Source organism: Podarcis melisellensis (assembly GCF_964234715.1).
Source record: "Podarcis melisellensis genome assembly, chromosome: 15".
NCBI lineage: Eukaryota > Metazoa > Chordata > Lepidosauria > Squamata > Lacertidae > Podarcis > Podarcis melisellensis.
The window spans coordinates 37,422,804-37,709,107 of record NC_138532.1 but is presented as its reverse complement, the minus strand read 5'-3'; the positions used below and the strand labels follow the sequence as shown (position 1 = coordinate 37,709,107).

At 44.9% G+C, this 286,304-nt stretch overlaps 4 protein-coding genes and 3 long non-coding RNA genes across 59 annotated transcripts in view; 5 read left to right on the top strand and 2 right to left on the bottom strand.

The window, feature by feature from the left end:
• The first annotated feature begins 21,501 nt into the window (after positions 1-21,501).
• VEZF1 (vascular endothelial zinc finger 1) lies at positions 21,502-49,001 on the top strand. 6 transcript variants are annotated; one of them, XM_081890436.1, is made up of 9 exons: positions 21,504-21,822; positions 34,442-35,139; positions 35,803-35,866; positions 38,263-38,446; positions 40,298-40,339; positions 41,744-41,893; positions 45,505-45,543; positions 46,458-46,502; positions 47,201-49,001. In XM_081890436.1, the coding sequence occupies exons 1-9, from the start codon at positions 21,790-21,792 to the stop codon at positions 47,626-47,628; spliced, it is 1,683 nt and encodes a 560-aa protein (XP_081746562.1). In that variant the 5' UTR covers positions 21,504-21,789; the 3' UTR covers positions 47,629-49,001. The 6 variants fall into 6 exon arrangements, with proteins under 6 accessions (XP_081746563.1, XP_081746564.1, XP_081746565.1 ...); XM_081890435.1 differs by having other exon boundaries at positions 34,442-35,160; XM_081890437.1 differs by lacking the exon at positions 40,298-40,339 and having other exon boundaries at positions 21,502-21,822; positions 34,442-35,160.
• A 2,929-nt stretch (positions 49,002-51,930) lies between these two features.
• On the bottom strand, positions 51,931-59,019 carry LOC309358033. 2 transcript variants are annotated; one of them, XR_014163290.1, is made up of 3 exons: positions 58,641-59,019; positions 53,376-53,478; positions 51,931-52,691 (listed from the first exon to the last, which is right to left on the bottom strand). It is a non-coding gene; the product is annotated as an uncharacterized lncRNA (long non-coding RNA). The 2 variants fall into 2 exon arrangements; XR_014163291.1 differs by having other exon boundaries at positions 58,690-59,015.
• Positions 58,000-119,571, top strand: CUEDC1 (CUE domain containing 1). 8 transcript variants are annotated; one of them, XM_081890601.1, is made up of 15 exons: positions 58,000-58,223; positions 80,970-81,094; positions 94,687-94,812; positions 95,604-95,823; positions 97,242-97,861; positions 101,452-101,579; positions 105,441-105,567; positions 107,399-107,582; positions 108,233-108,316; positions 111,068-111,142; positions 111,810-111,903; positions 112,921-112,979; positions 113,355-113,418; positions 114,302-115,995; positions 116,038-119,571. In XM_081890601.1, the coding sequence occupies exons 5-14, from the start codon at positions 97,571-97,573 to the stop codon at positions 114,306-114,308; spliced, it is 1,113 nt and encodes a 370-aa protein (XP_081746727.1). In that variant the 5' UTR covers positions 58,000-58,223; positions 80,970-81,094; positions 94,687-94,812; positions 95,604-95,823; positions 97,242-97,570; the 3' UTR covers positions 114,309-115,995; positions 116,038-119,571. The 8 variants fall into 8 exon arrangements, with proteins under 8 accessions (XP_081746727.1, XP_081746728.1, XP_081746730.1 ...); XM_081890602.1 differs by lacking the exon at positions 58,000-58,223 and adding an exon at positions 58,286-58,426; XM_081890604.1 differs by lacking the exon at positions 58,000-58,223 and adding an exon at positions 75,839-75,997 and having other exon boundaries at positions 116,042-119,571.
• Positions 119,572-124,354: 4,783 nt separating this feature from the next.
• On the top strand, positions 124,355-134,538 carry MRPS23 (mitochondrial ribosomal protein S23). Its single transcript, XM_081890736.1, has 5 exons — positions 124,355-124,512; positions 124,958-125,134; positions 132,349-132,426; positions 132,538-132,661; positions 134,107-134,538. The coding sequence occupies exons 1-5, from the start codon at positions 124,469-124,471 to the stop codon at positions 134,254-134,256; spliced, it is 573 nt and encodes a 190-aa protein (XP_081746862.1). The 5' UTR covers positions 124,355-124,468; the 3' UTR covers positions 134,257-134,538.
• Positions 134,539-144,246: 9,708 nt separating this feature from the next.
• LOC309358028 lies at positions 144,247-151,422 on the top strand. Its single transcript, XR_014163285.1, has 3 exons — positions 144,247-145,770; positions 146,862-147,080; positions 150,856-151,422. It is a non-coding gene; the product is annotated as an uncharacterized lncRNA (long non-coding RNA).
• Positions 151,423-204,334: 52,912 nt separating this feature from the next.
• On the top strand, positions 204,335-248,962 carry LOC309358012. Of its 5 annotated transcripts, XR_014163258.1 has the most exons (5): positions 204,335-204,455; positions 209,546-209,594; positions 218,358-218,474; positions 244,573-244,648; positions 248,765-248,962. It is a non-coding gene; the product is annotated as an uncharacterized lncRNA (long non-coding RNA). The 5 variants fall into 5 exon arrangements; XR_014163256.1 differs by lacking the exon at positions 209,546-209,594; XR_014163257.1 differs by lacking the exon at positions 209,546-209,594 and having other exon boundaries at positions 218,358-218,498.
• The window catches only part of MSI2 (musashi RNA binding protein 2), a 446,839-nt gene continuing 409,258 nt past the window's right edge, over positions 248,724-286,304 (bottom strand). For 13 of the 36 annotated variants that reach the window (XM_081890469.1, XM_081890499.1, XM_081890488.1 and 10 more), the window contains 4 exons: positions 271,214-271,390; positions 258,440-258,648; positions 255,804-255,881; positions 248,724-250,263 (listed from right to left, as the gene is read on the bottom strand). In XM_081890469.1, coding sequence (XP_081746595.1) covers positions 255,840-255,881; positions 258,440-258,648; positions 271,214-271,390 — 428 coding nt within the window. In that variant the 3' untranslated portion in view covers positions 248,724-250,263; positions 255,804-255,839. Of the gene's footprint in view, positions 250,264-250,780; positions 254,148-255,803; positions 255,882-258,439; positions 258,649-271,213; positions 271,391-284,475; positions 286,010-286,304 lie in introns of those variants that run through there. The other 23 variants (XM_081890470.1, XM_081890474.1, XM_081890476.1 and 20 more) reach the window with 8 other exon arrangements.

Genomic DNA, 286,304 nt, shown 5'->3' with positions numbered 1-286,304 from the left:
CTTATTTTCACAATGCAGACAACTTCCAATTTATGTAGGAGTTACATTAAAGCACTGCGTGTTTAAGTGAAATCACGGATACTTGAAACGCAGTTGGAAAAACCTGCAAACACCCCGTTCTAACCCACATTCCATTGGGTCAATTCCAGGTTTGGTGCAATACACATATGCGTGGTCACGCACATATTGAACGTGTGTGAATGAGGGAATGTCTGTAATTGAGTAGGTACCTGTATAAATATAGCTATTTCTTATTTTGCATCTCCTCGGTTCAGCACCCTGTGCAGGGGACCCACCCACACTGCCCTAAGTCTGGTGCTGCAACAGCTCTTTCAGGCACCTTTTAACCTGGAGGTTTCCAGGACCTCCCTGCAGCACATGTGCTCTGCTCCTAAGCTAACATTCTCTGCTCATTGCTCAGGCTGGGGTCCAGCTTAAAGGAAAACAATCTCCAGGCATTATTTTGGCACTCCTCATGCCTTTTGCTTTTAAAATCAGACATGCACACCCCAGCCGCTCTTTTGTACATGAATGGAGCAGGCATCCAGATGTTGCTTCTCATTTGTACCCAGATTTAAAGTGGTTTTATTTAACATTAAACAACAACGAAGTGTCAGATTGCTTTACTAGAGGAGTGCTGTTTTCTTGACTAGATGCAAGTAGGAACTGTGCAGAAAGAAACCTGATCTGTCCCAAATTCACTCTGGCTACAGGGGTCAGCAAACATTTGCAGCAGGGGGCCGGTCCACTGTCCCTCAGACCTTGTGGGGGGCCAGACTATATTTTGGAAGGGGGGGACAAATTCCTATGCCCCACAAATAACCCCAAGATGCATTTTAAATAAAAGCACACTTTCTACCCATGTAAACACGCTGATTCCCAGACCGTCCATGGACTGGATTTAGACGGCGATTGGGCTGGATCCAGCCCCCGGGCCTTAGTTTGCCTACCCATGGGCTACATCTTTGCTGGTTCAAATAGGAAAGGATCCAATTCCTAGGGTTACTGTTGGATGGCGGAAGAGTCAAGCGTGTGCCTCGTTAAGATGTTGGTCACGTATATCATCTTCCTATTGCTAAAGCCACTTAGGAGGGAGGCTGTAAAACCGCTTTCCAAAAAACCGTGGCTTGCTGAAGCCATCTAGTGGGGGAAACTGAAAATGCCATTTGGGTTTGCGATGGTCTTCCCTCTGCCTAATCAGATGCATCGTGCCATCTGTTTGACTGCTTTGACACATGTAAAGCACAAGTTAATAGATGAAAGACAGGGATAAAGTTCTCCAGGTCATACAAATCCTTTGTGAACTTAACCAAGAAAGTGAAGGCAAAGGGGCAGAGTGTTTGCAAAAACCACATTCTCATGCACATCAGAGTTCTTTGGAAACTTACAGAATGCTAATCACCGGAGGGCGAGCGTCACTGAAAGCACATTGAGGAGAAACCTGCTGGATCGGGCCCAAAGTCCAGCATCTTGTTTCCTACAGTGGCAAATCAGATGTCTCTGGAAGACCCAGAGGAATAAAGTCGATAGCCCTCTTCCTGTTGCTGCTTTCTCCTCAACATCTCATAGACTGCTACCATGGGTGGGACATTCTATGGCACGCTTTCAGTTCAAATACAGTGACAGAAGAGGGACGCGGGTGGCGCTGTGGGTTAAACCACAGAGCCTAGGACTTGCTGATCAGAAGGTCGACGGTTCGAATCCCCGCAACAGGGTGAGCTCCTGTTGCTCGGTCCCTGCTCCTGCCAACCTAGCAGTTCGAAGGCATGTCAAGTGCAAGTAGATAAACAGGTACCGCTCCAGCGGGAAGGTAAACGGCATTTCCGTGCGCTGCTCTGGTTTGCCAGAAGTGGCTTAGTCATGCTGGCCACATCACCCAGAAGCTGTACGCCGGCTCCCTCGGCCAGTAAAGCGAGATGAGTGCCGCAACCCCAGAGTTGGTCACGACTGGATCTAATGGTCAGGGGTCCCTTTACCTGTACCTTTACAGTGACAGAAGAGCCCAATAGACTACACCTGTGGCCATGTCATAAGGATATAAGCTCTGCAATAGCATCCCTGGGTTTCTTTGGCAGACACAGCAGAGAATACGATGTTCCTGGAAGGTAAAAAGTTAGAAAAGGACATGGGAATGTGCAATGCCACAAATAAGATGGACAGCTGCTGTCTAAAATAAAGCTTGGCTATTTGGGAGCATGGAGATTACTCAAGAGTAAACAAGCATAGCATGGTGCTGCTGAGTGTGCTGCACTATAACTACAGTAGGAATGTGTTGTCACCTTAGGGAACAATGGGTCAGTGCTTCTGGCTGTTAACCAGAAGGATGCTGGTTCAAGCCCGCCCAGGGACGGCTGTGGGCAAGATTCCTGCATTGCAGGGGGTTGGACTGGATTACCCATGGGATCTCCTCCAGGTCTATGATTCTATGAAACCACCTAAACTGGAATGCTGCCAATCAGGGTTTCAAGCATTGCACTATAAACAGGGCAGAGAAGCTGTGCCCCTCCAGATATCACTAGACTACAACTCCCATCATCTCTGTTCCATTGGCTGTGCTGACTGGGGCTGATGGGAGTTGGAGTCCAACAACATCTGGACAGCCACAGATCTTCCCCTCTCCTGTGTTCAAGCATTGCCCTGGTTTGCCATTATTTCCCAGCTGACACTCGACCAGCTGTGGTTACTGAGCATGCTCAGGCTTTATTTTTGGCCTTGTTTGCCTACTTAGCTAGCAAGTCTCTGGGTTCCCCTAAGAGTACACCCCCCTCTTTTTTGCCCTGTTAGTGGTCCCTGTCTGCCAGCACCCACTACCTTCTTTTGCCGTGAAGCAAAATGCAGTGGCGAGGAAAGGCCACATAGCTCAGTGTTGGAGTAGCTGCTTTGCATGTAGAAGGTCTCAGGTTCAACCCTCAGCATCTCCACCTAGGGCTGTGAAAGGCTCCCTTCTTGAACCCCTAGAGAGCCACTGCCAATCATTGTGGACAAGACTCAGCCATATGGACCCAGGATCTATATCCAAGGCAGCTTCCTATGTTCATAATTCAATCAACCCTTTCATTCAGACTCATGAGGACTAGAACCATGCTCTGTTTTTAGGAGAACAGCTGTAGCTCAATGGCAGAGTGCCTTCCTTGCTTCCAGAAGGTCCCAGGTGGAATCTCTGGCATCTCCAGGTAGGGCTGGGAAACACTCCTTGCATAAACACTCCGTGGAGAGCTGCTTCCAGTCAGCGTAGACCAGTGTTTCTCAGCCTGTGGATCGGGACCTGCGTGAACCTTGTGGAATCGGATTGCAGGCTTTATCATATTTACTCGCATGCCTCAAGTTAATGTTTATCAAATGGGCAAACCTGCAGTTAAAATGCATTAAATCGGTGGTAGCTGAAGACCTGAGGTCCAAAATTCGGGAGACGATAAACCGATGGGGCCAAGTAAAGTTGTGTTTGTGGGTTATTATACCCAAAAAGTTAGTATGGACTAAGAACGTAAAGTAGGCTTGCTGTACGTCAGGAAAATTCCTGACATGTCCTGGTTTCCGGGTGTAAAAATGGCGTCGGGGGGGATTTTGCCCTAGTGACAAAATGTCAGGGGAAACCTGGATGGATGGAAAAAACAGGAAACGGATCCAAAAAAATTCACTATTTTGAGAGGAGGTTTCCCAAAAAAAAGCTCAGCCATTTGCTCTCAAAAAAAGCCCAACAACAACTTTGCGGGTGTCAGGATTTTTTTCTGAAATATGGCAACCCGAACGTAAAGAGAGGTCCGTCTAGTCCAGCATCTGATCCACTCAGCAGCCAGTTAAATAGATCTAGGAAACTGGCAAGCAGGAGCTGAGTTCATCAGAAGCATTTCTGTGCAGCGAGGCCGACAGCTAGATGGACCTCATGGCCTGACTCAGCCAGAGGGAGCTTTCTGCATTCCTCTGTCCTGGACAGCAAGCCTGGCATGGGCCCGTGCAGCTGGCCTGCCTGTGTCTAATGAAAGAGGCAGGAGGGTTTTTTAAGCAGGCAGTTTTTATGGACTGCCTCGAAAGTCTTTCATGCTTCCCCCTGGTTTTCGTGGGTTTGGGGCAGCCTGCGACTGCCGAGAGAGGGCCAGCCCCCATTGTCTGGCAGCTGCTGCGAGGAGGGTTTCTTGTTTCCAGCGGAATTCTAGACATCCCTCTAAGCTTTCCCCCGCCTTTGATGTGCCCGTGAATCTCTGCCTTTGTCCTCTTGGACTCCAGGGGCCTCCTTCGCCGGAGAAATATTTCAGCCGTCTTCCCACTTTGCTTCGTGAGGTTCCTTCCGCAGAAAAGCAAAACTGAATGGGCGGGTCGCTTTGCTATCTGTCCTTATTTGTAATTACTATTTTTCCCCCTTTTGTATTACTTTTTTTTTTGCATGCAAACACAAACAGGCACAACAAACACCAAAGACGTCGCACAAATTCAGATTTTAAGTGCCACCAAACGCAGCAGGTGACAAAGATCTGTAGCAGGAAGCAGACCCACAGGGCTCAATCATGTAACCGTAACACATCATTTTATTTTATTATGCTTTTTAAAAAGCATGGTGCTGTGCTTTAGGCTTTGTTTCCTAAATTTATATACCACTTGATTTTTATTTTTTTAAATGTGGTTTGCAAAAAGAATAAAACAATACTGTATTATTATCAGCAAAAACAACATCCAAACAATTAAAACCAGCAATAAACTAATCAGCTGTCTAGATATCTGGGTAGGCATGTCTAAACAAAAATGTTTTTAGCAGGTGCCGAAAAGAGTCCATTGAAGGTGCCTGTCTGATATTGACAGGCAGGGAGTTGTGGAATAGTTATGGATACCTGTAAAAGTGCCAGTTCCGCAGGTTGAAGAGGTGGGAGAGGGTATATAGATTGGGTGATGTGGTCTCGTAGGTGAACTGGTCCCAAGTTGGTCAGGGCTGGAATTCCTGCATGGCAGAGGCTTGGATTGATGACTCTTGGAGATCCCTTCTAACTCTACAGCTCTTCCATGACTGACCGTTGCTGCCTGCATATTTCAAGCCACTTTGCTTCGCTTTTCAAGTTGGAGTGCCCTAGTGTGGTGTTTACTCAAGTCATTAGCTTTGCCTTCGGGTGAGGACTTGGAATGCGGAAGGAGAACATTGCCAGCTAGAGGAACTCCTAGCCGGAACCTGACCCAGCCCACCCTCATGCCCCCTATCACATGCCCTCCAACATTACAATGAAAATAGGGACATCCTATTCAACAACAACAACAGTGTTATTTATACCCCACCCATCTAACCAGGTTGCCCCAAACACTCTGGGCGGCTTCCAACATATATGAAAACATAATAAAACATTAAATAATAAACTTCCCTATACAGGGCTGCCGTTAGATGTCTTCTAAATGTTGTATAGTTATTTATCTCCTTGGCTTGGGGGGGGGGTCACATAATTCCATAGCCTCCAAAATTTCTCAGATAAAAATAGGGGAATCCTAAGGGAAAGCGGGACATTCTGGAATCAGATCAAAAACTGGGATGGCTTCTGTAAATCCAGGACTGTCCTTGGAAAATAGGCACACTTGGAGGGTCTGCTATCACTTCCTTGGCACTCTGTGTACCAGGGATGAAGAACCTGCAGCCCTCAATTTATTGTTGGGCTCCCATCACCCCTGGCAATTGACCATCTGGAGCCACAGATTCCACATACAGATACAGCTTAAGCCCAGGCTCTCTGAAGGGCTGGATTCTTCCACACAAACCTGCCCAGGCTCTGATATCTTCGGGGGAGACCTCTCTCTCTCTCTTTTAATAAATGTTTTTATTAGTTTTTATATATATATTCCAAACAAAACATAACATCTCCTCTCCCCATATACAACATTTTGGCTATAAGCCTAGGACTTCCATCAAGCATGTCTAATGGTTTTCAACCTTCATGGGAGACCCTTCTCTCAGTCGCAACATCTTCACAAGCACAGGTAGTGGCAATGCAGGCGAGGACCTCCAGGGCAGCTGCTCCTAGGCATCGGAACTCCTTTCCTAGAGAGGCTGGACTGTCTCCCTCCATGCTGTCCGTCCTTCGGCAGGTGAAGATTGAGTGTCCCTGTTTCCCAGGAGAAGCTGGGGATGGGTTTAAGCTAAACTCATCTGTCAAAATGGTCTGCATGGGAGGGGGAAGCTAAAGATCTGGCCTGCTGCCCCACCCTGGGATCTGCTGTGACCACAAATCAAAGAGGGAGGAGCTCCTTTGCATTTTGCGTATTTGTGAGGGTGCACAGCTGTCAATGTTATTCCATCCTTCCTTTGGGCTTGTTTCCTTTCAGCCTGACCACCTGACACAGCCTTATTCTAAATCAGACCATTGGTCCATCTAGCTTAGTATTGTCTACACTGACTGGCAGCAGCTCTCCAGGGTTTCAGGCAGGGGATGCTCCCAAGCCCTACCTGCAGATGTCATTGGGGACTGAAGCTGGGAAGAGTTTTGCTGCATACATTGGCAGCCTGCCCAGTATGCAGAAGGCCCTCCTTTGCCTCCCTGATTCCCATGTTTTCCGGCCCGGCACATATTCTCATAGGAATCCCTCTTTCGTCATACAGTATTAACACAGCCTTATATCAAGTCAAAGGGATATGTCAAAGGGTGGCGCTGTGGGTTAAACCACAGAGCCTAGGACTTGCCGATCAGAAGGTCGGCGGTTTGAATCCCCGTGACGGGGTGAGCTCCCGTTGCTCGGTCCCTGCTCCTGCCAACCTAGCAGTTTGAAAGCACATCAAAGTGCAAGTAGTTAAATAGGTACCGCTCCGGCGGGAAGGTAAATGGCGTTTCTGTGCACTGCTCTGGTTCACCAGAAGTGGCTTAGTCATGCTGGCCACATGACCCAGAAGCTGTACACCGTCTCCCTCGGCCAATAAAGCAAGTCAGGCCATTGGTCCATCAAGCTCTGTATTGTCTATGCTGAATGGCAGTGGCTCTCCAAGGTTTCAGGTAGAGATCCTTCCAACCCCTGCTTGGAAATGCTGGGGACTGGGCTGGACTGGGGGCCTTTTGCATGCAAACGAAAGCACACAACCGCTGAGCTAGAGTTCCTTTCTGCAAATAGAATATAAGAAGCTCCCGTATACTAAGTCGCTTCACTGGTCCCCCTAGCTCAGTATTGTCTACATGGACTGCCAGTAGCTCTCCAGGGGGTTCCAGACATGACCCTTTCCCAGCCCTGTTTGGAGATTCAAGGGATTGGACCTTGGACCTTACGCATGCAAAGTAAATAAAAAGCAAGGTCCCAGTCCTCATGGTTCTAAACAAGGAGCTGATTTAAACAGGAGCACAGGGAGTGCAATCCCTCTGACTGTCAGTGTCCCTAAAGAGTTTCAGGGCAGATTCCTAGCTCTACCTGAAGATGCCAGGGATCAAACGTGGGACTTTCTGCATGCGAAGCAGGTGCTTTGTCACCATAAATGATGCTCCCCTTGAAAGCTTCTTGAAGCTTTAACTGTGACTTTAAGGATAAATGGGAACCCTTTACAAAGTATCTGAAGATGCAACAAAGCGAACTGGACTCCTTGGCAGGTTTTGAATAAACATTCATAAACTTTTTATTGATAATAATCAGCTAAATAGTTTGAGGATCTATACAACTTTGTAACATGCAGAAAACAGCATTCTTAGAGAAACCAAAGACTGGAACTGAGGGAAGTTGGGGGGTGGGGTGGGGGTGGATGGGTTTTGTGGGGGAGGGGGAGGGAGGAAAATGGGGGGGGACAAGGATGATATGTTTTTTGATAATATGTCTTGTTATAATTTTGAATTAAAAAAAAGTATTTATCTGGCAATTGGGGGGAAAAACTTTAAACCTTAGTGCTTAACTAAATCTAAATCTGTAATGTGTGTAATTATGTCAAAATAAAACAGATTTTATCTGAAGAAAGAAAGAAAGAAAGAAAGAAAGAAAGAAAGAAAGCTTCTTGATGCTTTTGCAAAACCGGCTCGCCCCATGACCTAGGGAATTCTCTCTCTGCGTGGTCTTCTGTCCATTTAAAACGACTACTGCTCCACTTTTAAACTAAATTAAATACATCTTTCCCCCACCCCATACCCACCTTGAGCTGCAGTTTTGGCACTTTCCCCGAAAAAGACCAAAGTTTCACACAGATGTATTGGGGATGTAGGTGGATGGAAACATGAACAGGCCGGCTGGAGGTGCGAGACTGTTTATGAGTAGCCAGAAACAAGGTGAGGTGTTTGCCTGATTTATGACTCAGCGCGAGGACTTCCCAAGCATGTGTTCTCGCTTCCTCCGAGGATGACTCAGCAGTTCCATAAGCCAAGTTGCTAGCATTTAAAGTTGACGGACTTCTCTGCTGGGCAAGTCAAGGCTTATTTAAGTTATATTCAGCTTGCACCTTCCCTGTGGGCATGTTTCCGTGACAGACTTATAGAGGCACCAACAGCCCTTGCATGAATGACTTCTTCTTCTTTTCTTTTTTTTAAAACAGATGACCTGTTTATTGAGAGCATTCGCTCTGGTTTGCTAACTTCTGGTACAAAGTTAGATCATATCCGGAATTTACTAAGCATTTGGTTTGATTTGGTTGTGGGGAGAGTATATGACAAGGAGCATCCATCCTGATTTGGAATAATAGAACTGTAGAGTTGAAAGGGACCCTGAGGATCTAGCCCAAACACTTTGCAATGAGGGAATATGCAGGTATCCCACACTGGGATCGAACCTGCAATCTTGGCGTCATCAGCACCACGCTCTATCCAGCTGAACAATCTAGGCTGACTTGATTGTGGGGTGTTTTTACAATCTTCCAGTTTGTTCAATCTCACACTTTTAATTGCATTTACCCATAATTTTCCTACTCACAGAAGTCCATTTCTTTTCTGTTGCGCTAGGGTGACAGAGCCCTTTAATCCACTGAAAATGTACAAACCTAAGCTTCCCTCCTGCAAAGGACTGACTCTGTGGACACTGGGGAGGCTAGCTGGTCCATAGGGCAATTGGGGCATTGCCCCACTAATATCAGTTGGCTTAGTCTCAGTGCTGCTCTTGTAGAATTCAGCAGGGAGGCGGATGGGGACAAAACTGGTTGATTCTGTCTGACATTACCTCTGGTTCTGTCTTAACTTCTGGCTCCCTACCAGCCCTTATGGGCACCAGTCACCAGTGACTCTGGAGGCACCTTATATAGCAGGTGCTTTTTCTAGATCAAAACTATGGACCAAATTACAGATGTTACTGCAGGATAAATGACTCTTCTTCCTTATTAAAGCTCTGTACAGTGATAGCAAATTGCAGGTTAGATGTGGGTTGCAGGGCCAACTTTCAGACTGTGCTGAAATGGCTAGGGGAGTGAGACAGGGCTGTATTTTGTCCCCCACATTGTTTAGCCCTTTCCTAAATGACTTAGATGAAGGTCTAATGGACTCATATGATCATCTTCCAGAAACAGGAAACAGAAAGACCTCTCTTTTGCTATGTGTGGACGATGCGACCATCCTCTCTTGTTCCAGACCTGGCTTGAAATACGAACTAAGGAAGTTCTCAGATTACTGTTCTGACAACGGGTTATCCATCAACTATGAGAAATCCAAAATTCTGGCCTTTGATAAAAGATATTCCCCTTGTTCCTGCCAACCTAGCAGTTTGAAAGCACATAAAAGTGCAAGTAGATAAAGAGGTACCGCTCTGCCGGGAAGGTAAACAGCATTTCCGTGCGCTGCTCTGGTTTGCCAGATTTGGCTTAGTCATGCTGGCCACATGACCCGGAAGCTGTACGCCGGCTCCCTTGGCCAATAAAGCGAGATGAGCGCCGCAACCCCAGAGTTGGTCACAACTGGACCTAATGGTTAGGGGTCCCCTTACCTTTACCTTTATTCCCCTTGTAAATGGGTACTAGAGCAGAATAAATGCTTCTGGTACCTAGAGCTGTTGTTTCACCACAGAAAGTCCTGGAATTGCCACTGGCAGACTATCTGTCAGAAGGCAGAGATGAGCAAACTTGCTATACTCCGTTTATTTTTATCAAAGGTGTCATAGACTTTGAAGATGCTTGAACTCAGGACGCAAGGGAGAAATGTGCTAAGAGGAAGACATGTTTGGCAAACCCTCACCATGATCAACTCCTGCCCAGAAACCTCTGTCGCCACTGTGGAAGGACGTGTGGATCCAGAATCGGCCTCCACAGTCACCTACGGACACACCGCTAAGACTGTGTTCATGGAAGACAATCTTGCTTGGCTATGAGTGATCGCCAAAAAGAAGACTACACTGTGAGCAGTTCAAACAAGTCAGGGATCAATTAATTAAACCCCCATTGGTAAATTTAACTGGAAAATCCAAAACATCCCACCTCAAGTACCTCCTTGGAGAAAATGTCAAATGATACTACCCTGGTCGTGGCTAAGTTCCTCACGGAAGTATTAAGAAACAGAAACCTGCATACTCTGGATAAAACATAGCAAACACTTTGGTACCCTTTCCCAGTATTTCTGTTTTATTTTGCTTTCGAAAATGTTTTTGTGGGTCTTTGGACTGAAATGAATTTTATATACATACGCACACACCACAAACACAAATATATCAAGTGCAGGGCCCTGATCCAGATTGAGACCCTGGCATGGAGAGGAGACAGGCTTTAATACCCCCCTATTTTGGATTCCTGGTGCCCACAATTTTCTTTTGAAAAACCATTCACAGTTCCCACAAGGGTTGATTGGTAGAAAGGTGTTTAATTGGCTTGGTCATTTAACCACAATGGGTTAATTACGTACTACCTAAAAATCCATTTTAAATATTAGTTACTACAGTTGAGGAAAAGCAATTTGAACAACCTTTGTAATTCCTTTAAAATCATTAGATACTTCCAGCTGCTTTTTAAGTATCTGCTTCCACATGCTGTCTCTCTGCCACCCCTTCCCAGCTGATTTTTTTAAATAAACAAATGTTCCTTCATACGTACAGCATGCCCTATCAAGGCCTAAAATAATGCTAATCAAAGCAATGTGATAATTTAACCATTCAGAAGAGAAATTACTTTTTCCCTACTTTCGTTTTGAAGAGATTCCTAATTAACAGTACAATCCTATGCGTGCTTACTTCTGTGTAGAGGATTGCAGTCAATGGCTCTATAAACACTTTTTCTGGGAATGTGCCCGATTGATTTCAATGGATCTTACTCCCAGTATACCCTCTGTGGCTGCATATATGTGTGAAAGCACATGAACCCACCCAAAAGCATCCTGGGGCATCTTAGTACCCTTAGAAAACTACAGTTCCCAGGATTCTTTGGGGGAAGTCATATTCTTTCTATGTATGGTGTGAGTACAGCCTATGGAATTTGCCTCCTGTGGCTGCAACCCAGTACACCAGGTGTGGGGAACTTTTGGCCCACCAGACGTTGCTGTACTACGACTCCCAGAAACATGGGCAATGGTTGTGGCTGCTGGGAGTTGTCGTTCAGCAGCATCTGCCAGGCCAAAAGTTCCCCACATCTTGCTGCACACCAGAGAGCCAGCGTGGTGTAGTGGTTAAGAGCGGTAGACTCGTAATCTGGTGAACCGGGTTCGCTTACCCGCTCCTCCACATGCAGCTGCTGGGTGACCTTGGGCTAGTCACACTTCTCTGAAGTCTCTCAGCCCCACTCACCTCACAGAGTGTTTGTTGTGGGGGGGAAGGGAAAGGAGAATGATAGCCGCTTTGAGACTCCTGAAGGGGAGTGATAAAGCCAGATATCAAATCCAAACTCTTCAAAGCACGTACACAGAGCATGCATTCATTGCAGAGCCAGCTTGCTCATTTGGCGGGGTGAGGCATATGCCTCAGGCGGCAGAAACACAAGCACCCTGCGCAACAACTTCTGCCATCACTGGAATGCCTCCTCTCTCTGGCTTTTTGATGAAAGGGGGACTTTCCAGCATGTGGCACTGCCATTTGTCTTCCTCACCACTGGGGTAGAGAATATGCCATGGACTGGCTGAATGCAGAGACATGGTGGGAGGCACCAGCTGGGCACCCCTGAGGAAGAAGACTCCGAGCCAGTAGTGGGATGACGATGAGTGGTCACAGGGAGAAGAAGGAGCAAACTGGGAGGAGCAGGTGTCAGAAACAGAAGAGGTAACAGGCTTTGGTGAGCAGGAAGTGGCTGTGGAAGAGAGCAGTTCAGACTCTGAAGCAGAAGCGGAGACTGGAGGGGTGCAGGGCCAGGAGACAGAGGTGAGGCTGGCTGCTGAAGTAGCCAGGGAGTCTCCCCCTCCTGCTGTGACCAGCTCCCTTCTTCCCTGGTCTCCCGGAACCTGCAGAGGTATGAAGAGGGCACAGCAGAGGCGGGTTCTGTGCAGGCTCAGTCTACGACTGCTTGGGAAACACCCTGGAGAGGAGGAGATTTAGGAATAGGGAAGGGCAATGTACATCGTTCAAAACCGGTTTCAAGTCCACGTTGTGGTAACAGCTTCATAATACTCAACATGGCGATATATCAGGAATCACGACATGTGCGTGTGCTATGAAAAAACAATTGGGATGTGGGGAAAACCGTGGGCCCAGTCACCACTTCTTTCATGATTCCTGCCACCCCTTTTGCTCTGTATTAGAGAATAACAGTTGTAACAATACAACATTAGTAAAACATAAGGTAAGTTAAACTATATCAGTATTAGACCCCTAAGTAGCTGATGTTATCACCAGCTAAACATCGGAATACAGTTGTACCTTGGTTTTCAAACAGCTTAGTTCTCAAATGTTTTGGCTCCCGAACACTGCAAACCCGAAAGTGACTGTTCTGGTTTGCGAACTATTTTCAGAAGCCGAACGTCCGGTGCAGCTTCTGCAGATTTGGTTTCTGAATGTTTTGGAAGTCAAACAGACTTTTGGAACAGATTCCATTCAGCTTCCAAGGTATGACTGTACTCATATACAGTGGTACCTCGGGTTAAGAACTTAATTCGTTCTGGAGGTCCGTTCTTAACCTGAAACTGTTCTTAACCTGAGGTACTACTTTAGCTAATGGGCCCTCCTGCCACCACAGCCGCGTGATTTCTGTTCTCATCCTGAAGCAAAGTTCTTAACCTGAGGTACTATTTCTGGGTTAGCGGAGTTTGTAACTTGAAACGTCTGTAACCTGAAGTGTCTGTAACCCGAGGTACCACTGTATCACAATGTCTAAATAAGGATGGCACTACATAGAGGCAAATGGGGCAATGTCCTGGCAACTGCTACTACTTAGGGGTCTAAAATGTTGAAAACCAGACTTTGCTCAGCCCTACTGGTGGGAAGACAGGACCTCCAGTCCTTGCATCAGCCCCGTTGGAGCAAGACCTACTGGGAAGAGTTGATGAGATCCCTAGGCCTGCACTGGTTGGGTTCCTTGAATAAAGAGTCGAGTATTTTTATTTGATTGCTGATTTATGCTTGACTCCGGCTCCTGACAGAAGATGAGCATCAAGGCCTTGTGGAGTGCTCCCTCGCTTGCCATTTGGTGGGGGGGGGGGTGTGTGCATTCCAGCAGTGGCAGGATGAGGGCGGTGCTGTGAGGCAGCGGGTGGCACATTCCCGTTTTACCTCAGGTGGTGGAATGGGACAGGCCCATTGATTGCAACTGACTTGACAAGCTGGAACGTGCGTAGAGGAAGGCAACCCAGATGATCAGGGGCCTTATGAGGAACGGTTGAAGGAACTGCATGGAAAAGAGGAGACTGAGAGGAGATATGGTAACCATCTTCAAATATCTCAAGGGCCGTCATGTGGAAGAGGGAACAAGCTTGCCCCCCCCCCCCGCTCTGGAGGGCAGGACTCGAACCAATGGCTTCAAGTTACAAGAAAGGAGATTCCGACTAAACATCTGGAAGAGTTTTCTGACAGTAAGAGCTGTTCGGCCGTGAAACAGACTCCCTCGAGAGGTTGTGGACTCTCCTCCCTCGGAGGTTTTTAAGCAGAGGTTGGAAGGCCATCTGTCATGGATGCTTCAGCTGAGATTCCTGCGTTGCTGGGGGCTGGACTAGATGAGCCTTGGGGTCCCTTCTGTGATATTTATGAGTAGGCCTGCATAGGCTTGCACCGTAAGACGCTGATCTGTGTGAGTCGGAGGCAGAGAAAACCCAGGCTCTTCCCATTATTGTTAGACTACAACTCCCATCTTCCCTGACCACAAGGGTTGGGCCCCAGGAGAGCTGGAGTCCAGCAACATCTGCAGAGCCACAAGTTCTCCTCCCCTGTGTGTTTGTCGAAGAGACTCCGACACATTTCTACATTTCCCTTTTAGATCGGGGCTGGGACGTCTGTGTCTAATCAGCCGCCTGGTTTCTTCGCCTCCCGCTGCTTATGTGGCTTTCTAATGCGTCTCGATTTCTGAATTTCATCCAGGTGGTGTCACGGATTTCTTCCTTTTTTCTTTTTTTTGCGGCTGGCCTCCTTTCTCGCCTTGCGTTTCCTGGAGGTTTGTTTTTAATTACTCGCCGAAGCGAGCCTATGCCAAACACACACTCTTTCTCTCCCTGTATTTAAGCACGTATGCCGTATATAGGCCAGAAAGGTAAATCCAACTATGAAAGGAGCGGGGCGGCGGAAGGAGGGGGGGAGGGGAGGTGTTTGGAAGAGCCGAGTGACCCTTTGCAAGGGGATCAATAGCCACCATCGCACCCTTTGGCCTTCTTTTGAGCTGTGTTGTGCAGCCTCCGCTGTCAGCTCGTCCGTAGCTGCAGTCGATTCCTCACACCCCACCCCTTCCTTTTCGATGGAAGTAGCACGTCCCTGGTGGATTGCCACAAGCAAGGAGCTCCGGTTTAATGGGGCATCTCCTCCTCAGAGTAGCATCATCAGCATATTTCTGCGGGTATGGGAATGTGGATCTGAGTGCCTGTATCAGTAGGGGGTGGGGGGATAAAAGGACGCCACCCGTCTCAAATCTGCAAGGCAGATTGCAAAACAAGGAAGATGTATGTGCCAGCCGCCTTCTGCATTATTTTTTTTTTTTTTGGCTCCGCGCTGCCATTTCAAGTCGATTTTGTAGCATTTGTTTTAAGACTCTGCTTCTCCTTCCCACCTCCCACAGAGGTGAAGTCGGTACACTGCAGTCATAGGAAAGCTCTAGCTGCTGGTTTTTTATTTTTATTTTTTTAAGAAAAGGTATTCCAGAGAAAAATATAAGTTGCAAGAGCAGGGCGGGGGAAATTAGATGGTGGTGATGGTTACCGTTGCCAACTTTTTAATTGCCCCTGCTCCTGTGTCTTCAATAGTGGACTGAACACAAAACAAACAAACCTTTAGCAGGCAAAGCGTTTCCTAACAGGGGATCTAGGGATAAAGCGATGTGAGGAAACTTCACCTGCTTAATGTTTGCACAACAGCCTCCCCATCTCTCCTCCCCCACCTCTTTCCCCCTTTTCTTCCTAATGTCTCAACAAATGAAACTGATTTGCAAAAATGTTACATGGGGGGGGGGGGGAAATACGAGAGAGAGACATTGCACACACTTTTGTAAACCAAGAAAAACTTTAATAATAATAATAATAATAATAATAATAATAATAATAATAATAAGAAGAAGAAGAAGAAGAAGAAGAAGAAGAAGAAGAAGAAGAAGAAGAAGAAGAAGAAGAAGACATAGGCATAGGAGGAAAAGGGGCAACCTTAGGTATCCCTTGAAATATTACCAATTCCTGCAGGGTTTAACACGAATCTGTTCTCCAGCGCAGGGACTTCCTGCCCCCAACTCAGCCCACCCCAGCTAGGACTTCACTATGAAATATGTGAAGAAAAAATAAGACTGCCATTTTATTTATTGCCTGCTGCTTTCTTTATTGGCTTTAAAAACAACAATACTATGTGCATTTATTTGTCACCTTGTATATTTATTTATTTGTTCTGGGGACATCAAGGTGATTTATGGTAAAACCAGTCAGTAAGCGGTCAATATATGTACTTCAGTAAGAGCAAGAAAGTTGTTTTCAGTGGACCAGTTCTACACAAATAGATCCTGTTAATAGATCCATGTTATACATGCCCATTTATTTCAGGTGGTTGTATTCCCACTATGCCCTGCTTAGCACAGACCTGATGACATGAATGGACCAAAGTTGGCCGTGACCATTAATTTCAATGGGTCTACTCCAAGTGTGACCAACACCGCATATGACTCAAAAGGGTCTACAGTACTTTGAATAGGGCTGGCATTGGATACAAGCCAATAAATATAAAATACACACCCACAAAACTACAAACAAACCCCCTTTCTTTTATTTTTTTAAAGCCCCCATAGTAACAGCCCATATGCAAAATTTTCACTTTCACAATACATGTAGAAGATATTGCAATATGCTAAATAATATGAATATGCTGCCCATCAGACTGGGTTTCCCCAGCCACTCTGGGTGGCTTCCAACAGAATATTAAAAAAATACATTATGATATATCAGACATTGAAAGCTTCCTGAAGCAGGACTGCCTTCAGGTGTCTTCTAAAATTCGTATAATTGTTTCACTCTTTGACATCTGACGGGAGGATGTTCCATAGGGCGGGGGGCACCTCTACCGAGAAGGCCATCTGCCTGGTTCCCTGTAACTTCACTTCTCACATTGGACTGGTGTTATGTGGTCCCGGCAGCTGCTACCAAGCACCAGTCCGGCAGCCGCATTCTGGATTAATAGAATATGTAACAGAGTCCATTCCCCCACTTCCCAATCAAACTGGGTTCTCAATCCATCCTTCTCTTCTGTGCATCCAAACCCCTTGCAATGCAGGAATATGCAACTGTCCCATACGGGGATCGAACCTGCAACCTTGGAATTATCAGCACCATGCTCTAACCAACTGAGCTATGCAGATACTGGTGACTTTTCTTCCCGAGGGAGGCTCTTGTGTGGAGGACAAATAAATTGATTTCTGTATTTCTGTATTTCTGTTAATTAAAATTCTGATGTTAAGCCAAACTGAGTGTGACCTATATATATCACTGATGAAACATACCGTTGGCCCTCCAGATGTTGTTGGGCATGGGCTCTTATTGGCCTCAACCAGCATGGCCAAGGATCACAGGGTGATAGAAGTTGAACATCTGGAGTGCCTCAGGCCCTCCACCCCAGGGAAATGATGCAAGGGGGTTAGCTAATCTTATGGGAGGGTAGGTTGCTCAATGGCTATGAGCTGTCATAACGAAATGGAACCTCCAGGTTCAGAAATAGTATACCATAAGGCGGGGGGAAGCAATCGGAAGAGGGCTGTGGGTTTTACATCCTGCTTGTGGTCTTCCTGAAAGGATCTGGTTAGCCATTGTGGGGAAACGGGACCTTTGGTCTTACCCAGCAGGGCTCTAAAGTTATATATATATCTGCTCCGTGAAGGAGAACAGACTATGTATTGACTGCTTTGGTTTCTTTTTTAAATAGTAAATGTTATTAGTATTTTCCGCACAACAACAAAAAATGAAAAATAACAATACACAAAACACAAGCAAATAAAACAAATCCAAATCTTTCAAATTAATAATATAAACACTAAAAAGGAAAAAGAACATTGACTTCCACCAATCCCACAGCACCTCATTTACCTCTCATTGTATCTTCCTGTTTTCCTTATCATCTCTATCCTAACATCTAGATATAAATCCCTCTTTCTTATCCTTTCACTTCACAAGGTTATTCCAGACTCAGCCGACTGCTTTGGTTTCTGAAGTTTTCTTGAACATTGTCAACAGGTTTATTGAGCAAACATTTCCCTTTTAAAGGTAAAGATATAACTTGTTGAATTCTTTTTCTGTGTTTTCAGGATCCCGTTTTGCCTGTGAATAGGTGGTTGCATGGCTTTCATTACTGGAACAATGCGTGAAAATGCCATTGGTGCTTGGATAGAGACTAGCTGATGATGCTTAACTTTGCAGTTCTTCTTAGGGGAACTGAGTATACTATTCCAAGGCTTGTAAATACTATTCTTAGGGTTTAAGCCTTTTTTTTTTTTTTTGAGGGGGCAGGGACAGGCAAGGACCTCTAAAAATGACATTTTTTGCAGGTCCACAAATGGTTCAACTCCTTGCCCAGGCACAAACCTCACTGGGTGACCAAAAACCTGTGGCTGTCTCTTAGCCTAACCTACAGTACTGGGGTTGTTGTGATGATGACATCAGGAGAGGAGGGAGCGAGCCATGTATGCCACTTGGAGCGCTTTGGAGGAAATATGGGGTATAAAAGCAATCATAAAATAAACTAGTGACTTTTGTTACGGGCTACTAACGTCAGCGGACTTATTGTGAGGTTGTGCTATTTCATAGCATCATAACCCATTGTGTGCCCCTTCTACAGTATAGGTGATGGTACCTATGGCAGAGATGGGGAACATGTGTTTCCCCAGATGTTGCTAGCACAGCCCAAGTTTAGGGGTGGTGCGACTAGTATTCCAAGTAGAGTTTGGAGGGCCACAAGTTTCCCCACCCCTTGACATAGTTATATGATGATAATGTATCCATCGTTTTCTTTGTTTGCCGCCTTTCCAAAGTTAAAACCACTCTCAAGGCAGCGTGTGCAACCCATAAAAAATGTCATAACTACAAACCTAACAAAAACAGTCATAAACAATGAACAAAACATCAAAAAGTACAAATCTAACAATTCCACACAAATAATAAGATCCAAAATAAAGACACATATTGTAATCAGGCTGCTGGAAACTTCCTTAAGAGGCTGACTTTGAGTTGCAGGATGAGAGTTTTCCATTCTATATCCTACATATTTTTTTAAAGAAAACCTCTGGGAACTGTAATTTACCCACCACCACACAGAGCAGCCTTAACAAACTATAGTTCCCAAGATTCTCTGGGGGAAGTCATGTGCTTTAAATGTTTGGTGTGTACTGGGTACACAACCTGAGTGGCATTTGCCTAAAGAGTAGGGCTGTAACTGTTTTGTTGATCTGTTAATCAGTTAAACACTATGTGACCAATTAAACAGTCATCTTGTCCCCTGGCTAATTGACCAGCAGATATTTTTAAAGACAACAGCAATCAACTGTTAATTGCTGCTTCTACTGTACTAGCAAACTCAGGTGGTGAGTACCACCAGCAGCATGGTAGCCCAAAAGTGGCTACTGTGATTGAAGCAAGAGGGAAGTGGAAACCTGCTCAGGGGATCCCCAAAGATTTGGAGTGGGGAAAATCTAAGTGAGCTAAAAACAGCCCACAAAGGACTGATCATGCTCTTTAGCAACAGAATGCAGAGTTGGGGAGTAGATTTTCTGCTTGGAGGGAACAGCTGGCTAAGAAACCTGAACAGGAACACGTTTAGAAGGACAGCAACAGTGCAACATTTTGGCAGAGCAGGCCCCAGGTTCAATTCCAGGTAGAGCTGGAAGACTCCTTACCTGAAATGCTGGAGAGCCACTGCCAGTCAGTGCAAACAGTATTGGGCTAGGGGTACCAAATGGTCTGACTCTGTCTAAGGCAGATTCCCATGTAAGTAAGATGTCACGCAGGTGGGGGCTGTCCAAGGGCAGACCGAGTTTGGTGGGGCAGTGCCCAGCCACTATTGACTAGCTAACTTTTGACCAGATTAAGAAGTTTTTGCTCTGGGGTGCGGGTGAATCTGTATTTTTCAACCGCAATCCAGTACTACTTTCTGTTCCTTGGATTTCTGGGGCATTATAAAGAGTGAAACACAATGAGCAGTTAACTTCCGAGTGGGTCTTGATTGTGTGAACCATGCTTCCATTAGATGTTTAGAAGGGTTGCCAGATATTTCTTATTCTAGGATTCCCGTTTGTATACTAAATAAACCTTAGAGAGTCTGTTACTGTGGCATAACCTTTCACAGACAATGGCCTTGATTGTTTGGATGGCTGGAGAATAGATGAAGTAGAGAGAATCAAATAAAGAAGCAAAAACTATACGAATACACACATGGTCGAGTTAATAGAATCAATATACTGCATGCTATAGATTAAGACGATTGTTTATGAACAGTTTAAAAAACCAATATTGCCAAATAATTTGGCAATTATGTGCAATCATTTATTAATAACTTGGCACCACATATGTTGAATTGCTTTCTAGACTCTGTGTAATCCTAAACATCTTTTACTGAGTAGGAAGTTCCATTAACGTTACTTGAAGTTAACTTCCAAATTCATTTAGGATTGGATTGGAGTTGTCTGCCACAATCCTATGCAAGTCTGGGAGTACGTTTTTACGGTGGTTTGTTTTATGCTGAAGAATGACGAATAAGATATAAATATCTTAATAAATAAATTGAACTTTCTTCAGAGGAAACATGCAGGATTCTGCTGCTGACCTGACAAATTGTACTTCAGATTAGAATAAGGAAACCCTACATTACTAAAGAAATCTGTACAGGGTTCTGTATATGCAAGTTAGCTGTAAGTCATATCACATTAGATGAGGCTCACACCCAAGTGCTATACAGGGCAATCCTAAGCTTACTCAGAAGAAGGTCACATTACTTTAAAAGGGACTTACTCCCATGTAAGTCCTCTCAGGATTGCAAGCTTAGATGGTGTAAATGGCACAATTCTTTTTTTTGCAGGATGCAACTTTCTAATCTTCCCCAATGTTGCAATTTTGAATTTTAGGCTGGGATTTGGGCTTGACATGCAATAGTTACCCTGCTCTGCCTGGTCTCATTATTTGTGAATGGTGACATTGGCTTCAGAACGTTATACCCAGCTAATTATGTTTTGAAAGGCAAACGAGAAGCCCATTTGATAAAATAATTCATATTGTCATCTTCTTGTGTGTGTGGTTGGTTTTTTTTGGGGGGGGGGCTATGCTTTTATCTTTGGGGAGATTTCTCCCGGTAAAGCAACACCTATTATATATATTTGTGTGAAGCAGATTTTTGTGGATTTTAATACTTCTCAGGGAAAAATGGAATTCCTCCGTTCCCAGATGCTTTTTTTGACAGGAATTCCTCTTCCCTGCTTTTCAACCTCACAGGACACTCTGTGTTTGGCTTTATTTTTAAAAAAGTGAGGGCGGGACGGGGAATAGCCTTGGTGACCAGCCCGGGCCTTCACCCTCAGCCCTCTCTCCTCCATCTTCTCACAGCTCAAAAAAGGCTCAAACGCTTCTCTCTCTCCACCTCCCCCCCCCCCACGCCCCGCGCTTCAGCAGCCTGAGGAGAGCGGGCCGTCCCATTCCGCACCTCCGCGGGGGTGCCCTCCTCACCACCCTCGCCTCGCGCCTCCCCCCCGGGCTCCCCTTCGCCCCTCTCTTCCCCGCACCGCACCGGAGCTCAGCCCCCCTGGGGCCAGGGCGCGGAGGAGCGGGGTCCCCGGCTCCCCATCCGGCTCCGCCCTCTCCCTTCTCCCCGCCAAACCCCCCTATTCGGGGTGATGGTACGGCCCGCGGGTTAGCGGAAGCGCGGCCGCTGTGGCGCTGCCATGTTGAGCAGCCTCCTCCTCTCCACCTCCTCCTCCTCCTCCGCCGCCGCCGCCGCCGCCGCAGCAGCAGCCCCAGCCGCCGCCGCTTGTGCTTTGTTGTCGGCTCCATGTAGTTGGGGGCCCGGGGGAGGGAGGAGGGGAGGGGGGCGGGCGGGGGAGAGAGAGAGAGAGAGGAGAGAGAGAGAGAGAAAAAAAAAGAGAGGGAGAGGGAGGCGAGCAGGCAGGAAGAGCGAGCGGGCGCTGTGAGGAGCCGCAAAAAGACCAGGCCGCCGGGCCTGAGGAGAGAGAGAGAGGCACCATTTATATATATATCTATATCTTGTAACTCTTATCTATCTATATACAGAAGGCACTATTTTTTATTTTTTTAAAAAACCATATATATATATATAAAACCTTCCGTATTCCCGGCTGCCGCCGCCGCCGCCGCTTCCAAAGCCATGGAAGCCAATTGGACCGCGTTCCTCTTTCAGGTGAGGGGAGAAAAGACGACCACCCTCTTCAAAAACCAACCCCCCCCCGCACCGCGCGCGCACTTCTGAAAAGCCCCCCCCTCCTTAAATGTCCCCGCCTCTCCCTCCCCCAACCCCCCTCCCTCCCTCCCTCCCGCGCTTGCCTGCCTCCCCCCCCCGCACAAGGCACCCCGCGCCACCCTCCCCGTCAGGCCCTGATTCTTCTTGCAAAGGGCCGGCTCGCTCTGTCAGCAGCAGCGGCGGCGGGCGACCCCCCCCCGCTAGAATAGCCGCGCGCGTGGGGGGGGCGGAATAGCGGGAGGGAGGGAGGAGAATGTAGCTGCTCTCTACGGCGCTGTGGGAGGCCGGCTATAGCGCGCTCGCTCTCCCTCTTTCTCTCTTTTCTCCTCTCTCCCGCACCCTCGCCCCCCCCCCGAAGCCGCCTGCGTCCGAAATAGCAGCCCCGCCACTACCGAAAAACAAACACAAACCTGTTTTGCGGAGGTGGCTTTCCTCTTCCCTCCCAATACTTTGCTGGCTGGTGTTTTTTTTTGTGTGTGTGTGTCCATTTTTTCTTCCCAAAGAAGAAGGAATTCGAGCTCTCGCTTTTTTTAATTTGGGGAGTGGTGGCTGCCCTCCGCTCTCCCGTCTACTCATCGTATTTGCTCAGATATTGGTGGCCGACGTTTCTTTTTTTTTTAAGGGAACCATCCAGTGTTTTCTCCCCCACCCACTGATCTCGAGTCGCCCCCCCCCCCCATTTTGGGCTCATATCGGTGGCTTTTAAGGGGAACAAAACCTGTTCCCATATATATTATTGTACTTCTTGGTGCTTCTGTGCTTTTTCTCATCTTGTGCTCAAGTATCCGTGCTCCTTTATATGTTAAACTCCTTGACACATTAGTTTTTCTTTCTCCCCACCCCATCGGATTTTTCTACTGATATATATATGTGTGTGTGTGCTCTTAGTTCTTTTTTATGTTCTAATTGTTTACGATTTTAATTAATCTCCCCTCCCCTTGCATATCCCTCTCCTCACTTGCATTTTCAGCTGCTGCATTCTTTGGCTCCCCCCAGTTCTTTTGGACTCATTTACTAATTTCCCCTCTTTCCTCCATGAGCTTCTCGGTGCACTCTCCCTTTCTCCTTCCCTTGCCACCACATTTTCTGCTGCATTCTTTATTCCAACTCCCTCCAGTTCTTTAGGATGTTTAACTAACTGCCTGCTATGAGATTTTTCTGTACACTCTACTTTCTTCTCTCCCCTCAACTCTTTTTGTATTTTTCATCTCGTCCCTACCCCGTGTTTAATTGGGAATCTTAAATTATTTTTCTCTCCTCACTCCCACAATGGAAAATAGGATTTTCTGCATACTTTTCATTCACTTCAATCTCCTCTACATCTTGTGTTTTTGAGCTGCTTATTTTTCTCCCTCAATACCTCTGCTGCTTTGGGACTCCTTAACTAATCCTTACCATGTCCTCTCTACCCCCTCTAAAGATTCTGGACACCTTTTACTCCCCAGGCTCCTAGTAGTTTTTGGTCTGCATTATTTCTCTTGTCCCAAGATACTTTTGCTGCCTTTTATTATTAAAAATAAGTGCTGGCTCCCTCCCCCTTGCCCCATTTATTTTGCTTTTATGTTTTCTTTGGTGCTTTATTTGCATTTATCCCCCCCTTTTACTCCCATCATCGGCACTTTCCCTTTAGGCTTTTAAGGTGCAATAGGGCCTTATGTGTGGATGTGTGTGTTCTGAAACTAAGGCTGCTCTGGAATTTCTTACTTTGTAAGTTGCTGCTACTTTGGCTGCCCTTAACCCCAGCATGTTACCTTTAACTGTTCCCTCTCTTTTTTAAACCATGTTTTTGGTGGTGCCAATTTCACTGATTTTTCATTCTTTTTCTGCCCTGCAAATCATTGATCTTTTGCCCCTCCTTACTTTGGCTTGTGGAATTCTGTATTCCTCCCTTCTTTGCTCTCTTCTGTTGTTTTCCAGTTTTGAACTGAGCTACTAATTCTTGTTCCCTAAACAATTAAGCTCTTCCACCTTTTGCAACTTTGTCCTCCCATTTTTTCTACTTTTTGCCATCATATTTTTCTATCTGCTGTACCTCCTGGTTCCTTCTCCCTCTTTCTGTTCCCTCTATCTTTTTTTCTTTGTTTCCCCCCTCAGTTTTTACCATGTACTTTTAAAGCATATTTTTTCTTTAAAGATTTATCACTTTCTCCAGTTTGTCCTGTTTCCTCTCCCTTTTTTCTAAAGATGTGTATTCACATGTTTCATTTCCTCTTAGCCCATTCTTCAAAAAATTGTCACTTTCTCTACCCTTTTGTTCTGCTCTCCTACTTTAAATTACTATTCTCTTCTCCCTTCTCCCTTATTCTGTTTCCTCTCTGTTACTCTGTCACATAAAGCCCTTCTACTTACCCCCTGGGTTTTTACTATTCTTCTGTTAGGAAAGTAGTCCACTGTTTCCTGAAAATTATTTGCAAGTGGTTCTTTGGAAAAGTCTTAAGGACAAATTATATTTTAATTTTCATGCCTAACCCTCTTTATTGGGATATAGGTCAGGAATCCCCTTACCTGCATGTGGAATCAAATACTGGGCTTCTTTGAGGAGAGAGCATGTTGATAATGTAGCTGGAATTTGTTGACTTAATAAGAAAATGTTGGGACAAACCATCTGGGGTGGGGGCAGGATATGTTCAGGTCCTAATCAATTTACTAGTCTGCAGTTTTGATTTCAAAGAATACTTGCCCATGATAATTTTCGAGGGATTGCTCTCTAAAACTAGGGCCTGAGTGAATGATGAACGTGTCTTCTATTAAGCAGCTCTCCTTGCTTAAACCCCTTTGAAAAACTAAACTCCCATTAACTGCTTTTTCTTAAAAAGATGCCAGAATAATGTAGTCAAAATGATGCCTTATAGCCTACAACTTGAGTCACTTAAAAGCATTAATATTCTGTAAGGAATGCAGCATGCCAAGCTACTTCCTCCTTAAATCTACAATCCAAGTGAGAATCTAGATTACAAACCATTCCCCTTTTTTAGCTTGGAAAAAGTAAACTAATTACAATACCTCTTCTCCCCCTCTTTCTTGAAGGTAAAATAATCCTCTCTGCAAATTACAAGTCTGCGTCATTTTCCCACTGAGTCTTCTGTTCTCTTTAAAATACAAAGCATGACTCCAGTTTGAAAACATGAAGCGAAGGAATAAATCTGAGGCAAATGCACTGCAGTCTTTCTCTTCTAAAGGAAAATAGTCACCCAAGTACAAAGATGAGTCATTCGCTTAGGTGCCCAGTCTTTGGATGCAGGCTTAAAAAATCCTCTTGAAAACAGAATCTGTTTGAGCTTATGATAACTAAGAGCTCTTGTGTGACTTTTATCTTTGAATACAAGGAATGAAATGTTTTACCATAGGCAGATTCTAGCAGTGATACATCTGCAGTCCAATGATGGGTTTGATTATTTTCCCTGTTTAGAGATTTGAACATTGTTAATCTCCTTAGTGAATCATAGGTTATAAGATACATTTTTTCTTCTCTTTACCAACCTCTACTCCCTTGGCTTCTTTCCATAATAACCACTTGAAGGAATGATGATTGTGAAAATATATGTTAAGACCATAATGGCTGTCTCACAGTTATATTTGTACTTCACTTGACTTTTACTGCTTAGCTAAATAATTTGGTACAGTATTTCAGAGTTGGGGTAAAAATTAATCTTATAAGGAGGTCAACTTCATAAAAATATGCTAATGTCAATTAGTATGCATGATGGATTTCCCCCCACTTTTTAAAGGTTTTTGATCTTGTTCATGTGTTGAAAATGTCCTGCTCTGAAGCAAGGTGGAGGTTTTAAGCCTGAGTAACTTTTGCGCTGTGGGTTAAAGGTGGCGCTGTGGGTTAAAGCCTCAGCGCCTAGGACTTGCCGATCGAAAGGTCGGCGGTTCGAATCCCTGCTGCGGGGTGCGCTCCCGCTGCTCGGTCCCAGCGCCTGCCAACCTAGCAGTTTGAAAGCACCTCCGGGTGCAAGTAGATAAATAGGGACCGCTTACCAGCGGGAAGGTAAACGGCGTTTCCGTGTGCAGCTCTGGCTCGCCAGAGCAGCGATGTCACGCTGGCCATGTGACCCGGAAGTGTCTCCGGACAGCGCTGGCCCCTGGCCTCTTGAGTGAGATGGGCGCACAACCCCAGAGTCTGGCAAGACTGGCCCGTATGGGCAGGGGTACCTTTACCTTTAACTTTTGCCTACACACCAGTGTCTGAGCTTATGTATATGTTAAAGCAGATTTTATAGCTGCCTAGGAAGTACACGTTGCATGTTTAATATTGGGGGAAAGATAACCCATCTAATAATGCAACCAAGGTATGACTCACTTATGCTAATTGGTTGCTCTGACATCAAGGCTTCGGTGCAAAAAAACTTTGCTTCTGGCAATGAAAGTTCACAATGCCAATCCTTCCACCCTGGGTCTTGAAACTGTTTTGTTTTCTATCACAGAAATCACAGTAATAGAAAGAAAATCATAAGCTGTTGATTTGAATCCCAGGCTAAATAAAACTACACTGCAAGTGAATGAAAATGACTTAACAAAAGATAGTCAAATGCTCATGCCCTCATTTACCATTTAGCCTCTGATCCTTTTTTAGAAGGCCTTAATGCAAGAGATCATTAGGAATCACAGAAACCATTACTTTTGGCAGAAAAGGGACATTGATTTAGCAGTTTCAGCAACTCTTAGCAAGGTGAGATACCCAGGTCTTAAAGTACATATCCTTGTTCAAATTACTTTTATAGCAGAAAGCTTTATGAGTATATAGAGTTCAGCCATCTTAACAGTTACGTAGGTTTTGTGTTAAAAGAATGAACCTAGTCTCCCTTAGACTTTCACGTTCCCCCTTGCCTGGTGGGGCTGCAAAGAAGAGTTTGGAAGCTTCCACTTCAATTTCAGATAAACCACAGTTTAGTCTATTATCCGAACCCTAAAACTTACTGGTGATTAGTGAAAGCATGGCAGCCTCTTTTGACTATGGTTTGAAATTAGACTGTTTCTATTAACCATAGTAAAATAATTCAGTTTTTCAAGATGTAGACAAAATGGCAAGTTGCTGGTAATAAAAGAGGGCCTAAATGTCTTCTCATGGTTGCATGGGGGTTGGGGAGAAGAGTGTGCAAGTCCAGAGACAAGCTAAGCTTGTTCTAATGATGCTAAACCATAGTTTCTTGCTGGGTCCACACAAACCCAAAAGCTTTAAAAGGCTCTTATTAAAGTGTGGTTTCTTGAATCTTGTTTGAAGGATTTGTGTTCCATTTTGAACTGATATGTTTGTGCCTTGATAATGTGATTTAGGTTAGGTGCCTTGGGCCAAATCTTTCCCTTCCATTATTTTTTATTGGTACCTCAGTTACCAACAGAGGTAAAGGGAAGGGCATGGAAGCAGATGTAGGAGCTGTGCTAATCACTAACAGGCTACTTTGATAGAGGTGGCTATGGCCCTGGCCCCCTGCTGAGAACTGCTTGCAGGCTGCCATCGTAGATAATGTGTGCAGTGTATTAAAATATGTAAAAACTTTGTATGAAGATAATTGGGCTCCGAATGCTTACTGTCTTCAGTTTCTTTGTGTAGAGCCTGCAGGGAAATAAACATACAGTAAAAGAGTTAAAGCTTGTCTGAGTTGGGTTTCCAGTGGTTGCATCCTTGGCTGCAATTGTTTTACGGGATCATTATGATATTTTAGTTGAAATCTTGATGAAAAGTGGAACCTTGTGTTGGGTTCACGCTCTGGTCATCCAGCCTCCAATCCCTGCTATATTAAAGATGCCTGTGAGCTATTCTAACAGGCTCAAGAGCCTTTCTGGGGCAAAAAAGGTTCTGTGCAATTCATACAAAATTGGGCACTCACATTACCTAGCCTTGGAAAGTACCCCCCCCCGCCGCCGCCGCCAAAGAACAACACAGTGCCATTTATCTTCAGTGAGCAATCATTTCAAATGTGGCTGTTGGAAAAAGGTTGCAGCCCTTTTTGGTCTCAATAAACTCTCAGATGCTGCATCTGACAGACGAACTTGCACAGGCTTTTTTCTTTTGGAGGGATGTGCTACTGATCGTGAATTAGTAATTAGTGACTTGCATGTTCTGTTTTATGCTTTGCTGATTTTATTGTATTGTTGTGGGTGGCTTTTATTGAATTTTGGGGTTGTAATATTTTAATTTGGTTTTTAATTCTATGTCGGCTACAGAAGTACATTTCCTAGGTAAATAAGTGAAATAAATAAATGTTAAAAACAAACCTGACAGCAACAGCTAACTTCATAATAATGGGAGGCTGGACTCTCCTAAGCCCATCTTTTCAGCTTGGAATATAGTGGAGGACTCTGTAAGGACAGAAATGTCTCCTCTTCCAGCCTTGCTGAAAGTGGCCACAGGTGCTATCTAATTTCCAAACCATGTGCAGATGGAGTAGAGAATGGCAGAAAGGTGAACAGGGAAGCTGAAATATTTGGGAACTTCTCTTGTCACTTCCCGCACTCTGTGCCTGGTGGGATACTTATAATGGCTTGTGGACATGATGCAAAACCATGTTGTGGGTGACCCGCTGGCTGTTCCTTGTATATGAGGTGGGTTAGCTGGTTTAAGTCAGACTATATCAAGTGAAAATATATGGTTGAAATTGTGCAACTCATGAGAGGGTTGCATGTTGTTTAGACTTTGTTTTCCTCTGAAATAAGCTATCCAGGTGTTTCAGAACCAGCCTATGCTATCCAGAGAGCCCAGTTGTCACAAGGCTCATGCAGGCCTCTAGTGTGAGCATAACATGGCCTGGATTTACTCACTCAGCATGCCTTGCAAGTCTCCTTAAGCTATTTCTAGTAGCAAAAGTTTGTGAAAGGCTTTGTTTTTCACTTTAGTACTTGATGGAGTGCCTCTAGACATGAACTGCAGAGGGAACTGCGGAGGTTCTTTCAAAACATTCAGTAAGGTCTGTCTTCAAATGAAGAACCATTTCAACGCTGGATTCTGATTCAGACTAAAAATGTATGACTAATTTTGGTTAATCTCAACTATCGAAAAGCAAATGACGGTGTAGCTCATACAGCGTGAAAGGAAACAAGCCTCAATTTTTTTCTTACGTCTACAGACAAAATTTAAATAAACTGTACTGGTAACAATTAATTCGGCCAGTTGAAGAGAACCTATAGGGTCTGATTCCAGTAGGAGCATGAGTACAGGCAAACTGTTCATTCCTGGGAAATGACATAGTGTGTACAGTTGTCTTTCTCTGCAGTCATTCAGGGTCAACTTGTACTCTGGCAAGTTTTAAGAAGTCTCTGCTTGAATTCTCCCCAGTCCTATACAGTGAGACCCATTTATGGTTTTAAAATACTTTTCTTTGAAAGCAAGCTTAGTACAACTTAGATTTGTTAAGGTTGCCAAATCTTACATAGTACCCCTAGATAACACTCGAGTATGGCTGGAATCCACCCCACGCCCCTTCTTAAGCAGAGTCATGGAATACTTGGGCAACTGTGTACATGGGATCTCTTTTGTCTTCATGCTGGGCAAGTGAGTTTCAAAACTGGGATGCAGCTAGCACCTATTCTCACATCTCCCTTGGTTTATTATTCTGTCTGATACAGAGCACTGTCAAAGGCTCTCATTACCGTAAATGCCAATAAACAGGGCCATGCATACATTCCTTAAGCACAGGTTAGCATGCGTTTGAAAAGTTGCTCATCTGAGAATATTCCTCTTGTTCTCTTATGAGCTCTTTTTATTTTTTAACATTGCAAAGTGAGAAACCCAACCAAATGCCATGTTCTCTCCTACATTTGCTCCCTCTATAGAAGTGTGGTTCAGCTAGAACTATTCCCTTTGTCCCAGCTTCTTTGTGCTCTCCATGGCATCCAGGTGATATGGCTTGCAGGCCATAGCCCCATTATGGATTTAGAAGTGAAGCCTCTTGGGTTGTCACCAGATCCTTGATATTTGCCGATCTAAAATCTATTCCCCAAGGAGCTGCTGACAGAATAAGTAGTACATCTCTTATTTTCACCTGTCTTCAGCCTGGAATGCCTTAGTCATTGTGTTACTAAATATATACATGTCAGAAGGTGTGAGTTCCCAGTACATGCTCCTTGCGTTTAGTTCCAGCATGGACAAGTTATTACAAGTACAACTGACTTGGTTGTACTGTCTGTCTGGCGGGCTCATGGTTGGCTTTCAGAAGCAGCCTTCCTGTCAGTGGACTGGTGTCGACAGTTGTGTTATCCCCCATGTAATGTATCCACAATCTAATAGAGCAGACTGGGCATTATAATTGTATTTGTAACTTGTAGTTAACCAAATAGGCTGTCATTAAGATAGGGATCATGTAATATGTTGAGCAGCATGGCATACACCCAGTCATTAGCTGCAAGAATTGCTCCCCTCAGGAATTAAAAAAAATGGTTTGCTGAAACATGCACCTTACTATATCCGCCTGATGAACGCCTGTATTTAGAAAGCAAGTGGCTTATCTTCCTTTTGGGGAAATTACTGTGGGTGGGATTATATAACTCTAATGTCCATTTACCTCAGTTCTTACGTTGAGGATTTGCTCCTGTGTTTACAGTGGGAAAGAATAGCATAGTAAAAAGGTGGAAACTTCAGTGGTTTTGCAGGTGACATTGCTATTTAAGTTGGCCAGCAATTTACTTTAAGAACACACTCCTGGTGGTTCAACAATGGCAACAACAAAATATTTGCTTCCCCCATTATATGGCTGAAATGAAGAAAGCTAGGAGTAGGGGAGGGGATCTTTTTGTGGAAGGACTGAAAGTTCTGTCAGTTGTTGTACTGTATTAAAAACAAGTTATTGGGTTTAGAATGTTTTAATTCTAAGCGTGTCTTTTGTTCTGGTTGGAGGATTTGGGGTTTTAGTAAAAAAGAAAAGAAAAAGGAGATCCTGCATGTCTTAAGTCTGCCTACCTATATTCTAGGAGTATGCTTGGTTCAAGCAGGTTTAGTGATGAAGTCGAATAGTCAATACAGTGGTACCTTGGGTTACAAACACTTTGGGTTATAGGCTCTGCTAACCCGGAGGTAGTACCTCGGGTTAAGAACATTACCTAAGAGTGAGAACAGAAATCGTGCAGTGGCTGCACAGCTGCAGTGGGAGGCCCCATTAGCTAAAGTGGTACCTCAGGTTAAGAACGGACCTCCAGAACGAATTAAGTACGTAACCAGAGGTACCACTGGAGTGATAATAAATGTAAGGCATAACCTCATGGTCCAAGTATTTGTTCCTCCAGCCCAGTGCAGCCTGCTCTCCAGAAATTCAGGCAGACATCTTTCCCATCACAAGTTGCCTAAGATCTTACTTGGCAATGCTAAAAATTGAACTAGATACCCTCTGCAATGCAAAGCTTGTGGTCTGCAACTCTTTCTCTTTTCTGGGTTCCTTGGGAATTTCCTGGAATCTTCTGCAACCCATAGCCATTCCTTAGCACTTAAGTCAAAATGGGAAAAGTCCACTGAAGAGAAAAAGTTTGAAAACCCTGTTTGTTTGTTTGTTATATCATTTTTCATCACAAAAGAGTAACCCAAAGCAATTTACAAAAACTGTGGCAGTCTGAGTGGGCAGTCTACATGAGACTCTCTGGGTCAGACCAATTATATGCAAATCTGTTCTCCTAATCTCAATGGAACTTATTTTCAGTAAGTATTTGAGAACAGTGACCTAAAAAAAATGTTTTAACTGCAATTTTCAATCCTTACTGCCTATTTTCTATTGTTTAGGATGACTTGCTCTTTTAAAAAAGTTCAATTCATCAACAGTCTGCATAAATATACTTCCCAATAATCAGCAATAAGAGAAACTGTTTTATTAATATTTTGAAACAGTTCAAGACGCGTCACAAAATAAAATGGGTTGTGTTGTGAATTTTACTACTGCTGAGTTGCATTGAGCTTGCCTTCTGCTTTAACTTTATTTCTAGCCTGAAGGATACTGCAGGTCCTAAATGCTGTAGTCAGTGCATTGGTAACCTCGATGCTGGATAACTGTAACACACACTGTGTAGGGTCTGCCCTTGGGCCTGGTTCAGAAGCTTCAGCTGGTGCAGAATGCTATGACAACATTGCTGATGGAGGCATCTGACTGACAGCATGTTATGCCAAACCAGGTTCAATGTCTTTTTATTGATTTACAAAGTTCTGAACAACTTAGGTCCAGGCTACTTTAGGGACCACCTGAACCCTTATATCCCAGCTCAGTCACTTCAGTCATCTGCTGGAGTGATAGAATCATAGAATTGTAGAGTTGGAAGGGACCCCAAGGGTCATTAGTGCAACCGCCTGCAATGCAGGAATTTCAACTACAGCATCCATGACAGGTGGCCATTCAACCTCTGCTTAAAAACCTCCAATGAAAGAGAGTCCACAACCTCCTGAGGGAGTCTGTTCCACTGTAAAACAGCTCTTACTGTCAGAAAGATGTTCCTGATGTGTCACCAACTATGTTGGTGAGGTTCATTTGACAAGAAACAAAGCCTTTAGTGGCACCAGCCCAGTATTCTGGAATGCTCTGCCAAAAGAGATTCAGCAGGCTCCTTCAGTTTCAAACTTTAAATGCCTGCTGAAAACTTTCCTATTCCATCAGGCTTATGTAGGCAGTTACGAATACATCTTTCCACAATAGTTAGCTAATCTTGATTTTAACTTTTTGTATGCTTTTTATTGCATTGTTTTACATTCAGTTGTTTTAAACAGCTCTGATATACTTTTATGAATAAAGTAGAATATACCTGCTGGGAACAAAAGGATCAGTATTACTTTCCTTGGATAAGTTTGTCCCTTCAGGTGCTAGATGGACCAATACCTCACTTTCCAAGTAAGATTGGCTCCTACAATTAAAATCCATACAAAATCCACCCCCAGTTGATAACGTACAAAAATGTGACTTTGGGCTGAGTAAGTACAGTTGTATTAAGTAACAGGTGAGGCGGACCAAACATTACTTGTTATTTCTGGCCTGTTAGCCAGTTGAGGATCAACATTCTGATCCCATTGGTGGCCGTGTGGGTGGCTTTCTAAATGGAGCATGGATTAGGATTTTGATGTCTTGGGAGGTGTATTGGAAGAGTTTGGAATTTTGACATTCCCAGCACTTTCGGCAAATGATCATTAATGAGATGAAAGCACACTACAGTACAGTCATACGTTGGATCTTGAACACCTTGGCTCCCGAACAAATCGGCTCCTGAACGATTGAAACCCGGAAGTGAGTGTTCCGGTTTTTGAACGATTTTCAGAAGCCAGATGTCCAGCGCGGCTTCCGTGGCTTTTGGTTGGCTGTAGGAGCTTTCTTCAGCCAATCGGAAGCCACACTTTGATTTCCGAATGTTTTGGAAGTCGAACAGACTTCTGGAATGCCTTCCTCTCAGCTGCAGAGCACAAGGGAGTTAGTCAGAAGTGGAGCCCTGACTAGCTGTTTCTGTAGGCTCTCCTGCTCTATACATGTTCTGTGGTGGTTCATACTCTTAGCTTTCCCTCAAACCCGGAAGTTTGATACTGGTTGCTACTTAAAACGCATACAGTAAACAAAAGCAAATGCCTAAACCAGTACTTAAACTGCACTCTTCCATTTATTAGCCTGAGGGTGGGGAACCTTTGGCCCATCTATAGGCAATTTTGACCAAGCCACACCTACTTGTCAATCACCTGTTTTGGTATTAAAAGCTCTATCAGCTGATCAGCAGAGCTTCAAAGCACTGCACAGCACTTTGAAATCCCGATTATCAGTAGATATCTGTGCATCACAGCACTGCAATGTCATTTGCAATGTCAGATGATTGATAGATGAGCAGCCCCCACATGTCAAATTCAGCCCATGGGGGTGGATTGGGGAGCTACGGATCCAGTTTCCACTCCTGCACTAGCTATAGCAAGTTTCCAGTACTTCATATAAAGAAGTATAAAGAAGATTTTATGAACTGCCTTCACCTGCTTCCTAAAAATAGAAAATGACGAGTTTAGGTGAATCTCCTGGAGGAGGTAATTCTCTAAAAGGTGTGCCACAAACTGCTGGCTGGCTGTACATGAGAACAAGATTCATTTGTTAAGACAGGTTTCTTGCTTACAGTGTCAAAAATTTGAAAGCACATTGACTGACTGATGACTTGAAAATGAAACAACTTTAGTCAGGCCTGTGGTAAAACTTGGATGTCTTGTCCCTTCTGTTTGCTCAGTCTGTATAACTTGCATTGAGTTCTTGTGTCAGGCTTCCTAACTCTTGCTAATGTGGGTGGGGGGAGGGGCGAGGAAATTAAAAACCTGAATTTTGGTGGTGGTAGTATTAATTAGCAAGGTAAGATATGTACAGATTTGCTTCCAGCATTCTCTGTGTGCAGCTTGAATCCTTTTGTTGCCTTGTGTGTGCACAGTCCTAATGTTAAGTGCCATTTGAACATTAGGAGCTGGGGCCCCTCAAATCTGTTCCAGTGAAGGGCAGCTCTTTCCTTCCAAATTAAACCCTACCAGATTAGGTAATGCATGGAATTTACCATCTCAACAGGTTTCTGAGCAGTCTTCCCTTATCAAAGCTAAGCGGTGTGTTTGTAAGTTACAAATGAATATTTCTGTTTTTAGGCACATGAAGCATCACATCACCAACAGCAGGCAGCACAGAACAGTTTGCTGCCACTCCTGAGCTCTGCTGTTGAGCCCCCCGACCAGAAACCAATTTTACCATTACCAATAACACAGAAACCTCAGCCCCCACCGGAAACGCTAAAAGATACCATCGTCGGGATTAAAAAGGAGAAACCGAAAACTTCCTTTGTGTGCACATACTGCAGCAAGGCCTTCAGGGACAGCTACCATTTGAGGCGCCATGAATCCTGCCACACAGGGATAAAGTTAGTGTCACGGCCAAAGAAAGCTCCTGCAACGATGGTGCCCCTAATCTCGACCATCGCAGGTGACAACAACCGGTCAACGCTGGTTTCGACCATCGCAGGTATCCTCTCAACTGTCACTACGTCTTCCTCCGCCACCAACCCAAGCAGCAGTGCTGGTGCCACGGCCATGCCGGTGACGCAGACGGCGAAGAAGCCCAGTAAGCCTGTCAAAAAGAACCACGCCTGTGAGATGTGTGGCAAGGCCTTCCGTGATGTCTACCACCTCAACAGGCACAAGCTGTCCCACTCAGATGAGAAGCCTTTTGAATGCCCAATTTGCAATCAGCGTTTCAAAAGGAAGGACCGCATGACCTATCACGTGAGGTCTCATGAGGGTGGCATCACCAAACCCTACACCTGTGGTGTTTGTGGAAAAGGCTTTTCGAGGTACCATGTAGAAAATCCCAGGCGAGCTCAAGTATTGGATTTTCATTCCGTGTTCGCGCGGGGGGGTGGGGGTGGGAAGGGGCCGTAAGGAAAGTGAGTGTGGGAGGTGGGGTGGGGTGGGGAAGGGGACAGTAACCCTTCTTGGGTCTTAAAATCTGAATCTAAAGGCAATTTTGCAAGTGATAGGACACGCTGCCTGTGAATTTAAAACAAAAATTATTTATGTTGGTCTGCATTGGACCTTGCATGAGCAGGCCGTGGATGGAGATCTTAAAAAACTCTTTTTATACAGACCAGGAAGAGTACCAATCTAGCAGTATTGGGGAAGCAGAGATTCTGTTCTAATTGGGTGATCTCCAGTTCTAATAGCTAGTAGATCTTTCTCTTAAAAAGAGAAGTATACCAATGGGGTGTACCCCATTTATACCGCTGGGGGGGATTAATTTTTTTCTAGGCAGACCTTCAAATAATCACAGGCAAGCCATGTGACCTCTTTGAGGAATGCACTTAGAATGCTGCTTATAGGGAAGTATGGATTTGAAAGATTTGGGTGGTTGGTTAATTGTTTATTGTGGAGGATGTTGGGTTTTATAAATGACCTACACTGTGTTATGTGTAACAATGTGTTCTCTTTGTGTCTCTACTTTTTTCTTTTTTATACAGGCCTGATCACTTAAGTTGTCATGTTAAACACGTTCATTCCACAGAGAGGCCCTTCAAATGCCAAGTAAGGGGTTTGGTGATCTACAGTGCTAAATTTATTTGCTGTCTGCTAAACTGCTTCACACAAGAGTTTGGATTTGGATGTCATAGGGGCTCTTTGAATTGGAAATAATGGCACATGAGAACCAGATTGAGTCGCATTATGGATCCTTGGAATTTCACCTTTAGGCTGCATCAATAGGGCTTCACCTTGCTTTAGAGCACTCTTTCAGCTTATCTCCACGAGGCGACTTTGGCTAAGTGCTGAAATGGCCCAGAATACTTTTTATAGCGTAGGTGAAAAAGCACAAGGGAGACAGAAGCTCCCACTTCTGGTAGTAGCTTCCTTGATCTTGGGCTGACTTTGGTAGCCAGCCCAAAGTGTTGGGTCATGTCTGTGCCATTATGCTAAGCTTGGCATGTCACAAAAGAGCACTGTAAGTTCAAGGTGGATCTCTTCCCCTTTCCCAACTTCAGAGCATGAACTTAATAAATTCACCAAAGCAGGGACACTTAACTGTCATAAGAGTAAGTGAAAGAACCATAACTCAGTAGTGAAGCATCTTCCTTAAATTCAGAAAGTCCCAAATTCAATCTCTGGCATTTCCAGGTATGACAAATGAATCAATGCTCTCTCTTAGTAGAAGACAGCTTCCCATGTTCCTAATCTGTGGACCATTGTTAGGGGTATTAGGTCCATAGACTGTCTGCATGGGCCCCAACCATTCCAGTGTCTATATGAGGTGTATATGGGTGTGAGTGCATTTTAATACTGTCATTGTAAGCTGCTTAGATAACTCTTGTTCTCTTCAACATGAATGCATGTACATAATTGCATATAATGAGTGAATAAAGTGTGTAGCTATGTTTACCTGGCTGAATGTACATGCTCCAGATGTTCTTGATAGAAGCATGAATGTATTTGAGCAGGACTGTACAAGTGGATTACTTGAGTGTCTTGTTTTGCTGTCTTAAACATGTTAACTTCACTGTTTCCTCCAGTGGAATGGAAAATGTCCTCCATCCTGAGACCATATCTAGTCTTAGTTCAGTAAGCACATTCTAAGGCATTTTCAGCAAATATTGCCACTTCTAGCCCCAGTATTGAAAACAATTTCTTGTGACAAAAGTTAGCTAGGAACCAAAGACGGACTTGCAAATATCTGTTTGCAAATAGGAATCTCCTTCAGCTGACTGCATAATTAAGCTTTTGTAAACTGAAGGAATAGTTGTGTTCTTTTTTCCCACTTGCAACTCGTCACTGTGCCATAAATGACAGCCTGCATGCATATGTAGGCAGACTAGACTTTTTGTATTGGCTAATAACTTGTCAACTAGTTTATGAGGTTGAGCTTAAAGGCAAGCAAAATGGCTAAGTTGATTGAACAGTTGGCTGTTCTTCTATCTTGCTTCATCTGTGCAAGACTGAGCTTGTTCTCCGTGACTCAGCTATGGCCAGCTAGTGCTTTGAGTTAAAAGGAATGACTCTTCATGCTTTGTGCTTAGTTTTTGTCTTGACTTTTATTTAACTAAATGTAACTGAACAGTGGAAAAATCATAAGCAGGAGTGTTGGCAGAAAACAATACAAGAGACCACCTGTGTGTGTATTCCTAGCATTTATAAGCCCCATGGCAGTTTGGTATGCGAGACTGTCTTGCTATCAAAACACAAAAGTCCCACTTTTGTCCTCTTTAAGTATTACTCAGCTCTATGACATGAGTGTGCTGTTCAGTGTTTGGATAATGGGTGCATCAGTTAAGAGACGGTTGGAACCATAGTTGGTATCCAGTTCATAGAATTCCAGAATGTATTTATATTGGTCTTTTATCGGCTGCATCTTCATGCTGCCTTCATACTAACCAGCTGCAAAAGCGTATTTCAATGGCTAAGCATGTTAGGCCTGGTAGATGTGCTAAAACTCCCAAACCACTCATAGTTGAATGGCATTATATGCACACACAGATTCTTTCCAGAAAGGACAGGAAGGATTCTAGCCTATATTGCAAATAATTTGTGTGCAGGAGGATTCAGTCATGATACTCCCCCCTGCTATCTTCTCATTCTGGGCAGTCTAAAGTTGTGCAGTTCAGATACAGGTTTACAATTTTACTTGTGTTTTAACAAATTAAGTGTTGCATCCCATTTACACATACTCTGATCGATATGACTACTGGGGTGGGGAGCAGCCACACTGCTTGGGCTACAAATGAAAGGGGTCTTCCTTCACTGTGTATACTTACGGGGAGGAATACTGCTATGCTTTAATTGCAAGTCAGAAGGGTTTGAACTAAATCTCAAATTTCAGTTCCTCCTTTGTGGGGTGTAAGGACTGATGGTGTATTAATAATAATAATATATCTAAAATTAGCATTCATTGGAGTAAGGGTACCTGCCCAAACCTTCTGTTTCCTTCCATGTAGACTTGCACGGCTGCCTTTGCCACCAAAGACAGGCTGCGGACACACATGGTGCGCCATGAAGGAAAGGTGTCATGTAACATCTGTGGTAAACTTCTGAGCGCGGCATATATTACCAGCCACTTAAAGACTCATGGGCAAAGCCAAAGTATCAACTGTAATACCTGTAAACAAGGCATCAATAAAAGTAAGTGGACACCCCCTTTTTTCAAAACAGTCTTTCAACGTACTCTTTAGCAGCAGCTAGATGTAGTGTATGTGTGGCATGTTTAAAATATAAAATACATGATGTAGCTCAGGCATAGGCAAACTCAGCCCTCCAGATGTTTTTTGGGACTACAACTCCCATCATCCCTAGCTAACAGGACCAGTGGTCAGGGATGATGGGAGTTGTAGTCCCAAAAAACATCTGGAGGGCCGAGTTTGCCTATGCCTGCTGTAGCTTATGTGAGAAATGACGGGGAACTGTAGTCAAACAAATGAGACTTGCAAGGAAAGGAATTTCTGTATTACACTGGAGTTTGCACCAATTTTTCTTTCCTTACCTCAGTCGATCTCAAATGTTGCCAGGCCTTACCCAAAGCCCTTTGAAGTCGGTGGAAAGTATCCCATTGATTTTAGCAGGCCCTGAATTGTCGCTTCAAAGTGCTTGGCATGCCAGAGCTGATGACTAAACAAGTTTTTTTAAACAAAGCATTCATCCTGATGGAGTTTTTAGGGCACTGAAGATAAATCTTGGTTGTTGCAGCTGAAATGCCCAGTCATGTTTAGCAGTGCAGATAATGAAGACATTTCCTCCTCTAAAACAGCTACATAAGAATGGAATTTTCAGTGGATCGTAAAGGAGTTAGGGGTCCAGCAGCTCACTTCAGTTCCTCCTTCGAAGGATTTCCATAACACACCAAACGTTTTCATTTTTGTTCCTTCAGTTCTCTGTGAAAAAGCTTGAAGGCACGTATTAGCTATGGGGAAAGCAAGATAAGAAATTTATAGGATCAAATTGTTCATCACATAATAGGTTTTGATGTCTTTGTCAGAATCTGCTAATCCAAACATAGGTTTATAAATAACAACTTGTGGTGAGTAAGGATGGACAGGAGTTGTTATGAATTTTAAGTCACTTACAAGATTTGGCCTATACATGCAGTAGAATGAGAAGGTAGAGATCTGAAGTGGTACAGTAGGCTGTGCCACCTCATTGAGTGGCATTTTTGAATGCTAGTTAAAAATAAATAACACTTCAGGCAGAAAACTGGCACAACAAGGATAGGCTGCAGTAGATCCATCTCCCTGATGTTATTTGGAAGAGGGGGTTATTTGCAGAGAAAGTTTTACTTTCAGTACTAAAAGACCTCCCATCTTCTACCTGTTGTCTAAAAGTAGTAAGTCCATTCTACCAGCTCAGAAATCTTTTGCCTCATTCTATTGCACGTGTAGCTGAGACACGACTAATAAGATATGGGCTAGTAACTTTCATAGGTTTATGAGTATGATTGCCTAAAAACTAATAAACCTACAAAATAAGTGATAACCTACCAAATTGAAGGAAAATAATTATGTGTGTTGTTGCCCAGTCTCCTCAGATACTAGAGGCAAGAGTCGGTCATGGATTAGCAGTCTGGAAGAAAGGTTTCTGTATTGCCCTTCCTCATAACTCCTGTTCTTCCCCAATAACTTCAAAAGGGTTGCTTCAGAATATATACTTTTATTTGTGATACAGTTGCAACAATCCAGTAAGGATCGATTCAGACTTAGCTAGTGGTCAGCTCCATGGCTTGGCAGGGGGACTTGAACCAAGTTTTCCCATCTTCAAACTGTAGCCTGTACTCACCAATAGGCTCTGTTGCTTTCCCCTTGTACAGCAGCCTTCCTTTGCCTGTGTCTCCCCCATTCTTTCACCTTCTCTCTTTGTCGCCTACCCCTTTCCACATTGTGCCTTTCCACACTGTGAGTGCAAAAGAAGTCTTTTGGTGGAGATAAATGGTGTCTTGTGTTAAATTATGCAAAGTCGCTTCACTCACATTCCTCTTAATTGCAGAATTTGGGTTTTTCAAGCAAGAAAATCTGCACCTCCCTGCTTGTGAGTAGCAATTGTCTAAAATTGATATTGTTAGTGGTATTAGGCTGGAAATGCATGATGCAGTAACTGATAACCTGCCTTTATTAAGATACTAAGTTTTTTGTTGATATGGACTTCTTTGCATGTTAAACTATGACTTAACACAAATGAGCAACCACTGTACAAATCAGAGCTGCGCCCCTCTTCTTTGCTGTGCCGGAAGGACACAAACCAAGTGTTGGCTTCAGTCTTATGTGCACCCAGGGCCCTTGATTGGTTCCTCTCCAAACAAGTCACAAGAATAATCCAAAGAAGATATTCCTTGTTCTTATTTGTTTGAGAGAAACAAGCCACAGTCGCTGATCTGCATGCAACACTAAACTAGTGTTTGTGTTTGTTTTCTTCTGGCTTTGCGAAAGAGAGGAGGTGGGACAGGTGCAGTTTGAGCAGCATGCACTAGCACACCTGTTTATTCCTAGTAAGCCATAGTTGCTTAATTCTTGCTTGCCATTATGTATGAACCAGGCTACTGAGAGTTGTTGTATCTAACTAAGGCCTACTCAGAGAGGACCCATTGAAACCGGTGCTCCTAAATTAGCCATGTTCATTAACATCATTGGGTCTACTCCGAGTAGGACTAGCTTTGGATACCACCCTGAGCCCTTGTACAAGCCATGGTGGCATAGGTTTCCAGTTTCCCCCATAAATGATTCCAGCCAATCTGTCCTGCAGTGCAGTCTGTCAATGCAGCTAGGCCACCTTCCATCCATCTGCTTTATCCACAACTGTGGTCATTGTATAAGGAAAAGCTGCACACACTTGGCCACTGTGCACACGCTTTAGTCTGACTTAGAAGTGGTCATTTTGACACATTATGGAATTCCCTGTTGGCAGAGACGGTATACCTGCAGTTGCTGCATGTTTGGAAAGCAGCTGAGTCTCTTCCAGTGGGAAGGTCTGTTAAAACTCATTTGTTCTTGCTCTTAATCACAAGGACTTAAGGAGTGTAACATCCACTCTGTATAAAGTAGACAGGTCAGTGTCCCTTAAAGAATTCCTGATCTAAGATGAACAAATTGGACCTATGAAATGAGAGGCAGTGGTAGGCTATGTTTTTCCCAGTCATTTCAGCAGCACACTTAAAGGTGAGGGTTTGGTCTCCTAGTTCTCCAATCTGTTAAATGGCTGGGTTTGAAGCTTTATACAGCTGTCCTAGCAGAGGTGATGTTGGAAGTGTTAAATTATTTGCACACAACTGCTTCTGTTCAAAATCATGAAGGAATAGCTTTATGGAAAAGCTAATGCAAATCTTCCAAAACCCAAATCCAAGAGTTGCCAAACTTCAACAAAATTATTCCTTTTGATGAAAACTCTAACATGATCTGTATATATGTGTCTCTCTTAAAAAATATTTGGCTGGAATAGCATGCATGAACGAAGAGAGTAACAACCAGAAGCAGCAGCAACAGCAGCAGCAGCAACAGCAGCAGCCACAACAGCATGTCACAAACTGGCCTGGAAAACAGGTAGAGACCCTGAGATTATGGGAAGAAGCTGTTAAAGCAAGGAAGAAAGGTAAAAATCTATGCCCTTAGAATGTTCTTAAGTGATGCTATTGATGATAGATCACATTCACAATAACACTTGTGTCATGGCAGCAGCCACTAGATAATCTGGCATTCCCTCCTGCCATTGCCAATCAGACTCACAATAGGTCCTTACCGCTTAATCACCTCAAGCAATTGCCCAATTATGAGAGCCAGGCTGGGAGGCATTAGTCCTATTATGTGTTAGCAAGTCACCTGTCAGCGTGGTCGGCTGCTTAAATAAAAAATGTGAGCTCTTGCTCCAGTGTTTAGAATCGAGGACATATAGAAAACTTTGATTTAAAACCTTTTATGGCAATTTCTTTTGTAAAGCTATGAACTCTAGTGATAGAATTAAGACCAGTCAGAGGCATACTAAAAAAAGAAAAGAAAAAAGAAGTTACACGTCCTTCATCGGAGAACTAGTTTCTGGGTTCCCCATGGAGAATTCTCCGCAACTTTGGAAAGCCAGAGAAGTTAAACTGGTATAAAGCCACAGTGTAGATATTCTCAATTTTGATGTCAGGTTGCTCTAAGTTGGCTAGGAAGGCATCTGGCCTAGGTTTCTTGACCTTGTTACCAATCTCATCCCACTTGCTTTTTATTCCCATCTTGTCTTTCACTTGACATTTTAACAACTTTCTGTTGCTTTCTTGTGTGATTAGTTGCAAAACAACAAAAAGTGGTATGTTCTCTTCTTGCCAGGGTGACTCCCAAGACCTGCTGTAGGCTGAGCTGGTCACTCAGTTGCCTTTTTTGTAGCTCATTTTTGTCTTAACTTTATAACGCACACAAGTAAGCCAAGGAAGTGTTGGCTGACCATTGGAGGATAATGACATTACTCATCTAATGGAGTCTAAGTTACTAATTCTTCTCCACACTTGAGCTACTAATGGCGGCCCTTTTGTTTCAGATACAATTTTTTCTTAAAATAGTATGAAAAGTACACTTCCTTTTCTATTCTGTGTCTTGCGGGGGTTTCCATACAAGGAAGTAGCAGTGACCTAATGGAGTGAAAATCAGTGCCAGATTTTAAAAATCATTGTTTAAATGTAGGTAATAGTGGCCTAGTTTGCACATATGTTAAGTCATGGCTTGTTAAACCATGATTTGTTGACTTGTCTGATCCCCTGTCCAGCAGCTTAACTATGGTTTGTTAATTGCCAAGAAACCACATTCTGAAGCCATAGTTCGCTGGCTAAGTTTTGTTTTGACAATGTTTTGACATTGAGTGCAAATCCAGTACCTTTCCTTAACCATGGTTTGTTCAGCCACTGCAACCTAGATGCTTGCCAAGCTACAAAGACAGAAGGCAAGTGTAGCTAGGGGAAAAAAATCAAACTCTTGAGAAGGAAGCCATATTTTGTTAGATTGCCTGTGGAACAACTCTTGGTTTGTTAGCCAAACGAGGGTTTTGGGTTATGGGTGAACTAGGCCAGTATAATATATACAAGGTTTTTTTGCATGAATAGAAGCTACAGAACAACTCTTGGTTACAGGTCCACTTTGATGTTTCTCCTTCCATCCACACTAACTTTTTCAACTGTTGTTGATCAGTGTACTTCCTTAAAGAACATTACTGTAGTAGAAGTCTTGCAGATAATGATCATATGGCAATGTCCAGTTTTTATTAGGATTAATGAGTATATTGTTATCCTTATTATTTGGATTTTTGTGTTGTACACCAAAGAAATCTGGCAATTATAACAAACCATCCAGGTGTTCCTCTTGCATTATTCTGCTTTCAGAGTTGAGATTTTCAGGGCAAAGAATGATACAGTAGATTCCATAATTATAATTTCTGGGCCACTAGAACACACTCTGACACACACTAGTCTTACCATGCTTTCTTCTAATTTCCCTTTGAAAAAGCTAAGACTTCTTGGGATGCTGAATCCTGAACACTAAATCCCACTCTTTCTAGTGAAAGATGTAGCAATATTTAATCTTATAATCCTGTTCCTCCAATGGCAGCATGCACGGCTTCATGCTCATTTGGCATCACAGATAAATTGAGAATGTAACTGGTTCAAGGTTATTACTCAATTTTATGATTGACTAGGGATTTGAACCTGGGTTCCCCAATGCAAATCCAGGTTGCTTATGTATACGATCCTGACATGCTCTTAATGCTTAATGCATAGAGTCTTCCTTAGGACCCAGAGTTTCCCTTCCTTCCCAAATAAAGATGTGTTGAAGTGAACTCTAGCTCTTCAGTAACTGATGTCATATTTTAGCCCCACCAAACACCTGCATTTCTTTCTTGTGTTGCCATTTGCTCCTTCATCTTCCTCTGGTGCTTATGGTGGCTGCTGGCATCTTAATTTTCATTGCCCTATTTTTTATGAACTGTGCATGCACACAGTACCAGGGAACTTGGGGATGGAGAGACTGTTCTTAGAGTTGTAGCTGGGTGGGGACCTGTGGAATGCTGAACTCTCCATAGGGTACAAAGACTGAACTGGGAGAGAAGCCCCCGCAACCTAGGAACAGGGATGGTTTGACAACCTGGTGGAAGCTGAGCCTGCAATTACACTAATGGCCAATTTTCTTGGGCAAGAAGCAGAAGGCATTGGCCATTCCTTAAGGCAGTTTTAACCATTGATTGTTGGAAGACAGAGTTTTCACACATGATGTAGACCGAGCATTTTTATACCTCAGAATGCAAGAAAAGGGAATGTCAAGAAAAGAAACCATTCAAATAATGGTTTCTAACTAAAGGGCTGTGGAGATAGCCTGAGAAAGGATGGTCAGAGTGCGAGTGGAAAGTACTTTAGTCTTAATCAATTCTGAATCACTTGCACAAAAGGAACAAAAGTTGCATTCCATTGAGAAGTGGAATCCATTGGCTCTGCTGCAGAAACACCAGCCACAGCACAAAGCAGCCCAGTGAACAAACAGAAAGATCTGACTTCAGGATGCATCCTGCCTTGGCTTCTTGGGACACAAGTCAGGATGTGCTCATCCCAGGGGTACCAGGAAGCCTGGATGCCCTACTTGTGTTTGCTTCTTTTTCTCTTGCACTGTTAAAGTCTGGGTGCTGCTTAACTCATTTTCTCTTGTGATGGCAAGTTACATTGGTGCACACTGAATTATTGGCACCTAGGTTCCAACAGTTATAAATGCAGGGCAGTATTGTGCATGCACAGTATCTTAAGGAATGTGATGGTCAGGACTGGAGTGCTGGCAGCTTCTGTATGCAATAGGTGGCAGATCAGGGCACGATGAGAGGCTGTAGGTCAGTTGAAAAAACCCATGCTCCACAGGTGGCAGGTGGCAGATTCAACCCATGGCATCTTAAGTTTAAAAAATCTCAAATTTGCTGAGCTTGAAAAGTCCCCTGGTTCTCTGTAGACTTTGTATGTAGCTGCTAGTAAGAGTAGATAGTACTGGGATAGATTTTTGCCTCACAGTTTGAGAGCCTATGTTGGCTGGGAACACTTGGCTTTGGTTTGAAATTTTAAAGTTAGACATGACAGTTTCATGCTCGTGTGTAAATGCAGCCGCCTCGGTTATACTAGAGAATAGGGGGAAACTAGAGAAATGTCATTGAATGGCTTAATTGCAACACCTTTCCTCCACCTCCAATTTTGATTGCAGAAAGTCAACAGACACTGAGGCCAACTTCAGTCAAGCAAGGTAGGGTCAGATACATTTATATAGCTTGTATGGTAAGACCAGACCCTTGGCTCTCTTAGAATCTGATTCCCCAGATACAGTTCCTCCACGTTTGTGGGCTACAAGGCAGCAGTTTCCAGACTCTGACAATAACACTAGCTCCCTGTCACTAAGAACTAAGCACCCTGGGGAATTGTATAGGGGATAGAGCCCTTTCTACCCAACCACCTTTTGCCCCTGCCAGTCTTTTCTTAATCTCACCCTCCCTAGTTGTGCAGTATGAGGCCCGCCTTTTGAAGGGTGGGATACAGTCCATCTGTCGTGCAGCAGAGCAATAGCATGGCACAACCAAGGCTTCATGCAAGTTGCTACCTGAAAGAGATTCTGGCTATATGGCTTTGATGCACTAGCAAGTATGTGAACAACTTTATGCCTTGGCTTTATGCCTGGAGCTTGCTTAAGTTGAGGTTTCAAAGAGCAGTTAGCTGTTTTCATGCCATAACTAGAGGAGTTAGTTGCACATCGTTTTCTCTCTCCCCCTCCCCCCCCCCCGTATGTGAGCATAAGTGTTCTATGGCTAGCCAGCAGGTGGTGCTGATATACTAGAGGTATTTACCTCTACCATGTATGCTTCCTGCTTATTCTCCCCACACAGTTAGCCCCAAGGGTCCCTCTGGTGTACAGCGTAAGCCTAACTCTTCCTCAAAATTCTAAAGGAAACATTGGTGTGTAACTTTTAGCCAACCTGAAAAGCCATGTGACCAGTGGGGTTTGATGCACACACCTTACTGACTAGGGTGTTGTAGTAATTTAGTAAGAAGTTACACTTACTAAATTATTCCGCCAACTGTGGTTTAAATTGATCTTAAGCAGGTAAATAGTGAAACCAGCTTTATGTATTGGTCCCTAATAATGACTTTTTAAAACCTTCACAGAATGTCAGTACAACTTTGAGAAGGCTATAGAGTACGTACCATTCGGTATGTACACTCTCCTCTACTTATAATGTTCCTCATGAGAGGATTTTCTGCTAATACTGTGCTGTTTTTATGAACAACTCCCCCTTTTATATTTTAAAAAACAACTTTCGAAGGAAATGTATTTAATTTAGATGAATTGCATGATTGAAGTTAACCTAGGCTGTAGAATTAATTGTATTTAATGGTCTTATTCCCAAGTTGATGCTGTTTGAGGATACTTAACTGTTGCAGAGAGAGAACTGAGAATTTGTTGACTGCCATTAGTTTTCTAAAAAAAAACAATCCAGTGGTTTTGCCAGATTACCAGGAAACCTGAGAATAGCCGCAGGTTGATGGTTAATTTGTTGGCCTGCAAGCACTCCATAGCCATTGGCTGAGCTGCTGTGAGGGGATCAAAACATTCTCGCTGCTCAGGAGTGAACTGTCAGCAATGAGGGCCTGGAGCTGGAAGGGACCATGTGTTGCAGTGGGAAGGGATACTTAGAGGTGGAGGGCTGGCTTTGCAAGAGTACAGGTATGAACCCACAAAAAAATTGCAGTAAGGTTTATGTAATGGACTAGCCATCCATTATTTAATGGACCCTTCTAAGGACTGCCATGCCAGGGGTTCAGAGTCTTCTCTGGGGTGTCTTTAATTTTAATGTTTAGGAAAAACAACAACCTTTGGTCTCTTTTTATATCTCTTTCTTGTTTTTTAGAAGCTGCTAACCTGTGCCAAACGTCCACTGCTGCCACTACGCCTGTGACTCTTTCTACTCCCTTCAATATAACTTCCTCAGTGGCATCTGGGACCATCACCAACCCAGTCACGGTGGCTGCTGCAATGAACATGAGAAGCCCAGTCAATGTATCAAGCGCAGTTAACATCTCCAGCCCGATGAGCCTAGGCCACCCTGTCACCATTACCAGTCCGTTGTCTATGACCTCTCCGTTAACACTCACCACACCTGTTAATTTACCAACTTCAGTAACTGCTCCAGTGAACATAGCACATCCGGTCACTATAACCTCACCCATGAACCTCCCGACGCCAATGACATTAGCTGGCCCATTAAATATAGCAATGAGGCCAGTGGAGAGCATGCCTTTCCTTCCCCAGGCATTGCCAACCTCTCCCCCATGGTAAAAACAAGCAAACAAAAACTCACAGCAGTATTAAAAAGAGGAATGAAAAGCAAGTCCTTACCAGCAATTATATTTTTGTTTCGTTTGTTTTTGTTTCGTTTTAGTTAGCAGCGTTAATGAAACCAGGCTAATTCAGCTGGGGCAAAAATAATAATAATCATGCACCGTTTTTAAAAATGGAAAACTATTATAGTGTCTCTGTTTAGTTAGCTGGCTGTTGATCTTTATTACTGGACCACATTTGTTTCCTTCAAGCTGGCAGTGATGTTGGAAGAGGAACAGATCGGAGTTAAATCCAGTCATTTTTTTAAAAAATAAATAAATCAGCATTGCTGATAGCCCTGGAAATTGCGAATGAAGAAACAGTTTTAATCTAATGAAGAAACGGTTTTAACCTGAACACTAGAAGGCTTAAGAAAGGCCCTCCATATTCTCATAGGATGGAGATGGATCACTTGCCAGCTCGTGTCCCTCTGATTCAGAACGTAGTGTTTGTAGTGTTTTTTTTTTAAGTAAATGCATTACATGGTCCTTTTTTTGTTTTGTTTAAGAAAATGCATTTTGAGTAATTATGCATTTTACCTTTTGGGAATATGATAATTTCAGGCCGAATTCCCTATGGGAAAAGTGATACCAGCTCTGATATGCAAAGCATATGGTAACTTATCATTCTACCTGCAACATATACATAACTAGGGATTGTGACCTGATATTTGGAGATGTAAATACTACGAGACATATTACCCTAAGGGAATATAACATCATATTCAACATTAAAAAGGAGAGAAAAAAACTGTTCAAAGTTTGGCAAGGAACAGCTGTGGCTGGTGGAAGAGGATTTGAAACCTACACAAGCATGGTCTCTGCTCAAAACCCAGTTGGGACTCTTTCGGAAGAGCAAATAATGGGCTTTGGAACACAGAAAAACAATGCTTTAAGCTAGAAGACTGTGGAGATGCTGGGGTATGATGTATGTATGCCCCCCATTCTCCCAATCAGAACCTGCTGACTGTTGACAAAGGAGAGCAGGTGTTGTTCACTAGAAGTTTTTTGTCTTATATTATAAAATGATATACAGTTTTTATTCTAACCACTAACTAGTTAGGATGCCCCTTCAGGACAAGCCAAGTGTGCATCTTATTGTTTTGTGTTATTTTCTTTTTTTAAAGCCCCTTTCTTCCCTTCTCCTTAATCAAGTGTTGTGCAGATCTCTTCAACTTTGTAAATATTTGCAGGAGAACCCCCCCCAATCATTTTTACTTTTAGTTAATTGTGTTAACCCATAGTTATCAATTTGTGGGGGGTTTCCCAGTAACTATCTGACCTATCCAGTGAAGGAGAAATGCCCCTTTCCCCCACCCGATGGTCTCATTTTTTTTTTTAAATACAGCTACACGTTTCTTTCAACTTTTTTTATCTGTACTTAAAAAGTAGGATGGAAAATCTAGGGAAGAGGTTACTTTTTTAGGCTATCATGTCACAAACATTTTTTAATCTTCATTAAGACCTGTCCTATAAACAAGATGACGTGAGAAATAATTGGAGGAGCAGCCAGGTGGCTATTGATTGGAACCAGGGGCCTCATGACAAAGTGGCTATCAATACTTTGATTTTAATAGGATGCAGGCAAGCCTGTGAGGGTCAAGCCCACTGGTGTGTTTTTTTTTGTGTTAATACCCATCGTGTTGGTGTAAAAGCAACATATTCCGTACTTTTGAGGCATACGTCTGGGGTCAGGAGACGGATGCCCAGATTATGTGAAAACAATTCTAGGGGCTTGGACTACATAGTAAAAAAAAGGGGGGGAATAATAGAACTTAGTGTAAAATAATTTTATAAATGATCTTTTGTACCTTAGGACATCAAATTGTACAACTTTTGTATATATAAAAGCTTAGGAACTTCCTGTGTAGCAGAAAGAGAACACATTCCTACACTTTTAATGTATATGTTTGTTATAATGTCATGTAAACATATGCCCCATGTTTGTGCCTTTTAATTAGTTTGTCTCAATAAACAGAAATGTAGAGACGTCGTAGTTATGTGTGTATTGCCGTACAGTATTTGTATTTATGCACTGTTCCTTTTTCTATTCTTGTCAAGATCAGTGCATGAGGCAGCTTGCAAACCTTGCGATCCGTTGCAAAAGTGCATTGTTCCAGGGATGCATATGTGCTCATTTGAAGATTTTGATCTGTATGTCCTGCCTGTTCTATACAGAAGAGCTAACCATTGATTGGGACGAAACCATCAAAAAACCCTCTTCCATTAGTGGGAATGCCTCCCTGCCCTGGAAGAACTGTTTCCTGCTTTACAGAAGAATGAAAGACTCTACACAAGCTCTTTTCATGAACTCCCCCACCCAGCCACAAGTTTCCTTGCATCAACGTATGTTATTACAGTACTGTACTCCTGATGTATAGTGGCTCTGTGCAGAGGAGATAAGTCATTCTCTGTTAGCTCTTGCACGATAATTCATGGGACATTACCAATCCATTTTATCTTCCTTCACTCACAGTTCTTTGCACCAAATCCATTGTCTGGATATGTGATTTGGTAAAGTGGTGAATCAAACCACAGCTGCTTGCAGCTTGCTTAAACATACACCCCATACATACATAGATGTAGAAAGGGGGAGGGCTCCAGAGTTGACGATCACCCAGTAAGAACGCTTGTGTAGGTGTTGCTGGTCAATGGTCCTGTCAAGCCTTTCCTACACATTGTGGGTAATGAATACATATGGAAGGTTGTATATAAGGACCAACCAGGTTGATGTGTTGGTTTTAATGGATGAATTGTGTATGGAATTCTGCAGCACCGTACTCCTACAGATTTAATGCATCCCAAATAGTTTGTGTGAATGTAACTCTTAAAAGAGTTCACTGCCTGTGGTTTGCAAGCTCAAAGTAGTGATTCATCCACCTAGAAAGCAGGCAGCATCCTCAGCAGGTAAGTTCTATTGCCTCTGTTTCAGGTGTTTTTTATTGTAAACCACCTTGTGATCCACATACGAAGGGTGGTGTAGAAATTTAATTAATAATAATAATAAAGTGGGCCACCCAGGGACAGTTCCTGTTTCCTGTTGCTCCAAACAACAGTACTACAACAGATGGATGGAAATTGCAGGTTGGGTGAGGCAAGGTTTTTTAAGATAATATTATTTCTTCTGTCCAGCTGGCTGTCAGGAGAGGGTCAGAGCTCTTTCCAGAAGACTGAACTGATCTCTTGCAGAGGGCTTCCTTCCCATTCCATTGCTTCCTCTGTTTGGCTCCCCCCACCTACATTAAATCGAGCTGGCACACATCCACACCACCCATTTAGAGCACTCTCGTGTCACTTTAAACAGTTGTAGCTTCCCCCCAAAGTACCCTGGCATGTGGTTAGGTAAAGGTGCTGAGAGTTGCTAGGAAACCCCTATTACCCTTAAGAGTTACAATTTCCAGAGTTCCCTGAGAAGACAAATGGATAAACCATTCTGGGAATTGTGTCTGTGAAGCAAGTCAGGGTTTCACAGCTACCGTACTGTCGGCACCCTTAACAAACCAGTTCTTTTGGAGAAGCTGTGACTTAATGGTACAAGTGTCCTTTAAATACAGTGGTACTTCAGTTTACGGACTTAATCCATTCGGGAAGTCCATCCTTAAACCAAAACCGTTCTTAAACTGAGGAGTGCTTTCCCTAATGAGGCCTCCCACCGCCGGTGCCCTTCCACCGTTTGGATTCCGGTCTTAGACCAAGGTAAAGTTCTCAAACCAAGACACTATTTCCGGTTTTGCAGAGTTTGTAAACCAAATTGTTCTTAAAACCAGACTGTTCTTAAACCGAGGTACCACTGTACTGTATGCATGATACGGGTGTGACTGACTGCCAACCTCATTCACCAGAGGAGCATTTTGAAATGTTTGTGGTCTTGTAGTCGTGACTTCCTTGGGTTACTGTTGTTTGGGGGAAATGTAGGGGTGGAGGAAATCCCTTTGATAAGCTGGACCCAGGCCATTTTGGGGGTTATAGGTAATTACAGCCACCTTAAATTTAATCTGGGAGGCTCATTTGTCTGTGCAAAGACCTGATGCCTGTAGGCTTAATTAAAATACTGGTTGGTTGATAAATGTAAGTTTATTATTTTTTTTAGCATTATTTACTGAAATGTGTGAAAGCTCAAGAAAATAAATATTATGTGTCAAGACTGGATGCAGTCAGCTGTCATAGAGATGTATAACTTAGCAGTTGAGTGCCAGCAGGATTGGAGTCAAAAATGGGGGAGGTGGGTGTTCCTCTGAAACAGGAATCTGCTTGCTCAAGATTTATTATTTACAGACTTTATTAATTGTTTTATATTAGAAATACCAAACAGTGTATAAAAAATAATTTTAAAAAATTCTCTGCTTTTAGCAAACAAACTACATGAACAATTTTACCAAGCTTTCGGCTGTAATACTTGAAGCCAGTCGACCCAAAGCCTTGGCAAGCTCTTTCCTACTGCAGTTTGGGCCTGTCATACCAAATTGGGTGAAGTCACACCAAAGTCATGTTTTGGTCCGCCATGTTTATTCAAAATGGCACCCTGCATGCAAACTTTGACGAAGAGCACTGCCTCCACTTTGGGGACACTCATGTTGAGTGGTGGTGATACAGTGAGAGGTGCACAAGCCTTTTGCCAAAAATGAGTGAAGTCACCCCATAGTGACCTTTCAGTCTTCCATCTTGATTCAAAATGGTGTCTGCCATACCAGTATTGACTGCCGTCACAACCTCGGGAACCCTCCTGCTGAGTTTGGCGATGATAACCAGCAACGGGACCCATAGAGTGGACAGACCAGAGAACAAATGGCTTTCCAAAATATATAGTACACAAATGGGGAGTGCCTGATGCTGCCAGGGAATCCTTAAAAAGCAAAAATATATTGTGATTTATAAATGGATAGTGTAATACGTGAGTTTGGACCCGTCAAGCCAATGTTATGAAGTTTTGACAAAGTCATGTTTTGGTCGATCTTGATTCAAAATGGTCTTGGCATCCAAACATCCGCAAAGCTTGCCCCTGCCTCCTCAGGAACCCTTGTTCTGAGTTGGTGATAGATTGAGTGGTGTCAGAACACATAGGAGGCAAACAGGACAGACAAGCAATAAACTTTCCCAAATACATGAGAGTCTCAAGTATGGAGCGGCTGGCTGGCTGACAGTCTGAACATGAACACTTCTGTTATGGAATGAGGATACAGTGCAATGTTTTGTTTCAGGCCCTGCTCATCTGATCTAAAACTCTTGTCAATAGTCCTGTTGATGTCTAGCTTTTTTAAAATTCTGGATTTTGTGTTGTCAATTCACTTTACTACAGTTCTATCAAGCTCCATGCCTTCTCTCTGACCTACGCTTTGAAACAAGACTGGATGATTAATATTTTAGCAATCATTTGCTGGCTGTACTTCAAAGCCAGCTTGAAATGATAAAAAATCATTGGCACTAGGCAAATAGCAGTGTTGGTTTTTTAAAAAACAAAAAAACCTGCCTGATTGTAAAAGTGCACTTTGCCCTCCTCCCATTTATAATAAAATGGCTTGAAAGCCAGACAAAAATCCACAAATGCAAAACGTGGAATATTCTGCATGTCAGACAGAAAATGACATGCACAGCACTCCAGAGGATGGATCACTGGGTGAGTGAACATTTGAGTAATTATAGCTGGCCACAGGCTAACCATGATTCATAGGAATAACTGTTCTTTAAAAAGAAAAACAAAGGAAGTACCTTTTGGGCATTTGACAGTCATATCCTAAAGATGAGTAATAGCTCTTTATTTTGGTTCCAGACTTCAGCTCCATTTCCCCCCATCATTAAAGTTGTGTGGATCCTGCAGATGATATAAATACAGTAATGGGCACTTGGTTTTTGTTTTTATTTTTTTGGGGTCCAATTTATTTGTCTAGCAGTGCAATCCTGGGCATATGAGCCACTGTTTCACAGTGCTTAATCCCTAGTACAGAGTGGGGGTGGGAATTTCAGCCCACTTTCCCTAATGGACACAAACCAATGGTGAGTGTGGCCCATTGGGACAGGTGGGCTGGAATGCAGGGAGGCCAACAGTAGGTGGAGTTAGAGCCAACGGTGGGTAGAGTTGGAGCCAATGAATTTTGCCTCCACTCTCCCTGCCAAGTTCTCCAAAGGCAACACTGCTACTGAGGAGAAGTTGGCACTGCCACCCCCTTGACTGGTTTGCAGCAGGTAGGCAGGTGAAGTCTGGCTGAGGGTACACTGAGCTTGGCGGAACAGTGCCCCAATTTGCCCTGTTGGACCAGGTGGGGCACTGGATGTGATTGTTGCCCTTGTACAGTAGGCTACAGCCCAGCTACATACATACAGTGCTTTAGCAACTGCACTGACTCCCGGTGGTGTACAGGGTCAGGTTTAAGGTGCTGGTTTTGACTTTTAAAGCCCTATGTGGCCTAGGACCCACGTACCTACGGGACCGCCTCTCCTGGTATGCCCCACGGAGGACCTTAAGGTCCACAAATGACAACATTTTGGAGGTCCCAGGTTGCAAGGTGGTTAGATTGGTCGCAACTAGGGCCAGGGCCTTTTCAGTACTGGCCCCAACTTGGTGGAACGCTCTGTCACAAGAGACTAGGGCCCTGCGGGACTTGACATCTTTCCGCAGGGCTTGCAAGACAGAGCTGTTCCGCTTGGCCTTTGGTTTGGACTCAGTCTGACCCTTACATTTTCCCTCCCCTTATGATTCTGATCTATGGACTATTTTTAAAATGAGGCTGCATTTTAACATGTATTTTAAATTGATTTCCCCCCCATTATGATTTTACTGTAATTTTACTGGTGTTAGCTGCCCTGAGCCCAGCTCTGGCTGGGGAGGGCGGGGAATAAATAAAGCTTATTATTATTATTATTATTATTATTATTATTATTATTATTATTATTATTTACATCTCTCTCCAGACAAGCAAGAAGCATGAATATATTTGAAGGACACACTCCAGAAAAAAAAAGAAAAATAAACCCAGAGGAGGAGGAAGAGGAAGCTGACAACCAGTGCCACCCCCTGACTGGTTTTACGGCGTCTCAGCTTTGTCTGTGCTGCCTTCGTCATGTCCACAGTATGGAAGATGGCAGGCTCCCCAAGGACGTGGTCTATGGGGAGCTGGCTTTCAGCACCAGGCCAGTTGGCAGACCAACTGTGTTACAAATATGTCTGCAGCTGGCACATGTTGTAGCAGCTAGCAACACCAATTCTGCCACGTGGGAATCCCTTGCAGACAACCACAGTGCCTGGAGATAGGCAGTCAGGTTGTGTATCCATAGCAGTGAGCAGAGGAGAAATGACAGCTGGGAGGAGTGCAGAGAGAGGAAACGCCCTGGTGCATCTGCAGCAACACAACCAGATGCCTTCACCTGCCCCAGCTGCAACAAAACATGTCTCTCCCATATCGGTCTCTGCAACCACAGCAGGTGCTGCAACCTTCCAAAAGCTTGGCCTCACCCCCAATGGCACATTTAGGTAGGTGGGGTGCCGGCTGAGGGTAGACTGAACTTGGTGGGACAACCCCCTCCCCACAAACAGTTCAGATTGCAAAGCACTTGAGAGGAACCTGAGGTTTAATATGTGTTAATAAAGGATAGTAATTGAGTTTTGTTTGCTTGTTTTTGGGGGCAGATGAGATGGTGCTCTATTTATGGTGCTACCTTGCAAAGTGTGCTAATGGATGCTAGAAATACCAGCCCAGGTGACACAAGTAGGGCTCTGCCCGTCTAAAATGGTTGGGTACCTTGTGATGAATGGGAGGAAGGCGAGACTGGCTAGGCCTGACTCATCAATCCCAGGTTGCATGAGATTGCCTAATACAGGACCAGACGGTTGATCTTTTTAGCTTGGTATAAGACAGAAGAAGAAGAAGAAGAAGAAGAAGAAGAAGAAGAAGAAGAAGAAGAGGAGGAGGAGGAGGAGTTTGGATTTGATATCCCGCTTTATCACTACCCTAAGGAGTCTCAAAGCGGATAACATTCTCCTTTCCCTTCTTTCCTCACAACAAACACTCTGTGAGGTGAGTGGGGCTGAGAGACTTCAAAGAAGTGTGACTGGCCCAAGGTCACCCAGCAGCTGCATGTGGAGGAGCGGGGAATCGAACCTGGTTCACCAGATTACGGGACTAGCGCTCTTAACCACTACACCACACAGCTTCCTATGTCCTTAAAATCACACCTATCACACGTGATCTGAGGGGTGGATGTGTTGGATCTGATGCCCTGCAGATGTTTTAGACTACAATTTCCATCAGCCTGAGCTGGCAATGCTCGTGTACTCTGTTTTTGTCATGCTCATTATGTTCTGTGGACTGGTTGTTTTGGAGAAGGGGGAAAGCACCTGTCTCTACAGGAGGCAGACTAGAGTTTGGTGGAAGTGTCACCACTGTTCTGGTTACCCATAGTTCTGCTTCTCCAGAACATCTCATCAGGAGAGGCTGTGCACCATCTGGACCAGTGTTTCACAAACTTGGGTGTCCAGGTTTTTTGGACTACAATTCCCATCACCCCAGCTAGCAGAACCAGTGGTCAGGGATGATGGGAACCGTAGTTCAAAAGCAGCTGGAGACCCAAGTTTGGGAAACACTGATCTGGACCGTGGTCTGGGCACAATGGCAGACTGGATGGGGCCCAGTAAACTGATCCTGAACCCTGGGAAGACTGAGGAGCTGTAGGTTGGAGGTTCCAGAGTCTGGGTGTTCTCCTGAATTTTTGTCACTAGAGGCCCAGTGGCTAGGATTGCCTTTTACCTACCACAGCTGGTGTATCAATTATGGCCATTCTTGGACAAGGATAGTTGAGGCCACGGTGATTCATAGAATCAGGAAAGGACCCAGCAGATCATCTAAGTTCAATCGCCTGCAAAGCAGGAATATGCACCTGTCCCCTACGGGGATCGAACCTGCAACCTTGGCGTTATCAGCACCATGCTCTAACCAACTGAACTATCCAGGCTGAGCGCCGATAGCCTCAAGACTCCATTATTGCAATGCAATGGGGCTACCCTTGTGTGTCTGGTCTAGAGGCTCCAACTGGTGTCGTCTTCTGCATTTGCAGCACCAAAGTGACCTCCCTGGGGCACAAGCCTGGGCGGTGTGTATGGAGGTCCTGGGCTGCCCAGATGACAAGATTCCTTTCTTGGCCTTGCTGATGTGGTCCAAAGGAACACAGAGAAAGTCATTTAGGACCAGGAGTTGCCAGAAGCAGGAGGACAAGGCACCAGTCTTAGGGACTCCATTCCAGATTTGTGTAGGGTTTACGCCTTAGCCTTTTCTTCTCCTGAAGATGTCCTGCAACGCACTGGGTACAGATTTTTCCTCCCCCTGAATCAACAGGGACCTCATTACTGCATCTAATTTTACAGGGACCTCATTACTGCATCTAATGTTACTTCCTTGGTCTTCTAAGCCAACAAGTGTGCACTGACCCACTAGGAGGGTTGTGTGGACCAGGCATCTTATTGGGAGGGCCATCTCTCAGAGGTGGAGCATCTACTTTGCTTGCAAAAGGTCCCAGGTTCAATCCCCAACATCTCCAGGTCAGGCTGTTAATGTCCCTTCCCTGAAACCCTGGGAAACCACTGCCAGTCAGCGTAGTAGACAATACTGAGCTGTGTGCACTAAGGGCCTCACTCTGCATACGGCAGCAGCTTAAACCAGTTGCTACCTTGGGGGAGGTCTTAGTATTTTAATGCTGCTTGTTAGTAAAAACACATGGGAAATGAGTTTTTGATTTTTTCAAAATGTTGGATTATGGGTTGTAGCCAATGCCAGTTTGCTAGATCACTCAGAGTAGATCTACTGAAAATAATGAACACGAGTCACTTGGGTCTATTAATTTTAATGGGTCTACGCAGAGTAACACTGAGTTTTGCCCACCTACCAATTACTTGCAGCACTGTCTGAAACGTATTATTATTATTATTATTATTATTATTATTATTATTATTATTATTATTATATTGGTCGTATACTCGTTGAGCCTGTCTTTTAGCCCGGGAGTGCAGTGCTGAGGAGTCGCAATTTGATATAATGTGCTCGGGTCCTCATGCCATGTGTTTGCGCGTGACGGACCGGGGCCACCACGCCTTGGGTCTGAAGAACCCCAATAGCAAGGGAAAAATTAGGGGAAGGCAAACTCCCGGTCAAATTTGGGAGCTGCTCTGGTCCTTTGTGAGCCCCTCCTCTTTCTCTCCCCCCCCGCCGTGTTCTCGACACCCTCGGTCTCCCCCCCCCCCCCGCTTTCCTCCTCAAATCTGTGCCACTTGTGGCGAGGCGGCCTTCCTACGGGGAGGAGGGGTGTGTTACACAGCTGCGTTTCAAACAACCGGCCGCTAGGCTTGGGGAGGGGAAAAGGTGGGGGGGCTAAGAGAGAAAGGCGGCTTCGCCCGCCGTTACGTTGCCCTCCTGTGTTTGCAATGGATCTGTGTGACCATCGGGGAGGGAGAGGCGATCCAGCGAGCGGCCACACCAGCATACATTAAAAGGCGCGCCTTCTCCAGCGACCAACCTGCCCCCCTCTCCAAGGTCTTGGATACGGAGGAGGAACAACTGCGAGGGAACTAACGTAGGTAGACCGGGGGAGCGAGCAGGGAGGGAGAAGCGGGCGTAGCTTTTCTCCTACAAGGGAGGGGTCGGCGGCGGCGGCGGCAGGAGGATCCTTGCAACACCCAGCGCGCTCTCCCTACCCATATCTTCGGCTAGCCCTATCCTGCTTCTTCCCCCGGCAGCTCAGCGGTGTCGCGCGTCTCCCCTCCTCGAGTGGCGCGGGTAAGCTTTGGAACGTTGGGGGTGGGGGGGGGGCCCTTTTGGAACGCCGAGGCGCCTTTTGGAACGCCGGGGACGGAATTGTGGCTACTTTCCGCCGCTTCCCTTTTTGCGCGCGCCGAGCGTTCTCTTAGAGACCCTCCTCGCGGGAAAAGGGAAATAAAGGGGGTTGGGAACCCCACCCCCGAAACGCGGCGGCCGTTCCTACCCTCCCCACCCGCGTTTCCGAAAGCTGTAGCAGCTGACTTTCCAGCCCACCCACCTACCCCGCGTCTCCCCTCCATAGCGGCCTGTTTTGGAGCCCGCGGTGCCTCTCGCCTCCCTCTCCCTTTGCGCCTCGGAGGGCCCTCTTCTCTAACGAGGCGCGTTCTCGGCTCTGCTTTCGGTTCCTCGCTCCTAGAAGGACCTGGCGGATTGGAGGCGGGTGGGTTGGCTGCTGTCCCTGCGCTTCTACCTTCTCCTCCAGGCGGTCATGTCCCCCACCTGCTTTTGCCGCCCCCCCTTATTTCAACTGCGAGGAGCGTGTGGCTTGGAGGGCGCAGATAAGAGCGTCTTTCCCAGTGTAAAGGGGCAAAAAGGGGTGTGTATGGGTATGTTTTGAAGCAAAATGAGCTTTGCTTTGGGAGGGGGCAGAGAGAGAAGCATGGCTGATGTGGGAAGGGAATCAAGAGTTGGGAGTTGATTTGTTGTTGTTTTGACACCTACCTTTCAAAGTTTACTTCTTTGGCATTCCTTGTTTGCATAATAAGGCGCTGGAAGGCTGCTTTGGAGAGGTTTGGGACCTCCTCTCTTTCCCCAACGCTCATTATTTAGGAGGAACTGGTCCTGGAATTGTATTTCTGCTATTCCTCTCTCCTCTTCTCACAGCCCCTCTCCCAAATAATCTACTTTCCCATCTCCATTGCACAATAGTTGCACATTTGTTTCACTTTCTCTCTCAAATTTCTTCCAAGTTCAGCATCATAGTAGTAATAATCCGCAGTATTCTCATGAATGAATATATATACTGCTTAATTGCCAAGCACACCTTTTAAGCAACTTACAAGTATAAAACCAATTACAAAATAATATAATGGCGTGGAAATAAGAATGCACAATAAAGCAATTTGATTGAAATGTTGAAATAAGCATCCATGTATAAAAAAGCAAACATCTTTGAAGAGCGCCGCAGTTAAAAAAAGCAATTAAAAGAATTAAAAATTAAATATAGTAACAGTAATAAGGTTTTGCATTGAACTGGAGTGTTTGGATGCTGCCCATAATGTATTCTTGTAATCCATGTGACACCCCTGTCAGGTATGCCTATGGTATTATCTCCACATTGCAGAGGGGATAACTGAGGCTGAGAGAGAATGGCTTATTTAAGGCTACATAGTTCTTTTGGGAGGTGAGATGAACTGATTTTACTCTGGTTGTAGCTACTATATGATGCCAGTGCTTGGTTAAAAAAGAAAAATGAGAGGTTCTGTATCCTGAATGGTGGACTATCAGTTGTAATAAATGGGACTTAGTTATGGCTGGTTTATTAGTTTCTTCAATTTTGATACACACCAATGCAGTTCCATTTCTGAAATCTGTCTCTACTTTGTCACATAAATGCTATTGCTTGAGTGGCATGGGAAATTGGCTACCTTTGTGCAGGTAAAAGCATCCACGAGTGTCTCTCAAACTCTCGAATTCGACAAAAAAGGTAGCAGAAAGCTTGCTGAGTGGGATCCACTGGTGGCCTACTAGGTTCCATTGGGTTCTTGGGCTGAAGTTGGAAGTGACTGAACTGACAGATTGTTTCCGAGTTTCCGAGCCGCACTGTTACGATTGAAAAGATTTGGTTCTCATTGTCTGGCTCACTCTTGGCCAGTTGGAGTATTGCTCCCCACCTGAGAATTGATGCAGAAGCATCGCTGCTCACACTGTCTGACAGGTAAAATGGCACAGACAGTTCCCAGCACACGGAAATAAATGCAGAAAGTGCTTTTCTAGGGGAAGGATGACACCTTGTTTCTGAGAAGAATCTTCCTTCTTCTATCAAAGTCATTTTGATGGTTTGGATGTTGCCTGGGAGTTTTCATTGTTAACTGTTGTGACAGGATTTTATTTAATTGATGGTTGTTGATGACATGCCCATCAAAGGATGGAAATGCTTGAAATCTGCTTGGAATTTTGAAACTTGCAAATAAGGAAGGTGGCAGAGACCATGGATTGGTTTGTTGGCTGGTGATGTCACCGATGTCCTTTTCCTTATTGCTGTTCTTTGTAGAATTGGGCAAACCACAGGTTTTCCATGATCTGTTTATTAACTTTGACCCTCTCATCTTTCTCACAGCACCTCTCTCACTTGGGCAGATAAAAGATTTTAGAAGGAGCAATTTGATAGGCTCAGTTGCAGGCATCTGAAGGATATTACTTGTACCTTGATTCTACCACACAGAAGTGATTTTATGTTGCATTCTTCTGTGCGACACCTTAGCAGAATATATTTAATTAGATGCAGATGCAATTCCAAAACGTGGAATATAGTTTAAATATGAAGGTGGGAAATGAATACAAAAAGAAATACGATTTTCCTCCTAGAATAGAATTATTCAGGCTCTGCGATCTTGTACACACTTGAATTCAACAGGGCTTAACTTCTATGTAGGCATGTATAGGATTGCACTGTAAATCTGCTATGTATTTGGACAGCTGCCTGTTAGCTATGCATTCAGACATCTCTTAAGATACAATCAAAATTTGTGTGATGATTCCTGAGATCCATGAGCAGGTTTTTGCCTGTGTTTGGATACAACTGAACATCACTTTGAATGAAGATGGTGGACTGAACCTTTCAAAATTGCACTGATTGTAACTACTACATGCAAGACAAGGGATGAGGCTACTAGTAGACTATATATTTTGTCCTGTGTTCTGTACATGCTCCTGTTTATTAGTGACCCAATTAAAGAAACCGTAGTTGGCTGATTGTATGAATTTTAGTTGGTTGATTAACTAAATTGCATAAATTCACCCATTGATAAAACAATATCTGAATAGTTCTTTAAACTTGTAAAACATCTTGACCTATTTTTTATTACTCATTTTGCATAGGTCTCTGAAAGGTGACGTTCTTCGCCTACAGACCCACTTGAGTGTTGCCATCAACAAAGCAGGACCCTCTTGGTCCTTCTGTGCAGTGTTCAAAATTCCTCAGGCGTGTTTTGCAACTGGTGCATGCCCAGTTGCGACCACCTGCATTCTGCCCTACTGGTGCCAATGAGCATCTTTTAAAAGTGGGGTTTGATCACAGGGCAGCATTTCAGATTTTGGAAGGTGGTGGGGGCAAAGAGAAAAGATAAACATCAAGGGTTTAAAGCATATTTTTCCAATCTGGTGACGTTCAGATGTCGCTAGGCTACAACTCCCATCATCCCTGACTATTGAGCTAGAGCTGATAGAAGTTATAGTTGAAAACATCTGGGAGGCACAAAGGTGATGTAAAGGCCAAGTTTTTTTGATACCCTGGGAGTTAAATTGCCAAATTAAATTTCCCAGAAACAGCATGCTTTAAGAGCATTTGCTGTGGTTACTTTTTAAAAGACCCATAATTATTGTGATATGATTGGCACAGGTTAGAATACCACCCCCTCCCAAGTAATGGGACTGTGCCTTCCAGCATGCAAGCCCATTTAATAGTTTATTGTTGGTTTGCTATGATCCTGTGCTTGCTTTCCTTGGAACAGGCCCCACTGAATGCTGGGAGACTTACTTCTGAGTGAATATGCCTGGAACTGGGTTCCAGCTCTGAAGCATCTTTGAGCAGCTTGAGATCTAGGTTGCTCCAGAGGTGTGTTGTGGAAGCCAGTTAGTGAGACAGATGCATGGACTTAGCCTCTGAATTTGATCCCTGTATCCTCAATGTCTCTTAGTGTATCAGAATTAATTTGGGAACTGCTTGCTGACAGCCTGGATCACAGATGTCTGTTTTCTAAAACAATGTGGTTTATTTCCCTTTGTTAATAAAGAATTTTACATCCCTGTGGGCTGACAATAACTCGGCTTTCGATGAACGTCTGCAAATGTTTCCAACTCAGAACATACCTTCTCTTCGCCGCTAATGTAAAGAGTACATTTTCCAGATGCCATCTAATACTGCAGTAATATATAGATTTGCGGCCCTCCAGATGTGCTGGTGAAAACTGGCCTGGGAGAGGTGTCTGTGTGTGGGCGGAAACTGCTTCCGCTTCACTTCCTGAATCTTCCTCACCTCCTTGTATTTTGTTTTCTTCTTGGTCTCTTTAATCTTGGGTGCTACCAAGTGTTTGGTCACTATGCCGTCTGAAGAGAAGCGGGAATCAAGCTTTGCAGGAACTGAGCTGCTAGGTCTAACCTCAGAGCACCTTGCGAAAGCTCAGCAAATCATAGAGAGGAGATTGGCTTAAGTTCAAGTTCAGACCTTGAACGGAGCAGAAGACGACTTAAAATGAGTGGTGAAAGAGAGGGCAAACCAGTTCCATCTGTCTGATGGAGATCTGAAGTGGAGGCTGCAATCCTCTGTACACCTTCCTAAGAGTAAGCCCTATGTAAGACAGTGGGGGTACTTCTGAGTAAGCATGCATAACATGTGCCGTGTGTTTCTTAGGTGGCAACATCCCCATATTTAAATCACACTGGACACCAAGGAGAACTGCAGTAATAATAATAATAATAAATTTTATTTATACCCCGCCCTCCCCAGCCAAGGCCGAGCTCAGGGCGGCTAACAAGCAATAATAAAAACAAGTTGAATGAATACAATTTAAAAACAAGATTAAAATACAACAATTAAAATATTGAAACATTAAAATATTAAAATGCAGCCTCATCACAGGAGGAGAAAGAAAAAAGAAAGAGGGGGAGGGAATCATATTGGCTCCAAGCCAAAGGCCAGGCGGAACAACTCTGTCTTACAGGCCCTGCGGAAAGAAATCAGATCCCGCAGGGCCCTGGTCTCATGAGGCAGAGCGTTCCACCAGGCCGGAGCCAGTGTTGAAAAGGCCCTGGCTCTGGTTGAAGCCAATCTAACTTCCTTAGGGCCCAGGACCACTAGGGTGTTGCTATTTCTGGACCTTGAGGCTCTCCGTTTGGCATACCGGGAGAGGTCGTCCCGTAGGTACGAGGGTCCTAGGCCATGAAGGGCTTTAAAGGGTAAGGGATGAAAGCCATGGCTGAATCCTCATTGTAAGCAGGAGAATCAAAATTGCCACTGGGTGCACCAGTGTGGTAACCCATGTGCAAAATGCCCCGGCTGCATGCCACCCAGGGAAGGAACGAGATAAACACCATTGTGCATGCTGGCTGGGACTGATGGGAGCTGGAGTCCAATGGCGCCACCAGCCAGGGCTCAGAGGGGCTCAGCACATCTGATTACATAAGTAAAACTTGCATGTGATAAAGTGATCGGAGGATTGTTGGGGCAGAGGACTGAGGAAGTCAAGCATTGCGTTATTGGTTGGTATTTTCTAAATCAACCCTGTTGTGTTTTCTTAAATGGGAAAACTATCAGAATCCAGTGGTGGAGAAACGGGATGGATGGTGGCTAATGGATTGAGGTTGAATCCTGATAAGACAGAAGTACTGTTTTTGGGGGACAGGGGGCCAGCAGGTGTGGGGGACTCCCTGGTCCTGAATGGGGTAACTGTGCCCCTGAAGGACCAGGTGCGCAGCCTGGAAGTCATTTGGGACTCACAGCTGTCCATCGAATCACAGGTTAATTCTGTGTCCAGAGCGTGTTTGTTTGTTTACCAGCTTTGTTTCTCCCTGTGCACTGTCTCGCCAGAGTGGTACATGCACTGGTTATCTCCCACTTGGATTACTGCAATGTGCTCTGTGTGGGGCTGCCTTTGAAGGTGACTCGGAAACTACAATTAATTCAGAATGCGGCAGCTAGACTGGGAGCGGCCGCCGAGAGCACATAACACCAGTCCTGAAAGACCTACATTGGCTCCCAGTACATTTCCGAGCACAATTCAAAGTGCTGGTGCTGACCCTTAAAGTGGCCTCGGCCCTTTATACCTGAAGGAGCGTCTCCACCCTCATCATTCAGTACGGACAGTGAGATCCAGCACCAAGGGCCTTCTGGCGAGTCCCACGCTGTGAGAAGTGAATCTACAGGGAACTAGGCAGAGGGCCTTCTCAGCAGTGGCAACCAGCCTGTGGAATGCCCTCCCATCAGATGTTAAGGAATTACGGTATATAACATTTAGTAAACATCTGAAGGCAGCCCTGTATAGGGAAGCTTTTTAAGGTTTAATGTTTTGTTACGTTTTTATATATGCTGGAAGCCGCCCAGAGGGGCGGGGGCAACCTAGTCAGATGGGTGGGGTGCAAATATTATTATTATTATTATTATTATTATTATTATTATTATTATTATTAAATTATTTACTAAGATCTAGATACAGCAGGCAGGATTCAGTAAAAGAAAACCAATTTAGGGAGCAGTCCAAATAGCTCTTGAAATTGGTGCATTTATGTCCTCTGAAGCTCATGAAGTTGAGCAAATACAGACACAGCCATTTCTCTGAGGCCACATCAGTGCATTTCTGGGACGTCTGCTCTTGGGTATTTGCAGTCTTTTCCGCTGCACGGCTTTGCCGCCTGATGCTTATTGTAATGGCTCAAGAGCTAATGTCCTAAATCCAAAATAAATTAAAAGGTGTTCCTTCATTTACCGCAACAAAATGACTTCCTCCTCCTCCTCCTGCCTCTAAATCCTGGGCTGGCTATTAGTTTCCTGGCTCCGTGTTGGGGGAGTTATTATCCTCTGTTCTTCCAGCATCTCAAATCTCCCTTGCAAGATTTTTAATTTAAAATCTAATTAGCTAAGCACGCAGTCGGGTTGTCATAGGTAACGGAAGCGGAAGCTTTGTTGTTGAGGCCTGCGGATGGCCTTTCAAGATAGCCTTTGTGCATTCAGCAAAGGACTTTCGGGGTGGCAATTGTGTTGTTGAGACCTCTTAACGATGATTGGTTGGGCTGCTGGGCTGTCACAGAGGGACTGAGCAATCGGAAGGCCTCTATTGGTTGTGCTGCTCCGATTCTAAAAGAGGGCTGGGGCAGAATGAATGGTCTAGGGCAGGGAACCTGGGGAACCTGTTGCCCTCCAGAGGTTGCTGGATTATAACCCCCGCCAATTCTGACTACTCTGACTACTGGCCATGCTGGTTGGAACAGAATCAACATTTGGAGGGCCCATCCCTAGCCTAGGGAATTTTGAAAGCCCTGGTGTTCTCTGGGGAATCCACATTCCTTCTCTTAACCTGCACCTTTGCTAGGTAAGCCAAATTAAACAGATGTCTCGTTGTGCCCACCTTTACCACGGACCCCACAAGTGTCCCAAATTATTCGGGACAGCCCGAATTGGCAGATGATGCCCCTTCTTCTCCTCCCAATCCCGATTGTCCCGGTTTTGCACCCCCATGCTGGCGGGCGTTTTTTAGTTCTGCTATGGCGAGAGTCCAGAAACAGGTCCAAAAAACAGAAGAAAAACTTAACCTTGATCTCCTCTTCTGGAAGTTTGTCCGTGGTTCCCAAAAAGGAAGTGGAGGGCAGGGAATAGCTCAGGGAATCACTGTCTGCCACCCACCTACTGAATTGGAAGTGCTGTAGGAAGGCAGTGTGGTGCAGCAGTTAGAGTGTTGGACTACGACCTGGGAGATCAGGGTTCAAATCCCCACTGGGGTGACCTTGGAGTCAGTCACAGCTTCTGAACCTACCTCACAGAGTCATTGTAGTAATTATCTGAGGGGGTGGGGATGGGCCATGCACTCTTTGGGGAGAAAGGTGGGATAATGAGCAGGTAAGCAGAAGGGCTTATTTATTTAAGAAAGCCGGAGATACCAGCCAGAGGGAGATGGCAGCTGGACATCCAGAGATCTCTATGTGGTCGTAATTGGACCCACACCAGTCGTAAAACACACCTGGTGCCTGGCTAATTTCTAACACTGTACAGAACATTGGGTCAGCTGCCTGGAGACCCTTAGCCAATCATGGCTGGGATGGGAAGCATCCAATCAGGAGGGAGAGAGGTCGGGAAAGTTTGATTTTACAGTTTAGCTGCAAGATAGGGCCTGGATTGCAAAGTTGGTAGGATAGACATGGCAAATTCCTCAGGCGAGGGAAAGGTTCTAGAAAGTGGCTAGACTTTTTGTTTTTTTTAGAGGCAGGGTAGAGCAGATAGCCATTCTAGAGAGCACTAGATTTCATAGGAATGGTTTCATTGAAGAGACTTGTCAGTAAATTTCTCTTTTAAGCTGGTAACAGTGTTTATGATTGATCCTAAGTGTTGTGCTTTTATTAGTGAAACCATTGAAAGTGTCTGTTAAAATAAAGTACGGTATCGTTTCCAGTGTTTCTCAGCTTTAATTTATTCCCAGAACTGGAAATAAATTGCCTTGGGAACTCCTTGCTGCAGATTCTTGGTGTTTGCATTCACACTTATACAGGGAGTGACGAAGGATAGATTTCCTATTCTCAGTCCTGTCGCCTCGGGAGTTTGTCACACCTTCTGACTCTAAAATTCTGTGATTCCAGGTGGGAATGTTTCCAGTTGTCATTCGCAAATGGCAGAATTGCAGTCCATTAAATAAGTAGATAATAATACATGGGTTCTAATTTTTCCAAGCTTGTTCTAATAGGCAAGGAGGTTATACGTTGCCTGCTGGATCTGAAGTAAGAGGCAATAGTTGAGTCCAGAATTAACATTCTCACGTTGTAGGTTGGACTTTGATTTGACATGAATGTTGTGCTCAAAGTTGCTCACAATAATCACAATAGCGGTAAAAAAGAACAATAATTGCAATCACCATCATATCAAACACAGTAGCATATAAAGCAAAGAACAACCAATTCATCAAAACAATTGATGCAATTTAATAAAGCCATAGTAGTTCAGATTTCAGCGTGCATCATAAAAACATAGACTTGTGGAGCTGGAAGGGGCCAGAAGGGTCATCTGGTCCAACCCCCTGCAATGCAGGAATCTTTTGCCCAACATGTGTCTCGAACCCACAACCCTATGAGTAATTGTCTCATGCTGTACCAACTGAGCTACCAAGGCAGATAAGAAAACACATAGGGCTCGTTGATGAGTTTGTCTTTGGTTGGAGTCAAACTGGAAATGCAATACATGGGTGTTATTAGTCTGTGAAATGGGTGCAATGGCACAAGCTGGTTTGAGAGGCTGGCCAGGAGTGAAATCAAGGCCATCCAATTGTATCAACATGTGTCCCTGGGGAGGAGCCATAATTCTGTGGCAGAGCATGTGCAGTGCTTGCAGAAAGTCCTAGCTTTTATTCCTGGCCCCTCCAGTTGAAGAGATAAGGTGGCAAGCTGATGAGGAAATCTCTCCAGATTGTTAAATTTCGCAGTCCTTGCGGACCAAGTTTGTCAGGTAGGCGGGGCTGCCCTCCTGTCAATCACCCGAGGTCACAGTGGTGTCTGTAAGGATATTGCAGAGCGCTCTCATAACCACCTAGCACAGTGATGGCCAAACTTTGGCCTCCAGCTGTTTTGGGACTACAACTCCCATCATCCCTAGCTAACAGGACCAGTGGTCAGGGATGATGGGAATTGTAGTCCTAAAACAGCTGGAGCTGTTTGGCTATGCATTTTTTAAAAAATAGCCAACACAACTGGCTTTGCTGCGGTAATAGCTCAGCACAAATATTTTAATGTTCTGGAATCCCCATTGCTTACAAAGAAGCGGTGGGGCACAGACTTGCATTACTTTTAGTGAGGAGGAAGAGTTGGGCTACATGTTTTTCCTATTAAAAAAAATAATCCAGGCCAAAATCTTACTACGAAGTTTCCGCAGTAGGTGGGAGGGAAGCAGGAAATCGAGTTATGTTCTGCAGAAATAAATATTTCTCTGGGTAGCTTTGCAATGGGCCTGGCAGTTGATTAGGTTGTGTGTGAGTCACTCTTAATTCATCCTGTAATTAGGACAGCTGTGCGTGTGTGTGTCGTAGAGTTAGAATAGTGTAATGATTTAGCTGTGGCTTCTCATGGTATTTTAATTTTGTTTGCTTTTTTGGCCTATTGTATGATGTATTATTTAACATATGTCTCATTTTTGTAAGCCCGTCTGGGTACTTACTTAACGATCAGGTGGTTCTTGTTGTTGTTTTCGTTGCTGTCGCTGTTGTATAGCCAAGAAACTGAAGTACAAATCAGGAGAAGCCGAATTTGAATCTTGCCCCTACATTAATTCACTCGGCGAACATAAAAGCGTAGCAGGGCTGTTTGTATGCTCTTGGGGGCACCTGGGTTGAATTTTTATTCATTTACTTGCTTGAAAACTGCACCTATATTCCTCCTTTCTTCCAAGGAGCTCGTGCTGGCGTTCATGACTCTTCCTGTCCCCATCTTATCCTCACAACAACCCTGTGAGGTAGTTTAGCTTCTGTCTTTCCCTATACCTTCTGCTTGGATCATCATCCAGGACTTTTCTCCGTAGGCCCTGGATGACAGGAGGGTGAGAGAATGATACTTTTAGGGTGACGCTGTAGGTTAAACCATAGAGCCTAGGACTTGCCGATCAGAAGGTTGGCGGTTCGAATCCCCGCAACGGGGTGAGCTCCCGTTGCTCAGTCCCTGTTCCTGCCAACCTAGCAGTTTGAAAGCACGTCAAAGTGCAAGTAGATAAATAGGTACCGCTCTGGCGGGAAGGTAAACAGCGTTTCCGTGCGCTGCTCTGGTTCGCCAGAAGTGGCTTAGTCATGCTGGCCACATGACCCGGAAGCTGTATGCCTGTTCCGTCGGCCAGTAAAGCGAGATGAGCGCCGCAACCCCAGAGTTGGCCACGACTGGACCTAATGGTCAGGGGTCCCTTTACCTTTAGCCGCTTAAACTCCAACTCCCATAAGCTCTAGCCAGCAATTGTCAATGATCAGGGATGAGGAGAGTTGTAGTCCTGCAGCGTCTTAGGAGAGCTACAGGTTTCTCAGGCCTCCTAAGGTAGCATTTTTTTTTTTTAACAGAGCTGAAGCAAGCGTCATTGTGTTGCTGTGCTTCCTTTCACTCTGTTGCTCTGCTGCAATATTTCTGTTTGTTTCCTGTCTTTGTATTTTATTGGATTTTTATTCTAAGTGATGGGACTCAGAACACAAACACTGAGCGATGGTGGGGATGGTACAGCACTCTGCACACCCTGAACCATGAAAATGGCTTGCTTCTTTGGCCTGATCCCTGCCAGGCTGTAGAATTCACCTTCGTTTCATGGAAAACAGGCCTGCCTCATTATTCCAGCTGCAAGCAAGCAAGTTCCAGCATGCAGCTGTTGCAAACAGCATGTTTGACCTGCCTCAGCCAAAGGCAAAAACCGGACTGCCTCTTAGATTGCTGATGGCTCAATCATTCTCGCTTTTGCCAACATGCTGACTGAGGCGGATGAGACCTGGGGGCTGCCAGGCTGCCTTATTCAGATGTGGACTTTTTGAGCTTCCCACTCATACAGAGGCGCATGGGGAATGCAGCTATGGAGTGGCTAAACCCTTTCTCAGGCTCTGATTGGCCCTTGTCCTGATCATCTGATTGGCTAGAAGTCATGTAGAGTACACCCTTCCTTCATTACCAGTTTGGGAAAGCCAGGTTGGTTCAGCAGGCTGGTTTTTGGCATTTGGCTCTTACTTGAGCGGCCACTGCTCAGTGGAAGAGCACCTGCAGAAGGTCCCAGGTCCAATCCTGGCATCTCCTGGTACAGATGGGAATGTTCTTTGAAGAGCTGCTGCCAGACTTGGTTCTCCAGCTGTTTTGGACTACAACTCCCATCATCCCTAGTTGCAGGACCAGTGTTCAGGGATGATGGGAACTGTAGTCCGAAAACAGCTGGAGGTCCACGTTTGGGAAACCCTGAACTAAGAACTCACTGACAAGGTAGCCACCTGATCAGCAAAAATGTAACCTGACCTGCTCCTGCGTTTTTAACAGAGAAAATTTAACAGTGCAGAAGTCAGCAGGCAAAACTTTTCACTGCTGATCAAACTTGAAAACTTTGGTCCCCATCCTGCACTCAGCTCTCACCTGTGGCTCCTAGAAGTTGTCAGCATGTGACAGTGGCCGCACCCCCCAGGAAACTGCTTTGATTGGCTGGCTAAACCGGGTGAGGGCAGCAGGTGGCTCTCAAGCCCGCAGTGAGTTAGGGAGTTGTGAGGGATTTCACCTGCATGCGAAGACAGGCACTGACAGATTGAGCGGAAGAGACCAAGACTAGCTTTCTTTCTTTTTTGTTGTTGAGCATTTTTGGGGAAACCAAAGCTTTTGGAGCTTTTAAGCTTTTGGGTTTTCCCTGACATTTTGCCAATTCGGCAAAATTCCCCCGACACTATTTTTACACCCAGAAATCAGGACATGTCAGGAATTCTCAGTATGGCAAGCCTAGGAAATCCTGATGTCAGTGTTCGAAATTAGCCAGGTGCGCTTTGTACCTGACTATTGGCCACTGGCGACCAAGTGAAGATGCCTGGGTCACAGGATGGTGCCTGGCACCTCCACCATCTGGAGGTGCGTGCCTGGGGATCATTGAATCTTGACTGTTTCCTGTAGAATTCTATCTGTTCTATTCTATCTGCCCAATCTGAATGATTTTCAGGAAGCAAAATGTTTTTTCTGTGCAGCCTGAGCAGGAGCAGTGAAAAGCTTTACAGTTAATTGTTGCAGCTTGTCTTCACTTACCCCACCCTGGCTCCCTGCTCACAGTTGTGAATAATATTCTTACGTTATGAACGGTGCATGTCATCATTAAGAAAAGAGGCAGGCCAATATACCGTATTTTTCGCTCTATAATATGCACCCGGCCATAAGACACACCTGGTTTTTAGAGGAGGAAAACAAGAAACAAAAAAGCAACGCAAAGCCTCTTGAGCGAAGAAGCAGGAGCGCTCCAGCTGCGCTCAAGAGGCTTTGCGTGGCTATCCCTGAAGCCAGAAGAGCAAGAGGGATTGGTGCGCAGCGATTCCTCTTGTTCTTCTGGCTTCAGCGATAGCTGCGCAGCCTGCATTCGCTCCATAAGACGCGCACACATTTCCCCTTACTTTTTAGGGGGGGGGTGCGTCTTATAGAGTGAAAAATACGGTAAGTGTGGACTGTCCCTTGGATGAAGTGACTTTTCTTCTTTAAGTTCTCAAAGTTAGGGTTGCCATAGGTCCTCCTTTTCCAGGGCAGGTCCTCTTTTCCAGGGGTAAAATTTCTGTCTAGCTGGATTTTTTGAATTTGCCAAAACATCTGGGGGTCTGGGAGCGGGCTGCTTTTTATGTTTCATACGCAGTACTAGACAGCCAAGTGCAAAACGTATACATACTGTGTGTGAGTTTTGCATGATGCAGGAAAGGGGTAAAAATCCAGGAGTGTGTTCCCCCCCCCCAAACCACTGATGCCAAAGTTGGCGTTTTGAATGGACATCAGAAGCAGACTCAGCCCTGTATGTATAACACATTGGCTCACCCTATCTCTCCCCCTCCCCCTTCCATTCCTAAGCTCCCTACCCTCCTAGCGCTGGCCCAGCTGCTGTGGAGGATGAGTAGATAATTCATGTCAGCAGCTGGTATCCTTTTTTTAAAAAAATAAATCCTGGGGAACCAGAGACGACTGCCTGAGCAATCCCACTCGATGGCAACCTTCTCAGCCGGCAGCCCTGCAGGGACAGCTTCTGTGTTCGCGTAGCAGTGAGCGCTGTTGTCGGTAGACAGCTTGTTGCTTTCTCTGGGTACCTGCTGCACCGCTCTCTTGCCTCAAAGGGAACTCTGGGCACGGATGCAATTGGCCAGGCAGGTTTCCGAAATCGCACCACAGGTTGCTTCCCTCCTGCCTCCCGTCTGACAGCAAACTCTGTCTGTCCCCCTCCTCTCTTAAAGCACAATCCAGGCTACCGCAATGATTTTTATAAGGCTGGTATTGCCTTTGTAATAAAAGGCACCCATCCACTGTAGTGCTCTTGCATAAGATGCTCTCTTAAGGACCAAGTCAGACTACTGGTCCATGCTAGCTCAGTATCTTCTATACTAGTGAGGAATCTGTCCCCCCCCCCAGATGTTCATGAACTACAGTTCCCATCACTCCCTACCAGTGTCAGAGATGGTGAGAGTTCATCATCATCATCATCAAACCTTTTATTGGCATCACATACAAACATCCAAAACAAATCAATACAGAATTACCACTTCCCCCAGCGGCACAAAACATTTGCTAAAAGAAAGGAGGCAGAGCAGTCTATCGTTGGAGGCCAGCAAAATTAGGAGGGCCGCAGGCTCCTCACCACTGGGGATGTAATAAGGCACCATTCTCTGTTCTTCCTTACATCTGTTGCGGAAATATTCTCTACCATTCCCCTCCATGTGACTTTGCTTTAAAAATCACATTATTTCCTACATTGTTTTTGACGTTTCCCTTGCAGTTAGGTGCATTTAAGCTAATTAATCACATGCTGTAATTAATTACACAAGTTTTCAGCCACAGCAGTGAGATGAATAACATGGGTTTTAGTGGAAACCAAACTGTAGTGGACTAGAAGCAGTGCAGATTGCAATGAGCACTGGATAGGGGGAAATCACTGTTTCCTCAATAGAAGGCTCTGTCCTGCCTACATGCCAACCACTTCTTTATTAGAGGTGTAATAGAGCCTCAAAGATCTGAGTACAGGCCAGGGATGGGGTAGAAATTTGTTCCGTTTGCATTTTAACGTGTACCTACCCAATTTCTCACTTGCCACACCAATGTGCAAACTGAAACGCAGCCGCTTTTTTCTGAATTTCGTGATGCACTCCTCCAACTCCAGTCCCCCCCCAAATGTGTATATAAAAAGCATGTATTAGAGAAGGATGTGCTCACAAATGCTTGTTGCATTAATGCAAAATGCTGTAAGAAGATGTCATTTACATGGAAGAAATTACTTGCAAATTGCTTGTGTTTCATTAGGTGGAAGACATGTGGCTTTTTATGCAGACTCTTTAATCGCAAAGCAATGTGAAAATGGGGGGAACTGAAGGTTGGGGGGGGGGAATGAGAAACCAAAATGGGCAGAATTGTCTGTCCCCAGTACAGGCCCAGCTTCAGTGAGCAGCATCCTTGAGCAGCTGTTGGGGATTGATTTGGAAGAACAGTTGCTAAATGGGGCCGGCCCTACCCTTAGGTGAGATGTGGGGGACCTTTGGCCCTTCAGATATTGCTGAATTACAATTCCCAGCATCCTTAACTATTGGCCATGATAGCTGGGGTTGAAGGGAGTTCAGTAGCATCTGAAGGTTCCCTACAGCTGCAGTCACCATTGTGGTGGTGGATGCTGTCCCATTACCAGTGTTGAAGTAAGATTCAGTTGCCAGTACAGTCAGCTTCCATACATGGAACGGGAACACCATCTGGTCCATCATTCCCCTGTAGCTCAGGGGTGGCGCATCTGCTTTGCCTGCAGAAGGTCCCAGGTTCAATCCTTGGCATCTCCAATTAGGACTGGGGAATGTCCCCGTTCTGAAAACCTTAGAAAGCTGCTGCCGGTCTGTGTAGACAGTACTGAGCTAGATGGACCAATGTTCTGACTCGGTGTAAGCCAGCCTTTCATTTCCATCTCAGGCATTAAAATGCTTTGGGCCACTTCCTGCTTGGTAACGTGCAAACAAAATAAACAAAACAAAACAAAACTGGTGACTGTTTTGTGAAACCTCATGGTACTTTGCTACATGGTGTAAAAGAACACAGAAAGCTTTTTGGAATGCAGGGAAGAATGAGTCTTAATGGGGTTGTTGGTGGCAACAGGAGAAAGCAAACAGGGATGGATGAGACAAGCAAAAGGGCATTCTTTCAAGATTTTCATTCTCATTCCACTCCTGGGCCCTCGGGTGGTTAAGAATGTGTGAAGCTGACCACTACTCCCCTCCCCCATTGCCTTGCAGATATTAAACCCTGCATTTCTGAATGTTCTATATACAGCGGTAAGGTAAAGGTAAAGGGACCCCTGACCATTAGGTCCAGTCGTGACTGACTCTGGGGTTGCGGCGCTCATCTCGCTTTATTGGCCGAGGGAGCCGGCGTACAGCTTCCGGGTCATGTGGCCAGCATGACTAAGCCGCTTCTGGCGAACTAGAGCAGCGCACGGAAACGCCGTTTACCTTCCCGCTGGAGTGGCACCTATTTATCTACTTGTACTTTGATGTGCTTTTGAACTGCTAGGTGGCAGGCACAGGGACCGAGCAACGGGAGCTCACCCCGTCATGGGGATTCGAACCACCAACCTTCCAATCGGCAAGTCCTAGGCTCTGTGGTTTAACCCACAGCGCCACCCGCGTCCCATATACAGTGGTACCTCTGTCTAAAACAGTCCTGTTAATGAACAATTCGGGGAACGAAATCTGCAAAACCGGAAGTAGGTGTTCTGGCTTGCAAACTTTGCCCTGGAAGACGAACAGAATCTGAACGGGCAAAGGGCACTGGCGGCGGGAGCCCTCATTAGCGAAAGTGCGCCTTGGTTTAAGAACGCTATTGGCTAAAGAACAGACCTCTGGAGCGAATTAAGTTCGTAAAGGGAGGTACCACTGTACTATGATCATCTCAACATGCGGGATTGTGGTGTGTGTGTGTTTAACAATTCCTCACCATTTCCCAAAGCTAGCTGTTTTTTCAGACAAATTCAAACACAGCGAGTCTTGCTGGATGAGGCCCGTGGCTACCTCTAGTCCAGCATCCTGTTCTCACAGTAGAAAGGGAAGCCCACAAGCAGCATTTGAGCGCAACAGCACTCTCCGCTCCTTCGGCTCCCGCAACTGGCATTCAGACGCCTACTGGGCACACTGCCTCCGAGGCAGAAACTATCTGTCGTGGCTGGAAGCCATTGATAGTTTTGTTCTCCGTGAATCTTTTCTGTCCGGATTTTCACTGTTTGAAATATGGCAACTCTCGCTTACTCCTTAGCCTTTCCATCTCCTGAAGGCATCCTGCAAGGCAGCGCAGGTTTTAGGATCCTGCAAGGATCTGTTGTGGAGGGTTTGGGAGCACCTCCAAAGAAATATGGAAGGTGGTTTAGGAGACTCGCTATTTTCCATTCAAATTCTTGCAGTGTTCTTTACCTCCTCTAAGACAGCTGCAACTCGTCTCTAACAGCGGCTCTTTCCCCCAGCTGAGCAGACTATATTCCAGCAAAAGTCAGAGGTTTCGACCAATAAACACCAGTATAGTGGGGTGTAATGGTTGGATAAGAACCTAGGAGACCAGCGTTCAAATCCCCACTCAGCCATGAAGCTGACCTTGGGGTTTAGTCTAAAACTCCCTCACAGGGTTGTTGTGAGGATAAGATGGGGTCATGGAGATCCATGGAAGAAAGGTGAGCTATAATCCTGGAGGAGTGGCTCAGAGGAATCTGGTGGAATTCTCTTTCATCACACTGGTCTCCTAGCAGCTGTCTGTTTACCTAGTTTGGAGACCAGGTGTTCTCTTATCTTGAAAGTGCTCTTAAGAAGACCAGATCCAGCAGCTGAGGCTGGAGAGGCAGCCATCGCTCTTGGTTCTGCCATTTGGTATCTGGTGTGGGCTTGATAAGAAGCCTAGCCCACTGTTTGTCCTGTGTGATCAGAGAAGGTAGGTCTTTGGGTCAGCTGTACAATCTGTTACGTGTTCCTTACAGTTGGGTGTATTGCAAAAGTGTCCAGTCCAATCACCGCCACCCCTTGGAGTGAGAAGCTAGGGATGATGGGAGTTGTAGTCTAAAAACAGCTGGAGGACCAAGTGTGGCCACCACTGTGCTACACAGTAGGTAGTATTTTATGATGAATGTTATTCTGAACGCTGGGAATGGGCTAATCTGTCAATTTTGGTTTCTCTCAGATACTCAGTTTTTTTCCACTCTTACATTCAGTTCTCCACATTTCCACATCATTTGTGATTAGTTTTCAGAAGGTCTTAAAAAAACACAAAACATATCAGCATTTTAGTGTGAATTTCACCTAATGCAACCTAATGCAGTTTTGCCTAATTTTATTTTTTGCAAAGCAGTTCCCCATGATACAATATTTTTGGGACACATTATTTTCACGGATTACGTATTTTTATATACACTTTACTCAGTACATGCGTTTTTGCACACATTACTTGGCTGGAGAACTGCATTGCCATGTTCAGAGAAGTGTGAATTTGGAAGATGCCTGTGTTTCGGTTTGCATAGTGCTTTTTAAAGCATGAATTAGGTATGTTTGCCTTTAAATACAAACTGAATTTAATTCCCCACCCCCCCGCATTCCTAGTGCCCATTGGGACTGGTGGGTCAGAAGGCAGGGAGCCCAAGCAGTAGGTGGAGACAGAGCTAATGGCAGGCAGAGCCACTGAATTTTCTCTCCTCATCTCCTCTCCGCTAAGTTTTACGTGGGTAAGATGGAAACTGACAGGCAGTGGCAGCACCTGGACTGGTTGCAATTACCGAGGCAGGCAGGTGCTGGGGGCTGAGGGCAGAATGAGGTTGGTGGAGCAGTGCCCCCTTTTCTGCAATGGACCTGCCTCCACGACCTGGAATATATCCCTTCTGTTGTCTTCAGAGCTTTAATTCAAGCATGTATCAGCGCTGCCCCTTTAATTAATGGTTCTTTTGCAGACAGCTGGTATGATTCCCTTTTTAATCCCCTCTGCCTCATTTGCATATGGCTTAGTCAATGACCTAGCCTCCTCCATCTGAGAAATGCAGGGATTCCCACTCGCCCTTATGGGCACATGCAATGCACTCTAGGTAAGATGATCTCCTTTTATTGAGTTTATTTATTTGTTCAGCGGAGGGAGCAGGATGTAGGCGTTTGTGTTACTCAGAACTCATTATCAGGTGTGGTTCTGTAGAAAAGCCTGAATGCTCCATTCCACAACCCTTATTTAGAAGATCACCTTTAAATATTTGCGTGTCCTCTTCTGTGAGGCAAACAGGGCGATGGCTATGATGGCTATCTAATCACAGGTCGTGAAAAAGATAGCTCCTGCTAGATGATAGGCTGTGATTTTTGCCATAGGAAGTTTGGTAGAATCCTATTCCCAACCATATTCTTAAAATGTGTAATTCTGGAAAACTCGTATTCTGCATTTTTTTTATTTATTAATTGCACTTATATACCACCAGCTTCATGGCAGAGTGGGGATTCGAACCCTGCTCTCCCAGGTCCTTGTCGGTAGGGCACACCATTTGCATTTTCTTCCAAACCACATACTTGCAATATTGCAGAATCTTCTTGTTTTATTTTTTGGGAGAGTGTGTGTCAATGCATGATGGAAGAACGGGAGCACGAAGGGTCGTAGCTCAGAGGAAGAGCTTCCCCCTTGCATGCAGAAGGTCCCAAGTTCAATGTCCTTTATCTCCAGGTAAGACTAAGAAAGAACCCCCGTCTGAAATCCCCAGGAGCTGCTGCCAGTCTGTGTAGGCAGTACTGAGCTTTATGGACCCAATGGTCTGACTCATGGTCAGTACAAGGTCCCAGAGGCAAAACATCTTTCTTTTCACTTAGCTGTAGACTAGGGTTGCCATGTTTTAAAAAGTGAAAATCTGGATACAAAAGTTGTTGGTTTTTTTGGCAAAGTTGCTGAGATCAGATAATTATAATAAAATATTTTGCAAAATCTCCCCCCCAAATGAAGTTTTTGACCTATTTTTTAAAGGAAACTGGACAAAAAAACACAACTTTTGATATGGGTTGCCATAAATCCAGGTTTTCCCGGACAGTTTTAGCGATATCGGGAATTCCGCCCGGATGCTTTTTTCAATGGATGAATCCTGGATATGTCTGGGAAAACCGAGATGTATGGCAGCCCTACTGTAGGGCAGCTGTGACGAACCTTTGGCCTGCCAGATGTTGCTGAACTACAACTCCCATCAGCCCCTGCAAGCATGGGCAGTAGGCAAGCATGAAGGGAGTTGTTGGTTAGCAACACTGGGGAAAACAAGGCTTTCCTACACCTGCAGGTTACTAAAAGCAGCCAGAGTTGGGGCAGTAGCCCAAATATGAAGGAAGGAAAAGCCACCCAGATAGGGTTTGGAGGCTCTCTCACAAAACACCAGGACCTCCTGCAGAAAAGGAGGTGATTGTTTTCAATCAGTGTTGCAGCAGAACAGCCAGGAGTCTCACAGCTCCTATAGATCAGGGATTTTTGAACAGCTCTGTGGACCGCCAGTGGTTTGCAAGCTTTATTGAGGTAGTCTCTGGCAAGCCCACCTTCAATATATTGGTTTTTGTATTTGCATTGCTGCTTTTATTTCTTGAACTGTATTTTATTCTATTGCAATTTGAAATGTGTGAAATGCAAATTGTAATACAATATAAGAAATAAAGGAAGCTATAAAGATACAATTAAAAACAGCATCTATCAGAGCACGGTGTAGTTCCTACAAGAGGCCAAAACGTCATACAGTCCTCATAACCAGGAGGACTAGGCACTTAACTTTAAAGCAAGAAAGTTGATAGTTGGCAGGAATTCAGATTCCATCCATTTATTCTTAACCCGGTATTGATTTTGTGTATGTGTGTTAATCCCTTTTTGGTGCATTGGGATAATCTGGGCTTGCTTTCCTGTGTATTTCTAAAACATATATACAATGTAAGGTCAGAGATGAAGTCATTTAGTATCCGTGTGTGTGTGTGACATTAATGCACCAAGAAAAGGCACAAATGTTTCTTCCTCGCCCCTTGAAGATTTTTCTTAAATGTTCCCCTTATGACAAGCTGTTTTCTTTAGCCAAGCTGGTTTTAGATTAAGATATTTATCCAGTAAAAATGGAGAACAGAGATTACTCTTGACAGGCTGGATATAGGGCTACAGGCTCCGAATCTGGGTTGGCTGCATCTTTCATGCACAAAATTAAGAGGGGGGGGGAATGTGTGCTGCGGGGGGGGGGGGGTTCAGTAGTTGCTGACAACCAAATTATTGACCCATTCTTCCAATGGGAGTTATAAGAACATAAGATCAAGCCAATGCCTCATCTAGTCCATCATCCTATTCTCACAGTCACCAAATATTTCCCCCAATGGGAAGCCCGCAAGCAATAGCACTTTCCTTGCCTGTAATTCCCAGCAACTGATATTCATATTGCTTCCCAGTCCTCCACCTCCACCAGGTTGTTTAAATTTGTGCTCTAAGGACCTCAGCTACAACCGTGCAAAACGTGTCATTCTATGGTGCTGAGGGTGGTCCTCTGAACCAAGGGTTACCTGGTGGTCAATGCTCAGCTAACTTAGCAGCATCATTTCCATTACAGTGGTACCTTGGTTTGCATATGTCTTGGTTTGCATACGTTTTGGATTACAAACACATCAAACCCGGAAGTGCGTGTCCCGGTTTGCAACCTTTATTATTATTATTACTACAACCCATTTTTTTTTGGATTACGAACAAATTTTTTTTGGAGGCCCCATTGGCAAAAGCGCACCTTGGGTTACAATCTGTTTTGGTTTACAAATGGACCTCCGGAACGGATTATGGTTGTAAACCAAGGTACCACTGTATTTGGGCATCGAGGGCGCCATCTAGGCTTCAGCCGCCCAGAGTGGCTTGGGAAACTCAGCCAGATGGGTGGGGTATAAATAATAAATTATTATTATTATTATTATTATTATTATTATTATTATTATTAGTACCAGCCTGCCTGGACACTCTGTCAGCTGACTCTTGAGGGCCAATCCCAGGCCACCAGCCCCTATAAAGCCCTGGCCTCAGAGGACACTCTTCACCAGGGGTCAGCAAACTTTTTCAGCAGGGGGCTGGTCCACTGTTCCTCAGACCTTGTGGGGGGCCGGACTATATTTTTTTGGAGGGGGGAAATGAGCAAATTCCTATGCCCCGCAAATAATCCAGAGATGTATTTTAAATAAAAGGACACATTCTACTCATGTAAAAACACCAGGAAGGCCTCACAAATATTTTTGCTCCATGAGGCGGCCCCTTTGCATCACAAGGACTGAGGCCTAGTCCCAGTTACCACAAGCAGACCAAGGATAGGGACACAGCGCTGGTTTCCAACTCTGGGGAACCGGTTTTCCTGGCACATATCGAACGCTGACAGTCTGCAAACATTAATATTTGAGGAGGTGGTGAATAACTGAGGGGCGATGAGAAACCAACACCGTTTGTGACGTCTTCGTGTGCAGAAATAGCTTTAATGTGCAGAAATTGGAATCACTTTTGTGTTTTTCTGGTCGGCGTTTAACGATCCCTCGCCCCAACACCTGGCAGTGGGTTTGCTCATTTTATGGGTGTATTTATTGCTTGATGTTAAGCCCATTTTTGTCCCCATTGTATATCAGAGGGTTGTGCGGGATCTTGAGAAAAGACCCAGAAATCTAAAGCACCTCATGTGAAGCATTGCCTTGTTTCATTGCCCGAAAGGAAGCTGCACAATCCATATCTGGAAATGTTCCATGTTTAGATGCGTGTGCAATCGTATTGTTACTGCCGTTAACTTCTTTGCACAGTGCTTCCAGCACACATCAGGACAGGCCGTAGCTTCAGCGGCAGAACACATGCTGAATGTCCCAGGTCCCCAATCCTTGGAATCTCCACTTTTTAAAAAGGATATTCTCTGTTTCAGTGCCGCTGTGTCTGAAGAATGGGCCTTCACACTCCAGCTTGAGCGGAAAGCAGTCAACAAGCAGGAAGTGGGCATCGTTCCAAGTAGATTCCTAAGGGGTGCCAGCCAGCCAGTGCTAATTGAAGGTAATTGCCTCATCAATATTTATAATCCCTATTCTTTCCCCTCCCCCAAACGATGATCTGGTTATGCCAACAAATCAGCGTGGGCCTGAGGGGCCCCTAGTGTCGTCGTCACTCGCTAATGCCAAGGACCTGGTGCTTTACGTAGGAAATTAATGAAAAACCCACAGTGCCCCAATCTGCAGGCTTATGATTTACGTGTTGGGAGAGGAAATGGGGATTTCTGGCTACCTCTCAGTTGTGGTGTGATCTGCCACCAGGATTCTAGGGTCACATCTGCACCACACATCTAAAGCAGGATCATACCGCTTTAGACAGTCAGGGCTTCCACCAAAGAATCCTGGAAACTGTAATAGTAAATTATTATCATTATCATTATCATTTGTACCCTGCCCATCCGACTGGGTTTCCCCATCAACTCTGGGCTACTTTATTATTATTATCATTATTATTAGTAGTAGTATTATTGCATTTATGTACTGCTCTATACCTACAGTTCCAAGGATAAAATTAGAATATAAAACCACAAAATACATAGTCAAAACAACAGCAACCAGAGTGGTTAGGACAGGCATAGGCAAACTCGGCCCTCCAGATGTTTTGGGACTACAACTCCCATCATCCCTAGCTAACAGGGCCAGTGTTCATGGATGCTGGGAATTGTAGTCCCAAAACATCTGAAGGGCCAAGTTTGCCTGTGCCTGGGTTAGGAGAACCCCTATAAGAAAGCACAATGGTGTTTTTTCCTTGAAAAAACGTTTAGGGGTACTCCCATTTTGACTCAAGAAAATCACCATTTTATAGTTCAAATACAGTATATGGACAAAAGTACAAAGATTCACAAAATGTTTAGGGGTATACGTACCCCTGCGTTTCCCCCCGCCCCAGAGGGGGGGGGGGAAAGCACTGAGAAGGCATCCTGGTTTAACCTAGTCCTAGCCAAGTTAACTGGCTGCATCTTTGCCTGGTGTTTTGGATACCCCTCTCTCTGTGATTTCTCCTTCCAGCAAGGATGAATTGGTCCACCAATGGAACAAGATTGCTGGTGGGGCAACCTGCCACATAGGTGAAGTTGGACAGGATGCTCCAGCATTTGCTGGGCTCTAGCAGCTGTTGCCCAGGGTGAGAAAGCAGACGCCTGTATCTGTCAAGCAGCAACAGTTGGAGATCGTGGAGGTTTGCCACGGAGCAGCAATTACGATACAGCCTGGCTTCCTATAATATCTCAACATGGGTGCATTTGTCAACAAGAGAAGATCAATAGGAGGTTGTCAGATTTCCTACGCCTAGAGAAACGGGATCTTTAAATTCACTCTTCTTCTTTTGTTTGTTTTCTTTCTCTTTGACAAGTTTTAAAGCTGTGTGCTCTCGGCCTTGATGATCAGTGTGGCGGTGGGGGGAGGGACGATGGGAAATTTGGAGTTTATTAGAAAATGGGGCTTGACTCTATAAAACCAGCTTAGTTTGACCAGTCGGCTCTGCTGGGGAACATGGACGGTCTGCTGAATGAGGAAAGGAGGAAAAAGGAACCTTTTAGAACTGCCTTCTTCTATAGATCCTTGCCTTTTCTCTTAAGAGCTGCATGCTACCCAAAAATGGGACTATAACTGCTGGAATAGCTTTATATGTTGGTTGTCTCTCCAGGAAATAAACCAAACCCAGATGCATGGGATAAACCCTTTTTCTTTTAAAAACACCCCCACTATGAGCCAATTCTATTTGCAAGACAGTAGGAGGATTGTTTGTTCCATAGGCTTCTTTTGAAGACCTGATTCACTCTTGGCAATGCCAACTTAGCCCCCCAAACCTATCTATTGTCATGAAATATGAGCCAGGGTTCAATTGTAGCATTAAAAGAGTTGCTGTGACTTGGAACGTGTGGTGTAATAATGTGTGGAGTTCCTTTCCATTGTTCCGGCGAAATCAAAACTGCCCTCCATGTATCTGAGGTTTTTATTTGGGAGAGGGGCTTTCAGGAGAGAGAGAGACAGAGAGGGGGCGGGGACTTCAACATGGATGTGAGCCCCATCACTTATCTTTACAAATTAGCTGCGCATTTTCTGTCAAAAGCGAAGAGAGGCTAGCTTCATGTTGTCAGGGATCGGCAGCCTGAGTTTCAGGGCCAGATGTGACCATCCAGTATTCTCTATCTGGCCCTTAGGCCTTCTTACAGGCCACACCCCGTCCCTAACCATACCCCTCACTGGGCCTAGTATAATACATTTTTTAATGTACAGTGCAGATGGGGGCCTTAGCCATGTCTACTCGTTTTGGTGGGTCAGTAGGTCTAATTGGATACCACCCTTTGATTATTAAATATTTGCCACCATGTGGAAGGTGCCATTTTGGATTCTTTGCCTCAGGCTCCACCCCATTTCTGGCTCCTCCCCCAGCACTTTATTTCACCTTATTGCCTTATTAAGGGCAGAAGGACCCAGCGTTACTCGCGGCAATAGAAAATGAGTATTGTTGTGCACTCTTGTATTATTACTACGCTGGTGTGGTTTTTAAAATGTGGTTTTCCATATGGTGTGCTTACTGTTTAATGCTGCAGTTATTTTTGCAAGCAGGGCATTATTATTATTATTATTATTATTATTTTGATTAGCCAATAATGTAAGACCTAAATGACTTGCCTTCTACTTCCCAAGCATTAGGCTGGTGAGTCTGAATTAAGCAGGTTGTGTCTCTCGGCATAATGAATAGCTTTAAATCTTTCCCCTTAGACCTTAATGGACAGAGCCCTGTCCTGCTTAAATAATTTACAGTGCCCATAAATGAGAGGGTTTTCTCTCCCCCCCCCAACTCTTTTCAAACTGCACACATTCTGTTTCCATAGAAACACATGCAGTCTTTCTGCTTTTGCCTCGCCTTCGGCAAATCAATAGTGGTTTATTTCTCTTTTCCTACACACACACACACACACACACACACACCCCTCCTGCCTTTTAAGGCTTTCTGTGGAGGCCTTGGGAAGGAGAGAGAGATGTCAAAGGCACGGTTCCCTTTTGCACTCTGTGGGATAACTTTGTGGTGTAGAGCCTGGGGTGTTCTGAGCAGCAATTGGCCCACCGGTGTGATTAAGAAGTGGCGGTTTTAATTGCACATTATACTGCAACCCACCTCCCCTCCCCGTGAACTGCTGCTGGCTGAGGACAACCCAAAGCTCTTGGATCCTCGAAGGACCACCGCCACGAGGAACAGGCCTGTTGACAGTCAGGCCCCCTCCAATGTACAGGGGCGGCAATATATAAATAGCTAAACGCATTGCCTTTATGATTTGTGAGAAATTCCACAGTCAGAGCTACAGGGTCCTGTTTCCTTTTGTACAAGAGAGCTCTGATGATTTATTGTATCCTCGGGGAACATAGGAAGCTGCCTTATTCCTAGTCAGACCATTGCTCCATCTGGCTCCGTATTGTCATCAGAGCAGCCCTCCAGGGTTTCAGACAGGAGTCTTTCGCAGCTGGGGAATTGAACCGAGGACCTTTTGCATGCAAAGCTTGTGCTGTGCCACTTATTGGAAGGCTGTGCAAAACAGGCAGGAAAATGGTTGTTTCTGCGCTGTTGGATTCTCAGAGTGCAACAGTGCCCCTCCCTCTTCCCCTGCGCTTCATGGCTTAGGCTGCTTCTGGCTCAGCTAAACTCCCAGCTCCGTGTCCAGATACTGTATATGTGTTTGTAGATGCACCGCAGGTGAAAACGCTCTGATGGGTGTCTCATTCCAAAGGCCAGGGGGAGAGATTCCAAGGCCATCAAGGTATGGGGAGATACTTCCATTAGGTAGCTGCCTACCTGTTAGGTTTAGCAGGCAAAACTATAGCAAAGGCTCATTTTAGCAGGCAAAACTATAGCAAAGGCTCATTTTGATGAGTAAATAAGATACCCATACTTAGAACAACATGAAAGCCAGTTCCTCACATTCCAACCCTTCCCATCTCGCAGCTTTGTTCCCCACCTCACCCATCCCTGGACGACTGCAATTTTGAACCTATTTTGTAGGTTCTTGCATTAAAATAATCACACAGGATGGTGTTTTGTTTGTTTTTTAAAATCCCACAGTCATTGCCCTGTGAATAAGGTGCAGACATTTAGTCAATCAGGATGCTTTTAATTAATCAATTGGATGGATTGGCTAAATGTTTGCCTCCTTTAAATTATATGTGTATTAGTGCCAGTGGGTTTTTTCTGTTGCTACACTTCAGTATGGAGTTCTGGCACCTTTAAAAATAAATCCTTATTATTATTTATTGAAATTACCTGCCACTTTGTTTACTAAACTTAATTCAAAGCGACTTACAAACATACACTAAAACCAAAGTAAAGGTAAAACGGAGTAAAAGCTAAAATGCATTCACATTTATAAAGAGGCAGGACTAAGACATTCTGCTCACTGAAGGAGGAGGTCAAAGGCCTGGTGGAAAAGAAATGTTCTTGCCTGGTGTCCAGATACAGGTAATGATGGCGCCAAGTGAGTCTCGCTGGGGAGAACATTCCATAAGCAGGGGGCCACTACTGAGCAGGCCCGTTCTTGTATTGACACCCTCTGTACTCCCTTGGAGGGGAAATGGGAGAGAAGGGCATCTGGTGACTAATGGGGGTCCGGGTTGGTTCATGCGGAAAGAGGCGGTCCTGGGTGGTATTGGGTCTTGAGCTGCTTAAGGCTTTGTAGGTCAAAACTTGAACTGAGCCCAGAAAACTAAGTGGAAACTAATGCGGTCATGCCTGAATTGGTGTTATGTGCTCAGACCATCTTCTCTTGGTCAGCAGTTTGACTGCAGTTGCCAAACTGTCTTCAAAGGCAGACCTACATATAATGCATTACAGTGATCTAACCTAGAGGTTAGAAGGGTGTAGACAACAGAAGCAGGGTTGATGAACCCCAGAAGCTCCAAATCGTTACTTCCCTTCCCACTGAATGGGCCAACTTTGGCAAGGGGTAGGCCCACCAACCTGTCAATCATCTGATGTCATAATGATAGTAGATGATTGATACTCGTGGGGGGGGGGCAAATGGCGCACATGAGTAGGCGTTCGACTCTTCACCTGTTGGACAGGGAGTTCAGTCCTTCTTTGTCCAGATTTGGGTGTGTGAGGGAGTTCTGTGCATGGTAACCCCTCATGCACCCAAACTGAGAAGGATTCAGCCCCCCCCCCCATCAGCTAACTGGTTCGGTGTTGGTGTGTGATAATCCTGTCTTATGCTGGCTTTGTGTTAGTGAAGCAGGCTTTGAGTTACTCGCACCCCGGTTTCTGTGTTACAAAAGCACTGAGTATTGCCTTCACATTCTCGCCGTCCTCCCTTCTTGTAAATCTTATTTCATGTTTGAATTCCCTCAGCTATTTCAAGAATGTCATCCTACTGAGGTCAGATTACTTTCCCATGCAATGTATAGAGAGAGCAAGCCTGCGAGGCATGGCACTTTTCAATTAAGTCCCTCTACTTTTCTCAATTAATTTCTTAATTTAGAAGTATAGGAGGCTGGAATTCTAGTATGGAATAGCAATACATCAGTCACAAGATACAAAGGGGGAGGGGAACCCCCCCCACACACACTTCAGATATTTTTAGAGGCTGTTCTAGAGAGGGTCAATGCCCCCCAACACATTTTTCTGAAAGCCAGATGTGGTTGTTTGGGTCCTCGCCTTTGTAGCATTGAAGTATTGCTTTTTTAAAGACATAAATTTACATTGTGGCTTGAGAGTTGAGCAAATAAGGTGGCAAGACAGATGCTCAGCTAGTGGGGAGGGGGGAAGACGCCCACATTCTCCAGGAACGGAGAGACACAGGTTCAAATCCCTGACTAGTCTTGGACCCTGGAGCCCAAGGAGGAGACACTATTTTCCTTGTGTGGCAGGTAACCCAGAGCAGCCGTAGGAACCGAGAACCCCTTTCCTTCCCACAGTTGCTGCAGCAAAAGTGCTGCCTGGTGACTAACTGTAGGAGGCTAGTAAAACCAGGTCATTTTCTAGACCCCCTGATCCTCTTTGTATGCCCATTCTTTCCATTGCTGTGGTTGGTATCAGTTTGTTCATTTGTTCTCTCAGCTTCTTTCCCCCATTTTGAGGAATACAGACAAACTCTACAATTTGCCATTGGTTCTGCATCCCCTGATGGAGCTTTTACTCTGCTGTGGAGTCTTGGAGGATCAATTATTGTTGGGAAAGTGTGTGTGTGTGTGTGTGTGTGTGTGCCTGGTTGTCCCCAGAGGGCTTGCCCATTTCATTTCCTCCCGATTGCTTTGCGTCCCTGCCCCCCAACAACTAGCTTAGTCTCTGCAGCTTAATATATGGCTGAGCGGCATTAACAAGGGATCACTCAGGTGCTTTTATTTTATCAGAGTTAGAGGCCAGCGCTCTCCTCCTCCTTCCCCATGTTTTGATGGAATGGCAGCAATGCTCTGAACTGGCACCGGATAGCCAGGAGCTGCCATTTTAATTTCCCACAATGCCCCAGAGCGATAGTCCTTCAGTTGCATTGTGGGTAATTTAAATGGTGGCTCTCAGACTCGAGGCAGAGAGGCTAAGCAGGTGTTGGTTTGATATGCTGCCACCAGGACCTTGTAAGCAGGGTCTGGCCTTCATAGCAATTACACCCTCAGTGTAGTGAGCAAGAATTTGGGCCTCTGCTTGTGACATACGTATATGGTTTTGCCCTTCTCCGTTTTAACCTCACTGAAAGTGAGTGGCTGGCCCAAGAGAGCATCATGGGCAGGTCTTCTACCTTAGAAATCATAGAATTGTAGAGTTGGAAGGAACTCCAAGGGCCATCTAGTCCAACCTCCTGCAACCTTCTGTGATTTTGAAGGTGAACACAAAGCTACTTCAGCAAGTCATTAAATGTCTTACCCTTTCTGGTCTCCTGTCATTTAGCAGCACTTCTAGGGATGGGGGATAAATTAGATCCGGTTTGCATTTAAAGGCGAACCTACCTAATTCACAGTCCCCAAAACAGTACCTGAACTGAAACACAGTCATTCTTCAAAATGGGCTCGTGTTTAAATTTTGCAATTCAGTTCTCCAGCTAAGGAATGTGTACAGAATGCGTATATTAGTGAAAATACATGATATTAGGCAAAACTGCTTTGCAAACATGTGCCTATTAGGAGAAATTCGCACTAAGATGCTGATGGATGAGACCTTTACTTTTTTCAACAAAACAAACAAAAATAAATTGGAAACTTATATGCAGATGTGGAGAACTGAAGACTGGAAAAATAAGAAACGGAGAGACGCTGAAATTGACAGTTCTAAGGAGAGGCTCTTTTGCACAACACTGAGCTTGGTAGGCTTAGGAGGTTCGTTTTTGCAGCCTTCTGCTCACTGGGGGGGGGGTGTATGCTCCCAGCCCTGGTAAGGAGGACAGAGGGGAGTTTCCACGACCGGCTTCTGCCACCTCTGCAAACCAAAGACAGGTGTTCGAAGTCTGAGCCGACGTGGTATTAAATGCTTTGGACTCCCACATACGAAGATCAGCTGTCAGGAATCCGCACAACTCACGCAGGCCTGCCCAGGTCCACTGCACAATGACGCAAAGGACAGAGAGCCAAATGTATGCCATGGATGTGTGACCCAGTTTTGCCTTTCAGAGGGAACGTCTTGTCAACTTTTTGCTGGTGTGAACTGCTCGTAGCGACGCCCTTCCTCAGAATTCAGCTGCTGCTCCAGAGTCTCGAGGGGTTATGTCTGGGAGGGCATGTGTGTCATGTATGTATCTATCTTCTTTTTAGTGTACCCATGGGCAAATACATCCATGCTGACACTTAAGGCCACATCCACACTCTCATACCTCTTTAAACTGTCATGGCTTTCCCCAAAGCATCCTGGGGGACAGGTGCTGAGAGTTGTATGGAGATCCATGTTTCCCTCACAGAGCTACAATTCCCAGAGTTCCCTGCAAAGAGGGATGAATTCTTCATCATCATTGTCATTTTTAATTTCTATCTTACAATACTCAAGGCGGTTTACAAGCTGAAGAAACAAAAAATGTACATCTTATAACAATCTAATGCAATACAAAAATGTGATAATAAAACATAACTTTAAAATAGGCAACCGCCTTCAAAAAAGTATCATTCAACAATCATTAGAATAGTATAAAATATTATCAACACTCAACAGTTACAATAATATCTAAGCTATAATCAATAAAACAACGGCAAGCCACAGTACATAAAACAATACAGTGGTGCCTCGCAAGACGAAATTAATTCGTTCCGCGAGTCTTTTCTTGCGCGGTTTTTCGTCTTGCGAAGCACGGTCAGTCGCAACTGCACCTCTTCAAGCGGTTTTAAGAAAAAAAAGGAAACAAACTCGCAAGACGTTTTCGTCTTGCGAAGCAAGCCCATAGGGGAAATTGTCTTGCGAAGCAACTCAAAAAACGGAAAACCCTTTCGTCTTGCACGTTTTTCGTCTTGCGAGGCATCTGTCTTGCAAGGTACCACTGTACAATACACATTGAGAAGCAGAGGGTAGAACAAGGCAGGTGGAAGGAGGCCTTGCCTGATGGAGTCTCTCCCCTCACAGTTCTTCCTCCAGGAACAGCTCCCTTATGAGGACTCCTAGGGCCGGAGGGTGGGGCAAGGCTGGTGGAAGGAGGCCTTGCCTGGCGAAGTCTCTCCCCTCACAGAATTGTTAAACTACTGTGGGGGATTATAGCTCTGGGATCTAAGTGTCTAGGAAGCTGCCTTATCAGCAGGCCAGATCAGTGACCCATCTAGCCCAATATTTGCTATAGTGACTAGCAGCTACTCTCGAGAATTTCAAGACAAGTTTACCTCATTCATTCAGGGACTTTCCGCATGCAAACCCAGATGCTGCACAATCCTTTTCCTGTCTCAGCCGGCTGGTGGCCCTCTCCATGCCAGCAAATTGGTGCTGTAGAGTTCACTCTCGCAAGTGGTAGTTACGGCCACTAACTTGGATGGCTTTAAAAGAGGACCTGGACAAATTCACGGAGGATGAATCTGTCAAGTGGCTACCAGCCCAATGGTCATGTTCGGCCTTCATGGTCAGGGGCAGTAATGCTTGTGAATACCAGTTTCTGGAACAGCCGGGGAGAGGGCTCTTGTGTTCAAGCTCTTCTTGAGGATTTCCCACAGGCATTTGGTTGGCGGCTGTGAGGACGCTGGACTAGATGAGCCATTATTCATGATTTATTATATTTCTATACCGCCCTTCATCTGAGGATCTTGACAGGGTGGTTTACAATACGAAAACACAAAAATGCACACCATAGTAACAAACAGAAACAATAACCCCCCACAGTATTTTACTGTTCTTGTGTCATGTTCAAATCATTTAAAATATCAACAGCTTCTGTTTTTCTACTTCTACTGGTCAACTGTTCTCCGGATGCAACCGCTGGCTTCATCTCGCTTTTTTAATATTTAGCAGTCATTTATGCCTTCCTTTATAAGCAATTTTTTAAAAGTGCTTCCTTAATGTTGTTTCATTAATTCCCTTCTTGAATTGGAGGGCTGGAAAGCTAATCAGTTCATGTGGAGCAGGATTGGTTTACAAATAATTAGCAGAGGATTTTGTGCCAAATACCAGAAGCTAGGAGGAGAACCCCACAGCAGAAAATTTAAGTTGATGAACATGGTCTCTTAGCCAGATTTTTAAACTAAATGGTTGAAATGTCTGTCCCCCCCGCCCCCACTAAAGCACTCTCGGTGATTTTTGTTTGCTTGCGTAGAATAATGGCTTCCAACCTGAGAGCAGCAAGGCTTCCATGCCACTGCATAATGAAGCGCCGTAATGATCAGGTGACGTGGCCATGGATAGCAATTGGTGGAGGGGAGGAGCCAAATGGCAGTCAGTCCTAGCTGAGCCAATGGAGGGTCCCTCCCTGTCTCACCTCTTCCTCATTGACTGCCATGTGGCCACCCAGCCTCTGCTTAAAAACCTCCAATGAAGGAGAGTCCGCCACTTCCCCTAGGAGACTGTTCCACTCTCAATCAGCTCTTATTGTCAGAAAGTTCCTATATTGTCAGAATCTCCTGTCTTGTAACTTGACTCCATTGGTTCAGGTCCTGCCCTCCAGAGCAGTTGAAAACAAGCTTGCTCCATCTTCCATGTGACAACCCTTTAGATATTTGAAAATGGCTATGAGATCTCCTCTCAGTCTCCTCTTTACCAGGCCAAACATACCCAACTCCCTCAACCATTCCTCATAAGGCTTGGTTTCAAAAACCCTTTATCATCTAGGTTGCCCTCGTCTGTAAATGTTCCAGATTGCCAACATCCTTCTTAAATTGTGGTGCCCAGAACTGAACACAGTACTCTAGGTGTGGTCTGACTAAGGCACAATAGAATAGTACTACTGTATTACTTCCCTTGATCGGGACACTTAACTTCTGTTGATGCAGCCTAGAATAGTGCTCATTAACTGTGTTTGCTGCTGCATCAAACCCGCCTCCTCGCTTTGTCCTGGGGCAGGCGCTCAGCAGCATAAAAAACGAGGTCGCTGCTGGCGAGCACATTTCTGGTCTCTTGTGCAAGGGTTCTTGAGAATTTCCAACATTTCTTTGCACTGGAATGGGTGGAATAGCTTTGAATGGAGCGCGTGGGAGGCTTTATTGGCCCGATGAAAACCTGCACACATGCCAAAAGCTGTGAATGAACAGTTAACATGCCTGTGCGGGGGGAGAAGCATGTGTTCAAGGGCCCTCTATGAGGCATTCGTGGACAAATTGCAGAAGGGCGCAATATGGTTTTGATCCGTTTCGAAAAATGGCAGCGGGTGCGTGCCAGGTTTTTTCTAGGGCCATCTGCGTAATGGTGAGGGTGATTATTATCCAGACGCTGTTCTGTATTATCCAAGTGGGGGGGATGGAATGACATAGAAACCGTGAACACCTAGCTGTTTCCAGCAACAGGGGTGGGGGGCAGGGGGCTTATATTGAAATAATGCCAGGGGATCAACCAGGTTGCTGCATTTCAGGGTATGAAAGAGAATAATTCCCCATCTTGCTGGGAGCCGACAGCTGTGCTACAGCTGTAATCCTGCTCTGATTGACCTCCGTGCTTAGAGACTGCCTACCTCGGAGTGCCAGATGCTGAGGGCAAGCAGCAGAGAATGCCCCATCTCCCTGGAAGCTGCTGGGTGCAGAGAAAAACATTGGACTGGATGGGACCTTTTGGCCTAGTCCAGCAGAGTTGTCTTCATATAAGCCCCCGGAGAGAGTGCCTAGAACAGGAGTGGGGATCCTCAAGCCCTGGGGGGCTGAATGTGGCCCTCCAGGCATGTCTGTCTGGCCCTCAGAACTCTCCCTGGGCCAGGCAGAGGTTTGTTCCAGCTCTGCCTGGAGATTTAGTGGAGTGAACCTTGGACCTTCTGAATGTGAAGCAGATACCCCAGTTGGTTAGAGCATGGTGCTGATAATGCCAAGGTTGAAGGTTCAATTCCCATTTGGGACAGCTGCATATTCCTGCATTGCAGGGGGTTGGACTAGATGATCCTCAGGATCCCTTCGAACTCTACAATTCTATCCTTCCTTCTTGTAGCTGAGCCCACTCTTTTGAGCTAAGACACTTTTCTGATAAGTAAACTGGGAAGTCCTATCGCCTTTGCTGGAATGCCTCTTTCTGGAGGCGTGCTAAATTCACGTCCAGCGGTGAACAATACAAAGCAAAAGTTGTTTGTGCAAGTGAGCACTCGGAACAGGATGCAAAAGAGACACGGGTGAACCAGTTTTGTTCCTCTGCGAGCGTGTAATAACCCGCTCTGCGGCACCTTGGAGATGTTCACTTAATTGAATTCAGTCTGCCGTCAGCTTAACGTCCCTTTGCTTGGTTGTTAATGAGGCTGGTACTAAGGCTCCTTGGCTCCTTCCCCAGCTTGCAGCAGGAAAGCTCCAAAGGCTTGCATGGAAATGTTCAATTTGCTTGGGCTATTCCTTGAAATCCATTCAAAAGCCAAAGCATCTGCAAGGCAGATGAGCATTGGGCCTGCAGAGAAGTAGCCACCTTGAAACATAACAGAAGTGGTTCGGGTTTTTTGGGGAGGTTTTAAGGACCTCTCCAGATGTCTTTTATTGTGCATTCATGATTATTTGTGATCACAATGATTTGGGGGCAGGTATATGCAATCCCACTTTGTTCCTGCAAAAGCTTTGAAGCAGTCATGCTGCCTTTATTTCCAATTGGTGCCTTTTGCATAACTTCCTGCTGAAGCACTGTAACTTTATATGAACAACAAGAAGAAGAGTTTGGATTTGATATCCCGCTTTAACACTACCCAAAGGATTCTCAAAGCAGCTTACATTCTCCTTTCCCTTCCTCACCCACAAAAAAACACTCTGTGAGGTGAGTGGGGCTGAGAGCAGCCCAGCTGCATGTGGAGGAGCGGAGACGCGAACCCGGTTCCCCAGATTATGAATCTACCGCTCTTAACCACTACACCACAGTGGCTCTCTCCACAGATGTTATGCTTTCATGGTGCTATAGTGAAGGAGTGACCCTCCCATGGCAAAAATGTGGTAACATCAGGGAATCATCACAGAACAACTAATAAAGTTGAATGATGTGTGGATGGTCCAGTATATTGGTGGTCCAGTATATTGGTGGTCCACCACCAATGCACTGTTACTGCATCAATGATGTGATGCCGAATACTCATGGCAAGAAAACAATAACCCTTTAGCCTGGAGGTATTTGGCCCAGTGTGCTTTTAAAAGCCACATCACTGTGGGACAGCCTCCCATGCTCAACCCAACTTTCTCACCAGAGTGTCTTCGTATGAAGGTTGGTGAGAACAAACTCGCATATGAAGCAGGTGAAAAGCCACACCCACCCAAGGCTTAGTCTCTGCAGCTCCTACGCTCTGTGTAAAAACTGGACTGGAACTGTTCCATGCTCTGCTAATCTGGAACACATAAAACCTGGTCTGGATACCCTTAACATTGCAACCACCACCACCTCCCAGAATAAAGGCCACACCAGGAGTGTTGGTTCAAGGAGGATGTCGGGTATAGTCATGCAATGCCAGTGGCATGGAATTTGCCCTCCAATGGTGCTCCCCCCCTAACCCAAGGATTCTGGGTTGTTTTAGAGGGTCCCAGCTGGAACTGCCTGTGGTTTCTTTATTTTCTGGCTAGTGGAGCAGGGAGCTGGTGCTTAATCTACGAGGCTCCCTGCTCAAGACCCACTGAGCAGAAGGGCCCTGTGGATTATGCCCCATGGGCAACCTTTGACAACCTTTGACAAATCGTTTTCTAGTTACTGCCAACACGTGATAAAACGAAGCTCTCTTAATATTTCCTGAGTACGGCAGGTATGAAGAAATTGTGATGGCATATTTACAAGATGTAATAATTGTGCTTGGAACACTTTACTCTTATAATATTGATCGCCAGTCTGCAAACTGTCACTGCTGTGCAACACCCCCCACCTAGGTTTCCCACAATTTGAAATAGCAAAATGCACCCTGAATTCCCACTGAAAGTTGTTGGAGAAGGTTTGTCTACATGCCAGCCTTGTTTTGCTGGTTGGGGTCTTTTTTTTGCCGCTTTACTTTCCCTGCGAAACATTCCCCCACAACCGTTCAGCAAACTAAGGAATGACATAGCACTAACACAAGCATTTTCTTACAGGTTGCTATGGTTCCCCCACTCTCGGTCTGAACAGGCAATGAAAGAATCTCCCTCTCTTGGTAACAAGTAGCTTTCCTGGAATCGCTGGAGAATGAGATGGCGGTGCTGCCTCTGTGAATTATCCCAGTAAGTCTTCTATGTATTCCAAAACAGTTCAGCTGAAAACACAAGGTTTCCCCCCCCCTCTAATAAATTCATTTTATAAGAAGAGTTCTACGGTGACAGGCCATAATCAAAACAATAATTTAATTGGAAAATCTGCTGGATTATACAGTCTTCAGTAAGCACCAGAGGTTCTGGCCTCAGTTGCTTGACATCGGACCCACAATCGCCCCTGGTGGCTATGAGCTGTGCATCTGAGCCGTGGGGGGAAGAGTATAGGTAGCTGGTGCAAGCTTTTGAGCAGCACAGTTAGGGGCTGGCTGTGCTCTGCCCCCAACAGCAGCCTCCAGGGCAGGGCAAAAAGGACCAGTTAGGGAAGCCTCCCTTTTCTGGAATCAAATAAGAGCCCTGCTAGATGAGACCAGAGATCTCTCTAGGCCGGCGTTTATCAATCTGCAAGGTTTTTCTTTTTCATAACAATTCATCCGCATTTCAATGCAGTTGCCTTCCGTACATTCTACCCGGCCCTCAGAACTCTCCCCGGCCCTCACTACTCACTGGCCCTGCTTCACACCCCTGTAGTTCCCTGCCTGTAGAACAGTGCTTTCCAAACTTGGGTCTCTAGCTGTTGTTGGACTACAACTCCCATCATCCCTGACCACAGGTCCTGCAAGCTAGGGATGATGGGAATTGTAGTCCAACAATAGCTGGGGACCCAATTTTGCAGGGAGTCCCATAATGGGCGGAATTGGAGCAGACGACAGGCAGAGCTGACTCATTCTCCTTTTGTCCCCATCCTCTTCCCCATTGCCTAGTTCTACAAGGGCAACACAGACTACTGTATAAGGAGGGGGCAGTTGGAAGGCAGGGCCACCTCCTGGAGTGGATGTAAGAAGTCGGGCGGGCAGGTGGAGGCTGAGTTCAGACTGAGGTTAGTGGGGCAGCGCCCCACTCGTCCTACCAGACCAGCCTCCCGTGTTTCCAAGAATAATTCAGAGCGTTAAAAGGCTGCAGTTTTATTGCTGACATGAATCGGTTAGTACAAGAACAGAACATCTGTGCATAATATGTGTGCGTGATAAGAGAATTGTTAACGCATGGGTAAATTTTGCAGCTTATTGCTTTGCCTAATGGTGTTAAGTCGGCCTGCACGCTGTCTCGCTAAGAGGTTCTAATGACATTTCTTTTTCCTTTGCGTACATACACACACACACTATTAATATGGTTCTATTATCTCGTTGGCTTTTGAAATCTTCTGCCTGCCACGTAATGGAAATGAGATAATGTGATGGAACGCTCCCCCCCCCCAAAAAAAACCTGCCCAATTCATTCCTGATGTAATTTCATCCATCAGTGGAGTCTGTACCAGAAATAAATGGTATTTTCTTTCTGTGTTTTCAAAGGGGGGAAAGGCAATACTAATAATTGAATTGGTGGTGCTTTCTGCTCTTGTGGATTTGAGGTATTTAACAGCAAAGCAAAATACTATGGGTTGCGTCTAGTGTTAAGTCATGCTCAGAGTTAGACCAGTTGAAAATAATGGACATATTTAACACAGGTCCATTGGGCAGTATCCAGCAAACGTGTCCTTTTAGCTCAAGGATTTCTGCTTTCACTGCCTTTTCTTCCCCATGCATTCCCCGTGTCCTTAGTGCTGCGTTGAGTAAAACCCACCAACTTCAGTGGGTCAGCTCGGAATAGAACTTGCTTGAATACAACCCTATGAGGCATATTTCTGCAACATGTCTTGACGCATTCTTTTCCTATCCATTTTGTTTGCTTTATATATTTTCTTTTTAACACTGAAATCAACACAACCAACGTAGCAAAAAGAGAGTTGTTTAATTTTCCTGCTATGCAATTGTGGACACGTTTATTCAGTTATTTTAAATTAGATGCTTGCTCTAGTATCTTCTTCCTTTTTGATGCTGCAGAAATCCACTTCATCTTGTTTTTTAAACACATTTATATCCAGGCTTGCCAGCCTCTAATTTCAAAAGCAAGAGCCGCAGCTCATTAATAGCACATCTGCCTTGCATGCAGAAGATCCCAGATTCAATCTCCAGCATCTTCAGGGAGGGCTGGGGGAGACTCCCTGTTTGAAACCCTGGAGAACTGCTGCCAGTCAGTGTCGACAATACTGAGCTAGATGTCAACAGGTCTGACTCAGTATGATCCCAAAAGTAATGACACACTTGGAGGAGACGAGAGGCATAGCCAACAGGAAACCTCCCTCTCTCATTATACCAGAACTCAGGGACATCAAGTGAAGTGGAAAGTTTGTTTAGATGTTTGAATAAATTTTATTTGAGGATTTCCACCCCCAAACTCAGCTCAAATTCTGCCAATTCCCAGTTGTCTCAGGAGTTGTGTGGGCAGGTGAACTGTTTAAAACAAGCTATCTCTGGTTACATTTCTCGCACAAAATAAAAAAAAATATTTTTATTTTTCAGTCAAACATGTTTCTGAGGCTTCGGACGCCGTACTGAAGGGCCTTCTCTCGGACTTCCTCCTGTGGTCGATTCACCTTGGTCCGAAATTCTCCAGGCTTATTCAGCATCGCCAATGTCCCGCCATTTTGTTGTGGATTACTGGCTAGCGGCGCTGGAAGATGTCGACGTAGCTTCTTGACGACAAATCTGGAAGGCAGACTGCGTGCCTCCTCACCTTTTCTTCCTCCTGGCCTGGGGATTTATATGTTTATTCTCTTTCCTTCCTTTCTACCTCAAAAGCTGGTTTGAAAAAAAAAAGTCTAAACATTTTCCAAAAGCAGATATCAAAAATGACAAGTCTGTTCCGGCGGAGCAGCAGCAATGGCAGCTCAAGGAACGGCTCCTCTGCCCAGGAACTCAACAACAGCCGCCCCGCAAGGCAAGTCCGGCGGCTGGAATTCAACCAGGCCATGGAAGATTTCAAGACTATGTTCCCTAACATGGATTATGACATCATTGAATGTGTCTTGAGGGCGAACAATGGTGCAGTGGATGCCACCATTGACCAGCTGTTGCAAATGAACTTAGATGGCAGCGGGTATGACGACAGCTCGGATTCAGATGACAGTATTCCTCCTGAGGTAAACCTCACTGTGTTGTGGAGGCCGTCCGCAAAACGCCCTCTGGTGGACCCCTCCTTATGCTTGCGTGCCATGCATACCCAACATGGCAGTGCTTCTTCGATTGCGGCTGGGTGTCCTCTGTTTTTACTGCTGTGGGGCATTGTGGGAAGTGAAAATGGTGGCTGCCCAGCCCAGCAGTGAATACTGGGGGGAATGGGGAAATCCAATGAAAGGTGCCAAGGCCATGCTGCTTTGTGGTGAAACCAGGCCTGGGTGTTTCCTAGCTGATGTTCCAGGGGTCGGCTGTTTTTCTTGTGTGGAGAAAATAAAACTAGAGGATTTGGGGGAGCAGGGAACTATGGAGTCAACAAACTGGACTGTGATTGCTGAGGTGGTGGTTGTATTTTATACTACGCTTTGTCATGCTGCTTTGATTCTAATCAGTGAATATCCTGTAACTTGCTGCGGAAAGACTGAAACTTTTTAGACCCCAAATGTTCTGGTTCTCTCCCCTCCCAAAATTTGCTGCACTAATGCCATGTGGTAGCATTGGAGAAGCGTTGTGGAATGACTGATAGAGCGGAATAAACCCGCCACTAATGCATTGTTGCTGCGTGAGGATCGTATTACTTTTATAAGTCTGTGTTTCGCACTCTACTCCATTTTAAGCCATTTGTTGTTTTCTTCTAGGTTTTAGGATTATTATTTTTTAATAGAATGTTGTGGGGTTTTTCCGCTCCCTCTGTTTTTATATAGATAGCTTAGCAGTTTGAAGTGTATACAGTGGTACCACGGGCTACATACGCTTCAGGTTACATACGCTTCAGGTTATAGACTACACTAACCCAGAAATAGTGCTTCAGGTTAAGAACTTTGCTTCAGGATGAGAACAGAAATTGTGCTCCGGTGGCGCGGCAGCAGCAGGAGGCCCCATTAGCTAAAGTGGTCTTCAGGTTAAGAATAGTTTCAGGTTAAGAACGGACCTCCGGAACGAATTAAGTACTTAACCCCAGGTACCACTGTATAGCAGTATATATTTAAAATAAATAAATACACTAGTCCCTCCTGCCCTGCCCCATCCCATGATTTGGATTACAACTCCCATCAGCCTGAACCGGGACAGGAAAATTCTATAAAAATATAAGATGAGCTGTGCTGGATCAGGCCAGTGGCCCATCCAGTCCAACATCCTATAATTGCAGTGGCAACCAGATGCAAGTGGGAAGCTCTCAAGCACGATCTGTGCATAGGAGCACTCTCCCGTCTTGTGGTTTCCAGCAACTGGTATTCAGAAGCATAACCAGCCAGGATGAATTTAATCTAGTCCTCTTTTGAGGCCCATCCAATTTGGTGTCCATCACTACTTCCTTCGGAGCAAGTTCCATAGTTTAGCTATGCACTGCATGAAGAAGTACTTTCTTTTATCTATCCTGAATGTTCCAACATTCAGCTTCATTGGCTGCCCACGAGCCCCAAACACTACGGCAGCCTTCCTTCATAAGGGCTCCATCTCCTTGGTCATTTTGGATGCCCTTCCCTGAGCCTTTTCCAACACTACAATATCTTTTTTGAGGTGAGGCGCCCATTCCAAATGTGGTCACACCATGGATTTGTATAACAGCATTAGGATATTGGGTTCCTTTTCATATGGGGTCAATGTCCTTCATTGAGCTCTCTACTGTGACTGACTACAACAGGCATAGGCAAACTCGGCCCTCCAGATGTTTTGGGACATACCACTCCCATCATCCCTACCTAACAGGACCAGAGGTCAGGGATGATGGGAGTTGTAGTCCCAAAACAGCTGGAGGGCCGAGTTTGCCTATGCCTAGACTGCAAGATCTCCTGTTCCAGGTCAGCCACTGCCAGTTCAGGCCACATGCAGGTTTACGGGTTTGGGGCTCTCCTGTTAATAAATAAGGAGCATGTGTTATAGGGCATTAAAGGATAACATCTCCCGCCCCCATGCGGACCTTAAGAATGGCAGTAGGAAAAACTATGTGCAAGAGCTTTGCAGTGCAGAAAAAGACAGGGGGGGGGGGGAGAGAGAAAGGGATGACAACATCAGAGCAGCCACGGTGAGATGAAGCCAACGGCCTCACATTCTTTCAAAGCAGATCTGACAAGGGCAGCCTGTGTGTCGCGCTTGGTTAGAGGGACAACTGCAAGCGGGTTTCATGTTGCGTGAATAGCTCGTTGACTATTTGCGGATTTGAAAACATCCTGGCAAGATGATAGCACACGCTCTGTGCTCCAAGGCTGCCAGGATCTCGGTGGAGTTGAAACTCTTTTTTTTTTTTTCTCTAGTAGCGGGAGACGTCAGGTGTGGAGGGGCACGTCCTGCCTTGGGGTGACTTAAGGCCAAGCGGCTGGTTGTCTGCCCAGTCTTGGAGTTCCCCCAGGGGTCTACCCGACTCACGGCCCTCGCAAGATGCATTCAGCCCACCAGCTGGGCACGGCGGGGCCTCCAGAGGGCAATGGGACCCTGGTTGTGTTGTGTGTTTGAGGCTGCAGAAGCAGAGGCTGTTGTGAAGCACCTGTCAGGCCCTGAAAGGTGGCTATTGAAGTGTATTTAGCTGTGTGGCGTCATAAGATGCTTAGCCTTCCTCTACTGCAGTGCTTTCCAAACTTGGCCCTCCAGCTGTTTTGGGACTACAACTCCCATCATCCCTAGCTAGCAGGGCCAGTGGTCAGGGATGATGGGGGTTGTAGTCCAAAAACAGCTGGCGACCCAAGTTTGGAAAGCACTGCTCTACAGGCAGGGAGCCTCAGAGGTGTGAAGCAGGGCCCGTGGGTGGTGAGGGCCGAGGACAGTTCTGGGGGCCAGGTAGAATGTATGGAGGGCAACTGCATTGGAATGCTGATGAATTGTCATGAAAAAGAAAAACCTTGCAAATTGCTGCAGAAATGTGGAGAGTGGATTTAGGGTTGGACAAATGAGAGGCTGAGTGGATGGAAAGTTCTTCCGTGACTTGTCCATTGCTGCCCCCTCCCTTAACCCCCATTTGCTACTTTTAACCTCCAGCTCCTTCTGCAGATCTTTTGAGTTCATTTTCCTTTGGCCTTCTGCTGTCTCGGTTCCCACTTCCCCTGCTCTTCATCTTACAGAGTCGCCAGTAGCTTTTTAAAACAACAACAAATTAAGAGCTGCCTCCTTTTAGTGAAAGCGAGGAAGCCACAGCCGTGAGACCTCAGTGGGGGTGCCATAGAATTTGGTCAGAAATGGGAACATAAATTGCCGCAATTTATATATTTTTTCACCTCATGTCGGGAATAGTATTTATGGTTGTATTTTTAGTCTGAAAACCTTATGGAAAGGATTGTGTTACTGTCTGTATCGTTTTTGACATTGCCCTTCTACTGAAATGCATTAATATGAATTATGATATCAATTGCACAAATTTTGGCCCTAGCAGATAGAGAGGCAGTTAATGTAGGTCTTAGCAGAAGTCAAACTGTAGCAGAACAGAAACGCTGCTGATTGCAGTGAGCACAATCACTGCCTCCTTTACATCCCTAGTCCTCACCGTTTCTGCACTTCTCGGATCTCTGTAATGTGCAAAGCCATTCTAAATTCTGTCTCCTTCTACCTCTCTCATTTGATTCAGATTTTGGAACGGACTCTAGAACCTGACAGTTCAGATGAAGAGCCGCCTCCGGTTTACTCTCCCCCCTCCTACGACATGCACGTGTTTGACAGACAGTACCCACAGGCTCCCCCGACACCACCTCCCAGGTAAGCAGGCTAAACTCTTATTTGGAGTTCACAAAATTCTAATGCATTTTGTTCAGCAATCAGGCAATTTGCACGAGCTGTCCGTCTGAGGCATAAAGTGCATTGCAGGCCTAAGAGCGGAGTGAAAAATAGCTGAATCCACAATATCTGGCCCACTAATCCAGTCTTGCAATTAAGCACTAGCCTGGTAGCCATAGGCAACCAGGAGTTTCATGTAAACAAGTAACCAGGCTGGCAGAGGAGGAATGGAATATTCCATCCTTCCTCTGTGTGTGCCACAGAAACCAAGCAGAGCGAAGCCCCCCTCCTCTGCACACAGTCCGTGGAGATTAGGAGAGCAGGGCAGGATGTTAGAAGCAGGGGTTTCATCACCAGCTGGAGATCACAGGCCTTTGGAAGCTACCCCCCTCCCGCTCCATCTTCAGCTAAAAGCAAGCTGCTAAGAGGATGCTTCAATGCAGGGACTCTCCTGGGCTGTGTGGAACCGGCTGCTGTTTGCATCTCGGGATGATGGAGGATTCCCATGCAAACAGAGACTGCTGCAGTTCATGTTTTCGTCTGTAGTCAGGAACGGAAATAATGCAGTTATACAAATCTATGGTGCGGCCGTATTTGGAATATTGTTCTCAGTTGTGGTTGCCTCACTTCAAAAACAGTATTGTGGACTTGCAAAGGGTTCAGAAAAGGGCGACCCAAACGATCAAGGGGATGATCCCCTTTGGGTCTTTTTAGTTTGGAGGAAAGGTGAATAAGAGGTGACATGATGCAAGTTCATAAAATGATACATGGCATAGAGCAACTAGATAGAGATAGGTTTTTCTCCCTCTCTCATCAAACTCTCATCCACTGAAGCTGAACGCTGGAACATTCAGGACAAATAAAGGAAAGTTCTTGTTCATGCAGCACAGTGTTAAACTATGGTACTCCCTGCCACAGGAAGGACTGGTGGCCACCAACCTGGATGGCTTTAAAAGAGGATTAGACAAATTGGTAGAGGAGGAGGCTATCAGTGGCTACAAGCCATGCTGGCTATACTCTGTCTGCACCATCAGAAGCAAGAATGCTTCTGAAAACCAGTTGCTGGAAACCGCAGGAGGAGACAGTGCTTTTTTACTCGGGTCCTGCTTGACCATTTCCCACAGGCATCTGGCTGGCCACTGTGAGAACAGGATGGTGGACTAGATGAGCCACTGGCCAGATCCAGCATGCTCTTCTTATGAGCCAAGCCAATGTGATCTGCGTTCCTCCATGCAGTGCTGTTTTTAAGTCTCAAACAATATGTAATTAATGACTTTATTTCAGCACATTGTGACATTTCCTTTACCTTGAAATAAGTGCTAAGTTAAAAAGCAGACAGTGAGATGGAATAATGTAGTGTTTAGCAGAAACTGAACTGCAGAGGAACAGAAACATTGCTGGTCTTAATGGATACAGGACAGAATGGAAATCACTGCCTTCTGACATCCCATTTTGCATCCTGATATCCAAGATGAGGGGCAGCACAGCTCTTGTCTGCAAAGCATGGGGGAGAGAGGTTTGAGCCCCAATTTGAGGAAGGGCTGAGCCCCTGGCCCACTTTGACTTGGGATCGCTCCCCGATTTGAGGAGGTGTGTTTGCATCCTTGACAGCCTCTCCACCCCCGGGTTCAGTTACCTGCTCACTACCCTCTCTTTTTAAAAACCCTGTCCTAATGAAGACACTAACCTGTGTATACAGTCATAATTGCCTCTTGCCGCCCTCTCTGACTTTCATGCTCCAATGAAGGGGCCGTGAAGGGGAATTCCCAGCCTTGAGACGCTCGGTTATTAGCAGCTGCGAGCCGAGCCAAGATCTGAAATATAGCAGAGCCTGGGTCCCTGTGGCGTTCTTTCCTCATTTTTTCCTCTCCTTCTTTGGCTTTGAGCCCTCTTCCACGAGTTGGCCTCTCTCGCGTGTGCCAGTTAAGGGAGCCTACGCTACTTTCCTCTCCCTTCTCTCGAAATCCTGGCACAGCGGAGAGACCAGATCTCGATGGGTGTTCTCAGACTCCTGCCTCGGCCTTCAGAGTTTGTTGAGTTTCTTTTCATAGAACCATAGTTGGAAGGGACCCAAAGCACCATCTAGTCCAACCTCCTGCAATTCATTGTGTGGAGATTTTCCTTCCACAAAAAAACAAGGACCCTGTTTTTGTTTTTTGCAGGTGCATTCTGCAACATGCTACTGACACAAAAATAATAGTTTGCCACTTAGGTCTTCAACCAGTGGGTCAGGACAAAGCTTTTGCCACCATGTTGGTGTCTAGATAAAGCTCGCCAAAGCACTCTATGACGTGTCTGGGCTAGATGTAAATGTCTGATGTGACACTCATTTTAGCAATTTCTGTGAGTGCTGTGTTGTGGCAAAGGAAAGGCATGAGCCTTTTCCAATAAGATACGCATTTCTGATCAGTCATATCCCCCACTTTCCTGTGGCTACGCCTGCAGTGCGGGAGTTCTCTATGGAGCAAGGGCACTCTGTTCACTTTCTAGTCTGCTCCTGTGGCTTTTCGAGACTCCTCATAAAATGGAATTTTGCTTGGAACGCTGTGGGTTAAACCGCAGAGCCTAGGACTTGCCGAACAGAAGGTCGGTGGTTCGAATATCCACGACAGGGTGAGCTCCCGTTGCTCGGTCCCTATGCCAACCTAGCAGTTCAAAAGCACGTCAAAGTGCAAATAGAGAAATAGGTGCCGACCCAGCGGGAAGGTAAACAGCGTTTCTGTGTGCTGCTCTGGTTCACCAGAAGTGGCTTAGTCATGCTGGCCACATGACCTGGAAGCTGTACGCCGTCTCCCTTGGCCAACAAACCGAGATGAGCGCCGCAACCCCAGAGTCGGCCACGACTGGACCTAATGGTCAGGGCTCCCTTTACCTTTAGCGTGCAGAAGTGTCAGCTGTGGTGAGGCAGCTTGGTTTCTGGAGGGAGAAGGGCTGCCATGTTTGTTTGTTTGTTTGTTTGTTTGTTTTTGATTCATTTCATTTCTATACCACTTCATATCAAATATATTTTTTTTTAAATCTCAAAGCGGCTTACAATCTGCATTAAAACATCAAATAAAACAGTCCAGAATTAAACGTTATGGAAGAAAGTCAAATATAAAGTATACATTCAAAGCAGCATAATCAATGGGAGACTAAAATATTATCTTAAAAGATTCCAGAAGGAAACATTACAAAGGAGGTCAAGTGCAGAATGCACATGTAACGCAGCAAAGTTAAACCCCCCCCAATTAATCTCAACATTTCAAATGAAAACCTTACTAATGGAAATCAAATATAAAACACATGTTTAAAACAGCATAGTTAGCAAGAGACTAAAAATATTTTCTTACAGCTGTTGCTGTGCTGCCAATGGTGGTACATGGCTGGTGGCAGCTGTGGAAGATCAGGCTTCGCTGACCTGGGCCTGCACTAAGAGACATCCAAGATGTCTCTGGCCTCTAACAGCTTCAGCTTTTGTAGCTGGAGTCAGTCCGGGCCTCGCCCTCCCAGGCCAAGTGGGAGAAGGCCTGCAAGGCAGGGAGCACGTCATCCAGGACTCACAGCCAAGATGGTCATCCTCACTCCTCTCCCTGCAACTTGAAATTTGGTTGGGTCAGGGGAAATCCGGTAGGAGCACAGGAAGCTGCCTTCTTCCAAGTCAAGACCACTGGTCCATCTAGTTCTGTTTTGTCTACACTGACTGGCAGCAGATCTGGTGTTTCATGGAAGAATCTCTCCCACTCCTACTTGGAGATGCCCAACAAGGGTTGGGCCTAGGCAGAGCAGATGCTCTAATAGTCTGCTACTAGGTTTCAAAGCTTTGCCTTAATATGCCTCCCCCCCCTGTTGTTGACCCTGCAGGAATGATATCCAGAATTCCAGTGGCCCCCAAGCGCAAAGGCGGTACCGGAACTGGAATCCACCGTTGCTAGGCAACCTTCCTGATGACTTCCTTCGCATCTTACCCCAGCAAATGGAAAAGGTGCAGGTAGGGTGGATATAACTTTCTATATTTGGGCTATGAGTTCAAAATACCGACAAGGTCTGTTCAGTGTTTCAGCCTTTCAGGGCATTAGATAGCTCAGCAACTTGGGATTGTGTGTGTGTGTGTGTGTGTGTGTGTGTGTTGCCACAAGCTCTTGAAACACACTTCAGCTCTTCTCAATTTGCATATAGGCCTTAATAGGTCAAGTACCACCCGCTGAACAATATAAATGCTTCTTGTTCCCTGATCTCAGCAACTTAGGAGTCATAGAATTGTAGAGTTGGGAGGTACCAAAAGGGTCATCTAGTCCAACCCCCTGCAATGCAGGAATCTTTCACCCAAGGTGGGGCTCGAACCCTTGACGCTGAGATCTCATGAGTCTCATGCTCTACCACCTGAGCTATCCCTCAGGTCCTTGCTGCTTCCTGCCGGCCTCCATTGCCTTCCCCCTCTTCCGCCTTCTCCATCCTGCCCTGCTTGACCCAGAAGTAGCTGTGTCTGACACTGTCATGCCTCCAGTCGTAGAAGTCCCTTTTCCTGCCCTTTTGGGTTAGTTTTAGGAGCAGGGTTCAGATCTAAGCTTCAAGTAACACATTCAATTTTATATGTAATCATAGTATCCCAGGGGGGTATTTTATTACTTGTAACCGTTCCAGATCAGATTGGATGGCAACCCTGTGAACCTGATCTTTAAAAGATCTGTTTCAGCAAAGGAGGATTCAGGAGAGAGGATAACTCCCAAGGAAAACCAATAATGTTGAATGTAGTGTGCAAGCCTTTAGAGGCGGCTTCCTCAACCTCAGCCCTCTAGATGTTTTTGGCCTACAACTCCCATCATCCCTAGCTAGCAGGACCAGCGGTCAGGGATGATGGGAATTGTAGTCTCAAAACATCTGGAAGGCCGAGGTTGAAGAAGCCTGCTTTAGAGGCAGGCAAGTTGTTGCTATGGTTGTTGTTTTTTATTTATAGTGTTTATATCCCACCCTTTTCTCCAAGGAGCCGTACATTGGTCTCTCTCCCCACACTTTATCATCACAACAACCCTGTGAGCTAGGTTAGGCTGAGAGGCAACAACTGGCCCAAAGTTGCCCTGTGAGCTTCATGGCTGAGTGGGGATTAGAACCCTGATCTCCCAGGACCTAGTCCAACACTCTAACCATTATGCCACACTGAGTTCAAAAGCTGAGCCTTTTCATTTGCCCCAAGAGAGACAGTTTAGGTGGTGCTGTGTTTGGAAGAGAGGAGACTTGGGGGTTTAGGGCCAAGCTGGACATCCAGTATCAGATGCCCATCTCAAAATGTAGTCTCCCACCAAACATCTGAAAAGTGTTAAATTTGGAGTGTATGATCTGGAGAGGAAATGCCGTGGGCAAGAGAACAGCACTTTACCCTGTTTCCTGCATTCCTCTCCCCCAGTTCCCCCCCTCCCCGACCAAATCACACACTCCCAGTCCTACTTTTTAGAGTAGGCAGAGATCTGGTTCTCCACTGAACATCTAGTTCGTTTATTATGTGGACTGAAAAATGAAGCCTTGTGGATTAGAGTCCTCGGAGTGATAGCTTCACGTGTTATCTTTTGGGGGAGGGGCGGTAAAGATGTACACGCAAGATTTTTTTTAAAAAGTATCTATTTAAAAGAAAGTATGAATGCCGCAAACCTAGGTTAGCAAAATGCATGCATCATACAGGTGCAGCCATCGGGGGGGGGGGTGTGCACTCTGATGGGTTGGGGCTCTGGGCTCTGGGTCACTGTGGTGGTCATGGGTTTGCTGCCCTGTGAAGCCTGCAGTCCCTAGCCATTCCTTCTCTCTATATACGCAAATGCCACCTCCAGAGTCCACAAAGCTGCCACCAAAAAACAGCAAGCCCAGGAAGCCAGAGGCCCCATGGCTCGTTGGACCAGGAGAGGAAGTGGAAGCAGTATCTAGAAGATGAGCGGATCGCGCTTGTTCTGCAGAATGAGGAGTTTATGAAGGAGCTGCAGAGGAACCGGGATTTCCTCCTGGCCCTTGAGAGAGGTAATTGCATATTTCAGAATCTTATGGTGCTTTGTTTGTTTGTTTGTTTTTTGGTAGGAATGTGGATTTTATTTTAGCCAACCAATTTTATGAACGGTCCCCCTCCCCGTTTTATTTATGTTTTTATTACTGTTGTCATTTTTGTACAGTGTGCTCTGCTGCATTTTTTAGGAAACAGGTGTTTTATATATATGACAACACACATAAAATAACATTCCTCAACACAAAGTCTTATCTGAGGCAGAGCAGCAAAAGCCTATCAGTATAGAAAGGTCTTGACCTGGCATAGACAAACTCGGCCCTCCAGATGTTTTGGGACTACAATTCCCATCACCCCTAACCCCTGGTCCTGTTAGCTAGGGATCATGGGAGTTGTAGTCCCAAAACATCTGGAGGGCTGAGTTTGCCTATGCTTGGTCTTGACTGACCAATGGCAAATGGCAGAGAGAGGGCCATTTGACTCCTCAAGCGGCAAGGAATTCCATTGAGGATTGACCTGAATGCAAGGCAGCAGTCTCCCACTGAGCTACGGTGCCTGAATGGAAATCAAGCTCAGACCACAGCAGGGAAAGTGCCAAATCCTGACCACTTGACTGCCAGTTTGTGACACTCATGCATTTCCTTCTCTTACTTTTTTGGTCGCCATCTAGATCGATTGAAGTATGAGTCGAAGAAATCCAAGATGAGCAGCGTTGCCCTCACTAATGATGTTCCTTTCACCTCTGTAATATCAGGTATTACCTTCCAATAGTTTTCCCCCCTAAAGGACAGATGTTAGCTTTGTGGTCAGCTGCCAGAATGTAAGGGTGCAAATCCAGTAAAAAATTATTCCAGTTCAATCAGTACTTAGGTTACTTTGACTATGCAGGGGTGTCCAATGACTGGCTCAAGGTCACTCAGAGAGCTTTGTCTTCATGTAAGAATTTGAACCTGAGTTTCCCCCAGGCCTTGTTTGACACCAACAGTTAAGCTGTGTATGGGGAAGCTTTCTTTTGACCATTTGGCACATTTTGAATTTTGAGAGAGTGCTGGGGGTGCCAGTCACAAAATGGCTGCTATGGGGGGGCGTGGCATAACACAAAATGGCTGCCGATGGTAACACAGAATTAGACAGTCACTCATGACAAATTTAGGCTTACCATGGGAAGTCGGCTTTGTCCTGCTGGTCCAGGTCATGGAGATCACACAGTATTGATTTTACACATGGAGACACATTCTCTTTCTGTCTGATATAACAGGGAGCATTCTTCTTCTTCTTCAGCAGAAATAAACCACACCATGTGGACTCCCATTTCACAGAAATAGCTTAGAAGAACCTGCACCTTTTTGCACCGAAACTTCCTTTTTAGGAAGACTAGAGACCTTTTTAAAAATGAAAGCTCAGCATTGGGGATCTTGCCCTGGGGCAACAGTGAAAGCCTCCACAGGCATCAGTTGCACCCATAGGTGCCAGTTTGGACATGCCTGGTTTTGTATCTCTTGGGCATCTGGGGCAAATAGCTGGTGTGACACGACAAATATGTTTTCAACTCTTGCCCTGTACATTTGCAAGGAAATGCTCATAAGTATCCTTTTGCTTTAGACTGTTGGATCAGGACTTAGTCTTCCCTGCCCTCCCCCCACTCCAGATCCTCCAAAATCCCATGAGGAATGGGCACAAAATGGTGAGCAACCTGCTCTGGTCCCCAGTCATAGTAAGCATGGATTCCTCCTTCCTTTTCATCTTTGAACAAAGGGGATATTGCCTCGCTGGCAGAACGAGGAAATAATCCTGCTTAACCTTCACTACCCGAGCTGAGCGGCAGCCTCGGAGGAGGGAATTAGAGCCACTGTCTGTCGCTATCACATGAAAACCGTGGAACCGTCGGGGCCTAGCCAAGTATTATAAAGAGACTGCTTTGTCTGAGGATGCTAACGGCAATTGATGCTACGCTGCAGGCAGTGGAATCTGGTCTGTCTGGGCAAATGGGGCATAGCTCAGCATGTCCCCTTCCCATGCCTTATCGCTTACAACTAGTCTGCGGGTGGCCCTGCCTGCCACTTTCCTCCTCCTTAGTGTCCGAGTTGCCCCTTTAAGATCTCAGCAGGAAGATGGAGGCAAAACTAGAATGAGCCGGCTCTACCTGTCTTTGTCTCTGGCGCCACCTGCTGTTGGGCTCCCTACCTTCTGCCCTACCAATTCCCAGAGGGCACCAGCCACGGCTGGATTCAGGGGCAAAAAGGCTGTTTAAGAGGATTGGGGCATTCTGGGCATACCCAGGGACGCGGACTTATAAAAAATATTGGGGGGGGGGGGGCGGGAAAGCTCATGAATAATAAATAAGCTCATGAATATGCAAATAAAGTGGCGCCGCCTCCTCGTGAGCGAATAGGGGAGAGCGTGCTGCGCCTATTAATCAGCTCCAAAGGAAATTGGGTGGAGCTTTTGCTCGGGAGGGAGGGCAGGAGGCATGCAGCCCGCCCCTCCCTGTGCATTTTGGGCTGGGGGAGGGGCGGCGATGGCGCTCTGCTGGAGGGGCGCCGGAGATTATTGGGGGGGCAGAGCCCCCCCAAACGAATTTTTGAGGGGGCTCGGGCCCCCTCAAGCCCCATGGAGTCGGCGCCTATGGGCATACCCCACTATCAGACCTCACAAGAGCCAAATTTGGTGTTAAATGCCAAAGAGTTGCGAGGAGATGCTCTCTGCTTCTTTAATTATTTACTATTAAGTTCCTAGTCCTTGAGGCTGGAAATGCTGCACTGCGTGATCTGGAGAAAAATGGACAAATACAGTTTCCTCCCCTATCATTCAGCAGCCAGGCTGCTCACTGGGGCAAGGCGATTGCAGATATAGCACCAATCCTGGCCCAACTTCATTGGCTGGCAGTTAGTTTCCAAGCCCAATTCTATGTGCTGGTTTTGACCTATAAAGCCTTAAACAGCTCAGGACCGCAATACTTCAGGGACCGCCTCTCCCCACATGAACCAACCTGGACCCTGCAATCATCTGAGGCACTTCTTCATGGGTGGCAACATGAGAATGGGCCTTTTCTGTGGTGACTCCCTGCTTGTAGAATGCTCTCCCCAGGGAGGTTCACCTGGCGCCTTCATTACCTATCTTTAGGCACCAGGCAAAAACATTTCTCTTCACCCAGGCCTTTGGCTAATTAAACAATATATGACCTTTCAAACTGTGTGTGTGCCGGGGTGTGTGTTGTTTTTTGTTACTACGTTACGTATTTTTTTGTTTTTATATCGCAAACTGCTCTATGATCCTTGGATCCTTGGCAGTGTAGAAATTTAATGAGAATCATAATAAATGGCAACATGCCTAACATGTTTAACCCCCTCTCCATTTTTCAAAATGCACACGATCGGCTTTCCAGCCACAATACCCCTGACTTTTAGCATTTTGTTTTAACTGCACGCTGAAAAAACACACATTGAAAATTCGCCTCTGTTTCCTCAGCGTTGTGTTTTAATCCCGAGTTTGTTTTGCCTTCCAGACGATGTAGCTCGCTCCAGTGGTGCCGTCTCCGATGATGCCTTATTCAGGGACAAATTAAAACACATGGGGAAATGTGAGTTGTGTCATGGTGGGCAGCATGGCTGGATCTGGAGCTGCGGTGGGATTTCCCCCACCGGTCTGCATGAGTGAATGTATCGTAAATGCTGCACTAGACCACTGAATTACATTGACAGTATACGGGAATCTTAATACCTGCCTGTTACTGACTGGAGTTTTTGGGAGGGTGCATGTGACCCTTGCAGTATACAATGCAGGCAGGAGCTTTTGCCAGCACAGAGGGGTGAATGGGGATGACTGCACAGTCAGCTCAGGCTTTTGGATCCATTTTCCTGGCCACGACATTTGGCAGAAAGCTAGGTGCGGAATTCAGTATCCCGAGAAGATCGCGTCTTTTATTTTAAACAGGTTCCCAGTCTTTAAGGCTAGAACCTAACCCTAATTTCAAAAGCCAGAGTGAGTAGGGTTTCCAGTGGTCTTTGATTTAACAATCCCTAGAGCAGTGTTTCCCAACCTTGTGCCTCCAGCTGTTTTTGAACTACAACTCCCATCATCCCTGACTAGCAAGACCAGTGACAAGGTATGATGGGAATTGTAGTCCAAAAACAGCTGGAGGCACAAGGTTGGGAAACACTGCCCTAGAGATACTGCATGGTTACATACTCTTTCTCCTTTAAAAAACAACCACAAACCTTTATTTCCACCCCGCCCCTCCTTTCCAGCTACACGCAAGAAGCTCTTTGAACTTGCCAGGGCTTTCTCAGAGAAGACCAAAATGAGGAAATCGAAAAGAAAACAGTTGTTGAAGCATCAAGTGTATCCTTCCATGTGAAGTCTTGCTATTGTGTCTTGAGGGTGCTACATTCCCTGCAGTTCTGAGCACATTTAAAGTACATGGTTTTCCCCGAAGAACCCTGGAAACTGTACTTTTACCCCCACCGTTACAGTTCCCATGGTTCTTTGGGGAAAACCATGTGTGTAAAATACGCTTTAAATGTTTGATGTGCATGTGACCCTCAGAACCTCATCCCCCTTGCATTCTAGTGTGAGGTTGGCCATGCCAGCCAAGTTATGTTGCTGGCACAGAGCTGGCTTTCTGCACTCAGGTTCCTTGTGGCATGGCCCAGGGGTCAAGAGGGGCTTCCCTTTGGGTTTTCTCCACTGTCCATGCCTACCCCAAGAGCAACCAGTGAGCTTTGTGCTTGAGCAGGGAGTTGAACTCATTTCTCCTCCTCCAACTTGCAAGTCACCGTGCTAAATCCCTGTGCTGTGATAGACTTCAGCAGCTCAGCTGAAAATGTAATAGACCTAGATTTACAACACACTTTGCTTGTTCTTGCTGATGTCACCATCAGACCAGCTGGGGTTGGTGTTCACTGGCAATGGTAGGGCTGATGGCAGGGAAACCAAACAGTAGGCAGAGCCAAGGAAAGGCAGGGCCTGCTCATTCTAGTTTTGTCCCCATCCTCATCCCTGCTGTATACGTAGTTGCGAACCTGCTTCTTGGTCTCAGAATTATGGTATTTAAAGAGGTGGCCAGGTGCATAGAGAACAAGCAGCTTTCCAAAATATATAATAGTTGATGACGATGCAGTGTGTCTTGCGAATCTTTGGATTCCCAGTTGAGTTTGCAGATCACTGAGTGGAAGACAATCTTGCACATGTGTGTGCGCACACACAGAGGAACCCTAGCTTTGGCTTCTACTCTCCCAGGGCTGAGCCATAGCCATGTAAATTATGGTTCTGGAGCTCAGATCATCTGAGGCCTGGCATAGATTGTGCCCTCAACATGCCATTGGTTTCCTCTTTTTCCCTCCTTAATTGCAAGTGCAGGATGGGAACAGCAGCTTCGACAGCTAATCTTCTTGATGACGTTGAAGGACATTCATGCGGTAAGGCCTGTTTCTAACGTGAGTGCTACCTTTGGGTTGGTCCCAGCTAAGCTCAGTGTGCTGATTTACTTGTGATCTCAGCTCATAAGCCTACTGCTTGGACTGATTCACCCTTTTAAGACCCTTTCAAACTGTATATAACAATGCCTGATCCTTTATTGGTGTAGACTTTTGCATAGCTCAAAAACCTTGCCCTATATCTTCACCTGTGGAGGCTGGTCTAACACAAGATTTCCCAGTCCCCCTGCTTATTCTGTGCTCTCTCTCTCTCGATTGTTCTGTGGGGCCCATGTGACAGCAGCTCCACATAACTGCAGAGTGAGCTGCTTCTCACCGGCAGGTTTCCATATTCTCTTGCCTTCCTCTGCCTTTCAGATGAAGAAGGCCAAGCAAGAAGGCGACAGCTACACACAGAAGATGAAACATCAAAAGAAGCACAGTAAGGTGAACAGTATTTGGAGATTAGGGAGAGGGATGTAGCTCAGTGGCAGAGCATCTGCTTTGTATGTGGAAGGTCTTGGGTTCAATCCCTGGCATCTCCATATAGAGCTGGGGAAGATTCAGTGTCTGAAAACCCTGGAGAGCCACAGGTATTCAGTATAGACTAGGTGTGGAGAAGCTTTGGCCTGCCAGATGTTGCTGAACTACAATGCCCATCACCCTTGACTGTCAGCCATGCTTACCCAGGGATTATGGGAGGTAGTTCAACAGCATCTGGAAGACCAAAGGCAAGCTTCCTCAAACTTGGCCTTCCGGGTGTTTTGGGACTACAACTCCCATCATTCCTGACCACTGGTCCTGTTAGCTAGGGATGATGGGAGTTGTAGCCCCAAAACATCTGGAGGGCCGAGTTTGCCTATGCCTGGCCTAAGGTTCCTCACATCTAGGGTAGACAATACTGAGGTTATATGCACTTTGGGTTGGATTCCTATGCAGAACTTTTGCCTTGGGTTCAGTATTGATATTCCATTAAAAAAAAGATGTTTCCAGAAGGTGGGTGTTCTTTTTTTTCTATTTTTTTTTTCTATTGACCCTTCCAGTTTGAGCCACTAAAATCCGCTGTCTTGGTCATAGTATGGTGCTAAAGGGCAGCAAGAGTGGTTTGAATTCTGGTTTTGGGGTGGCACAAAAAACACCTGAAGTTTTAAATGTTTTATTCTGCTTTTAATGTTCTGTTGAAAGCCGCCCAGAGTGGCTGGGGAAACCCAGCCAGATGGGCGGGGTAGAAATAATAAATTATTATTATTATTATTATTATTATTATTATTATTATTAAGCTCAATTTTACTAAGCATTGAAATCTGCCCTCCTTTGTCTTCTAGATCCTGAGCTGGCCAATATATATATTTTTAAAGAAAAGGTGAATAATAGGAGAATTAGAAGATGTCAGAGAAGCACGATGGGGTCAGGTGCTTTTGTCCTCCCCTGGAGCTGTCAGATGCTTCCCGAAGCCCAAGCTTTTTATAACGCCAGGCAAATGGTTGGTCCTTTCTTAGCAGCTGGGTTCGAAAACAGGTACCGGTTGGTTTTTCCTCCTCCTCCAATATGAAGAATCACCAGCCCAAAAGGAGGAAAGAAACAGAGATCTGATTTTACAGCTGACCTGATTTTTTTTTTCTACGTCAAATCTTTGCAAACTGCAGAATGGATTTTCGAGATCTTAAGGATGGGTCAAGGACCTTTTTTTATTTGTTATATACTGTAGCGTTCAGACGTCTGAACGAAGGGCGGGGGGAGATGCCGTTCAAATGTGGATTCTGGCCTGGTGTTTTTAAACCATATCTCTTTAACTAACAGATGACCTTTCTCCAGCCACAGGATGGCCTCAGAATTTCATTGTATCATTGATGATTATCATTACATAATTATTGCTGCTAACAGAAAACAAGCCCAAATCAAGAGATTGGATGGTCAGGATGTTATAAACTTCTCTCCACATTAAAAAAAAGAGAGAGTGTTTCTGCTGATTCCAACTAACAACCAGAAATGCCTCACAGTGGATTAATCCCCTGCCCTTGGTCCTTGTTTATTATTATTATTTTTAAAGTGGGCCTCGGAATCGCCGTCCCTCCAGCTAGAAACCACTTTCATCCCGTTGCTTCAGCGTGGCCCCTCTCCTAACTATGTGTTCCTTGTATTGCTGAAAATTATGATTGGAAAATAGGATTGATGTAAAGGGTTGTACTCTGTATGTGTTTCTGTGAATAAGGCATTCTTCATGTGATGGTTGTGAAAGCCATGTGGTTTTTGTCCCATGTTGCTCAGGTGATGCTTTGAAAGCCTGGAGCCAGTCGATAATTAAGTAGGAAGGAAGCACGCAGTTGTCCTCGCCCACTTAGGGACAGGCTTTTGAATGCTACCTTGGTGCTTTATGACAAGGCCATATGTGAGGGGACTCTTCACAAGAGGGTCCTTCTAGGACAGAAGTCTTTGGTTCCTCTGATACAGCGTCTGGCTGGCGTCCCCTGGAACTGGGGATGGGCACAGAAGACAGAGAGGGCAGACTGAACTTAGTGGGGGCAGTGTCTCGTTTGCCATAATGGCAAATGACCCTTTGTCAGGCCCACCATGCCTGTTGCTTGTGACTGCCAAGGTTTGATATGACACAGACACTCATCCTGCCATTCAGAAGTGACACTGACCATAGAGATCTGAGTTGTTTTGGTGGTTTTTTAATGCCCATCCAAAGTGGTGCCAGCAGCAGAACCTGTGCCTGTTGCTTTAAATCACAGGCGCAGAATGCCCAGCCGGGCTCTAACAAGAGGGAGGGGAGGGGGGATAGCAACAACCCAAACCCTCAAAACCCTGAATGAAGGTTTGTATGTTCTCCAGCACAGAAGTGACGTCAGTGCAACTTAGACAAAAGTTCAGCCTCTTGGACTCTCTCCGCAGGGCTGTTTTGTACGGGATCCAAGTTTCCAGGGAGAGTTGGGAGAAAGCAGTATTGCTTAAAAAGATCCCCAAACTTGAGGGGCTGCCAGGCAGAAACGGTTCCCTTTTGGGGAGGGGAACTGGGGTAAGCAGAGAGAGAGAGAGAGAGAGAGAGAGAGAGAGAGAGAGAGAGAGAGAGAGAGAGAGAGAGAGAGATCCTCAGGATAAGACAACCCCCCCTCACCCAAAGCCGTCTTTGAGGCTAAGCATCAACTAGTTGCCAAGGAGAAACCTGGAGGGTGGCCACTGGAAATAAACAGCCAGAGAAGTAGAAAAGCCTTCCAGCCTCTCTCCCTCTCCCCTCCTTCCCCGTGGGTTCCTAGCTGAATAAGCCACCGGCTGTTCCTCTTTTGACATCTATTGCTGGACTTTCTCTCTCTCCCTCTCTCTATCTGAATGCTTGGAAAGGACTCAAGTTCTGGAATCGGATCTGCTAGTTTGAAGGCTCCATTGCTTCGTGGCTTAACTTTTTAAACTTTCCATTTTATTTTTATGACGCAGACAGAAGCCTTGCTGCATGGCAAGGGAAGCTGCTCCTTTAGGGGTGAATGGGGGCATTGCCCCCCCCACCTCAGTTTGTCTTCAGCCACCCCCCCACCTGCCTGCTTTCTTAAGAACAACCTGTTTGGGGCAGGGAGGGGTTGGCCTGCCAGTAGCGTTGCCCCCTTACAGAACAGCAGGGAGGAGAGAACGAGAGCAAAACCAGAATTAGCTGGCTCTGCCTGTCGTTGGCTCTGGCACCCCCTGCTGCTGGGCTCCCTGCCTTCCACCCCACCACGAAGGCTGCACGGGGAAGAGGACATGTCAAGGGTACTTGCCCTTCCTCAGGACACGCTGCCTGTTGTCTTTATCCCTCTAGCCTCCAACAGTGTAAAAAGCCATGCAGACAGCTTTCCCCAAGAGGTGGGGAAATGGCCTCACCTGTTTTGAGCGAAATGACTATACGGGATTCATGGAGTTGCTGCATTTTCTCCCTGCCAGACTTCCTGTGCCTTTAATGCTCTAGCTGGCAGCTAGGTGAGGAAGGGGCATAGCTCAGCAGCAGAGCACCTCCAGGCAGAAGGACCCAGGTTCAGTCCCTGGCATTTCCAGGCAGGGCTGGGAATATCCCTTGTTTGAAACCTGGAAATCCTGGAGCGAGACATTCCTGAGCTACATGGACCAACAGTCTGACCTGATATGAAGCAGCTTTCTATGGCCCTAAGGTTGCAGGTGGAAAGGAGGAATGGGCCAGGGTCCTGTTGTATTACTACTTCAAAATGGGCTGTTGCAAAGTTTCACAGCCAAAGTTCCCAACAAATGTCCTTGACTCTGGGTTGGCAGTTTTTAATTTTTGCAGGGTGAATGGGTGGGAAGGGATACTTCTCAGGCAGGAGGGTGGTTTTTGCCTCGGGGTTTCTGGCTGCTGTTCCTTACCGACTTCTGCCAGGAGGTTGTTCTTCCAGCTCTTGCTCCTTAGCAAGCTTTGCTTCTCCATCCTGCCCTCATTGGCTTGACCAGGACTCCTTTCTCGGAGCTATGGCTCAATCGGTTCCTTCTGCCATTGCAAATTCTTTGCTTCCCTGTTGTCCTGCTTTATTTTTATTTTTTTACATTTAAAACCTCAGGTCAATGTGGTCGCTCCTCTCTGCCTGGCCCTTGAGACTTTTCCGCAGGCAACACCCTCTCACCAGCCTTCCTTCACACCCTGCTTGGGTGTGTTTGCTTGGGTGGAACATGTCTTTGTTCTTGCTTGCTTGACTGGATGAAAGAGGGAGAGGAGGGGTGAGTAGAAATCTCCTGTATGAAGGTAAAATCTATACTCATCCACCTACTTTTGTCCCTGGTCCCTGCCCACCACTGGCACGTGGCCCCTGGAAGGTTGCCAATGAGGACATGCAGCTCTTAGATTGAAAAGGGTTCCTTGCCTCTGTTTTAAAACAAGTGCTGGCTGCCCCTTGCTGTGATTGACTGATAGTTTCAGCATACAAATGAGAATCTGGGTACATTTGTTCAGCTCCCATGAAACCCTGCAGTCCTTGTGAGTCTACACAGATGAAGCCTGGGCTGTTTCAAGCAGGTGTGGGGAACCTGTGCCTTCCAGATGCTGCTGAACTGCAACTCCTATCACCCCTGGCCATTGCCCATGTTTCTGGGGCTGATGGGAGTTGTGGTTCAGCAACAACTGGAGGGCCAAAGGTTCCCCATGCCCAGCTTAGAGGCCGGGGAAATTTCTTTTTTGGAGAACCCTCCGGGCTGTTCAACAGTATTGCAGCCTGAAAGGGCACACCCACTCCAGATGACCCGTTTATTGAGCATTCATACTGATTTGCTTGCAATAAAGCTTATGCAGAGGTTAGACTACACCTGGCCTTTACTGAATACCCATTCTCATTTGTTTGTTTATGACAAGCATTTGTCTCGATTTGCTCGCGCAGCGTGTTTAACATCTTCCCCGCTAAGCATCTGCTTGTCCCACCTTTTCCATTGTGTTTCCCCATCACAACCCTAACTGCAAAAAAGGTCTGATCTTTCAAAAGATGGGTTTTTTGTGCTCAAGCAAACAGAGAGCTCTGATCCACTTCAGTTGCACAACTCTACGCTCCTGGTTCAACCTTGAATACATTCCTGCAGAATATATTGGCGGTCTGGATGCAACTGTGGCCCTGTGCCCTTCGGCAGGTGAGAAGACCAGGTGGGCAATGGGGCCAGGAATGCAGATGGGAGAAGCGTAGCTGAGTCCTCCTTGGTAGCTGGGATAGGTCTCTTAAAGAGAGGGTAGTTTCCTGGATTGGCCGGGCAAGAGCAATAAGGGATTTGCTCAATCCATATTTTCTGGGAGTTTCATGGATGGAAGGGAGCAACTGTTTCCAACAGAGGCTCCCATATAAATAACAGCACACACACACCCCAATGCCCAATGGATCAGGATTAGAACCCGGGTCCTCCACTTCTTCAGGTAGCTACACTGACATCCTTTTAAGCCTCGCACACTGAAGAATGTAGGCTACATGAGAGACAGAAGTCGGGGAAGGGCTATAGCTCAGTGGTGGAACACTTGCCTTGCATGCAGAAGGTCCCAGGTTCAATCCCTGACATCTCCAGGTAGGGCTGAGGACTCCCAACGAAAACCCGAGAGAAGCTGCTTCCAGTTAGTGTAGACAATACTAAGTCAGGTGGACTGAGGATGGATTCCGTGCAAGAAAGTTTGCTGTGTCGTTGCCAGGTTTGGAAAGCAATTGGGGAATGGCCAAAACAGAATAGTTTTGTATTCGTGCAGGTGGGTTGAAACTTTTCAGACATTTCCTTTAGCAGCCTCTGGACATTTGGACCAATTGAGCCCATGGGGCATATAGCCCAGAGGAATGAGGGTGTCATTTTTAAAGAATCTAATGTAAATGCATTTTAGAAGCCGCCAAGTTGGGTTCCTAAACCAAGCTGTATTTCTCTGACCACCAAACAATGTCCTGTCCTTGGTAATGTTTGTATTCCTTTCTTTAAAAAAAAGGGGGGGAGGGTTTTGTTTTTTTAAAAAGGAGACAAACCAACAAAAAGAAGAAGAGACTCCTGTGACGTTTGTGAGTGTTGCTATTTTAGAATTTATTTCCATACATGATTTTTTTTCTCTCTTAAAGATGTTTAATAGTAATTCATATAATAAAGTCATGTTGTACTCTCGTAATGCTTTTGGCTTTGTGAATCTCCACTGTGGTTTGCTTATTTGTTTTCAGAAAGGGGAACTCGAGGCAACTTGTTAAAACACAAACATTAAAAAGAAGTGCAAAAAGCAAGGACCATAGCTCAGTTGGTAGAGCACAAGACTCTTAATCTCAGGGTTGTGGGTTTGAGCCCCGTGTTGGGCAAAAGATTGCAGGGGGTTGGCCTGGATGACCCTCGTGGTCCCTTCAAACTCTACCGTTCTATGACTCCTTAACTTAGACTGCTCATTTAGAATACTGTATGGTGCAAGAACAGATTCAAAGGTCAAGCCCTCCTGCATCCCAAATGTTGGGTTTGGAAGAAGGGAGACAGACATCCTTTTTAGATATAGAATGTGGGCTTTGCACCGGCTGGTCTGTAATTAGAACAGTAGGAACCTAAATCTGGCTTACTGATATTCTTAGGATGTATCTCATAGACATTTCCTGGAAATACTGGAGGTATGAGAAGACTGCTTGTTCCAGTAACCTTGGTGTAGGTGTTCCAGCACATTAATCAAAGGGGATGGTTGGGAGTGGGTGAGAATACAACGGATATGATGTGAAGTGTTACATCTGGTGACATCTGGCGGACAAATCTCGGAAGTGCTGGTAAGCCTTCATCAAAACATGCACAGAGACCCGAAGACTAGGCCTCAAGCCTTCCTAGGCTGTGTAAAATGATGCCAAGCTAAACTTCCTGCGCTGTGCTCAGATGAAATCTTTCCTCACCAGAACTAGGCTTGGGAAAGCCAAGTTAGTTGCATAACCCTACTCTGCACAGCACTGATTGGCTAGGACCTGTAAGGTCACAAACTTGCTGCCCATCCCCAGAGTAACTTTGCGATGCTTTCGAAAGCAATTCCCTGCTTTTAATTACAAAGGCAAACAAACCAAAACCTAGAGCAACAAATAAGTAAAGCGAAGAAACAAATGAAGTGCCTGATTCAAGGTTTGGGAGATCTAATGTTCAGTTCCCCGCTCAGTCATGAAGCTGCATGACCCTGGGACATCTGTTAGCCTACCTGTCATGAGGATAAAATGGGGTGGGAGGAGCTCATTGGAAAAAAAGTACAAAAATGAATAATAAAAACCAGAATAAAATAATACTCATTTTGGTGGACACCTTTTCCAGCCATGCTTTCAGCCTGTTGATGTAACCCCAGGCCTGGTGGCTATATGTGCCCCCCTGGGTTTCTCTACCTGGCCCTCAGAACTTCCCTGCTCGCCACTCTTGCCTCCTCACACCTTCCTAGAGTGTTTTTGCCTGGCTGGAATGTGTCCTTGAACTCTGAGCATGCCTTTTGCTTGCCTGGATGGAGGACAAAGAGCATAGCTGTCAACTTACAGATTTGAAAATAAAGGACCAGCAGCCTTGAAAATAAGGGACCAGCAGCCAAAATAAGGGACCTGCAGCCTCACCTGTTCCAGGCACTCCAGTCTTCCTGTCCTCCTGCAGTCTGGTCAAACTCATGCTGGTAGCTTCGAGAACACTGTCCAACCAACTTTGTAACCAGAGGTTCAACTGAATAGAATCTGAATCACATGCACCACAAGGCCTATGCAGCCTTAACTTAATATGGCTCCCTGGCCTGGCTTTGCACTGCAAAGTTTGCAGCAGCACGTGCAACAAAATGGCATCCAGTATTCAAAAAACCCCTCAGCTTGCATTAACTAGCCACACACAAGGCATGCAAACTCCACCCCCAGTCGTTCTTAGACTTCTTATTGGGTGAGCAACACAGCCAAGCAACACAGTTGGAGCCTCCCTCCTCCCTGGCCGGCAGGGAGGGAGGGAGGGAGAGGAGCTGCTTCCTTTGAAATTTAAGGGACATCATTTAAGGGACATCCATCAATAAGGGACAGCAGTGGGACATGGCGCTGGAATAAGGGACTGTCCCTTCAAATAAGGGACACTTGACAGCTATGACAAAGAGGGCTGTGTGCAAGTGTGTGTAGAAACTAGCCTACAATACAAAGGTAACATTTGCCTTTGTTGCCCCGCCCACTTTTGCCTCTGGCCCTACCTACAAGAAGAGATTTGCAGGGTTTTCCTTCCCTGCTCTAAAGCATGGCATATGTCACCCAGAGGTGAGGCTAATATCTGGTGATCTATTAAAGTGTGTTTTTCCAAGTTTCCAAAGGGGTATACAGTTTAATCATGGATTGCAACAACCAAAACACAGTGTGTCCTAAAATATCATATAGCAATTTAATCACAATTCAATAAACCATGACCAGGCTTGCACTGTGCCCTTCTGAAATGTTTTTGCCTAGCTGAAATGTTGTGCTCGGCATGGGATAATGCCTTCTGCTTAACTGGATAGAGAGGGGGGTGTTTGTTTGTTTGTTTGTTTGTTCATATTGTAAACTACCCTGTGATCTTTGGATCATAAGGCAACTTAATAGTGATTTTTAAAAATACAGCAACCTCTGACTTTCCTATGGCTGGAATGTCCCATACTGTACAGAGGTCCTTCTCTGCCTGTAGCCACAACTTCAATCTTCTTTCTCTCTCACTGGCTGCCTTCCAGCTGTGAAACTCTCCCCTCCACCCACCTAACACACACCAATCTTCAATTCAAGCAGGTGGAGTTGTATCTGGAAGTCAGCAACCAGCAACTATCAAAAGCCAGCAATGCTCACTAAGCAACTGTTTTTAAAGCAATCAACGCCCATCTTTAGCAAAAGTGCTCAACAAGTCAAGCAGAGAAGGGGGGAAAGTCCCATCCTTCCTTGACATCCCTAACAATGTCTTCCTATTACGAGATAATTGCCACAAAGTGCACATCTATTTATGTTTATGCCGGGGAAACAAAGCTGACAGAAGCCTCATCAAGCCTTTCAGGTTTGGGAGCCATCTGGACTCTACGCTCGGCCATATGGTCTGAGCTTAAGGACTTTAATTTGTGTTAAGTTGCAAGGCACACCGAGCGTCTGTCCTCCTCCTCCTCCTCTACTCAGATGCGTTTCTTTCCTAATGGGAAGAAAAGTGGCATTTGCCAGCATCGCTGTTCCCTCTCACTGTCGCGCTCTGGGACTAATAAGCAGCTGAAATGCCTTCTGTCCTCGTAGAACCAGTTCATGTGCCCCTTCGCGATCATGAGGAGTGTGAAACGAAGGAGAGGAAGGGACCGCGTGGGCTGATGCCCGGTGGGGCTGGAGGGGCGGAAGGCAGAGAGCCCCACAGTGGGCGGAACCAGAGCCAAAGACAGGCAGAGCCAACTAAAGCCAGTTTGGCCCACCCACCTCCTCCCCCCAAGCTCCAAAAAGGCAACCCGAGGCTAAGAAGGAGGAAGCCCTGGTCTGGTTGCATGTAAGAAAGGGTGAGGTTGGCGGGGCAGTGCTCCATGGTGCAGCTTCTGTAGCCTTATGAGGCTTTGCCCTTGGGTGGGAAAAATATTGCGCCTAGGAAAGGGAAGTGGGAGTCAACAGACACTCAAGGAATAGTTTCGGAGAAAAGGCTTTTATTTCTACCATCCATGAACTGGTAGAAGGAGCAAGTGTGATAAGTCACAAAAAGCATGCACGAGTTCACAATCATGTGCACAAGCATATATACCCATTCCAGATCCCTCCCCCTTTCTCCTCCTTCCAGAGTCCTGCCCCATGAGTTCCTCTGAGCATGAACAGAAAGCTGTCTTGGGACTCTTGGACTCTTGGCACCCTTCCCAGGAAAGGGGTTTCAGAGTGTTCAGATATGTTTCAATCTCTTGTTCTGGCATGGTTCCCCGACAGAAAGTAAGTTGCAATGTGGTTCTTTAGCAAGGCCAGAAGGCATCAGAAAGGCCTGAGAAACAATGGACTGTGTTCCCTACCTTTGTTGCAATCTTTTTAGTTACAGCAGAGCAGAATGTTTCTGATGCTTAGCTAATGCCTTTTAGCTGCTGAGAAAAATGATTTTGAAAGGCTCTAAGAAGCTTTGAGCCTGCTTTGGTGGGGGGGTGACTTCGGGCTTAGGTGAGGTCACCTGTCCTCACCTTCCTTCACTTCCACTTCAAAGAGAAGATAACCAGGACCCCCGTCCCCTGCATACACCCCAAAGCCAGGCTGTCTGGCACAGTGGTTCAGGTGGATGGTAGAATTGGAAGGGACCACAAGGGTCATCTAGCTATTGAGCTGCTCTTTGATGCACTTTGAATGTTGATAGGTATACCATATGGGTTTTGACGTGAATTCACTTTGGTTCTTTTATATATAATAATAATAATAATTTGTAACAATAATTTATTATTTATACACCCCGCCCATCTGGCTGGGTTTCCTCAACCACTCTGAGCGGCTTCCAACAAAATATTAAAAATACAATGTTCTTTGATATATGATTGTCCTGTCTCCGATTCCATTTGGAGAAATGGTGTGTTTGGGGAGTGCCTTTTACAGCACATTTGAAGTTTCTTAGGTCGAACTGAATTCTACTCCGAAGGGGGAAAGCAATTTCACGCTCACGCTCCTTTACTATTAAGGAAGCAAGCCTACAAACAGTAACATGAGAGTAAGCCAACATCCCAGGAAACATGCATGGAATTATTATTAATGATAGTCACTGCATTACCAGTTGCATATTCTATGGCTGAGCCATAATATTGCAAATGGGTTCTAGGGCAGAGATCAAAGGAAAACAGTTTCCCCCTCCTCTATCATACAGAAGGCAGGCAGCGCCCTCTTCAGTCAGCCCAGCTCTTCCATCGATTGTTTCTGCCTGCCTTCGCTCATCCATACTTCTCCTGCTTCTGTTTGCAACTGTTCATCACAAGGCTGTGAGGCGCTCGCGTCCGGCAGGCGTCTCGCGAGGCTTTGCGTTTCCGGTTCCGGGTGCTGCGGGTTGCTAGGGCCTGCTCCGGGTTGCTAAGAGAGGCCTAGCGAAGGCCCGAAGGCGTTATGGCGGGGAGTAGGTTGGAGAAGCTGGGCAGCGTCTTCAGCCGGTGAGGCAAGCTTTGCGGGTCCTCCATTTAGCAATTCGGGGGTATGGGATGGTGAGGAGGGACTGTCGAGGAGACTCGGGGCGGCTGGTGTAGCGGGCTCGAAGCGAGGTGTCATAAGAGAACGCAAGAAGGGCCCTTTTGGTTGGAAACAAATGTTCTTGTAGCTCAGGTGTGTGTGTGTGTGGGGGGACCTGCGCGCCCTTCAGATGTTGCTGGACTGCAGCTCCCATCATCCCTCACCATGGTCATCCTAGCTGGGGCTGATGGGAGTTGGAGTCAAATAGAAATCTGGAGTGCTACAGATTCACCCCCCCCCATTTCTTCCTTGCCCTATCTTAGACTGAGGACACCCTAACCTTGTTTTTTTTGTTGATGTCATACGCTTTCTTTCTTTCATTCTTTCTCTCTCTCTTCCTCTGTATATTCCCTTTTAAAAATACTGCAGCACACGGGACCTGCTACGTTCAGGGGTCATTCCTGAAGCCAAGAAACCCATCTGGTTCGATGTTTATGTTGCTTTTCCTCCGCTGAGGGAACCTCTCTATCGGGAACTTCGTCCGCAATATGGCAAGATCCAAGATGTGGTCCCCCCCATCCTGTACAAGGAGGACGAGATTAGAGCGTAAGTTCACGCCCTCACCTCTGCTACACACATTTCTGCTCTCGTTCATTCATTTGCTGATTGCATCATTATATCCCACATTTTTTCTCTCTCCAAGGAGCTCAAAGTGGTGTATGCCCCCATATAATCCTCACAACAACCCTGTGAGGTAGGTTAGGCTGAGTGGGAGTGTGGCTGGTCCAAGGTCACCCAGTGAGAGCTTTGTGGCCAAGTGAGGATTTGAACCTCGGGGTGGTCTAGCGGTGAAATTGACGGACAGTAGATTCAACATGAAGAAAAGGGCGCCCTTCTTCCTGATACAAGATGTGGTGATGGCAACTAACTGAAGAGGGCTTCACCATGGGAAGCGTTTATTTATTTTGAAAACTACTTGTGTTTTAAAGTGCAACCAAACATATATGCAATAAAAACCATGTAAAAATGGTTTAAAATGGAGATCAGCTAACCATGACTGGAGTTGCTGTTGTTGTTAATTGCCTGTGTAAGGTTGGTAGCATAAAAACGTTTCCAGCAGAGCTGGACAAATTTTTGGAAGAGGTAAGGCCTATTGGTGACTGTGATGGGACGATGAGCTGCTTGTGCGTAAAATGCAAGTCCCTCAGAGTTTGATCAGGTTTTCAAACCTCTGCCTGTGACGGAGCCCCTCCAGCATGGCTGCGTCAATCACTAGTAGAATCCGAAAGTGGCTGCTTTCGGAATCGTTTCCAACATAAAAGCTCTTTAACGGAAACACGTCGCCTGGCCTCTCGGCGTGACAGTTTCCGGCGAGGTGTGGGTGTCCCTATAGGAGGTCCTGAGACCTCCCCACTGTTTTCGCTGGAAGCGTCTCTGAGCCATCCCTCCGACTCACTTTCCCTTGGAGTTCTTGCTCGCCCTCTACTGGTTCCCTCTTCCGCTGCTACTCCTCTCTCAACCTCAGTGAGCCTTTGCGCCCCCGGCGCTTTAGATGGCAGTTCCCTGACATCCACCTCCCCTCCAGGGCCCCCTTCACCCCCTCCCGTCTCCTCCCCTACTGGCGGTGAGGAGGTAAAACCCCTGAAAGAACCTCCTTCGTCTTCCGACGTCGCGAACACTTCCCTCCACTTGTTGCTGTTCCTACTCTCTCGGTAATCTTCGTCATCGGAGTCCACTCCCTCTTCCAACTCCGACTCCGCGAACCCTTCCATTTCCTCTTCCTCATCGGTGGTGCCGAAATACTCCCTCCTAAACCTTGCTATCGGCTGAGGTTTCCTCGGGAACCTTTGGTGGAACGTTTCTGTTAAAACCTCGTCATTGACTTCCTCTGCAATCACCCAGGTGTTTTCTGACTCCGGTTCCCCTTCCCACGCCACCAAATACTCCACCTGATTTCCCTTCCACCTGGAATCGAGGATTTCCGCTACATGGTTGCGGCGTTCCCTCTCTTCCAAGGCTGGTCCCCTGACGTACTCCCCTTCACGTCCCCCCCTGTATGGTGACAGTAACGACCTGTGGAACACTGGGTGCAATTTCATGTGGTTGGGTAATCGGAGTTTGAAAGCTACCGGGTTAACCTGCTGAATGACCTCAAAGGGTCCCAATCTTCTGGGCCTCAATTTCTTACAACCCCCTTTGAACGGCAACCCTTGGGTTGACAACCACACTTGATCCCCCACCCTTATGGTTTCACCTTCCCTTCTGTTCTTGTCTGCCTGCTTCTTATATTGTGCCTTAGCCCTTTCTAAGTTGAGCTGGAGCTGATGATGGATCGCTTCCATCTCTTCTACAAAATGTTCAGCCGCTGGGACGCTCCATCTCTCCCCTCCTTCCCCTGGAAATGCCCTGGGGTGACACCCGTAATGAGCCAAAAAGGGACTCATCCCTGTGGACACATTCTCCGCATTATTGTAGGCAAATTCTGCCAACGCCAACTTTTCGACCCAATCGTTCTCTCTGTCATTGACATAACACCTCAGATATTGTTGAAGAATGCCATTTGCTCTTTCCGCCTGCCCGTTGGTTTCAGGGTGCCGGGCAGTTGAAAAATTGACTTCCACGTGCAGCAAGCTCATGAGCTTCCTCCAGAACCTGGAAGTAAATTGTTTGCCGCGATCTGAGATCACCCTCAAGGGAGCCCCGTGCAACCTAAAGATGTGTTCTACAAACAACTTCGCTGTTTCTTCCGCTGTGACTGCATGTGAGCATGCTACAAAGTGGCACATCTTAGTTAACAGGTCTACTACTACCATGATGGCTGTTTTCCCCTTGGACTTTGGCAGATCCGTCATAAAATCTATTGATATCGCTTCCCAAGGCTGTTCTGGTGTGGGTAATGGTTCTAATAACCCTGCCGGCGCCCTTCTTTCCCCTTTGGCTCGCTGACATTGGTCACACCCTCTTACATACTCCCTTACATCTTCCCTCACCTTAGGCCACCAAAATTCCCTGGTAACCAACCACATGGTCTTGTGTTGTCCAAAATGTCCCGCCGTGGGGCTATCATGCAACTGCTTGAGTACTCTCCCCCTCAATTCACCTTCGGGTATATACAGTGCCCCTTTGTAATACAATGCCCCATTTCTTTCCTCAAAACCTCCGGGGCTCTCGCCCTCCCCCCTGAGACCTCTGAGCTTATCCTGGGCATATTCATCATTTTCCGTTTCCTCTACCAGTTCTCGTTGCCCCACCAGCGCCGCCCCACACACCCAGCGGTCCTCAGGGATGACATGTCTCTCTTCGATCACCCCCTCCCCTTCCCAATACTCTGGTTTGCGTGAGAGCGCGTCCGCCCTGACGTTTTCTGGGCCTGGCACATAACAAATTTCAAAGTTGAATTTGGAGAATTCCTGTGCCCATCTCACTTGTCGTTGGTTGAGCACTCGAGCTGTTCTCCAATACTCTAAATTCTTGTGGTCGGTGCACACTTGCACCTTGTGTTGTGCCCCAATTAATAAATGTCTCCACCTCCGGAATGCTTCGTGAATGGCAAGTAGTTCCCTGTCATACACCGTGTAATTCCTCTCGGATTTATTCAGCTTCCGCGAGAAGAAGGCACACGGTCTCCACTCCGACGCACTCCTCCCCGGTTGAAGAAGGACCGCCCCTACCGCCCGGTCGGATGCATCGGTTTCCACTCTCATGGGTTTTCGTAAATCCACATGCAGAAGTTGTTCTTCCGAGGCGAAAGCCCTTTTCAGTTCTTCAAAGGCTCGATCCGCCTCTACCGTCCAAACAAATTTCTTCTTGCTGCTGAGGCAGTCGGTGATGGGCGCCGTCAAGTGGGCAAAGTTCTTGATGAACTTCCGATAAAAGTTCCCAAACCCCAAGAATCTTTGCACGTCCTTCTTGGTCTTCAGTGTCTTCCATTCCAGTACCGCTTGGACCTTGCCTGGATCCATGGCCAATCCCTTGTCTGACAAGCGGTACCCCAGGAATTCCACCTCCTTGGTATGAAACTGGCACTTCTCCAGTTTCACCCACAGCTGGTTGGCTTGCAGCCTGCCCAACACTTCTCGAACGTCCCTCACATGCTGTTCCTCATCTTCCGAATACACCAACACGTCGTCTAAAAAGGCCACACAATTCTTGTAGAGCAAAGGTCCCAGAACGTGGTTTATAAAAGCTTGAAAACACGCGGAGCCCCCTTGTAGACCGAAGGGCATAACGAGGTATTCAAAGGCTCCCAAAGGGGTAAACATGGTGGTCTTCCATTCATCTCCCTTCCTTATGCGTATCAGATTGTACGCCCCCCGCAGGTCCAGCTTTGTAAAAATCTTTCCCTTCCTTACTCTGGTCAAAATGTCATCAATTCGGGGCATAGGGAAAGCCAGGGGCTCCGACACTGCATTGAGGGCCCTAAAGTCACACACCAGTCTCGGTTTGTCTGTGTTCTTTTTGTCCACAAAAAACACTGGGCTGCCCCCCACCGCTCGGGACTCTCTGATGAAACCTCGCATCAGGTTTTTGTCAATGAACTCCCTCAGCTCCTGCATCTCCCTGTCTGACATGGCGTACAGCTTGCCTACTGGGAGTTGGGCCCCTGGGAGTAGGTTGATTTGACAGTCAAAGGGTCTATGCGGTGGCAGTTTGTCTGCTTCCCTTTCGCTGAATACGTTGCTCAGATCTGCGTATTGCGGGGGCACCTTCCCTTTGTCCATTACTTCCATCCCGGCTAGGGTGACTCTGTCTCCTCCCGAAACCTTCCCCTCCTTGCAGTGTTCTAGGCAATGCGCTGACCCAAAGGAGACCACCCTCTGATGCCAGCCCACTAGCGGATCGTGTAGCGCCAGCCAGCTCATCCCCAAAATGATGGGCGCTCCTCCCAGGATGGCCACATTAAACGCTATCTGTTCGGTGTGCCTTGCCACCCTCATTATCATCGGGACAGTCTGTTGGCTAACTTCTCCCCCCAACAGCTCTCTGCCGTCAATCGTAGTCACCTGCAAGGGGTTACTTAAAGGGATGGTCTGTATCTGGTGCTCAGCTGCAAACTCCTTACTCATGAAATTACAGGAGCTGCCTGAATCCAAAAGCGCCTTGATCTTTAGTGGGTGTCCGTTTGGCAGTTCTAGTAACACCTCTATCACTAAAGCGGGTCTGGGAGGTTCCGGCATGGGCACTTTCACTGCTCTTTGGCCTGGCTGCTGTGCCCCGACGGTGGCAGCCAGGCGTTGGCTTTTACTTGCTCCTTGCCTTCCTCTTCCTTTCCCCCAACAGCTCCTGCCATCCCTTGCCATTCCTTTCTTTGTGGGCAGACTCTGGCAAAGTGCCCTGGCTGTTGGCAGAGATAACATCTCTTGGCGCTCCTTCCCTCCTTCTTCCGCCCTTCACTGGGATTTGAAACTGCGCGCGCCCGCGCTGTTCCAACTTCCATCGGCTCTGCCGGCGGGAAAGGTGGCTCTGGAATGTCTGGAATGCGGAACTCCCTCCAACGGTCTCCTTTCCCTTCCCGCTTTTCCAAAGCCCTCGCCTCCTGGCGCGCTCCTATGCACAGCGCAGATTTGGTTAACTGATCCATAGACTCCGCCCTGGGCCCCCGGGAAAGCTCATCTTTGACGGTTGAAGAAAGCCCCTCTTCGAAAAGCATTTGGATGGGCTCCGCCGATAGGTCCCACCCCAATTTATGAATCAGCATAGTAAACTCAGTCCAGTACTCACGGACAGATCTGCTTCCTTGCTGGCAAGCCATTAACTGCCTTCGCACCACCCCCTGCTCAATATCGCTGGAAAACATCAGGTCCATGGCACGAAAAAACTTCCTCGTGTCCTTTAGGATCTCATTATTCGCTGCCATCAGGGGTCTAACCCAATCCTTCGCCCCGGATTCGAGATGGCCAATCACAAAAGCCACTCGCGATTCCTCGTCGGGGAAGTCATCAAACTGCAAGTTTAGAGCGTATTGCATCTCTGTTCTAAAGGCATGATAGTTCCTGGGATCCCCCCCGAATTTCTGCACCAATCCTGGCACCTTTCTGGCGAGCGGGGTGGTTTTCTCCTTTCCCTTTTCTGCATCCTGAGCCCTCCTCTCCTCAAGCCTCGCCGTTTGCAGCGCCAACTGGATCTCCAACGCCCTGTACCTTTCTTCCAGGCTTGGACCCCCTCCAGCTGCTCCTGCTCCTCCGGTTCCGGCTGGGTTGCTCATGATGCTTCTCCCTGCACAAGCTGGCTTTCGGTGACTTTCGGATTGCTGTGATGGGACGATGAGCTGCTTGTGCGTAAAATGCAAGTCCCTCAGAGTTTGATCAGGTTTTCAAACCTCTGCCTGTGACGGAGCCCCTCCAGCATGGCTGCGTCAATCACTAGTAGAATCCGAAAGTGGCTGCTTTCGGAATCGTTTCCAACATAAAAGCTCTTTAACGGAAACACGTCGCCTGGCCTCTCGGCGTGACAGTTTCCGGCGAGGTGTGGGTGTCCCTATAGGAGGTCCTGAGACCTCCCCACTGTTTTCGCTGGAAGCGTCTCTGAGCCATCCCTCCGACTCACTTTCCCTTGGAGTTCTTGCTCGCCCTCTACTGGTTCCCTCTTCCGCTGCTACTCCTCTCTCAACCTCAGTGAGCCTTTGCGCCCCCGGCGCTTTAGATGGCAGTTCCCTGACAGTGACTGTTAACCATGAAGGGCAAATGCTATGTTCACATTCAGAGGTAGTATGCTTCTAGGGACATAGGAAGCTGCCTTATGCAGAGTCATATGCTTAGTACATTCAGCTCTGTCTGCACTGACTAGCAGGTGTCTCTACACGATTTCAAACAAGGAAAATACCCATCTCTACCTGGAGACTGAACCTGGGGCCTTCTGCATGCAAAGCTCAGGGTCTACCACTGAGTTTTAGCTCTTCCCCCAAATGCTGAATATCAGTTGGGGTTTTTTGGGGGGGCTGTTGCCTTTAGGTTCTACTTTGAGCTTCATTGACACATCTGATTTACTACTGTGAAAAGGAAAATGGAAGATTAGATGGCTCTTCTGTTAATTATTCCCCTGTCTTTTAATTCCAAGGAAATTACTGGTCGCTTGGCTGCCTGGTTATATGAGGAAATTCTTGCCTGAGCAGAACTTCTAGTAGGGCACACATCTCAAAAATGTTTGCCACTCTCAGTCTCCTGTGAATAAGTTTGAAGTCTTTAGTGGATGTAACCAGAAATGTCCACTGGAATTTCAAGTATTCCTTGGAATGTAAATATGTTATCTGACTGTTCATCACCCATGCCTGAACCTACATCCAGGAAATAAAAGATTTGTTTAGAACTCCATCCCAAGTGCTTGGAGTAACCAGCAATAGTCTTGTGCAAAATGTTTGTATAGACACCTGCATGCTTTATCTAAATCTGTGTTGCCAGAAGGCAGCCAGCCATAAGGCTGTCCTATGTTGGCTAAATCAATAATCAACTTTGGCATTGGTTGGTCAGCAGGGAAGGCAGTTTCATAAGTTGATGCTTATGACCCTATAGAGGATTGGAAATTCTAATCTGAGGTAGGCATGGGGAGGGGGGCTATCTTTATTATGGATTAGTTTACTTGCAACCTTTTTGCTTCTGGCTGTACCCACCATTTGCACCCACTACTCACTGCTTGTATATAGTCCCCAACAGAATGTGACCTGACTTAGTCTTGAAGGGTGTAGGAATCTAGCTCAGATCATGAAGGGGGGGGACCCTCTAGAAATTACATTTGCTTTATCACTACTGGATCTACATATTTATTGACATTACTGTCTTTATATAGATCAGTCCCAAACCGAAACTTCTTGTCTTATTTATTAGGAAATTTTATAAAGCTTATGGAAATGGTCCAAGAGCCTTTGAACTGTCCAGATTAAACTTCAAATCCACCTGCCAAAGGTAAGTGAACAAACTCTGACATGAAGATTTGCCCCTGAAATGATGGAGGAATAGGGATTCATTTCCCCTGCTTGTTGCTGTTTGACTGGTGATGGGTGCCTTGAATTTCAGGTTTGTTGAGAAATACATTGAACTGCAGAAACAGGGAGAAATCGATGACGACAAACTGTTTGAAGAAACAGGGAAAGCACTCTTGGCCGAGGGACTTCTTTTACGCAGAAAAGTGATAGAGAATGTAAGTATTCCAAAGAGTTGCTCTAAAGGAGAGGCAGGGGCTGAATTAAGTTTTTGAATGGTCTTTGGGGCCTCAGTGTATGAGGGCCATGGACTTGAAGACTGGTGCTTAGAGTTTAGCTTTGGAAATGGCCTTAGTTGGCGATTCTCCAGAGCTAACATGACAACTAAGTAACCATTGCGTGCAAACTCATACAAGATAAATTTAAAAAGCAGTTTACTACTCAGAGGGTAATCGTGTTTTATTTCTGTCCACTATTGATACACATTTACTTTCACGAATAAGTCCTGATATAACACAGGCAGTTTTAAGGTTACAGTGGTGGTCCTTGTAGCACATTGGTTATCCAGGGGGCACTGTCAAATAGAAGAGACCCTTTGGGGTAGAGTAGGGACTGGTGTTCCAATGTTTTGCTTGACTTTGGCCTATAAATGTAGAGCCAAACTAGACAAGACCCAATACACACAGATAAATTGTGTGGGTGCCTTTAAAAAAATAAATGGAAAGTGTGGGTGTGTGAGATGATCTGGATCAGAATGCTGGTGGGGATTGGTTAAGCCTTTGCTCCCTGAGGAAGGGCCATCACTCAGTGATAGAGCATCCGCTTTGCATGAAGAAGGTCCCAGGGTCAATACTTGGCATCTCCACATGGGGCTGTGAGAGTTTCCCTGCCTGAAACCCTGGAAAGCTGCTGTCACTCATTGCAGACAAAATTCAGCCAGATAGACGTATGGCTCCAGCTCTCTATAAGGCAGCTTCCTATGTTCCTATGCTGTGTTCTTGGTTAAGATCTTCCATTGGCATTAATGGAACCCCCCCCCCCTTTATAAAGCAAAATAGTAGGTGTGGATGCCTCAAGTTAGATCAAGACCACAGTGGCGGACAAAGGGTTTGAAACAAAAACCCTGTCCCAGAGTCCTCACCCACTTACTTCCAAAAACTATTATTTCAGTGGATAACTCTGTGAATAGCATCTCATCTAGTTTGGCCCTAATATCGCTGCCCATAGCTGAGGTTAGTAGTGGAGCAACTGCTTTGCATGCAGGAAGTCCCAGGTCCAATTGCCAGCTTTTCCAGGTTGGGTTGTGTAAGATTCCTTGTCTGAAATTCTGGAAAGTTGAGCCAGTCGGTGTAAACAGTATTGAGCTGCATGGATTAATGGCCTGACTTTGTGTAAGGAAGCATCATGTGCTTTAATTTCCTGATGCTACAGCAGGGGTGGGAGGTCTTCAGCCCTCCATATATTGCTGATCTACAGGTTGCATCAGCCCTGGCAAGCATGGCCAGTGGCTAGGGATCAGAGGAGTTATAGTTACAGTAACATCTGGAGGGCTGAAAGTTCCCACCCACAAGGATGCTACAGCAACCCTGTAAGGGGCTAGACTTGAGCTGCTGACTCTGTTTCATTCTTGCCTCTGTCTTGTTCATCTGCTTGTAACATCCAGGTAGCCCAGCAGGCTTCTCCAGAAGCCAGAACCAGGGACCCGATGTTAGAGATGCGACTCCAGAGCATGCTGCAGGAGATGCAGGACGGCAAGCAGGAGCAGGAGCTTGAAACCACAGATGCACCAGAGAAAGGTCCTGCCCCATCCTAAGGGCTCCACATTTTTCAATTGCCTTGTAAAAGAAGGGTTAGATGCCACTGAATGTCTTCTCTGTGGGCATATGACTGGCTGGACTTAGAGACACTTACAAACAAGCGGTTGGCCTTTTTCCATCCATCTCACTATTTCATGTTGTTACACACATTGACTTGCAGCAAATGGATAACGAGGACTTTGTCTCATTGTGACTTGCTATGGCACAGGAGGGGCCAGTCCTGCACACTCATGTGCCTGATATGATGGATTTGATTATTAAAACTTCCTTCAGAGGTGTGTCTTGCCTTGGATGTTTGAGCTTTCACTTATGCGGTGGGTGAAGGGCTTGTGGAGTCGTCTGGTCACTAGGCTGCTATCCTTTACACTCACTAGGCAGGAAGTCCTATTGAACTCAGTAGGACTGACTCCTTAGTGGATAGGATTGCACTGTGTGATGGATTATAGCAAGAAAGGACAAACTGAAGTTTTGTTTGCATCCTTTTGTGTGTGTGTGGGGGGGTTCTTTCTCCCTTGCAGAATGTAATTATGGCATATAATATGGACAAAACTGATAGTTCTAGATGGGCAGAGTGATACCATGGAGACCTCTCCCTCCCCTGTCCAAATCTCGACTGAGTAGGTGACCTTCAGACAGTTGCAGTCTCTTGGGGATGAAGTACAGCAAGCCTCTTATAATAACTTGTAATTGCAGATGAATTGCCAGAACACAGCAATAATAATAACAATAATAACTTTAGTTCATCCTGCCCTTCTGTTCTTCTTCACCACAGGTCAGTATGTTTTGTTTTGCAGCTTGTATCCTGAAATCTTTGTGTAAGCAACATGGTTTAAAGCATACTGGAGGTGGGAGGGAATTGGGAACATAAGGAGAGCCCTGCTGGATCAGGCTAAAGGTCCATGGAATCTATCACTCTGTTCTTCCAGTGACCTACCAGGTACCCAAGGGAAACACATAAGGAGGACATGGGCGTGACAGCACTCTCCCAACTACAATTTCCAGCTACTGACATACTGCCTCTGATAGTACAGAAGCACAGGAACAGGACTCATATGGAGTCCGACCCTGGGTCCATTTAGCTCCGTCTTGTCTTCACTGACTGGCATTAGAGTCTTTCCCAGCGCTACCTGGAGATTAAACTTGGAACCTTTTGCAGGCAAAGTAGGTGCACTGCCACTGTGCTTTGGTCCTTCCCCATAAAGATAAAGTAAGATTCCAGTCCTCACAATAAAATATCTGTGGAGACATGTAAACAGGGGAAGCTGCCTTACACCAAGCCAGACCCCTGGTCCATCTAGCTCAGCATTCTTTGCATGGATTCAGTGAAGTCTTTCCAGAGACACCTGGGATTTAATCTGGGATCTTCTGCAAGCCACCCAGCGACTCTGCCACTGAGTCATGGACCTCCCCTTTTAGTTATGGCGCACTCCCTAAAATTTCCACAGTTGGGGTAGGACATGGTCATTGTGAGCGTTAGTAGCTACTGAGAGCTTTCTCCATGAATTTGTCCTCAGTGTCAAATAAAGGCTGGAATTTTTCAAGGGAGGCCAGTCCTGCTTCTCTATTGCCACAGCCTGCAGCTTATAATAAAAATAGAATAATAATAATTTATTATTTATACCCTGCCCATCTGGCTGGGTTTCCCCAGCCACTCTGGGCAGCTTTCAACAGAATATTAAAATACAATAGTCAGCTTAAACAGAGATCGTTATACACCAAGCACACCTAAGCAAATTAAGGCTGTAATGCTTTGCATGCTTACCTGGGGTCAGTCCTGTTTGTACACATTGGAACATCTCAGCACCGAGGATTGTGCTTTCAGTTCTGTTAATTTTAAAACTGGACTCCTATGTTATTCAATCCAGCACCATCTTTTTTCTCCCTTTGCCTCCACTCCCTGCTTTTGTGTTTCTGTTCATCCTGACTGAAGAAGAGTTTTGTGAAACCCATAAAGTGTTTTCCACTTCTTTTAGCTCTTCAGTTGGTTCTAATAAATGGTATTGCTTGGCTTTGTATTTTGCAAGGAGGCAGGGATTTTACCTAACTGGCCAAATTGCCAACCAAATTGCAGCTGTCTTCTTAAACCTGATCACTAAATGGAAAACGCTTGCCGTATCTCTGGGGAACATGTTGGCTCCAGCAAACCTCTGGTGCAAAGGAGCCCCATGGAGCCCCATCTCGGTTTGCACAGTGTACCCAGATGGTTGAATTTAGGGAATGTTCCCTGCCCTCATCTCTTTCTTCAGTGTTTGGGCTACTGGGAATGCTGCTAACTAAACACTTGTTCTAAAATTAAAATTGACTTGGAGAAGAAGTCCCAAGGAATTTGACTCGTCCAAGGCTGGAGCTGTCGTCTTGGCTGCTGGTTTTATGATCATGGCTTGGCTTGACACGTTGCCACCTCTCGAGAGAAGCCGCAGCCATTGGGCCTGCCGCCGGAGGGGAGAGAGGCATGATGGTGTTCCGTGTAGCTAGTAATGTGGTCCAATTAACTGGAAAGATTTGAAATGCCTAAGTGAACAGCCAAGCTAAATGAGCTGGCAGGGGTCAGGACTTGCTGCTGATGAGGGCGGTTTGTTGGCTCTTCTGTGGCAACAGAGATGGGGAAAGAGTTGCTTGTTTCTCTCCCCCGCCCCCAGCCGCTCTTTAATTTTAAAGGCAGCTTCCAGAATTGGAAATAGCTTTTTGGAATCTAAGTTGCTTGTTGGCTGACCTCAATCCCAAAGAACAGATCAGTTGGGGTAGTGGCTGCCAGGCCAGCTCAAGTCTCTCATTTCCTCCAGCTGGCTGGGAAGGGGGGCAATCTTTGGGGGTTCACCTTTTGAATACACAATGTGATTTGCAAGTATCTTTCGCATTAAGAAGGAAACAGCTCAGAAGGAAACCATGTGTCTAATCCTCCCTTTCTGTTGGGTGAGTCCTTTGTACTCTGGGCTCTGTCGTCCTTAGTGACCTTACAGAAGCTGGAGTATTTTTTAATTAAAAGGTTGTAAGCAAAACCCCCAAGGGTGACCTATTTACTTATTTATCAAGCATTTACCTTCCAGCTGTTAGCAAAAGGTCACTAGCTTCAGCTGATGCTTTAGGAGTTATGAGTGTGTGTGCTTTTTAAAATTCATTCCCCCCTTTTTTCTTTTTCTTTAGCTTAGATGAGAAAGATGCTCGATCAGTCACTCCACTAACCTTGGGGTGGGGTTTTTTTCTTTCTCTTTTTGAATGCATGCAACATTCCTTGCCAATAATGATGTTGACTTTTAGGATGCTGTGCCTGCCTAACATACAGGGACAAAAAAAGAGTGTGTTTCTCATTGGTGTTTGTTTCCGCAAAAACCAAACAACCGGCTAGTGATTATGGCCAATAATGAGATATTGATTGTTTTGCAAATGTCACTGCTGGAAGGGCAGCCGTGCTGGCAAGCAACATTGCCGGTTATGCTTCAATCCACTTGGTGGCACTGTAGGGTTTGCCATGACAGTCTGTTAATTTCTGTTTTTATATACAGTACCATGTTTTCAAGGAGCAGTGTCTCCCCTCCCCAATAAATCCACAGGTCTATATTAGATTTATTTAAATTGTTCAGTTAACAGTTTTTAAATACCATGAAGCACATCTGTTTTATTGTTTGTTTATATTCTGCCTTTTTAATGAATGTATTTGAGGTGGCTTATATACAATCAAAATACTAGATAGGCGGCTGTATAAGTACAGTGTGTACGTGTATGTGCATAAAACATTTCCAATATTTATCTAATTTTAAAACATTATAGCCAGAGGTGAAAATGTGAATTCTAACCCTTCTGGCAATTAACAGGAGCGCACAATTTGCACATAGTTCTTTATGCGCAGACACCATTGGAAGGAATCTGCTAGTTGAGGTCCGCACCAAGTTCTCTTGCTTTGGCTGCACAGAGTCCCTGTTTTGTGAATTAAAATTTGATACACATCCCAACAAACTATCTACATTATTGGGGTGCTTCCATGTTTAAATGCACACACAGAACCCATGCTGCCTTGTATAATTTTGCCCTGAACTGAAGGTCGCAGGGGCAAGAGCAAAGGGAGAGCCAGTGCAGTTAGAGTGTTGTATTAGAACCTGGGAGGTCAAGGTTCAAAACCCCCACTTAGGGACCTTGGGTGACCTTGGGCCAGTTAATGGAGGGAGGGAGGGAGGGGAGAACCATGTACTCTGCCTTGTGCTCCTTGGAGGAGAGGTAAGATATGCATGTATTAAATCATAACAACTTGGAAAATCTATTCATGACTTTAAGACTTGGAATGCAAGGCCTATAGCTGAGTGTTAAGAGTGTCTTCTTTGCAAGTAGAAGGTCCAAGGTTTATTCCCCAGCACCTTTAAGTGGGGCTGGGAAAGGTGTCCTGTCTGACATCCCAGACAGCTGCTGCCAGTCAGTGTTGAAAATGTCTGCCACATGCAACAGTGGTCTGCCTCTGTATAAGGCAGCTGTATTCCCTTCTGGGCAACTTTTCAAAGGGGGTCATAGTCTAGTGGTGGGTGGTGCCAGAGACAGCAAGTGGGTGGCGTATAGTTTTTGCCTTTGTCCCATTGGCCTGTTTTCTACACACCTTTCTCTGTCTTCCATCTAGACAAGCAAGAGGCATCGTCACAGTTCAAAGACACATTTCAGCCGACAAAAACAATCCAAGGAAGTTGCAAAGAGAGCCAGCAGAAGAGGGGTCAGCAACCTTTTTCAGCCATGGGCTGGTCCACCGTCCCTCAGACCATGTGGTGGGCTGGACCATATTTGGGGGGAAAATGAATGAATTCCTATGCCCCACAAATAACCCAGAGATGCATTTTAAATAAAAGCACACATTCTACTCATGTAAAAACACGCTGATTCCTGGACCGTCCACGGGCCAGATTTAGAAGGTGATTGGGCCACATCCGGCCCCCAGGCCTTAGGTTGCCTACCCCTGCAGTAGAAGGCGGGGCTTGGAAAGGGGAGGGTCCCGGAGCCCCAAGGGTCAGGTTGGGAGTCTTGGAGGGCTGCATTTGGGACCTGAGTTTTCCCACTTCCGTTTAAGCACACATGGTTTGGTGTTGGGGTAATTTCTGAGAATATAGTAATTCATTATTTAGGTCCCAGCCCTGTCATGCCAGTCACGCGCATATGTCACCTCATTCAAGACCCAGTTTTGTGGAAGTCACTGGAACCATCCTTTTTCAAGCTGAATACTGAGCATGGCAGAGAATGAGCTGATGGGAGTTATAGTGCAAAACCTCTGAAATGCACCTGCTTTGCTAAGGCTTGTTGGTCTAGATCAGGCATGGGTAACATCCATAGCCCTCCTGATATCGCTGGACTCTCTGTTCTCCTCATCCCTGACCATTAGTCGTGTTCTCTGTTGTTGATGGAAGTTGAAGCTCCCATGTGCTGAGATGGCAGTGTGAGAATCAGCTTTCATGATGCTTTGCATTGTCAGTTCTAGCCTGCCACTACATTGGATAATGAGATCCTTCATCGGGAAACCATTTAAATAAAAACAACAGGCCCTCCCCTGGGATATGTAATGGGAAGGGAGCTTAATATAGTATGTAATAAGAGGGCCTGTCTTAATCTTGCACGAAACAAGGAGCTGAGATCTCTCTCTGTGTGTGTGTGTCTCAATTCACTTAAAATTGAGACCCATGACGATGTGGAGGCGGGCAAAATGTCTGTCTTTTTGGGGGGCATAAAGGAAGCTTTCCATCCAAGACTGCGGCTCTATAGCTAATGAGCAGAGCTGGGCTTTATCTGTCTCTAGAATCCTATACCCCATTAAGAGAGCACCTAGTTGACCTTTGTGGGCTAAATTGCTGGTGACCTCCTTCCTGGAAGCTAACCAAAAGGGATATGGATCACGAGCCCCACACGAAGCTTCTGGCAAGCTTCATCAGAACACATTGTGAGCCAGCCAGTTAACAGTCAGTGGCAAGAGGTCAGCTTCTCGCTTCCACCATATGCCTCGAGGCACAATGGAGCTTTAAAATAACATCCTCTCATTTAAACGCTTCAGAGCAGGAATGAACTCTGTCACCCCCTTCTGCCTCCTCCCCAAATGGCATTCAGATGGACCTGTGCTTCTCAAAGGTTTCCCAAATTTCTGATAGCTGAGGCACCCTTTGCTCCGCTGAAAAGATGTCCTTTGGAAGCACACGAGGTTCACCCACGTTCCAATAGTGCTTTATAGCCCCGTCACTGATCTGGTTATGCCTCCTAACCAGAAGCCAGTGTCTCTATAGGAGGGACAGTAGTTATTAAATTGCATCTAGTGCTAGGACGAAGCAGAATTAAATTGCATCCCATGGTGAATGCATCTACAACAAAAGAACGTCTATTCTAAAAACATTCTAAAATCAGCTGTCAATCTCACTGGAAGGAGCCAAGGCCAGAGCAGTATATCGTACAGAGATGCAACAGGCAGCCTTCTGAGGGCGAGTGATTCTGTGTTGACTTTGCTTGCGAACAAATGGGTCATTTAATCCTAAACAGTACCATCCACATACAGGAGGAAAAGTATCAGCAGGCTTGGGAGAACTCGCAATTTTATGGAAATATTTTAAAAAACAAATCAAATCATATCAAATATCTTTAATACGGTCAATGACCAGAAAGCAATTAAAAAAAACAGAAAACCTTTATTGGGGTGGGGGTCTCCCAAGGGAGTGAGGAACCTGGAAAACATTTCAGTTACAACTGAGCATGCTCACTAGCCACAGACTGCTGACTGGCGGCAAGGGAGAGGAGAAAGGAATGGAACAGTCAGCACTGCAACATTATGTTGTAGGTTGTCATACCTGATACAGAACTAATCCTACCCTGGAAGAGGCTGATTGGAAGAAACCAAGGGAAGAGCAGTTAATCATACAGAGATGCCCTGGCAAACATCCTCTGTGCATTGAAACATAGGGCTTACCATTTGTTGTTAGGAATAGGATTGCTGTTGAAAAGATTTGATGTGAGAAGGAATTTGAGGCTAACAGAGGGGAATATGTTCTGGCAGCTTCTGTTTTATTGCGAAAAGATTTCTGGCTGTGTTCCTCAACAGCTTTAAGTGCCGCCAGATATTTGTCTTAGGTAAGATATCTAATAGGTCATTAGGGGATACAGACATTAATTGGAATAATTTACACTTTCCTCTTCTAGGAGACCAGGGCATTTAGTAATACAAGTGTATCTCTGTGTGTGCATGCATGCACACACTTATAATATGTATTAGAACTGCAACGTTTAGTCAATTAAATATCTTGCTCACTTAAAAAAGCTTCCTCCGACTAACCAAGTACCAGTGTTTTGTTCTGTTTCGAATAGTTGCTTTTGTAAGCATCTATAAATCCATAGGTGGCAGACACGAAGGAGCATTCCTGCTTCTCTCACACAGGAGGGAATACCTCTCCTGCGACTGTTTCTGCTATGGCACTTGCGTCCATCATCTTAAAAACAGAGGGATGTTCTCTCTCCGTCATACACACCACACATTTCAAGCAACCCCCCTCAATAATCTTGGGAACTGTAGTTTGTTAAGTGTGCTGGAAGCTGTAGCTCTGTGAGGGGTAAGCTACAGTTCCCATGATTATTGTGGGTGGGAGGGAAGGAATGTGCTTTAAATGTGTGGGTTGTAAGCAACATTAAAAGGTAAAGGGACCCCTGACCATTAGGTCCAGTCATGGCCGACTCTGGGGTTGCAGCGCTCATCTTGCTTTATTGGCCGAGGAAGCCGGCGTACAGCTTCTGGGTCATGTGGCCAGCATGACTAAGCTGCTTCTGGCAAACCAGAGCAGTGCACTGAAATGCCGTTCACCTTCCCACCCGAGCGGCAAGTCCTAGGCTCTGTGGTTTAACCCACAGCGCCACCCTTGTAGGCAACATTACTCTGAGTTGAATGGTAGCTCATTAAAACCAAGGCAATAGAAGTGTGGAACATTGAGTGAGATTGATTGATTGATTGATTGATTGATTGATTAACAAACATTGCTTCCCTGATGGAGTTTGGTGCCTTGAGAATATTTAACCCAGGGCTTGATTATGGCAGGCCTCTGCATCAGTGCATGCTGAGCTGTATGTTAAACACTGAGATAGTTTCTTGAAAACCAGTCCCTTTTGGTAAAACTTCCTCAGTCAGGATGGGAGGGACAGGAGAGCAAACAAGGAGTGCACCCCCTTGTGCATACTCCTCCTCCCTGCTTTGCACCCACACTGTGCTGGAACAAGCATGTGTCGATCATTTGGGAGGCAATCCACAGGAGCTTCTCAGCTTGCCTTGTCCTCCCCCCCCCCCCCCGTGTGCCTCCGCCGCTGAGCATACTGCAAGCTCATTCTGCTGTGCGCTAATGCTATTATCCTCCCGAAATTAAATATCAGGCCCAAACCTATAATGTTTCACAGGGTGGGAATTGGGGTTATATATTCCTGGGTAGAAGCTACCTTCTATTTCAGTCATAGCATTTAATTATGATTGGTATGTTAGTGCCCACCAGAGCATAACAAATTGTCATTATGTTATTCTGCTGAGTCTAATTTAATTGGCAAGTTGTCACAAAAGCAATTATCCGTCATTTATTTTGTTGCCATAACCACATCTTGGAGAGCACCTGCTGTCTGTGATGTGGGGCGGTCGGGCGGGAAAGGATCCCCTAAGTTCCCCCCAGTCCTGGATTCCTTCCACTTTCCCCAGCGCGAGAGGCCTTTCCTTTGTTCCTTTTCGGTTTGGCATTTAAAAATTTGTGTCCTGGTCTAGAAGATGTGATATCCTTTTGCCTAAAAAGTGCATGGCGCCGAGGGAAAATAGGAAATAGGGGAATGGCCCAACTGTGGGGCAGCCGGGTGTGAGAATCAGCCTGAACAGCATTTGGATTAACCAACCAGCTCCGCAACCAGCTCTTGCTATTCACTTTACTATTTTATTTATTGACAGTGAATAAGTGAATATATTTTGCTGTTCTACTTGGTGCCCATGGAAGACCACAAATAATACTGCAAGTGACACCAATTTAAACTGCCGGTGTAAATAAGAGCTCTAAAAATGCAGCGGTCACAACATTCTCTGTGTGCCTGGACTTTGTCTTCCTATCAGCCAGAGCTTTTCCCAGGGATCAGTGCAGTGCAGAGTGGGTCAGGCAAGATCTATGGAAGTGCTTTTCGTTTGGATCCCACCCAGTGGTAACACCAATCTATCAAAAAAACAGCAAAACCCTAGGAAAACTAATAGTTTTAAATTTGTTCTTTCACGAATACATTGTGATCTGCAATTGGCTTTGCAATAGGGTGCCAGATCTTGTAAATGGCTTAAAGGTTTTAAGCGGTATATAAATTTTGTTAAATAAATTGATACTTAAAAAAAAGAAAAGATGGAAGCAGAAATACAGTGGTACCTCAGTTTTCGAAAATAATCCGTTCTGGAAGACCGTTCAAGTTCCAAAATGTTTGAAAACTGAGGCGCAAAGGGCGGCCTGAAAATTTAATGGAGAAATTTGAAAACAACTCAGTGGAAGCCGTTTGACTTCTGAGGCACATTCGAAAATGGAAGCATTTACTTCTGGGTTTTTGGTGTTCGAAAACTGAAACATTTGACTTCTGAGATGTTTGACAACCAAGGTACCACTTTACTGATAGGGCAGGGTTTGCTTGCCTTACTCCATATGTGCTGTTACAAGTACTGCATAACACTCATTCCACGCTTGTAATAAGAAACCATTATTTTGTTGTGGCAGCACCTACTCTTTGGAACTGCCTATTGACATCAGGCAGGTAAGGCCTTCACTGTACACTTTTTGGGACCCACTGAAAAGGTTTTTCAGTAGGAAAGTCTATCTAGACATGCAGAAACTGAGATTAAAACAGACGTCTTTTTAGCTTATTGTTGACTTCAATTATCCTTTGAATGTTTTCAACAGTCTTTTATTTGAAGGGGTTTTTGTAGACTGCTTTTAGGTTTCATTACAGTCAAAATTTGTTAAACGTCTAAGGCCATGGGTAGGAAACCTGTGCTCATCTAGATATTGCTGGACTCCAACTCCCATCAGCCCCAGCCAACATGGCGAGTGGTCATGCATGATGGGAATTGTAGTCCAGCAAACATCTGAAGGGCCATGGAGGTTCCCCACATTTGATCTAGGCATTTTTTTAACATAACACACTTGGTTGCATTACTCATGACACAAAGAGGGCTTTCTCGCTGCCCTGTATGTGGAATGCCTCCTTCAGAAAGCCTCTTTTTGATGCTAACACTTATGAAGAAAGTTGAACCCTCCCTTGCCCTTAGATTTTTCTCTCAGAAGTGAACCACTCTTGAGGGAAAAATTTCTGCATCCACAGAGTATGAAGAAATAAGATGGAGAAATGGTTTAGATCCCTTCAACCATGTGTGACATTTGATGAAAAAAACCCCACAAACACCAGAGTACTCTGCCCTCACTCCATGCTTTATATTTGAATGGGGTAGAAGACAAGTGAACAAACAAACATGGCTGCTGCCATCATGTCAAGCTCAAATTAAAATGTCTGAGGAAAATTTAACGGCTTTAGTCAAATGTTTAAAATTACTGCTGAAGTAGTACTTGAATGGAGTAGACAAGTGAACAAACAAACATGGCTGCCACCGTCATGTCAAGCTCAGATTAAAATGTCTGAGGAAAATATAACAGCTTTTGTAGAATGTTTAAATTAAAGTAACCTAACAGGCTTTGGGGAGGGAAGGAACTGGTGGCTGCAGTTGGGGGGAAGATGTCACCTCATACACAGAGTTCCCTTTTACCCTGAACCTTTTTCCGTGCGCAAAAAAAGATGGTTGCATTGAGCCGGCAGAATATGTTTCGTGCGAGCGAGAAGAGAAAGGGGGATCTCAGCCCTGATTGTAATGGCTTGGTAGGAAATTAAAGCTGATCTCCTGGCTCTTCAGAAGAGCTCGCATCTTCCTGATGGGCTCTGATTCCGCATTACTGAAAGGGCTTGATTATTATTCTGTGCAAATGAGAAGTAATTCCACCGAAGCCAGAATGGCTGCTTTTTCTGTGGACTTTGCTCCTAGCATAGTTAAATAAATGCTTGGTGGTGCTTCCTTCCAGTCTACATTGCAAATTACTGAGGCCTTAATTGCGTCCTCCCCCCTCCAAATTTGGGCAAATTAGCCTGTGTTTGTGTGGCTCCAACTTTTAGCTTGAAATTGTTGGTGTGGATTGTGCCATTGTGTCTGGAGGCACATTACTAGGTTTTGTTAATCCGTGCTCTGGTAGCCTCCCAGTTGGATTACTGCAATGTGTTGCACTTGGGGCTGCCTTTGAAGATAGTCCAGAGTTCAACTGGTGCAGAATATGGCTGCCATGATTTTAACTGGGACCACAGGCATCATGAACACATTAATGTGTCCTTTCTGGCTTTCTGATTGTTTCCAGGTGCAATTCAAAGACTTGGTTTTGATCTATAAACTGCAGAGATCGAGACCTTGATACCTGGCGGACCACTTCCGGCCCTTGTCCTAAAATAATAAACAGAGGTCCTTCTCCAAGAATCAGGTCAGCCTGAGATATGGAGGGTGCCATATGGGAGGAAGGCTTTGCTGTCCATGGAGGGGTTTGCTTGGTGTTTACGCTGCTGTATTTTTTGTGCCAGGCAAAGACTTTTATTCTCCCAGGTCTTTTAACATAATCTTAAATATCTATTTTGCCATCCGTGGAACTTTTAAAGAATGTGTAGGTTAGCGTTACCATATTTCAAAAAGTGAAAATCTGGACAGAAAAGTCATTGAGATTTTTTTTGACAATCTTTCAGAAAATTGAAGCTTTCCAGCTATTTTTAAGAGAAATCACAAAAAACAACACTGCCAACATGGGTTGCCATACATCTGGATTTTACTGGACATTTAAGCAATTTCTGCCCAGACACTGTTTGCAACAGCCAATTGCTGGCTATGTTCAGGAAATTTTAGATGTATGGCAACCCTAGTGTAGGTGATCTTTTGAACTATTTAATTTATTTTGTCTTTGTGGTTGAAGGTGGTGGGCTGTTGTTTTAGTTTTTGTGGTATTCTTTTAGCTATTTCAAAGTGTAAAGACATCTGCTATTACTTCTTATTGGGGTTTTAAAGGATTTATCTACTATATATTGTGGAAAGTGATTGGTCTGTCTATCTGTCCATCCATCTATCTGTTCTCTGTATGTTTGGCCCCCTCTTGAGAGACCATTGCCATGAGGGTTTCTGAGGTGGGGGCAGGGGTCGTCATTGACATTTGGACGCTAGCTGCCATTTTGAACCAACATGGCGGACCAAAATGTGACTTTGGCTTGACTTCGCCAAACTCAAAAATTATACTATCCATTTAAAAATCACATTTCTTTGGGTTTTTACAAATTCCTGGGCACTCCCCACTAGTTATAATCTTCAGGTCACCTAGGGGTCCCCTCCCCATAAATAAAATATGTTTTAGGCACATAAATAAGTCCAGATGGCACTGGACTTATTTATATCTAGGTGCAGTCATGAGTTCACTGTGTCCTGTTATTGTGAGAGTCAATTAAGTTTTCGTCTATCTTCCTTTGTCCTCTAAGCCTTTCAGGATAGCATTCCATTTTATAATTATTATTCCTTTCTCCCCACCACCTGTAGTCTCATTATGATGCGGATAGGAGGTGATTATGTTTTAAGAACATAAGAAGAGCCTGCTGTTTCAGGCCAGTGCTCATCTAGTCCAGCATGCTCACAGTGACCAGCACGATGCCGAAGGGAAGCCTAAAAGCAGGACATGAACACAACAGCACTCTTCTCATGTGCAATTCTGAGCATTCTGCCTCCGACAGTTGCAGTAGAGCATAGCCACCATGACTAGTAAGTAGCCTTTGGGTTGTATTCAGCCATGTTCATAGAATCATAGAGTTGGAAGAGACCACAAGGGCCATCGAGTCCAACCCCCTGCCAAGCAGGAAACACCATCAGAGCACTCCTGACATATGGTTGTCAAGCCTCTGCTTAAAGACCTCCAAAGAATGTTACCGGTACATTCATAGACCCATTGGAATGAGCAGACTGGTTAGTCATGCACATTCGTTTCAGTGGGGCTGCTCTAAGTAGGATTAAGATTAGCCCAGCCCGTCATTAGCTTTATTTTCCTTTATTTTGCCTGATCTTCTCTTTAAGCCAAGTTGATGGCCATCACTACTTCTTGTGGGAGCAAGAAGTTTAGCAATGTGCTAGGCAAAGTAATTGATGCTTTTGAGTGATGGTGCTGGAGGAGACTCTTGAGAGTCCCATGGACTGCAAGAAGATCAAACCTATCCATTCTTAAGGAAATCAGCCCTGAGTGCTCACTGGAAGGACAGATTGTGAAGCTGAGGCTCCAATACTTTGGCTACATCATGAGAAGAGAAGACTCCCTGGAAAAGACCCTGATGTTGGGAAAGAAGGAGGGCACAAAGAGAAGGGGACGACAGAGGACAAGATAGGACAAAAGGTTGGATAGTGTTCTTGAAGCTACCAGCATGAGTTTGACCAAACTGTGGGAGGCAGTGGAAGACAGGAGTGCCTGGCGTGCTCTGGTCCATGGGGTCACGAAGAGTCGGACACGACTAAACGACTAAACAACAACAACAACAGGCAAAGTAATACTTTCTTTTGCTTGGCCTGAATCTTCCAGCATTCAGTTTCATTGGATGGCTCCAAGTTCTAGTGTTAAGAGAGAGGGAGAAAACCTTTTTTCTATGTGTTTTCTCTATGACTTTTCATTGTAAAATACACCATCATCTCCTTTTTTGGTGCAGGAGAGATATCTTGCATCAGCTGCCAGTTTCATTGACACTTCATGTCTCCCTCTGTCCCCCTGGAGTTCTATAAAAAGAAATGCCAGGAATTCTATATTATTTTTGTTTTGAAAGCTAAAGAGGTAAGCTGCTTTGATAGCTGAACAAGGGGCTTGCTTCTTCAGCTTCCTGAAATGCTAACGTTGCTTCAAAATGTGATGGGAATTCCAGGGGATTAGAACAAATGAATAAATTGTTTCTTTGCATTGACTAGCTTTGTTTTGCTTTTTGCTAACATTGTAGAGATATTTTCAGTACACACGGGTGGGTGGGTCTTGCCTGTATATTCCTCTTCCCATTTAGATTACAGCTTGTGTTCTTGTTCCTAAACTTTTCAATATCCTAGCTCCTCTTTGCATTACGAAGAATTCTAATAAATTCAGTGCAAAGATGTTCAGAACAACACACCGTTCTAACCTCCCTCCCCTTAAAAAATAAATTCTGATAAGTAGTGGTTGGCTATATGTATTTGTGCCAGAAAGAGGGGTGGGGAAGAGGGTAAAAATTTCCTAGCCTTCTTTTTCTCTCTCTCATTACTTCAGATTTGATTATTTTCTAAACCAAGGAAATAGCCTAAGACCACGATTTATTCATCAGACACGCATTGGGGTGATGTAATTCTGAATTGCAAGCGAGGCAGGGGCACCAGATCAGTATAATTCATTCCTCTCTTTCAGACACCAGCCCTCCTGCTGTAAAATCTGCACAGCGCTCTCCCTGCAGAGAAGCTTAATTGTTTCACCTGAGGGGGGGCGGTGGCTTTCCTGTCCCTTTTTATGCAGGAGCGCTCACTTTCAGAGGAGCATCTGCTCCTGTGAATGTGTTTATTATCCCAAAACCTTCTCCTCTGGTTTGCATCGCAGCTTAAAAATGTTAAGAAGTTTGCTGCTGCTAGCCTTAGTCAATAGCTCACAAGTAATATTCAGATAAACCACCCTCTCTGGATGCGATTCTTATGCTGCACAGATGATGATGGTCTGTGCTTGCAATAGTATCGGGGTGGTTATATGCGACCCTGCTTGTTGTTTGCGCCAACAAAAGTTCTGATACAGACACAACAGACTTGTTTCCAGTCAGTGCACGTCCTGTAGCTTCCTTCTGAAACCCTGTAACTTTTCGTGCCACAAATGTTCCAGGTTATTTTTTTTGTCTCACGCTGTTGTGCTGTAGCGCACGAGTGCCCTTCCAGCCGGCAATAATGCAGTAACATTGGGGAAACATCGTTTGACGCAACCATGTGTAACCACTTTGTAAACAAATCACAGTGAATGCTCATTAAACAGCTGATGTCATCTAACCTCCCTACACACTTTCTGCAAATAAATCAGGATGAACACTCCATAAACGGGTCTTCTAGAAGCAACCAGAATGTCATTTCTGGCTGAGGAGTGCACTGGGACTACATGTCCCAGCATCCCTGGCGGGGAATCAGGACCAGGACCAGGTCCAGGGGGTGGGTTTCCTCCGATACCCTGCTGAGCTGACCTGGCAGTGAATGCAGTGGACAGCAGCAACTATTGGGTGACAGAGGTCCAGCGTTTGAATTTTCTACAATGTCCCAGAGTAATATTACTTAGGGGCATTATGGGAAAATTAAAATGGCATCTAGAACCAGTTACTGGCTGCTGTTCAGTGCACTGGGCTGCAGTGAAAAAATAAAAGGGGCCCCCAGGGTCTTAACAGCTGCCTAAGGATGTCAGGTACGCGGGTGGTGCTGTGGGTCCCTGACATCCCACAGAATGGGTCAGAAGGTCGGCGGTCCGAATCCCCGCGATGGGGTGAGCTCCCGTTGCTTGGTCCCTGCTCCGGCCAACTTAGCAGTTCGAAAGCACATCAAAGTGCAAGTAGATAAATAGGGACCGCTCCGGCAGGAAGGTCAACGGTGTTTACGTGCGCTCCTCTGGTTTGCCAGAAGCAGCTTAGTCATGCTGGCCACATGACCCGGAAGGTGTATGCCAGCTCCCTCGGCCAATAAAGCGAGATGAGCACCGCAACCCCAGAGTCGGTCACGACTGGACCTAATGGTCAGGGGTCCCTTTACCATTTAAGGATGTCGGAGGCTGACATCTGCCTTGTAGGAAGGTGATGCTATTTGCATCATTTTCCACCAGTGAAGGTAAAAGGACCCCTGACAATTAAGTCCAGTCGCAGACGGCTCTGGGGTTGTGGAGCTCATCTCACTCATTTCCACCAGTAGAGGGGGCTAAAGATTAGGATAACAGAGGGAAGGTGTGGCAAACTTACCTGAGTAAAGAGTAGGAATGAAGGAGAAATTTAGGGCTTGTCCACACTTCTGCCAGACCTAGAATGCGTGGGTCTGATTGGTTTCCCTCTTGACCCACACTTTCTAGGTATGGGTCCTATCAATTTTCTCCTTGCCACACTCCTTCCCCAGGGAGATCCTGCTCTTTTGTGCTAAATCGGAGCAAACATAAATCTGGAGAAACCCTGAATTGCTGTTTGCTCCAATTGAGTGCTAAAGAGTGGGCTTTCCGTGGAGGGAAGCAGCAGGGCAAGAGGAAGTGTTGACATTTTAATGTGAACCTACCTAATTCACACTTACTGGACCAAAATCCGAAGTTTTCTGAATTTTGTGATGTAGTTCACTAAGCAAAACTTTATTGCAGCTGCATAAAAAAAATGTGTACATTAGGAGAAAGTGTGCAAAAAGGTATACATTAGAGAAAATAGCATACAAAAAAAAATCGAGGGAATTGCTTGCAAAAAATGTCTGTTGGGAGAAATGCTGATAATATTTAATGAGGACTTTTTTCCTTTCTTTTTCTTTTAAATGCAAACTGATGCAGAAATTTAGCAAACTGAATTCAAGAATGGAAAAATGAGAAACTGAAAGAGCTACTCTGAGCCCCCCCAAAACCTGGCCCACAGAGCTTGCAAAGGTTGGTCCCTTTTCTTGGACATATGCTTCCTCCTGTTTCTATTGCTTGGCAAGAAATGTCTTCTCTTTGAAACAGCTCTGCTATTTTTAACATAGTTATTCATCCCCATCAGCATTTTGGATGGAAGGAGACTGAACAATAGCAGCCGCCACAAATATAAGACAGGGTGTGGAGGGTGAAATCCAGGAGTGGGAGGCAGGCAGGCAGGTTGATCATGGAGAAGAGCTTTTCCCATTTCCTGTAATTTGTCTTGACAGGTCAATTCTATTGTTGCTGAGCGGGAAAAAATGTGATTATGAGAGACGCGTTTGCTGCTGTTGTGATTCCCACCCCCCGACCCCCTGATTAGGCTTCTGTTTAACGTGGCAAATAAATAAATAAATGAAGTGTAGAACACAGCTATTCTCAAGAGTCAGCTCCTTGGGAATCCTGCCCTAACTAGGAAAATGCTATTTAAAAAATCCTTTCAGTAGCACCTTAGAGAACAACTAAGTTTGTTCTTGGTATGAGCTTTTGTGTGCATGCACACTTCTTCAGATACACTGAAACAGAAGTCACCAGACCCTTATATATAGTGAGAGGGTGGGGAGGGGTATTACTCAGAAGGGTGGTAGGGATGGGTGATTGCTGTCAATATCCTGGATCAGCCAGGCTGCAGAGCAAGGTGATCAGATCCCTTTTCATGTTCCATCTGGACACATCCTAACCATATATCTAGTGCAGTGTTTCCCAACCTTGTGCCTCCAGCTGTTTTTGAACTACAATTCCCATCATCCCTGACCACTGGTCTTGCTAGCTAGGGATGATGGGAGTTGTAGGCCAAAAACATCTGGAGGCACAAGGTTGGGAAACACTGATCTAGTGCCCATGGATTACGCGGAAGAATCCTACAGTGTAGTTTAAGGGCAGTGGGAATTACAGCTAGTTCTGAAGGGTAAACTGCAGTTCCCAGGGGTCTTTGGGGGAATCAAAATATGTTAAATGTGCTTTCAGCTTATGGGTGTGGATGTGACCTGTGATTACTTTGCTTCAGTAGTGGTCATAGTCACAATCTAGGTAATTACAGAGTGGGAAGATGATGGATTCTAAGCCATGATTCTCAGTTACTGTCCACTAGGGCTATGTTCCACCTGTATTGGCTTCACCTGCTGAGCAGCAGCCTGAAGGGGCAGAAGGTGAAGTGACTCCAGCTGCAGCTGATCAGCCTTCTTGCTCCTGATGAGAACCAGCTGGCTCCAGCTTTCTTAAGCAGGGTTTCCAACCTCAGTCAGTTGCTGGGAACAACAAGGGTCTTGCAGAGCCAGGCAGAAGCCCAGGCCAGGTAGATAATGTGCCCCCCCCCTTTTTACCCTGGGGATAACTGAAGTCTTATAAATAAGTATGTATATAAATAATTTTCACAAAAGTTATGCTGACAAATAATTTTATTTCAAGGCTTGAACCATATCTGCATATAAAGATAAAATGGGAAATACAGTGGTACCTTGGGTTACATGCGCTTCAGGTTACATGCGCTTCAGGTTACATACGCTTCAGGTTACAGACTCCGCTAACCCAGAAATAGTACCATGGGTTAAGTACTTTGCTTCAGGATGAGAACAGAAATCGTGCTCCTGCGGTGCGGTGGCAGCAGGAGGCCCCATTAACTAAAGTGGTGCTTCAGGTTAAAAACAGTGTCAGGTTAAGAACGGACCTCCGGAACGAATTACGTGCTTAACCCGAGGTACCACTGTTTAGATAAATATGCTGGCCGAGGCCCCCTTTGGAATTGGACCCCCAGGCCAAGTGGCTCATATGCTCCCCCGCTCTGTCTGGGACTGGAAACAACATTTGTCATTCCTGGCCAGACCTTGCTGCTTCTTGTGACCTTGGAGCCTCAGCTTTCTTGACCCCCAGATCATCTGACTATGTGATCATTCCTGACCTTAGGACTGGACTGAACCTTGTATATGGACTCTGCCTACAGGCAAGTACCGTATTTTTTGCACCATAACACTCACTTTTTTCCTCCTAGAAAGCAAGGGGAAATGTCTGTGCATGTTATGGAGGAAATGCCTACGGGTGGCATGCCTACGGATTTTCCTCCTCTAAAAACTACGTGCGTGTTATGGTTGGGTGCGTGTTATAGAGCGAAAAATACGGTATCTCCCCGAACCTCAGCCAGTTGGCTGGCTTCTCCCTCCACTGAGCTCCCCAGTTGTTGGGCTTTTCCAGATGACGCGTTAGTTGCACATTCATTCTGAGAGCCAGTGTGGTGTAGTGGTTAAGAGCGGTAGACTCGTAATCTGGGGAACCGGGTTTGCGTCTCCGCTCCTCCACATGCAGCTGGGTGACCTTGGGGTAGTCACACTTCAAAGAAATCTCTCAGCCCCACTCACCTCACAGAGTGTTTGTTGTGGGGGAGGAAGAGAAAGGAGAATGTTAGCTGTTTTGAGACTCCTCAGGTAGTGATCAAACGGGATATCAAATCCAAACAACAACTCTTCTTCTTCTTCTTCTTCTTCTTCTTCTTCTTCTTCTTCTTCTTCTTCTTCTTCTTCCTTCTGATATGCTTGTGCAGAGGTTATACAACAAGGAACGTTCATCCTGATTTCGTTCTGATTTGCTTGCATGGTGGTGGTATGCATCTTCCAGTTGATCAGCTGTTTATGTCAAGGGAAAATGGCTAGGCCTAGACTTTGGTCAAGAAAACTGCTTACATGACAGGGGATGGGAGAGGTGATGAAGAAAATGGGTAGGCTCCAAGAACATACAGTCTGTTCTCTTAACCACAAGGAGGATATTATTTAAGTTGATTAACGTGTTTTGAGCTTGTGTTGAAAACACATTGTACAATGAGATAAAGAAGTATGCTAGTATGGGGTTGTTGTTTTTCTACATGAGGTTGGTATTCTCTGCTTAGGGTAGAAAAGCTTGTAACAGTTGTTGAGTTGTTTCTCCCTGCCCCCTTGTAATAAAGGAGCACCAGGTCATGTTCTAATCGAAGCATAATACATGATTCTTTTCCACAACATTTATCACAGTTTTTAGTGCATTTCCCTGTCACCTTCCTAACTGCAACAAGTCTGTTTCCCCCCAAAGTGGGTTTGTTTCAATGGAGCCCTTTAATATACTTTAATTGCACAAACCTACATTTGCAGCATGCAGTTGAATCCCTCCCTCACAATACCGAGGGTGCTTCCTGACTGTCCCTATTTTTGGATGGGATTCAGTCACATATTGACAAATTCAGCTTGTCAAGTTGAAAGTTGATTAGGAAGTCTTGCACAACCAATCTGTTCCCCGCCACCCAAAACTACTGACATTTTGCAATAAGTAGAGTGATAGCAAAATGCACTGGAAAGTGTGAGATACTGCTAGCTTGGTGGAACGTCGTATAGCTTCCCTGCAGACTTTGTGCAAACTAATCAGGATAAATGCGCAATAAGTACCGTAGCTTGTCTCAAAGCAACTCGCATGGACACTGTCTACCAGAAATGTTTTACTTTGTGCTAAAACACTGACCCCTCCCCCATTTAAGCACAGTTCTGCAAATATTTTAGAAAATCTGGGTGCAATATTTTAAGAGATTGAAAATGCATAGTGAACAAACAACTTTCCAAAACATATACCAGATTAATTTTGATTTGATTGCACAAAGCTTACGAGCTGGTTAGACCACCTATGGTCTTTCTTGAGCATTCATTATATAACTACGAGCAATTATGTAACTATGAGCATTCGGCCTGATTTGCTTTCCACTTCCTCCTGTTATTCATCCGCCCAGCTCATATTTTTCAATGGATTTTCAATGCTTTCCCCCATCACTTTCCCAAATGCAAATAGTCTGTTTTGTAAATAAAGTGGATTGGGTTTGCTAGGATAACCCAGCACTTTAACCCACTTCAAATGAGCAAACATAAATTACCAGTGCAGGCTTGAATCCCTCTTGCAAATATTGAAAACGAGGCAGCACCTCCCCTGCTTAAAATGTGAGTGAATGAAGCATAGCAATTCCATACCCAAATGCCTAGCGTGGAAGTACAAGTGTTGAAGTAGGAAGTTGGAAATGCAACAGTTTGGCAGTGATCTCAGTTCGGCTCTCCATGAAAACTCTGGGAACAAGTGATCTTTGAGCTGCCGGAAATGTCCAGTGTGGAAGGAGTACAGACAAAGAAGAAGAAGAAAGGAACCACCTTCCTTAGTAGCAAAGAAAAGCTGGAAACTAGCTAGCACAGAACATTCTCTCTCTCTCTCTGGCCTTTTTGGATAAGGACTGCTGGTGTCCTGGGCTAAAGTTCAGCAAGGATGGCATGAGCTAATGTTGTGGAAACCAAGGCTCTTGCTTGACAATGGATTCTTTATCCGTTTCTCTGTTTGCATCATCACTCGGATGAGTCAACCTCTAGTCATCTAGGGTTTTCGGGAAGCTGAATATCTCACACGTTTTGTGATGGGAGATGCTGGAATAGAAGCAAGTTGATTTGGAGGTTTTGAATCCTGTAATTTAATCACTGGGGATATACAATAAAGTTAGCATATTTTGAAGAAAATAAACAAAACAAAAAAGATTAGGAGAATTAGTTAAACGATTATACCCTGCTTTTCACATGTGCCTCAAACTGGCTTACAAAAAAGAAAACACACTGTGTACAAAATTGAAAACATAGTTGAAAGCCTCAGAAAATAAAAAAAAATTAGAACTGTGTGCATCCTGGAACAAATCTGGTTTGACCTGACATCTTACATTTTGCAGGGACAGTGTCTGCCAGGTTTCTACTGGGAGGAAGTTCCAGACAATGGAACTTTTTGTTGACGTGAGTCATGTTTCTAGATCATGGGGGAACCATATAGTTGACTTGGTATCCCAAAGCAAATAGGTTGTGTGTAAACAGGTCTCTTGAAAAAAGAACTTTGAGGAAAGGGAGAGCCGAAAGCTGAGAGCTCGTAGTATAAATCTGAAACAAAAAAGTACTTCTGGCTTCAGAGCAATTATTAATACAGCTGGGGGAGATAATGGGTGCTTTAATGAAAACCAAAATTTGCATGTAATATCCTTGTGATTTTCTTGGAGACACGAAGGGTCACCCACTGTTTTAAAGCAATTTTTCATCCTAAAAATCCTTTTGCATAAAAGTAGGTGCTACGAGAAACCGAAATGCGCTGGATTCTGTCTAGGGTTGTATCAGTGCAGCTCATAAACCTACCTGCTTGGAAGCAGAATCAGGACTCCCTCCCAGAGGAGTTGCTAGTAGGGGCTGTGATAGAAAACATCTGGAGTTAGGTGCAGCTTTGGGGAATGACCTGGAAAATGTCTCAGGTACCTTTTCAGAAGGAGCTCTGGAGAGCAGTAGTACCAGAGGGGCAAGCTGGAGTCTCTCTCAAGCCAGAGACAGATGGAGAACCTCTAGAGAAGGGAACATGGGTGCACAGTGAACCCCTTTACCTCAATGTTTGCTTACATGGAAATGTGGGAAGGTCCAGGAAGGGAATTGCAAGAGGGCTTTCCCCATATTCAAGCCTGTCCCAGAAAAAAGGCTGAGTCAGAGCTGCCAGGAAAAGGACAGCCTTGCTTGAAGTAAAGTTAAGACTGCACTTATTGTTTGCAGGAGAGTGACATCGCTGAGTGAGATCATTGGCATGGACTGGGTTATTCACAGTGTGCCGTGACACCTAATGTAATGCCTAATAAAAGCTGTTGAGTTGAGCATTCCTTATGATTGTTCATTTGTATAAAAGAAAAGGAAAGCAGGGCCCTTTGGTGTGCCCCTGCCCATGGATGCCCAACACAAAGGAGGATGTGGAAGTGAGATGGGATCCCTATGCTAGTAACCTTCAAAGCTTCCTTTTAACATGATGTCAAACTGACAATTTTTCCTTAGTGGGATGGTTCAGGGAAAGGTGCATGGCTCAGTAGTGGAGAGCATTGCTTTGCATGCAGAAAGTTATGGCTTCGATCCTTGGCATCTCCAGACAGAACCTGAGGAATACTCCCACCTGAAACCCCAGAGAGCCTATGACAGGTCATTGTGTAGACTGGGGATTCCAAGCTGTTATTGGGTCAGAGGCACCACCAAAATAGCAATGTCCAAGAAGGAAAAACCCAACACTTGGAACCCCTGTTTTCCCAACAGGCAAAACCACAAATAAAACATGCATAAAAAGAGGAGAAAGCATCCCCTCAAAGAACAGGCAGACCCTCCACACAAGCAACCAAGCTCCCCTCATTTTATACATAAACAGTTTTTTTCAGAAATCAGGAAGAGTAGGAGATCTTGGCAGGCGCCAGGCATGTATTTGAGGGTACTGTGGGGCCTGTGGTTGCCACATTGGAAACCCTTGATATTGAGCTAGATGAAACAATGCTCTAACTAGGGAGGGGCTGTGATTCAGTTGTAGAGCACATGCAGAGGGTCCTAGGTGCAGGTACACTTAACTTAGGCACCTGGAGAACAACTGTCAGTGTGGATAATACAGAGCAAAATGGACTAGGGCAGCTTTTTGTGTTCCTTGGGTATTTACCATTCTCATTCTTTGTGGGAATTCATGGAGAACCCAAGCTGGTTTTCTGCTTTGTCCTCACATTCGACACTATATGTAACCTAAAAGCTGCAGCACTGCTGCCTTCTGCCATGTCTGGTTTCAGATCCTGATATTCCCTGGCCTTGCCTTTTGCTTCCACCTTCCTCAGCTACCTAAAGGTCTCCTTCACCTCAAACAACTTTGCCCTGCACCACCTCATTGCCATTGGGAATGGGTGGCTCTGTCAATGTCGGTTTTCTCTGTTTCTAACTTTTCCAATCTTGCATCCAGTTCTTAGCATTCCTGCAGCATTCTTTTTTAAATCCTCATGAAAATTTGTCAGCATCTTAGTGTGAATTTCTCCTAATGAACACATCTGTATGCAGCTTTGCCTAATATATGCATGTGTGCAAAGCAACTTCCCCTTACACTGGATATCTCTGTGTTATTTTCACCAATACATGCAAACTGATCTACACTTTACCCTAGTATGTGCATTTTTGTACACATTACTTTACTGGATAACTGTGCTGCAAAATTGAAAGATGTGTGAATTTCAAAGGATGGCTGTGTTGGACTTCGCATATTGTTTTGGAAAGTGTGAATGTGGTAGCTTCTCCTTTCAATGTAAACTGAATTGAATCTCTCCGCCATCCCGAAGTGCCTCTTACAGCACCTTTAGGGTATCACTTTTCTCTTTCTTCAAATCCCTCCTCCTGGTGACCCAGCTTTTCTGTGAAGCCTTTGCATAGCCAAAGATCCCATGGAGACACCCTCATTTTCAGCACACAGGGAAAATCTATACAACTGGCTATCAACAGACCCTCTATGGCAGGGGCAGCTAACGTGGCGCTCTCCAGATATTGTTGGAGTCCCAACTATCATCAGCCCCAGTATGGTGAATGGCCAGAGGTGGTAAAAGTTTAACTTATGGAAGTGGTATTATATGCTACGAAACACTGAAGTATCTACATGGTATATGATAAAATCACAAAAATGTACAGTGGATAAAATCAATTAAAATAAGCTGGAAAATCAGAAAGCTTGCTTAAAATGCCTGCTGAAATAGTGAAATGTCAAGTGCCTGATGTTCAACAGGGAGAGGGCCTTTCTGTTCTCTTCCGGGATGGAGCTCCACAGAATTGAGCCCACAATACGGAACACACAGCTCCTGGTGGATGCAAGCTGTGCATCTGAACCATGGGGGAATCGCTAACAGAGATTCCCTGAAAATCTCAGTGATTGGGCAGAACTATAAGGAATTGGGGGGCCCTTAAGGTATCCTGCACTCAAGTTGTTAAGGGGCTTATAAATCAACACAAAAACTTTGAATTTGGCCTGACAACATACGGGCAGCCAATGCAAGCTTCTGAGCACTCGAGTATATGTGTTGGCGGTAGTCTGCCCCCACCAATAGCTCAGCTGCAACATGTTGTACCAGCCAGAGCTTCTGTACCAGGCCCAACGGTAGTTCCTCAAAGAGCTCATTGCAATACAAGCAATCCTCATTTTGTGTGGGGGTTACATGTGTGTCGGCAGAGCCTGCATAAAGCATCCGACCCTACCCCCATTCCACCCTTTTAGGGATGTTTTGGGGTCACTTCTGGGTTCATGTGTGTGCATTCGTGTGTAAATCGGCCGTTGCCTGTGCAGCGAACTCCCTGTTTGTGTGGGTGTTGCATTCTGGGTCACTGCATATGTAAGCCTGTTCCACCCCTCTTCTGCCCCTTCCAGGATCAAAAGCTGTGTGCATGTGTTTGTGTGCAAAATGGTCATTCCCTGTGATTTAGTTTTGAGATTACCAGTGCATGAATCATTGTGACCAGGCTATCTTTGCTCAAGTATAGCTGTAATTGTCATACCAGATCTAACAGGTAAAAGGCACTCCAGGCCACTGAGGCTACCTGAGTCTCGGATGGCAGGGGTAAATCATGGTGCATTCACCAAACTATGGAACTTTTCTCTCAGGGGAAGCACAACCATTTCCAGAGTAGGCAACTGGTCAATCTCATGTTGTAGTCCAACAACCTCTAGGGGTCACCACACTGGCCACCTTTGACATTTGAGCACTTGGGCATGATCACTCAGCCTCAATAGAGCACACATTTGTTATGTGTGTCTGCTGTACGATTTCAACTCCTTTGACTATATTTCAGAGTTTGTACCAGCAGAGGGTGCTGCGCTCACAATTTTAGCAACTCGGAGAATTCAGAGGAACAGCAAATAAGGTTACTTGTTCGGGGAATGTTGATATGAAAATGGAAATAACAAGACAACTTTATTCTTCCGCAGGTTTTTTTGTCCAAAAAAATATTATTGTTATTAATATTTTCTTGCTCCCCAGCCAGCTGCTGTGGATCGTGATGATATTAGGAATGACAGCTAAGATTTCTTTTTCCACCCGCTATGAGAGAGGCTTATTTCAATTTTCTGTAATCCGGAGAAGGGGAAGGTGTCCTTCTGTTGTTGACCTCTGCTTGAAGACTCAAGGAGAAATAGCATAAGCACCGGCCAACTCTTGGGAGGCTGGGTGTCATGGCAAGCCTCGAGAGAAAATGTTGTGTCTCTGGAGGCTTTGAGCCCCAGAGCAATCGGATCCACCTTGTTCATAAATTCAGTTGCTGGGGCAGAATGAGGCCAAGCCCAGACAAAAAATGAAAAGTAAATGCATGGGCATAACCAGGATATTTTTTGGAGGGGCAGGCCTTTGGTTAGGGGGGCAGAATCTGAGTTATGTATTTTTATTGACTTTGGGGGGGGGGACTGCCCTTCCCTGCCCCCCTGGCTACACCCATGAGTAAAAGCATAAAGAAGAAAATTGTGAGCTGCACTGTGTCCTTACGAAGAGTGAGTAATCTATGACTGTCTGGATGTTGCTGGACTGGAAATTGCATTATACTTGACCCCCAGTGGTGTCTGATGCCCATTGGGATTGGCAGGGCAGAAGGTAGGGAGCACATCCCGTAGGGAAAGCCAGAGCCAATGACAAGAAGATGGTAAGGTGGAGGCAGACTGAGGTTGGTGGGGCAGTGCCCCAATGAGCCAGCCCCTAGTGCTGACCACTGGGTTTTCTAGTTGGGGCTGATGGGAGTTCAGTGACATGGGAAGGATCACAGGCCCCCCCCACCTGGTCTGTACCATTATGGAACTGCCCATTCCATTTCCATTAGCTAGAAAAGTCTGTATGTCACTCTAGTGCTACCCACAATTCTGGCTCCAGGTTTTGCCAAGGTAGCTTGGCGGGGGTGTCCCCACTTTGAGTGGGCCCCACCACCTCTGCCTATTCCCTTGTCCTCTCCTTGGGGGCTCACATCTGCCCAGTTTTCCTAAAGGAGCACTGAAGGCAAATTAAGGGTGTTGTTCCATTGCACCTGGCAATTCACCCCTCCCTTGCCAAGGGCAGATTGTCCAGAGAAGGAATATATATGATGCAATTGATCCAGACGGGCAGAACTTAGCTACTTTTTACAACATTCTAAGACAGTGTTCAAGGGCAAAGCCTGGATCACGAGCTCCTAGGAAAGAGATTATATTATAGTCATCTCTCGAACGGTCATTTGATGCAAAATGTGAAATAATCTTTCTGTGTCATCAGTGAGTATCATCCCTGAGCGCAGTGAAAGAGGATGCATGTGGGATGAAGGCAGAGTTTTATAGAAGATGTGCTGGGTGCCTCTTGCTAGGCTGAAATGTACTGAGAGACAGATTACCTGACCGTAAACAGAGGGGGAGAGAGAGAACGAACTTCACATTTCCACACTAGCTCGACTCTGCTTGTGAGAGCATCACCAGGAGGCAAATGCCTTTGTAATAGACACTGTTTGCAGGTACCTGGCAAAGGAATGGTGCTGAGTTTGTGTCAGGGCTGCGTACTTCGGAAGAGAGGTTGACATATATAATGTTATGCAGGTTTCATTCTCTGGTGGCTTGTAAAAACCCCCGAAAGATGTGCCATCTTTCTCTTGTGTGCATGCGTGTCTGTCCCTCCCACATGACCTTGGCTATTTTCTTAGCAACACTATTAATGTGAATTAGGGAAGACGGCGTGTGCAACATTTTACGGTGATGATTTATTACCTGCCCTTCACCCTAGGTTCCCAGGGTGGGTGGCAACAATTTAAAACAACAAAGCTAAAAACAAATTACGGAATAGGTCCTAAATGTATACCTCTCTTGTCTCAAAGGCCCAGGTAAAGAGGTTTGTCTTCCCCCATATGATGAAAACTGTATAGTGAAGGTGCCAGATCCACCTCTTTCAGGAATTCTTTCGCTGTGATTCCTTTATTGCAGGGGGTTAGGCTAGATGACCCTTGGGGTCCCTTCCAACTTTGATTCTATGATTAAAGTGATTGACTAATTAAAAAATGCAACTTAAGTGAAAGTCAAAAACGAGGGGTGCCTGCTGAATCTGTGCTGGAAGAGCATTCCACAGCATGGGACCAGCGACACTAAAAGTCTGGTTCTAGTTGAGCCTCTGTAACATGGGAGACAACTAATAGCACCCGGATACTTCAGGGTAGGAATGGAGTCCAGTGGCACTTAGCGGGTGGCAGAGGATAGCTATCAAGTGCCACTCTTTGATCTGCTAGACTCCCTTTCCCCCTCCACATGCTGAGAATAGAACTTGATACTTTCTGCATACAGATCTCTACTGTTAAGCTATGATGCACACACCTTCAAGATACAGGTTATGAACATAGCAACCTTCCTGGGAGCATTAACTTGTCATGCAAAGCGCACGCTCTACCACTGAACTTTTGTCCCTATGCCTCGGACATTGCAGTGCTGCTTCCAGTCAGAGAATGCCATACTGGGATTGATAGACCAATGGCCCATCCTGGCTCCATGCAGCCATCAGTGGGCAGCAAAAATCCATTTATCCTCAAAGCAAGGGTCTGCTGGGCTTTGGGCAATGTGCCCAGAGACCAGGATGAGTCCTCCACTTCCAAGTTTTTGCCTTCGCCTCAAATGCTGTCCTATCAAAATAATCTGCGGATTACCACTGGTTGAGTTTATTGGCAGCAGAGATAGTGTAGGTGTTTTTTTCCGGTTGTACAGGGGGAAGTGGAGATAAGAGGGAGGAGGAGGAGAGCAGGAGGACAACTTGACGAACTGACTAAGATAAATTTAGTGTGCTACAGGAAATCGAAATGGGAAATAAAGATCTCCAGGAACTGAAATATTTAAAAAGATAGAGAAGTTAGGCCACAGGCGCGAGCCGTTCCAAGCCCCGATTTCCCCAACAAGCTGATCCTTAAATCAATCTATCACCCTAGCCAGACAGAATATTGTAAAACTAATAGAATGGAAGAAAAATTGAAATGGAAGTGAGGCCATTCTATGAAGTAAAATGACAGAATCCCTGAAATTTCCATTATAATTACAAACATATTTCCATCTTTACTGCTCCCCCACATCTGCTATGCCTTCCTCTAAGTGTATACATAGATATTATTAAGATCACCCCACTTTATTTGGTGAGAAGGCTGCAGCGCTTACCTGGGTTTGGTTTCCTTTGGAAGCATATTGGCATTCTGTAATGCTTGTGTCTATTTACAAATATACTGGCTGGTCCTAAGCCAGGAGCAGCCAATGTAGTACCCTACAGATGCTGGTAGACTACAGCTCCCATCAGCCCCAGCCAGTATTGCCAGTGGCAAGGATGATGGGAGTGGCCCTCCAACCACATCTGGAGGACTCTATATGGGCAAGGGCAAAGGGAACACTCTCAACAGGCAGCCAAAGTCCATCACTCCCATGTCAGGTCACTCCAAACTCTGCTGGCTCTGTCTCCATCTCTCCTTCAAACTTCAGTTTTCTCCCTTTGTTTTTTCTCAGAGACACTTGCCTGGTGGTAGAGCATCAATTTTCCATGCAGAAGGTCCTCTCTGAAACCCTGGAGGGCCACTGCTGATCAGTGTTGAAAGCATTGAGCTAGATGGACCAGTTGTTTGACGTGGTATAAGGAAGCTTCCTGTGCTCCGGTGCTACTGCAGTCAAAACTGTGAGTATCAGAATGCCAGATTTCCTAATTTAATCTAGATTTACCCTTTCCTCAAAAAACCCCCAGTAAGTAAAAAAACAAAACAAAAGTATGTTGTCAGCAACTGAACTGCAATATCTGAATGACTCATTTGCAATATTAATCCCCTATCTGGAAACTCTTTAAAACTGTTATCTATAGACATACTTAAGGTAAAGGTACCCCTGACCATTAGGTCCAGTCGCGGACGACTCTGGGGTTGTGACGCTCATCTCACTCTATAGGTCGAGAGAGCCGGCGTTTGTCCGCAGACAGCGTCTATGTCATGTGGCCAGCATGACTAAGCCACTTCTGGTGAACCAGAGCAGCGCACGGAAACGCCATTTACCTTCCCGCCAGAGCGGTACCTATTTATCTACTTGCACTTGACATGCTTTCGAACTGCTAGGTGGGCAGGAGCTGGGACCAAGCAACGGGAGCTCACTCCGTCGCGGGGATTTGAACCACTGACCTTCTGATCGGCAAACCCTAGGCTCTGTGGTTTAAACCACAGCACCACCCATGTCCCTATAGACACACTTACTTGGGTGTAAATCCTATTAGCTGGGTTACTTTGGGCTCCCAGTCTCTTTCTCCTCCCTCCCCTTTCCCTGGGGAGATCACTTTGGTTCTGCTGAGGCGGCAGTTTGGCTTCACCCCCAGAGGTGCACTCCATTGTCTCTCAGTGCAGATGGATGCCAACAACATATTTTCCTTGCAAAAGTAGATATTCAGTATTCTGCATTGTATCCAATGTGAGTCATATTTAGGGATGCAAGTAGGCATCTTTTTCTGGTCTGCCCTATATTTGCTTCATGCAGCACTGTTTCCATTCCACTGCAATTTGTCTTGTGCCAAAAACTACATTATTTGTCTCGCTGTCTGCTGTTGCGATATTACATCACTTCTGTAATTAATTATGTTGTCATTAATTTATGCCATCTCATTAGTAATGCAGATGGGGGATGGATGAACATAAACTTGTAGCATTTGTGGACTGAAAGTAACAGCAACAGTGAATACTAATCGTATTCACTGGGTTGATTTCTGTTCTGGACATTGGACGAATAAGCAAACATGGGCAATTTCTGCTAAGGTTTCTGTTATCATTGGAATTCTCCAACATCCCTAGTCATGCCTGGAGTAGATCCATTGAAAATAATAGACACGACTATCTTCTGCCCTGGGACGCAGGTGGCGCTGTGGGTTAAAGCCTCAGCGCCTAGGACTTGCCGATCGAAAGGTCGGCGGTTCGAATCCCTGCGGCGGGGTGCGCTCCCGCTGCTCGGTCCCAGCGCCTGCCAACCTAGCAGTTCGAAAGCACCTCCGGGTGCAAGTAGATAAATAGGGACCGCTTACCAGCGGGAAGGTAAACGGTGTTTCCGTGTGCGGCTCTGGCTCGCCAGAGCAGCGATGTCACGCTGGCCACGTGACCTGGAAGTGTCTCCGGACAGCGCTGGCCCCTGGCCTCTTAAGTGAGATGGGCGCACAACCCCAGAGTCTGTCAAGACTGGCCCGTACGGGCAGGGGTACCTTTACCTTTTTATCTTCTGCCCATTTATTTCCATGAAACTAATTTGAGTAGAAATTAGTTGGTAAGAACCCTCTGTTTCTATTCCATGATAGTCTGTCACAAGCCTCAACACTTGCAGGTAGGGCAGGAAGATAGCGGCCATCCATTGTTCTTCCTCCCCACATCTGGAACTCAGAGCTATACTGCTTCTACACCTGGGGGTTTCATTTCGCTGTCAAACCTATCCTTCATGGATATTTCTGATTAAACCTCTAGCGCCTAGCACTGCACAACGTGGCAGTAAATTCCACAAGTTAAATTGTGTGTTGTGTGAAGTACTTCCTATTGTCTGTCCTGAACCTAATAGTTAATGCAATATAAATCAAGAACTTTTGGGAGCCTTTGCTGCATGGCTGTATAAAAGCTGGTTACATCATAGACAAATAAATGAACAGTTTAAGGAAGACAATAAGAAAGGTTTTAGTTATACACTTTCAAACTTTCAAAAAGAGATAGTCGAGAGGGACAGAAAATTACTTTAAAAAACATACAATCTCCTACTTTATGGGGAAACGTTAGATGAAATGATAAAGTCAGCACAAATAAAGTGAGCTCAGGATGTAGGTCATAATGTACAATTTGAAGATTGGGAAAAGATTTGGAAGGTGAATCTAAAATTTACAGATTGTATATTACTGAAAGAGAATTATATGAAAATGATGTATAGATGGTATATAACACCAGAGAAAGTGGTCAAAATGTATAAAAAGGGATCAAAAACTTGTTGGAAATGTAAAGAAAAAGATGGTACATTCTATCATATGTGGTGGGAATGCAAAAACATTAGAAATTATTGAGAAGTGATATATAGTGAATTGAAAAAAATGTTTTAAAATACTTTTGTTAAGAAACCAGAAGCATTCCTCCCAGGAATTTTAGACCAAGATATAAAAAAAGAAAATTGGAAATTATTTATGTATGCAGCAACAGTGGCAAGAATTATATTATCACAAACTTGAAAGACAGAAGAAATACAAACGAAAAACTAAAGAAAAATATATATGAAAAGGACAACAAAGACCTCAAAAGAGAATGGGAACCATTTACAACATATATGAAGAGGCAACATAAAGAAATGGACTCATTGGCAGGGTTTGAGTAAACAATCACAAGTGTATACAACAAAAAATAAGACTATAGTGGTACCTCAGGTTACAGACGCTTTAGGTTACAGACTCCGCTAACCCAGAAATAGTACCTTGGGTTATGAACTTTGCTTCAGGATGAGAACAGAAATCACATGGCGGTGGTGTGGCGGCAGCAGGGAGGCCCCATTAGCTAAAGTGGTTAAGAATGGACCTCCAGAACAAATTAAGTTCTTAACCCGAGGTAACACTGTATATGTATTGGGAAACTTTTGGGGAAACAATATGCAGGGTGAACAATATGAAAATAAAACAAAACGGGAGTATGAGGGAAGTCCAGGAGAGGAGGGTGGAAATATGAAAAATTGTTAAAGATACAGTATTTTTCGCCCCATAAGACGCACCGCTCCATAGGACGCACCTAGGGGTTTTTTTGGGGGGGGGAATAAAGAAAAAAAAATATTCCCCCCCAGGTGCAGGGCTGGTGCGGGGGAGGCCCGAGCTTCCCCCGACCCCAGCCCCGAGAACAGCCTGCTATCCGCAAGCCTAGGGAGCCCGGCGGGAAGTTGCACCGGTCTCCCCAGGCTTGCGGAGAGCTGCGCGAAGCCCAGGCGCGCTCTTCAGCGCGCCCGTGGCTTCGGAATGCAGGCAGCGCTGCGCAACCCTCGGGAGACCGGCGTGAAGTCGTGCCGGTCTCCAGAGGGTTGCACAGAGCTTCCTGAAGCCTGGAGAGCGAGAGGGGTCGGTGTGCACTCGTTCTCCAGGCTTCAGCGAAAGCCTGCATTCGCCCCATAGGATGCACACACATTTCCCCTTCATTTTTGGAGGGGAAAAAGTGCGTCCTATAGGGCGAAAAATACGGTATATTGTTGGAAGAAGTATACATGGAAAAATCATATATATATATCTGGGGCGGGAATCTTTGCCCCCAGCAAGTTTTGAGTCCAAGTAAGTTATTGGAAATTGGATGCTATTAAGCACCGCCTTGTGTGTTTTTTCCTGCTTGCTTCCATCACGTTGGAGGCAATCACAACTCCAGCCTGTCGGAAGATTGCCTTGTCCATTCCAATGATCTTTAACTGCCCGTTTTCACTGCAAAAATCACAAACGCTTTTCTCATTGTCCGGTTGCCTTGCCGGTCGCTTCCCATTTCTTTGCTTTCCAATCCCAGGACTCTGGGCCAGTCACATCCCATCAGGCCTTTTCTACATCTTGCCCCTTTCTTTTTTCCTTTGGGTTGCCAGCAGTTCTCCTGATGGCTTCAGCTTCAGGAACATTGCCGCCATGATAAGCTAGGAGCTTATCATGTGTGTGTGCTGATATTCTTGGGCTTGCTGCTGAATGTATATTGAGATTTCTGTTTGCCAAGTCTAAACGGGGCGGGCATCAGGGAAAAGGGGGCACCATCCCCCAACCTCCATCTGCTCTCAGCTAACCCCCACCCACCTTCCTTATTTACAACCAGTCCAAAGGCTAGCCACCAGCTTCTTCCTCCTTCTTCTCACTGATGCCCTTGCAGAACAAGGATGGGGACAAAAGTAGATTTAGTTGGCTCTGTCTGTCATTGGCTCTGACTTCAGCCATGGTTGTTTGTGGTATAAAAGTGCTTTAAATGTTTGATGGTGATGTGACCAAAGTTTGCAATTACATACCACTGCAGTTTGTATTTGCACATCTGGACTGAAATTAAACCACTTTTCTACAATGTAAAGTGATATTGCTGCTGCTATTCGTAGTAGTAAATTTGCATGCTCCTTTTCTAAATGAATGGGTTGTTTCCAGATGACCTGTTTCTGTGAGCACTCATCCTGAATTTTTTTACTGGGTGTTTACACATCTTCCCATTCAACATTCATTCATCTTGTACTTTTCAGTTCTATTCATCATCACTTCCCTAACTGCGAAAAGCTTGTTTAATTTGTTGTTGTTGCATCCAGGTGACAGTGTTTTGATCCTCTGTAATTACACAAATTGAACTTTCCATTAGATAACTATATGCTTGAGCCCCTCCCTCAAAATAGTGGCAGTCTGGAGGCACCCCCTAACCTGAGGCTTCCAATGCCTTGACCTTCCCGTGTGGATTAGAAAGTGAGGAATGGTATGGGCCTGTCAGCTTCTGTTAGGTCTTTGGGAAGAATTAGTTGCTTTTTCAGGTGACTTTATATGTGCCCAGTGAAACACCCCATTTACCACACCCTTCATTCTATTTGGTAAGCTTGGAATTCGACCCTTCCCACTCTAGGCTTCCCGGTCTCTTTGCAGGCCTTACAAAAGCAATCTAGTTTGTCTTTCTCCCCGCTCCCCCACACCTTCCCCCCAAGCCCCACTGTGCATACAGCTGCTAAATAAAAAAAGCATGTAATAGAGATAGTTGGATTGTCAGGTTTCATAAAGTAGCCTAGGAATCTACAAGCCAGCCTTTCTTTGCCAGCCTCGCTCCTTCTCCCGTAACTGAGCTAACAAGATATCTCAAGGATATTCCGGTTAAGTGGTTGCAACATGAGCAATCGGCAAGAAGGATGTTGGGTCGGGCGGGGGGGGGGGTACTGTGCTGTGCTTTTCTGAAGGGAGAAGAGGAAGAGAGAGATTTGTGCCATGTGGCATCAGGTGAGGCTTTGCAGCCTCAGTGGAATAGGCGGATGAAGCACCAAGGTGGAAATCAAAGGGTCCTTGGCATCACTCAAATCTGGAACACTTGTTCAATATTTTCTTTACATTAAGTGCCTATTGGGCGGAGGGGTTGGCTAGGTCCCCTTAGGGATATTTCAACCCCATTCCTGGATTGGCAGCTTTCATTTAAGGTTCCTTCGGGGACGTGGTTGGTGCTCTTGCCTAAACCACTGAGCCTATTGGGCTTGCTGATCGGAAGGTTGGCGGTTTGAATCTGCGAGACAGGGTGAGCTCCCATTGCTCTGTCCCAGCTTCTGCCAACCTAACAGTTTGAAAGCATGGAAGATAAAAGGCATTTCCGTGCACTCTGGCACTCATCACGGTTCCCATTGCGCCAGAAGTCATGCTGGTCACATGACCCAGAAAACTGTCTGTGGACCAACACTAACTCCCTCTGTCTGAAGCGAAATGAGTGCCGTACCCCATAGTTACCTTTGACTGGACTTAACTGTCCAGGGGTCTTTACCTTGCCTTTTACCTTCACACATCTAGTTTGTTGAACCCTCATCCTGATTTGCTTACACAAAGCTTTAAATAGTGGTTAGATTGGGAACAGGAACATTCCACACTGCAACATTTTGTTGCTGCCATGTGTGTCCCCCTATATAAGATAGGCCTGCTAAGACAGAGCACAGCAGCTGCTCGTCTTAATGCTACCTAGTAACTTTTTATTGCTGCTGCTGTTTTAAAAAGGCTATTAAACACCTTGAGCATTTTGTAAAAAAAGGAAAGACGGGACATAACATCTTTTGAAAAAAAGAATCCAACAACAATAACTTCATGGTAGAGGAAAAATTGTGGGAACTACCGGGTCCAAGGTATGTAATATTGTAGCCATGTTGCCAAATAACACTCTGGTAGCTCTCCTGTTTTTCCTTCCTTAAAGCACAATGGATAAATTTACCTCAGACTTTTCGCCTCTGAAAGAATAAAGTCATGGGCACCCATTATTGGCTTTCTTTTACCTCAGTTGATGCATCAACTGAGATGAATATCCCTTTTTGCTCCATTGGAGGGGGATAGAACAAAAACAAAAAAAAGGAAAAAATGATGGGAAACATCGATATTCTCCATCTCCTAAAACCCAGCAACTTGCCTTTTGACACTCCATCTTCACAAAGCCTCTGCTCTCTGAAGATTAATTGATGTTGTGGTCCACTCAGCCTGTTTCCAAATCCCTTTTGAGCCACCTTTTAAAAACCACCTGCCTTTAAGAATAAATAAATAAATAAATAAAAGTCACCAAGTCTCTCCCCCCCCCCCCCACTTTTAAAAAAGGAACCTGGATTCTCAAATGATTGTCCGGCTTGACAAATTGGATTCTGAAAGCTGATTCTTGAAAGAAAAGGCCGCAGGTTTGACAAGACAAGAAACAGCTCATCCTCTGAGGCGGGAGGATAAATAAATAAATAATGGAAAGAAAAGAAATCCCATTCTTCCACTCTCCTGCGACTCAATGGGCAACCCCCCCACCCTTGTTGCTGATAAGATTATCTCCTCTATGATAGGCGGCAGAGACGTACAATGGAGACCTAAAGCAAGCTGTACTTTTGATAGCCCCCTGATTAATAGAACTGTCCAATGAGGACCTTGGCATCTGGGAAGAATGATTAATGACATTTTATGTGACCTTAGACCCTTCCCTCTTCCCCAGGAAACATGGGGAAGAGAAGGGCGATAGTCGCTGGTGAATTCTTTCAGGCTGACAACTTGAGATTTGCGCCCGACACCCTTTTGTGTATCGGAAATGGCACTCTGGCAGGCGGCAGTCCCTTTCTCACAAAAATCAATAGCTACTTTGCCAGTCCCTTTACCGAGACATGGACTTGACTGCGCCTGTTCCAAAAAGGTGGCCTTTTTTTCAATAAGGAGATGGACTCCACCGCCGCCGCCCTGTTTTTGACATGCATCTACTCCAGGCTCCCAAATTCACTTGCCATTATCTGGAATGGGCCTGCCCTGCAAGTGACCATGATGTTAGGGACAAGTCAGAGCCGGTCTGAAAATGCCCTAAACTGCATTTATTCCAAACAAAACCTATTACCATGTAGAGTCAATCTCCAAAACCCACAGTTGTGCAGTTTTGTAGTAAAAGTTAGTTGTGGAAAGTGCAGGGTGATTTGGTCCCATGCTGCCATGGAATTCCCTAAGCGGTTGAACTCTTCAATTTGATTTAATATTTCTATGCTGTTTTTCCAGTAACAAGGTTCATTTTTTAATGTAAAAGTTATATACCACTTTAATATTTGAAAACATCCTAGCCTAGATGATCTAGCTTGCACCAGCTGATGAACATCAGACAGATATAAATAATACTTACCGTAAGTCCCTCTACCGTTTTCCCTATCTTTTCCATAGTTAGTTCCCCATCAGTTTGCACTGTTTTTTTAAGTCCTCATGAAAATTCAGGATATGAATGTGAATTTTCCCCAATATCCCAAATATTGTAAAGCAATATTTCCTAATATAATGTATTTTTGTTTGTGTTTTTCAGTAATTTATGCACACTTTATTTGTTTAACTTATTACATGTCTATCCTGCCCCTGCTCCCAAAGGAGCTCAGAGCAGCGAACAACAAGTGTTAAGACAATAACGTATTTTAAAAGTCTTTAAAGAAATTACTGAGAAAGATCTCTGCTTAGAAGCCTTGTTGAAACAGGTTCTTCCTGCTTGAAGGACAACCAAGATGGCCCTTGTCTAATATTCGAGGGGAGGGAATTCTGAAGGGCAGGTGCCAGAACACCGAAGGACCAATTCCTATATTGTATGGGATGAACCTCCTGATAAGCTAGTATCTGCAGAAGGCCCTCTCTTCTGCAAAGCACAGTGATTGATTGGTTATATAAGGGGTGAGATTATATTTCTGGTATTCTGGCTCCAACCTATATAGGGCTTTACATGGGTATAACCAGGATTTGGGAGGAGGGGAGGTAGGATTCATGGGGGGGGGGGGCAGAACAGGTTTTTTTATTGATTTACTTGATTTAGGTGGGGGAGGGAAGATGCCCTCCCCCCCCTGGCTACACCTATGGGACTTTAACTTAATTTTGCCTTTTTGCATATATTACTTGGCTGGATAACTGCAGGGCAACATTCAGAGGAGGACAAGTTCAACTTTAAATGTGAACTGAAACAAATCCCCCCCCCCAATCCCTAGTGTGGGATGAGTCTGGTCAGCTGATTTCATTTAGCCTTAGGATGTGGCACACTTTGTTGCAGGATGTTCTTTCTTTCTTTCTTTCTTTCTTTCTTTCTTTCTTTCTTTCTTTCTTTCTTTCACAGTGGCGTAGCGTGGGGGGTGCAGGGGGGGCCGGCCGCACCGGGCGCAACATCTGGGGGTTAGGGTTAGGGGGCGCAAATCCACGGGTTAGGGGGCGCAAATTACTTGCCTTGCCCCGGGTGCTGACAGCCAACGCTACGCCACTGTTCTTTCATATAAATACACACCGCACAACCTAGTGGCTAGCCCAACCAGGAAGGAGAAGGGCTGCAGTCAAATGTTCTCAGTCAATATAAAATAAAAATTGTCAGGCAGTGCAATTACTGATGGTCAAAGTTGAAATGGGTAGGTTTCTGAACTGCTGAATCCCCATCTCTCTCATATTCATTCTCTCTCTCTCTCTCTCTCTCTCTCTCTCTCTCTCTCTCTCTCTCTCACACACACACACACACACACACACAGTTTCTAAGGAAATAATTTGCATTGTTGTTTTTAACCATAGTTTGATCCAGCTTAGCTGTGTAAAGCAGGAATTTAAAATCTTGCTCAGTAAAGGGAGTTTTCCATGGTGCTTGCCGCTGCAGAACTATTAGCCCATTTACAGATAGGTAGCCGTGTTGGTCTGCCATAGTCAAAACAAAAAAAAATCCTTCCAGTAGCACCTTAAAGACCAACTAAGTCAGTTCTTGGTATGAGCTTTCGTGTGCATGCACACATCTTCAGATACGAAAGCTCATACCAAGAACTGACTTAGTTGGTCTTTAAGGTGCTACTGGAAGGAAATTTTTTTGTTTTGACTATTAGCCCATTGAATACCAAAAATACCGTCCTCTGATACTGGTTTTTGCAGCCCCTCCACCCCACCCCCAATTCTACAAAGGGCCACTGAGGGGGGGGGAACGCTGACACAGGTCCTCTAATGCAGAAGGTGCTTGTGAACTCCCTGCTGTGACTTTCCCCTCTCCCTTTTATCTTTTTGAATTGCAAATAGAGCTTCAGGTCTGGGGATGAGTCATTTGCTGGCTTGTTAGGCAATGCATAGAAGGCAAGGTACAAGGAGCTATACAAGCAGTTTCACTGTTCTTGCTGATCTCCAGGAGTTTACCTGGCTTTTTACTGTAGCTGGCTTTGTGCAAAAACTTCATCTCTGCAGAGATGGAGCAGTCTCCTATGATAGGCAGTGTGACAAGTGACTTGCACTCCTGCCTATGGACAATGAGATGGCAGCCTTGAGAGATGCTCCTCAGTGCTGTAATGGTAAATTCTGAAGTGTAGGAAGAGCACCCATAGCTGTGTCCCCAAGGAGTGCTTAAAAATGTGGCCATCTTACGCACATTTAACTTTTTCAACCTTATGCGGTTGAAGGCTAGCTTGTTTGAAATCCCATGAGTTAAATGTGGAGGCAGTGAAAGGAGAAAGCCTTGCTTGAGCCTTGTTCCTGACGAACATCTTCACTCCCCCCTTGTTCTAGGGGATGGCAGCAGCATTTTGTGGTTCGTCTCAGGTGCCAAAGGCTGTATTTGATGCATTTTACAGTGTTGTGACACGCCCTGACACATCATAGAATCAAAGTTGGAAGGGACCACAAGGGTCATCTAGTTATCTAGTCCTTCTGTAATGCAGGAATCCTTTGCCCAATTTATGCCTTGAACCCACAACCCTGAGATCAAAAGTGTCATGTTCTACCAACTGAGCTATCCTGGTGGTAATGATTTTTTTAAACACACACACATTGTGTGGGTAGGAGAGCATTTTAGTGAATTCCCTGAGCATGTTTACTAGACACCCTGAGAATCTGAGGATGAACAGAGCCTAAGGTCCATGTAGTTGCAGATTCCCCCCCCCGCCTAATTTTTGTCCTTATGGATTTATGTGGTATCACGAGTCACTTGCTTGAGAACACGACATCCCTCTCACAGATTACTGCTGTCAGCAGATGAACACGGTCACTCAGAAAAATCTATTTCTAGCCCTCTAATGCTATCCCCAAATGCTACTTGTGGTCACTGGTACTGTGTGAAAACAAAACAAAACGTCGAGATTTTTGCTGTAAAGGGTTTGCTTTGAATTTGTTTCAACAGAGTGCTCAGAGATCTATTAATTAGGAGAGTTGCAGATTAAAAATAAAATAAAACCCTAGCATGATACAAGCAGATGCTTAGTGTTCCCAGTTGCCGGGACAAGGGGGGCTTGCAGGAGGTCAGCGAATACAATCTGAGGAGCTGGCAGTACCTAGTTCGCTATCATAGTGAAAAGTCTGGCAATCCTAGTCCCTGTGATATTGACAAGGAGAGATGCTTATTTCTCTGAAGGTCGCCTGGCAGCTTCCAAACAGCTGTTCAGCATTGCACGACCTCAGGAATGTTCTGAAATAAGAGGTTTCACTCCTGATTTGCACATAACCGGAGGCTTCTTCAACTTGATGTCTGGTAATGAAGCCTTTGTTGGATCTGCTGTGCTGTATGGAAGTACATCGAGTTGACCATATGGCTGGGGAATATTGGAAGCTACAATCGTGACGTGGTGCTAATTAACTGGTATCTTTATCTGCCCTGTCTGCGTTATTTTTAACCGTGAAAGGCCTTTAATTATTATTATTTTTTTAAAAAAACTAAGCCCTTATTAAATTGCCAGTGCAAACAGAAAAGCAGCAACAAATCTAACCCCAATGACAACACAGCCCAAAGATCACATACACGCCCGTCTGCTCTTTTCTAAGTCGTATGTAGAGCAAGCAAGCAAGCCCAGCAGCCAAGATTGCTTGGCATGGCTTATTCTTCTGATTTGCAGTATTGGTTTTTCAGTGGTAATCTGGATTGTTTCACAGGAAAAGGAACAATCACACCTTGAAGGCCTATAAGATACAGATATATGAAGTTTCAAAGTAGTGTTTTAGTCTCAGAGTAGCATTTGGGGGCACATCTACACCATACAGTGGTACCTCGAGTTACATACGCTTCAGGTTACAGACTCCGCTAATCCAGAAATAGTGCTTCAGGTTAAGAACTTTGCTTCAGGATGAGAACAGAAATCGGCTCCGGCGCAGCAGCAGCAGGAGGCCCCATTAGCTAAAGTGGTGCTTCAGGTTAAGAACAGTTTCAGGTTAAGTACGAACCTCCGGAACGGATTAAGTACTTAACCCGAGGTACCACTGTACATTTAAAGTACACAACAGCTGCAGACGTTAACCCTAGTTAAATGAATCCTTACTTGGAGCACACCTTTAGGTTGAAATGTATTCAGACGGAGACTTGGTATAAAATAACAAACTTCCAAGAAATAGCATGCCTGTTTGTTGTGCCACCCCTATCACCTGCTCCTGGCTGTTATTTGTGACCTCCAGGTTGTGGTGGTCCAGACTGATGTCCTGAAACTAGTCTTAATGGTACTGCTGTGTGTGTTCGTGAGTGTTGTGAGAGGCAGTGTCGTGTAATGGTTATAGCCTCAGACTATGTATTTGGAGACCTAGGTTGGAATCCTTTATGGCCGTGAAGTTCACTGGGTGGCCTTGAGCCTGTCACTATCTCTTGGCCTAATCTACTTCACAGGACAGCTGTTAGGATAGATAAAACACACACACACACACACACACAGAGAGAGAGAGAGAGAGAGAGAGAGAGAGAGAGAGAGAGAGAGAGAGAACAAACCATATGCATCATCCTGAACTCCTAGGAGAAAAGGTGGGAGTAAAATGCAATGCCTATAATCACAGCCCTCCAAACGTCATGCAGAATACTCCTGATATTGAGAGCTGCATTGTGAGATTGCAATTCACGAGCAAATTTAGCAGATGCAACTTAAGCTGTGAAACCAGGGCTCCGCCAAACAGCCCTGAAACGTGGACGTTTTGTGTGTGTGTTTTTGTATCAGAGACCACATAATTCACTCCTGACAACCTGATAGGAGGGCCATTGGCTTCTGCTGAGCTGCAAGGTAGTTCGACATGATGTTACTTGGTGTAATGGTATAGGCGCTCCGGGCTACGGAAAGGCTTACACCTCCCCCCCCCCCAAAAAAGGATTCTACTTTGACTCTTATCTGCTGTTGTTTTCTAGTCAAGACAGCTGGTTTCCAGAATTGCCTGACAGAGGAGAGGATGGTTAATCAGAGCAGAATGTTTTGGTACAGTCACGTCTTCTCCCCTTTCTTCTTCCTCTTTCCCTCCACTTGCCCCCTACTAAGGTATCCTGGAGAGCTCCATTTAGTCTGGTTTGAAGTTTAGGCTCCAAATGTTTAGGAAGGCATCCCAGCAAACAGGGTTCCCACTGTGAAATCCAGCTCGGTCTCTAGTACTGAAAACACATTGTGCTTGGCGGTGGACATTTTGGCACAGACATTTTGTGTACTCCTGCACAGCAGCAACACAGGTTTGTTGCATGTAATGCTCCTTTGCCATCACAGCACTGCGCTGTGTCTTTCTACCAGGGGCCAGCCACCCAGCTCCTTACCAATGCTGGTGTATAGAAGTTGCACTGGCTTCTTTTTGCCTGCATTTCCAAGATTAAAATTAGCACACAGAGCATTATCCCTGCTTGCTTCTAAGGCTTGCTGCTTTCTTTGTTTCCCTTATACTTTATTTATTTGGTCTCCAAATAACATTACTGTAGTTAAGAAGTTTGCAAATAATGATAATAATAACAAGGAGCACCCATCAGTTCCAAATGCGACTGTGGCTCCCACAAAGAGATCTTCACTATATTAATGGGACACGAGTGGCGCTGTGGTCTAAACCACAGAGCCTAGGGCTTGCCGATCAGAAGGCCGGTGGTTTGAATCCCCACAAAGGGGTGAGCTCCCATTGCTCGTCCCCTGCTCCTGCCAACCTAGCAGTTCGAAAGCACATCAAAGTGCAAGTAGATAAATAGGTATCGCTCTGGCGGGAAGGTAAACGGCATTTCCGTGCGCTGCTCTGGTTCACCAGAAGCGGCTTAGTCATGCTGGCCACATGACCCGGAAGCTGTATGCCGGCTCCCTCGGCCTATAGAGTGAGATGAGCGCCGCAACCCCAGAGTCGGTCACGACTGGACCTAATGGTCAGGGGTCCCTTTACCTTTACCTTTATTCCTCCTGGACTGATGAACATCAATATTAAATCTGAAGGGGAAGGACACATACTAGTTTGGTGACCCCCCTCAGATTTCCCCCACCCTTCAAAGTCTGTTGGATGATTGGCGGTGGGGAAATTATGATCAGCTATAGAAGGAAAGTGGAGTTTTGTGCGAGAGTGTGCATGCAAGAAGGTGTGTGTGTGGGAGACTATGTTTTAGGGTGGGGGCATAAAGGCAAATACCAGTTTGAGAATCTAAAGGAAAACTAGGCCAAGAGGAAAATGGTTTCCAAAAAAGGACAACACAAGTGGCTTTGATATGGATATGTTCACTGCCTTGAAGAGACGCGGCTCTGGAGAAACTCTTTATCAGTGTCAAATTATGACAAATGACATTGGGGGGAAAGTCACAGGGGCCGCTGAACACTGTCGCAGCAGGAACACCTTAGAAATTACACAGGTATTTTTTTCCACCGCTCTGTGCCTTGGAGGGGATAGTTCCCTCCCCTCATTCTTCTTCTTTTACTACTTCTCCTTCCCCATTTCAGTATTAATTAATCAGAAGGAATAAAGGATTGTCTTCTGTTCTATTCATATTTTCTGCTTTATTTTAAGCCTAAAAAAGGGGGGCTGGGAAGGAAAGAAACATGAAAATGGAGCGTTTGGGTGAAGATAACACCGCCCAGCTTCTCGGCGCGTGCAGAAAGACGTTATTTGCCTCTCTTGACAAGACAAATTGCAAAATTTGTGACCTGCTGTCTCGTCTGGCAGGACGGCTTGGCAAATGCAGAAATGTAAAATAAGCAGCAATTATGGGAAGACAATAAAAGTCAGGAGGCTTTTCTTTTTCCTTTCTCTTTTGGCAGCAGTTTATGAGAGGTAACCTTAGCGTGGAAGCTAAGCGGGGGGCCTCCAGACTGTCACTGTTTTATAGGAGGGGTTCAAGCACAGACCAGAACTTTTTGAGCTGTGTACACACCATGGATTTAATGCACATTTAAAGCACATGGCTTCTCCAAAGCATCCTGGGAGCTGTAGTTTGTTAAGGGTGCTGAAAATTGTAGCTCTCTGGTTTGTGAACTACAGTTCTCAGGATTCTTTGGGGTGAGCTATGTGCTTTAAATGTACTTTAAACGTATGGTGTGAACACAGGCTAGGTTTGCACAGTTTATTGTTATTATTTCTTAGTACATTTATATCCATCCTTTTATCTAAGGAGCACAAAGTGATATATATACACACACACACACACAGAGACACACACACACACACACACACTTCTCCTTTCTCTTTTATCCTCAACTCCGTAAGGTAGGTTAGGCTGAGAAGTAGCCCCAGTGGGCTTCATACTGGGAGCCAGTGTGGTGTAGTGGTTAAGAGTGGTAGTCTCCGTAATCTGGTGAACCGGGTTAGCATCTCTGCTCCTCCACATGCAGCTGCTGGGTGACCTTGGGCTAGTCACACTTCTCTGAAGTCTCTCAGCCCCACTCACCTCACAGAGTGTTTGTTGTGGGGGAGGAAGGGAAAGGAGAATGTTAGCCGCTTTGAGACTCCTTCAGGTAGTGATAAAGTGGAATATCAAATCCAAACTCTTCTTTTTCTTCATGGCTGAGTGCAGATTTGAACCCTTGTCTCCTAGGTCCTAGTCCTGCATTCTAACCACTTCAGTGTAGAAAACATTCCCTATTTGGAAAGTTTGAAAAACACTGATCTAGACCAGTGTTTCCCAACCTTTTTTGGGCAAAGGCACACTTGTTTCATGAAAAAAATCTCGAGGCACACCACCATTACAGCCCTGTGACGTCAGCGCGCAGCGTCACGCCGGGAGGGACATGAATTGCTAGCAAATTACATAATCACCTCCTTGAGGGCTGGCTCATCTTCTCCGAAGGCAGAACCCCATTAATTAACAGCACAGACTCACACCATAGCCAAGATGAGGGGGGAAAACCTCAGTCATGCACATTCATGCACATGTGGGGGCTAAATGAGGACGAAGACCGGGCAGAGAGCAGGGTTCAAATCACCCCACCTGGCCAGGACAATCCCTGGGTGCTCCCTTGGGCCACTCGCCTGACCCACCTCGCAGGGCTGTTGTTGCGAGGATAACACGGGGAGAACCACGCGCGCCCCCGGGAGCTCCTTGGAGGAGAAAGCGGGCGATGAATGCAATGCACGAAATATATGAGAGGTGACCAGGTTTTGCAGGTGAGGAGCCCCCGCCAGCCTCCGCTTCCAACACCCGGCGTAACGACGCCGAAGTTTCCCCCCGGGCTCGGCTCGGGGAGCACCGGTGCTCCCCCCGCGGCTCCCCTTCGCCCTCCCGGCTCTCTCTGCCGCCCACTGGGCACCCCCCTCACCTGCCAAGTCCGGAGCGCCGGTGGAAGTTGCATGCATGCATGCAGGGCGCCGCGTTGCCATTGCATTGCACTGCACTCCATGCAACGCCTGCACGCATGCATTGCCTTGCACGCCCGCCAAGGGGTCTCCCCGCGGTCCGATGCGTCCCCTCCGGCGCGGATGCAGCATTGCAAAAATAAAAAACCCCCGACGCAGCCCTACCTGGGGGGCAGCCTCCGCCTCCCCGCCTCCGCGGGGATCCCCGGGCTCCATCCTGCCGCCCGATCTCCGGAGGGTGCAGGCAGGCTGTGCAGGGTCTGCGCGGAAGAGCCCCTGCCCGCCCGGCTGCCGCCGCTGCGCTCATTCCATGGCCGGGAGAAGAGCGCTTCAAATAAAACGCCCGGCCCGCCAGGCCACGCTGGGAAACGCAGTTTGCGCACCCCGCGCGGGCACGGAGCCCAAGAGCAAGGGGACTACGGATCCCGGCAGCCCCCGCGCCGGGGACAGAGGAGGAGAGGCCGGGTGCAGGGATGGAGGGACGGGTGGGCGAGCGAGTGAGTGAGTGGCAGCCGCCAAGCCTTGGCCGAGAGCCAGGAAGGGCCTCCCCGGAGGAGGAGGAGGAGGAGGAGGAGGGAGGCGCAGAGCGGGAGGGAGGGAGGGAACCCCAGGGGTCATCTAGTGACGGCGCCCCAATCGAAAATTTGACTTTAAAAAAAAAATCTTTCAATTTTTAAATTTTTCCCACGGCACACCAGGTAACATCTCGCGGCACACTAGTGTGCCGCGGAACAGTGGTTGGGAAGCACTGATCTAGACCAAGAAAAAACAACCCTTAACAACTCTCCAGTCTGTTTTTAATGTTTTCTAACAGCTCCCTCAAAGCCTTGTCTATATAAATGTTGAATTATATGGTTCTTTGACTCTTTACTAGAAATTGCTCAGTATGACCTTCTTTATAAAATCTTTTTCATTTCCGTCCCCCCAATATTCTGCCGTATCTCACAGAGGAATATCTATAACTGTCAAGAAGCACAACTCCCCCCCCCCCATCAAGAGACAGCTGTGTCGCTCGCGCCTAATAAAGTTGTCCTCTCTCCAGCTATGGGGCAGTAATCTGAAAGAAAAATGTTACCAAAAAATGAGGTTGGTTGGATGGAAATCTTCGGCATGGGTTTTCTTAAGACACACACATACACACAGCATGTTGGAGATGAGATGGAACACAGAGAGAAGATAGTTTATCAACTTGTTATATTTCTGATTTCACCTTCTGCCCTCGTTCCTGATGGAATTCCAGCTGGGTCAGTATAAAAGGTTTCCAGCTGAACTCGCAGTGTGTCTCTGTTTACAAGATCACACCGTTCTTACCTGGCTTAATTCATCTGGAAGAAGTACCACCCTGTTTACCGTCCTCCTAAGAAACAATTAGGGTTTTCAGCCACAGTCTAAGTCAGAGGCAGTCAGAAGATAGATTAGGTAGGATCTGCTGATCTGCAAATAGCTCTCTGGGCTATTTGCACCAAAGTTTTCTGATTCCCAGTCATTTCCCAGCAGCAAGTTAAGGCCATTTCTGCTCCCTAGATTTAAAGTCCTCTTGTACCACTTAAATAGTCGTAGGTGGTCCCAAAGAGTTCTGGGAGCTGTAGTTTGTTAAGGGTGCTGAGAGACATAGGCGCCGACTCCATGGGGCTTGAGGGGGCCCGAGCCCCCTCAAAAATTCGTTTGGGGGGGCTCCGCCCCCCCAATAATCTCCGGCGCCCCTCCAGCAGAGCGCCATCGCCGCCCCTCCCCCAGCCCAAAATGCACAGGGAGGGGCGGGCTGCATGCCTCCTGCCCTCCCTCCCGAGCAAAAGCTCCACCCAATTTCCTTTGGAGCTGATTAATAGGCGCAGCACGCTCTCCCCTATTCGCTCACGAGGAGGCGGCGCCACTTCATTTGCATATTCATGAGCTTATTTATTATTCATGAGCTTTCCCGGGCCCCCCCAATATTTTTTATAAGTCCGCGTCCCTGCTGAGAGATGCTAAGAGAGACCCCCTATTCCCCTCACAGAGCTATAATTCCCAGAGTTTCCTGGGAAGAGGGGTTGGTTGTTAAATCTCAGGATTGTAGCTCTGGGAGGAGAACGGGGGGTCTCCTCACAACTTGCAGCTCCCTTAACTAACTACAGTTCCCAGGATTCTTTGGGGGAAACCATGACAGTTTAAAGTGGAACAATAGTGCATTACACGTATGGTACAGATGTAGCCTAAAATAGCCAGTAAAAATAGGTGAGCTTCAAGCCCTTATTTGTGTGGCCAGTGGGCCACTGGATTTCTACTAGTGAGCTTCAGAGGAACTGGGGAAACCAATACTGATGATTTGAACCCAGGCCTCTGCAGTCTAAAATTCCACCCCCTACAGAGATAAAAGCATTCCATGCCCAGCGCAGTGAGCAAACACAGTACATTTTTTACCTCTTGGCATTTTGGCCAGGCGTGAGCCCCATTCTCACTTTCCCCTTAGTGTGTAGAAGGATCAATCAAAATAGAATTACAAGGGCAGAACAGGAAAATATTTGCTCAGCCTAATGGATACGCTGATCCATGGGGAGGGGACATTTTCTGTTTTATAGGGCTGATGCCATCGGGATGCTATATTTAGGACCTTACACTTTAACAGAAAAAAACACAACAACCCCTGCCCAAGTGCGACACTTTCCTCAGAAATATTTAGTCACGCTTTTGGTTTCAAAATACTGTATTTACCTGAATGTAATGTGATCCTTTTTTGGCCAAATTACGTCACAAAAATTAGGATGTGCATTAGATATGTTGGCACATTTGCATTCGGCAGCAAATACCTCTTCCTTTGTTTTTGGTTTTAAGGTTTTGAAAATTGAGGTGTGCATTAGATTCAATGGTGCATTAGATTCGTGTAAATGTGACACTATGTGCAGAAGGCTTCTAAACTTATTTTAGTTGTTGTTTATTTATTTAAACCTCCACCCACTCTCCTCTTTATCCAGAAAGGCTCCAGAGTGAACCTTATATAATATCTGTAACAAATCTGGCAGTCCCTGCAAGGCTAGGAGTAGTGGCGGTGGTTCGGGCTCCTGGCCTTAACTTCCTCCTAGCTGGATGACATTCTGTTTCCCAGAATCCTTTGTGGGGGCTTTATCCCCCATTGCCAACATGTCTTTAAAGTAGCTACCCACATCCATTGAGTTGTGGAGAAGTTTTGGATGTTGCTCTGTGAGACGGGGGGGGGGGGGGCGGGGAGTTATCACATTGTTCACTTTTTGAAAATGCCAAGGACTGACTCTCACAGAGAATGGAGCTGTGGGGATTAAAGCCTTTTCAGGCAGAAGCAAAAACTCAGCATTATGATCATTTCTCCCACCAACAAGGCAGAAGAATTGCTTAGCCCAATCCACAGGGGTATTAGGAGGACTAATGGGATGAAACTAAAGAAGAAGCATTTCGGCTTATAGCCTTGTGAAATTCGTGGCGGGGAGAAGAATTAGGCTGCCAAATAGCCTCCTCGGGAGAACAAGACTTTATCTCTCCTGGGACCTTTAAAATTAAGGACACAGTAGTCACAAATATTCTGAGGAGAACCTTTAGCTAAGTTATACGGGGCTGGGTACATGTGGAGGACTTAATATGTGGGTGGGCAAAACTTCTAGGCATTTCCCATTTTGGGCTTGGCCGCCGGGATGTCTTTTAAGAAGGGAAGAATGATCGTGCTGTCAAATTATTGAAATTATTTTAGCCGATTAAACTGTCAGGCTTTTAACTTGACTAAAGCAATTAAATAATTTTGCATGCTAGGCTCCTCAATACAGGTGCCTTTTTTTCAAGGTTTCTCTGGCAAGGTTACTGCTTTCCTTGATACACAAAAGGATTCCCCCCCAAAAAACTCTTACTGCAAGGCCCCACCTAAGTAAGTGAGATATACAGTATATGGAATATTGGCTGCTCTTTTTTTCTGTTGGCTTGGTTCCCCCACTCCAGTTTAATATATAAGTACTTTCAAAAACATTAATAGTCCTGGAATCAGTTTTGAGGAAGGGAAATATATAAATGTTTGTAAATATATACATGGTAGCTAGTAGCCATCAGCTGCCAAAAGCGATTGTCTGACTAGGGATGACCAATATAGCATCATTTCTGGACTACAAATCTCATCCTCCCTGACCATTAGCCATTGATGTCTGGGGCTGATGGGAGTCATAATCCAAAATATTTTAAGAGCACCATGTTATCTACTCCTGAATTAGAGAAGAAAGTTCCCTCTTTACAGCACAATAGCAAACCTGTTGCAGTGCTCTCATTCTTGCTGATCAGGAGTAGAAACTGAAATAAAAACAATAGGCCAACAACCTGTAAGAAATAAACCTCCACAACTCACAAATCAGAAGATTAGAAAATAGCTGCACATGATCAATTGGGCAAGTATGGTTTGACAAAGTCAGGTTGTGCTGTGCAATTTTATTTAAGCAGCAGGCCTGGCATATGTCATGCAACCAACTCTGCCATTTGCTGGTTTGACTCTGAGGTCACAATCTCATAGCTCAAGCCCACTTATGACCTACAATTGGCCTAGCAAGGATGACTTCAGGAGGAGCCATGGGGATTGCAGGACCTGCGGAGCTTCATTTCCCCTGCCCTTGAACTACCTTTAAGACCTAGATGGAAACCTGGAGAAGCTTTGAGCTTGTTGGGATGGAGTCAGGGCGACAGTCCCGAGAACACCCTTCAGAGTCTCCATCTGGTAAGACAGTCTTGACTGGCCCCACTCAAAGTATCTCAGCCTGCCTCCTCTCCACCATGACTTCTGCTGTTTGCACCCAATATGCCCTGGATTTGGGGAGATTGTGCCATGACCTGAAGAACACTCAGGAGGACATGAAGAACTTCCAGGATAAAGTCACGGGCACCTTGGTGAAGCTGGAGGGCATCCTTGGTTACTTGACAGAACTGGTGGCCAGGCTCGAAACCAGAATCCACAGTGTGGAGCAGAGGTTGAGGGTAGAAGAGGACAAAGGCACAGCACGGAGCAAAGTCCTGTCCTTCCTGCTGCCCAGGGAGAATGATCTACGCAAAAGATGTGTTATAATGGAAAACATGTTTTTCAAGAAGTGGAGCTGGCTGGAGGAAATGGTCCAGAAATGGATCAAAGATTGGAGAAGCCCAGCACAGTTGCAATTTGCAATCCGTGAGAGAGGAAACAGAAGCCTTGCCCTCGAACTTGGGTCAGAGGACCAAACGTCAACAGGGAGTTATGAAGGACTGGGATGGGAATGAAACAAAATGAGGATAAGTAATCATAATAACACATAGACACTGTGCATCCTAATGCTCCATGCTTTCTAGCACACCTGAGTATTCATGTGAACTTTGGAGGTAATAAACTAATTATTTGTTCCCTAGTTTATTTATTGTTTTAATGGTGCAAAGAGAAAGATTCTAGTTCAAGGGGTCAGCAACCTTTTCCAGCTGTCGGCCGATCCACCATCCCTCAGACCATGTGGTGGGCCAGACTATATTTTGCAGGGAAAAGAACGAATTCCTATGCCCCACAAATAACCCAGAAATGCATTTTAAATAAAAGCACACATTCTACTCATGTAAAAACATGCTGATACCCAGACCGTCCATGGGCTGGATTGAGAAGGCAGTTGTGCCGCATCTGGCCCATGGGCCTTAGGTTGCCTACCCCTGTTCTAGTTGATGCAAGAAATACAGTAGGTTGTTTATTTTAAGCATATACATGCTGCTATTGGGAAAGGTATCCTCTCTTCTTGGGAGCAGGATGAATGAAATGCTATTTAAGAAACATTAATACAGTGTAAAATTGCAACATACTAAACATTCTGAAAAGCCTGGATGAATAAAATTACTCAGCTGGTGCCAAGGAGATAACAGAGATGGCAACAGGCAAGCTTCCTTGGGGAGAGACTTGCAGGGGCAGAATGCCCCAGAAAGAAAGACCCTATTCCATCTCACACCTGTTAAATACAATCAGTGTTAGTCTTTACCCTGCCAATTCCCAGCCAATACAATAGTGTTAATGGGTCCTCTAATCAGGGTTCAAAATTGCTCATTAGGAACTGAGACCTAGAGAAAAGCATGGTCAAACCCATGCCAACACATTTAAAGCTCGTTTCTTCTCCCAAGGGAAACTTTAGTCTAGGGAGGCTGGAAATAGTAGCTCTGTGGGCAATAGACTGCAGTTCCCGGGATTCTTTGGCAGAAGATATGTGCTTTAAATGTTTGTGTGGATGTGAACCATGATAAAAGACTACAGGCTCAAGTCTGTAACTGAAACATATAGATTGGTTTATTTTTTATTAATGTAGCAAAGCATCTATACTACTTGATTGCAATAAAATCTCTACGTTTACAAGGAATTGGTTATAATTCTTCATTATCATTATCTTCATATGGAAGCTAATGGTATTTTGAATTTGGGAGAACACAAAGTGGTTTAAATCAATGTAATATATAGCAACACAGTATCTTTGGAAAACGTAGTTTCAGAATGGTGTTAAGAATAGCATTAGAACTGCATAGACAAAGGAATCACACTGTGTGTTTTTCCTGTTCTAGTTGACCATTTGGCCTCCTCCAGTGTAGTTGTGACACAGAATTCCTAAGTTTTGTAGCATCTCAGTATTTGGGGATGAAGTTCATAGCTACCTATCTGTGACTGCGGGCCAGGATCTTGTAGCCTTCAGCTGGGTGAAAGCAGGCCAAGCAGAATTGTATAGACAGCAGGTAGAAAGAGATCAAAGGATTATTTGAACACATCTTATATTGACCAGCAAACTAGGCCAGGAGGGCGGAATTTTCAATCTTTACGTCAATTTCATTATTTATGTAGGGGAACCCCGTAAGATATTGACTGGCATAACTCATCTGGGGCCCCTGCTTTTCCAGCACACCCTTTACAAACATTCCAAAAGCATTTATAATTCTACTGCCATTGTGATGTTGTTCTTCTTATCCCATCCCATAGCATTGCTTTCAAAAGACAAATGGCTCTCTATTTTTGCTGCTGGTATGATGTTATCTTTGAATCTTATCACTGTCCAAAATGCCAAGGTCTCACATGACTATTACTGAGAGTCGGCAGAAAGTTCCAAGCAACTTACATAAAAGTGGCATGGAACTGTATTTTTCCCCCCTTCCATTTTGGCCCAATCATGGCAGCTCTACTGTTTGCTAAAATTTGCTGTAGTTGATGGTTCTGCAGGCTTAGGTGGGTCCAGGTTGGCAGCACCTTGCCTTTCTGTTGATAGCACAGGGAGCTACAGAATCGCCCTGTAGGAAGCTCTCGTTACCTGGGCAAGTTACGCTTATTTATTGAATTTATATCCCGCCCTTCCTCTCGAAGGAGCCCAGGATGGCAGACAGAAGCGCACTTTAAAAATGAAAACAAAGCAAAAACATTATAAAACAGTCAAAACATTCTAAAAACATTTACAGTTAATACCATCTAAAAGCAGTTAGAAACATACTTCCATCCAGTGATCTTGGGGTTGCTAGGAACAGTATCATTCAGCTGCCAAATGCCTAGGTAAACGGGAATGTTTTCCAGTTCTCCCTGAAAGTTAAGATGGAGACTGGCACACCTCACTAAGGAGGACATTCCAGAACTGAGGACCCAACACAGAAAAGGCCCTGTTATGGGTCAGTGCCATCCAGGCACCAACAAGGCCTTACCTGTCAATTGTAGTATCTGAGATGGTTGGTATTGAGGAAGGCTCTCTTTTAAGTACTTGGGTCCCAAGTTCATGTGGTCCTTGAGATCATCCGGCCCTAAGCCTTATTACGCTGCAGTCCTACACCTTTCTACAGTAGATGTAGCAAGATTGTCAACTTGCATCTTTCTAGATGCAGCACGATTGCCAACTTCTTTTCACAAGCTCTACTGTTGCTTAAGCATCAGGCTGATATGCAAAACAAAAGTTGATGGATGCTGCTTTATTTTGAGGAGTACATCTTCTTCACTACACTGAGACTTAATTCTAAGCATACATGCAGAACTTCAAGATGGAAGCTTTCCCCACCATTGATCTAACCATGGCATGAATAGCTTCACTTGTTTAATTTCTTCATCCCAGGCTGCGTTTAATGGTACAGGAGTACCAGTAGAAAAAAAGGGGGGTGAAATTACCTATATCTACTGTATGCTGCCCTGCCTTCTGCCCCACCAGGCCCACTAGGGACCAGCCACCACTGAATGCCTTGGAATGACACACTGCCAGGTGTTCAGGGGCACTGTGGGTAATCTAAAATGGTGGCTGGAGGGCACCTTGCGGAGACCTCCTCAGACCTGGACCTGCCTCTTCTAGAATCTGCTTGCACCTCCTCCAGAGAGAGGCCTGCCTTGCTCTTTGAGAACCACTTTGCCAATGAATCTGGGTTCTTTCCCCATTACTTTCCACGCCAGCTGCGCCCCCACCTCCTTACCCAATGCTGATGCTACTCTGCCTGACAGCCAGTTTGAGACAAAACAGAACCGCCGCAAAAGAGATCCAGCCGGCTAATCGTACATGGCAGATAAATAATTAACCATCCATCCCGGCTTAATACCAGAACAAACCAAACAACACACAAACAACAGAAAAGTCAACATATTTAGGCGCCGGTGCCCGCCCGCTGCTGAAGGCCCCATAGCCCTGCCTAAGATCTAAAATTTACAAAATGCTAGCTCGCTAAATAATCAGACGGCTTTGGTTGTGTCTCAGAAATGGCCACCTGCGGCTAATGCTCCAATTTTAAATGCATCCCCGAGTCAATCTTTGTAAATTCCACATTAAAAATTGATCTGCCTGAGAGGAGCCTTAATATGGTATGTTTAGCATACACACATTACATTCAGAGAGAAGCCGCCGAGCCAGGAAATTTAAGAGCACATGCGATTAGAAAGAAGAGTAGTTGGGCTGTTCATCTGTAGTGAGCGGAAATTGAGTCAAGGTGATCCTGGAAGGGAGCTTTCTAAATTATGGTGGCAATTTTCAGACAAATACGGCTGTGCACAAATAAATTTGCATAGAAGTGTGGGCATCCAGACAGTTCCACCCAAGTCACGATGTGTAACAGCAACAATTGGAGGAAATAAAGACATAACATCATACATGGAACTTGAAGCTTTATTAATTACCTAATGAAACAACATGAATAGAAATCATCAAGATTGCAGCTGCTCTATAAAGGGTTATAATTTTAACTTGAATGTAACTGAAATTATTAAGATTTTGGAATGCTGACAAAGAAAAAACTTAGGAAGCCATCAAACCTAGCATATGGGGCGCACTTTAATTAAAATGTATAATTTGGTATTTGAATAATTTGTATCAATGTATTAATTGGATTATGGGACACAGGTGGCGCTGTGGGTTAAAGCCTCAGCGCCTAGGACTTGCTGATCGAAAGGTCGGCGGTTCGAATCCCTGCTGCGGGGTGCGCTCCCGCTGCTCGGTCCCAGCGCCTGCCAACCTAGCAGTTCGAAAGCACCTCCGGGTGCAAGTAGATAAATAGGGACCGCTTACCAGCGGGAAGGTAAACGGCGTTTCCGTGTGCAGCTCTGGCTCTCCAGAGCAGCGATGTCACACTGGCCATGTGACCCGGAAGTGTCTCCGGACAGCGCTGGCCCCTGGCCTCTTAAGTGAGATGGGCGCACAACCCCAGAGTCTGTCAAGACTGGCCCGTACGGGCAGGGGTACCTTTACCTTTACCTTTATTAATTGGATATGAAATACCATTGTTATAATGGGACCATTATTGGTATAATATTGGAAAAGTAATAATCATTTATTTTTTAAAAATAGGAAGTGTGGGCAACTGGTCTAGCAAATCTCGTCTCTGCCCCCTGTTTTGCCGGCTCCAGTTGACTGTAGTAGTAGTCATCAGTTCTGAGAACTCCCTTCCTTTGTAACTTGGTTCACAGTACAGACTCAAATGGAACCTCTGTGCGGTAGGACGTCTGTGAGTAAGTATGAGTTCCAAGTGCTGGTACAGTTCCCTGCAAGAGGATCTCCGTTCAGCCTTTTTGTCTGAAACCTGGAGTTCTGTTCAGGTATTCAGATATTATCTTGCTGGGTAGACTTGATGGTCTGACTTGGCTTTAAAGTAGCTTTTGTTTCTGTGAAAGAGTTGGTCAGAATTTGTAGAGGATCCTTAGCTCACTATCTGCTTTTGCATGCCGGTTCAGTCCCTGAGATCTATGGATGAAGTATAAGGTAAAGGGTAAAGGGACCCCTGATCATTAGGTCCAGTCATGACCGACTCTGGGGTTGCAGCACTCATCTCGCTTTACTGGCCGAGGGAGCCGGCGTACAGCTTCCGGGTCACGCGGCCAGCATGACTAAGCCACTTCTGGCGAACCAGAGCAGCGCACGGAAACGCCGTTTACCTTCCCGCTGGAGCGGTACCTATTTATCTACTTGCACTTTGACGTGCTTTCGAACTGTTAGGTTGGCAGGAGCAGGGATCGAGCAACGGGAGCTCACCCCATCGCGGAGATTCTAACCACTGACCTTCTGATCGGCAAGCCCTAGGCTCTGTGGTTTAGACCACAGCGCCACCCCTGTCCCTTGAAGGGCGGTATACAAATTTAATAAATAAATATATATCCAGTAAAAGGGATCTGGTGGCTGGTGACGGGGAAAGCCCAGTGCTATAGTGGAGGGGTGGGTGGGGGTTCTGGTGTCTTTTTTCTTTTCTTTTCCAGAGCAGGAAGTGATGATGTTCTAGCCACAGTTCCAGGGTAATTGATGGCTTACTCTGGCTTTGGCAAGTGAATGAGGTGATAATGAGGCTTTCCTCTTTGTTTGTTAGCATAGAGAGGAAGCCAGAGTCCTGGAAATGATAATAAAAGTGGCGACCGAATACTCTTTCCTTTTCTTTGATGGGGATCTTAGTTCACGCTAGCAGCTTTAACAGTTCCTTGGAAGATTATTTGCTCTACTACTTAAAACTTTAAAAGTTTGCATTTCGGGTGGTTAATGGTCGTTTTGTTTAAAGCTCAATGTGTTTTCCATCCAGAAGTAAGCACTATGAAGTTCAGTTGCAGTTCTACTGTGTATTGCTGCTCTTTGATGGGCTGGATCATGTGTGGCCATGACCACTGTTAGGATGAAAAGTCTTCAAAATTGATCATTATTCTACTTCAAAGGCCTCTGCCTATCTGATAGCCTGGAAGGCTGCTGCCAGTCAGAGTAGACATTACTGAGCTAGATGGGCTTACAGTTCGGCACAGTCATTTCTAAGCCATTTTTATAGTGCTGCTCAGTTCAAGATTTCCAGGTAATGGGCATGCCCTATGCTTCAACTATAGCATGTTGTTAACATATAGAATGGGTCCAGTTCAGATCTTCCTATCTTGGTCTGATAAACTGTGGTTTGTCGGGTGGGAATTGTGCCCACACAGTCCCTTTTCTCACATGCTGCTGATAACGCCGAGACCATGGGTTTGATCCCTGTATGGGTGCATATTCCTGCATTGCAGGGAGTTGGACTCGATGATCCACCGGGTCCCTTCCAACTTTATGACTATATGAACTCAAATGTAATGGAGACAGTGGGGATATTTCAGATCCTGGCAAGACATCGTGGGTGTCTTGGGGCCTGCCTGCCTGCCTGCCTGCCTGTGGGCTGTGTGTCGCCTACCGCAGTTCTTAACAGATCCATCATTTTGTATAATTCTATTTTCCTTGTTCCGATTGATTGGTCTTGGAGTGCATTGATCGGCCTTGAGCTCCATAGTGGACTAATTTGGGTAAATGTTGATTATAAGAGGAGATGATGGCTGGCTCTGGGGGCCTTGCCAGGCCTGTGCAAAACTCTGCTTGCAACCGCATGGAAGGGAAAGTCGCACGAGTGTGTGTTTTAAATTGCAAGCCCATCCGTTAACTGTCATTTGCGTAGTTCCAAATAAACCCAGAATAAATACAGCACTGACTCAGATTTGCCACAACTACTCCATTTCTTACAGGTGAGGAAATTAATCTTATTTTCCTCAGTTTAAATATAATTACGCCACTAAGCTATTCTTTCCTCTTTACTGTAATTATACAGATTAAAGGCTACTCATTTCCTGTACAAAGATACGAGCACAACATATGGCATCAATGGAGCTTTTCATAAATTATATGTATGTTTCTCCCCCAAATATATTGAAAGCCAGGCTGAAACAAACAAACTGCCTATAATGGAGAACAGCAATCTTCCCCCACAAGAAAACAAAGCAGACGCATCTCATGACAGGTGTAATTTTGACAGAAACCTGCTTCATGAATATGGAATGGCAATTAGATGTTTTATTTAAAACTCGGATGCCCTTAGGGGGAAATCCAAGCCCCCCACTTCATTTATTTCCCTAAACAGAACCTGGTTTAGCCTGACAACATATTTGAATGATTTTCTGCTCTTCTTTCGCACAGAAAAGAATTGAGGGTATCTGCACCACAAATGCCATTGGGTTAGTCTTGGGAGCAGAGCAAAAGTCCATGAAGAAAGAATCCACCAGGGACACACCAGGCTAAAAACATGAAGCCACCAGTGTAGGCTGCAATAACCTGTGTGGGTAGTGTCAAGTGGGCCTCCAAACCATTCATAAGAACCCAAGCAAAGCCTTGCTAGATCAGTAGATGGAACCAGCGGCTTCAGACTCTTGTTCTTGCAGAGGCCAGCCAGACCATTGCAAGCTGGGTTCTAGTCATCATTAGGGTTGCACAAGGATTGACCCTGCACTGCATACACCTGTCCAAGGAGGCAGGTGTCTGGGGTCTCTTGCCAGATGTGAGGGTGTAGAATACCTGATTGGTAGATCCCTCGAAGCTGGGTGCAATCTGGCCAATGGGATGCAGTCCAAACGGTTCAAGGGACCTATTTATGCCCATGCACGTGACCCAGAGCTTCCTCTTTCGGCGCATGCATGCATTCGAAACACCCACCCACCTCTCCCTACTTTTAGGGCTTGGCGCTTGACCTTGCTATGCCATCGTGTGTCGTCTGTTGTTGGGACAGGGGCATGACAGGAATTTTCCCCACTTGGCTGATTGGCTGTTGCCATTTGGGTTTCGCCTGCCATGTAGCAAATCGTCACTACTTGTAAGGTGGCGGATAGGCTCTGGTTCAGGTGATAGGGATGGGAGAATGCTCTCACCATCCCTATGTGAAGGGTATTCTGTTAAAGGAATCCAGGGACTCGATGGTTTGGTCAACCCCTGAGAGGGGGTTGTGCCCGTGCCTAAGTCTAGGGGGACATTTGGGTGGTGGAGTTAGCCCGTTCCCGGCGTTCCGCTTATCCGGGTGTTCACCCTTGGCTGACCTATGCTGGAACCCTGGGTCAGCGTTACCTGCATGGCAGGGAGCTAGTCGAACCAGAGCCTAGGCAACCAGTCACTTTCTGTAATCAATAAAGTTGTGGCCTAAATTCTGCCAAAAACCAGAACCAAAATTTTGAGTCAAGTGTGAATTTATTTAGGGGGGAGGTTTCTGGGTTTGAACATGTAATCTTATGCATTTTACTCAGAAGCAAGCCCCATTGTCTTCAATGGAGCTTACTCTCATATGCGTGTATGTGGAGTTGCAGGCAAGATGCCCTGCCAACCTTGGGGTCACCTGCTGCTTCCTCGCTCTTCTTCCTGTTCTGACTTGGTCTCCTAACTCCTGGCAGTGTGTGTTCGCGCACACACACGCTTTTCAGCCAAAGATAGAATGTTTTATAAATCTGAGTGGTACAATATCATGATTTCGTCTTGTTAAACATCCTGTGGGATGGTTTTTGGAAACGAGATACAGCAATCTCAGCGAGCTTATTCCTCAGCGCTTGAACGTTAAGCAAAGAGAAGTGTTCCATGCAACACTGTATATAAAGAGAGCCAGGATTAGATTTCGATTTGCTCCCTGTGAGATGGAGTGCCTTCCCAGTTTTTCTGTCTTTTAAAATCGGATTTCCCTCAGATCCCCTTGTGAGATAGCAGGATATCTAATGAAAGCACCAGAAGTGTTTGTTGTGGCAAAGTAGTGGAATGTACAGGCTGACCGCAGGACCTGGCTTCCTTCCTCCAGACCCCCCAGGTGTCCCATTTTCCTGATTTAGAGAAACCATCCCAGATTCTGATTTGTTCCCAGAATGTCCCGCTTTTCTTTAGGATGTTCCTGTTTTCATTGGAGAAATGTCGGAGGGTATGGAGTTACCTGACCCCTGAGCTGTCTAAAGGCAATCCTGTATAGGGAGGTTTTTTTTAAAAAAAAGTTTAATGTTTTCTTATGTTTTTATATATGTTCGCAGCTGCCCAGAGTGGCTGGGGCAACCTAGTAAGATGTGGGAGTATATATACAGTGGTACCTTGGGTTACAGACGCTTCAGGTTACAGACTTCGCTAACCCAGAAATAGTACCTTGGGTTAAGAACTTTGCTTCAGGGTGAGAACAGAAATCGCATGGTGGCGGCGCAGCAGCAGCGGGAGGCCCCATTAGCTAAAGTGGTATCTCAGGTTAAGAATGGACCCCCAGACCAGGGGGGTTCTTAACCTGAGGTACCACTGTAGTAAAGCTATTATTAAGGAATGGAATGTCCCTGTTTTCATTTGAGAAATGTTGGAGGGTATGTTCCTCACCCTCGCCTTACCTTTAGACTAAGTGGCACCCAGTGGCATAGCGTGGGTTGTCAGCACCCAGGGCAAGGCAAGTAATTTGACCCCCTAACCCGTGGATTTGCGCCCCCTAACCCTAACCCCCAGATGTTGCGCCCGGTGCGGCCGGGCCCCCCTGCACCCCCCACGCTACGCCACTGGTGGCACCCCCAGCAAATAGGGTATTTGGCACCTCCCTGCATTTGTTCAACATTTCCATATCTTCTTTTTCCATTATTACATTTATTTGTTCATTTCACGACTTTGATGCATGATTTATGCCTGTCACGTAAGGTGAAAAATTTGCACACATTGATATGACCGCAGTCGCTCTTGTGCACACTGCAGTGTGTACACAATCTTTCTTTGTTGGGGGGGGGAGGTCATTGAGAGTGTTTCTAGATTTGCTTATGTCGCTGGCAAGATTCAGTGGCATGCTGACAAATTCAGGTTGCCCCTATTAAAGTGGATTAGGAGTAGGGCTGGGCGATACCAGCTGTTCAACATCATGGTATATCACCAGCCAAACATCGCGGTCAGGCGATATACGGTGATGATGAAAAAATAAGCTGCAGTGGCCAGAGCCAATGGCCTGCCACAGCTCTCACCGTAGGAGCCAAGGTGGTTTCACCTTAGTGCCTTGGGAGCTGGGACAACGCAGCTTGTTTGCATGGCTCAGCTGGGGCGGAGGAGGGCTCATAATCTCCAGCAGAGTAATCCTTGGTTCCCCACTCCACTTGTGTGGGAGCCAGTGCTGGGGGATCTTTTAACTGCTCGGCCGAGGGGAGTGCTTCCATTTTTCTGCAGTTTGTCTTCCGCCAAAGCCTGCCTTATTTGTGCTGCTGTGTGTTGTGATGAAATTACAAAATTAACTATGTGAACAAAATTAGCCAGTGTACGCTGTCTTTTATGTTATTCCACCCTGTTCATTTCAGTGCAAAGGAAACACAATGCAAATGAAGGAAAAAATGTGATCAATTACATATTGTTTGCGGACTGAAAGCAATGACAACAATGAATGCCAATCATATTCACTGGGATCAGGCATGAAATGAATGGGGTTAGGGTTTTGTTTTTTTAAATCAGTTTATATATTTCCCTTCCTCCCAAAGTAGCCCAGGGCAGCAGACACAGCAGTGTGAAAACATTAAAACTAATAATCTAAAAAAAAATTCTTTCAAAACATTATCGCCACCAGTGATCTCAGGGTTGCCAGGAATAGTGTACTTCAGCCACCAAGTGCCTGAGTCACCTTCAGCAATTTCTGCTCCTTTTTTCTCTTTTTCCAGGGATTTTCTGACATCTGCAGTTATAGTGGCCTCGAGGAAGGCCTGACTGGCTATCTGAAGCCCTGAATAGGCCTCACTTGCAATCAGAATATATAGCATTGATCCATTCTATGCCTGTTACTTTTATGCACTGTTTTATATTTTACAGTTGTGTTTACTGTGAGCTGCCTTAGGCACCATTACACAAAGAGGAATAATACTTATTTAAATAAATAAAAAGACTACAGCTAAAAATGTGAAGGTGTCCAATGTCTGCTTGCAGTCACCTGTGTCATACAACAGTGATTCCCAAATCTTTTCCCCCCATGGATTTTTTATTTTATTTTTAGTTGAATCAACACGGAACATCCCATTAATTTTGCTGCTAATGCTTTCTACTCATTTCAAGCCCCTCCTCCTCTGGTTGTTTCAGGTTCTCATAATGCAGAACAGCCACTGAGCCCGCTCTTTGTGCACCACCTGAATGGATCTCCGGTGGGCCATGGGCCACCATTTGGGAACCCAGCATACAGGTTCACCTGTTTGGGGTTGCAATTGCCTTGCAGATAGCTGGATAGCTCAGTTGGTTAGAGCATGGTGCTGACAACACCAAGGTTGCAGGTTCAATCCCCATAAGGGAAAAGCTGCATTTTCCTGAATTACAGATGAACCTCAAGGTCCCTTCCAACTCTATGATTCTGTGAGATATCTATGAGACTCTGGGAGACCTGGGTTTGTCCTGCATAATCATATATGCGAAATGCTTGTTAGGCTGTGGTCCTCCCCATACTTTACTTGGGAGTCAAGCAATACCTATTGAACTTCTCCTTCTTGAGCAGTGTGTCTTACAAATATAAATAAACCAGATACTGGAGGTGGGGGCAGACTACACTCATTGTATCATGGGGGTTATTTCTTAAGTGCTGCTGCAAATTCAGCAGATGTGCGGCTTCTACAAAACTGCTTGCTTGTGTCATATGCATATTTCTTGTTGGTGTGTGTGTGTGTGTGTGTGTGTGTGTGTGTGTGAAAGCTCCCCACCCCCTCCAAAAATAAGAAATAAAACAACCCTTCCAACACCACTGGAAACCTTTTTTCAAAAACCTGAGCACTTCATACTTGAGTGGCTAATTTGGATAATATCCTTCGCCGGTGGAAACTTGCTCCGCTTCCCCGCCGCCTCTCCGTGTGGCGTTACTTTCACTCCGATAAATGTGCTCGCAGCTGCGTTTGGCAGGGAGAGGCATTGATCTACTGTGGCCGGTTACTTTAATCCGAGGTATTGCATTCCCCCCGTGGAGATTTCCCCCCAAGGCTGCCTCCATTACCCACTCCTGACAGCTGAATGTGACAGCTCAAATTACCTCGGCAACACGATCGAAATGGCGACTCTCTCCTTCTCTCGCCCGCCGCCCAGCCGCCAACCCCCACGTGCACCCCCGGTTTGTCTCGTTTCTAATTAAGCAGTAATGTCTCCTGTCTGGATTGCTAAATGTCCAGGGCCGGAGACAGCCCGCGAGGAAACGTTAGCAACAGAAACAAGCAAAATAAGTTCCTTTTGCCTAACCTTCCCCACCACTCCTTCCTTTCTCTCTCTCTCTCCAGCCCAGCGATATTATTGATCGCCGGGACATACAAGTCTTGTGCAAGAGTCAAACCTGCCCCCGGGCGCTGCTTGCTGAGTTCCATCCTGCGCAAGGAGGGCAACTCATCACGCACATGCGACGTGGGGTGGAGAGGAGCGAAGAAACGTGCCATTTGGCCACATTTCCCACGGGCCTTGCTGTGTGCAAAATGAGCAGCTGACATTTTGACCTCACAGCCACAACAGGAAGCTGCCTTCTGCTGTGCCCTTGGCCCATCTGATTCATGTCCTGCCTACAGTAGCCTTTGCCCTCCAGAGGTTTTGGACTACAACTCCCATCAGCCCTGGCTTGCAAGGCTGTTCTCCCACCCGCCCCAGCACCATACTGGTGACATTGATGGGAGTTGAGGTTCCTGGTCTTTATTAGACTTGTGAGTGCTGTATGACGCAATTTACAAGTTGTGGCTCAAAATATCTGGAGGGCAGCAGGCTGGCGAAGGCTGGTCTACACTGACTGGCAGCCAGCTCTCCAGGGATTGAGGCATGGGTCTCTTTTCCCGGCTCTACCTGGAGACTGACCTGTGGACCTTTTGAACTGAGCTACGGTAGCTCTCTGCAAATTCTGCCAGCTCTTTCCACGGACACAAATGAAGCTGCCAGGGTCCGAACCACTTCATTGTTCCATCCAGCTTGGAAATGTCTACACAATTTCAGTGGGTCTGAGTTGGACTAGCATTGGATATAAACTTTATATGCATTTGCTCGTAAAAGAGCAGCTTATAAAAATCCGTAATGGATCTCTCAGTGTTAATCCCTAAAACAGGCTTGTACAGTTCATGACATTGGGTGGTATTCAACTAAGTCATCTTGCGAGTAAAGGTAAAGGGACCCCTGACCATTAGGTCCAGTCGTGGCCGACTATGGGGTTGTGGCGCTCATCTCACTTTATTGGCCGAGGGAGCCGGCGTACAGCTTCCGGGTCATGTGGCCAGCATGACTGACTATGGTGAACCAGAACAGCGCACGAAAATGCTGTTTACCTTCCCGCTGGAGCGGCACCTATTTATCTACTTGCACTTTGACGTGCTTTTGAACTGCTAGGTTGGCAGGAGCAGGGACCGAGCAACGGGAGCTCACCCTGTCGTGGGGATTCGAACTACTGACCTTCTGATCGGCAAGTCCTAGGCTCTGTGGTTTAACCCACAGCGCCACCAGCGTCCCTCATCTTGCAAGTAGACACGTTTGAATTAATAGATCTTAAGTCATATGCGTTCACTTCAATGTGTCTACCTGGAGTAGAACTAGCATTGTATACCTCCCTTTAATCGTACCCCATTTTTCCTCCAAGAAGCTCAAGGCTACTGGCTACAAAAGATAAAAATCTGACTGAGCCTTGCAATTGATTGGCCACACCTATGAGAAGACACCAACTTAGGGTGCAATAGTAGGGGTTGCTCATATGAACACCCCTCTCATATAGATGTGTATATCCTGCCTGGTAGCAATATCCTCCTCTTCACACACCAGCTACCTCCAATACACGTTTGTTGGGCCTCTTCCGTGTGATCTTGGACCATTCAGGCTCCCTCTCACATGGATGTAGCAATGGGCGAATCTGTCAATCTTGGCTCCTCTCAGTTTCTCGCTTTTCCATTCTTCAGTTCTGCACCTTTCTACATCAGTTTGCGATGACTTTTTCTTTTAAGTCCTCATGAAAATCAATCACCATCTTAGTGCAATTTTCTCTGAATACGCATGGCATGGTATGCATTTTCTACAAAGCAAATTGCCCCCCACACAATGCATTTTGTACGTAATTTTCACGAATGTATGTATTTATATGTACACGTTACCGTGGTATATGCATCCTTCTGGTACACATTACCTGGATGGAGAGCAGCATTGCAAAATTCAGAGAAGTGCAAATTTCGAAGGATGGATGTGTTTCAGGTCGCTTACAGTGGTACCTCAGGTTAAGTACTTACGGTAATTCATTCTGGAGGTCCTTTTTTAACCTGAAACTGTTCTTAACCTGAAGCACCATTTTAGCTAATGGGGCTTCCTACTACTGCTGTGCCACCGGAGCACAATTTCTGTTCTCATCCTGAAGCAAAGTTCTTAACCCGAGGTGCTATTTCTGGGTTAGCGGAGTCTGTAACCTGAAGCGTCTGTAACCCGAGGTACCACTGTAAGGTTTTGGAAAGTGCAAAATGAATTGCATTTCACCCCTGTTCCCTACTTGGATGCGCTGTGTGCCTGTAGGGGCCAGTTCAGATGGCTGAACGTATGGCCGGCAGGCGACACGATGAGCTCAATCGGGGACGGGTCTGACACGTGCGCACAAGCTGGAAATGACACAGAACAAATGGCCAGCCTCCAGCTTCTCTGCCTTGTACTTTTGTATATCGGTGCACCGACGCGTTCTTTCACTGTCACATCGGTTCTAATGAATGTTATTCGCACACCTGCCAAATTCGAGGTGGCTTCTGAGTGTCATTTATAAGCTGAGGAGGGGGGGAAACATGGACGTTTTCTGCTTTGCTCATTTCGGTACAAATCTCCCGAGTAGCTGTCAACACCACTTTCCTCTTGTACTTCACCCCCCTTCCACCTCTTTCGTATAATTCCTTGCTATCTTCTATGTGGTCAGCCTCTTGTTCAAAATACATTTTAATAGTGTTAAGGGAAAGGGGTGTGTGTGTGTGGAAATACACCCCCAACAACACTATAAAGAAATTGAAGGCTGTTAGTAAGTACTGAGAGGAGAAGATGGTTTTTAATCTCTCGTACGGCGTTGCTTATGCAGTAATGAGATTGAAATAACAGCGGGGCGCAATGTTATGTATCATAGCAAATTCTGCCCAGCGTTTTCCCCATGCAAATAGTCTTAGTGAAGAGCTGGAATTGGGGGTGGGTGGGGGGTGTTATTGTTTTATTTTTACAAAGGAAAGAAATGGAGCATGTAGGTCAGGACTGTGTGTGTCTTTTGGTTGGATAGCGCAAGGCAAGCAAATTATCTGGCCTAATTGTGAATATATTGTCTGTCTTGGCTTGTTTCTCGCCTGCTCCTGCCTCTCCCTGCCTGCCGCTCCTACTCTTGCTGTGGCTGTGATATTTGAATGCCTTTGCGAAGTGCTGAACAGATCGGTCAAAAGCTTGTCTGCTCACGGAGCCCCCCTCAATTTGTCTTGTGGTTAGAAATTGGCCACAAGGGGGATCCCCAAGGGTTAGCCGGTCATCTGCTGCCGTTAGCCTTAGGGCTACAAAGCCAGCTGGAAATGACAGAAACCCTCTTGAGCTGCAGAGGACATTGCAAGGTTAAACTAGGTTCTTTCTTCTTTTCCATTTTTGTTTTTTTAAACAAGGGTGCATTATTTCCCCCCACATCCACCTTTTTTGTTTAAACTGAACAAGTGCATATTCAGCAACCATTTTACACAGTGGTTACGTTCCGAGGCCCCGCACGTTTAAGTGAAATCGCACATATTGGGAACGCCATTGAAAAAGCTTGCAATCAACGCAGTCACTTGCTCCAAATCTGCTTCCTCAAATTCCAACTCTCCACAGTCCTCAACAGCTGGTGCAAGGGCTCATGGGATTGCACTTGCAAAGGCTCGTGGGATTGCTAGGTGCTGTTTTCGCCTTTTCTGTGCTCTTTTAGGTAACGCTGGACTAGATAGGGAATAACCTGACCCAGTGTAAGGCTGCTTCCTCTGCGTGTGGCATGCTGCAAAGCCCTTATAATGAGACAGATATTACAGCTTGTCGGACCAGCTGGATTAAGTTGACCTAGGGAGCCTATACAGGTGCTGCTGGCCTTCTGATTTGAGCTTGGCTCTCCAGCCTGAGCTTGGGTTGCCATATGCCTGGAATTTCCCAGACATTGCCAGGATTTGCCCATCGGAAACAGTGTCCAGGCGCAAATTGCTGAAACGTCTGGGAAAATCCGGACATATGGCAACCCATGTCGGAAGTGTAGGTTTTGGCGAATTTCCTTAAAAACAGCTCAAAAACTTCATATTTTATTTTTTATTTTTTGCAAAAAAGAAAAAAACCCACAACTCAGCAACTTTCGTATCTGGATTTTCAAATATGGCAAACCTTGCCTGAGCTATGTGTTAGATTGCAGGGATAGAGACCCCTTTTCACCCTGAGGGCCACTTTCCCTTGTGAGCAGCAGCCAACTAGGGGTCGTGAGCCAGTGATGAGCGGAGCCAGAGGCAAAAGTGGGTGGAGCAACACATGCAAATGTTTACCTTTGCGAAGTAGGGTAATTTTTACACACACTTGCTCACCTCTATTGTACCCGCCATCCAGACAGGGAAGAAGTCAAATGCCCATCCCAGCTAGACAAAAGCACTCTGGGTGCAGAGCAGAGCTGGTGAGGTTTGTAGCCTGGGGAGAGGTAAGAGGGCCAGATGAAGAGGTCTGGAGGGCCACATTCGTCTCCTAGGCCCGAGATTCCACAGCCCTATGTTGCTTTACCTGTTCTTCTGATTGCCAAAGCCTAACTGCCTGTCGGTCAAGCCTGCCTGATGGACAGACCTGCTTCTGGCTCCCCACAGCTGCTGTTTCGGGAAATTGACTTGCACCCTGACCTCGATTGCAGCTCTGGCATCTGATACTGACAAGGAGTAATCCTTCAGATCCTAACCCTAAAAACTGGGCCTGAGCTCACTGGGTTGTTGCGGGTCTAAATTTGGCTGCCAGGTCGCAAAGCCCTTTTGCGTTGCAGTGAATGCAGACAATTTCCTTCATAAGCGAGGCCAAGAATATGTCAGGCTCTTGTATTGCAAGGATTTCAGTTCCTGGGAGGTGAGCAGCAGCTGTCGTCCCACAGCTTTTAGGGGCCAAAACAATATCAGAATAACTTGTTTCTGTCAGGCACCTCTGTAATAATGCACTGGGCTTTTTCTTCTGCTGCTGCTTGACCTTCGGGCGACAGACTGTAACTAAATGGGAAAGGGAGGCCTGTTTAGGAGAAAACTCTTTCAGACCGAAAACAGTCGCAGCTTTGGCGTCAAAGCGACGACAACATGGATGGACTTTAATGGGTTTTGTGCGCTTTGGTGGACCCCTGTGGGCTTCTGAGTTGTTTGCCAGGGGTGGGGTGGGGATAGAAACACCTTTTAAAGTGTGCATGCAGAAGGATCAAGAAGGACACTGACAAACTGGAACGTGTCCAGAGGACGGCAACCAAAATGGTCAAAGGCCTGGAAATGATGCCTTATGAGGAACGGCTAAGGGAGCTGGGTATGTTTAGCCTGGAGAAGAGGAGGTTAAGCGGTGTGTGTGTGTGTGTGTGTGTGTGTGATATGATAGCGATGTTCAAATATATGAAAGGATGTCACATAGAGGAGGGAGAAAGGTTGTTTTTTGCTGCTCCAGAGAAGCGGACACGGAGCAATGGTTCCAAACTACAAGAAAGAAGATTCCACCTAAACATTAGGAAGAACTTCCTGACAGTAAGAGCTGTTCGACAGTGGAATTTGCTGCCAAGGAGTGTGGTGGAGTCTCCTTCTTTGGAGGTCTTTAAGCAGAGGCTTGACAACCATATGTCAGGAGTGCTCTGATGGTGTTTCCTGCTTGGCAGGGGGTTGGACTCGATGGCCCTTGTGGTCTCTTCCAATTCTATGATTCTATATTCTAAGGATGAAGAGAGAGAAAACAGGAATGACAAAATAAAATCCAACCACAGTATAGATGATTGTTGCAAAAATGAAGCTCTATTCTATGAGCGGTGCTCTACAGGTGTCGTGTCATCTCTATGTAATACAGGAGTGGGGAAGCCTTTTTCAAACCAAGGGCCACATTTCCCTTTGCATAACTTTCTGGGGGCCAGGGGCAAATGTGGGTGGGGCAGTGGCAGTCAGTGGCTCTTATCCCAAAACACAATGACAGTGGCTGTTGCCTGAGGAATTTCATATTTGAGAATCCAGTATGATCAACTGAGATAGCTCCGTAAATAGAGCAAGGGACTCTTAATGTCAAGGTTGTGGGTTCAAGTCCTATGTTGGGCAAAAGATTCCTGCATTGCAGGGGGCTGGAATGGATGACCCTTAGGGTCTCCCCTCCAACTCTACAATTCTATGATTCTATGTGGAATTCCCTCCCCACAGAGGTGTATCTGGTTCCTTTGCTGTACAGCTTTCAGTGAATGCTGAAGATGCACTGGCCTTTGACTCCGGAGATGTGTGTTTGCAGAACCCGCCCTATTCCCGTGTCATCTGTTTTAGAACTCTTTCTAATGCTATATCTTATATTGCTGTAACCCACCCTGCTGGTGAAGGGCAGTTAATAAATTTTGGAAGATTAAGAATCTGCACCTGTTTTTCACAACAGCCACTATCTTCCTCTGCCAATGTGGCTGCCCTGGTTAGGTCTAGTTGTCCTGCCTAGGAATGGTGGGTCTTCAGGGGAAGCGGAGGTCAAACCCAGCAAGGCTGTGCAAGAGTGGGCACGACCTAGTAGCACAGAGCTGAAGTCAAACACTGGTCAGCTGGATTCCAAAAGCAAGATATTAGCAGGGTCAGTAGTACAAAACCAGCAGTGCAACCCCAATAGCCTACAATGCTCCAGCAAATAACAGTATTCGGTGGAGAGTTCATGTAGCACGCGGAGGGCCCACAGTTCAGTGGCAGATGGACCAAGGGCCTGACTCTGTATATTTCCTATGCTCCTGGTTTCCCAGACCCAGCAGCAATTGGTTAGACCAGCCTCCAAGAGTCTTTATTTCTGAGGAGCTCTCTTACTACCAAGGACCCTTAAGTCACACATACCTTTGAACCACAGGTGGCTGCCTGCACCTTGTGCTGTGGCATCCCTGGGGCTGGGAGATAGTTTGACTTCCCACCCAGTGCAGGCTGGTCCATTTGGGTGAACAGGGCACCACCCCACCAACCTTAAGTTTTTTTAACACCCGGTCGCCACATACATTAAAAATGAAATTTTCTAAAGCAGTGTCCTTCAGATGTTTTGGACTACAATCTCACGCATACCATTCATTCAGAGCACGCGGCATCCCCCAAAGAATCCTGGGGACTGTCGTTTGTTAAGGGTCCTGGGAACTGTAGCTCTCTGAAGGGTAAGCTACAATTCCCAGAATTCTTTGGAGAATGTGTTTTAAGTGTGTTGTACATGTATGGTATGAAGGTGACTAAGCTCCCATTCACCCGTGTGATGGGATTTGTAATCCAAAACAGTTGGATGGCACTAGGTTTTAGGATCCTAAAGGATCAGAGCATGAGGAAGTCCTTTGCTGGAGATTCTGAAGGCCTCCTTCCATCCAGACCAGACAATATATCTGACCTGATGTGAAGCAGATTCCTATGTCCCTAATGTTGCCTTCCTTTATGAGGCAACAGTGACCAACAGAATGTTGGGGGAGCCAATCAGGAGTTCATTTTTAATAGAAGCTTCACAAACCTGGTAGTTGGGGAAAACATGGACGATGAGATTGTTCAGAAAAGCAGGGTGGAAGCAGAAAGCCCTGGAAGAAAACAGGAATTGTGGCAGAAGGGGAGGAATTAAAGTCGAGGGAAATGGAAATAAAGGGAAAAGAGGTGAGAGTATTAGTCAAAACTGTTGGAAGAGGTGGCTGCGTCTTTAAATACAGCATTGTGGGAAGATTCAGTTCAGACATGGAGTCAGATAGTAGATTATACTAACCTTATAGGTCAAACCAGTGCTTTTTTCTAAAAATATGTTTAAGGGTACTCTCATTTTCTTACTCATTTTGAAGTACTGCCCCTCACTGAGGCCAAACTTAGATTCACAAAATGTTTAGGGGTACGTGTCCCCCTGGGTCCCCCCAGAAAAAAAGCACTGGGTCAAACCACGGTTTGAGTTTTTCAGATGTTCAGAGAACATGGTTTAGAACTGCCTTTCCATCTGTTTAGCAATCCCATCTCTTAAGCTCCAGCTAGTTTTGGGAGGCAGTGAAATGACCACTTGTTATGGATTTTCAGTTCAGTCCTCATGCCAAACCCATAGTTAGCTGTCTAATTTCAAGCCATGTTTTTGGATTCTAGTTTGCTGGCCAGTTACAAACCATAGTTAAAGCTTTCACAGCCATGGTTTGGCATGATATGAATTGTGCCGGTGTCCAAGAGACTTAGCTGGACACTTGGTCCTACGAATTTCAGTATGCTGAACAAAATCTATAACCAGTCTCCTGCCTGAATGTGGCTCCATCAGCACTGTACGGCGTTTCCGTGCAATGCTCTGGTTTCAGTGTTCTGTTGCACTAGAAGCAGCTTAGTCATGCTGGCCACATGACTGGGGAAAACTGTCTGTGGACAAACGCCGGCTCCCTCGGCCAGTAAAGCAAGATGAGCACCGCAACCTCAGAGTCGTCTATGACTAGACTTAACTGTCAGGGGTCCTTTACCTTTACTTTTTATAATACTTTAAAGTGTCGTGGCTTTCCCAAAAGAATTCTGTAAAGTGTGCTGAGAGTTGTTAGGAGACCTGCATTCTCCTCACATCAACAGTTCCCAAAGCTCCCTAAGAAGAGGGATAGATTATTAAACTACTCTGTAAGTTGTGGCTCTATGGGGAGACTAGGGGGTCTCCTAACAACTCTTGAAACTTTTAAACAACCTATATTTCCCAGAATTCTTTGTGGGAAGCCATGACTGTTTAAAGTGGTAAAACAGTGCTTTAACTAGGTAGTGCGCAAGTCTTTGCTGTTCCCAGCAAGAAGGTTTTAGAAGGGCTGAGAACAAAAACTGTAGGAACCACCAGGGGTGTTGGTGGGAAGATGAGTCAGGAATAAATGTGATGACCGAGAGAGAAACCTCAGCAAAAGCAGCAATGGAGTTTAGGCAGCAGATGGATGGCAAAATGGATGCCAACTCCTTGGCGTGACCCACTATATATTGTGGAATGGTTTCACAATGTCCCTAAACTTTCAAAGTGGAAAAGAAAGATTGTGTGGTGGATTGCTGCCTCAGCATATACTGTAGCAAAGAGCTGAATCGGGAAGCTGGCCTGGCAATGACTAACGAGGAAGGGAAGGTATAAATGATGTCTCTGGGTTCTTTTTTTTTACGTCACATTGTTTTGGATGGTAACTGCCTGTGCTTTCTGGAGGAAAGTCTGCTCCCTGTGAGGTGGAGAAGGAGGAGGTTCAGACACTTGATTTGAATAGCAGTGATAGGCTAGCAGGTGTTCAGGCACTCAGTCCGGATTAACATCCCATTGGCTGCCTTCCCAGTTGTGGTTGTACAGGATCTGGGACTGGGGTTCCCACATTTCAGCAAGTTCTACACAGGAGGAGGGATAAGATGAAGGAAACTTAATTCCACTGAAACCAATGAGGCTTCAAAACAGGTGGCTAACCTTTGGCCCTCCAGCTCCTATAATTCCTGATAATTGGCCATATTAGCTGAAGAAGAAGAAGAAGAGTTTGGACTTGATACCCTGCCTTTCACTCCCCTTAAGGAATCTCAAAGCAGCTAACAATCTCCTTTCCCTTCCTCCCCCACAATAAACACTCTGTGAGGTGAGTGAGGCTGAGAGACTTCAGAGAAGTGTGACTAGCCCAAGGTCACCCAGCAGCTGCATGTGGAGGAGCGGGGAAGCGAACCTGGTTCACCAGATTACGAGTCCATCGCTCTTAGCCACCACACCATGCTGGGGCTCCTGAGAGTGATAGCTCAGCCACCTTCTTGACCACACCTCTGTGGCTTAATTGGCCATGCCACCCTTCCAGGTCGGGGGCTACCAGCTGCCACTGCTAGAAAGAGTCAATCCTCTAGCTCTTGGATAGTGATGGAAAGGTAGAGATAAATGACCTCTGGATGGTTGAGTCCAGTCAAAGGCGACTATGGGGTTATGGTGCTCATCTCACTTCAGGCTGAGGGAGCCGGCGTTTGTCCACAGACAGCTTTCCGGGTCCTGTGGCCAGCATGTCCAAACCACATCTGGTGCAATGGAACACTGTGACGGAAACCAGGGCACACAGAAACGCCATTTATCTTCCCACTGCAGTAGTACCTATTTATCTACTTGTGCAGGTATGCTTTCAAACTGCTAGGTTGGCAGAAGCTGGGACAGAGCAACAGGAGCTCACCCCGTCATGCGGATTTGAACCGCCGACCCTCCGATCAGCCAAGCCCCAGAGGCTCAGTGGTTTAGACCACAGTGCCACCTGCGTCTCTTTTGATAGAGAGGAGTGTGCAGACACTAGCCTACTGTACAGTGGTAACATATTCTTGGCTCTGGCCACTTTTGCCTCAGGCCCTGCTCACCACTGGCAGGTGGCCCCTGGGAGGTTCTTCAAGGGAAAGCTGCTTACGGGCTGAAAAAGATTTCTGCGTCGCTGCTCTAGGAGACGACAGCCTTTAATGTGTCTTCCCCCAGTGGCTTCAGACCAGCACATCTTTACTTATCCTATGGCAAGTTTATGTAGCTGTTCTCAGGGCAAGCGGAGTCGTGTGCTGAAACAGAAGGCCCACAGGTTTCCCTTTCTCATTCATGTGTGTGGAGAGACTGCCTGCCGTGAGACTCTAGGAAAGCAGGACTTCAACAAGTTCCTTATCTGATTGCAGTGCCCTCTTGTGCGTCAGAGCGCTTGGTTTTATAATTGTGGTTCACTTGTTAATCTTTCAACGCCAGTATCTGCAAGGTGCTGCAAAAATAAGCAGTATTTCGCTTTAATTGAAGGTCAAGTGTCTCTGTGGAATATGTGAAGATTGTAGATGGATCAGTGATGGGCTCTTGAAGCCATCTAGATAACTCAGGAGCATTAATAGTTCCTTTTTCTCCCTCCCAGGAACATACACAACTCTTCACATCCTCTCGTTTGATTCATCCCTTGTGTTTTATACCTGAGGAATTCATTGGAATAATACCTCCCACCAACACCGGGGAAGAAAAAAAAACCCCTCCCTAATTTGTAATGCCGTATTTACTTTACCTTCACTTACATTCAATGCTTAAGACAGCCTTTCCCAACCTGGTGCCCTCCAGGGTACAAGGCAGCTGGAGTGCAGCAGGTTGCGAAAGACTGGTTTAAACCATTTGAAGGAGGAGGAAAAATAATGTGGGTCTCTAGAAGCCAAAGCACAAACATTAACAAGACACACAATATAATAGAGGTTCCCCTTGGATATTGTGGCTTCACTTTGTTCTGTGTTTGGAGTTAAACAAACCACAATGCTAGTTTGGACATAATGCTGAGCCAGGGACCATGGTTTGTTGCTCCGCTGTGTGTTCCATCTGTGTTCTAACTTGAATAGGGACAAGGTTTTTAGATTTATACTACATGTGCTAAGTGTCTCACCCTTGAGCCAGTGTGGTGTAGTGGCTAAGAGCGGTAGACTCCTAATCTGGTGAACCGGGTTCGCTTCCCCGCTCCTCCACATGCAGCTGCTGGGTGACCTTGGGCCAGTCACACTTCTCTGAAGTCTCTCAGCCCCACTCACCTCACAGAGTGTTTGTTGTGGGGGAGGAAGCGAAAGGAGAATGTTAGCCGCTTTGAGACTCCTGAAGGGGAGTGAAAGGCGGGATATCAAATCCAAACTCTTCTTCTTCTTCTTGTATATCTTGGTTATCAACAACTCTCTGTGTGTCTGTAGCCTCCATATTTAATAATGCAATTATTGCTGTCTGCCCCTTGCTTCATTTCCCTTTCTTTTGATCTTAGCATTTACAATCACCATCAGCAACAGCAACCAATGTGTAGACAGATATACATGTAACTTAGGCTAGCACACCATGTATTTGATGGAGTGCGGTCTACAAAAGCTTATGCCCCAATAATTTGCTATTATTTAGGTGCCACAAGACTCTTTGTCATTTTCCCATTAACTATGGTTTACTGTGACGTGCAAACAGAGCCACTGTGATGTAATGCTTAGAGTGTCAGACCAAAACTGTGAAGACCCAAGTTCAAGTCACTGCTCAGTCATGTTCTCACTGACCTAGGACCTGTCACCCCTCTCACCTTAACCTGCCAAGGCTTGCGGCTCACAGGGCAGGTACAAGACAAGATAAATCAGGAACCTGAACAGTTCCTAGCGAGTCTTGCTAGCTGAATTTGGAAATATGTTGTTACAGCAAAAGCCTGCCTATCCCTGCTTGCCAATTTTAAAGGACCAGTAATCTGGTCTGCAGTCACATGCTCCTCAGTAGGGTAGAATGGAAGAGGCTGCAGAGAAATCATCCTCAGGCTCTGTGGATGGCAGTAGACCCACATACATAGGCTGGGACAATGTAAAAGCAGGTACTGGGGGCTCCCCCTTGAGTGGGGTGACTGGCGCACCATATGAATTAGATGCTGGGGCTCAGAGGCAGAGGACAAGACAGAGTCCGCCTCGCAGGATTGTTGTGAGAATAAAACGTCAAGTAATAAGTGTTCCGTTAGAACCCTTCCCCATGTTATCTTTTGGGATAAAGCTATCAACAGCTACTAGTTATGCTGACCACTGTAAGAGGCAGTATGTCTCTGAATGCCAGATGTTGGAAACTGCAGGAGGGAAGAGTGCTGCTGTGCTTCCCAAAGGCATCTGTTTGGCCACTGTGAGAACAGGATGTTGATGGGCCATTGGCCTGACTGAGTGGGGTGCTTCTTATGGTTCAGCACTGCTAGTGATGTCATAAACACCATCCAGTGCACGCCCAGGACACTTGTGTAATCTGCTTTCAGATGCTGCTCACAGCTTACTGGGTGTACTGACAGGACTCAGGAAGTCAGAGTGAGTCTGGAGAGATATCTCTTGGTGGGGTCTCCGTGAATAAATCTAATGTGCCTGATTGCAGCAAGATCTGATGCGTGCTTTGGCTTGGGGTAGAATTGCTTTTTCTTAGGGACAAAATATTGTCATTTGAGCGCCGGAAAAATATGTCTTCACACTATCTTGTGGAAAGATGACTGAATACACTCGTGCACATATACACATTAACATACTGTGTGTATATCATCCTACACTTCAAAGAGACTTCCCCAGGATGCCCCTTTATCACACAAAAATTTATCCCCTGCCTTTTCTCATACAGCTCGATGCAGTTTGCAATTATAATCAAATGCACTCAAATAGCAATCTATAAAAAAGAACAGAATACAGTGAAATCCGGCAATCAAACAACTTTTAAATGTTGCAATAAGAAATGCCATATAAAACACAATAATAACTGGATTTTTAAAAGTAAAAAAAAAGCACCAACAGATGGATTGCATATAATTTATATGAAATACCATTCATAAAGAAATAAATAACATCGCTATGGTAGTCAAGGGATGCAGGTGGCGCTGTGGGTTAAAGCCTCAGCGCCTAGGACTTGCCGATCGAAAGGTCGGCGGTTCGAATCCCTGCGGCGGGGTGCGCTCCCGCTGCTCGGTCCCAGCGCCTGCCAACCTAGCAGTTCGAAAGCACCTCCGGGTGCAAGTAGATAAATAGGGACCGCTTACCAGCGGGAAGGTAAACGGCGTTTCCGTGTGCAGCTCTGGCTCGCCAGAGCAGCGATGTCACGCTGGCCACGTGACCCGGAAGTGTCTCCGGACAGCGCTGGCCCCTGACCTCTTAAGTGAGATGGGCGCACAACCCCAGAGTCTGTCAAGACTGGCCCGTACGGGCAGGGGTACCTTTACCTTTACCTTTATGGTAGTCAAGTGATAAAACCCAGTCTCTAAAAATCAAAGGCCTTTCTAAATAGGAAGGTTTTGAAGCTGCAATGAATGACCAACAAGGAGGGGGCAAGATGAATGTTTCTTTAGATAGAGAGACTCAAAATTTGGGTGTGGCAGAAATGGTCCTCTCTGTTATTATAACAAAATGTGGGTTTGGAATGGACAGGATGGCCTCTGTTGGTGATCTTAGCGAGTGGGCAGGACCAGTTGGAGGAGCTGATCTTGGAGGTATGAGCAGAAGCTGTACATTCCTTGCACATAAACACACTCTTTGCATTGGAAAGGCCTTACGTTTATGAAGGGAGCCAGTTCCACCCATCGCTGGACGCCGTCTTCCTCCCCTGCTAGTCCCTGAAAAGGGAAGGGTGTCATGCTATTAATTCCAAGTTGCGAAAATGCTGGCAACGATTGCAAAGCTGGACTCCATGTGAAATGTTGTTGGGGATGCAAAGCACAATGGGGCCGGCTCAGATGCGAAGAGGATTATTTGTGTGAAGTGGTCTTGCTGTTCTCTCTCTCTCCCCCCCCCCGCACCCTGCTTTTTTTTTGTGCTGCGAAAATGCTGGCAACCATAACGTGATTATTGAGGAATATGATGCACCGAAAGAGGTGGTGGAGGAGAAAGAAATGCCACTTAAGTCGCAAAAGTGCTTTTCAGCCTGAACAATCGAAATGAAAAAATAATTGCACTCCCCTTTTTTTATTCTCTCCAGCCTTTCTTATCAAACGACTTTATCACCTTTTTGGTTTTATTTTACACATTATTTAGACTTTCCTGTAATCCCTGCTATTCTACCATTGACACCTCCTTAATACCTTGTCTAACGCCTCTGACACTTCTGGCGCATGCCTGTGCCCTCCTATAATAGAGAACAGCTTTGGCAAAGGAGGAAAAGAATCAGGGGGTGGCTGAGTAGCGGGAGAAAAGAACAGAGGAATTATTTGCTGCTCAGACTGTGAATAATAAAGTTTGAGAAGAGAGAGTGGTGCCAGTGAACTCTTCCCTGTCAGGGTGAACTTTGCCGTCTTGTGTGATGTCTGTCCTTGTTCAGCCACCGCCTGCAGTTTGAAGATTGGGAAGACGTGGGAGAGGGTTATTATGTGCAAGAAACGGCTTGCTGTATGGAACCAAAGCAAATCAGTCCCTCTTGCACAGGTGCAGACTATGCATCACTGTCTCCCATCCTATTGCCAGGCTTCGCCCTTCTTTGGCCCCTGCTGGCCCTGGCACATTTTGACTGCCAAGGATATTGCTCTTCCTCACAAATCACTTGTTCCCATTTTTGCAATGGCTTTACAGCTCCTGGTTCTCCCCCGAGCCAATATGTTCTTCTGTCTTGGCTTTGTATGTTGTGACGAACACAATGCTAGCTCTCTCCCAACTGGGCACCATTGGACAGCATCCTCAGCTTGCTTCCTGAGGTTATTGCAAAAGGACCACTGGGGGATTTTTTTAGTTCAGAGGAAAGGCAAGTAAGAGAGCGGGGTATGGCAAAGGTGTATAAAATGATGCAGAGTGTGGAGAAAAAGGATAGAATTTTTTTCTTCCTATGTCATAATACTAGAAGTTGGCTGAATTTTGGAAAGTTCAGGACAGACAAGAGAAAATACTTCTTCACATAGCACATAGCACACAGTTAAATTATGGAATTCGTTCCCACAAGAGGCCATGACGGCTGCCAATTGACTTGTGACTCAGCTATACAGCTGCAAATAAAACGTTTTAAGTGTGTTTTAAGTGCAATATACAATTGCGACACTAGATGGTGATAGTGAGCCTTATGGAAAATTCTATGTATTTTTAAAAACGCTTTTACAAAAAGCATTTTCAGAACGTTTTTTTAACATGTATGTAGATTCCACCTTGGATGACTTTAAAAGCAGTTTAGACACATCCATGGAGGGTAAGACATTTTTGTACAACATTCCTCCATGCAGTCCAGAATTGTCTGGCTGTGGACTAATCCTGCCAACTCAGGCTGGCCATTCAGCTGTCCTAGACAGGAAGCGCTGCAGGTTAATGGCTCCTCCAGACAACCGGTTTGTTGAAAATTTATCCTGATTTGCTTGTGCAAAGCTTGCACAGAGGCTATATTATGTCCTCTTTTAATTGAGCTTTCATTCTGATTGGTTTACAGCAGGGGTCAGCAACCTTTTTCAGCCATGGGCCCGTCCACTGAACCTCAGACCATGTGGTGGGTCGGACTATATTTTGAAAAAAATAAATGAATGAATTCCTATGCCCCAGAAGTAACCCAGAGATGCATTTTAAATAAAAGGATACATTCTACTCATGCAAAAACACACTGATTCCCAGATCATCCGGGGGCCAGATTTAGAAGGCGATTGGGCCGCATCCGGCCACCGGGCCTTAGTTTGCCTACCCCTAGTTTACAGGGAGGTTATACCTCATCCTGTCCAAAAGTGGTTAGCCCATTTTTAGAGCATTTCCCTGTCACTTTCCTAACCACAAAAAGTCCACCGTTGGCTTGCTTTTAGATGGTACTGTTGCAGCAGAGCACTTTCTTCCGCTTTTAATTGCAGAAACCTACATTTCCAGTGCGCAGTTGAATCCCTCCCACCACCTAAGACTTGGCATGAGTAACAGTGTTTATTCCTTGCTCTGGTGTGTTCCATTGAATCCCTTGGGGGGGGGGTCTTCCTCTTGGCTCTTCCCCTTCCTTGCTCATCACTTCACCTACAACACTTGCCTTTGGCTCAGCCTTGGCTGAGCATTCGAAAGCCCCTCCCAAAGCTCATGTGGTAGAATTGCACTCCCTGCATCCCATCTCTCTCCCCCCCCCCCAAACACCAACTCAGCGAGTGTATCATGAAACCCAGCAAGGTATTGCTTGGCCTTGTAAGCAACACAGGTATTGCTGCTATATATATACCTGGATCTAATTTCCTATTAAATAAACTGTATCTCTGAAGTGGGGACTTGTGGCGGCTTTATTGTAAGTATATTACATGCTAATTCAAGCAAATAAATTTGCCCTAGCTGTGGAGCTGAAGCGATTAATAAGCCTCGAAGATCACTTGGCTGCCCTGATGAGTTTCTTCAAGATAGTGGAGTATATTTGGGGAAAGCATTTAGACAAGGGCTCTCCCCCCCCCCCAATTTTATAGGCTTTAATTATTAGTGACACTGTGCAAACGGCTTCATATGACTGGAATACCAACTACTTAACTCCCTGACCTTATTATTCAAATAAACACTTCTTATTATAGCAGTGTGGATCGTTCGTCAACACATCAAATCAGCTGCCACAGCAGTGGATTTCAATGTCCCTACTGCGTCAGCAGAGAGCATACGGACTTCATTAAGAATGTAATGGCAGCCTTTAAGGCATCACCACCGCCCCAACTTTAATTTAAGCGCTATTGTGTGTTGCTGAATGTACAGCTTAATGCTCTTAAAAGGGTCTCAACAGCCGCTGCATTCCTATCTAGGAGGGGATGTTTGCAAAAGAAGCCTTCCACATCTCCTTCAGCAATTTAGTGGCAATGCAGAAACCTGCTCTCCCTGCAAAAAATCAGGGATAATGTGACTTGGCCAAGGTTCCCAAAGACATTGCTTCACGGGGCTCACAGACCTTACTAACCTGACAATTTCCTCTTATTTTCATGCACTGACTGTTACCTTTACATCACCTAAGGCAAGGAGTGGGGAGCACTTTCAGCCTGGGGGTCCCATTCCCTCATGGGCAAGCTTTCAGAGGCCACATGCCAGTTGTGTGGGGGGCCAGAGGAAAAATGGGCAAGCAGTGGATGTGACTCTTAACTTCGCATGGTAGGATATATTCCAGCGATTCAAAAACAGACCCACCCTTCTCCATCCAGCCCAGCAAGAGGCACCGTCACAGATCAAGGACACATTCCAGCCAGGCAAAAACATCTTAGGAGCGAGGGGTGGGCCTGTGAGGAGGACCAGACAGGGAGGATTGGCGTGCTGCAATTGGCCCCAGGCATGACTGTTACAGGGACATGGGTGGTGCTGTGGACTTGCTGAGCCTAGGACTTGCTGATCAGAAGGCCGGCGGTTCAAATCCCCATGACGGGGTGAGCTCCCGTTGCTCGGTCCCTGTTCCTGCCAACCTAGCAGTTCGAAAGCACGTCAAAGTGCAAGTCGATAAATAGGTACTGCTCCGGCAGGAAGGTAAACGGCGTTTCCGTGCGCTGCTCTGGTTCGCCAGAAGCGGCTTAGTCATGCTGGCCACATGACCCGGAAGCTGTACGCCGGCTCCCTCGGCCAGTAAAGCGAGATGAGCGCTGCAACCCCAGAGTCGGTCATGGCTGGACCTAATGGTCAGGGGTCCCTTTACCTTTACCTTTATGACAGTTACTTATTCCTGACAGTAACTCACACCTTCTTCCCACTGTAGTCCCTCTCCATAGCCCATAAGAATGTGAGAAAAGCCTGTTTATTGGATCAGACCAATGGCCCATCTAGACCAGTATCCTGTTTCCAGTGTGGCCCACCATATGGTTCTAGGGAAGCCCACAACGAGACGATAGGAGCAGCAGTTCCTCCCAGCAGCTGATAACCAGTGGTACACTACATCTTGCCATGGAAGTTCCTTATAGATATTGTGACTGTCAGCCATTGATCGATCCCCCCCCCACTTCTTTGAATTTGCTACTGTTCTTTAAAAGCTAACTAAGCTAGCAGCTACCTGTACCTTTAAGGCAGCCTAAATGAATTGCACACTTACGTCAGGGGTGGGAAACCTGTGGCCATCCATATATTCTGGACTCAGCTCCCATCAGCCCTAGCTGGCAAGGAGGATGGGAGTTGTAATGCAGAAACACTTCAGTGACCGTCTTGAATCTCCTGCCCATCTATTTCATTGGATGACCCCAGTTTTAGGGTTATGGGGGAGGGAGGGGAAAATTCTCTCCACCCACTTTCTCCACACACCATGGATGCTTTTATAAACCTATTATCATACCCTCTTCTCTTGTCACCTTCAACCCTCCAACTACTCCTAGAAAGTTGATCCAGCTCCCTAATAATTTTGGTTGTACTTTGTTACACCTTTTTGAAATCTGCAATATCATTTGTGGTAACCTTCTGCATTAGGTACTCTCAGCAGAAGAGTGATGGTGATGATGATGATGATGATGATAATCACTATAGTTATTTGCATAGTCACCCCACCTTTGCTATTGGCCAAACGAGTCTTTTTGTATTGCTTCAAAAACCTTTCAAACATATTTGATTGGAGGTGAAACTTTAGGACCTGAACAATTTTTCAGTATTTTATTTACAGCCTCTGTATTCCACCTCTTAAATTCTCTAGGCAGCTTGCAATGAGTAAGAAAGCCATATAAATACAAAAAGAACATAAAATGCAGCAAAAACCAGAGACATTGTGTCCCCACAGTTAAAACACAAATTTAATAACTGAGAGGCGCAGACTTCATCAGGCTTAGGTGTGACCAGAGCGATCTTCACCTGGAGCCAAAAAGGTCACAAAAGATGGTACCAGGTGAACTTACCTGGGAAGGCTGTTCCATAACTGGGGCTAGTGTCCACCATGTAATAATAATAATAAGAATAATAATATTTATACCCCGCCCATCTGGCTGAGTTTCCCCAGTTACTCTGGGCGGCTTCCAATCAAGCGTTAAAAACAATACATCATTAAATATTAAAAACTTCCCTAAACAAGGCTGCCTTCAGATGTCTTTTAAAGAGAAGATAGCAGCTTATTTCCTTCACATCTGAAGGGAGGGCGTTCCACAGGGCGGGTGCCACTACCGAGAAGGCCCTCTGTCTGGTTCCCTGTAACCTCACTTCTCGCAAAGAGGGAACTGCCAGAAGGCCCCCGGTGCTGGATCTCAGTGTCCGGGCTGAACAATGGGGGTGGAGATACTCCTTCAGGTATACAGGACCGAGGCCGTAAAGCAAAGCCTTATCCCAAACACATTCAGTTTTCTTTGGGATTTATTGTCTGTCTCCAGCCAATCTGTCCACACCACACACCCCTGCAAACACCGCTCTTATAGCAGGGAGGAAAATGTCTCTCACTCCTGTTGAATGCAGACTCCAGGTTACCACTGCCAGATCTCAGGAGGTTGACCAAAAATTTCAGATTGGAATCTCTGGCAGAAGGTCTCTAACATTCAGTGGTGAGGGACTAGTACCAAGGATGTTTGTTTTTCCCCTGCTTGGCTTGAGGGAGTTTTCGTTATGAACAGGGATAGACAGATCAGTCTCTGCAAATTTTGCATATGGTTCGTTTATAAGCCTGTTCCAATTTCTGCATTAATCTGCATTTAAAAAAAAAAAAACCTGAAGATTTGTATTTAAATATATATTTTACTAGAATATACGTATTGAAATGTATATTGTGGGTGGTATGCAACTAAGTTTTATTCAGGGTACATCCACTGAATGACCACAACTAAAGTTGAATTTACACACATATAAAAAACGCTGTGAAAATGCTTTTTAAAAAAACGTTTTTAAAAATACATTGAATTTTGCATAGTTCACTGTCACCATCTAGTGTCACATTTGTGTATTGCGCTTTACAACACATTTAAAACATTTTATTTGCAATGCTGTAGCTGAGTCCTAAGTTAGGCCCATTAATTTCAATATGTAAAATTCAGTTGAATATCATCCTTTACCACGGTGCCTGAATTTCTAAACATATTTTTTCTTTTAAAAAGTTTCCCTAAAATATGTATATTTAATGTGTTTTGATAGTCATTTAGTTGAGAACTGTACTGCAAAGTTCAGAGAAGTATGAAATCATGTTCTGGACCATGTACTAGTTAGGTAAAGGTCCAGTCGTGACCGACCCTGGGGTTGCGCGCTCATCTCACTCTATAGGCCAAGGGAGCCGGCGTTTGTCCGCAGACAGCTTCCGGGTCATGTGGCCAGCATGACTAAGCCGCTTCTAATGAACCAGAGCAGTGCACGGAAACGCCGTTTACCTTCCTGCCGGAGCGGTACCTATTTATCTGCTTGCACTGTGCGCTTTCGAACTGCTAGGTTGGCAGGAGCAGGGACCGAACAATGAGAGCTCACCCTGTCACGGGGATTTGAACCGCCGACTTTCTGATTAGCAAGCCCTAGGCTCTGTGGTTTAACCCACAGCGCCACCTGCGTCCCTTTATGTACTAGTTAGGGAAGCATAAATTTGGTCAGTTTGCTTAACAATGTGGACCAGGCAAATTTTTCCACCCCTAGTGTATGAACTCCCCTGCTCCTCAGTTTAATCAGACTTCACTCTTAGCCACCGGGAGCACCCTAACATGCCAGGTGCCATTAAGCTCCGCCCCAAGTACAGCAAGATCCATTATATGAAACATTCAATCTAGGAATCTGAAACTGCAACTTTCCATGTTGAACTTGGATCAAATGCAGGAATATTCAACTCCTTTCTTGTTTCAAGCCTTCAATCTGATCAAAGGTGTTTTTCCCTTCTGTCTGTAGTGTAACCCTCTTCTCCCTCCTTCCCCCCCCCCCAAAAAAAGAAAAGCAACACCTTATAGGAGAGCATGCGAAAAAACAAAACAAAAAACCCAGTGTTAAATTTCTGCCTCTGCTGAAGCAGTGAATCAAATCAATTCTCCCTTTCTTCTTTTTGATTCCCTGAGCTTTTACATTTTCAACCCTGTCACAGAAGAACAGGGCTGGAGAAGCAATCCCTTTTGTATTCCTATTGACTCAATTATTTTGCCTCTTGATTTTCTATGAAACGGACCAGAATGGCAGGCTGATTGCTAATGGTCCACGTATTGTTAAAAGCGATGTGTTTTGAAGGTGCTAAGTAGAATATCTTTTGTCTTTTTCTTATTTTTTTTTCTTTTAAAGAAAGAACTTGGACTGCATTGGAGTTTTATTTTGATTGATACAAACCATAGCGGACAAGGAAGGATATGCAAGATGAGCTTTTAACCATCGGCTGGGAGAAATAAATGTGGCTGCATCGTAAGCGGGTTCTCACAATGAAAGGTCATGTTTTGTCATTGTCTCCCTGTGCACTACATCACTGACCTTACTTTTTCTTTGACCCACTTGTACTAATAGACTAAGTCATATGATACCCTGAAGAGCCAATGAGATTAATCTCCTGCACACTTTGATCGATAGAGGCTTGGCACGGGGCATTCTGTCGATGCTGCATTTATACAATGTCATTGATGATCCGTATTGACAGCTGAATGGGTGTTCTCAGCATCACAGAGGGAGCTGCTTGTCACAGGTTTTTTTTTTAACTCAAACAGCTGCTCCTTGGACAAAGAAATCTGGCATTGGATCATTCAAGTGCTATAATACATATCTTCAGGTCTCTTTCTAAATGCGGCTCTGGTGATCTTAACTGGGAAATATCCTTGCTCTCATGGGTGCCTTAAAGAATACAAACGAAAGAATTGCAACTCCCACAGCACTTTGTAAAAAGCCTGTGAATACAGGTTAACAAACAAACAAACAAACAAACAAACAAACAAACCCCAACGCCTCTTGTTTTTGAAAACTAAGTTTCTAGTCCTTATAGAGACAATGTTAATTATTATTATTATTATTATTATTATTTATTATTATTTGTACCCCGCCCATCTGGCTGGGTTTCCCCAGCCACTCTGGGCGGCTTCCATAGAAACCAAAAATACACTAAAATATCACAGATTAAAAACTTCCCTGAACAGGGCTGCCTTAATAATAATAATAATTAATAATTATACCCTGCCCACTCTGGGTGGCTTACAGCATCTATTGAAACATAATAAAATATCAAACATTAAAAATTTCCTGATACAGGGCTGCCTTCAGATGTCTTCTAAAAGTCAGATAGTTGTTTATTTCCTTGACATCTGAAGGGCAGGCATTCCACAGGGAGGGTGCCGCTACCGAGAAGGCCCTCTGCCTGATTCCCTATAACTTTGCTTCTTGCAGTGAGGAACCACCAGAAGGCCCTCGGAGCTGGACCTGAGTGTCCGGGCTGAACAATGGGAATGGAGATGCTCCTTCAGTTATACAGGGCCGAGGCTGTACCAACACCAACACACTGAATTGTGCTCGGAAACGTACTGAGAGCCAGTGAAGATCCTTTAGGACTGGTGTTATATGGTCCCAGTGGCCACTCCCAGTCACCAGTCCAGCTGCTGCATTCTGGCTTAGTTGTAGTTTCTGAGTCATCTTCAAAGGTAGCCCCACGTCTTGAAAATGTGATGGAAAAGGATTGGAAATAGGCCGGTAGTAAAGAAAGCGGTATAGAATTATTGAATGTTCTCTTGATGTGTCCTCTGGTTCTAGCTTGCTGGTTAGTAGAGGTGCGGGGCGTCAGTGCTTAATTCCTAAAAAACAATAGAGGAGGTGATGGGCTTTTTAATCTGTGTGGCAGATATATGATCACTTCTGTAAGCCTTTCTTGAATTCTGTGGGAAGACCGCAGTGAGAAAGCCCTCTGTGTATGCGCAGGTGCACCATTTTCTTTGCTATTTCTGCAACACAGCTCTGCCACGAACCTACTGGCTAGTCCTTTGAAGTGGGGCCAGTGCCCTTAAAATGGTATGAGCCAAACATATTTTATTTTACATGCCATGTAGTGAAGCTCACTTCAGTGATTTTGTCATCTGGAGCCATCTACTTTTGATCATTCAGCATTTTTAGTTACTGCCATATTCGAAGCTCATTTGGGTATGGATTTTGTTGGCCTGGCATTGTGTTGACCCATCATCCCAGCCTGTGCCAGTTGAGCTCCCAGACTTTGTCCCTAGCCAAAATCCACTCATTCAACAAAGCATCCCTGCCTTTCTCTATGAAAATCTAAGAGGGTCAGTCTGTGGCAGGCTGATGTGTTGGGTCCTGGTTTTGAAACTCCTTCTGACTCGGCAAGGATGGGGAACTGAATCTGGCCTCCCATGCTTCTCTCTGGCCCTCAGCACTTTCCTCAAGCCACATACCTCAGTGACCCTGCTTCAAACCCAAAGTGTTTTTGCCTGGCTGTAATGAGTCCTTGATTCTGATACATGCGTGTAGAAACTAGCCTAGGGTGCAAAGATAACATTTATGTTACTTGCCCCTTCTACTTTTTCCTCTGCCTCCACCTGTCACCAGCATGTGGCCCTTGAAAGGTTTCCCAGAAGGAAAGATGACACTCAGGCTCAAAAACGTTTTCTACCTCTGCCCTGATATAAATACTGCTGTAATATTTTGCTCTTTGGACTAGCTTCATTCCACCAGGGATTTGTACCGTATTTACTTGAGTCTAACGCACCATCGAATCTAATGCACACCTCAATTTTCAGAACCTTGGAAGCAAAAAAAGTATTTGCTGGCGATTGGCAATGTGCCATCAAATCTAATGCACACCTTAATTTTTGCAATGTAATTTGGCCAAAAAAGGTGAGCATTAGATTCGAGTAAATACAGTACAGTGGTACCTCTGGTTACGTACTTAATCCGTTCCGGAGGTCTTAGGTTCTTAACCTGAAACTGTTCTTAACCTGAAGCACCATTTTAGCTAATGGGGCCTCCTGCTGCCGCTGCCCCACTGGAGCACAATTTCTGTTCTCATCCTGAAGCAGAGTTCTTAACCGAGGTAATATTTCTGGGTTAGCGGAGTCTGTAACCTGAAGCGTATGTAACCTCAAGTGTATGTAACCCGAGGTACCACTGTATATGTGTGGGATCAACATAGTTAGCAGCCCCCATTCCCCTTTAAAAGCTGAATGTTTACATGTGGTTGGTAAATGAAAGTAATAATAGGAAACTTACCTTTAAACTGGTTTCAGTGGAGACAAGTGAGTACAGTGGTACCTCGGGTTACATACGCTTCAGGTTACATACGCTTCAGTTTACAGACTCCGCTAACCCAGAAATAATACCTCGGGTTAAGAACTTAGCTTCAGGATGAGAACAGAAATCACGTGGTGGCGGCACGGCAGCAGTGGGAGCCCCATTAGCTAAAATGGTGCTTCAGGTTAAGAACAGTTTCAGGTTAAGAATGGACCTCCGGAACGAATTAAGTACGTAACCAGAGGTACCACTGTATTATATTTCTAGTAAAAAAAAAAAAAGACATAGAAGAGCAGGCTTGAGGGAACGTACCTTTTTTAAAAAGCTAATTGAATCTGCTCATTCAGCATTGAAGGGTTTAGTTTCCACTCTTTTTCGTTAGACAAGGATTTTGGTGAGTTATCAAGTTTTAAAAGTGTTATGGGGAAATGACTTTGGTATGGAAATATAAGATTGGGGTTGGTCTAGACCCTGTGCTGGAACATGTGCTGCAAACTGTTGCAAGATGCGCACACAGCGCTGAACCTAAAAATGGCCCCAAAACGTTACTCAACACATCACAAAAAGGGCAGAATTGGGTGGGGCATGTTTATACGTGCTCCAATGATGCACACAGGGGCCAGAACAGATCCCTCGCACGAAATGGTAGTTGGCTGTACAATGTAAGAAATTCATCAGACATCTGCTCATGGCTGCTTGTTTAACAGTTGCTAGATTTGGGAAAGATTTGTGGATGGAGATTAGCCTTGATAGAGATCTTGATGGAGTTTATATACTTATAAACTGAAAGTTGTCAGGAACTGTGCAAAGAGGGATTGATTACCGTATTTTTTTGCTCTATAAGACTCACTTTTTCCCTTCTAAAAAGTAAGGGGAAATGTGTGTGCATCTTATGGAGCGAATGCAGGCTGCACAGCTATCCCAGAAGCCAGAACAGCAAGTGGGATTGCTGCTTTCACTGCGCAGTGATCCCTCTTGCTGTTCTGGCTTCTGAGATTCAGAATATTTTTTTTCTTGTTTTCCTCCTCCAAAACCTAGGTGCGTCTTGTGGTCTGCTGCATCTTATAGAGCGAAAAATACGGTATTTTGCATGGGAATGGTTGAATTTCTTCACTTTTGTTAACAAACAAACAATGAATAAATAAATGTGGTTGGTGATCCACTCTGAATGAATGCTTTAGCGATGGTGCTAATATTTGAAATGTGTGTGTGTGGGGGGGGTACTTTTCTCACTAGAAATACTCAAAACTGGAGAGTACAATCCAGTCAGAACATGTGCTTTTAAAAAATCCTGTTACTATCAATGGCAAAAGTTAAGCAGACACTGAAACCTCCCCCATTGTAATCATTGGGATATCAGAGCGCTTAACTTTTCATTGGACTGTGTTTGGGAGGGTGGGGAAACTGCCCCCTGAAAGTATTTGAGCCTCTGACTCTGTGGTTGAACCCCTGAGGTTACTTGAAAGAAAGGCTTTTTTGTAATATGTGAATGATAAACAGATTATAAACCAGACAGAAATAATAAGGCAGCAATCCTAGGTGTGCTTCCTTGAAAAGTTAACACCATCAAAATCAATAGGGTGTGCTTCAGCAGGAGTGTCGAAGTAAAATATACGGTGGTTTGGTTTCCAGAATTCTCATGTGGGACAAAGACACACATGATGAAATCTACCGGTACTTTGACCTCTCTGCCCCCCTCATCACCAGTATTTTTTTGCCGAGCTATTGCTCGGCTGTCGATTACGTTTGAGAGGAGGGGTCCAGGTGGCAGCTGGGCCAGGGTGGTTATGACGATCTATATCTGTCAATTAATGAGAATACTTTGCATCACATAGGCAAAGGTGGTGATTCTGCCAGACAGTGTTTTCACACGCAGTGGCATAGCGGATTGTGATTGCATGTTACTCCAGTTATTAATACACCAGGCAAACCGATAGGATCCAGTCTGTTTTGGTTAGCCTCAGCCCCGAACACCCATTCTGTCTGCCACACTGATATTTTACTGGCTCTTTTGTCAGCATAAATCAGGGTCTCGTCGTTATTTTGACATCACCTTTCGACGATTACAGACTCAATAGAGGCAGTGCATAAATCTCTCTGGCCGTGGCTGTGGTATGTTATAAACCTCAGCAGTAATATATTTTCCTGTGTAAGCCGTGTGTGGGTCCTGGCTGTCCTGCAGCCACCAGCAAAGGACGTTATCATTCAAACGGAGCTGGAAGGCGCATGGCTCAGTGGGAGAGCATTTGCTTTGTGTGCAGAAGGCCCCACGTTTCAACCCCTAGCAGCTCCAGGAAGGTCTGGGAAAAGACCCTTGTCTGAAACCCTGGAGAGCACTGGCAACCAGGGTAGATGACACAGAGCTCGACAAACCAATGGCCTGGCTTGGTATAAGCTTCCTAATTTTCACCAGTTTAGACAGCATTTAAAATAAAGGATTAGACTAGTGTTTCCCAAACCTGGGTCTCCAGCTGTTTTTGGACTACAGTTCCTATCATCCCTGATCACTGGTCCTGCTAGCTAGGGATGATGGGAGTTGTAGTCCAAAGACAGCTGTAGACCCAACATGAGTGTAGTAGGATTTGGGGGGGGGGGCAGGCCTTCTGTTGGGGGGGGGCAGAAGAACCTCACTTAGCTATATTTTTATTGGTTTTTATGAAGTTGCCATTTTTTTCTCAGCAAGTACACAGAAGCAGTGATTGTGAAAGGCCTTGGCCCTTGCTTTATATATTGAAGTTTGCTAGTTTTCTTCTGATCTCCGTTTTGAAAGGCTAAAGAGGTGAAATCTTCTTTCTCTTTCTCTGAAATCCTTCCTGCTTCTCCTCTGCAATAAAAGTGTGTATTGGTGAGGTGTGTTCCTGTCAGTGCTGCCTGCTCACCCTTGTAGTTCAGTTCTTACATCATCTTACATCTTTGCAAACTCATTGCAAAGAAGGCACAAGAATCTCAACAGCTTTTGAGACGAGAAATTGCTCTGTAGTAACACCCACTCACAGGACGTGGGTGGCGCTGTGGGTTAAACCACAGAGCCTAGGACTTGCCGGTCAGAAGGTTGGAGGTTCGAATCCCCATGACGGGGTGAGCTCCTGTTGCTTGGTCCCTGCTCCTGCCAACCTAGCAGTTCAAAAGGACATCAAAGTGCAAGTAGATAAATAGGTACCACTCTGGCAGGAAGGTAAATGGCGTTTCCGTGCACTGCTCTGGTTCCCCAGAAGCGGCTTAGTCATGCTGGCCACATGTACGCTGGCTCTCTCGGCCAATAAAGCGAGATGAGCGCCGCAACCCCAGAGTCGGTCACGACTGGACCTAATGGTCAGGGGTTCCTTTACCTTTACCTTAACACCCACTCACACCAGCTATGGATGTATTTTTTAAGAGGTAATATCAGAATTTAGGCTCCTTAAGCTGCAATCCTAAGTGAGGGGTTTTTTTATTTGGCAGGTGGGAAACAAAATTCAAATGTACTTTGGTGGGAAAATCCTGCACCATGCTGTGATTAAACTATCCTTGTATTAATTTTTTAAAAAGGCTTTTTAAAGGAGTGAGAGATTGAGGCATGTTTCTGAGCCTGTCAAAATTTCATCCTGGTTTAGGGGTGGGTCAGGGAACTTGGGCAGTTGAATCCTTCAGATCCAAATTGCTTCCAAGTTCCTGGTCCTCCCCTGGCTTGCCTCTGAACTGCTGGACATTAGAAGTTTTTGAACAGAAAAGAAAGTTCTCCTTTCAGCACAGTTAAATTGAGGCACTCACTCCCAATGGAGGCAGTGATGGCCACCAAATTGGATGGCTTTAAAAGAGAATTAGAAAATTCACAGAAGGACAAGACTACCAATGCCTACTGACCACAAGGGCTACACTCCCACTGTTCAGTATCACAGGTGAGAAGAATGCTGTTGTGCTCATGTCTGGCCTGCAAGCTTCCCACAAACATCTGGTTGGCTACTAAGAGAACAGGATGGTGGATTAGATGGGCCATTGGCCTGATCCCACAGAATTGTCTTCTGTCCTTACTGCCCCATTATGTCTCCATTTTGGCCATACCAACATTGAAGCTCTGACCTCAGCTCTTCCTCCAGTCCTGGAGAAGGGGAATCTCAATGCCGGAGCATCTGATTAACATTCCAGTTCCAATCCCCAACATCTCTAGCTACAGCTGGAAGTACCTGAAACCCTGAAGGGCTTCTACCAGTCTCTGTGGACAATACTGAGCTAGCTGAACCAGCAACCTCCTTTGTTTCTATGAGAGGGAGGTCCAGTCAGCCCTATGACCCCTAGAACATCCTCCCAGGAGTCTTTGGTCAACCTTGAAAACAAAACAGTTTGCCAAGGCAAAGAAATTGATATTTGGGCAGGAAAAATAAGACTTACTTGTGCCTACAAAGCTGCGCAGACATAGTGTGTCCGCTGGGTGCCCACCAAATCACCCAGATTGCTTTGCCAGGCCTTGTTAACCGGCCTTTGAAACCTTTGTTTCAGCAGCAGCAGCAGTGTGGCTGTGAGGCATATCAGTGTCAGCAAGCCAGCGGTTTGGGGAGGGTTGTGTCTCTTTGAGCAGCCAGCGGAAGGCTGCTGCCAGGGAGATGGGACGCATCGCCAGCCCCAGGGGTCACCCCTGATTGAATCCCTAAGCCAGGTTAAGTACCTCCAAAGCTGTGTGAGCACTTAGCGCAGGCCAACCTAGACGTCCTAATTAGCTTTGAGCGAGGAGCCAAATGGAAGCCAGCGGCGAGTTCAGCCTCTGTCAAAACAGGCGCCGTCGCATTAACTTTTAAGAGAGAGGGAGAAAACAAAAATGGTCTCATTTGAGCCAATTTGACAAACTGTACAGCACAATCCTTTTCTTTTCTCTTTGTCCGTAAATTACAGTGTAAGAGAGAGGCGCACTTCTCTCTCCTTTTTCCAGCAGGGGAGCTGCCTACTGTAGTGTCCTTGTTGGGCTGGTTATCAAATACAGTAGTTCTCAAGAAGACGAAGGGCGGGGGATGAGAGCCTCTAAACCGGGTCATGTTTTCTCTCTCACTGTGGCAACCTTGAGTTAAGTGTGAACAGGGGATTATCCTCTGAAGAGCCAAATTGCTATAGTTTTATCATTAGAGCAAGTCCCTATTCTCCCAGTTTCCTCCTTCCCAATATATCAGCACCAGGCAGGCCTGTTACAAGAGGAGGGGTGCAATGAGGGGGGGACCTCTCCTTCCCCTCCTATTCAGAGCAAGAATGCATGTGAGTTGAAGTAATGGGAAATGGATATTCTCAGAGCTCAAGTCAATCAATCATGATGGCAAGTTCTGCAGGGGGAAAGAACATACAAGGGAATAACTGTTTGAGCAGAGCATCATTTTTGTCCTATAGGGATCCACTAATTTCTTTGAGGTGGTTTTTTTTTATTAGCAATTATAAGCCACCATGATTATGTCTTAATTCAGAAACTTGACAAACTGCCTGCATTTATAACCATCTCAGAATTTCCAGGATGCTTCCCTTTCCTACTTCTGCTATATACTGGTAATTTAGTAGTAAATACACTAAAATTCTGGCTGGTCCCATTCCATACATTTAAAGCACCCAAAGAATCAAGGAAACTAGTTGGTTAAGTCGCTGGGAATTATAGCGCAGTGGGTGGAACTGCAGTGCCCAGAATATTTTAGGGGAAGCAGAGTGTGGATGAGACTGAATATTGTGACATTTCGGTTTAGGTGCTACAGGAATTTTCAAGCAGAATTTTCCAGTTTGATGTCAAATGATATATTTCAAGTTCATTTTCCCCAATGTGACAGCTGTAGAATGCATGTATATTAAAGTGGTATCTATTCCTAATGTATGTTTTCCCCTTGTGCAGTAAAGAAACTGGCCAGCAATTAATCAGGGTAAGATGATGACATTGCTAATGTGACAACACCCACATAATAGCTTGAGAGGGAGAGATGAACGCTCACCCCCGCTCCTGATACCAAGCTGAGAATAAAGTTGATTGAGAAGTGTTTGACTATCCATCCAACTTGTTTGCTACAAACAGTTTGGGTCAGATCCAGACTTTGTCATATTCAGAATAGTCCCACTGAAATAAATGGGATTTAAGTTTATTGTGACTAAGTCCCATAGATTGCTCAAAGCAATTAGTGTAATGTTGTTGTTTAGTCGTTTAGTCGTGTCTGACTCTTCGTGACCCCATGGACCAGAGCAGGCCAGGCACTTCTGTCTTCCACTGCCTCCCGCAGTTTGGTCAAACTCATGCTGGTAGCTTCAAGAACACTGTCCAACCATCTTGTCGTCTATCGTCCCCTTCTTCTTGTGCCCTCCATCTTTCCCAACATCAGGGTCTTTTCCAGGCAGTCTTCTCTTCTCATGAGGTGGCCAAAGTATTGGAGCCTCAGCTTCAGGATCTGTCCTTCCAGTGAGCACTCAGGGCTGATTTCCTTAAGAATGGAGAGGTAATACTAAATCATAATTTGGCTCTAGAGGAGCACGCCTCTCTCCTCCTCTGATGAACAGCCTGCAGGAAGGTTCATTATCCCATAACCATGGTTACTTGTTATGTTTTAACCTGGTCAAAATATTAACTATGTTAACTGTGGTTTGGGGCAGGCATGGGGACCTAGGGCAGTTAAGATGTCGCTGGAGTACATATCCCATCATCCTTGAACACTGGCTATGCTGGCTGGAGCTGATGAGAGTTGGAGTCTAACATCTGGAGGGCCACATGTTCCCTACTTTTTGTTTTGGCAAGCAAGCAAACTTCAAACAGTGGTTAATGATCCTGGCTCCCCCCACCCCCAAAATGTACTGCTAGCCACATTTCTGTGCTCTAATCTGTAGTAAAATAACTACAGTCCTCAGTTCGGTCAGAGCAGATAACCATGGGTAGTTAAAAATGGAAAGGAACACTTCTGATCCTTTCCTCTTTGTCTCACTAGATGCTTGTGCACGTAACAAAAAGCCAGGAATGGGGAACTTTCGGTCTTCCCAGTGATGACTTACATCATCCCTGGCCACTAGCTGTTCTGGCTCGGCTGATGGGGGTTTGAGATGGGCAAAATCGGAAGGACCAAAGTCTCTGCAGGTCTGACCATGATCCTTTAATACAGTTGTGGTGAATCTTTGTTCTAAAACCACAATCCCCATCGGCCTCTGGATGTGTGGCTCATGGCCAGGGATGATGGGAGTTGTAATTCAGCACCATCATTCAGCACCAAAGGTTCCCTACAGCTGCATTAAACTGTAGTTTGGCGCTGCATGCAAACCAGGCCTGTCTGTCAAATCAGCTATTGAATGATACCTTTCCTCGCTGATTGTAAAGAGGGCAGTGAGTCGCTTAATAAAGATTACCATCCATGGAAAAACGATATCTGGGTTGCAATTTCTATATGCTGATCAGATGTTGCCAGTTTGCCTTCTACAGACCTTCCTGCTCAGAATTTCATGAGGAAGCTGGTATATGCCTTTTCTTTTATTAAAAACTGATTATTAAATATAAATGCACAATCTGCATCTTAAGCATATTCCTTTATATATATTTATTAAATCTGTATACCGCCCTTCATCTGAAGACCACAAGGCAGCTCACAACATAAAAACACAAAAATGAAAACACAAAATACATAAAAACCAACCAACCAATAACCTTCCTCTGTAGAGTTAAAAGGCCATAAAAGCTTTAATCATCCAAAGGCCTGGTTATAGAGAAACCTTTTCATCTGATGCCTAAAAATCGGTAATGTAGGTGCCAGGTGAGCTGCTCTGGAGTGAGTGTTCCACTAACAGGGGGCCACCACAGAAAAGGCTTGTTCTCATGTTGCCACCCTCCGGACATCTCATGGATGATGACTGCAGGGTCTGGGTCGGTTCATATGGGGAGAGGTGGTCCTTGAGGTGAACCCAGGAATTCCCTCCACATACTCAGTTTCTGGATAATTGCTGCCTGAGTTAGGCTATAGGGACAGAAGAAAGATGGGTGCGCCATAGGGGTGAAATCTCAAACCACTATTTAAAAAGCAGAGAGTTGAGATTTGCATTGCTTGCTTGTAGTTTGACCTCTGAACTACCAAGCCTCGCAGCTTTCTAGTTACCTTGATTATCTTTATCTGATTTGATGAAGAGTTGTTGCTCCTGGGGCGGGGCTGACCCTGCTGGTGCCGAGTGCGAGCTTTCTGGAAGCAGATGAGCCTTTGTTCCAGCCGGTCTGGCCAAGTCATCTGAATGTTTATTTCGACTAAATTTGATTGCACACACTGGTACAGGAGGGCTCTTTAGGTTTTGTTCACCGCTGTGTTTTAAATTGGAGGAAGAGAAAAGATTGAATGCTTGTCTCAAATCAAGGCACCGAGGTGCCCCAAAGTGACTGCTGAGATAATGACCCCAAATTAGCCAGATACTATACACACAAACACTAAAACTTCCTAAATGATGGGGAAAGAAGGAGGGGGCGAGGAACTCAGAGGGGAGAAGCAGCTTATTATACCCTTAGCATTAATGAACATTTCACTTGCGGCAAGAAACACAGAGAGCACACTGGCTTCCTGGTACATCTCTAAAGTTATTAATTTTGCTACTGGTGTCATTTTCCATTTACAAAACAATGAAGCAAAGGATTTAATTATGCAGGCTTAAAAATAGAAGACGGTGTATTTTGCAGGCCCAGGGATTCAAGACATGCATACAAACAAAGGCAACTGTCTGTGGGTTTTGCATCAAGGGCTGTGGCAGCAGCACAGGAAGGGAAAGCAGCAGCCCAGGTGAAATTAGCCACTCTCTCCCCATAAATCTCTGGGAAATTCAAACAGCCATTAATGTTTGTAGACATTTTAAGCGATGATTTCATAATCGCGCCAATCTATCTGTGGCTTTGCTATAGATGAGGGTCGTTTGGTTTAATGTACGTTTCAGTCTTCATTGCCTTTTAACTAGTTTTTAATCAGTAATTATTGCCGAGCTGGAATGGTATGCGCAGTCCTTCCTGCCCGCTTCCCCGGAAGAGTGCCAGTCAATATGTCATGTCAATTAGCCCGCGGTGCGTGGGCTGGCAGGAAGCGCCGGATCTCTCACTAGCAGAGGGCAGCTGGATAACTAGCCTGTCTGTCTGATCAACCTGGGGGAGTGCGGTGGGGAATCTCCCCCTCCCTCCACTCACATTTGCAATCTCCCCCCAGGCATCTCAGGGCAGGAAAGGCCAGGACAGCTAAGTTGTGCAAATTAAAGGAATGCCGGTGCCTTTGGGTTTGCTTGCAACCAAGGCAAATAAGAAAGTGAACCAAGATTCCCATTTCAGTTAAGATAAGTTAGTTTTGGTGATAATTTGTGCTGCTTCCCAGTGCACCTGTGTATTCACTATTCTGATAGATGCTTGGACTGTTCTGTGGTCCAGCTTGTTACCACATCAAATACATGCACATAAATATCCACGTTACCCTCCTCCTGGTTATGTCACAAGCTTGCCCTCTTATATTTTAGTTGTGTGCCATAATTTTCTCACATTGCCCTTCTTTGGGATTAGTTTTTTTCTTGTTTATTTTACCCGTGTCCTGCTGCTGTACCTTGTGTTACCTTTCTGATTGGCTTGCTCTTAGAAAATGCTATTATCGCTGTATTACTGTTTCCCCAAAGCACATTTTTCCTTGAGTACTGTTGTGTTTATATGCAAGATTTCACCAATTAAATAATTCCACTCCCTCATCTCGTGGAACAGTTTCCTAAGCATGGGAATGCAAGGTAGTATTCCACAGTCTGGGAATACAAGGTGGGGAACTTAAAGATGGAGGGAAATTTGATTCAGTGCTCATTTAAAGGTGGCTGTACCTAATTCACAGTTTCCAAAACAATTTGCAAACTAAAAATGTTGCCATCTTCCAAAATCTGCAGTTTTCTGAAATTGGCAATGCAGTTCACCAATCAAGTAATGTGTATAAATGCACACTGAAACTCTGGTGAATTTTTTTTTACATTAAAAAACAAAAAACAAAAGTGGAAATGTGGAGAACTGAACTAAGACAGGAAAATGGAGAAACTGAGAGAAACCAAAACTGGCAGATTCACCCATCACTAATGGTGATACAATATAGTCTTTTTAGCCGTGGCACCAACATGCTGGAACTTGCTCTTCCAATAGACTCATGTTACCCCCTTCTTAATCAGATTTTAGATTTCAAGTAAAGACTTAATTTCAGACAGCATCTTGGGATCTACTAAGTGCATGACTCTGGATTTAATGGTGGATTCTTTAGAATATTTTTCTGGTTTTTGTTTTTTATTGATTTATGCTTCTGGAGATGTTCAGAGTGCATTTTAAGTAAGTAGAGAGTGTCCTTGTACATCAGGGATTAGGGGATTAGATCAAATAATTCTGTATCCAGGAGTGAGCCCCAACACCACATTTTGCTAAAAATTAACCAGTGCTTTATCTATAATGATTCCTCCCATAACAGTTGTACAGTAGTACCTCTGGTTAAGAACTTAATTCGAACTGAATGAATGAACTTAATTAAGAACTGAATGAGCAGATTCAATTAGCTTTTTAAAAAAGGTACGTTGCCCTCAAGCCTGCTCTTCTATGTCTTTTTTTTTTTTTTTTGCTAGAAATATAGTACAGTGGTACCTCTGGTTACGTACTTAATTCGTTCCGGAGGTCCGTTCTTAACCTGAAACTGTTCTTAACCTGAGGTACCACTTTAGCTAATGGGGCCTCCCGCTGCTGCTGTGCCGCCGCCGTGCAGTTTCTGTTCTCATCCTGAGGTAAAGTTCTTAACCTGAGGTACTACTTCCTGGTTAGCGGAGTGTGTAACCTGAAGCGTTTCTAACCCAAGGTACCACTGTAGCTTGATGAGTGTGCTGCGTACCCTTCTAAATACACCCCTAGCCCTAAACGGTAGTTCACAGGGTTCTTTGGTACAGTATAGAGGGAATCACTCCTAGACCATTGAAAGTTTATCATATAAGTATAATTGGGGATCTGAGGTGACCTGCAAAAGTGAGTTTGGTCTATCTCATCTGTCCAACAATCTATCTGCTACATTGTTCTGGTTGTTGTTGGATAATGCGGCTTTATCATAAAAGAATACCCAAATACGTAGGCTTGATAGTAATAAAGGGCTGAGATTTTGTTTCTTTTTCCCCTGGATAGATAGGTGACACGTATTAATGGGTATAATTGTTCAAGGATGAGAATGATAGCTCATTACTGAAAAGCAGATGTTGCACCAAGTTGAGTTATGCATCATGAAAGCAAAGAGTTGACGGGACAAATGGAGAAGGGAAGCAACATTTCTCCAGAGCATCGATATAGGCTGCGTGTGGCAAGGATTTATTATGCTACTATGCATTTCTGCCTCCCCAGAAACTTGGGGTATAGCTTTCACCCACCTTATGGGGTTGCTGCAAGGTTTATTGCAGCAAGGTTTATTGTGATGATGTACACATGAGGTGTCTCATGTGGAGTTGGGCTGCAGGCCCATCCTGTCCAACACTGTCTACTCTGGCCAGCATCAACTCTCCCAAGGTCTTTGGCAGAGGTAGATCTTTTCCCAGCCTTCTGTCGGAGATTCTTTTCACTTCATCCTTTAAGTGACAGTGCAGAGTGCCTTGCACCGATATAGCTACATTCAAGTAGTGATGGCTGCTGACTTGAATGGCTTTAAAATAGGGTTCATCATCATGTTCATCATCATCATCATCATCATCATCATCATCATTTATTATTTATACCCCACCCATCTGGCTGGGTTTCCCAAGCCACTCTGGGCGGCTTCCAACAAAATATTAAAATTCAGTAATGCATCAAACATTAAAAGCTTCCCTAAACAGGGCTGCCTTCAGATGTCTTCTAAGAGTCTGGTAGTTGTTTTTCTCTTTGACATCTGATGGGAGGGCGTTCCACAGGGTGGGTGCCACTACCGAGAAGGCCCTCTGCCTGGTTCCCTGCAACCTGGCTTCTCACAGTGAGGGAACCGCCAGAAGGCCCTCGGCGCTGGACCTCAGCGTCCGGGCAGAACGATGGGGGTGGAGACGCTCCTTCAGATATACTGGACTGAGGCCATGCCACTGTTGGAGATCTGAACGCTATCTGAATACCACTTGCTACAAATTGTAGATGGGAAGAGTGCTGTTGTGCTCTGTTCCTGCTTTTGGGCTTCTCATTGGAGCACCCAGTCGGCCACAATGAGAACAGGATGCTGAACTGGGCGGGCTTCTGGCCTGATCCAGCAGTCCTCTTTCTATGTTCTTGTAACTTTTTGTTCCAATGCACACTGGGCTGTGCTGACATGTGGCTGAATTTGTGGCAGCACAAATTTGGGTCCAATATTGTGATAATGGGCGTTTGTGAAAATAGCATTTTTTTAAAATAAAAAAGATGGCTTCTTCAGTATCAGTGCACAGCAAACTAGCAGGTATTGTTTCACTCTGTGTCCATGGTGGTTCCCCATGAACTCAGATGGAAAGCAGGATGGGGGCAAAAAAGAACCTCCCTTCCTCAGCTCCGTCCTATTTTGAGCTCTAGGGGGTACCTCCTTGACAGTGACAGATTTGAGAAGTCTCTTGTCAAAGACCCTCTGGTGTCATGCCTGCTCTTGTCGGTGGGCCCACAGGCAGCTTACTTAGCAGTGGCAGCAGAAGGTCTCTGAATTAGAGCTGGTGAGGTCCCATATACATTTTCAATAATTTCCAGGGTGATGATCAGGGCTGTTTCCTGCTATTCTCTTCTCACTGAACATGTTACCAATGACACCAAGGTCTACCTCACCAATGATCCTATCAGTTCTAAGCCCTTTCCTGGTTCTCCCACTGGCAGTGGGGGTTCTCCCCACCAGTCCTAGGTCCATCTTACTTATCCCTCTCTCTCTGTCATCCTCGCCCTCCTGCCATGTACTAATAGTTGTCGGAGCCAAGATTCTCATGCAGCTGTTACCCTAAGCTACTGTGGAACACCAGAAGACAGTGGGTATATTGCATCCACATTTAAGGGGCTTCATTTAGGTGATTTACTGTTTCATTCCGCCCCGCCCCCCGAATTAAGAGAACGTCCTTATGGTGCTATTGCCACAATATCCTGGAAACAAAGTCTGTGTGGATCTGACACAAACAGCTTTGCTACATAAAAAGGGATCTGTTTACATCACTGTGTCTGTCAACACAAGAGGAGAGTTTTCCTTCTGGCCTTTGCAGATGGCTTCCCTTTCACAGAGTCGCAAATTTACAAGATGCCATGGATATGCACCATGCTTTTAAAAAAGCAAATTAGCAGCTGCCTCTGTGACTTGGATTGGCAAACAAAAAGGCTGTTTTGCAAAGGGAGGAAAACGAGGTCCGAAATACCTTCCACATTACAGAAACACTGAAGGGCGGGGGGGGGGGATCCAACCATTTATTTATCATTCATTTACCACTGATTTTCAATCATAACTATTGTCATCATTTAATATTTTAAGATACAGTTGATAGGTTCTTCATTTTATTGTGTACTGGATGCTTGGTGGTTGGCACCTGTCAGTCTCGGGAGATAATCGAAGAGTGCACCTTTGAGGGTGAATTCAAATCGTTGGAGAGCTACTGTGCCTGTTTTGGCTATAGAGACCAATATGGGAGAGACATGTTTTATTGCAGCTGCAGCAGCGTCCGGTTGTGTTGCTTCAGATGCACCATGGCGTTATTTTTCTCTGTGCTCCTCCCAGTGGTCATTCCTCCTCTGGTGACTGCTGTGGATACAGGACCAGTCATCTGCAAGGGATTCCCAGCCTTCATGTCACTTTGCAGACATCTTTGTAACGCAGAGTTGGTCTGCCAATAGGCCTGGTGCCTAAAGCCAGCTCCCCGTAGAGCACATCTCTGGGATCCTGCTATCTTCCATTTTGTGGACATGACCACAGGAGAGTGACCAAGCTGGGAATGTGGGCTTGCGAGAGCGCATCTTTCTTTGAGACTCTGTCCTGCCCAAAATCTTCCTGAAGCAGCGCATGTGGAAGGCATGGAAGCATCACTCCTGGAGGGTGTCAATTGTGTACCACTGGACATGAATAGGTGGCGTGTAACAAGTTTTGGAAACAGAATTAGAAATGGTGGCAAGAGCGTCAGTAGGCCTTGTGCCTTGTCCTTCCAGCAACAGCCTGCTCCCTCAAGGTAGGTGAGGGAAGCCATTTTCTATTCTTGTCACTTTGGCGCCTCAGCCTTCATTCCTTCTCAGAAAGTCAGTATGTTTTCAAAAACGTGTGTGGCCTAATGGGATCTGGGTGAGTGGGTGGCTGTGTTCCTTTTTGTTCTACCTGTATAACTGAATGTGAGACAGATTGTGAGCTGTTGGGAGAAGTTATTGGATATGCTGGGTCATCTCTGTGAACTGTGGCTGCATATGTGGCCAAGAGACTGAACTATAAGCAGAGAAATCTCACCCACCACCACAAAGTGACCAGGCGGCTTAGGCAAGTCGTTTTGGCTACACCTTGGCGCCCCATCTCTCTTGTTAAGTGGATGACACCAGCCTACTTTCCAGGGTTGATGTAAGGATTCTAACATGATAATGCTTGAAAGCTCCATTGAATGGCTAGATATTTGTTGATAGAACATGAAACTCTTAATTTCAGGGTTGTGGGTTCAAGTCTTACGATGGGTGAAAGATTCCTGCATTGAAGTGGGTGGATTAGATGGTCCCTTCCAACTCTACAATTCTATTATATCTCTATGATTAATACAAATATCCATTCAGCCAGGAAGTTGTTTGGTGCCTTTGGGCAAGGAGCCTCAGCCTGAGATGTCTTTCAAGGGTGGGCAGGTGCAAAATCTTCTGCCTCATTCAGTGGCTGTGGTAACAGAGTCTGCTAAAGGTTATAAAAAGCTTCAGAGAGCCGTTTAGATCTCCTCACTGCAGATCCTTTGTAGTCCAGGCAAGATAAAGGGCATGCCAGGGTTGTGCTGGATCTTTTGTGGCCATGGGTCTCTTTGTGGGGGTCTTTTCTAATGCTGAGGGCCTCAGGCTCCCCCCACCCCACCTCTGGATTGTGTGTTTGTTGAATAGCCAATTCTGACTGTTTTATGAGCATAGATGACAGCATGACAAAGCATCTGTAAGTGGATTCATGGCATGATATCAAAGGGGGTCTGTCTAGCCCAGCAGCTGTTGCTGAAAAAAAGGGGGGGGGAGGGAACCAAACAAAGCCAGGACCTCTTGGAAACAGCCCTTTTGCTTTCGTTCACTAAAAAGCTAAAATAAGGGCTTCCTGACTGCCTGAGAAATTGCCTCTTAGAGTTCACATTTTTCACACAAGATTGTAAAAGGTTTTGTTTCTCCACCAGTAAACTAATACAGGAAATGGGGTCAAGTGTCAGGAAACAATTGGGGGAACCCTTGACTCAGTGGGGGGGCCCTGTATTCAACAATGCTGGAGGTAAAAAGTCTGGGAATAACCCCCTTTCTGTACTTTTTAAAAATGAGAGTGAATCCTTGTGCATCATATGACATGTTAAATGATACAGATCGCTAGATATATTAAGTGAGCCAAAACACCTGGTTTTCCTTGTGGCACTTTAGAATATGGGACTGTACAATGAAAACGTAAGCAAACTCATGGAGGAGAGTTTTCTATGCCACCTCCATTTTCAAAGGCAGTATATTATGCCACTAGTAGAAGTTGGGGAGCCACAATGGGGAGTGGACTCTTTCCATCATGCAGGTGGGCATCTCTCAGTGGTTCTACCTAGATCACAGAATGCCCTCCAGGATTTCTGCCAGGTTCCACCTCTTGTTGCATTTAGGTTGGCAGTTAGGACTTGTTGCTGCCACTGTTCCAGCAAGCTTTAAATCTCTGAAGATTGCTCTGTAAAATTGGCACTGCTATCCGTGTTTCATTGTCGTGTTGTTTTATGTTAGAATTACTGATTTTTGATGTCTGACTCTTCTTTTGTTTTGATTAAGTCATAAGCTGCTTTGAATGCAACATACCAAAGTGTTAAGTCTCTCTGTGTGTGTACTAGAATGAATTAGATTTTTGAAATAAACAAGGAAGTGGTAGCGAGGCCAGTGGCATAACAACAACAACAACAATAATTATTATATTTTTTTTATTTATACCTCGCCCATCTGGCCGGGTTTCTCCAGTCACTCTAGACGGCTTACAGCATATACTGAAACATAATAAAACATCAAACATTAAAAATTTCCTGATACAGGGCTGCCTTCAGATGTCTTCTAAAAGTTATACAGTTCTTTATCTCCTTGACACCTGAAGGGAGGGTGTTCCACAGGGAGGGTGCCACTACTGAGAAGACCCTCTGCCTGGTTCCCTGTAAATAATAAGGCATGATTTTCCTTAAAACAGAATATGACTCACCTGTGGTTCCCAACTAGGGATGTAATAAGGCTTCTTTTTCTGCTCTGCTCTGCAGTTGTCACATGCAGCACTGTTTCCATTCCCTTGCAGGTCATCTTTCACCAAAAACTAGGTTGTTTGTCTTGCATACCACTGTGGCAAAATTACATAACTTATGTAGTTTTTGCAATTAATTGATTGGTTGCAGGTTTCTCTTAATTCCATGGATTTTGCAATTACATCACCATTACATTATTCCACCCTTTCATTTCAGAGGAAAGGAAACCGAGTTGCAGATGTGTTTGTTTGTGTGGGGTGTTAATCAATTATCAATTTGTGGACTCAAAACAACAACAGTGTATACCAATCGTATTCACTGGATCAATTTCCATTCCAGATATGGGATGAATAAGGAAACCCTGGCACATTCTGCTCCCATTTTCATTGGAGTTCTCTGACATCCCTACTCCCAACACAGCAATCTTACGGTTGCTGCTGGGTGCCAGGTGGTTCTAATGCACCGGTGAAGCCCAGGGACCAGCTGCTTAGCAACACTGACTCTCACACGTGCTTCTGCAACTGGCTCCTAAGCGGGCGGCATTTGCGTCCAGCTCCTCACCCTCCTCTTGCCAATCAGTCGTGGCATGGTGTTGGGTGCTTGGAGTGCTTAGATCTCCGAATTTGTTTTGGGGATAACATCACCTTTACTAATCAATGGCCACTGTTATCCTAGCTGGGAGAGCACCATCTTTTAGACAGCCCAATCCCATGCATGTTTAAGCGGCATCTGTTAGGGATACGGAAGGAGTTGGATTCAGTTCGCATTTAAAGTCCTTCCGGACATCTTTAGGGATTTACCTGTGCCCCGTCTACAAAACCAGTGCCAGGAGAGGCACCTTGTCCACCACTGGCCACTCCACCAATTACGTGCTCTCCATTGAGCTCCCTTCCGATTTGCCCCAGAAGCACTGGATCAATAGGGGCGTCGCTGCGCTTTGCCAGCTCGACGACTAAATGGTTGGTGTCATATGCCTGTGCTTTCTGATAAAAAAGCACGGCTGCAACTATTGCTCCTTTGAAAAGAAAAAAGTCTCGGGCTACAACCATTGCCCCATTGAAAATAAAGAAAACTTAAGGTTTTGGGGGGGAAAAAATAAAGTCCTTCCGGACATCTTTTTTTATTTCATATTCAAAATGTTTTGTGCTCATGCTGGTATTGGGGCAGTTAAATACAACCCCACCTTCACTCCTGTTTGCTCTTGCAAAAGTTTCAGGGCAGGCATATAGCTTTGTTTCCAATTGGTGCATATCCCATAGCTTCCTGCTGAAATCCTATAACTTTTCATATCAGAAATGCTCTGGGGAGCTGTGTGTATGTGTGCTATAGCACATTTGCTGCATTATAAAAAAAGCAGAATGTGTGGACACTACCATTGCACCATTACTGTGCAACTGACATGTTGTAGAATATAACTGCCCCCCAAAAACTTTTCTGGAGGGGCTCAAGCATGTAAAGTGTGAACGCACCCACATCTGTCAATTCCAAATTCTTGGCTACCAAGAATAGTTTAGAATAAAAGCTAATTCCCTAGAGGAAGTGGAAGAGATGATTCACTTTGATCAAGTTTGTTTACCATGTTTATAGGAGTCAATTGTTGGTTGGACCATTATAGAAGGCAGTTATTTGATCTTCTCCATATGTGTGAGGGTTGTGTGTGTGGTGGGGGGAGGAGTAGAATAGAAAAATTTCTATTTTTGAAAGAAAGAAAAAGGAAGATCCTTAGGGTAATAATCAGTCTGAATTACAGCTTTCAAAATTAATGCCATGCAGGGGTGGCAAGTATAACGTGTGCATTTTTAATCGGTGCACCCCCCCCCCCGTCGGTAATCAATATGCTGTATAACGAATGAGCTTTAATAAGCACACTCTGTTTTATTATTCTTATTAATAATAAGAAGGCCCTTGAAAATATCCATGAAAGGAGGCACTTAAGTTGATAATTAATAAATGCTGGTTTTGGTTTCCGCTGCTAAACAGCTTCCATGAGTGGGCTTGATAGCGGCTAGATCTTCATTCCAGCAGCAGAGGGAGGAGGCTGAAAGTGTGTGTGTGTGTGTGTGTGTGTGTGTGAGAGAGAGAGAGAGAGAGAGAGCGAGAGAGAGAGAGCTGCAGATTAAAAAGCAACTATAGCAGAAACTGCTTAACACAATGGAGTTATTTTGTTCTCCAGTTAGGAACATGACGCAAGGTGGTGAGCTCAGCAAAAGTTCAGCTATGGCAAAAATTGTACCATCTTGGCTGGGTTGGGTCATTTCCCTACCTAAAATGAAAACTTTTTCAAAGTAGCTTTAATTTGTTCCTCCTACACATCCCTCTCTGGATGGAAACTGTATGACAGTTTATGATAAACAAAATCAGTAACTTGTACAGTGGCACCTTGGGTTACAAACACTTCGGGTTACAGACTCTGCTAACCCAGAAGTAGTACCTCAGGTTAAGAACTTAATAATAATAATAACTAGAAGCCAGGCCCCTGGCTCTAAGACAACTGTTGCACATCCTACAGACTGGGGAGCACGACGTACAGTGATGGGTTTAGTTATGGTGCCTGAGCAGCTGTAGTGTTGGCTTATATCCCTGCAGAAGGGAAAGCAGCAACAGATTAGCGCATGAGGGCAACCTGAGGTATTGGTGCCCAAAGCAGTAGTGTTCAAATGAATTTGGGGGTGCACACATTGGACAGGGACGCCCACAAACCTAGGTAGGACATGGAATGAGGCCAGCATTTTGTGCTGATCTCCCCAGTGCCAAAGAGATGTACTCAGTGGGTCACAGAAGACGCAAAAATGGCCTGCCTCCTACTTTGGACTGGCACAACTGTAAACAAATAATCAACAAGAACAAAATAGGTCGGCCACCACTGGACTATAGATAGGGTTTCAAACAGTGTTGTATTTAACTATGAGGCTGCTGGCCTCTGCACATGAATTGTGGAGGGAATGGTAAGGGCCATCAGTGCGATCCAGAAGCCCCACCCCCTGACTCTGCTACATTTTGGTCAATCCCCAGTGGCAGCTCCAGACAGGGCTGGGAATGCTCCCTGCCTAAAGTCCTGGAGAGCCCCTGCCTGTCAGTGCAGACACTACTGAGGTGGATGGACCATGTTCTGATTCAGTATAGAGCAGCTTCCTAGGTTCCCAAGTTCCTCCTCCGCCACACCTGAGGGCAGCAGCTAGTTTAGGGGGCCAGGACAGGCCACACGGCAGACACAGCTCTTGTTCCGTGTGGGGCAGCTGTCCCCCAGCCTCTGCCCCTGCAGTGGTTGCCTTTCTGTGCCTAACAGTTCGACCAACCCTCATAGCTGCATAATTGTGCAGTTCGTTCTGCTTCCACGGTGCAGCTTTTTAAAGACTGGGGCAGGTGGGTTCAGGACTGAAATGTAGGAATCGGAGGTGAGTTGGAAGGACATTGAGTCGGGAAATGAGTTGTGGGAAAAGGAAAGGCGGGAGTCCACAAATGGATAGCAGAGTGCGTGCTCTGCATGCAGACAGCACCAAAGTCAATCACCAGTTTTAAAAAACCTCAGGTGATGGGGGGGGGGGCGGTGTGCCGGCTGATCTATCCATCCCCTCCTACCATGAGATCTAGAAACTTGCTTTGATTGGAGACAGGCATTTTTTTGGGTTTTTTTGTTTTCCTGAAAGAGTTCATGAAGGACATAACAGAGGCATGACCACCCAAAGGGCAATACGTCACAAACCTGTAGAAGCTTCTCATCAGAGGCCTCAGGGACACCACAGGAAATGGCTTCTTTGTCATACCACCTCCAGCTAGCTGAAAACTAGTTAGCTGGTCTTCAGCCTTTGGGCACAGAGCACCCATTCATGGATTTTTAAATAGAAAAGGTATAAAAAAATCCAACCCTCTTCATAGAAGAATTGCCTTTGAACAGCCTTTGAATAATTTTGGATCTTATTTTACTCTTGTGACAAGCTCCCCCCCACAGCTATTAGCAAAAAGCAACTTCCCTCTCCCTCCCATCATTCTGCCCGCCCCCAATGCATCTATCTGCAACTCAGGTTACAAAGTAAGAACAGTTCAAACAGCATTTTAAACCCATTGTAATCTACCATCATTGTTTATGGCACGAAGAAAAGGTCCTAAATTGCATTTTTAGGACTTGCTTTCTTCATCAAGGGTAGTAATTTGACAAGGAGAGGAAATTTTGGCTTCTTTCACAAGCTTGGCCTAGGATTCGGTTTTATTTTTTTCAGAAGCTGCAAGGGGAACAGAAAACTTATTTCTGATCACTTGGGGAGTGGGTAGCTGTGTGGGGAGTGTCTGTAATAATAAAAATAAAAATCAGTTTGTTGACACCAAAGGCGCACGAGCATATTTTTAGCTGAGATATAGGAGGCCGTTGGGCATTTTGCAAGCGCATAACCCAACAAGTAACACACTCATAATTCACTGTTTGCTGAATGACAGGGTTAAGTGGCTGCTATTCCCGGCCTCCCACCACACTAATGTATTCCAGACCTGCTCTCCTTCTCCTGGATGGAAGTCAAATTGTTGCCTGCCTGCCTTGATACAGCAGCAGCCTTCCACCGTGAATAAGCTCCACTTCCTAAATGATTTTCATTTGTTTTTCTAATCTAATTTTTCCCTCGGTACCTCACTAATCATCAGTCCCATTAAGGCTTTGATGGGTTGACTGCTTTCCAGAGACGAGGCCATCCCGCAGTCAGCAGGGCGCTGACCTTCAACCGCAGCAGCCCCAAGTCCATCTTCTCTTGTTAAGCAACCTTAGTGCTGAGGTCTCTCTTTCAGCAATGGAAGAAGTGCCCTTAGAGGGGGCAGAGACCCTTGTGGAGTCTCCACCGTCCCCATTTCCTTCCTTGTCACCATCTAAGATGAAACTAGGAGCTAGATTATTTCCTTTTTTAAAATGTGAAGTTCCAGCTCATCTGAAAGGCTAGGTATCTTATAACTTTCAATCTTTGATTCATTGAGGGGTTTCCGGTTAGGCGTGTGTAGAGATGAATGGAACTGTCACTTTTCAGTTCTTCATTTTTCTGATCTTAAATTCAGTTCCCAACATTCCTGTCACAATTTGTGATTACAAGATTCTAATGAAAATTCATCAGAATTTTAGGGTGTGAATTTCTACTAATAAGCACATTTTGGTATGCAGTTTTCCCTTATTTATTTATTTTTTTGCAAAGCAGTTTCTCCTGATATAATGCAATTTTCTATGCTACTGTCATTTATCAGCTAGCACACTTTCCATCTTTGTATATGCTGCCTCTGAAGGATTGGCGGTATATTTTGGGCTGTGCCTAGATATGTCACTATCACTAGAGGTTCAGGTGACCTCCGTGGATTGGAGCACCCATTCCCAACTAGTTGGTTCATCATCTATGATTCCTGGACAGGGATAGCTTTGCCATCTAAATCTATGCATTGGTAACCTCACATCTAGATTACTGTAATGCACTATGCGTGGGATTACCCCCGTGCCTGATTTGGTTGCTGTAAAATGCAGCTTTCAAGATACACAGTGGGGAACCCAGTTTGCTTATATTACATTAGTGTTAAGAGGCAGATTAACTACTGAGACAAGCAAAAGGTTTGGTTGTTGATATGGAAAACCCTAAGCCACTTGAAAGCAGGGTACCTAGCAGTTCACTTCCCCCAGTACAGACCAAAGCTGAGCAGTAAGATCTTCTGAGGAAAGTCTGCTGGTCATTCTGCAGCTAATGGAATCTCGCTCGGTAACAACACAAAAGTGGGCCTTCTCAGTGGCGGCACCCACCCTTGGAATGGCTCCCCCTTCAGCATTTGAGAGGCTGACATTGGTAATCAGCTTTCAAGCCTCTTAAAGACGTGTGTGTGTGTGTGTTTGTTGTGTACTATTCAGTTTTATCTACGGTGTATTTATTTTTATTCTATTCTTTTAGTGGTGTTTTATATTGATTTTTTAATTATATTTTATGCAGTGCTATTTTTCTAGAAAAAGAGGTGCTGGAACTCACCAAGAACCAGTATACTAGTTTCTAGGTATCACAAGTGGGGAGAGACAGTACAGGTGTGCTCAGATCCTGTTTGCCTGCTTCCCAAAGGCATCGGATTGGCCACTGTGATGATGCTGGTATAAATGAGGGCTTTTGGTCTGATCCAGCTGCAGGGCTCTCCTTACAGCACTTCTGCCCTCACCTGGCTCCCCACACCTGTTGCATCATTCCCTCTTGATTTTAGCCCCAGGAATTAATTGCCCCAAGGAGCCACCAGCTGTTATCTTCATAGTGTAGATAACAGTAAGTCAGATGGGAAAGAGCTCCCCGCCCCAGCAAAAAAAATACCCCTACCCTTGTGGTGAATGCAAAGTGGTAGTGATATTCTGCCTAAATTGGGGGCTGAAGCAAACCTTTGTAGACTATCTGATATCACTCTGGATAGAGTCATACTGAATCTCCCCCATACAAAATTAGAAATACAGTGAAGCCCAGTCTGGCAAAGAACTATATGCTATCAGGTCCTTGCGCCTCTTCAGACAGCTCTAATATTCTTTGTAAAAGAAGAGAGTGATAAGCTTTTTTGAATCAAGGAACCTAGAGATGCAGAAGGATGGTTTTTAATAATAAGTACCACGGTGCAGCTCGCAAGAGAACAAGCCATGCCAGCCTTTCTCAACTCCCTCAATTTAAAATAACCAGTAAAAATAAATAAATTTAGTCATTTAAAATATGGAAAGCCCCCGTTTCCAAGGCAATTGCATCCGATGGGCAGTTAAACACCTCATTAGCCAAAACGATAATGGGCAAGTTGATGCTAGTTGGTGGTGGCTTGATAAATGGTTTGATGCTTTAGTTCTTAAGAGTCCCAGCGACTCTTTTTGCAAGCACCCACCTGGTGGGGACTGTGGAAAATAATCCATGAATCCCTGGGAGCTAGGATGTCACACACATCCTTCTGAAGTCTTTCTTGAAACTTTGCCTTTCAGAGTTCTGATGCACAGGAGACAAGCATGATTAAAAGAATGGGGCATCTAGTTATCAAGAAAAGAACCTTCATGCCAGGTAGGTTTGTGTCTCCTCCCTAGCAGATGTGGAAATGCGTAGAACACCTTGTCTGCTGTAACAGAGTAATTAAGAAATGATGATTGACTAACCAGAGCATATGGGCACCTTTTTGAGATGAATGCAGGTAAGGGAAGTGGAAAAATAGACATTAACAGCTAGGTGTCAAGCGATTGATGCAAATGACACATCATACAACACTGTTCAAAACAGATTTTTTTTTTTATTTTTTTTTCTGAGACAAACACATTGATTTTCTGGACCACAGTAGAGGATGGAAACCTTTCACAAACTTATTTATTTGAAAATACAAATATAAAATTATACTTTCCACATCTGTGATGTGAGAGACCCCCATCCATGTAGTATATTTTTACAACAGGGCTTCGGAAAGCCATACACAGAGACCTGAAAGATGCTTGATATATATAGATACACGTATATATATATATGTATGTATATATATATTTATATATGTATATAAAAAGTCACTACCAAAGTTCGCATCAGTTCATACTAAAATATAAAAGGAAGGGGCTAGGCCTGGCCACTGTGTCATTGTTGATTAAGTACATTTAGAACCACCTGAAAATGCTGAGACTTTGCATTGGATTTACTGATGGAATTCAAAACATGTACAACATATACAGTGAGATTATTTTGCTATCACTAGAATTCAATTGACACTCACATCCCACACATGTGTGGCGGTGTTGGCATATGTACAAACACAGGTTATTCTATAGCACGGGTGACTTCTTTTTTTGTTTGTTTTTGTCTGAAACAAAATTCTATCAAGACAATACATTCTGATTGTTTGGTAACTGGCAAACAGATCACTTTGATTTTGAATTCCTTTTATTTTTTGGTAATTTTTTTATTACAGTATTAAAGTATTGCTTAGCTTGCAGAATCTCATGTAGTGCTTGCACACAGTGAGAAAATGGATTGGAATTAGATTCTGCGCACTTTATGAAACTCTACAGTGTATTGATGCAGATTTTTTGGGAATCTGCCAGTGTGTCTAAGGCCCCCTGTCACTCAAAACATAGTTAGACTAGCTTCAGTTTGCTCTTCCAACCATTTTGCTTTTCAGAAAAAAACCCAAAACAAAACAAAAAGGAAACCTTTCAAAACAAATACACCCAAGAGTAAAAAATAAGTAGTTAGTGTTTTTTTTTTTTGTAAACAATTTCATATGCAATATATATATTACACAACCATGGCTGACCTTCAAGAAAAAAATGTAGGAAAACTATATTGCTTTAGTTTTGTTTTATGTTGCATTGAATTAGATGGCAAATGAAACAGGGTGGTTTGGTGGCTGGAGTCCCTAGCCCTCATTCACACTCAAGGTTGAAAGAATCGTACAGGGTTAATAGCTGGGTGATGGAGAAGAGAAAATTAAAAAAAGTCTGTACACCTTTCAGGTCATTATTATTTACCAACAATTACCCAATGATTCAACTAGCCTAGCAAGATGTGTAACATTCATCAGATTGTGTATATACTGCTGTACAAGGGGAAAAAAATTACAGCAACAGAGCCATGCTACCTTAAAGTCCAAGCTACAAATTCAAATTAAAATGAACATTATGTAGAATAGGAAACAAAAAAGGGACAGGTTGCTCTTCATTTTAATCAAGTTAAGATTGGATGGGGTGTGTTTTGTTTCTCCCCTCCCCTCCTTCGGTGGGAGGAGAAACAGGCAATGTGAATTAAAAACTCCCAATATCCTGTGAGTGAAATTCTGGCCCTCTGTTCAAGTCAGTAGCAAAAAAGAAAAGTATGCCAGGATTTCATGCCAAGCTCTTTCCAAACTTTTAGATCAATTTTGACATCCAAACGCCACGGAAACAAGCAGAGAATTTCTCATAGAGTTTCCTGGTCTCTGGTTTTCACAAGATTGTTTTTTAAAATTAACTTTTAACTTGAGGCACAAAGCTGGAGGTGTGTAAAGAATCCACCACAGTACTTGAGTGGTGCTTTTCAATCCCTGTTTACACCATTCTGCTCCTACATTTTGGTTTTTGCTAACTCCAAGGCATTGTTTGGAAGGGGAAGTTTGGAACAAAATGATGAGATGCTGAAGATGGGGCTTTTTGCCTGCTCACCTTGACTAAAATAAAGATGCAGCTGAGCCTTCTGTGCTAAAATTAATTGTTTTTAAAAACAAACAAACGAACCCAAATCCTTTGAAACAGATTTCTAGATGAGTGAGGGAACTAAAATGAACCTTAGCCTAGGATGCCACTTCAGAAACATACCAGGTTCCACACAAGTTGTGCTATGGGCCACTGGGGCTTTTCAAAAGGTATAGAAACATCTAAAACATATTCACACAGGTTATCAATTTTTTTCTTCTGAGCATTCTTTTTTAAAAAAATATTTTTTCTCTTAGTAAAATCATTTTATTATACCATGCCTCCCTCTTTTTTATTTTAAAAAATAAATTAAAAAAATCCAGTTTTGCATATCTAGCGTTAGCATTTAAGGTAGTATGGCACACCCTCTTTATAAAAGTCAAAGGGTGGGGGAATCTATAAAATGCCGCAGCAGTTTTGCTAGCATTTTTTTCCTTCTTCTTCTTTTTTTTTTAAACATTGTGAGACCTTTGGTTAGTTGAAACCACATGAGATCAGCAGAAAGAAAAAAACACAAAAAGAAAATTTAAGTTTTAAAAAAACGCCTGCCCAAAATTATTAGCATTTCGTTTTGTCTTAAATAAGAGAAAGTTCTATCCTTACTGGTCCTAAATCTGAATAACTACATCTATGTATTTAACCTTAATTACGATACAACTACCAATATGTACTAGAAGAGGAAGAAAGAGAAGAAAAGAGAAGGGTTTGGGGTTGTCACTACACTAGCATCAGGACAGCACTCTTACAAGATAGTCATTTTTATACATTATTAACATACATCAATGATCAAATAATCGGCTATGAGGTGACAGGGAATGAATGACGACGAGGAACACATGGTAGTATACAGTACAGGCACACTCTCCCGGGAACTCCTCACAGGAAAGCTCCATTGAAATGAATGGGAGCTGCGCAGAGCTCCTGGGAGGGAGAACTCGACATCATTTGAAAGGAGCCTTCAGAGAAGTCGTCCCTGATAGGTGGTACTCTGATGTCATCTACATTGATTAAAGAGTAATAATAAAAAAATTCCCTGACTTTTTTTTTTACACACTTGACTCTCAGGGAATTTGGTTTGCAGTTAATTACTTTTCTTTCTTTATTATTATTATTAATAGTATTATTATTATTTAGTGTACTACTTGATCAAGTCTCAATTTTAAAAAGCGTCCAGCATTCTGGCTTTTAAACCTGGTTGTTTTGAAATAAGAAAATAATAATAATAATAATAATACAACCAAAGACATTACACAACCAACCAACAAACAAAAAACAACCCAAAACCAACAACAAACAAAGAAACCCATGTTTTTTGTTGTTTAAAAACAAGACCCTCCCCCCTCCTTACGGTTAGCATTATGGTGCCTCGGTGAGTGTTCAAAGATGCTTTGCTCTAACTTGTCTATTGAACAACTATGTTAGCCTACTTGTTAGTAAAGTTTTACAAAAATAGGAGCGCAGCAGCTTTTTTTCTCTTAACAAATGTCGCATTCAGTGTCTTATTCTGGCTGTACCTAGAGTACCAAATTTATAAACGTAACAATTTAAAAAAATATTAATAAACCTTGTCAATATTAATGTTAAAAAAAAGAATATATCCACACTATAGTTATGCTTGTAATATCACCTACTGTGTTGTACTTCGAGTTGCTGTTGCTGGCCTATTTGACCCATATTTAAAAAATTAAATTAAAAAATATCCTTCATAAGACTCCTCCCCAGCAGAGGACCATATATATAACAGCCAAACATTAAACATGTGCAAATTGGAAATTGTCAGTTTTTCCCTACCAGTCACAGTGCAATGATGTTTTTTATACATTTTTTTTTTCAAATCTGTTTTCATCTACAATAAATTAAATCTTCTCTTGCTCTAGGGTGATAAACTTGTAGCACTGAGGTATTCAGAACAATATTTTCTTTTTTTAAAAAACAACAACAAAACTTTGCTTTCCCTAATTTGTTAATATAGGAAAGAATGGATGAGGTGAGAAGATGCAAGGCTTAATTTGCACCCCCTGCCCACAGCGTGGGAGCTTCCAAGTGGACTCGCTTGGCCAGAGAGCTATAGAAGGCGTCAGGGTGGCTGAAATGGATGGACAGTCAGTCAGGTGATCTAAAGAATGGTTAAAAAAAGTGTGCTTGGATTTTTAAATACCGTCTTAAATATTATATTTGTAGCTTTTTCAATCTTGGGAAAAGCAGTTTTTTTTTCCTTCTTAACTTAAAAATGTAACTAGACTGTTACTTTATAAGCTGTGCACAGATGTCTAGTTAATATGCTGGTATGACGCTAGTACAGTTATAAGGTCTAACACCTACAGAGCAAGCTAAACAGTGTTGATCTAACTGCTATGGGCCAGCTCTGGCAGTCGATCTCAAACGTTTAAAAATGTCAGGGTGCGACCCACTGGGAGCTTTGCCCTTCCATGTGCTGGCGAGATGAATGGGAGCCAGGAAGGGCAGTTCCCTGCCCTTGGGCCTCTTCTGTTCACTTGCAGAAGAGAAGCTTCCAGCAGATCGGGACCCCCTAATCTTTGTCTTTTTCTTCCGTTCAGTACAGAAACTGCCTTAGTCTGACTCCATCACAAAAATATTATGCATTTCTCTTTTTTAATAGTTTATATGTAAGTTAATGGAATTGTATTTACAGTATTATTATTTTTTCAGAAATCACAATTTCAAAAAACCTTATATCGCCTCTTTTTCAACAACAAAAAAATGCACTTATAGAAAAAGGACGCACAAAAATCTTTGTAGTCCTTGCCTTATTGCCGAAAATAGATATAATTAGGTTAACTAATACAAAGAACTGCTAAGAGATCTTGTTACTGAGCCAGCCTCCCATTCCCTATACAGCATAAATAGAATATGTCCGCTCACTTGTCTTGCTTACTCTACTTCTAAATTCAGTGTGTGCTAAATTCCACCTGAAAAAAGTTTTTTTAGCTTCAGAATTGGTACCAGTCAACTGAGAATCGTGTTACCACTTCAGCTTCTTTTAAGCGAAAAAAGTACATAAAACAAAATAAAGGGGTGGGAGGTTATTAAAAAGCAAAGCCAAAAAAAAAAATCATCGTAATATATAAACAGTTATATTATGGTTAGGCTTTTTCTAAATACACAAAGTAGTAGGTCTACGTGACTACAAGCCTATGTCAAAATACTACAAAAGAGTGATTAAAATAGATTTCAAAGGGGAAAAAACATCAAGAAAAATAATAAAATGAACAAAATGGATTATATATATATACACATATTCTTTTCTTTAAAAAGCTGTTGTTCTATATAGTACAGCAGGTTCGTGAGATGATAGAGATTGTGGACAACCCAAGTCCGCTGAATGCCACCTCCAGTTTGTGTGGGTTATTGGTGATGATGCAATGCTCAAAGTCTGATTGATGATGTATCACCTAAACATGGAACCATTCAGAAACTTCGCCCTGTCTTGCCTGGACATCCAGATATACTCTACAGCGCATTTTTTGAAAAGGAAAGAGAGAGAGAAAGAGTGTGTGAATAGATAAAAACAGCAACAATTATAGCCAACACTTCGGAGACATGTTACTAGTTCTAGGGGCCTTTTTATGGTCACACGTTGAATGTGGTGTACCTGGGATGTCATTTGTTTCCCAACAGGCCACCATATGTTTGTGTTAAAGGGCGAGGGACTTATGCATGTTGATATCCAGAGCTGTCTGTAACCAACCGTGTTAAGAATATCAAAATGCTGCACCACATCAGCTCAAGTTCAGAAACAGGGAAAGTGGAATTCTGGTGCTTACATACACTATGCAATTATGTCATATGCCTCCTTATTCTGTGATTCACAGGGAGCTATTCAGCGTGCACGAGTCCCTTCCCCTGACCGGTGGAAAGCAGATTTAGCCTCCCCACACCCAACTTCTGATATGTTAGTAGGCACGGCTTCCAGGTATAAGGTTAGAATTTAATCTTTTTTCTTTTTCATTTTTTTTAAAGAAAGCTGAAATTCTTAGGGAATCTGATTTCGGTGGCTAATATCAAATTCTCCAGCTTTCTGCCGTTCTAGTGGCACCGCAGCATACACATAGAGTCTATTATTCATGTGGTAACTGCACCTATCTGCCGAGAAATTTGATAGGGAAAGAGGAACTGGGGTGATTGAGACTCTTAGGCAAATGGCCTACAAGGGGAGCTTAGATGTTAACTTACACATACAGTAATATGAATTACCCTTAAAACAGAAACAGGCAGGGAGCTAATGCTGCAAACAGGGACTCTCTGCTTCTAGGTCCATGCAAGAAAATCAGGGTTATGTTAAGTGCCAGGGATGTTAATATTGACAATAACTTGGTCCTAGAGCCATAGCTCAGTGGCAGAACACATGCTTTGTATGCAGAAGGTCTCGGGTTCAACCTCTGATATCTCCAGGTAAGGCTGGGAGAGACCCCATCTGAAACCCTGAAAAACTGCTGCCAACCCATGTAGATAGCACTGAGCCATATGGTCCAATGTGTCTGACTCAGTATAAGGCACCTTCCTATGTTCCAAGTGTTGTCTTCCTTTTAAGGCCGTGCGCTGCGGAGCCACGAGGTCCCCAAAATTACAGTTCAAGGCAAACCCTTTAAATTTTTTATAGGTTGGAGTTACTTGTGAGTGAGAAGAACTTCTGTTTCCTTGGGGTTATTGGAAGGAAGTCATGTGTTTGAGATGGCTCCTCCTACTGTGTGTTGCCCCCAAAGAGTTTTTCTTCATACCATCCTTATGGGCGTTGGAGACATCATCCCTGTTGGCCAGCTCCTCCACCCACACAACCTGCCTCTGCATGTTTATCATGGATTCCTGGGGGAATCTACTGATGGTGCATTCAGCTTTCCCATCACCTTAGGCAGGAAGTAGTGTCACTTGTTGACTAGTTTGTGTGATGGTTTATGTTTCCTGGTATGCCCCATTCAGCTTTTCCTAACTCTTGAACATGGAGAGTGATGCATGGCCATGCAGTGCTGCTGGTCTGGAAAGGCAGCTTTTGGCTTCTTACAACAGTTCCAGGAGCGTCCTTGCTTTGACCTCTCTGGAGAGGGAGCACTCAAGAGAGCCTCTGCCCTAGGCATTCTAACTTCCTGCTGTATGCCTTCTTGAACAGGCTGGCCTTGCTGGTTCCATGCCTTATGGAATGTGCCACTAAGATGGACCACTTGTGTCCAGAAGATGGAGAATAGGAAAGAGGAGGGAGAAGAGGAAGAGGGCAGAAGGAATGCTGACTTAGTGCACCATTCTTCCTTCAATGGGACTTAGGTACATATTTACCCCTTTCCAGTCCTGGACAGAGGGAAGGGCCTGTTGCTGGTGAGGACCTGGCAGCCTGCATCTCTCTGACCAATACCCCTGTAAAACGTTTGAGAATTCCTTTTCTCCAGACAAGTGCAGTATTGAGAGGACTTAACCCCCTCCACTGACAGTTCACTTGCAGCCCAGGGCTTTAGCCTTCCTTGGACATGGCTTGGAGGGCTCTCCTGTTCACCTGCTTCAGAGGCTTCTGGTTCCTACAACACGTTTCCCTTTGAAGGTGACTTTGCCCTGCTGTGGGGCATAGTGTTTGGCTGTTGATGCCAGCCAAGGCTCAGATGCGGGTGGGGAGAGATCCAAATGGGCTCTGCAGGCTTCTCCATCACCTCAGTGAATCTCATGGTGCCTGCTTGCTCTCAGCCATCTGGGCACAATCTTCTCCACTGTCCCACTTGGGGCTCCTCTCTCTCTCTGCCTCCTCCTCTTCTGTGCAATTGTGCCAGTGTGAACCACAAACCTCCTGTGCTACAGGAACAGCCTCCCAAATGCCCCAGCAGATGGGGAATGAAAGGGGAGGCAGGGAGAGAGAGAAACACACAGAAGAAGCAAATACAGAAGACAAGCTAGGAGCTCAAGTTGATCCCAACCATCCAGCTCATGAGGCAGGCTGGTCTGGTGAGAAGGATGTTCCCTCCTCCCTGGGTAGTCTCATCTAATTGGGGCCATAATTGGATCCAGCCAGAGGGAGGAGCCATCCCAGACACATGGCTGCTCTCCAGGAACCTGTGGGGGAACTTCATTTACACATTTTTTAGAAAAGTAAGAGATGTGGTTGGCAAACAACTTGGATGAAAAAGCATGCCAATAGTTGATGTAAAGTCTTCCTTTTTCTGAAACAAACAGGCCCTCTTCACAGGACTTCAAAACCAAGTATGAAGGTGAACCTGTGCTCTTTGATGCAGGTGGTGGTGGGTGCATTGAAGGGCAAAAATAAAGAGTGTGGCATGAAAAGGGAAGACTAAGCGCCATGGTGGAGTTAAGAAAGAGGCATGCTGCATTTGTAATAATGACTTGGATATGGAAGTGATTGTTATTGAATCCCACCGGTACCTAATTTTTAATTTTTCTTACTGGCTTCAGCCAATATAATCAGTGAAAATGAGACAACTAAATAACGCGTGTTCACACTGCCTCTCTAAAAATTAACTTCATGTTTCTATCCACCAAGCTCTTTATTCATTCTACTTGGCCTGGTGCCAGAAGGGATACCCTCTTCCAACACACCTGAAATCAGGCCTCACATATCAAGAAGTTCCCTAGAAGACGTTCTCAGAGCAAGGCCCTGGGTTTAAGGCAGCAAAAGTCATTTGTGGCAAAATCCTACTTGAAAAGAACAGAGCGAAACTTGAGTCACAGCTAACTCAAATCATGCTGGTGTCAGTAGGAATTAGCCATGGCTAGGGTTTTTTTTTTGCCAGTTTGTGCCCACTCGGCTATCAGGCTCTGGTCTGTTTCAAGCAAGGCCTCTCTCTGGAAACCTCTTGAGTAGCTTGGCTTTCCCAATAGGCTTATGGGAAGCTGTCAGACAAGGCAGCTGCAGTGGATGGAGGTAGCACAGCCTGGCACCTCTGAGCTTCTGATCCCCAAGCTTCTTTCCTGCTTGGTGGTCTTGGTGTTTAGGAGGAGACGTGAAAAATACAGGTTGGAGATGAAGCTACGAACCAGTAAATCCTGGTTCAAAGCTTAGCTCAGCCATGAACTGAGCTATGCTAGTACCTCTGCCTCAACTCCGATCTGCAGCTCTTCCTACCTACCATGCAGGGCTGTTGTGAGAATTACTGAAATGTTGTATGCGAAGGACTTCACTGGACTCCAATGCTAAGCATAAAAATAATGATCGGCAGAAGTATGTGGACCAAATGGTATAACCTTTCTGTAATTAGGAACAGGTTAGGAAAGGCTATCCAGGGCCTGTTTTTGCCTGTGTGTTTGTGTGTTTGTCAAGAAGAAACAAGGATTGCCGCAAAAAGTATTCTCAACAAGGCTCACAGAGGACTAGATGTCTCTGAAGCTAAAGCAGAGGATACCTAGTGGAGTGAAGAAAACATGGCGCACAAATTACAGAAAGGCTCTTCATTTGAAATGGGCTTATTTCAGCCACTGCTTATTGCCTTGTTAATGGCGGTTACAGCGCTCATGTGGGTACTGGGTGAATTAATGCCGTATGGTTACCTGGTTAACACTTGTTAGCACCAAAACACCATTTTAAACTGCTCATGTAGTGTTTTTTCTGTGAGTAGCAAGACTGCATTTGAACCTGGTTGCTGTTAGTAACTTTAACATAATAAGCAAGCAACCGTTAATGGCACCAGTTTGAGACCCTGATTCACCTAGAATGGTGTCCTGGTTTTCTTTTTGTTGTATCTCACTGCCAGTCACTTAGATCATACTCCACAGAAACATATACTTATACTGAGTCAGACCATTGGTGCATCCACCTCAGGCAGCAGCTCCCCAGGATTTTAGGTGGGCAAATATTTCCCAGCCCTACCTGGAGATGCTGGAGATTGAACCAGGGACCATTTGCTTGCAGGGCAGATGCTTGACCACTGAATGATGGCCCTTCCCCAACTGCATGTTCTAAAGGTTAGTGATGAGTACAGTATTTATTTATTTCAGTACATGTAATACCCTGTCTTTCTTCCACTATAGAGCTCAAGCTGGCATATATGGGATTCTCAGGCACTAACCAGACTCAGACCTGCTTAGTTTCAGCAAGGTATCTTGATCGCGTGCCCTCAAGTCACACTCGGTATGATGCAGAGCACGCTGCCTGATGAGAATCATGGAGCATTGTTATGTGTTTTGCAAGGGGTGTGTGTGTGTGTGGAACAGATGCAACTCAAATGCCTTGAGAACCTTTTAAAAAAACTCATTTGTTCATGGTCGAAAAACCTCGGGTCACTTAAAACCACACCACCATATACTTATTCACCCCTCTGACATTCATAAAGCCTTTCACAAGCATCATGCCAAATTCTTCTAATTTCAGCAATCATTATTTTAATTCCATGCATTGATTTGGAATTTAGAAGGCATGCAATTAGCAGCAAAATAAAGCATTTACCACATTTAGATATATATGTATATAAGCTGGTCATGGGCTGTTTTCTAGGAGTTGTTTTTACTCTTTAGACTGAATATTTATAATTTGATATACCAAGAAACCCCACATTGGGGTGGTCAGTTGAAGGGTAGGAAACAGGCAGGGATCCAGATAGGACATTAGTAAGCGGATAGTTTTAATCTGAGGTAGCTGTTCTGAAAGTACTAACAGTCCTTATTGTGCTACGGGATTTGACATAGCACTTCGAGGTGGATTTGAAGCAGTAAAGCGTTGCACTTTTGAATGCTGCTTTTTCCACAAGTCTCTAGTCCACATTAATGGTACTTATTTAAAAAAATGCTCAGAGAAGGTTGAGGATTCTGAATAATCAAATCGATTGCATAAAAATGAAATAAATGTAAAGACACTTAGCAAAATTTGCTCAGGATCCCTTTCCACTTTCCATCCCAGAAAACTGAATAATAATAATAATAATAATAATAATAATAATAATAATAATAATCTTACAAGGAAAAAAGGATTTGAAGACAGGAAGAAAGAAAAGTGTAAGAATGTAAAAAAAATGACAAAATATAAGGGACATAGTTGAAAATATAAATGCTATATACTGGAATACCTCCAAGTGAGATGGCAACCAACCCTGTGTAACGTTTCAATGGTATCCATTTGTAAAAGCCGTTGCAATCAAAGGCCCCTAAAATTGTACAATTGTTAATGTCATCAGTGTGATACATGGGAAGAGATTGTGATTTTTATTTATTTTTTGCATGGATTTATCAAAAGTCTCAAGTGTGTGTGGTGCCAGCATGAATATTTAGAAAAGCTGCAATCTAGTCCTGCTAACATCTCTGTGGATTCAATTCTAGGGATATTTTTCCAAGAGCACATCTGAAAAGTAAATTTCTTAAGCTGCTGTTAGTAAATGGATGGCGTGAAAGGTATTAAAAAGGCAGCTACTTTCTGTAGAATGTTATTGAACGTAAAATTAAAGAGCCAGCTGTGTGCAGGCACACACAAAATAATTTTAAAGGCCACATTAGTGCAGACAAAGCACAATGCTGAGTGCTGTATTATTCTTTGGAAGCCAGGCTGCTGCAAAAGGTCAACAGCGCACACGTTTTCAAGAACAACCCGATCTTTTCTTTCTTTAGGCGAAAAATGGAAATGAGGGGTGTTGCAAAGTGGCGATAGATGGCAGTTTAGATTGATGTAGGTCTTAACAGAATAATAATCTGTCTTTCACTGTACAGCTGATCCAATGGGATTTTGCAAGTTACCCAGCTGACATTACAAGGGGAATGGAATTAAAACAAAAACCATACATGTCCGGGTGTTAACTTTTTTAACGCAGTAAAACACTTTTGGAACTTTGTCTGCACTTTGGGTTAATTAGGATATAGCTCCAGATACAAGAAAATGGACAGGAATAATCCGTTTGGCTTAAAATAATTTGGTTAGCTGGCCACTAAACAGCGTCAGACATTCATGCTAACACACACAATTGAACACAGTAGAATTGAGATGGGGGGACTTGCATGCAAATTTGTTGAGCAAAATTTCCACTCGAAAATTAGTAATTTTCCGCTTCCAAATCAATAATCACACCACATTAATACTAAAACATCTTGTATTCGCTTGAGAAAAAAAATACGTTAAAAACTTGCTAACATTTTTGCAGATGAACAGATTTAAAGCAACAACTTCAGTTCTTTATAAATTGGATTCACATAACCATTCCTCCACCCACACACTATACAACCTTTTTTCCCACCTTCCAAAAACGGATTAGATCTTAAAACTGAATACGAAATAATGGCACAGCAAGAAGCCCCTGTTCTGGTGATGTGAATCCATTCACTCCTGGGTAGCTGGTAAGGTGCAGAGCAAGGCAACTTTCCATGCTAAATGTTATTATATCAGTAGTTCATTTCTAGCCCAGCTAAAATTTAAAAAAAGTGATACAGGCCATTCCTTGCTTCCTGTTTTAAGGTTATAGGAGTGTTCCTGCAAATTGCTCCTATGCATATTCATACATCTACTTTTGACAAAGGGTTAGGGTGCAAGGAGCTGCTCCCAGACTCTTGGGAGCGTGAGCAGAGTTATCAACCTTTATACCTTTTGGGATATGGTAGTTGCTTGGAGGAGTACAGATAGATCTCATCTTACACTGATTTTACATACGTGATTCCAGCATTACACAGATCACAGAAAAAAAATTAAAATAAGGAGGGGTGGGAGATCAGGGGAAACCCCCAGGAAGGCCATCTAAGGTTATGCAATGGCTCCTGTGAGATCTCACGGGAGCCCTCCAGGGCCTTCCAGAGCCCAATAAGCAAAGTGGGTTGGGGGGGGCCAAGGCCCACTCAGTGACGACTTTAGACAGGGAGGGATGGTTGTGAAGAGCTGTTCCGGGGATCGTTCTGCCTTTGTGCAATTTCCCTTATATGCACAATAGCCGGAATGTAACATGTAAGTGGAGATCTACCTGTACTTTAGGATCTCAAAATTAGCTCATGTAAGCATTTTTGTGGGGGTGGGGGGGGGTGGCTTATAGCCAGAAAAAAACTTAAGCACACATTTGGAAATTAAGCACTCCTGTTTTTGTAGGATTGTGGCATTTGTTATCTTTCAGCTGCTTGAGTGGGAGCACTAAAGTGAGATCTCTCACCTGGGTAAGATTGCTATGAAAAAACTTAGCAGGTTTCCTTAAACAGAAGCGCACACACATTGCTAAAATTAAAAAAGACACTTGGTGTGCTGTGCAGGTTGATGGATCAGAGGAAATCTCTGCCCCCCCCTTTACAGAAATAAATACACAGTGCAACTTCTGTCAAATGGACACCTCTCAGCAGCTGACGTTTATCTGGAATAACGGAGCACAATGCAAGTCCAGTATCTGGCAAAAGATCTGAATATGTGGTCTGGCTGAATGAAGTCTTATTGTACCTTGCAAGGGAAGTGTAACGGTTTGCTGTTAACAATCAAAAGAAAGTGAAGCTTCAGATATATGGAATCCATAGAGGATGCCGGGGCACACAAATAGATTCAATTTAGCTTCTAATACACGTGACAAGCAGGAGTCCTGGCTTTGTGTGGCTTTGAAGGCCTATTTAGAAAGTGTAGTAGCTTCTATAACAGGAGCCTACCCTGACAGCGGTGGGAGGGATTGCACTCGTTGGCAGCTAACTCTGCTCATTTCAGAGCCCAGGACACGCTAGAAGGAGGAACGGGGAAACAAAGAGGACTACTTACAGCAATTCCATGCCCAAAGCCGGAGCCAGGCTGGGGACTGGCAGCACTTATGTAGTTACCAACACCGGAGTCTTGACTGGCTGTACCGTAGAGGTCTGCAACGGGACCCGGGCTGTTCGCCCCTGGGAATCCTCCGGGCCGGGCTGGGTTGGAGCCTGCCGGGGAAGCGGGTGCGCCAAAATTCGGTTGAGCACTGTAGCTATTCAAGACTGGTGTGCAGAGAATAAAGCTGGGTATGAGGCCAGAAGCCGAGCATGCACAGTTATTACAAAGCCAAACACTAAAAAAAGAAAAGAAAACAGCCTAGGTCCAACTTCTAACACTTAACCAAGGCCATGCGATAGGAGAGCAAGTACTCAATAATAGTCAGCCCATACTACTAAGAAGCTTGGAGCTCCAAATATATAGAAATATGTATAAAGAGAGAAGGAAAAAAACAAAACCATTCAACACACTACTGCAACCAGAGACGGTAGGTGCTCAGTTTCACCAAATTATCACAAAAATATATATTTTTCAACGTCTGATTTGATGCTCATGCAGTAGTAAAACGAGTTTTCTAGATCTGGGCACGTCGAGACAGCATTCACATCCCATGCAAACTACAAAGGAACTAGTTTTAGACTACACATTGTGTTAATATTGATATTAAATGTTGATAAGCAAAGAAAGAAAACCGTTTTTTGGATCCACTGAAAACTTTGAGATGAAATATATGTCCTGTCCACCCACCCACTTTTTAGCTCTCAAGGTACATGAAGATTGGGAGGTTTGAAATGCTTTTCTTTAAAACAAACAAACAAACAAACAAACAAACAAACAAACAAACAAACAAATGATATGCAATGGAACATTTGGGGTGTTTTAGGTACCAGAGGAGGGTTGGTTTCCCTTTCCTCCTCCCCTAATAATGAGTGTCTGTCTCCATCTACAAAACTATTATTTGGGCACTACCGGAATGCACAAAGAAATGAGTAGCTAGAAGCAGAAACAACCCTATAATCTTAATTATTTCCGGAGAGGGAAGGAGGGAGGGAAAAAATGTAAATAGTAATAGGGAAGTCAGCTCCTTTAGCTGAAAGCACGATGCATCTCTTTTTGTCAACTATTTGGTAGAAAAAGTGAAATTAGCAGATTTAGTGGAGGAGGAGGAGGAAGACCCAACCATAAGTCGTATGCTACAAAGAGAGAGAACTGCCAGCTTTATGCTTTGAGACCATCCACCTGCCTTCATGACTATATCAAGGCAAGCAGTGCTGTTTCTTGAGCTGATCATTCTTGACCTTTTAAAATCTATTGCTTAATTAAACTGAACAAGATGCTCTCAAATAGCTCTGACTATAATGCAAACCTAGAAAATGATGTTCCAGGAACGCTGTTATTAAATAAACCTTTGCTGTTATTGGTCTATTTGCATTGTCTAGAGATGTTTGATATGTCAAATAATTGGTGGAAGTATCTGAAAAATGCTTTTAAAGAAAAAAAGAGAAAGAAACAGGATTAAATAGCAAAAAGACACAGGGCCTGCCCTCTCTGACAACAAACTACAGAGCACCGTTCCCTCTATACATCTAGGCAGAGTGAAATGGGAGGTTGCAAAGCCTTTACCTTAGCTTTGAATCTTTCAGCCCACCAAAGATGCAAGCTTGTAAGTTTCCCCAGAGGTCAAAATGCCATGTTGCCTGGAGGTATAGTTGAGAATCCTGCCTCCCCTTTCCCAAGCTGGGAGAAAAAAACTATCTGGGAGTAATATGCCCCTGGGCATTTCACATTAGTTTTCTTTCTGCATCTTGCTAGATTCCACACTTTTGAGGAAAACAGCTGTTTGTCTATTTACAGAAAACTCCACAACATTTCCTGGAAAAGAGGGGCTTTCCCCAAAGCCTCACACACCAAAAGGGAATCTTTCCACCTCTAACGAACACCCATACTTAAAAAATAGATAAATTGAAAAACAAATCTGGTACATCTTGAGCAACACAGATCTGCAAAGTCCTAAAATAAAGGCCATCTGTAAATGTGCAGCCCCTCCCATAGCAAAATATTATAAGTATTAACCTGGCAGAGCTAAAATGGGGTCTGTGTGCATGGAGAGAATGCATGAAGCAGTATCCCTAGTGTTTGGCAGGGGGACAGGTGACCAAAATCAGCACTGAGGCTGGGGAGAAAGATCTAGGAAAGTAACTGCATTGTGCTGGACTGAAATGGCAAAACAACGTACTTAAAAAAATATTAAAGATTAAATGTCAAGCTAACATTTGGCGTTCTCACTCATGGAGAAAAACATCCAGCTGAGATATTCAGAGGCCCTTTATTAACTTGCTAGAGCAGACTTTTCTTTTCCAGTTCAGTAAAGTGGATACAGGCCTTGCTGACAGCTCACCAGAAAGCCTCCGTTACCCAGGCAAATAAATGCTTAGGCTTCTGAAGTGAGTGATGCAGAGCCTCCACATGGAAGTGGCTTTAAATCACGCCAGATGGAGGCAGCCTTAGTGTGAGCCGGAGCTGGCTGTCCCGGTAAGGTGAGGAGTCCTGGCAGGATGGGTGCATCCAAGGGAAGCTCAAAATGGCCACCATGCAGACATGGGCAGGCCTTGGTAATAGGACGCCCTGTGCGAGGCCAGTGGATGCCTTCCTTACAGCCTTCGCGGTGCCGACTTATGCTGGGCTTGGGGAAGGAGGTAAGAGGGCTCTGGCAAGGTCCCAGAGTGCTCCTACCTTCCCAAAGCCCAGTAAGCGCTTGCCTGGCTTTGGGAAGGAGGACGCTAGGACCCTGCCAGAGCCCTCCTACCTCTTTCCTGAAGCTGGCCAAGCACTTGCCTGGCTTTGAAATGGCGCCCTCCTTGGCTTGCATGCCTTGTGCAGCTGCAATGCTCACACTGCACTAAATCCGCCTCTGATGTAGAGGCCCTTGCTGGGGAGCTGCCCAGATAGCAAAGGGATCTCCTTATTTCAATGTGCTTACAAAGAAGCACAGGGAACTTGAAGGGATATAATAATTTTTAGTTGTCTCAGGATTGTGCACCAAAGGAGCTGCCATGTGTTTGGGAGGAGGAAACTGATGGAAGAGATGGTCCTGCCTTGAGCAAGATGGCTCCCTGACCTCTTCTAACTGTGTTCCTGGTTGCCGACGGTTATCTCCATTGCTCCCTTTTGTGTGTGTTTCCTGCTGGCTCAGGATTCATGGCTAGATACCAAAATGAGTGCATTTCTGAAAAACGGATGCAAAGCTAAACACACAAAACATTCTCAGTAGATAAAAGACAAGCCCCTCCATCTCTACTCAGGTATAAGTGAACCTGTCTGTGGAGGCCCAAAGCGCTGAGGGAGGATTGACACACCAGTCAACTGATCTGTCAGATTTGGCAGCCTGACCACCTATTATTTAATGGTGGTCCAATACTGTAAAAGTATTGTGAAGTAGGAAGTTTCAAGGACTGTTTTTGTCTCAACTGCTTGAATAAATATTCCAGGAATGCCTGCTTTATTTTATGATGCTTCCTTTCTTAGCAACGATAGGAACAAGGGCTTCTTGCTCCCTTTGCCTATAGTGGTTAAGATTCCATAATGATGATGGTGGAGGAAAAGAAGAAAACAGCTGCTGTTGGAGGGAACACTGCTTACCTAGCACTATTGCATTTAAAAAGGAAGCTTTGGCTTTTTTACTGTACTGTACTGTACTTTGCTTTCTTTCTGTTTTCATTTTCATGCAGTTTTGCAACTGCAGGCCCACCCTCCAATTCTGGGATACAATCCAAATAGAATACAAAAATAGAATCAGTGATTTTCAACCAGGGTGCTGTGGCTCCCTGGGGTGCCTTGAGTGATGGTTAGAGGTGCCACGGGCAACACAGGCCTGCATCCCTCTTTCCTTCCCTCCCGCCTCTGATGCCCACCACTCTCCCCTCCCCAGTTTTAGGATTTCAGCCTTGGTATTCTATTTGGATTGTATCCCAGAATTGGAGGGTGGGAGTGAACCTGCACCCTCATTCCTTCCCTGCTGGCAAAAGCCCAACAGGTTGTTGAATGAGGGTGCAGGTTCACTCTTGCTCGCCTATGTCCTTGGCTAGGGTTTTAAACATTTGTTTAAATCACTGATTTTCAACCAGGGTGCTGTGGCTCCCTGGGGTGCCTTGAGTGATGGTTAGAGGTGCCCTCTTACGTTTCTGCCTCCCAAAGGCTTGCACAACTGTTTATTGCAGCAGCCCTGACTATAAACTCTGCAGGTCTCAATGGTGCCTCTTGGAGGCCCCTCTCTTTGGGGTGGGGGGCGGCTCAGAGACCGGGGGCGGCAGCAGCAGCTGCTCAGAGGACTCCCAGGTAGAGAGGGGAGAGGAGAGGAGGCTGAGGGAACCCTCCACGAGGAAGGGTGTTCGAAAAAGGGTGAGAGGCTGCCAACTCTGCAGGCAGGGGGTGATATAACTGGGTTCCTCAGCCTAATGTTGTGCCACAGAAAGAATGTAGTTGGTTAAGGGAGCCATGGACACAAAAAGGTTGACAACCTCTGATTTAAATTATTCCCCTATCATTGATTCCATTGTTGGGGTTTAATCTTCAGTTTGGGGTGTCAGAGGACTGGGAAGGCTTTAGATCCAAGCCTTCCCCAGGTCTACACCTTCTCAGCCCTACTGATGTCTGAGCTGCCATATTGGTAGTGCAGAGTTTCCACAGCAGGTAGGGGGAATCCAAAAATGAGATCTCTGTTTCTACTCTCAGAAGCTTCCTAAAGTTCATAGGAATCCTGCCTGGGACCAAAAGATTTTAGGACCTGTGAATTGTTAGCATTTATAAATGCCTTGCCAGGTATCCTAACAAAATTAGATTTTAATAATAATAATAATGATGATGATGATGATGATGATGATAATAATAATAATAGCCTTGTTTCCCTATAACAGTGATCTAATGATTATAGCGTTTGTTGTCATCATAAAAGTTAATGCTTTGAAAATTCTTGACTGTTATGTGACAGTTAACCAAATCTTTTCTGATCAGTCAAACATTCAACACTACTCGGGGGAAAGGGGGTGTTGCATCACCCACCCATCTCCAGGGTGGGCCTGAATACAGTGCACCAAGCCCACAGGGCCATGTCAACAGTTTAGCCTCAACTGATTGCACACCAGTAGAGGATGTACAACTGCACACAAGGCCAAGTTGCTTGGAGCAGTATTTTTTCCTTCTCCAAAATGACACCCACTGTCTGCACTCATACCTAGGGAGCACATTTAACTGGTCTCTGCTGTGCTAGTGGAAAGAGCCAAGTAAGCTCACTCTGCCAGGGGAATTATGGAAGATATTGATAGGGGGAAATGTCCTTCTTAATGGGAACAACAACTGCAAAACAGACAATTTGCAAGAAAGTGTGAACAAACTTATCAGATTCCAGAGGTTGGGGACTTTTTCTCAGTGTTCTGCCCAACAATTTTGGGCCTAATTGTTTTAGACTGCAGGAGCTTAGGGAACAGGAGCAAGCCCCCGCAGTGCCCCCACACCTTCAGGGACACTTGCCCCCTCCAAGTAGCCTTGCAACCAACCAACTGAATTCACCAGAACATATTGAAATGTATCTTTTCACAGTTGTTAAACACACACACACACATATGAATGATACTGTTTGTACATTCAGGATTTGCTTGTGAAGTCTGAACAAAGACTGTTGACTATACAAAGTCAAGGGTAATTTCCCATTGTTTGAACATCATTTTGATAGTTCGCTGTGATCGCAGAATTGACTACAGGAGAAATGCAAAGCATAAAAAGCACGCCCACTGGGACATTATCTTGCAAATACACTAGAGGAGTAGAAGATGTCTCGGCTCCTTTTTTGTTCATGACCTACAAAACAGCGAGTTGCAAAAACTTCAGAGGAGCATTTGGAAAAGCTGTTACAGAGCTGGCAGTCTGCAGTAGACCCAACACATTAGAGAAGACAGGTCTTGGAACTGCCACAGAGAAAAAGCACCTTGCAGAGACTGGCTTTTAATCAGAATATATTGCTGTAATATACTTTTCCAATACAAGCATCCTTGTAAGACTTAAAAAATACTGCAAGTTAGACGTGAAGTATCAAAAAGGAAGGGAGTAGTCATCTGATAATGTATTTCAGAAACAAATCTTAAATAAGCATGGGAGGTGATGGGAAAATCAGAGAACACGCCAAATCTAAAAGCTTAAAAACCTATTTGAAGTGCCAGAGAGTATGTATAACTTGCAGGGTGTAATTTTTTAGCTCAAACTTTCTTATTTAGACTGGACAACAAAAAGTGGGAACCTGCTGCTGTTTTGTTCAGAAGAACACTGAAAATAAAATTAAGGAGTTTTGAAACCAGGCCGAGGGGGGGAGGCAGCGGCACAAAGAGAGATGCGAAAGAGAATCCCTGTGAGAAATGGGTGCAATGGTCTTGATCTGAAGAGGCTGACTGCCTGGAGTCTTTGGGTGTCTGGTGGGGTTCTTTGAGGACTGGATCTGCACAAACGTGTCCCTTGGGATCACTTGGAATTCCAGTGTGCAGCCTTCTCACACTGCTTCTACCCCTGGAAGATTCTTGCCAGATGTCAGGGTCCAGGCTTGGGTTGATGTTTTGAGGGCTGTGGCTATCTGGGCTTGGGGTCTCTAGGTGTGCAACTTGAAGGGAGAGCTAGTTTTGGACTGAGAAGACCATGTTTCTTTAAACAGACATCTCTTTTTTCCCTGAGTGGTGGTGGGCAAAGACTTCTTTTTGTACTTTGTCTTCACTAACACTGTCTGGGGGATCTCCAAACAACTCCCTGCCTGAGGAGGACACCCTTGCCAGACTGGCCTTAGATCTGGTGTTGGCTCCCCAGTTCTGGAGCCAGGGATTGGTTTCCTCTTGCCACTACATTATTCATTTACACAGCATTTATATATTTTGTATTTATATTCAGCCCTTTAACCAAAAAGGCTCTGAGCAGCTTACAAAAAGCATCTCACAATCTGAAAAAAGGCATCACATGAGTTAAAAGGAACGGGAGGGAGGATGGAAAAGCAAGTTGATGCTTTGCTAGTGTGATTTTATAAATATGAAACATATAAAACTAGATACATTTTTTTTTAATTCATGCCTTGTTGTATGCATCTGTTATCTTGGGAAAACTGGAATGTATTCATATGTGTTTAATGTTATACATATAATTATGCATATAATATGTGGCAATTATCTGTAGTTTAAGCAGAACCAGTAAAAAATAAGTTGCTTCCCTTCAGGACTGAGGCTGGAATGAGAAAAAAAAGTGTGTCGATAATCAACACTGTGATTTTCAGAAAATTCCATCCCTAAAGTTGACCCTTATGAGTTTAGCTTATGGGTTCTATTTTCAATGCTGGGCAGAAGATGCTGTAGTGAGCAGTCTGGGGTGGGAGGCAGGAAAGAATAAAAAGGAATACTTTTCTACGGATGGATGGCCATTGCACAATGCTTTCTCTTCATCCTCTTAATTTTCAGGTTGCCCAGTATCTTGTGCAAATGAGCAATTTGAGCGGTAACATCCTTGCCATTCAACTTGAGATGAAAACATGATCTCTGCACTGAAAAGCTATGGAATAAGTCAATTCCATTTCGCGGTCATGAAGTTTTATGAAGTACAGGGCAAAGCAATATTTTTGAAACAAGTAAAAACAAAAATGCACAAACAAAAAGTGATGGATTACTATTTTGGGCTCTTTTTAAATTGGGGTCATGCAGGTTGATGACTGCAATGGGAGGGGGAATATAGTGGTAAAAGCAGCTGTAATCTCCAGGTTTATTGGACAGTGGATCTAACCTTCCTGTCAACGCCAGCCTGCAGCTCCCAAATGAGTCTCTGGTGAGAAACTAATAAAGTAGTAAAAGTCTGTTTCCCACCTTCCGCTTCAGAAAACAGAACTGGGCCACAAACAGGAATGAGTGTGGGAAGCTCTAATGCCACATTGTGTGCCCATTAACCTAGATTACACACAGAGGTCCAGCAAGTTCACATTCAATTAGGAGCTAAAAATAATGACATGGACTCGCAATCATGCACTTCACGTCGCAGACTCAGTTCCTCCGGCTGCTTAATAGAGAGAACAAGATGAGTGTGAGTCAGCAATAATGCATTGTTCAAAAGCAAACTAGGGGAAAAAGCCCTACAACCTAAAACGCAGCCCCTTGGGGGGCACATTAGAGACAGCGATGTATCCAAGCAATGGAAAACAACAGCATCACGCTGATCGAGTCTCCGATGACCAATTTTGTCCAGTTGGGCTACCATAATTCAAAACAAGAGGTGGGAGGAAATAGGATTGAGAGGATCAAAGCAGAAATGGAATGTTTTCAGATGTAAGTGAAGGGGAGAAACTGAAGGGATAGCTTTTTTGCTGAACCCAGAGAAAAGAAGATTGGTGGGGGGGGGGTGGGCTGGTAAATATTGGGACTGCCATAAAGAGAGAACTATTCCCAGAATCATTTAAGGCCATTTGGCACATTAAACCAAGACAAACCTGAGTCCGGCACTGTGAGCTTTTAACTACAGACCACAGCCAATCGCCGTACCTGAATAGTACATGTGTTTGCTTCACTTGCACATTACGTTTTTTGATCTACACCTAAAACAAATAGCAGGCAGAGTAGCCCTGAGAAATGGCAAGAGATTTAGCTTGTAGAAATCTAAGATACCACCTTCCACATCGCAGGGAAAAGAGAGACCACTCACTTAACAGGTTTGTTTAAGCAAGCTAGCAAAACATTCAGCAGGCTGAATGAAATGATTCTGGATGAGCTGGTGACTACCCTATTATTTCAGGGAGGACTAAAAGGTGCTCAGGAGACTGTCAGTAAAGGAACGCTGTGACACCCCTGCTCCATCTTTTTTACTGTGAGCTCTTTTTTATGTATCTATAAAAATATCTGTAACTCATGTTTTCTCCAAGGAGCTGGAGGTGGCATATATCATCCTGTCTCATTTCCACCCCTGTAAGGCAGCTTAGCCTGAGGTGGTGACTGGCCTAATGTCACCCAGTGAGGCCCATGGCTCAGTTGGGGGCAAGTGGAACCTGAGTCCCCAGTCTTTATCCAACATTACAACACACTGAGCCCTGGTTTTCAAAAACGGGAAAATTATCACCCAAAGGGCAAATAAGTAAAAGAGCTCAGTGGGGGAGAGCTTTGGAGTACAGAAGGCAGCACTGATGCCAAGACAAGCACTTTTCTTCTGGGAGTCCTCAAGGCTACGCAGTACTACTGACACCTTTTTTCTAGAAGTAAAGCACTGGCACCAAGAAAACTCACTCTGTTCTTCCTCACCAGGTGCATATTGAGTCCAAGTTCTAATCCCTCCTTTTCTTTTCTTCTGAGACAGGAGGAAGTTAGGTGGGACTGAGACATGTGACGTTACTCTTCCCACAGCACACTGAAGGTGCCACATGTTGCTGTGGATTGTGATGGCTCACTGCAGTATCAAATCTGGCTGGGGAGGGAGGGGGCTCATGCTACTACTGTTGTTATTTATACCCTGCCCATCTGGCTGGGTTCCCCCAGCCACTCTGGGCAGCTTCCAACACATATAAAAACATAATATAACACCAAACATTTAAAAAACATTTTTAAAAAGGTCCTTGCTACAGAATGTGGCATTTAATATAAATCCCCCCTGCTTTTCTCTGCTGGATCTCATCTCCTTCATATTCAGCATCCTCATTCTCTGAGGATTTCATTTCCAAACTTCATTAGGGACATAACTGTTTCAATATACGTGTTAAAAATTCACACACTTCTGTACCCTAAACCTATATATTCCAACCTATAGATTTTAAGCATTATTTCTGTAGCATCTCTTCGGTAAAACAATGTGCAATGTTACATGTACACACAGGTCTCGCCTTCCGAACAGGATTCATTCCCAGAAAATATATTGTATTCACAAAATATATTGTATTCACAAAACGAGATGATCATATCCATTATTTCCTGTGGGAACATGTCTAATGCATGCTTTCTCCCTTCATGCTTTCTGCCTGCAGCCAATCAACAAAAGCCAAAGAAGGAATAACTGATTTGTCCAATCTTTCCTGCTTTCTGATTTGTCTGATATCTCACCCTTCCTCTGTGGTTTCCACTGAAAATGGCTGTTGTGGACCAGCAAAACTCAAATGAGTAAGGAAGTGGGCAAACTTTGGCTATTCCGGTATCTGAATTAGCCATTTGTGTAGTAAGGTTTGGATATAATTTGTTGTATTCAGATAACTGAGATTTCAGATATAGAGCGTTCTGACAGCGGGGCCTGAGCATATGTGTGTTTTTAATCCAAAAAGTGAGTTTTTATTAATCTGCAGGATAAGGTGATTTGTGGTGATATAATGAAAAGAATACAGCCAGAATTCTGCCTGATGGCTCACCAGGACATAATGCAATTAAATACCTTTAAACATAAAAGGCTACCTGCATGTACATTCTGGCTGTAATGCAATGATCCTCAGAGCCCCCTCACTGTTCAAAACACTTTTGCATGCTCACTTAGAATCACAGAATTGCAGAGTTGGAAAGGACTCTGGGGATCATATAGTCCGACCCCCTTCAAAGCAGGAATATGCAACTTTCCTGTATGGGGATCAAACTGTGACCTTGGCATTATCAGTACCAAACGCTAATCAACTGAGCTATCCAAAATACCAGGCAAATTAGTTCCACCATTTGTTTTGATCCTGGCTTGAGTGTTCCTACTTGCTGATTTTAAACTATTGTATCTAAACAAAAAAAAATTCCTTCCAGTAGCACCTTCCAGTATTGTATCTAAAACAGTTTTAGGTGCGCCTCAATGCTGGTCAATTTTTAATTCATGATTTGATGAATTAACATATGCAAATGGGAAACAGGACTTTCTCTCCTGAGACAAAGGGGAATCTACTATTCTGCTTACTGCATGATTTGGAAGCAAGGTGAGGAGCCCAAATGGTGAAATCTTAAAGCACCTCCCCCAATTTGGTGCCCTCCATATGTTTTTGACTACAGCTTTGATCAGCCACAGGCCCCATGACTGTGCTGACTGGGGCTGATGGGAGCTGTAGTCAAAAACATATGGAGGGCACCAGGTTGGGGAAGGCTGCATTAAGGAGTGCTTGTGTGGCAAAAGCCCAGAGCATGATTCTGCTGGCACTGCTGACAAGTGAGAGCTAAGGCTGGCTTATCAGGCACTTTGTCCTATGAACTGGCATGTTAACACAAAGCCTGCACACAAATTACTCCAGTTCTGGACAAGAAAGGTCACCACTGAAAGATAAACTCTCTTTGATAAAATGGGGAGGAATTTGCAGCCATGATTCATTATGACATCTGCCTTAGCATATGGCGCATTATACTGAGGTGGATTCACAAAGTGAGGAGGAAATGATGGCTTCCTATTTTCAAGGCAAAAGCACTTCAGCAATTTTACAAGACTGTCAAAAAATCAACCCCATGTACAGGTATTTAGGCCAACTAGTTACGTAGGATTTTCCAAGGTGGGGAGGGGAGAGATGATGGCTGACTCATTCAAGTGGTGAACTCTATGTAAGTATATATTTAGAAGCCACCACATGCCTATGAGCAACAGCAAGACATTCCTCCTCTTATTTAAACATTAAGACCAGTAGGAACTCTTTCAACACATAATGTAAACCAAGGTTTCATTGCGAGAGTTCATTCTAGGTGGAATGCAGAATTTGCGAATCTGCATTTGGTGATAATTCAAAAACAGGTGTGAAGGGGCCCTGAGAAGACTGTCTGTTTCAAGAAAGAATATGCTAAAAATCTAAGTCATAGATACATTTGTGGAATCCTTGTAGAAAACAATGACCAGGTTTGGACATAACACTAAGTTGTAATTTAGTGAGCCTGACTTGGTCTGCTCTTCCTGTTATAGCCACAAAGAAAAAATCAAAAGCATTTTCAACTAACCACGGTTTATTGTTTCATCCAAACCAGGATTTTCATTTAATTTCAACAATGGTTTTATCCAAACAAGTCAGGATCAGAAAACACAATTTGATCTTGGATTGTTTGGAGAAACCACAGTTAAATCTAACAATAGTTCCCAGTTCAGTTGAAATGATAAACTGCATGAAGCTTATGCAGCATAAGATAGGTGCACTGAAGAGGTATTTAGGATCAGATTGCTAATGAAAGAGCTCATCAAATGTCAGAAACAAATTTCTGGAAGAAGCAAAGTAAAAGATTCTCAGGAGGATGAAGTATCATTCATGCACAAGCACACACACCTTATTCTAAGCATCTCTTTCAGGTCAAATACCTAGCTAATAATAACTTTCAACAGAATATGCAGTTTGAAACCTTTTGCATCAAAATCTCTGGGGTTAAGAAGAATCTTGAAAAAATCAACACAAATTATTAGGGTCCTTTATTTAATCTTTAAAGAATACAGCTAAATTTTGATTCACGCCCATCTTAAGAGGGAATGCACTTTTTAAGCTCAAGACTTACTTTGAAGTAGACATGAATAAGATTGCCCTGCACATCTAATGAGCTACTTCACTCTCTGCTGTCATGAGTCTACAAAAGGTTTTGATTGACATTTGATCAGATCTGGAACAGCCCCTAAAAGAAAACTGTGCCCTTCACAACTGAAGCAAAGTCGACAAAAACTCTAGAACTGAGTAAAAGGATGGAGTGAAGTTTGATTGCCAACCATTAAGTGGCATACATAGCATGCAGATCTCTTTCTGTGCATCGTTAAATATGTGATGCTATTGCCATTTTTCTTTTCTTTTGCTTCCCCAAATGAATGAAATTCTATACAAACCTGGGCTTTTAAATTGATCCGGGCTGGGAAGGTGGTGAAGGGGGGAGTTACTCGCTGAAGCAGGGTGCTCGCTACGAAGCATCTGAGCCACCCGAGGCCCCATGGAACCATAGTCCGCGTAGGATAATTGAGCCCGTTGGTCACCGGGCGGAGAATAGAAACCGTAATCGGGGATCCCTGGAGATACAGTGACTCTATCATTGTGGATACTGGATTGGTTCTTATTTTCAATATTAAATTGTACTTTATTATTATTATTTTACAGTTACAAATCACGGAAACAAGAGCAAAAATATATATGTATGTAGGATTTTGAGGAGCAAGTGGACCACAGCTTGATCATACACGCTCCAGGGTCCTTACTCAGACTCATAGGTTCAGAGGCATTGAGCCTGGATTTTGTAAAAAAACAAAAAAACATAAACCCACCACTATATATTCTTTTCCAAAACAGGGACAAGAACAGAAGTATGGAAACACAGAGCCCCAACTGATTAAAATGACAACCAATGCAATACATACTGAGAAGTGTAGAGAAAAGCCGAACCAAGCTGACAGGGCCTAACCTTGCAAAGCTACAGGGGTTCATCCACATGAGGTCCCTTTCCCCAAACTCATAAAAAGCAAAAAAAATCCCCAACCACCAGGTGCAATGTATACAAAGTGTGTGCGTGCGTGTGCATAACTATTTGTACCAAAGTATATATATGTATTAATTGAGAAATGTTCCTTATTTGATCTTACCTGGATTTCCTGTTGTACTGGATCCTACAAGATCACTCCCACCCCCCACCTCCATTTTAGTACTGCATAGTGCAAGGTTTGGAGTTTCTGTTAATGCCCTGGCCATAAAAGTTGAACTCCACAGAGCCCCAGATGAGATGAGTGAGTCTCACATCATACAAAGCTATGGCTTTAATAAGGCAGTTTATAGATTTCAATTGGTTTGGGTCCCAGTAGGAAGTAAACAGAAGTTTCTTTCTATTCATTCTATTTCTATTAAACCTCGTCACAACCTTCAAACTGAGAATTAGTATAAGTGACAAAAATTAATTAATAGGCAAGTATCACAAATAGTTAATCTACTCCACATTTAACCTAGCTAAGCAGAGGGAATCTCAAAAGAACTAAGAGCCATGCTCAATCAGGGCAATGGCCCATCTTGTTCAGCATCCTGTTCTCCCAGTGGCCACCAGATGCTTCAATGGGGAGCCTGCAAGCAGGAGCTGAGTGCAACAATGCTCTCCCTTCCTGTGGTTTCCGGCAACTGGTATTCCAAAGTATACTGTCTCCAAATAGTGGAGGCAGAGCATAGCCATCATGGCTAGTAGCCAAGTTTGACCAAAGCAGTGAGTGAACTTCACAATTGGTTGGCATTTGGGATAGTAAACTTGTTCTTATTTCACATCATGGGCATCCTTTAAAGGACAGCAAATTTGTTGGTGCAAAAAAGTCTGCATGCATTTTAACAAACCAGCCTACACATTTATTCTCCCAAGCCAAGTGGACTAGAGGTACATTTTAATATCTGTGTTGTAAGCCACTGCTAACAACAAAGAACGCCCCCCCCCCAGCATCAGGAAGACTTTTGCTCTTCCACATTCATAATTGCCTTCCAGCAAAAGGCAAGAGCAGGTCTGAACTTGCAGGACAGAAAAGATGAACTTAAATAAAACAGAAAGTAAGATTTATTTATTTATTTATTTATTTATTACTTTCAGCATCAACTGTATCACCAAAATAGATCACTCCATTATGAAAACAGAGCCTCCAGATGGTGAATTCAGGAAAGAATTGAACAGGGAAAAATAAATAACTCTCAGGAAATTACTTTTCTGCTCCAAACTTCCATGAATCTCTACAGAGTTTTGTGATAGTTTCTTTCTCATTAGATCGTAGCACAAAGCACCTGTATTACTGAGTTTATCTCTTTTTTGAGGTTTGACCAGTACTCTTAAATATGTGCTGCAAAGCAGGCACTTGCCTTGTGCCTTTGTAACTTGTGAAGGGTCAGATAGCTACCTATTTAGGTCCCAAAGACATGTATGGCAGATCTCCCAGAAGCCAGACAGAACGATGCATGTGGACTCTCTCAACACACATCTTAAGAATGCACACCGAGAAAAATGGGAGGGGAAGTGATTTCTCCCACAAGGACATTCAAAGCAGAACTCACTTATGCAGAATTAATTTCCATGCCAACTAATTCTCCTTGGTGTGGTGTTCCTTGCAGGACAGACAAGCCCTGGACTTCCAACTCTTTCTCTTTCCAAGTGCACCAGCCATTGGGAAGTGACCCCAAATCTGTTTGTAGGCCATTTTCTGCAGGATCGTGCAACGTGGGGAATTTTTGCCCAAGTGGATGTAAATAATTGGTCTCTATTGAGGGCCTTGGCCCTCCAGAGGACACTTAACAACTGTGTGTTCCGACTTTAGCGCAGAATGATGGCAGCATGTGTAAACGCTCCTTTATTAAGGGTACTTTCCAGAAGAACAGCTGTACAAACACTGCCTGAGATTCTGCTTCATCTTGCTATCCTTGCCTGGCTGTGGACCACAGGGCTGAGAAGTGAAGAGAAGCCCAAAAGTCACTTTTGGAGGTCAAAGCAAAACTTCAGGAAGACTCAAAATGCTCTCAGACTGAAAGGTCTCACTGACAGCAACCTGTCGACGAGCTCCCTGTCTCTCTTTCTCTCTCCTCTCTTGCCATAAGCAGCCACACGCAAATTTGGCAGCCGTTTGCACCATCAGTGTTTATGATAATAACCGTGCGTGCTTGAAAGCAGCAGGAAATTTTCAATATAACTATCATTAAGACAAAACACTTTAAATCAAAGCCATTACTGCTACTGAGAGTTAAAGCTCACAAGATTAGGCCGCTTTTTATCTTTATGAAAAATTCATAGAACAAGCTGCCAAACATCATTTTCCTGCTCGAGAGAGTAAATGATATAATAATATTTAATGCTGCCGATACAGATGAAAGTGGAGGCAGAAGCTGCGTGTAGTAATGTGTACATCAGGGAGACGCTGTCGAACAAGGAGCGCCGACACTCAGCACATGTAGCGCTGGGCATACAAGCCAACTGGAAACCTGCCGTTACCGTCTCCAACTTTTATACTTCAAAAACCAGCGGCTGTTCTTCAACGTTGCTTAATTTGGGTTGCTAGTAGAGGTCCAACGTACAACGTTGGAGCTAAACGGGTCCAAAGCATGCTTCAGAACTGGAAGGCTGGAAGGACCCAACAATAGGACATGCTCCCTGTGTGGGGCTTCCCTCGAGATTGGCAGAGAAGCTACAGGCAGTGCAGAATGCAGCTGCCAGGTTGTTGACTGGAGCACCGGGACGCACACATGTTCCACCTCTGCTGAGGGACCAGGACTGGCTGCCAGCTAGAGTCTGTGTCATGTTCAAAGTCTTGCTATTAACATATAAAGCCTTGGACAACCCTAGGCCACGTTACCTGAAAGACTGCTGCTATGGAGACTTGTAAGGACACTTATAGACAATTTGGAGGGAAATGGCTTGTGGCACCATACGATACGGACTATCATAGTTCCCCACTGTTGCCTCTGCCTTATGGATTGCTCTTTCCTCTGCCAGACGTTGCTTCAGCCACTTCCTCTTGCCTAGAGTTTCCCTGACACATGACTGGACCCTGTTTTGACTAGAATTGGTTTTATCTGTTTTTATTATACAGTTTCACTGTTTTTATGTTTGCAATTTTCTACATGGTTCAGAGATTTTAAATATTAAGTGGTTTAGAAATGCTTGTAAACAAGTAGAAACAGACAAGTGTGAAACGCCAAAATACTTTGGCAAAAAATGTCCCATTGTGCCTTCTGTGATTGACAAGGGTCAGGTATCGCCATGAGCCCTGTGGCCAGTACCTAGCCCCGACTGGCTGGAAGAGGGAAATGCAGGCAGTTTGAGCCAAGCTACAACTCTGCAAACCGGCATCTTCCTGGTCCTGGAAGCCAGGTGATACCAAAGATTCTGTGGCTCTCCAGATGTTGCTGGACTTCAACTCCCATGAGCCCCAACCAGCATGGATAATGTTCAGGGAGTGATGGGCTGCTTAAATCTCTAGTTCCTCAGAAGTGGTCATGACTGACCAGTGCGACTGAGTTGCTTTGCCAAGCAAGCCCGCAATAACTTTACCAAAGGTTTCCTTGTTGCACACTCAGGAAGAATGTGTCATAATTTCCCCTAACACCTGCTGCAAACATTCTAGCTGCACACCCCCAGATGTTTCTACACACTACTCAATGGAAAGCCTTATTCTAAGACATCATGCAGGCACCATTTCTTACATTTTAAGGTGGGATACAAGACAGACAGACAGACAGACAGACAAGACTCGCCTGCCCAGGGGAGATAATACCACACTGTCAGACTTTACCCAAAGATGATCTGACTGATTTTCTTTTTTATCTGAATCTGTCTTTCTTCAATAGAACTCAATGAGATTTATGTTGAGGTCCCAGTCAGTCTCCCATCCAGGCCCTAATGAGAGCCAGGCCTGCTTAGCTTCAGCAAGGCTGCTGCATCAGATGCCTTCAGATTTTAGGTCTAGTTGAAACTGGCATTTGGGATTGTGTTTGTGCAATCTGCCATGGGATTATAAACTGCCCAGTCATCATGCCAATTGTGCAGGTCACTCTCTAAAGCTTTAGCCAAGTGACCTGCAAAACTGGAATGCTGATTGGATCACAGGGCAGAAAGGCATTTCTTAAGCAGATGGGGCTCAGTGTCTTTGAAAGCAAACTGTATAGGATGATATGCCACTAAGAGCACATTTATGTAAATTTGGTGGTGCTTTCAAATCTTAGAAAGTTGAGAACTGCTGCTGACCCACTGACCAGAAGAATTCATCAACTTAAGAATGGATAAAAACAGTGGCAGGATGCTTTGGAAACCCCTGCTACAATAAATCAAATTGGATAATTGCAGTGATTCTTTCTGACCAAAAATACTGTGAATTAGTTAACTGCAAGATGAAGAAAACCTAAACCAACAAACAATAAAAAACCCTAATACAATAAACAATAAACATTTTCCTCTCTGAAACATACCGGTAATCAAGTTGAACCTTTACCTTGCTAAGCATCTATTGATGCCCATAGGCATTCGAAAAAAATGGTAAAAGGGGTTCCCAGGTATCAGGAAAGTGCAATATCACGGGGCACTCTGTGTACCACTTTGCCACCTGAACACACTCTTTAAAATCTGCTCATCTCTGGGTTGTCTCTTTTTATAAACGTATGAGCTAAGCAGCAGCAGGGCAGGGCATTGAAACAACTTGAAGAAAACTGGGTACATTCTTCACCTTCAACAAAGGTGAGGAGCCCTTGTTCTATTGAGGGCTGCGTTCCTTTGGGGGTCAGCTTGGGGAGGGTGTTGAATGCTAGTGGTGGCAGAACCAAAGAGAGCAGTGGATGAAGCTAGATACAAAGTGTGTGCATAGGGACCACTCATTTTCTCTTTCTATCACCCCTTCTCATCCCCTGCCCGATGGGCAACCAGGGAGAGGCAGATCACTCTTGCCCATGGTCTGCAGTATCCCTTTCTTCTCCTTCTTTCATTTTCTCCCTCTGTCTCTGCTTTCTCCCCTGGTTCTTCCTCCTCCAAACCTCCTCTTTCAACTTTCAACTTTCCCCACCAGCATGACATTAGACCAAGGGCTCCATGAGATGAGATGGAGGGCAACATGCATTAGGCTGGTTTGGTTGCAGGTTGCCCACCCACTGCCTAAAAGCAAACATCCATCATGCTGGAAGGGCCTGTAAATATTCTAGTCTTAAATCTCTCATCTGCTACATGATGGTGGTCTCAGGATTGGACTTTGGAGCAGATGACCAGAGCCCCAATCAGCAAAACGAGCAAGAGGGCTACAAAATGCAACATGACTAAACCTAAGATCTAAGAGGTGTGTCCGTGTATAAGGTTAGTAAGCCTAAAATTATCTAACTATGCTACTGGTGTCACTTCCATGATGTTGCTCTAAATAGGAAATAGTCTTGGTGTCCCTGTACAAAATGAAGACCACCTGGATTTTAGAGTCTGTTCAAAAGGTTAGAACATTCCTCTCTGCAAGCTTTGGAACATATTGATTGCTTCATGTAACATAACTGGGTAACATAATCACAAGGGAGATTAAATGCAGCTCAAAGAGCCATTGTGCAGCTGGGTTCATGATATAGCTCAAAAGATATTCGGATACATTTGTAGAAGCTAAATCCCCATGGCATGTATAAAAAGAGCTGCAATCTCCAGGCTTTAGCATCCTGCTTTGTGGAATATGGACACAAGCCAGCGACAGCTAAGCAAGATCAAATCCCACTGAAATCCATACAATTCAAAAGGGTCAGTGGATGCAGGAGAAATGCCATAAATCTATTGCTGCATATTGTGGTCAGAAAGGGTGGTGGGGTTACCAGTTGCATTTGTAGCTTAAGAGCAGCATCAACAAGAGGATACATGGGACAGCAGAATGGAGGACCATTGGCAAAGACTGAATCCAGAATACATACAGTGAAGCGCAGTTTGCAAATATTGCTGATAGGTTGAGAATATGATTAAGAAAAGAGCTGTCTCTTGAGACTGGTTTCTATATGAAGATGGTGCATCAAAGAGTTCTGCACAGATCACATGGTGCTGAATTGTAGAAATGGCCAAAAATACTCCTGTTCCAGGTTGACAAGCCTTGTCTGTTGTGGCCTACGGAGAGGCCAGAATGAAACTCAGGAGAGCAGGAAAGATGTGCACCTCTCAACTTGCATCAGTATTATCCTCAAGATGGTTTGTCGTAAGATAGGAAGGATTTCCTCTTTCCCAAAGTTCTGCTAGGGACATAGCAACTGTAGTGTAGAGAGGGTGTGGGGGAATTGCTCTTTTGCCGTGTCAGACAGATGAGGCATTTAGACAACTTCTTTAAAGCCACTAAAATGGCGACAGGCTGGGGCACTTTGACGTCTAAGTTAGCCACCTGTCCAAAGCCATAAGTATATTAGAAACAACTGCATCCTTAATAGCTGTTTTAGCTGAGTTTAAACTTGCACACTGATAAAGGATTGTCGACAAGTGATTGGGAACAGATTAACAAAATACTTGACACACAGCAAAGTATATAAAAAAAACCCCTCACAAAATAAAATCCTGCACTCGCTCATGGAGGCAAATAAATACATTTCTCATCTTAGCTGTGATGTTTCATGAGCAATCAATATTTATAGCCTAATCAAAATCTCCCATATTGCGAATTAAACACAGTGTCATTTTCAGATGGGGCCAGTGCCATCACACGCGAGGCCTTGCAAAGCTTCTCCAAGAGAAACGGCAATCAGGGCGCCAGTTCTTCTTGCAGCATTTGACAAAAGAGTTTCCACTTGAGGGGCTCATCTTTAATCATTACAAAAGCACAGAAGTTTAATCCATTTTTGATGTAAGTGCTAATAGCTCTGTGTCCTTGAAGTTCAAAGTGGTCTTCGTGCATGTCACTAATTAGCCAAGCAAGCAGCCAGTCTGCTCCCTCTCATGCTTCTAATTAGATCCTTAACAACAAACAAATGTCGACCTTTCAAATGCTGTGCTACATTTTTCTCTCTTTTTGTTACATAGTTTTGGAGGGCAGAAGATAACCATCCCCTCGGAAAAACCTGCACCATATTTTGACATCTCGTCCAGATATTATTATTATTATTGAGTGGGGGGTGGGGAGAGAGAAGACAACAATCATAGAGGCTGGGGATTCCAAGGCAACCTGTCAAAATAGTTGACCATGCCAATCAACTGGTCAGCCATTTTGTTTCTTGGAATAGAAGGAAGAAGTCAATGTTTGACAGCAACTTCAACCACTGATTACCTGTTCCACTTCTGAGCTATTCATTTTCACTTTTTTGTTTTTCTGCCATTAGCCAGCATGACGATTGATGCCACTATACCATAAAGCATTTTGCTGTGTAGCTTCTTCACCTCCAGCAATGGAAGCTGGTGTTTTGCTGGTCATATTCTTATCATGGTGAATTTTTATTACTAAAAATAGCTACTCACGAAGCCACAATATATAGCATGTGCTCCTTATCTCACACCTGCATTTGAGAGCGGTCTGGACTCCAAGGAGCTCGTCCAATGAATAAAGAGGAGAAAGGAATATTCAGAATACTTATCTTTTGAATGTCTTATCTGATCATGACTGAGTCACTGAAAACAGTGGGCAGAACAAAGAGGTTACATGATCTTTAACACAAGTTAATAAAGCGAGGAATGAGCTGGTGGTGGCATGCAGTGGAATACAGCATGGTAAAAAGTGTGAAGTGGATTTCTGGAAGAAGGTGCCAGGTGAGGCCCAAGGTGCTTCCAAGGAATATCTCCCCAGTCAGTGTCTTCACTGGGTTAGAAGGCAGCAGAGGAAAGCTAAGTTGATGTGCTCTAGACCTTCACATGGTTGATTACTGCTGCCAGGTATCTGTTTGCCATTACTCTCTATATGATCCCTCATCTGAAACCCAAATACTTCATCTTTCTTTGCCTGCTTTGCTTGCTGTGTTGAAGACAAAGTGTCTATGTTAGTTTCACTAAGAGTAGGGCTGCCATATATCCGGACATAGCCAGAGTTTGGCCCTTGTAAACAGTGCCTGGGAGGAAATTGCTGTAATGTCCGGGAAAATCCAGACATATGGCAACCCACATCCTAAGTGTAGATTTTGGCAAATTTCCTTAAAAATAGCTCAGGTTTTCTTTTTTGTGATTTTGCTCAACAACTTTTGTGTCCGGATTTTTACTTTTTGAAATACGGCAGCCCTAACTAAGAGAGGCTCTGGACATTCTGTTGTTGCTCATCATGATGAAATTTTGGAACCTGCAACACAGAGGATGTTCTTTATGCGAAGTCACAGCCACAAGGATGGTGGACAGAGAACAGAAGAGCAAAGACTGAGGAAGCTGCTGAAAGGGTGGCTAAGGGCAGGTTGCTGCCTTTTTTTATATTGCTATGTAAAATGCCCTTCATGGCAACAGTGCTTTCTATATTCTCTATTTCTCAGGACTGAAATACTTCAAGGGCCACCTGTCTCCATATGAACTAACTCTGAAAACTTCATATATCTGTTGTCCAGCTCTATTCAGAAGCCTAGCGGCCATTCCATTATAAGCAATACAACTCATCCTGGGTCAATATAGAATAATTTCCCAATCATTTGCCTTTTTTATCCAAAGGAACGGAATAATTCTCTCTTACTTTTTCACTCTCGTTTTAGCAATGAGTCTTTTACTGCTACCTTTTTACCACTGGTGGCCAGATTTGCATTAATTGTTTACCACAGCCTGGACAGGCCTTTTATTAATATTAATGAGTGACTGGGAAGAAAGGGACCCTTTATTTTTAGCCTACTCTAATTGTGTAGTAATTATTCATCTACAAAACAAATGAGCCGAACTCCATTGCTATGGCAACTGAAACTCTGGCCTCCCACTGTAACACATTAATAGGCTATTGTTCCTGTTAATTTTAAATTGAGGCCTTTTGTGCAGCTACAGATATGAAAAAGAGGCAAATTAAAATAAAACCAGGACTTAACCTCACATTTAAGTCAGAATGGTCATTGTCCAGGCATGGTTTTAAGATAAAAGTCACTTGTTGAAATGCACTGTGGTCCACTAGGTATTATTTATTAGGGGTGTTTAGATATACAGCTTTTCAGCAAAAAGTTCTAAAATGGGTTTACATAGTAAAACAGGGCAACAACTTGAAAACAGTATTTTTTTTAAAAAAAGATCCTGAAGTTTCCCCAATATTTTTATGGTTGGGACGTGGGTGGCGCTGTGGTCTAAACCAATGAGCTAGGGCTTGCCAATCAGAAGGGCGGCGGTTCAAATCCCCGCGACGGGGTGAGCTCCCGTTGCTCGGTCCCTGCTCCTGCCAACCTAGCAGTTCGAAAGCACGTCAAAGTGCAAGTAGAAAAATAGGTACCGCTCTGGTGGGAAGGTAAACGGCGTTTCTGTGCGCTGCTCTGGTTTGCCAGAAGCGGCTTAGTCATGCTGGCTGCATGACCCAGAAAAACCGTTTGAGGACAAACGTTGGCTCCCTTGGCCAGTAAAGCGAGATGAGCACCAAAACCCCAGAGTCGTTCACAACTGGACTTAACTGTCAGGGGTCCTTTACCTTTACCTTTAATAGGGTGCTACTCTTTGCTGCGGACAATAAATAAAACCTGAATGTGTGAAGGCACTGTTTGGACCCAGGAACTATCAATGGTCCTGGAAGAAATAAGCAGAAAGGTGACAAATGATGACTCTGCATCGGAAGGGGAGGGGAGATTATTTGTGGCTCTAATATATAGCTCTTGCATTGCTGAGCTAATATGAAAAATAGCAGGAAAAAGGTGAGCTCGCACTCATATTCACATGGGCAACATTTATGCACAGAGGATTGCGTTCTGCAAAGAAAAGGCATGTTAAACTAATAACTGTGCATGCAAAACTGTTGGGATGTGCAAGGAGTCTTCCAATCTTCATCTTTTTCATTCTTCTAGCATCTCTTTGAGGTAAGGCATCCCTATTCTTAGCCTAAGGAAATTGAGACTGAGAGACACCAGTTTGCCATCTCACAAACCTAGTTATTTGTATCTGACACTCTCTCAGAAAGACTCAGGGCAGCTATGCTGTGGTTCCCTAGTGGTTTCCAATCTATAAAGTGTGGCCTGCTAAGTTTTAACTTGCATGAGTTCAAACATTACCTTAGTTGATCCCCCAATGTCCTGAGGGATTTGAACCCAAGTCTTTTGAGGTATGGATCCAACACTTGGTCTACCCTGGCTCTCCATCATTGTGCTTCTGCCTATATCTGAAGAAGTGCCTGAATAGCTTTTAGATTGTTGCCAGAGTCCTCCTGGGACTATTATAATGGAAAATGGATAATGATTGCAGGAAAGAGAAAGAGAAGACCTCACTCTTCAGCTTTGTTCCATCAGGGAAAAATTGAGTTACATGAAGTGCCTGTTCCAGGGCTTGCCAAGAGTAGAGTAAAATTCATTCATGGAGCGAAAGAACCTTTTAGAGCCCCCTTTCCTCTGAACACATGATTAGTCTGTTTGGATCACAGGAGTGAAGTGAGGCACCCTGCAAGTCAGAGCGGGTTCCGTGGAAGAGTGTTTGCCCATTGAAAATAATTCCACTGATTGAGAAGACCATTAAAAGTTAGTGACTACATTCATTACAGATTAACTTATACCGTACTTAAGCCTGCTCTCCTGAGCTGGTCACTAATTGCGCTGGAGATGATTTATCAAGTGCCCTGGATTTTCTATTACAAAATAAGTGATTAAAAGCTAATACATTTTACCCACAATAGAATCAAGTAAAATTACTGCAGCCAGAGTCAGAACTTGGCTGCAGCATTCACAGAACTCCTCAGTGTGCAGGAGAGTGAGTGCTTCACTAAGAAAGAATATTCTGCCCTCGAATGAAGAAAATTAATGGATGGGGAGCAGGTGGACATCCCAGAATAGGCTCACAGGTATCCAACTTCTATAATGGTAGGGGTTTTCCTCCAGTGAGCACCTCCAGAAGCTGAATGGAAATCATTCTGCTTTAAGTTCTTTTTGAAAAATAATGCAGGAAAGCATTACTTGCAGGAAAGTAATTGTCGTATAACAGGGAGGGGCAAACCAGCATCACTAGAATTCTTTCTCTCACTCTACCTACTTAAGGGAAGGGAACCTTCAGGGGCCTAGTGATGGCACATGTTGCAATTTATTTTTCTCTACTGATGTGTCACCCAGGCTCACAATGCCTTGCTGCAACCCTTTTAAAAAGAAGGTTGATTGGCTGATTGAGGAATGGGATCCATGGACAGTTTCCCTGCAGCGTTTAAAGAATTCTCAAACAAGCAGCAATCCTCAATGAAATTAGCCAAAGCAAACTCCCCTTTTTCAAGCACAGAATAGAGAAAGGTGCCTTACGCCAACACATTGGCCTATCTAGTTCAGGACTATATACGCTGATTGGTAGAGGTTCTCCGTGGTTTCAGACTGAGGGGGAGCATCTTTTCCCAGTCTTACCTGGGATTTAACCTGGGACTTTCTGCATCCAGAGTATGTGTTCTACTAAAGAGCCACACTGCACTTTGAGCAAGAGAGGAGCCCCAGTGACAAAGCATCAAGGTAACAAGTGAGTTTGACAGCAGGGCGAGAACACCAGGGCAGCAAAATGTCTCACCTTTTTATCTATCAAAGCACAATTTTTCAAGTAAACAAATTCAATATGTAGCAACAGCAGGCATGCAGGCAGAAAGCCAGCAGGGGTTTGAAAGCTTTCCAGCGTACTACATAAAGAGCCACATCAGGGCCGGACTGACTGGAGTCAGATAGTTGCCTTGAGTGGTAGAAGCCCAAGAGGCAGCACCCAGTGCAGTAGAAAAGCAGCACCGGCAGCTGGCAAGATCTCAGGAGGTAGCTCTTGGACAGCATGAGATCTCCTAAGATTTTGGCGAGACCTTGCCAGAAGCCGGCGCTCTGCAGGTTGCCACCATGCCACACAAGTAAGGAAGGCTTGAAGGGCAGCGCATTCCCATTATGCCTCAAGTGGAGAAATGGGATGTGCCACCTGAGTCGCATGCATGACTCTCTGTGGGACAGGTAAAGAAGAGGCTGTGTGCAGGCTGAGCTGAGGAGTCTCAATGTCTGGATCAGACCGTGGCATCAGGGGGAGGGCTTTGGGTTTCTTAGGCACTGGGGGATGTTTAGGGACAAGCCAGGCCAGAATGAAAAGGATCGTCTCCATTTGAACCAGATAGCTGGCACTTAAAAGTTAGCAGACCAGCTTTTAAATGTGGGGAAATTGACAGGAGCTGAGGACCGTCCAGTCTGGGGGGAACCATGCCTAAGGAACCAGGATAATAATTTTTTTTCTGGTGGTCCAAAAGGGGAAAAGTAGAACTAGGCAATGGAAGTGCAGGGGGACGCAAAAGCCATTCAAATATGTCAAAGTGCTATAAGTTATATATGCTAGTTCAAGTGCTTGCTTTTAAAGGAGAGCATAGATACGGTGGTGGAATGAAGAAAACCAATGGACACCGTTATCTCTGGATACAACCTACTATGGGAAGCACAAGGCAGGGAAGGGCATACTAGGTTGTAGTGTTGTTCTTTACATTAAAAGACCCTTTCTAAGCCTTAGCTTACTATTTGGTCTACTGGATAACCCTCCTGCTCTGAACTTATGGACAAATCATTCCAGTCTCATTCTGCTGGCTAGGCAAATAGAAGCATTTATAGGGCTAGGCAAATAGAAGCATTTATAGGGCTAGGCAAATAGAAGCATTTATAGATGCATCTTCTTTTTACCACACTATAGAGTGAAAATTAGTAGGTGCATTAAGATGCATTAAGATTTTCTCTTTCTATTGCATCAGCTGTCTAGGGCTCCAGTTGTAATTATTGGGTCTTTCAGAGGAGAAAGACATTCGAAAACCACTTGCTATCCCCCAGGTGGTGCTTGTTAACATTCTGACTACATGACTTGGATTAAATGTTATACACTTTTTAGACAGTAATATATATACATTTAAGCATCTAGGGCTTGCTTCAAGGTCTATCCCTTGGACTGTGAAGAAAACACAAGTGGCTATCAAACTGTTCCAACATGTTGCTACAAATTTCCCCATCATCATTCTGTGTACACAAACCAACTGTTGCTCCCATCTTTTTTCTTTTTTTATTACTGCAATTTGCAAACAAGAGAGGTGCTTAATGACAAGACTAAATATTTGAAAGTACTGGAATTAAGTGTACGACGTGGATTGCTACTTCCCATGCAATTTTCCGCTTTGCTAACTTTTAGATACGTTACCCATCTAATTTTCCTGCATCACACATTTAACAGTGGGCCCCATTCCTTGTAGTAGATTTGCTGCTTAAGAGACAAGTTATATAATCATACCTCGAGTGCGTAAGATTTACAACTATACTGGCGCAATAAGGGAAGGGGGGCACCTTCAATCAATGAAGGGTATGTACTCGTCATCTGGGTCAACAACATTTGGAGGGGGGGGAGTCTGTGTGTTTTACAATCTGTTAGAACAATATTCTTAACTGCACAATGAAACAATATTTAGCGTACCTTATTTCTTCCAGTAACATATGCTGAGTTAACTGCTTGGATTTAACCGTCTACACTGAGCATGCTCAGTAAATTGAACACACTCCAAACCAGCAGTGCATCTTCAGGCAAGATGTCGAACTGGGTGGGAGGGGAACGGTGATGTACGCAATCTACTCTCAGCAGGATATGTGCTGACAAAACAGTAGCAGCCACAAACCAAATGTAATGTGGCATTCAGGACTTGAATTACCAGCTGCCAACCCTACCCACTGCTGCTCATTTGGAAAACAATTTTGAGAAGCTGAGTACAGAAAACTAGGTGCAAAAAAGAAAGAAAGAAAGAAATGCAGGGAGGGAGAAGAAGCAAAAGACGATTTTGCTGGTTTGATGAGGAAGATGATGAGACTTGCCTTGGGACACCTAATATTGACTGTTCATGAAATGTTCAGTAGTGCTTGCGGGGAGGAAAAACCAAAACATTATCCTAAAACTTGGCAATGTGGGAATGAATACAAACAGTGGCAAGTTTGTGGCGTAGCCAAATTTGCACTTTAGGATCTAAAACCAATTCCCTTGTGCCTCTGCATACTCTGACGGTTAGTCATTGTACATACTCTCCAGGACTTAGGTCTCCAATGGACGGCTTTCCTGCTCTGCCGGCCTGGTTTAAGGCCTCCAAAAAGGATTCGGAGCGCTAATGCAGAATATTAAGAAGGTTAATGTTCTGTAGGAAGCCTTGAGTGTACAATGCTTGCTGAAATTAAACTTGGCCTCAAATCATAAAGCACTTACATATGAGTAACTCCCATTGGCTTAAGTGGGAACTACTCACAAGTAAGTGTATTTAGAATTAAAAGAAGGGTCGCTTTTTTTCTTTTACAACGGTCAATTGACTACCCCCCGCCAGACCACCAAGGGCCCTTCCAGAATAATAAAGTGTCCTGATTGAATTTGGTAGGCCCAAGTTTGGGAGATAATGATCACTGTAC

Bases quoted from the DNA above. Each gene is read 5' to 3' on its own strand.
- VEZF1 (XM_081890435.1), top strand. From the start codon at position 21,790: ATGGAAGCCAATTGGACCGCGTTCCTCTTTCAG. The intron at 40,340-41,743 runs GTGAGTAGCAAT...TGGCTGGAATAG, and splicing joins AAATCTGCACCTCCCTGCTT to CATGCATGAACGAAGAGAGT. The intron at 45,544-46,457 runs GTAGGGTCAGAT...AAACCTTCACAG, and splicing joins GCCAACTTCAGTCAAGCAAG to AATGTCAGTACAACTTTGAG.
- CUEDC1 (XM_081890601.1), top strand. From the start codon at position 97,571: ATGACAAGTCTGTTCCGGCGGAGCAGCAGCAATGGCAGCTCAAGGAAC. The intron at 111,904-112,920 runs GTATCCTTCCAT...TTGCAAGTGCAG, and splicing joins CAGTTGTTGAAGCATCAAGT to GATGGGAACAGCAGCTTCGA. The intron at 112,980-113,354 runs GTAAGGCCTGTT...TCTGCCTTTCAG, and splicing joins CGTTGAAGGACATTCATGCG to ATGAAGAAGGCCAAGCAAGA.
- MRPS23 (XM_081890736.1), top strand. From the start codon at position 124,469: ATGGCGGGGAGTAGGTTGGAGAAGCTGGGCAGCGTCTTCAGCCG. The intron at 132,427-132,537 runs GTAAGTGAACAA...CTTGAATTTCAG, and splicing joins TTCAAATCCACCTGCCAAAG to GTTTGTTGAGAAATACATTG. The intron at 132,662-134,106 runs GTAAGTATTCCA...TGTAACATCCAG, and splicing joins GCAGAAAAGTGATAGAGAAT to GTAGCCCAGCAGGCTTCTCC.